The sequence below is a fragment of the Alexandromys fortis genome, unplaced genomic scaffold (genome assembly GCF_014885135.2).
Source record: "Alexandromys fortis isolate MF-2015 unplaced genomic scaffold, M_Fortis_MF-2015_v1.1 scaffold_0, whole genome shotgun sequence".
NCBI lineage: Eukaryota > Metazoa > Chordata > Mammalia > Rodentia > Cricetidae > Alexandromys > Alexandromys fortis.
Window position 1 is genome coordinate 75078 of NW_026067949.1, and position 259822 is coordinate 334899.

Here is a 259822-nt window from a genome sequence, read left to right on the forward strand (position 1 = left end):
CATTTATGCAAACTTCAGTGGAACCATTCCAATGAGATTATATAGAAACTTAAGTTTTGTACATGGTGATAGATAGGGTCTAATGATAGCAATAGATCTATAACACATTTTAGGCGATGCAGAATTGCACCAGAAAACAATTCTTTCAATAAGGAGTGATTAGATGCATAATTCCATGCTGCCCGGGGATGAAGGACTCTAGGCTGATTTACTTGCCCATTATGCATTTCTATGAATAGACAAAGGGCACCAGAAGCAGAGTGCTAAAGAAACAACAGGGTATCGGTTTGAGAGAGACGAGAACACCATGGTTCTAAGAATTATATGAAATGTTACCATAAATTCCCCAAGCAAAGTCCCAAATGGTGATTGTAGAACCAAGCAATGGACAATATTGTAGTTGGTGTAATTTGGGTGTGACTTGGCCATCCTGGAGCTATTGATATCCCTAGTTCCAAAGAGGTTACTTTCTCCCAACAAAGTGTTTATAGACAGCTGGTGTTTGGAGAGAGAAGAACGAGTCCCTGAGTAGAAAAGAATCAAAAAAACTGCTGTAAAGTGTAGGCCAAAGCCAGCTGGGTCAGCTTTCTCGGAGAAGACAGCTCATAAGCACTTGAATCTGACTCCTTGTAGAAAACTGTAGATGGCACCACCCAGAGGGCCAATTTGGTAGCTGCTTGCCTCCCACATCTCAACAGACACAAGTCAAAGCTGCTCAAGTTTCAGGATGGCCAGAGTAAGTGAAAAGGTGTCACGCTTATGCAGGGGACCAGACCTGACAGTGTGAGAAGCTGTTGCTCTTCCAAACAAAAGTCAACTTCCAGAACTCAGGAACATGAATGGATTTCTATTGATGTATTTTTGTGCCAAAATGAGCTGTGTGGGGACATTCCTGGGAGGTTCTAAGATGGTGATTTGAAAGGACAGTGGGATTGGGCAGCAGACATGGTGCTATCCTCTATAACTCTGTCCCCTACTGTGAAAGGACCCTTCTTCTACAGTAGGAGTCTTTCGTGTCCACAGTGTTAGAAGACTCCTATCCTTATTCATAAGGGATGGTCTTAATTTCTCCTTTAGTCAATCCTGGGTTCCACAAGCCTCCTGGTAACAAGAAGCTACTGACTTTGAAACGTTTAGGGCTGAGTGGCTCGAGAAAGAAGTGTCTGAAGCTGAGTTCTCTCTCAGTCACTGCAATCTCAATCAAGATGGCCTCAGCTACTACAGACAGAACAATGGGACGGGGTCTGAGCTACATTGTGTTCTCTGCTTAGTGAGACACAACGATCAATTGGGTAGGCAGGATGGTCATAGCATTTCCATACAGGAGCCTTTTGAAACCATCTGTTTAGAGTTTTCTCTAATTGAAGGCTGTTATTGGGAGGGTTTGATGGGTAAAGATCTCTTGAGATAGTTCCTCATGAAGACGCATTGTTCTGGTGCTACATCAGGGAGGTCGTTGGTGGGTACAGCATTAAATGCCAGCAGTGCAAAAGTGCATTCAATATGGCACAGCTCTGGAGGTTGAGAGCTTAAGGCGTGGAGCTGCTGGCAATTGTAGAGTAAGGTAAATGGAAGAAGCAAATGATGGAAACTCTTAGTTTTACTTAAAAAATATCCCTTCCCTACAGATATGAGAGCAAGGAAAGATCTCGATTGGGGAAAGCATTATGGATTTAGCAAGAAACCTGGCTCTAGAAATATACCCAAGAGCCACAGGGATGAACCCAGCTGAGAACCTAAGCAATAGAGGAGATGGTGTCTGAACTGACCTTACCCTGTAGTCAGACTGATTATCTTAAATATCAGCAAAGAACCTTTGTCCAATAGATTGGGAACAGAGAAAATGACTCACAATGAAGCATTGGACTGAGCTCCCAAGATCCAGTTGAAGAGTGGAAGGAGTGAGAGTATGAACAAGGAATTCAAGACAATGAGGGGTCATCCATTGAGACGATTTGCTTGAGCTAATGATAGCTCAGCAATTCCATGTGGACTGGGAGAGAATGAGCATGGGGACAACCAAACCCCCCTGAAGAGTTGACAGCTGGGGCAGACTGAGGGGCCACTGATAGTGACACTGGGATGTGACTCTACTTACATATACTGGATTCACGGGATCCTATTCTCTTTGGATGTAAACCTTGCTCAAACTAGACTTGGTAGGGAGGGCTTTGGACTTCCACAGGGCAGAGTACATGGCACTCCTTTAGAGTCGGATGGGTGAGGGGAGGGTCTGGGGAAGGGAGAGGGTGGGGACTGGAAGGAGGGGAGAGTAGGAATAGATATTTTTTCTTTTTAAGTAAAGAGAAAAAAATCCCTTCCCATAAGAGGTACACGACAGGTTGATTAAATAATTAAAATGAATGAGATAAATAACAAAACAGTTAAGTAGTGGGGTCCGCTGAGGCAGATAAGGCTGTCCCCTTACCCTGACAATAGGGAAACTAGGAGAGCTAGGCCCCTAGAATTCCCTCAGTACTGAGTATGTAGCTCTGGTGTCTGAGAGAAAGGAGATGCAGCTACATGCAGCAACATACCTTCAAACTGTAAGCTGGTTCCTCTTGCCTCTGGCTAGTAACTACCAGAGAATTTTTTTAACACACTGAAGTAATGTAATCCAACAATATTGAAAAGTGGGGTTTCTAACTTCTGTCACTCAAGAATAACTGAGTTTGGTAATTGGCTTGCAAAAGAGAATCTTTCAAATTTTAAGTCACAATCTACCATAACCTATGGGTAAATGCCAGAAAGGACTGGAGAACTTGGTACCTTAAGATGAAGATCTCATTGATTAGGGGCTTGTGAGCTTTGGACAAAGCAATATACATAATTAGGAGTTTTTTCTTGTACTGCAGCTTTGCTTCTAAAAAAAAGATGAACCTATGGGTCAGAGTGATCCGTTCCAAGAAGTTTCATGACCCTTTTATTTCTGCAATGGATATAACTCTGCTGTTTGTTCGAGTGAAGCGCTTTAGCTTTGAGGGTGGATCAGGCAGCTCTTAAGCATTTATCAGGAATTATGTGGTTTCCCATTGTCACCCATTCCTGGGGCTCCCCTGGTGGGAAGGCTATTTGCTTGTCAAGTTCACTGTATCTGGAATGAACTGCAATCAAGAAATGTTGGGCACATCTGTGACTTCCTCCTTGGTGGAAAGTGTGGATCCAGTTTTAGTCCAGACCTTTGAGATAGGAGGGTACACTTTTGCCTTCATATGTTTTACCTCTCCCCAGAAACACAGTACATTTATTATGTGCAATGGACAGAAAGTAGGCAGTCTCTGTGGGGAGCAGTCTCAAGCTGCAATAATCCCAGAGGACTTCATCCATCCTCCACTCTAGGATTCCATTCTCCTTACCATGGAGCAACCTTGCCTGATTTACTGCTAGCGAAGGCAGTCAGTGCTCCAGGTCACAGACCCAGGGCTGAAACCTATTAGGGTAGAAGATTATAACAAAAGAGGTTTGTCTTGGTCTTTGTTTTGGACCTGAGTATATCCAGGAGCTCAGAACAAAGTTGGTCCATGGTCCAATCTGTCTACAAGTATTTGGCCCCTGTCATAGACTCCAGAAGGGCAGGGTATAGCTCCCGGATGAGCTGCTCAGTTTGGCAGTGTGGTGAAGAAAGTTTCTTCAGGACAGACAGAGTTTATTGTAGAAATTGACCTTGAGGTGGGAACATTGACTCAGGGCAGGCATAACAGTACTAAATTCTTAATCGTTCACTCCAGTTCCAGAGTTTGCATGTGTCTTGATTCTTTTAAAACTAAGTGGTTTAATCCACTTACATAAAAGTGAGCAACCTCCTGTAGAGATGTTTGCACTCAGAAGGGTTCAAGGACTAGGTCAGGTAATCAAGTCTGTGAGGGGGCAGTAAGGAAGTGATAGACAGGGTCTGAACCCCAGCATTCCCCATCCTGGGGCAAGTCTTATGTGTAACATTTACTTCATTAAGCAGAACTTCAAGGCGGGCTAGTCTTCTCAGTGATCAACATAAAGACATGGAAAAGGTAACACAGGTACCATGGCCCACAGCACATGTGCATGTCTGTTTAGGAAGGCCATCTCAAACATTGGCAAGGAGAAGCATCCTGGGGCAAGTTCTTCAGAGCAGAAATGGCCAAGTCTCCTTCGATAGAGCAAGTACTCTACTGCAAACTGCTGGATGATTTGTTGGGGCTTGGTCACCCGTTGTGACTGTTTTTTCAGAATTAATGATCCTGATCTGGGCACTGGTGAGTGGCTATAAATCCAGGCAGGGGCATGCTGTGGTTCCAGGCTTGGAGACTTTGTCTTGGATCTGAAGGTTGGAAGACACAGGCCTTTGCTTCAGATACTAAAGCAGGAAGATATACACCTCTAACCAAAATCTTGAGACAGGAAGACATACCTTTAATATGGGTCACACTCTCTGTTGGAAGTCTGGATGTAAGCAAAAACAGGAGGAAATCTTTTACTTTGTTTGCTTGCCCTTGCAAGGCTAGCACATTCGTTTCCTCACATATGTTGGAGCCTACTTCTTTGGGTTTTTCTAAAGGCCAGCTGAGACATCCAGTCATATTGGACCGGGCAACTACTAGGATCTTAGAACTTTCTGTTCACAGCTAGCCATTGCAGGACTAGTAGAATTACCCAGATTTCAAAGAAAGGTCTTTGAGGCAAGGAAGTGCTCATCAGGGCTGAGTCCTTCAGGGATCTTCCTTACAAGACCCTGTGCAAAGTCCTGGCAAGTGAAGGTCATTGGAGAAACTAGGAATGTGGAATTCCTGACAAGGGAAGCTACGATGAGCAGAGCCGGCAAACAGAAGTCATAGTGTTGGCTCCTACTAAAAAGTCCACAAGAATGGGGCTTCCCAAACCTGTTGACGCTTACAACATGCTACCATGTGCTTTACCTGGTGGATATGAACTATAGAATTAGAATTATACCCTCATGGTTTTCAGTCTTGATTTAGTCTGATCTTTTTAGTCACTCTCCTTCCTCTCCTTTGGGAGCCATGTTTGTTCTATGCGATTGTACCTTAGAGGAATCAATGTATGAACCTCATTTTTTTTGATATTGACTCATAGCTATGTTTTTTCCTGAGTCCTAGAGAAGAATTTGATATTGGAACTTGTTCACAACCTTGTGAATTTGTTACTCAAACTCTAGTTTGTGGGAAGCTCAAATGCTTGTTTCTGCTATAACACACTTAAAAGGCTGTCGGTATCTTATCCTGTTTGCTCTTGGTGATGTAAGAGCACTAATTGCTTACCATAGTACAAAGATTTTTTTTTTGGGATGACATGGGGGCTGTGATTACTTGCTGGCCATTGCTTGTCTCAATTGTATAGCCAAAGGCTGTAGTTTAAGAACTCCAAGTATATAAAAGGGCATCCGTATCTCCTAGATCTTCCCATTGAGGCGTTCTAGGATCTCGGTAACCTCAAGGACAAGCACTCACTGCTGACCATTTTGTTCTCATCAAACAGTAGGAGCTGGTTTGTTTGAACTCAGAAAAAACATATCAGGAGAGATGTACAAAAGTTCAGTGCCCCAGCTATACCTAGATACCAAGCTATAGCTCTGAATTTAAGAGGATCTTTAGGTTTGACACTAATTTAGACTGGGTATTGTAGTTTGAGACATCTCCCCCCCCCCCCATAAGTCTTGGCATTCAAATATTTGATTCCCAGTTGGTGGCCCATTTGGGAAGGATTAGGAAGTGCCAATCCTGGGTCTCCAACTGTAAGGCCTGCATTACTTCGGCCCAGTACACGTACCACTGTGCCATTTGCGAGCAGGGGCAAGGGACTAAAGATTGAAAGAACACTCATGAGACCTTGGTCATTCGAAAGGAGATCATCTGAATGTCATTTCTTCAAACTTAGGAAAAACCTTAAATAGGTAGCTGCAGCAAGGTGGAATATCCTCAGGCAGGTGGGAAATTACCATGCCCAAGGTAGAGTAAACAATGGCCCTATAGCTAACCACTATTGGGGCAGAGGGAGCACAGGAACAAACAAGGTGTTCAGCTGGCTGACAAAAACTGTCCTGAAGATAAAACCCAGAGGCAGGGATAGACCCATGGGTCTTACAAGGAAGGTCTGGCATTACTGGGGAAAGTGTCACTGGGGATGGGCTTTGAGGTTGCAAAAGAAAAAAAAAAAAAAAAACGAAAAAAGTTGGCACCATCTTGAGTGTGCTCTATGCCTCCTGCTTGCTTTAAGATGTGAGTTCATAGCTATTTCTGCCACATGATATAGCTCAGCCAAGGTCACTCAACCTTCTGGAACCTTGAGCCCCACAAAAACCCTTCCTATAAGCTGCTATGGGTGTGGTGTTTTAAAACAGTGATAGAAAAGCAACCGCTGGAGATACTAACCTCTTTTCCTCACTTTAATTAAAATGTTAGACAAATTTTGTACAAATTTGGGTCTTATGAAGTGGCACTTTAGGTAACACGTAGCAGGGAGTTTATCACCAAAATGATGTTAAATTCACGCTTTTCTGTTAATTGAGGCCTACTATAATAAACTTCAACAGGCAACATGCCTTCAAACAGTAAGCCTGATTCTCTGGCCCCTGGCTAATATCTACCAGAGATTTCTTTCTTCAACACTGCAGTAATGCAATCCAACAATATTGAAAAGTCAGAGTTTCTCATTTCTGTCACTCAAGAGTAACTGAGTTTTGATAGCGTCTTGGAAAGAGACTCTTTGAAATTTAAGTCACAATCTATTATAACCTACAGGTAAATGCGGGAAAGATCTAAGAACTTGGTGCCTCAGGATGAATATCTCGTTGTTTAGGACTTGTGAGTGAGCTGTAAACAAAATTATATTCAAGATTATGAGCTTTTTCTATTTCTTTCTTGCTTTCTCTCTTCCTTTCTCGCTGGAGTAGATGGTCCTATGGGATCAGATTGGTCCATTCCAAGAAGTTCCATGCCCCTTTTATTCCTGAATGGATATAACTCTGCTGTTTGTTCATCTGAGCCACTTTATCTTTGAGGGTGGATCAGGCAGCTCTCGAGCATCCATCTGGAATTATGTGGTTTCCCATTGTCACCCATTCCTGGGGCTTCCCAGGTGGGAAGGCTATTTGCTTGTCAAGTTCACTGTATCTGGAATCCAGTTCTAGTCCAGAGCAAAGAGATAGGAAGGTACACATCTTTGCCTTGATTGCCCCGACAACACACCCAGAAACACTGCCTCCTTTCTGTTCATAGCACATAATAAATGTGCTGTCGTTATGGGGAGCTGTCTCAACCTGCAATAATTCCAGAGGTTTTCATCCATCCTCCACTCTAGGCTTCCATTCTCCTTATGTAATCCAACAATATTGAAAAAGTGGGGTTTCTAACTTCTGTCACTCAACAGTAACTGAGTTTGGTAATTGGCTTGCAAAAGAGAATCTTTCAAATTTCAGTCAGACAAATCTACCATAACCTATGGGTAAATTCCAGAAAAAACTAGAAACTTGGTGCCATAAAATGAATACCTCATTATTCAGGGGCTTGTGAGCTTTGGACAAAGCTATATTCATAATTAGGTTTTTCTTTTTTTAGAAGCAAAGCTGGAGTAGAAAATGAACTGATGCGTCAGATTAATCCATTCCAAGAAGTTTCATGTTCCTTTTATTTCTGCAGTGGATATAACTGTGCTGTTTGTTCGTGTGAAGCACTTTAGTTTTAAGGGTGGATCAAGCAGCTCTTAAGCATTTATCAGGAATTATGTGGTTTCCCATTGTCACCCATTCCTGGGGCTCCCCTGGTGGGAAGGCTATTGGCTTGTCAAGTTCACTGTATCTGGAATGAACTGCAATCAAATGTTGGGCACATCTGTGACTTCCTGCTGGTGGAAAGTGTGGATCCAGTTTTAGTCCAGACCTTTGAGATAGGAGGGTACACTTTTGCCTTCATAGTTTTTACCTCCCCCCAGAAACACAGTACATTTATTATGTGCAATGGACAGAAAGTAGGCAGTCTCTGTGGGGAGCAGTCTCAAGCTGCAATAATCCCAGAGGATTTCATCCATCCTCCACTCTAGGCTTCCATTCTCCTTACCATGGAGCAACCTTGCCTGGTTTAATGCCAGCAAAGGCAGCATCTGCTCTCCAGGTCACAGACCCAGGGCTGAAACCTATTAGGGTAGAAGATTATAACAAAAGAGGTTTGTCTTGGTCTTTGTTTTGGACCTGTGTATATCCAGAAACTCAGAACAAAGTTGGTCCAATCTGTCTACAAGTATTTGGCCCCTGTCATAGACTCCAGAAGGGCAGAGTATAGCTCCCGGATGAGCTGCTCAGTTTGGCAGTGTGGTGAAGAAAGTTTCTTCAGGACAGACAGAGTTTATTATTGTAGAAATTGACCTTGAGGTGGGAGCATTGACTCAGGGCAGGCATAAGAGTACTAAATTCTTAATCGTCCACTCCATTTCCAGAGTTTGCATGTCTTTGATTCTCTTAAAGAAAACTTTAAGTGGTTTATTAATACACTTACATAAAAGTGAGGAACCCAGGTCAGGTTGTTTGTCCTCAGAAGAGTTCAAGGACAGGGGCAGGTAATCAAGTCTGTGAGAGGGGGCAGTAAGGAAGTGATAGACAGGGTCTGAACCCCAGCATTCCCCATCATGGGGCAAGTCTTATGTGTAATAAGAACATCTACTTAAGCAGAACCTCAAGGTCTCCAGGTGGGCTAGTCTTTCTCAGTGATCAACATTAAAGACATGAAAAAGACCAAGCAGGTACCATGGCCCACAGCACATGTCTGTTCAGGAAGACCAATTCAAACATTGGCAGGGAGAAGCATCCTGGGGCAAGTTCTTCAGAGCAGAAATGACCAAGGCCTTCTTCAATAGAGCAAGCACTCTACTGCAAACTGCTGGAGGGTTGTTAGGGCTTGGTCACCCATTGTGACTGTTTTTTCAGAATTAATGATCCTGATCTGGGCATTGGTGAGTGGCTATAAATCCAGGCAGGGTCATGCTGTGGTTCCAGGCTTGGAGACTCTTTGTGTTGGATCTGAAGTTTGGAAGACACAAGGCTTTGATTCAGATACTGAGGCGGGAAGATAAACACCTCTAATCAAAATCTTGAGACAGGAAGACTTATATTTAATATGGGTCACACTGTCTGTGGAAGTTTGGATGTAAGCAGAAAGAAGAAATCTTTTACTTTGTTTGCTTGCCCTTGCATGGCTAGCACATCCATTCCCTCACATATTATGTTGGAGCCTACTTCTTTGGTTTGGTGTTGCACCTGTCTGGAAGGCTAACAGAGACATCCAGTCACATTGGACTGGGCAACTACTAGGTTCTAGAACTTTCTGTTCACATCTAGTCATTGCACAACTAGTTGAATTGCAGCCTGTCAGGCACCCTTTGGTCCCTCCCTCATCACCTGACTCATTCTTGCCCCATCATTTGCCTTTGTGCTTTCCCCATCTCTTTTCTGAGTTTTGTTAGCGTGTTTCAAAAGAGAATCTTTCAAATCTAAGACACAATCTACCATAATCTCAGAGTAAATGCCAGAAAGGCCTAAGAACTTGATGCCATAGGATGAATATCTCAGTGTTCAGGGCTTGTGGGCTATGGACAGAGCTATATCCATGATTATAAGCGCGCTCTCTCTCTCTCTCTCTCTCTCTCTCTCTCTCTCTCTCTCTCTCTCTCTCTCTCGGAAAGCTGGAGTAGATGATGAACCTATGGGGTCAGATTGGTCCTTTCCAAGAAGTGTCATATCCCTGTTATTCCTGCAATGGATATAACTTTGCTATTTTTTCTTCTGAACCACTTTTTTTTTTTTTTTAGGGTGGATCAGGATGCTCTCTAGGATCCATCAGGAATTATTTGGTTTCCCATTGTCACCCATTCCTGAAGTTCCCCTGGTGTGATGGCTATTTTTTCTTGTCAATTTCACTATATCTGGAATGAACTGCAATCAAGAAATGTTTGGCATGCCCACGTAGGCAGCACGTATACTAAAATTGGAATGATACAGAGAGATTAGCATGGCCCCTCTGGAAGAATGACACACAAGACATTTTCCACATAAGTTTTTAATTGTTTACTTGGATTGTGTGGTAAAAAGATCCACTCTAAAATATCTTCCCTCTGCATTAAAATTCCTATAGGAGAAATTCTGGAAGGCAATATGATTAGAATACAGCTAAGATTTGGATTCGCCCTATCCACATGTGCCTCCTGTAGTTTTTCCTCATTCATTGTCTGTTCCTTTTCTGCTTCAGCTGTTAATTCTCTAGAACTATTGAAATCTTTGTCACCATCTAAGGTTATGTTTAAATAAATTATTAGATCAGGTGTTATCCCAATAGCTGATCATAGAATGGAAATGTCTCCTAACAATCTTTGAAAATCATTAAGAGTCTGTAATTAGTCTCTCCTAATTTGTGCCTTCTGTGTTCTAATTTTCTGTAAACCTATTCTGTAACCTAGGTAGTTAACAGGAGCAATTTGTAATCCCCATTTAGGCAAAACTATCTTTACTTCCTCAAACATTCTTTCTTAAAGTATCTATGTTTGAATCAGATAGCAAAATGTCATCCATAGGCATATAGGCCTCGTGTGATTTCTTCCATAATGGCAGCAAAAATGGCGGCAAAAAGTCCCATTGGAAATGAAACCTGCCATTTTACCTGTTGACCAGCAGACGGCACTGTTTCCGAGTCACGACCAGGGTAGAGAACAGCAACTGGGCAGCTGCATAAGCCTCCATGTGAAAGAGTCATCCCGAGGGTTTGCAGTGTTCAGCAACCACTTGTGTTCTGACTCAAACTGCTTAAGTGCTGCACTGAAGGGGGGATTTAAAAACCCGCTTAGAGAAGATCAGACCAGGTGGGCTGAGACTGTCCAGGCCCATGGAGCCCAGGAGTTGTGGAGTTTAAATCCACATCAGAAGGCAAATGATGGGGTGCGTGAGGACTTGAAGCCAATCCAAGGTGTATAAAGAATTGCAGCAAGAAAAGCCAGTGTGGGAGATTCTATATTGAACTGCTGGCCCCATGCACAGGCTGCGGCTGAGGGAGGGCTCATGCCAAACCAAACTGGTGGCAGGCAGCCAAGCGGGGGGGGGGGGGGGAGGTTCTAAAATCAAACGTTGGGTTCCAGATGGAAGGCATAAGTCACAAAACAATCCCACACCAGTTTGGAATTATGATTAATAAAAGGGTTATTTGTCTAAAGGAAAAACTTACAAATCACCATCCTAGACAACAGCCCTCTGTGTGACCAGGAAGGAAGTCTACTAACCAGAAGCGGAGTCTGAAGCAAGAGAATACACGGCTACTGCTGCTTTTTAGAGCAAGAGACCATGCCCAAGTGGGCTGGTATCTTGAAGGCTATTGGCTGAAGGAGGAAAAGGAGCTCCCACAGCAGAATACAATTCTTTCAATAAGGAGTGCTTAGGTGAGTAATTCCAAGCTGCCCAGGGGAAGAATTCGGTTCAAGGGACTCTAGGCTGCCAATTATGCAGTTCTATGAATAGACAAAGGGCACCAGAAGCAGAGTGCTAAAGAAACAACAGGGTATCGGTTTGAGAGAGACGAGAATACCATGGTTCTAAGAATTATATGAAATGGTACCATAAATTCCCCAAGCAAAGTCCCAAATGGTGATTGAAGAACCAAGCAATGGACAATATTGTAGTTGGTGTAATTTGGGTGTGACTTGGCCATCCTGGAGCTATTGATACCCCTAGTTCCAAAGAGGTTACTTTCTCCCAACAAAGTGTTTATAGACAGCTGGTGTTTGGAGAGAGATGAACGAGTCCCTGAGTAGAAAAGAATCAAAGAAACTGCTGTAAAGTGTAGGCCAAAGCCAACTGGGTCAGCTTTCTAGGAGAAGACAGCTCATAAGCACTTGAATCTGACTCCTTGTAGAAAACTGTAGATGGCACCACCCAGAGGGCCAATTTGGTAGCTGCTTGCCTCCCACATCTTAACAGACACAAGTCAAAGCTGCTCAAGTTTCAGAATGACCAGAGTAAGTGGGAAGGTGTCACACTTATGCAGGGGACCAGTCCTCTGAAAGCGTGGGAAGCTGTTGCTCTTCCAAACAAAAGTCAACTTCCAGAACTCAGGAACATGAATGGCCTTTTATAGAGGAGAAATGAAACATGAGAGACAATGGACTGGAATGTTCAGCTGAGTCTTTGTCATCCAGGGAGTGTATTTTCTCTTTGTTTGAAGATTCTTGATAATGCTTTCTCATGTGCCCACCCATGTCATTATTCAGACAAACATTGCGCTGACAAGTTACCCATCAGTCCAGTTAAGGAAAGAACAGATTAGTGAGTCCTTGGCCCACACTTTGATGCTACGTTAAGAGCCTGTGGGTGTGCCTGGCTCTAAAGCATGGCTGAAAGGATCTTGGGGACCTGTGGTTATATAGTTTCTTTCCCAACAACAGTAAATTCCAGCAAGTGGTGCCTCAGCCATTCAAAGCCTGATTCTTTAGAATTTACAATGCTGGGTTTACAAAAACCGAAGTGTAACTTGGCAACAACTCAAGCTTGTCTAAAGGGTACTAGGGTGACCGTGGCACCTGCAGTGTCCGTGCTTACAGAATCTTGTGAGCTAGTTATCAGTCAGGCTGCATGGGGAGCAAGGGACCTGAGATTCTGAGAGGAACACAAACGAGTGACAAAACAATCCCATACCAGTTAAGAATTATGGATAATAAAAAAGGTTATTTGAGGGGAAAAAAACTTACAGATCACCGTCCTGAACAAGTCCTCTCATTGCAAACAGGAAACAGTCTAGCAGCCAGATATAGAGGCTGAATATTTTCTAAAAGGCATCCTAAAAGGGAAAGAGGGTATAGAATACACAATCCCTATGAACAAGAGAGTGGGGCGGAGAAAAGAGTGAGGCCCAGATGAAGGCACAACTGTTCTGTGGACCATTGCCACACTTAACAGGGACCAGGGAGCTTTTGTGGAGGCCAGAAGGTAAGGGTGAAATCCTAGCTCTAGGAAGGGGGTCTTATCCAGAGGGAAGGACCAGGAACAGGGTCACAAAGCCACATAGGCCTAGAGGAACAGGGGGATTATGGACAGCTCAGAAGAAGGTTAAGAGGGCAGGAAAAGGGGGCGTGATGCCCAGTTGGGCCTAAAACTGGAGGATTGCAGCTCTAAGGATGGGGAGATGAGGGCAGTCTGTTACAGCTCAGATGGGAAAGGCATTCTGATAGTCAGGGGAGCCAAGGAATAACAAGGTCACACTGTATAACAAACCTCACACAAGAGGTTTATAGGGAGTGAAGAACCCAGGAGGGCAGTGGCCTCTGCTCTGCTCGGAAACAGAAAACTGAGCAGAAGACAGGATTTTGTAAAGGGTTTCTTAAGAGGTGGAGTTTTGCAGGGTGGGCTGGCATTGGAAGGATTATGTGATCTGATCTTGGGCAAGCTCAAGAATTGGTGGGACTGTTTGTGGTCTGATCTTGGATTCTTTTCTCTGTAGAGTGGCACTTGACTGCATGTGTTTTGAGGGGCTAGAAATGGCCATTAAAGCCATTAGAGTAGTCTGGGGTGTGGCCTTGCCCCATTGCAGGGGCTGACAATGGCACAGGGGGATGAAGTGCTTTCTGTCCAGGCATATAATGGTTTGGATCCTCAGAACTCATATGAATGTGGGTTATTGTAATGTTGAGTCTGCAATATTCCTGCCCCTACATCCAGTCTCATCATAGAAGTTTTCTGGCCAACTCTAAGTTATAGCAAGTAACAGAGACCCTGTTTCAAACAAGGTGGAATGGGAGAGACCTGTTGGGGGCTGTACTGACTCTTACGAGCATGCCATGACACATGTCCATACCTGTTCACATGTGTGCATGCACAGATATACCAGACTTAAAAAGACTGCGCAAACTTGGAAATGTTTCTAAAGACCTAAACATCAAGGGTAAAAGCAGCTTAGTTCCCATGGGTTAGGTTACTCGGGCTTGGCTAAGGCAGGCAGATCTTCCGCTATGGCCACAAAGCCACAGGATGCTGCCGTCAGAATAGCATGTAACAGGAACCAATACCAATGTTTTTCCTTACTGAAATCGCAGGTCCACAGAGGGAGGGATGGCATCTTGGTGTCGAAAGAAGGATGGTCTGCCAGAATTTTATATCTAGCAAAAATAATCCTTCACAATGAGGAAAAAAAGACATCCTTATTTTTCTTCAGGTCATGCTCTAACCTGGCCCCACCTCTTGAAGATCATTGGCTGAAAAAGATTCCCCATCAAATGGGGGGTAATCCTGTCTCTAGGACTCCTCAGATAGAATGGGGGGAGATCTGTCTTTACAAATCCTCAGAATGAATGGGTGGTCGTTCTGTCTCTACCCACCTTATATTCCTGTCTCCACCTTGCTAGTCCTGGGATCAAAGGCATGAGGTCCTAAGTGCCGGAATCAAAGGTGAGAGCCACCGAGGCCTATCTGTTTCTCTTTTAGACTGGCTTAATATATATAATCCAAGGTGACCTTGAACCCCCGATCTCCCTGCTTCCTCCCAAGTGCTGGGGTTAAAGGTGTATGCCACCACTGTCTGGTTTCTATGGTTAACTAGTGGCTAGCTTCACCCTCTGATCTCCAGGTAAGGCCTTGAACTCAGATCCTCCTGCTTCTGTCCCCAGAGTGATGCTTGTGCCAGCATGCCCAGAAAGTTTCTGTGTGATACAGAATACCCATTAGTGCATGGTGAGCATATCAGGCTATAGTGTATCTACAAGACTTCAACATTTTGTGAAGTTGTATAAGGTCAGCTCTAGGGTGTGTGAACAGCTGGGCGTGGATCTGAACCAGAGTTAGCCAAAGTCCTGTGTGGACCACAGGACTTAACTCTCATGGCTCTTCCCCCTCACTGTGCTGCTTCTACTGGACTCCATACTTGCTCAAACTGTGTTCAGGACAGTTCTTCAGAGGTAGCAGAGCCACACAGCAGGTATCCCGGAGAGAGGGGAGAAGGGGGCCGATCAGCCAAGCTTTCTGTCTCAACCTGAAGACTGAAAGAGAACTTCAAGCTGGGTTGGCAGTGCCTGCCTTCAATACCATCACTTGGGATGCAGGAGCAGGTGGGTCTCTGAGTTCAGGGCCAGCTGGAATAAGTTTCAGGACAGCCAGGCCTACACAGGCCCATCTTCAAACAAACAAAATACGTATATTAAATAAGTAAAACTTAAAGAATCAAGAAATTCCCATCTGTTCACTACAGCTTTAGTTCACTTAAATGTTTTTTGACATTTAGCCAGTCAGGCCATTTATAGACTGACTTCTGGATACCTCTTGCTATGACTTTTCCTCACCACTACACCCCCCTTACTCTCAGGGGAACTATAGAATATTGGGGTACCCACCATCCAGATGTCCCCAGGATGGCTTTAGGTGTCCTGGCGCAGTTTGGAATTAGCTAGCTGCCTTTATTATCCTACACGCAGTTGAACACTGCCATCTGGTGGACATGGGCAGGTATAGCAGTGGTTGTAGAGAGGGCTGCCCTTTGAAACGTAAGATGGGTTTTTGTAGCCTTTATTTCTTGTTCTTTTAACTCCACCCTCCCAGTGAAAACAGGACAAAATGTCAAACCAGCCTTGCCCAGGCCACTGTGACTTGCTTGAAGAGATGAAACTAAAGTTTAAAATCTAGATGGAATTTGCGTAGGAGCAGGATTGGATGTGGGGAGTCCATGATGGGACTGTAGGCACCTGCACACTGTCATTGCCTTGCTTAGGGTGCCTCTCACTGCCTCACTCTGTGCCTTGCCTTGGATAGGCTGCCCGTGACACTAGGAGCAGAGAGATGCAGGAGCGGAAGTGTGAACCCCTCCCCCACAGCACTAAGGCTCCCAGATTCCTTCTCATGGGGTGAGGGTTGGAGAGGGGGGTAGGGTAGGGAGGGCTATTGTGGGAATAGATGATGACCCAACACACTCAGACTAGGTAGACCTGTGAGAGCCAGTTACATTTTAAATTTGAATTGCTGTGCCTTAGAGATTCATGAAACAAGAATGCTTCTGCTCTGCAAGCCCCTTGCCCAAGGACAGAGTTCCTGAAAAGCTGAAGGCTGTTGTTTACGGGAGATTACAAGCCACGCGTTTTCACGCCTCTAAACGAGTTTGCTTGCACCATCTGCGCCAGAAGTGCTTGATCGCATGTGGGTGGGAGGTCCGCAGGCAGGAGACACTTGAGGATGTACACTCGCCCCGATTAGATGGAGGTTGGAGGTACATCAGGATGTGTGCTTGCCTCTGATTGGGCCTGATGGGAAATGCAATGAGCTATGGGTTTTCCTTCTTAAACCACTGCAAACCAGGACTAGGGATAATTTCCCAGAAACCTGGGTATGGACCTAGCCAGAGCCCATCCACCTGGCCCCTATTTAATTAAAGTTTGCTTCAAATCTGGCTTTAACGGTGGTAGCGGTCTTATTCTCAACGGGTGGGATTAACAGTTCCCATTCCTGAGGGCTCTTGTTTAGCCACCTCCAGAGGCTGTGACCTGGTTCCATGTTTGTCCTGTCCTTATGTCCCACATAAGACGACCCCAGGTTTTACGTGGGAAAGCAGTTTAATAATGTCCAGCAAGTTTGTCTCATGGGTTTGATGTGTGGGAACATGAAGATAATGCAGCCTGTACCTCTCCGTCTGGAAACTGGTTCCAAGATGGGAGGTCCTCTTAGCTCTTCCTCTTGGATGTGGTGACAGGTGGCCGCTAGAGGGCAGTAGAGTTCCGGGTTCTAAGAAGGCCAGGTGTCCTATCACGGTATAGATTGACTTGCAGATTGCACAGACACCCGTGGCTGGGTTGTGAAAGCGTTTCTAAGGGCCTTACCAGCACCCTGCTGTGTAGCTAAGTGCACCCTGCTTAACCTAGGGAGAATTGTGGGTGTCGAGGGGAGTATAAATTCTTAGGCGGAGTGCTCAGAACTGGTTTTCATTTGGTTTCTTTATGGAGCAAAGATAGCATCTGCTGCCAAGAAAGTACGCTTTAAAGGAAAACCCTCTTCTCTTCGACGGCGGAAGCAAGCATTTGGGAATGCGCATGCGCACACAAGTCGGCCTGCTGGGCCTCAGCGGGGCCTTTCGGAGGCTGTGCCTGGGGAGTGGAGTTCATTGTCTAGAAGCCAAGGTTGCCTCTCTCCAACTCACCAGGTTTGTGTCTGATGAAGCAAGAATGCCTCGTAATGGCAGCATTTTGTCCATTTAAATCAGGAGGAGGAAGAGGAGGAGGAGGGATGACCCACGGTCTTCCTTAAAGGGGTCTAGTAAAAAAATAAAATGAGGCAGGGTTCATGTGGTCCTTGGCACAAGTCTATGTCTCTGCCTCTGCTTTTTAATAGCTTATGTTCCTTTTCCTGTCTTAAAGGTAATGTTCCCTAGGGTCTTTTGTGCTTAGCTTGGTTGTTATAGCTTCACTGTCCTAGAATTTTAAACACACACGTTGCTGATGGCTTATGCATATTTACCTCCAATCTGGACCTCCTGCCTCACATTCCATGATCCTGAAGTCGGCCTGAGGCTGGTGTCTTCCCACGGAGTAGATTTCTGTTGCTCTCTCCTTCACTCGACACATCTCTCCATCAGTTAAGGAATTAGTTCTTTTTTAGGATTTGCCTGACCCCACACTCCCCCCTCACCCGAGAGAAGGGTACAAAATCGGGATCTATGCTCAAAGGAATTCCTCCTCTTTGTTTAGCAAAGAAGCAGACAGCCGAACCCAGAGGGGGCTCGCTAATGTTTCCTACTAAGTGTTGCTGAAAGGCCAACTCTCCAGCCATAACAATTGGAAAACAGAACCGGGCATTGTTGACTTGTTACACTGTAAGGGTTTGAACGTGGGCTGAGGAAGTGAAAGGTCACTTGTGCCAACCGTTGAGTCCCAGAATCTAGCTGGGGCAGGTGCAACCACAAAGCATTTCACAATCAAGTGGAGGGAAGTAGCTTATATAATAAGGGACCCGTGGCATTAGTCTGAACCTATGTTTTAAACCGCCCACGGGATGCATGCTGATGCCTCCTGGACGATTCTCCTGTGTTCTCGCTTCAGCGTGCTAGCATCCTCGTGTTCCTTGGCGTGCTGTTTTTGGTTTATTTACTTTCCATTGTACGCAGTTTAGAGCTGTTGGACCTGTCTGTTTCTACCTTATTAGGCCCTGGCAGGTGAAATACTGGGAGAGGCAGAGCTTGTGAATGCAAATGAATAGAAGCTGGACCAAATTGCTTTTACCATTGTTCCCGCCGTCATTTGCTGGCTTTCACTTCCATCAGCACACTCATTGCTTCTGATCCCAGCAGACTAGCCCATGAGACGGAGTAATATACACTGTATCATGGCAATTGGCCAGGGACTTAGGAACACAAATTCTAGTGGCTGCGAAGAAAACACCCAAGGAACAGGAGGTTCAGGCCCTCAGATTTGAGAGCAGAGGCAGCTGTCTCCTCTATGACACACATAAAGAGAGGGACCATCAGATGATTTCTGAGTCTACCTCTCTTACATAGGAAAGAATGCCTGGTCTCCATGTCCTAGATTTTTTTTGCCTGTGCTCCAACTGGGTCATAGTTTAAAGATGTGATTTTAAGCACAAAATGTTGGGGGGGGGACGACGCTGCTTGATCACTCCCAGCCATTTAGACCCGAAATAATCACTCAAACTGTATATTATTTGTAATACTGTTTGGCCAATAGCTTAAGTGTATTTCTGGATTACTCTTATATCTTAAATTAATCCATTTTATTAATCTATGTATTGCCAGCAAGGTTCCATCTGGTGGCTTGTGCCTTTCCTTTGGCTGCTCCGTAGCTTCCTGCAACTCTGCCTTCTCCCAGCATTGAGTTTAGTTTTCTCTGCCTAGATCTTCTCTGCCCTATCACAGGCCAAGGCAACTTCTTTGTTCATTAACCAATAAAAGCAACACATACAGAAGGACCTCCCACACCAACAGTATTACAGGTGTACATCCGTTTCATTCCCCATTACCCTGGACAGGCAGACAGTTCAGATTCCCATATAGATTCTTAGAGATTCAAGACCTTGGAAAACCTATGTCTTGTTCTCCTCATCCCATCCTTCTGGCTATAAATGTCTTAGTTACTTTCTAATTCTGATATAAACACTGACCCAAACCTACTTGTGGGAGGAAGGGGTTTATTTAATTTTAAACGCCTTATAGTCTATCATGAAAGAAAATCAGGGCAAGAATCTGGAGGTGGGTATAGAAGCAGAAGCCATGGAGGAAGGCTGTGTGCTGGTTTGCTTCCAGACTCAGATTCAGCCACCTTTCTACACCTCCCAGGATGACTTTTTCAGGAGTGGACTGCATCCTCCCATCTGTCATTAAGACAATGTACCCCTTGTCTACAGGCAATCAGATGGTAGAAAGCAAGATTCCTCAACTGAGATTCCTCTTTTCCAGAAGACTCTTAACATTTTGTCAAGTTAACAAAAAAAAAATAACCAGTGCAGTCCTCTTTTCCCACCTCATGATGTCTGAACAGAAGGATTTTAGAAGCTATCATCCCTCTCACCTGAGCACATTTCCAACTTGAAATTTCTGCTCCCTGTGAAGGTAACTGAAGCAGCACAGGCCACAAAGCTTTGTGACATCCAGGTATGAGCACCACTGTGGTTAGCTCTTCAAATAGGACCTATATAGAAGACCTCTCCAGGGCCCTGAATCATGGGGCCAGGAGAATGGGCACTGGAAGCCTGGGCTTATTCTATCAAATTTGAGTATCTGGTCCCAGTGTTGGAGACTCCCATGTGTTCTGTAAACAATGGGTGTACACTGTATGTTTGTGATATTTAAGGTCCTACAGCCTACTTTGTCAAAGTACACTTTGTCCTCATGCTCACAGTGGACTACCTTAAAAGGTCAGACTACATAAACTATAACAGATCAATGGCAAGTTGACCTTGCTCCAGGAGTTGAAGTCTCTTGTTTTGAGCTAATTCTCCTCTAAACTACAGTCCTGTGTTCAAGGAAAACAAAGTGTTGTATCACATCTTTCTCTCCAAAGCACATGAGAATCTTCATCTGTCAGAACAGAGAACTCCATAGCCATGGCAACAAAATAAACAACATTAAATGATAGCTAGATCTATGCTAATGATAATAGCCCTATTTACAGTCCCCATGGGGAGGAGGTGAAGGATCATAGGACCCTAACCCTTCCCCCTCATTACAAGAGTGGCAAGTGTTTAAATGAAAGTGGGACCCTGTGATGCAGCTTCTATGTTATCATCCATGAAGAGGTGGGAACAGCTGGCTTGGAGGACCCATACTCCTATGTGTAACCTCTCACTTATGCTCCTGTAAAGAAGCCCGATACCTTATTGGTAGTAGCAGTAGCATTGACTTGTTGCTACTTATGGTCAGGGTGGTGGGTGAGGGGTAAAGGATTAATGAACATAAATCCAATCTATGTTAATGCGCCCTCCATAGGGTCTATAAACTTGGAACTTGTATGCAAGGGGGACTATTAAAGAAATTGCTGAAGTAGCTATTCCATTACTCGGGAAGTTTTGTGAATAAGAGAAAGTGGTGATGGTATTAATGGAGCTTGACAGGTAGAAGAACGCAAATAGATCCATAGCTATCACCACGCACAGAACCCTAGTCCAAGTGAATCAAAGATCTCAACATAAATCCAGTTACACTGAACCAGATTAAAGTGGGAAGTAGCCTTGAATGCACAGGCACAGAAGATCACTTCCTAAATATAACACCAGTAGCACAGAGACTGAGGGCAACAATCAATAAATGGGACCTCCTGAAATCGAAAAGCTCTGTAAGGCAAAGGACAAGTAAATAAGACAAAAATGGCAGCCTACAGATCTTCACCAACCCCACGTCTGATAGAGGGCTAATTTCAAAAATATATAAGAACTCAAACTGGACATAAAAATACCAAATAATCCAATTAAAAAATGGAGTACAGATCTAAACAGAACTTGCAACAGAGGAATCTCAAATAGCCAAAAGACATTTAAGGAATTGCTTAATATCCTTAGTCATCAGGGAAATGCAAATCAAAATGACTGAGATATCATCTTATACCTGTCAAAATGGCTAAGACCAAAAAACAGAGTACAACTTATATTGGAAAAGATGTGAGTAAGGGGAACACTCCTTCATTGATGGTGGGAGGGTAAACTTGTACAACCACTTTGGACAACAGTATGGCAATGTCTCAGAAAATTGGAAATCAACCTACTCAAGACCTAGCAACACCGACTCCTGGGCATATACCAAAGGATGCTCAATCATACCACAAGGACACCTGTTCAACTATTTTCATAGCAGCAGTATTTATAATAACCAGAACCTGGAAACAATGTAGATGCCCCTCAACCAAAGAATGGATTAAGAAAAAAGGTGCGTTTCCACAATTTACTCAACAGTAAAAAACAATGATATCTTAATTTGCAGGAAATGGATGAAACTTTAAAAAATCCCGAGTGAGGTTATGGCAGGGGGAACTGTTTGTGAGTAGGGGCAGGCATGTCATCTTCCTATCTTTTTGAAATTCCTACATGGTCTATTAGCAAAGGTAATTGTGGGGGATTGATTTTACGTAGATTTGACTATTAGAGCAAAGAGTAAATGTTATCACTCTAAAGCCCCATGGAAGGTCATTCTATTGTCTGTACAGGAGGAAATTATACTATTGAAGTATATTGGGTATGAATCCCATTTCGAAGGGGAGAATACCCATTTCGAAGGGGAGAAGAGTCATGGTTTCACAAGATTTCTGTAGAATTGATAGAGACTATCCAAAAATGTTCTTAAAGCTTTGCAAAGTGTAAAATAAGTTTTACACTTGTGGGTCTGTCTAGGAATGTGTCAGCTGTACATTTACTGTATAATAGTTGTGGCTCCAACAGAAGGTAACAGACCCAGAAAGACAAGCATGTACTCACTCATAAGTGGATATTAGATGTAAAACAAAAGAGAACCAGGTTACAATCCAGTCCCAGATAAGCTAGGGATTGATCTAGGAAGAGGAAATAAGATCTCCTGAGTAAACTCAGGGCCAGAAGTAAAGGGGAGGAGCTGGAAGATGAGAACATGAGGAAACTGGATGGTTGATTTGGGGAAAGGGATGGAGAGAGAAAGCAACGAAAGGAGATATTTGATAGTTATTATGGGATTAGTGGGAAACCTGGTTGCTGTGGGATCTCCTTCAGCTAATAGCCTTTAAGATACTGGCCCACTTGTGTGTATGGGCCCCTTGGCTGCTGGATTCGGTTCCAGTTCCCTGAGCACAGAGACTGTGGATCACTACTTTCTGTAAATTTACTCCTTGAAAAAGAAACCTTTGTTATACTCCATTCTGGGATGATAGTGTGGAACTCTTTTGTACCACAACAGTTTGGTGCCCAGTGTGGCCAGAGCCCATGCCATTACCAGGCCCTGGTCAGAAGGTCTACTACCTCCCTTCCCACACAGCTGAACTACCTCTCTGATGCACAGCTGTAAAATTGTTTGGCCTGCCATGTGGTGACTTAGGAATTAACCAATGGTAAGCCCACATGGTTTGGTTCCACCTAAGTGGCTTATTGCCAAAACTCTGACTTCTCTGGCTTTTTCCAGGCCTCCTCTAATTAGGTCTAGCTCTGTCTCCAGGGACAGGGGCTGCTCCAGCCTGTGTTCCCAGTTCAGATCCATGAATGTCTGGCCTGAGCTCTGGCCAGAAACCTCACAGCTCACGACTGCCTGCAAGCTCTGGGTTCCTTGATATTCTGACTAACTCAAACATTCTCCTTGTATGGATGGCTGCTCTTAGAATTACTAACAAATCTAGTTAATTAAGTCTCAGGTGATTCAGGTACTGATATAGGGCCTGCCTTTCTGCCACAACTGTGACACTTGCTGGCAAATAAAGATTATCACACCTACAAAAATTTTCTGAGAATTATAATGGAGGTAAGTTAATTTGATAAATGAATAAATTTCAAAATTGTAAACTAACACCAAAGTAAAGACATATAATATCACCATCCAGAAATTTAACAACTTTTTTTGTTTCTACTAATGATGGAATTCTGCAAGAACTATATGAGATACCTTGTACATATATTTTTGTGATCATGGTACTTAGCTTTGTCCTTCATATTATATTCTTAAATAAATGTATTGATAAGAGTCAATAACGAGAAAATTTTAGGAAGAATACAGTCTTTAGCTGAAAGGATTCATACTGTTGAAAACGATAACCTTAATGGGCAAAATTCAATCCATGTTAATGGGTTATAAAACTTTACAAAAGGGTACTGAAAGATTATCTGAAAGGATTTATATTGATGAAATCGACAATAAAAATCCATTAAAATGTTGTGATAACATCTCTCCAGGAAGGCCATCTTCATGCCATCCAAATAATATTCAAGGATGAGAAGATACCATTAATGAAAAAATTTAATACCTTGGAATCACATGTGCAGAATGAAAACCAGAAATTATTTGATTTGATGAAATCATTAGAAATTTTCACAAGTCAAGAGATTCTGGCTTTACAAAAGACAGTGATAAAAATTTGAATTGATTGAGTAACTTGTCACACTGATAAGCAAGGAGAAGGAGGTACAGGCAAAGGATTAGCTTCACTAGTGCCTCTCAGTCAGATGATTTACCAAGAATTTTAGCCACTTATCCTATTACCTCCAAAAAGTCAGCAAATATTCAATACCCAAATAGATACAAAGAATGTAAATGGAAAGAATGTAAATCGAAACCTATAGGTATGAAAGATCTAAAAAAAAAAAAATTAATAAACAAGCAGTAGCATCTTACAGCATGCATTCTCCATTTGTTAGGGAGATAATACAGACATGGGCTTCAAGCAATAAGGTTACTCCACATGATTGACTTCAGTTAGTCTCAGTGGTGCTTGAAGATGGGCTGCAGATACAGTGGAAGTGCTATTGGAAAGAGGAGGCTAAAGCCTTTGGAACAGCAAGGAAGAGTCAAAAGGGTTTGAGGGTTACCATGATCAAATTCTTGGCAAGGGCTGTTAGGCTGACCCACAAAGTCAAGCTATTTACAATGAACACATCTTGTTCCTATGCCATACAGCAGACTTAAATGCTTGAGACAGGATTCAAGAGCTAGGAAGAATTGAATCATATAGTAAGGTTAAACAAGGCCCCAGATAATGCCAACTTAGAATGCAAAAAAAATACTTGGCCATGAAAGGTCAGATCAGCACCAATGAATGAATGGATCCTGCACAGTCAATGCTGAGTAATTTGACTATAATAGTGAGACTTGGATAGGAGAAGCAATTTCCAAAGATATTAAGAGATATCTGAGAAGGGATTTGTAGACAAAGCATTCCTAGAAATGTTTCCTCTGGGAATGACAAATTCTCAATCTTCTGGATTATGTAGAAGATGTGGCAAAGGTTGACATTGGACCAATGAATGTAGATCAACAAGAGACTTGTATTTAGTAAAGACTGCCTGAAGATCTGAGAGTAACAATCCCACTGGTCAGCCTTACAGACTAGATTATGGTAACACACACTTTTAATCCCCAGTAGCTACACTAGTTGCCACAGAAACTGGGTGGTGCATGCCTTTAATCATGGTGGTACACACCTTTCATCCCAGTCCTAGAGAGGATTTTAAAACAAGAGGAAACGGCTCTAAACACAGTCTCATTCTGAGATTCTAGGAGGGCAGCATCATCATTTAAGACTGAGGGCCAAGGTAAGAGACAGTGGCTGGCTGTTTTACTTTTCAGATGTTCAGGTTGAACTCTAATTTCTGACTATGAGTTTTATTAACTGTATTAAACTTTTGTGACATGAAATTATGAAAAAGCCATTTGCCTGAGTCTTTAGCCACCAGCCCAATTTTAGGGCTGAGATTGGAATTCCAGCTCTAGGAATTGGAACCCAAACCTAGCTACCTGTGTTTGGGAGAAAAACTAATGCTCCAAACTCTTTCCATCCTAGTTTAGCTTCCATGTAAAGATGGAAACTACAGAGACTCTGGCTACTGTATGTTACTGAGTTGTCTTTGAATTGTTTGACTGCTGAGGAAGGAGCAATAGCTGCTAAAAGACATTTGATTATTGATGCTGCTGGATTAATTCAAATTATATATATTGAAGAAGTCTTGACTTCAAACTTTAAGTTAAAAGATATGTTACTTTGTGCTGGGTTCTCTGGCAGAAAGAGCAGGGGCGGAGCCAGAACTGCTGGATTCTCCCTGGGACTGAGCAGAATGGTGAGTGTTGAATGACCCAGCCCTCCCCCCTAGCTAGCTACCAGGAAAGAGATACACTGAGTGGGGAAGTCTGTCAAAGCAGAATCTCGTTTTATGATATCAGGCAGGAACTTATATAGGGTTGTGATGGGGGTGGAGAAGCTTGACATGGGATGAGGTCAAGTAAGGAACAAGGGCCAATAATATCCTGCCACACTAGCAGTGGCTGAGCAGAGGTGGGTCTAGATTGGGATGTGCTGAATCATTCACATGTGGAGGCTGTGGCCAAAAACAGGTCTCCAAACTCAAGCTAGGCTTAGGAAGTTACACTAGGCCTCATGCCAACTCAAGGTGGGCTCATGAAGTAACACTGGGCCTCATGACCAGGACTCATGAGGTCCAACAACTTTGGAAAAGAGGTTTTGCTTTACTTTCCACAGGAAGTAAGAGGCTGTGGATTCATCTTGGTTAAGAAAAATAAGGTTTGATCAAGGAAACTCTCCAATGAGAACAGATGACCCAGATGATCCAACATATCAGAACATTTGTTGCCATCTTCTGAGTTCTACATTCTGAAGAGCTTCAAGATTGATGACTGAGCTAATCAGGTCTCAGAGTACGCCAATCAGGACTTGACTATAATTCTAAATTTTCTTTGGGTCCCCATAAGATTGTTTGCATCCCCAAACAGCAGGAAGCACCTTAGAAAGCTATGCCCACATTCCCAAAAAATGAATTATGGATGTTTGTTTTTAATGTGTTGGTTACAAGTTGTTATGGATAATGGTCAGGGAAAAAAGCTAAACAAAGGAAATTAGATTCAAAAGTCTTATTTTGAAAAAAGAAAAGGCCAAGCAGTGGTTGGTATACCTTTAATCCTAGAATTTGGGAGGCAGAAACATGCAGATCTCTGAGTTAAAGGTCAGCTTGATCTACACAGTGAGTTCCAGGATGGGTCTCATAGCTACTGAGAACCCCTGTCTTGAAAATCCTAAATAATGAAAAGAAAGGAAAAGAGATATAAATATAATATGGAAAGGTACATTGAATCTACTCTGAAAAGAAAAAGGGAGGCTATAGATATGATTAGATAATTGTACCTTCTAACTCAGCATGTGGTTGACTTTAAGAAAGCTCAGTGCCATCCTGATGGGTGGTCAGGATATGCAAATGTACTTCTGCTCCTTTCTTTTGTAACTATGATATAACCTAGGGAAGGGCAGTCTTCAACATACATGGCCTAGAGTACTTGACTTGGGACACCTTGCTACCTAGAAAACAGTGCTAATGTTTGGATGTCTCAGAGTTGACTGTGAGTTAACCTTTTGTTAATAAAGTCTTTTGTTACCTTCTCCCACAGTTTACATTGGGTGTAAAATCTGTGAAAAAATAAACACAGGTGATTTCAGGGTCTGAGTAATCCCTGGAATAAGCTCCTGGTACTGTTTTATGGTTTCTGTCTTGTTATTCTATGCATCTTCATACTCCTTACTTATATTTCTTCAATTCCCATTCCCCTACCCTGGTAAGAGGTGATTTTTTGTCAAGGCCAGTCCTTGGAAACTGCCTGTTTTGCTTTTCAGATCTTCAGGTTGAACCCCAGTTTCTGACCCTGAGTTTATTATTGTGCTTCAATAGACAAGGCAACCCATTAACATCAGGAAACTCCTTGGGCTTCTCATAGTCCCCCAGGTCAAACGTGGTCCAATCATTGTCAGTCACTGAGGAGGACACATCTCCCCAGGAAATTAAATAGTCCAGTGCCTGTTGTAATAAACCATACTGCTCTGGATGATAGAAAAAAACATAGAGATAAATCAACAATTCAAATAGGAAACATATATTTTGGCAGACTTCTATAAATGATCAAAGACCAGAACTGAGAGTATTAATAAATAACATTGTAATTGAAGAATTACTGGACACTGGTGCAGATGTGACTATTGTTGCTCCAGAATCTTGGCATCTGACTTGGCCTCTTCAGGGGGCAGATGTTCAATTTCTAGGAATTAGAACCCTATCTCAAGTAAAATCATGAAATGGGTTGAATGTGAAGACTCCTAGGACAGAGAGGGCAGGAGGAAACAAGCTCCACCTGGAGTAGAAGCCAGGAGCAAATCCAGCCCTGGGAACCAACACAGTCCTAGGTTGCTGGCTTTGATCTGTTTCTTTAAATCCTGGCCTGGATCCCCTTCTGCAGAAGTCCCTGGCTTGGAGTTGGACCTGTTCTGTTGGAGATTGCTGACTCTGGATCTGGTGGCTGGCTCAATCCTGATCTGCCAGTATTCTAGGCCTGGGTTGGCTCCTAGGACTAGATTTACTCCTGGCTTCTGGTGGACCTTGTTTCCTCAGGCCCTCTCTGTCCTAGGTCAATAGCAAAGATTTAAAAACAGAATTTTCTATTGCATGACAACAAGCTAAGGAGATTATAAGGACATATTTTATTTGTTCTTTGTTGTGCCCGCTCCGACCAGCAAGGAAGACACAACACCAGAGCTCTTCTTGCAAGCAGTTTATTCAGGACCTTGTTCACAGCAATCTCAATCTCTCTCTCTCTCTCTCTCTGTCTCTCTCTCTCTCTGTCTCTCTCTCTCTCTGTCTCTCTCTNTCTCTCTCTCTCTCTCTCTCTCTCTCTCTCTCTCTCTCTCTCTCTCTCGGCAAACCTCTCCCATCCTTTAAAAAGGCCCGGGCCGCCAACCCCGGATTGCCATGTGGGCACTGTCCATAGGTCCACGCATATGCAAGCAGCTGACGATCATTGCGTGATAATAGCATGAGTCAGGCCTTAGCCATATTAGGAGTTGATTATCACAGAGCACTCGCTTTTGGGATCACGGAGGGTGGAAGCCAGCACCATCAGGTGTGGCTCCACGCAGCTTTCTACACATCACCATTAGGTGCGGCTCCACGCAGCTCTCTACAGTTCTTTATATAACCAAACACCACTACTGCAGTAAGTAGTCCAAAGGGTACTGAAAAGAATGAAATCTGGCAGATGGATGTGTTCCAGTTTGTAGAATTTGGAAAATTGAAATATATACACCACATCATTGACATTTATTCAGGTTTTCAATGGGCAACTGCCTTGAGTTTGGAAAAGACTAATTTGGAATGCATTTACTAGGAGTTATAGCCATCATGGGTACCTGCACAAATAAGGACAATGGCCCAGCATATGTCTCTCAGAAAATGAAACCATTTTTATTATAAAGTACATTATAGGTATACCAAACAATCCTACATATCAGGCAGTTATAGAAAGATCAAACTGAAGTATAAAGCATATGTTAAACAGAAAGGGAAAAAATATCCCCAGAAATAGATTTGTAGAGTGCTTTATTAGTTTTCTTAATGCTAATGATAAAGGAGCAATGGCAGCAGAGAGACATTAGGTAATAGAAAAAAAAACCTTCTGAATTAAATCAAAAGGTATATATCAAGGATGTGTTGACCTCAGAATGAAATCCAGGAGATTTGCTACATTGGGGAAGGGATTTTGCTCTTGTTTCCACAGGAGAAGAGCTATGGATACCACTAAAAATAAAAATTCTGTCTGAAAAAGAGAAACCTCTTGAGAAAGAGAAATGACAGCTTATTCGCAGAGGTGACAATCCTACAAATGTTAAGAACCTCATAAGGGTTGGAACAGGGGTCTGTTCTTGTCTTTGCAGAAAAATATCCATCTTCAAGAAGTCAAAAGACCTTGGGCATATCGATGCCAAAAGAAGAAAAGATAGCTATCCAGAAAGAATCACCAAGCAAAGAGAAATCTGACTTATGGTACCCATATCCTCTGCAGGGTAATTTTCACTACCTAAACATACACATGTCCTTACTTCTCAGTATAATATTAATCACAGCTCACTTAAAAATCAAAACTGGCTTTGGAGTTGGACACTGGCTATTTTTCTCTAAATCCAAGTATGTTATTAAGAGAAATACTCAGTTTCTCTCATATCAGGAGCCACCTGATATGGAACAGAAGGAAGAAAAATTTCCTCCCCGATACCTACTTTTGTCTCTCTAATCCATTTCATTGATTATATGTTTATATGAATAATGTTTAAGTTTTCCACAATAAATTTGAAGTATCCAGGGAAAAGGTGGAGCTCCACAACAATGATTCCCCTGGTAGATATGATATGCTAATAGCATGACTTTAAGATCAGTTTTGGGTTAAATACTGCTCAAGGTGATTCCAACTTGGCTAGCTGAGATGGTGCATCTTCTTACAATGTTCTAGCCTGAACTTCAAATAAGAAATTCAGAAAAACCCAACCAACTACTCAGGCTACCCACAGTTGTACCAGACAATAATCTTGAAACTTAACCATAATTTTAGTTTTTTTACAAGATCCCATAAAAATAACATCACACACCTGACAGCTGGAAGTAATTCTAGAAGATGACATCCCCTCTCCCAACAAAGTTTGTCCTCAGGGTTAGGGACACCTATTAGAGGTTGGTTATAAGTGGTATACGGTTGGGGTGGAAATTAAGTAGACTCAAATCTCTTTTGAGAAAAAAAAAAGAATTGGATGGGATAATAGATTAGTGTGAGCTTAATCATACTACTACTAATAGTAATATAATACTTATGAGCTATTTATAGATAAATTATACTGGTATAGATTCTTATATATTGATAAAAAATTCAATTATATTTGTTATATTGAATATGCTCCTATTTATATGTATATTTGTACACCTATGCAAAGTTATTTAGTCATTATATCCATGCATGTTCTTACCTCTGCTTAAGATATTTTGTATACTGATGCAATTTTAGGATACATGTATCATATAGCATACATTTCTACCTCTAATCAAGATACTTATACATTGTTTACATTTTGAGGTCATTGTCCTCATTCACTGCACATTTGTTTAAAGATTGTTTAATATTTTAATATAAAGTCTTAGTCTTTAAGCTATATTGGTATTAAAATTATAGGTCAATAGTCATCCATGTTTGTCATACTTATAGTTAGACTAATCAAGTTCTTTAGATGCATAGAGATTGTATTCTGCATAGATAGGTAATCTTTAACTACTTCAAAAAACTGTAGAACATGGCATTTACATAACTTAGGATTCTGTTGATGTGAGACACAGTGGTTCCTAGTAGTACCAATCTACTCCCAAGAGAATGTTGGGCACCAAAGACACTCCACGTGGAGCTTATTTTCTTCTTGGCAAAAATGGCCTTTGAGCAAAGAATTGTCCCTGCCTTGCCCACTGACAAAAGGCATGGTGTCCAGATTGTGCAAAAAGATTACCAAACCTTGTCAAGACAGGGTAAGACAGTTTTTTAAATTTTCCTGCCTCTGAAAATAGTCTGTCAGTTACTCTAGACCTTAGCCAGAGTTGGTTGTCCCAACATTACAAATAAGACTTTGGGTGATTGCTCAGGTCGATGTCTGTCTGTCATTTCTTGAACCTTTTGGAAGTTGCTTAATATTTTCCTTCTTAGGTTTTTGATGGAGTTAGACTAGATAGTAGTAGTTACTTTCCTCTCATGAGTTAGCCAAGCCATTTCTAATATAAGACTTAGACTCCTTAAGATAGGATAACTATTGAAACATTTAGCATATATTTCTTTTTGATATTGTTCATTCTGGTTGTAACTCTAATTTTTATACTTGATATTTGTTCTTATTGTATTATGCTTAGAAATCTTATTTAGACAAAAGGTGAAGATGCTGTGGGAATATTCCTTCAGCTAATAACATTTAAGACACTGGCCCACTTTGGATGACTCACTGGGACAGGCACTAAGCCTGGAACCCGGGCCACAGTGGGAGTTATCTCGTTAGCCCAACAGCTGTTCGAACAACACAAAGCTTGAGAAACAGTTCAGGGCAGAATCATTCAAGGTATAATTAGCCACAGACAGCCATATGAGAAGCCCTATTTTGGCTCTTGTTTTCCATCTTGTGCTATTAAACAAGGTTGAATCCTGCACAGGCAAGAGTCCAAAACTTGAACAGTCACAAAGTCCACAGAGATACCATCCTGTGAAGGTAGACAGTATACCGTATTGGGCTGGATTCTGGAAATGAAACTCCTGAGAATCCTTCCTAACATTCTTGTAAAGTGATCATGGTCCCCATCACCATAATAAATAAGGTGCTCTGGACATAAACCATAGTACCAGGCCAACATTTAACACAAGGAGAAGGAAAATTTAGCAGAAATAGAACACAAACTGTCAGTTTCCACATACCAGTAGCATTATTATGTCTCCAGTCAATGGAAATGGCTGGCTGTTCTGTAGCCCAATCAGTGGAAAGGAAGTACGGCCACACAGGACTATCCAGGCCCACTGGTAGATTCCTGACCAGGGCCCATCATACCTGTTGGCTGTGGTTGATGGTCAGAAGAAACATCCATAGGATGCACAAGGAATCCAAATGGGGCTTTCAGTATCCTGTGGAAACACCTGTACACTTCCACGCCCACAAATGAGGACTGGATCAGGCCCCTTCCATGCTCCAGTCAACACATCCTTCCACTGTACCATTGGATGAGTAGAACCACGGGGCTGCCAGTGCCAATGAGCAGCAAGAGTTTGAATATGTGATTCAATCGTTAGAAAATTTAATATATAGAGAATATTAGAAAGGATACCACAGGGAATACTATACTCCCCCTTTTTTGTTTTGTGAATATAGTCTTTGAGAGTTCAGTGAGCCCATTCCACTATGGCCTGTCTCTGTAGATTGTAAGGAATTCCTGTCTTATGAAGGATGTCATAACTGTCACAGAAATAATTAAAAGCCTTTACTGATATAAGCTGGTCCATTGTCTGTTTTAATCAATTTGGTGCCCCCATTTAGGCAAAAAACTTGAAGGTAATGGCTTTTTACATCCTTCATCTTTTCCATTGAGTGGGCAAAGGCAAAGAACATGTCTGAAATAAGTATCCACAAAAACATGTACAAATACCAATTTGCCAAATTATGCCACATAAGTAACATCCATCTGCCAGATATGATTGGCCAAAAGACCCCAAGGATTAACTCTTAAATGAGGAACAGGAGCAAGTTCTTCACATACAGGGTATGCTTTGACAATCTTTTTTTTTTCAAGAGAGGGTTTCTCTGTAGCTTTTGGAGCCTGTCCTGGAACTAGCTCTTGTAGACCAGGCTGACCTCAAACTCACAGAGATCCACCTGCCTCTGCTTCCCAGAGTGCTGGGATTAAAGACGTGTGCCACCATCGCCCAGCCTCTTTGACAATCTTAAGAGCTTGTTCCTTAGAAATTTTATATGTGAGCCTCAAAGAAGTGACATTAAGATGGAATTCATCATGAGCCTGCTGGGCAGGGGCCAAGGAATCCTGAGGCAGAGAGATTAAGAGAGCATGGGTCACTTGATCAACCTGTGCATTGCCTTCACTAAAAAGGCCAGGTAAGACAGACGGTGCCAGAAGGTGGTCAATATAAATCTTATGAGATCTTTTCCATAAAAATAATTGAATGTTAGTCAACAATTCATGAACTGCAGAGGTAGTGGCTATATTTCTTGCCATATCCAAGGGGGAAAGAACCTTAGCAACATATATGCTATCAGTAAAAAGATTAAGAGGTTCAGCTGGAAAAGTAACTAAAACTAAATGAATTGGCAGCCAATTCTACTATTTGTGCAGACTTGTAGGGTACTTTTACTTTGACAGTCTTCTGGGCCATGGGAGGATCTATCTGTAAATACATCAAGGGCATAATCTAGAAGAGCAAGTGAAATAATTTTAGGAATGCAAACCAGATGTTTCTCAAAATTTTACTGATTTATTAGGGGGTAATGGTTGTCAAATTTAGCAGACTGAGTGGTTAAAAAGATGATCCATTCTTGGCTAAATAACTGGAGTCAGTTAAGCTGCTCTTCAAAGTACAGAACAATCACTTTATTAGGGATTCTGCCAAATGACCTGAGGTTTTCCATGTAGGCAGTGTGCAACACCTCTAGGACAGCCAAATGATAGGGTTGCACAAACTTTTTGGCAGAGGCTCATCCGTGTACCCAGAGAATTGGTCCCTCCTGCCAAAAGACTGCAGTGGGCTGCAAACCTGTGCAAAAGACCGGCAGAAGCAAAGGCTGGTGATGATATAATTCAGATGGTGTTCAACTAATCTAAGACATTCATGGTCCTTGGGTGTCAGTAGCCTTGGTGACATGGGATTTGAGTCACCTCTTAAGATTTCAAATAAGGGTTTTCATGCTCCTGTTGTTAATCCCATTGATGGTCTAACCCAATTAATCTCCCAAAAGCTGTTGAAAGTCATTAAGAGTGTGGAGCCAATCTATTCTAAGAGGGATTTTTGTGGTCGAACTCCAGTCTGTAGGAGCCAATGGCCCAAATACTGAAAAGGAAACATAGTTTGCATTTTCTCGGGGGCAACAACTAAACCAGATCATTGCAGTCCCTCATGAAGTGTCTGCAATCCTGCATGCAAATCACATTCCTTTGAGGCTGCAGTAAGAATATCATCCATATAATGAATGACATATAGCTGGGGATGTTGCTTCCTTAGGGGCTTCAAGGTTCTGGAAACACACAACTGGCACAAAGTTGGACTATTGGCCATGCTCTGGGGCAACATAACCCACTGATACCTTTGGTGTGGCTATCTGAAATTAATAGAGGGAACACTAAAAGCAAATTTGGGTGAGTCCTCAAAATGCAAAGGAGTAGTTAAAAACCAGTCCTTGAGATCAATCACCACCATGTGGTAATCCTTAGGAATAGCCACAGGTCTTGGCAATCCTGGCTGTAATGATCCCATAATTTTCGTACATTTGTTAACCTGCCTGAGGTCCTGCAATAGTCGCCAACTGCCAGATTTATTTATGATAACAAATATGGGAGTATTCCAAGGGGAAGTGGATGGGACTATCTGCCCAGCAGCTAACTGTTCTTGCACAAGCTGCTGAGCAGCCAGTAGCTTTTCTTCTGATAGGGGCCACTTTCCCACCCATACTGGCCTAGTTTCTCTCCATTTGATGGGAATTGCAACTCGTGGCTCAACAGTGGCACTCAGAATAAATTTTCTAACCCTGTCCTGTCTTTTTATCTCAGTCTTCAGGCCTCTCCTCTTGTTTCCTGACATGGGAAGGGGATTTCTTTGAATGTCAGCTCTAGAGTGGCACTTATTAGCCCAATAGGCCCCCTTTTGACATTTTAGGCAAATACCTGAATTTTCCTGGGCTGACTACCTACCCCTTTACCTGCAGGGCAATTCTTTTTGAAATGTCCCAGTTACCTGCATTGAAAACAAGTCTTTGGTCTAACTCCACCTAAACCCCCACTAAGAGCAGAAACAATTACTTGTCCCATAACATGAGTGCTATCAATGTCCTTGCATAACTGAATATAATCATTTAAACTTCTATTTCTATGAGGAAGTATAGCCTCCTGACAGTATTAGCATTTCGTAAGCCAGTTGCTTTATAACAAGCATAGCTGTGTCTACAACCCCCAAAATAAAACACCCCCAGCTGTAACAGGAGTCAAAAAAAACCTCAGGATAAGGTTTCAAAGATCCTTGAAGAACCTTAGACAGCTGTTCTCCTGCTCCTTTATTAGGTAGAGCTTTCCACACCTTAATAGCTGCAACAGCTATCTGAGCATAAACAGTGGGGCCATAAGTAATCTGTGCTGCTAAGCCCACATACTGTCCTGCACCAGTTAACATGTCAAGGTTACACTGGGGGAAACCTACAGCAGTGTTATGCTATGTGGCATCTGTGCAATTTTCTTTTTTTCCCCATATGCCACAAGAGGGCGCAGGAGCTCAGGATGGATGGCTGCGAGCCACCATGCATTCAGCAGAAATTGAACTTGGGTCCTCTGGCAGGAAGGGCGATCGGGCCGTGAACAGTGCTCTTCTTTCTGGACAGTTTCTATGCAATTTTCTTGCATTTTGCATCTCCATAACAAATAATCTCCTCCTGAAAGACAGGCCCTGCAAAGCTGCATCCAATCACTGGGCATAAGGCTGAGTTCCACAAAAGATTCCATTAAAGCCACAGCGAGAGGGGCATGGGACCCATAGGCCATAACTGCTTTCTTTACTTGTTTAATGTCTCTAAAGGCCAAAGATTATGCTGCCCTATCCACTGTCCTTGTGGATCAAGAACCTCCACAACAGGATAAAATTGCCTCTCTCCACTTACATTATTTAGTCTATCTTGGATTTCTGCCTCTAAGTCATTAGGGGTGGAGACAGCATCCAAAAGGATTTGTAGCAGCAAGGAATGGATTCTGCCATGGAGGTCTTATAGAGATATCTCTGTTTGCTTGCCTCCTCCTTCCTCCTCAATATCTTTTAGTACTCTTAACTTCCCCCTCAAAGTTTTTTAAAAGACTTCAAATTCTTCATCCTGAATTTCCTCAAAGGTTTTGGCTAAATTTTCTAATTGTTCCTTCACTTTTGCATTGTTGCTGAGAAGAGCGTCTTTGACTAGAGGTCATAGTGAAAATATTGCCATGGAAAATTCTTCTGGCCCTCGCTCTTTTAAAGCTTTTTGAAGGTCAGCTTTTACCTGCTCCCAATCAGGAATATTTTAAAACCCCCTGCCTGTGAAAACCAGGGACTAAATTCTAAAACTGTCTTAATAAACTCTTGTGCTGTCTCAGTTTTAATAGCGACGCCCTGCTTCTCTAAAAGAACTATCAATTGACTAGTTAATACTTCAACAGAATTACTGGCACCCATCTTCAATCCACCCTCACTATCAATCTCTTACTCGATAAAGCAACTGCATGGTTTATACGACTTAGGTATATGCCAATAATAATCGGCGGCTTCGGCAATTGACTCGTACCACTCATAATTGCTTGCTTGCTGGCCAGCCTTCCAAGGGTGATCTCTCAGAAATCCCTAGTTCCTGATCTCACTGGGGCCTCCACCTGTAGTGCCTGCACTAGGGATGGCTTGTGAGCCAGGCAAGGGGCCAGAGACTGGAACACACACACACACACACAGAGAGAGAGAGAGAGAGAGAGAGAGAGAGAGAGAGAGAGAGAGAGAGAGAGATAGGTCATCTTTGAAACAAGAATGCCGACTTTATTGTGTTCCTGGGAAGCTTATAGGGATCCTTATACACCCCAGCTCTTGGGATTTTCACCTGTAAATCCACTAGAAACCACTCCCCTGCCATCAGGAACTCATGGGGATCTCATGCTCAGAGCAGCTGCAGGTACAGGAAAGCAAGTTGTTCACTCTGTTCACAGACAGGCAAAAAGGGTCACAAAGTCAAGGGTCTGAGGGTCTGCAGCCCAACAATGGACTCCTGTGTGGGTACAGAGTTGCCGCATAAATCTAGGTCTGGGTGATGAAGAAAAGTGAAAGGGGAACTTTTAATGTCTTCTAGAAATGAATAATGAGGCGTCAGAGGGATTAACACAAAGAATGACTCTAGTTACCATTCTCAATGCTCTGATAATAATAATTATAGGGTACCTAGGTGCTTCTGAGTCCATTCATCATTGAAGATTTAAACATGGGACAAGAATAAAGACTAAGAGAATAAATGGACCTCAAATATCACAGCAGAACCACATCTGAAAAACACAAGCCCAAGAAATTAGGAAATATAAATTAAAAGAGCAATTGGGCTGTGTCAAAGGCCTTGGGACAAGCTGACTCCTCTTGACCTCCAGTATTGCTGATGGGATATTAGAGAGTGGGATGGCAAATAATCTCAGAAGAAGTCACAGTGTTCTCATGAGGGCTGGAATGAACTCCAGCATGATAGGTAAACTAAAAAGAGGACATAATTGCCTCAAACAGTTCTCCCTGGGTACAAAAGCAGACTCAGTAACAAGCCTGGGTAATGATGGAACTCATGAGATTAGCACAGTGCAGTGTTTTGAAAGGAAGACCGCTTAGGAGTACTCTCGGCAGATTGGCCCTGGACTCATTGCGTTCTCCATAACATTGTTCTCATTACAGTGAATTTTGGAGCAAGGTGTAGCAGAGCTGGTGTCTGAATCAAGGCTGGCCCACATGGTGAAAGATTCCTTTGTTGTCCAAAGAGTAAACCCAGAAGCAAGTCCCTGGAATCTCCTCCTGGAACTAGAGCAGGAGGAACAATGGGACTGGGGACCCTTGGCAAGACAAAGCCCATCCTCCCCAGCTCAACTCTGCCGTCTGCTAGCATTCTCAGGTGACGAGCCACTAATGATTCTCAGACTTGGATACCTGCCTCTGAAGCCAGCAAAGGTGGATCTCCGAGCTTTCATGTGCTCAGAGAGTAGTGGGAAGGCAGGCTCTTTTCTAACCACATTGTCCATCCCTGTCTGGGTTTCCTGGCTCCTGGCTCAGTTGTCATTCTTCTGGAAGGTAGTTCGTCGCAATAGAAGATGTGCCTGTCTGGGTTTCCTGGTTCCTGGCTCAGTTGTCATTCTTCTGGAAGGTAGTCTCTCACAATAGAAGATGTGCCATATGGGCTGGACACTGAAGGGACACTGGAATGAATAAGTAAGGGATCATTTCTCTCTATAATTTTTTTCTGTATGCAGGAAGAATCAACAGGATATAAAAGAATAGACTTAAAAGTCTTTGTGTTTCCCAGTTAAGAGCATTTTAGACATATGTGTTACATTCGCTTATCTTTCTCAGATCTTTGCTCAAATGTCATCCTTCCCAAAGAGGCTCTGAACATCGTATATAAAAGAATTTGGCATCCCCTCTTGGACAACCTGCAAACACAATTCAGTTCTTATGTTACATGGAAATCTATGAAAAAAAAGACAAATGCTTTATTGTCTACTTCAACTATAGAAGAAGTTCCATGATGGGATGGACATATTTGTGTTCTTAACACTCACCTGCGCTTGAGCTATGGTAGGTGTCTTAGTTACTGCTCTATTGCTGGGAAAAAGACCTAACTAAGGCAACTTATAGAGAAAACATTTAATCCAGGGATCATGGTTCTGCTCCTTTCCTTTTGTAATTATGTGGATCGCCTGAGAAGAGAAGTGAGTGCCAAGCTAGTGACCGAGCTGCACACGTGACTGTAGTCCTGCTACCCCCGGAAAGAGAATGTTAATGAACGTCCACCTTAGTTTACCTTGGGGGGTAAAAGGTGTTTGGAAAATAAATGCGGGTGATCTTCAGGATTTGAATGAAGCCTGAGACTCCCTTCCGATATTGCCGTGTGAACTGTGTCTCAATTATTCCCGCGCCTCCACGCCGGTCCAGAGAGGGAAAAGTAATTTATGTTGGGGCATCAGACCCCAACAACGCTGTGTCTCACCCATGTCTAGGGACTGGTTGGTGTCTGGGGGCTCTCCTGTTAACTTCTGAAGTAACTTACCCAAGGCCTGTGACATCACACTATAGAACCAAAACTACATTATTATGTAGATGGGTCTCATAAAGCAGAGCTACCAGAAGTATGTTCGTGAAGAAGAAAGAAGGGATCTGAGATGTATAAAGTCAAAAGTTAGTCTGCAGGTTCACTCAGGGATGGAATGCTGTAAGCAATTCACTTGCTGTTGCTCCTACTGCTCCAGTCAAAACCAAAACAATCAAGGGTCCAACTTCACACTACTTCACAGAACTTCGATGTATCTAATCTCTTGGTTAAAGTGAGCAAGTGGTTCAAATCGGCAAATTGCTTCTCTGTTTCCTCTACTGAAAATCTGACAAAGCTCATCAAAAAAAATTGTATGATTATGAAGAAAAGGTCAAATGCACAGGAAAGGTGCTACTGATGAAGAACTTTTGAGTTTTGTGAGGTGTGTCTGTCTGTAAGCTGTGTGTGCACACGTGAACGTATGTGCAGTCTGGAGCCCAGCCGTTAATGATGTCAATTGCCGTTCTCAATTGCTTTCACCTTATGTTTTTTGAAGCAGGGTCTCTCACTGACCCTGGAGTTCACCAGTTTTGCAGGACTGGCTGACCCATGAGCTCTAGGGCCTCCCGGCACTAGGATTACAGGTATGCATCCCTCCATGGCAACCTTTTTTTTTATTAAATCTATTTATTTTTTTATTAAAGATTTCTCCTCCTCCCCATATGGCAACCTTTTATGGGGACTGGGGATTCCAGCCGCAGATCCTCATGCCTGCACAGCAAGTACGGTGTTGACTGGCCCCTGTACCCAACTCTACTTAGCAATTTTTCATTTTAAAAGTTAAAATTTCTCTTCTAGCTGGATTTTCATCTTTGTACCTAACTTAATTCTTGCAATTTTGTATTATGTGTTTTTTTTAAAGAAAAGTCCAAAATTTATGTGAGGTTTTCTACAAAACTACCTCTGCCCTTATTCATAATGTTAGGTAAACAACAACTAAAACCCAGACACATGGGAAGTTGTGTATTACACATTTACAGCTCAGCAGGAGAAGGTGCTTGCCACCAGGCCTGGCGAAGTGAGTTCAGTTCACAGCTCATGGTGGAAGAGGGGACTCCTGAGAGTTGACCTTTGACCTCCCGCCCATGCTAGAAATGACACGTGCCCCTGTCTTTGTGTACACAATGATACATAAAATAAAAATTTAAACCAAATATATAAGGAAACACAAATGGAATATGGCACCAAGGAAGTTGAAGAAATATATAAGCTCCCCTTTTTTTCTCAGGCCATTTTTATCTAAACCCAAGTGGAATCCAAGTGTCTGTACAAGGAGGACTGGCCTCTGGGCACAAGTCAGGGGGGCAAGAAGATCAATGGGACAAACCTAGCACAGTGGACATGTCATGTAAGTTTTCTTCTAGAATAACATAAGCCCCACCCTCACTCTTCCCTTGGATATGGATTGAGCTGAGCCTTGGGAAAGCTCAGGGGAAGGAACTCGGCAGAGTAGGATCGGTACTTTTGGGACTCTCTCGCTGAACCAGCCTACGTGGAGGGTGGTGTCTCTATTTTGACAGAACATTGCTTAGTTATCTGACTATGCTGGTAAATGGGTACAGTCAGGATCAACCCAGGAGGAAGCTTTTAGATGCACTAAAAGGAGGTTTCTACTCTACTTGAGCAGATAATGGTTGTACTAATAAATCCCATTATTGTAATAAGGTTTAATCCCTGTACCTTCCACATTAAAATTTGTTTTAAGATAATTGCCCTTATTTTGAGATGTTTATTTTTAAAAAGTTTTTAGAATTTTATTTGATTAGCATGTGTGGGCATAACATTCATGTGTGGAGGTCAGAGGTCAGCTTTATGGAGTCAGTTCTCTCCTTCCACCTTCATGTCATGGTGTGGTTTGAAGGAGAATGTCCCCCATAGGCTTATGCATTGGAATACCTGGTCCCCAGTCGGTAGCGCGGTTTGGGGAGGTTATGGAACACTTGGGATGTGAGGTCTTGGTGGAGGACATATGTCACGGGGGTGGGCACTGAGATGTGATCTCTCAGCTTCCTATTTCTGTTGTCAATGCCTTTCCTGCCGTTTTGAGTATCTAGCCCTCTGGAAACATATGCCAAACTCTTTGTTTTCAGTCTGGGGTCCTCAAGGCTGGTGGGAAGACAGCCATCAGTTCTGGGCCTTATTATGATAAGAAAATATATGGTGGCGAAATGGGAGAGAGAGAAGCGAATGGTTCATGTGCTGTGGAAAGATGAAGAAAGAAATGAAGAGGGTGAGGAGTGGGCAGATGTTGGAGGCCCGTTTGCCACCTGGGGCCATGGTGATGTCTGGGCCGGGCTGCCACCAAGGGCCATGTCTGGGTCTCTGGTCCTACAGTAACCAGGGCCTGTGTTGATGTCCATGGCTCGTGTCGCGGTCAAGTGCCATGATGACTCCCATAGTCTGGGCTGCCTCCTGGAGGCAGTGTTGGGGTCCATGAGCCATGCTGCTGCTGGGCAGCCTTTGCCTGGAGCCATGGTGACCACCAGCAGGCTGCTATCGAGGACCACATCTCTGGGTCCGTGGTCCTGCTGCAGCTGGGGTCTATGTCGATGCTCATGTCCCATGTTGCCACCAAAGGTCACATGAAGCCTTGGGTCTGGGCTGCAACCCGTGGCCTTGTTGGTGTCCAGGAACCACACGGCTGCCAGAATCATCCTGATCTGAGTGGCCAGGGCTACCACTTGGAGCTAGGATGTTGACCAGGCTGAACTGTTGCCTGGGCCATGTCTGGGTCCGTGGCCCCTCTGCATTTGGGGTCTGTGTTGAAGTCTGTGGCCCATACAGAGGCCCGGGATCTGGAGTCTGGGTGCCACACCACAGCAGGGGCCATACAGATATGGGTGGCCTGTGCTGCCACCAGAGCCATAATGTCATCTAGGCCCAGGTTGCTGCCAAGGGCCATGTCTGGGTCTGTGGCCCTATAGCTGCCAGGGTCTAGATTGACAAATACGGCCCCTGTTGCCACTGAGAGCCTTGAGTCCAGGTTGGTGTCTGAAGGCCAGGATGCATGCAGATCTGAGTGGCCTGCTACTCAATATCATGGCGACGTCTGGGTCAGAGCTGCAGTTGTCAGAGTTTGTGGTCCTGCTGCAGCCAGGGTCTGTGCTGATATCTGATGCTCCTGTTACTATCGAAGGCTGTGCAGGCACTGAGGTCGAGGGCCCTGTTGGTGTCTCAAGGCCATACTGCTGCTGGAGCAGTGGTGGCATCCAGACAAGTTGCTGCCAAGGACCATGTTGGGGTCCATAGTCCTACCATGGTTGGGGACTGTGCTAAAGTCTGGTCCTACATTGCCACCAAAGGTCACATAGAGGCCCAGGGCTGAGGCTGCAACCTGAAGCCTTGGTGTGGTTTCCAGCAGCCACATGGCCACCAGAACCATTCCCACCTGAGTGGCCATTCCTTCCCACTTACAGCGAGGATGTCATCCAGGTCCAAGCTGCTGGGTTTGTGGTCTGGGTTTGTGGTCCAGCTGCAGTGGAGGGTCTGTGTTATTGTCTGTGGCCTGTGTCACCTCAGAAGGCCTTAGGAACCATGCGAGATGAAATCAGAGGGCCATGACGAGTCAGCTCCGCCCTTCACTGGCCCTGCCTCTCACAGGACACTATAGCAAGAGAGCTGCCCCTGCCTCACCAAAGGTGAGGGTGAAGCTACCCTGAGGGCATGCATGCAGAGGGGCTGTCTCCGCCCCCTTGTCCCAGGTGGGTGGCCGCAGTGGCTTGGGCTGACCAGGTTGGCTACCACCCAGGCCCACAGCTGGGCCTTGGGTTGCCCCACCTCCCCCCTCTAGGACAGGCTGGAGTTTGTGAAGAGACTGATCCCGTGGAATAATACCCACAAGATCTCCATGACTCAGGGCGGCCACAGGATATTCCAGAGGAGTTCTGGTGAGGACACAGTGAGGATGATGTACCAGAAACTGGAGGCCTTGAACCAGGCCAGTGACTTATTGCAATGAACATTTGCCTGTAGAACTGATGGGACAAAGGGGTATGCTATATGGCACAGTGAAGCCTCCAATGCCACCAGGACTAAGGAAGAGGCGTTGGAGAAGAGGAAAGAAGGAAAAGCAAAGAGATTTTTCTGTTGTGGTTTTGTTCTGGCTTAGTTTTTGGTACTTTTTTCCCCTTCTGTTTCCTTGATTACTTAGTTTTGTTTTCTTTTGGGGGAGGCATGACAGGGATGAGAGGAGGATATGGGGGGACTGGGAGGTGAGCAGAATTGGGTTCATGATGTGAAACTCCCAGAGTCAATAAAGAAGTTAAATTTAAAAAAAAAAAAAGCTAATTTGGGTCATAATATTTTATCACAGCCACAGGAAAGTAAGTACTACATGTGGGTTCCAGGGACTGAACCCCTGAGCCTTCTTGCCAGCCCTAATTTGTTTATCATGTTAAACTTTTATGTATTTTTAACTTTCTTACAAATCTCATTTTTGGTTGTATCTAAGAGACACAATCAATTGGCAGTGACAAGTGCAGTGACAAGTGTTTTATTGACTCGAGAAATTTCTGAGTTCTAACGGGTAGTTTTTTACTTTCTTAGTGAAATTTCTACCATAATGAACAATGACTAGGAAGGAGCCATCTCCTTCTGAGTATAGGACTAGGATTTGTGTAAGGCTGAGGCTGGAAGAAAAGGAACAAGTCACTCAGCTCCATGACTCCTACGAGAAAGAATGAGGGATAAATAGTTCTCCAAAACTGCTTATTCTGACCAAATCTGATGGAGATGAATTAAAAATAACAGGCAAGGACTGTTGGGGCTGGGATGTGGATTGTGCCTCCCTTCTGCCTCCTGCTGAACCCAGAAGCACCTGCTCAGACTCCCTGGTGGGTGTTAAAAAACCAATTGTGGGACCAATTTCAAGACCTCTAGGGACCCACCTCACAATGGCTGCTTCTAAGAGTTTACAAACTATTATTTAAAACAAATTAAATTGATGCTAGAATAGATTTCTTATATATTATATAATTTATAATATTATAATTATATATATTTCATTAAAGTCCAAAGATAACTAGTCTATAAGGTCATTTTATAGCAAATTAAGAGACAAAGATTTTGCTTTCATAGTTGCTACAAATCTACAAATAATGGAGATAGTGCAAAATAACAAAATGCAACCTATATTTACATCCATAAGAATTTAGTATAGATGCAATATATATTTTACTCACGTACCACAGCTAATTACCAGAAGCCGCATGTTTACTTTTTTGGATCTTTGCAATCTGTTTCACATACTGCCAAAAGAAATGGAAATATTTAACCATGCAGAATAAATGACTGGACCAGAGCACATGTCGGAAGACTTTCTGCTCACTGTGAGTCTACCCTAAAGAGACGGACTCGGGTTGTGACGTGTGCCATCTCCTGACAGTGATAATTAGCAAACCAGCAGCACACTTTATTTCTCTGCATTTTAAAATCAAATGACTTGCAAGGCAGAGGGTATTCCATTTGCTTTTAAAGGTTTGGTAAATAAAGGCATCAGGGGTGTCAGATTATTGTTCCACATACCTTAATGGCCAAGTTTCAAATTACCTCGTTAGGTGTGTAAGGACCCAAACCCTCAGGGGTGACATTGGGTTGAGGGATTTAGCAGTGCCAAGTGTCAAGTCACCCAGAGAGCTGCAGATTGGAACTCAGGTGACCAGGATAGGGCCAGCGATCACACACCTTAGGAGACAGCCAACAATGTTGAGGCCACTCAGAAAGGGGCACACTTTCTGTAGCAGATTCTTGGCAGCTCTAGGGCATATTCCGTTCAGGGCTGTTGTGGCGATAACATGTGTTCACCACAGACAAGATGCTAATAGATTAGTAAATATTTACTACATTTAATACCATCTGATACAGCATGTTGAATGCTTGGATTCATCATAATTCTGTAAGATGTTAAATTAGTGTTCATTTTGGATGTAAAATTGGGACCAATCCACCATATCTACAGGCGCATGCCTAGCGAGGTGGAGTTGCTTGCTCAGAGTTCCACAGTTTGGCATTTGCCAAACCTCCACAGGCTCCCCGGCATTTCCCCAATTTTTTTTTTTGACAGGGTTTCTTTGTGTAGCCCTGGCTGTTCTGGAACTCAGTCTGTAGACGAGGCTTGCCTTGAACTCAGAGACTGACCAGCCTCTGCCGCCTGAGTGAAGAATTAAAAGCACATGGTACCACCACCAGTTGAAGCCATTGAACTCATTGCAGCCAATGGGCTACAAGGGACATGGCGAATGTGGTCTCCTGGATGAGGCATTTCCTCTAGGTTCTCTTCTCAAGCACTTACACCCTCCCAAACCCCCACCCAGCAAGAATACTGTTTTAAGTTGAAACCAACTCCACAGAAGGTGCAGCAATCTTGCTGTATTCAACCCACTACAGATTTTCATTTGGGTGTCAGGTTACCCTGAGTAGCCTGGGCTCAACGTTGGTTGACAGAAGGCATGTGCTTATGTACCTAGTTTTTTGAGGACCTGAGATCCCCTGAATGTATATATACCATTAGCTCAGTTGCGGCTAGTCATGTTTACATATACCAGTGGGCTGAGTCCTGATGAAGTACCGGGGCTGTGCAAAGCACATGGGCAGATCTTTGAAAGGCATCTGAAGACATGACAGCTTTTAAAGGGACAGCGGCAGCAGCAGTCTCTTACCAGTAGGTCAAGGTCCATTCCACTGCCACCTCTCCTCTGCATGCTCATCGTTCAGCTATGTTTAGACTGAGGAAATGACACTGTTGGAGGTTTTATGGGTTACATTCACACACTATAGACTATTAATGCAATCTCAAATAAGAGTGTGCATTTCAGCATCTATTGGTTCATGCAGTGGGAAACAGTTTCTGCACGTAATTACCGCTGCAGTCTGGATGTTGGTAGCCTCCCTCCATGTTTTAAAATCTAATCTTTACTGCCATAGAATTAAGCCCCTGGAGGGTGTTTCGATTACTGATGGGGAGTCCTATGGGCCACAGGAAGCCAGCTTGCTCTTCCCACCATGAGAAGGCACAGTAAGAGGGATCAGTCTCCAATCCAGGAAATGGGTTCTCAGTGACACTAAATCTGTTGGTCCTTCTGTGAGGTCCATTCTTTGGTGCCTGGAAAGCAGAGTTGTGGAAGACTGGAAGTTTGAAGAGAACTCAGAATCAAAGACAAGAAGGGCTTTATTCACTTCAGGTGAAGCCTGAAGGCCTCCACACAGACCATTAGGCAAGCACCCTGGCACACCCGCACCCTGGCACATGGGCCACTTGGAGGTGAAGGCCAAGGTTCTGATGAAGGCTCTTTACCTCCATGTCGTACTTAGACAGAATTACACAAAAGTGGCGCTCTGCCCAAAATAGCAACGTCATCTGTTACATAACTATTTTCTTGGGGTTCCCGAGATATCAGTTAAGTCATTTGTGATGACTTATACCCCACTTGCCCCAAGGCTATCAGCCATGTTTTAGGCGTCTCTCACCAGACCCATATTAGCATCCTGTTCTGTTGTCCAAATATAAACTGGCCCCTTTGACCCTCTGTTCCCAGAATGTGCATCCCATAAACTTAGGGGAAGAAGTATACTCTGTCCTGGCAGCCTTACCGACATCCTGCAAACTGCATGTGTATGTCCATAGGAGAACCTCAATGGCTGTTATTTTTCTAGGGATGTTGAACAGAATAGCAAAGCAAAATGACAAAAGCAAACAAACACAAAACCAAAAGGCAAACCTGAAAAAAATATATTGTTATCCTAGAAATTAAGTTCATATTGTGACTTCCCAACCCTACCCCTCCCTACCCTTGTTTTTGTATGTGTTTCTTCTCAGCTGAAGATGAAGTGTAAAATCAGTCTCTTTCCATATTCATTCTCTCTCTTACAACCTGACCACAGCAGTTCCCCCCTCCTGCCTCTCCTCCCATTCCCTCCCTCCACCTCTCCTCTGCCTCACCCCCTCAATCAGCTCCACTTCTGTTTCTGTTGAGAAAGGGGCAGGCCTCCCAAGGGTATCAACAAAGCATGGCATATCAAGTTGCAGTAAGACTCCTCTTGCATTCAGACTGAGCAAGGCAATGCAGTATGAGGAATAGGTTCCCAAGAGTCAGCCGAAGCATTAGGGACAGTCACTGTTCCCATTGTTAGGATCCCACAAGTAGACCAAGCTACACAACTGTCACATATGTAGAGGGCCTGGGTCAGTCTCCCAACAGGCATTTTGGTTGTTGGTTCAGAAACAAAAACCAAGGAACAAAGCACCCATCCAACAAAGACAAACACAGGAATCAACACCTAGACCTTTAATCATCCCCAATTCAATATTCTTTTAAATGCTCCTTTTGTTTTTGTTTTGTTTTGTTTTTTCGAGACAGGGTTTCTCTGTGTAGCTGTAGAGCCTGTCCTGGAACTAGCTCTTATAGACCAGGCTGACCTCGAACTCACAGAGATCTGCTTGCCTCTGCCTCCCTAGTGCTGGGATTAAAGGCATGCACCACCAACGCCCGGCTTCTTTTAAAAGCTCTTATCTGTATAGAACAGATAAGACAAAGATTTCTGGGTGAGGTGGTGGATTCAGAGCTGCCTCCGTGAAGCATGGAAGGGAATCCAAATAATGCAGACAGATTTTGATCTGATGAGTGAAGAGATCTAGAGAATCACACAGTGATAGGCCAGCTCAGGGGGGGCAGAGAAAGGAAGGCATGCGACTCCAGGTGGGAAGAGGGCAGTGACCACATCTAGGGAGTAGAATATGGATCCCAGTATTCCTCTCAGCTGGCTCATAACTGCTTGTAACTCCAGCTCCAAGGGATCTGACGCCCTCTTCTCACGTCCAAGGATACCTATATATACCCCATACACAGATAAATAACGAAATAAATCTTAGAGGAAAAAAACCTCATCCCAAAGGAAAAGCAGGCCACAAGGATAAGAACCGTCATGCTACAGGGCCAACCCAGTTCTCACAAGAGGAGGAGTGTGGAGGGTCAGCATGGGAAGGGCCATTTTATCAAAACCCTGGGCTACAGCCAGGGGCCATCTTGAGAGGAAACTTATTGAAAACTGACCTATGACAATCCAGAGAAACTGAAGTCACTCTGCCATAGCTTCAGGGAGAGTAGGAAGGTCTGACACCGCTAATTGCTAATTTCCACCCTCTTCCCACGCGGTGACAGAAGGCATGGCTGTGCAAGTGACTTGCACTAGTGAGGCAGCCTCACCCGCAGTGGGTAGGAGCTAAGAATATCTTTGGAGTTTGATAATCCCAAACCTGACATCAGAGTGTAGGTCAGCCTTGGGGGCTACTTCTCTGCTGATAAAATTATACTTTTAGTAGAACTTTGTCTTTATCTACCTGTAAAAGAATGGGTTTTATGGTTTTATTTTGCTTCTTAAGTTTATCTAATGTGTAAATTTGTAAGTGCAATTTGTCATTTGGGGGGAATTTCTCTCCCCTCTTTTTATCTCCTGCTCTTTCTCCCCCCAACCCACCTCCACCCTTCTCATCTGTTTTATTTAAACAGATGTTGCTCCTCTGTCTCCTATAGTCTGTTTACTGCACTGATTTACCGGTCTACACTTATGTTATTTCTACCAATTTCTGTTCCTTGGTCACTGGTGATGTAGTCATGGGCTCTAGTGTAATTTCAGGGTCATTTTCAATTTTACTGGTTTAGTCATTGCAGTATTTTTTCCTGAGTGGTGGTAGGGAGTGAGACCTCAAGAGCCAGGCTACTCCCAAAGAAAATCCTCAAATAAAACCAGAAGAGAGATGCAAGCCGACACATATGCAAATGTCAACACACAAACAAAAGAACCTCATCCCCTCAAAGCAAGGCATGGGGGCACCTGCAGAAGATAAACTCCTTAATTAGCTGAATTCAGAGACACTTTGGACACGATACCAACAGTTAGTTCTCTTGTAAAAATGACCAATGACTTCAAAAAGGATAAAAATCCTGAGTAGATGAAGTCAAGAAATGATGAACTAGAAAAGAAGGCTATCAAGTTTGATGAGAAGGTGAGCAAGATGGAGAAGCTCAGCAACATGAATGAGATAGCGAGGAAAAGGGTGAAGAAATGAAGAGCTGAAAAAGACAAACAGAGGCGCTGGAAAGGAACCAAACAGATAACAACCATAGCGGGAAGTGTCACAGAGGCTGAGGCTGAGGAGAGATCACGATCAGTCTTTAATTAAGAGGAAATATGTAAATGAGCATGGTCATAACTTCTAAGAACTCTTGAATACAATCAAGAGAACAAATCGAGGATCCACGGAATAGAAAGAGGAACTAACAAAAGCCAATGGCACAGATTTTATTCAATGAAGCTGTAAGATGGAATCTCCTAAATCTTGGTTTATAAAAAGGCCTATGAGTACTAGAGGCATTTTGAACTCTGACAGACGTGACCAGACTAGACAAGGAACTCTTCATCACTTACTACAGTTGAGAGGCTTGAAGTAATAATAAGGAGACTATAAAATGTCAGCACACAGGCAGGTATATCAGAATGACGTCAGATCTGAACAGAGACCCCCCAAAGCTGAAAGAGCAGGGATGCATGTGATATGTCAAACCCTGGAAGTAAATGACTGCTAAAGAAGATTGCTACATCCTGCAGAGCCCTCAGGGTGTCTTGTCACAGAGATAGAAGGCAAGCCTAACCGAGACAAAAGTCACAGCAGAGACTCATGGAATGGTCATGAAAACAATACGAAGAACCAGTTAAAGAGTTAGGGTTTTGTTTGTTTGAGACAGGATCTCACTATGTAGGTATGGCTATCTTGGAACTAACAATGTAGAATAGGCTGGTCTTGAACTCATAGACATCCACCTGCCTCTGCTTCCTGGGTGTTGGGATTAAAGGCATGTACCACCATGCCTGGTTTAAGGGTTGGTTCTTTGAAAAAAATTAACACAACTGACAAAGAGATAAAACCCAAGTTAATAAAGTTAGAGATGAAAAGGTGGCGTGATAGACACCAAGGAAATCCAGACGATCCCTAGAGAATATTTTGAAAGTACTCAGAAAAAAAAAAAAACAGAAAATCTAAACGTGGCTAAGTTCTTAGACACATATGATCTACCAAATTAAATCAGGTTATAAACAACTTGAGCAGATCCCAAATAAGATGGAAGCAGTAATCTCTTAACAAAGGGGAAACAGTCACTGGTGGGCTGTATCAAAACATGAAAGAGTTCACAGCAGTGGTCCTCCAAACAGTTCATAAAGTGGAAGAAACACAAGCACACTTATTCTATGAAGCCAACACCAACCTGACAGCAAAACTGGATAACACACACACACACACACACACACACACACACACACAGAGAGAGAGAGAGAGAGAGAGAGAGAGAGAGAGAGAGAGAGAGAGAGAGAGAGAAATAGTTCCCTGATGAACACAGACACAAAAATTCGCCATTAAAATATTTCTAAATGAACTGAGGAACACATTAAGAGGATCATGCACCATACCCATGGTGGGTGTGCATGTCATTCCAGGGAAACTATGATGACTCAACATCATGTTGAAGGTAGCAAAGCACACTTTAGGAGAGAAATCACATGATCATCTAATAGATGTTTAAAGCCTTTAACAAAGTCCAACATCCAGATGCCAGGAGTAGAAAGAACATAGCTCAGTAGAATAAAGGCTCTATATGACAAGTCTCTGTATGACTACAGTATCCTGACTGGAAAGACAGGCCAAGATTCCCTCTAGTCTGTGTTCACTCTTTCCATCGTATGCAGTGTATGCAATGTAATGTTTAATGTTGCAGTTAGTAGGACAAGAGACACACAAGGCATACAAATATGAAAAAAATCAAATTATACCCATTATCCAGACATGATTCCACCAGAAAACTCTTAGACATCATAAACACTTTCCCAAACTAGCAGGACACAAAAGCCAACTTTCCTAAAAGACAGTGATGAACTTTCCAGTGAGAAATTAGGAAAAAGAAGTCCCACTCACAAAGACTTTTAAAAACACTTAGGAATAGGGGCTGGAGAGATGGCCCAGAGGTTAAGAGCACTGACTGCTCTTCCAGAGGTCCTGAGTTCAATTCCCAGCAACCACATGGTGGCTCACAGCCATCTGTAATGAGATCTGGCACCCTCTTCTGGCCAGCAGACATACATGGAGGCAGAATGTTGTATACATAATAAATAAATCTAAAAAAAAAAAAAAACACTTAGGAATAAACCGAACAGAGGACGTGAAAGACTGCTTCACTATGAACTTGAAAGCCTTGAAGAAAGAGGTTTACGATACTAGAAGATGAAAAGATCTTCCATGCCAATGACCTGGCAGAATCTGTTATGAAAAGTGATCTGCACATTCAACCCAGTCATCATTAGAATCCCAACAGCATCTTTCATAAAACTATCAAAACAGCCCCAAAACTGATTAAAGAGCGAAAAAGGCCTCAAATAGCCAAAGAAATCCCAAGAAAGGCCAGAGCTAAGGGCCTTATGAGACCCAACCTCAAATTATATTAGAGCCATGTTAACAGAACATGGTATTGAAAGACAGTGGAATAGGCCAGAGGACTGGGTAGGAAGTCCACACAGCTGCTGCCTTTTGATAAAGCTTTTCACAAAGATGTTCAAGTATTTGAAGCCAGGTATGACAGTGCACACCTTTAATCCCAGCACCTTTGAGGCAGCAGCAGGGGGAGCTTGGGTGAGTTCGAGGCCAACCTGGTCTACAAAATGATGTTCCAGGACAGCCAGGGCTATTTCAGGGAGAAACCCTGTCTTCAAAAACAAAACAAAACAACAGAAACAAACAAACAAATCAAAACAATAAACGTGTATTTGAGAAAAGGCAGCCTCTTCATTAAACCAGGGAAACTAGGTATCGGTGTTTAGAAGATTGAAACTAAACCCATACTGTTCACCTTGCCCCAAAATCTATTCAAAGTAGATCAAAGACCATAATGTAAGACCTAAAACTTTGAAACCGCTGAAGGAAAACACTCCACTCTAAAGGCCAGGGCTTTCTGAAAAGAATCCTACCATCATAGGAAACCCCGCCCCCAAAACTGGCTGACTGGATCACCTGACATAAAACGCCAAAAAAGCTTCTGCCCAGCAGAGGGAAGATAAAATCTGCACCCCCTGGCAGGAGATCAAGATTAGTCTATGAAGAACTAAAAATAAATCCATCCAACCAATAAACAAACTGATGATTCAGACAGTTCCCAACAGAAGAAATGCAAACGGGCAGTAAACATTTTAAATCCCGCTCATCATTCTCCTCATCCATTAACTAATGCAAACTAAAACTACACTGAGATTCCACTTCCTGTCAGGATGGAGATCCCCAAGAAAAGAAAAGATGAAAATGCAGGTGGCAATGCTGTTGGGGAAAGAGCCCCGACAAACTGGTGCAGCTAAGGCGGAACTCAGCGAGGAGGCTCCTGCGATATTTAAACTACCATGAGATCCAGCTGCCCCTCTTGAGCATATGCCCTAGGGAATCTAGGTCAGCACACAACAGGCAACCCTGCTCACTTACTGCTGCATTCTTCCCAACAGCCAAGGCTTGGAACCAAGAGGATAAAGAAAATGTGGAAGGTTATGTACAGAGAAGTCTCACTCAGCCAGGAAGAATGACGTTATGCCATTCAGGAAAACATGAATGAAACCGGACTCAACTGTCACATTTTCTACTAGAGGAGGAATCTGTTAAGTATGGGTGTTTGTGCATGCATAGGACAGGAAGACACAAGGACTCACGTGGGAGAAACAGAACTAAAAAGAGGTGGGTTGGTGGAGGGTGGGCGGGTGTGAGCAAAGTACAATGCCACATGTATGTGAAAACGTCATAAAGCCACTACCTGTGTGTACTGTTTATATTTCCCCTAAAAGTACTTCAGTGATCTAAAGTGCTCACTTTCATTTCAGATTAAACTGATTGGACATCCATTGATAAGGGGTGACAGGGACATTCCTGTCAGTCTTTTCATTTGGATGCAGGGGGTGTAGCACGACTTTTAAAAATGTTAAATTTGAACCTTTTGTACATCCTTTGTTTGCAAGTGATATTTTTTTTCTTTTTTCAACTTTTATTGTGTAGTCTACCATTATTTTTGTTATAGTCCAAATAAAGGAAATCAATCATAAAATGTCATTGGCCTGGCACTATTTAATCCCAACTATATTTTCAAACAAATCACCAGAGTAAATGACATGTTCACATTAATGCCAATTTTCCTTGAATGTGTCCAATGTGGATGTCCTTCCAATCACAATTTCAGGGTGTTTTGACCAAGGGATTTGCATATGGTTAGGGAAGCTCAAGCAGCCTAGAAATACTGATTCTCATGCCAGCTTCACAGTGCTATGGAGGGGTTCTTATGGAGAGGCTCCCCACTTCTATGCTCCTGGGTCAGTGTGCGCTGACTTGTTCTTAACTCCAAAATGATCCATTACAGATCATTACAGATACGAACTGCAAAGATGGGATGACGGCTCATATTGAATCCTGGACTCTAGCACTGGCTGAAAATTCAATTGGAACGGCCTTTAGTGAGAATTTCCATCTGTTAGGATTCAAATACTTTTCATAGAGGAAACAATTTGGGCTGGGTCCCCTTGAGACTGAGAGGCTGTTCTACTTGTGCCCACCGTGGTATGGAAGTTTACTTTTAAAAATTTCACACTAAGGACTCGACTTCAAGGTAGGGAAGTACTTTTAAAATAAGATACAAAGTGAAACAACCTTCTGGAGAGGTCAGACATGCAGGCAGGTGAAGCACTCACGGGCATCTCCACCAAGGCCACTGGGCACCACAGGAGCTGCCCCTACCGTTCAGAGTGGTCCCTCTGGTGGACTGAAACCAAACAACAGCAGCGTGGACTCACATCAGGGTTTGAACGATTTAGGCAGAAAACTAAAGAGAATTTCTTTTTATTTACTGATTTCTTTTTATGGACTCTAGTTTATTTTAGAAGCCTGTTAACAGTTTATTAGTAAAATGGTCAAAATACCTGGTTATTTACAGAAAACCAAAAGTCTAACAAGCACTAGCACGATACATCATTTCATCAGTATCAAGGGAATGCAGACGAAGGCAACCCAGACTTTCAGCTTTGGTACTGCTAAGCATTATGTTGAGGTTCTCTCTTCCCCATGTCTTAACCAGCTTTTTAAAAAGTGTATAAGCATAAATGCCAACGCGAGTATGCCCATCTGTGTGCACGGGGCAGGAGGGTACCAGATCCTTGAAGCTTGCAGTTTTGAAATGTGGCCAGGGTGACCACTTAAGATGGAAGCAGTGCGAAACAACACTCTGCTAAGCACTTCAGTGTTCTGGTAAAATTGCTTCTGGCTATAGCTGAACATTTTAACATCAAAACTGAAATATGGAAACACAGGCCAGATTCCTAAATTATATATTTAAAAAAAAAAAGCACCGAATCTGAGTATACTGAAAATACTGAAATATTTTTAAAGGCGCTGGCAAAGCAATCCTAACTGACATCACGTTTTCTTGTTACTGACAGGTGGCTTGTTATATTTCCACTGGATAGTGCCACAGTGGACTAAATCTACTTCCCAGGCAGGCCATCTCATCGAAAGACGTCTGATGTAGGAACTGTCAAAACAGAAGAACCCTCCAGACAGCTCATTTCAGTCAGGTAGGGAACTGGTTAGTCAAATTGTTAAGTGGATGTAACCTATGTCCCCACCCCCCCTCATGTGGCCAATGTTTACCTCAAGCTCAGTTTTCCCTGAGATTAGGAATCCTTTTTAAAACATCATGGTCCTTCTTCCCAATTACGCGTGGAGTCTGGTACAGGGGCTGCTAATTTGGACCAAAGATGGCAGCAGTACAGCTTCTGCCTCAGTGAAAATGCCCGACCGCTAGAACATGCTCACCTAAATCTCTTTCTCTGAGAGGCCACTTGGGTCACTGGGCATGGTAGGAAACTCGAGATGCTCTTCAAATCACTGTTCTGTCGAGCAAAGCCAAAGAGAAGGGCTGTGTGGATTCACAGCAGGGTTTGCATGTCTGGGAAGGTGTCTTAACACCCTGGTAGAATCCAATGCCTGTGCTGTGTGTAGCACCACCCTTACGCACATCAGTAGTGCACACACGATTCTGTGTTTCACAGCCACCCTGTTTTAATGTCGGAAGTGAGAGAGCAGTGAAGATTTTAAAAGTTGCTTTATTTAAACAAAACTGATGCCAACTTTTCTATCTATATACAAACATGTTTCAGAACCAGAGCAGCAGACACACAGACTGTTCACACAGGAACTGTAATGCTCGACATGTTCAGACAAAGTTTTGTTTTCTGCTCATAAAGACATTCACAGACTCAAAAGTCATTCTGAAGGCTAAACGACACTATACCTTCATCTTCCGGGGTGGCTTATAATTCTAAATAAAGGGGGATGGAACTTTGGAGGGTCAATACACCATATTTAGTTTAGTTCAACAGTGTACAGCCCATGATGGGGGCTCACAAAATGTTTTGGGCTGGAGATAAAATTTGGAATAAAATATAATTTATTGAGAGGACACTTAAGAGTCAGAGGCTTAAACTTTTTTTCATTCTACTTGTCTATTTCATAAATATAAGAGGATCCTTTCATTTTTTTTGGTCCCCCAAAGTAAGAAAGACTAGCTTAAAAAATAAGTTTAAAATAATTTTATAAGTACTATCAACAAAATGTAGTGACTAGATCCTTCAAAGTCAAGGTAAGACTATGGAAGTACCACATTCCTGTCCTCCTCCCTCCACACACTCGCCTACACCAATACGCTAGTTCTAAAGATCTGTGTCTGGAAAGTTAGTCGCTTTTGCTTCTCCCATGCTACGGGCTTCCAGGAGCCCTCTGTTCAACAAGGATCACAGTTCCAAAAATTTCCCAAAGACGCGCTACATCTTCTGCTCACTAACTCCAGCTCCACATAGGTAATAGTTGCTTTAGGTAATACTTGAAAGCAGCAGCTGCTGCAGAGTGCGACCATTCTGTTGGCGCTGATCTGTGGGCAGCTCTTGGCCCCGCCATTCGGGGGATAAAACTGTGCAGCAGTGAGGTGGAAAAGGAGTGGATCCCACAGCCCCTCTGCCCCATCACATGAGACACTGGAGCCACAGGGTGCCGGGCTGCACCGCAGATCAGACCTCAGAATGCCTGCATTACAGAGCCACCGAGCACCAAGCATGACTGGATGCCACAATACAATGACCACAGCGGTTGTCTACTCCCGTCTGCTCATAGGAATCAGCTCCCACCACTTACTGTGCTTTCATTTTCTAAAAATGAGATGAAACCATTGTAAAAATGTTCTTTCAAAATAAATTATTTCTAGAATATAAAAGCTTTATATTTTCCCAGCTCATGTATCATTATAAAATAGGAAATCAGAAAATTAGCTGTTGCAATTTGCATATGGTAAAAAATATTTATATGTGTACACATATATACACATATATAAAAATGCAACTTTTAAATTAAAATTATCAATTAAAATGATCAGGTATTAAATCATACCTAAGAAAATCCATGTATTTATAATGAAAACAAACCTGAAGGAGTACAATCCCAACTGTGAGAGGATGAGTTTGCCGTGTGCTAAGGCAAAGGCAGGAAGTCTGCTTACCCAGTAGACTAGAAGTCACCGAACCATTTCCTATCTACCCAGCTCTCACCCCAGTCCCACTCAGCACCACTAAGTCCTTAAGGATGGACAGCCTCAAGCCTGTGATGCCCCCCCTCGCCTGAGCTGCCCTGGCCCAGGAAGCCCTACCCATGCAGGAAATAGGCTTTCTCCCAGTGTGCACGAGTGCCTCGTGGACTGGCTGGTCTTGACACCTCTTAGTGGAGTCGAGGTGAGCAAGAAGAGAGCATCTGTGGCTAGACTAGGAGTGCTCCGTTCCTCGCACTGAGAACGGGTAGTGCTTCTCTTCCCATGTGGTTGATTCCCGAAGTCGCTAGTGTTCATGTTCATGAGGAAAAATGTTCTGGGTCTCAGACAGAGGCTACGCTCGTCCCCAGGAGAACCTGCTCAGAAAGGGCCACGGGGAGAACTGCTCTGGCCTGGGGAACAGCCCTAGGATTTTATACTTAAGAGTGGTGGCCTTCCGTGGGGCTCTGCACGGACTCCTGGGTGAGAAGCCAGCCACAGCAGGCCCGTCACAGCCTGCTTTCAAGTATACTTGGAATGGCACTGCCGAGGTTGTGTTTTAATGGATCTGCTCCTTCACATTTTAAAGTGGCCCTTTATGTCTGTGGAGCAGACTCAACTTTATGTATCTTTCCTTCTTTACCTAACAACAACAACAAAAAAACAATTACACATCCCCTACCCAACTATTACCAATAAGCAGGTAAAACCTAAATACTGAAAAATCTGTCTTTTCTTCTGCTAACACCTGCTGCTGACACACGACCAGGGACAGCAAAGCTCGTGGCTTTGCAGAACACTGTTAGTCCTCGGAGTGGGAGGGGCAAGCACAGTGTATTTTCTAACCAAATTTAAAATGGCCCATCAAGTAGAAAATTTCTATCATGTACCAAATATTCTGAAAGAGCCAAAGCAAAATCAGAGTGGAGGTGTGCACCGAAACACAGGCTGATCTCTTCAGTAGCATTTATCCAAGAAGCCTGTCAATCATAAACCTGCCCCTCTAAATGGTTTATGAAAGAAGTGTCTATTCAGAAAAAAAAAAAAAAAAAAACACTAAGTAAGAAAGGCCTCAGATCCCACCGAAAACCTGTGGAGAGCGTTATTTCCTTTCAACAGAAAACAGTAGAATTTCAGGGGTCTCCCACCTCTCCTAGCCCAGCCACAGAGCTCAGGTAAGGGGCTCTCCACCTTTCTATGGTGACTCTGGGAAAAAAGCAAACCCCTTCTACTGCATCGAGAGTCTAGGGTGCGACTCTAAGCCACAAATACTAGAAGAAAACCAATTTGCTTCAAAGACCAATTCTGACTCATTTGCCCTTTGAAGAAAGAACATCCCAGTCTCTGGTGGCCTCTATCAGATGCCGCTGGCCATGACTCATCCACTCTTCCTGGTCTTCGTAGAGCCGCCCACAGAACCAGCACTTAAACACGCATTGGGCAGGGTCGTCAGGCAGGGAGCCCACCACCTGGTAGTTGTTCTTGTGAACCTTCTTCAGCTTCATTTTCAGCATCATCTGCCTCTTCATGTGGCTCGCCTCGTCTGCGGTCTGGTAGGTCAGGCGTGCGTGGTGCCGCCGGATGCCCAGCTGACACCGAGTCCTCTCGGAGAGCACAACCTTGAGGACATTGCCTCGGTACTTGTTTATGACCTTCATCACGTTGCTCACTTCGGGGGAGTCCACGTCAGGATGGTTTAGTACGATGACCGGCTGGTTCCGGCGGGGACATTTGATCAACTGATCTGGCCTGGCAGCTATGAGTCGCAGCTGCCTGGCGACCTGAAAAAAGGAAGGGTCTTTGAGGCCGCGGCTGGGATCCGCCTGCAGCTTGCTTTTTTTCTTGGCTGAGCTCACTTGCTTGGTTTTAGTCTTGCTTAGGGTTAGGTTCCTAGAAATGGGCCTCCCTTGCCTGCTGGAGTCACTGTTCCCTGTCTGTGTGCTGTACACAGGGATGATTTTCTTAGGGGTACTACCGCAGATAGAGTCCTCCTTTTTAGGTTTGGGCCGAAGAGATGTCTCCAGATTGGGGGACATGTCTGCCGACCCGCGTCTGCAGGCCAAAGGCTGGGAGCCTGAGCTGGCCTGTTTCGCAGGGCAGAACGGAAACGGTTCTAACTGGGCTTCGCTGCAGGGTATGCTGACAGGGGTGTCGCAGGTGGCCTCGATGATGTGGGCATCTTCAGAAGAGTTCAGGACCCTCAACACGGCCCCTCTGGGGATCAGCACTGGAGTCGCTACGGGAGTCTTTCTGGTCACTCTGCTCTCCATTTCTCCATCGTCAGCACTGGCAAACTTGGGGCAGATCTGCTGCTGAGCAAGCTGCCCGCTGCCAGCCACGCTGCCTTCATTCTGAGGGTTTTGGAGAGGACCTACGGAAGGGCCGGAACTAGGGCCAGGGCCAGTAAGAGACACACTCATTTCCTGACTGCCCTTGGGAGCTGCTTTTGAAGCCAGCTTGGGTGCCTGCCCTATGGACCGTCGCTGAGCACCATTGGCAGACAAAGAGGAGGGCTTGCCGCACGACTCAATTAACTGTGCGATCTTTCTGCGAAGCAGTTCGATGGACTTTATTTTGGTTGTTGAATTATTCCACTTAATGCCCTCTGGCACATTTTCAGATCCAGAGCTCAAAGAAAATACTGACGAGATGATGGGACCCTCAAATGTGTTACCTGTCTTTTCAGAATTCTTCGGCTGCTCAGGCTGATCCCCAGGCTGTTGGGACCTCAGTTTATCTTCCCCAGTAATGTTTATGTGTAAGTACTCTTTTGTCTGTGCAGAGGAAACCTGGCCTGTATTTCCCACTGCCTTGTTTTCTACCTGTTTGTCTTCCAGCTTCCTGTCAGAGGGAACCATTGTTTCAGGACAACTAGTCCGATTCCTGGCTTCCAAGTCACTTTCACCTCTAGGCAGAATGCCCTTCTCTCCAGAGAAGGGAACCTTTGCAGGCAACGAGGTGAGGGGAAGGAGCAGCCGGGAGTCACTGCGGGAAGCCCTGCCTTCTTCAGCCAAAGGAACTGCTGATTTACTCAAGAAAGGGTTCACTGTGGCTCCAGGACCGCAGGAAAGACTGCTTTGTACAGAGGCTGGAGAATGGCCTTTTAAGACAGCAGAGGGAAGGGCTCTAGGTGGACACAGACTGTGAGTTTTCTGCAAATCTTTAATTGTCTCGGAGCTGAGAAAAGAGTCTTGATGACTGGGCACACTAGAACTGGGCATGAAGAAATTGCAAGACTTGACCCACTTCACATTTTTTAGTTGTTTCTGAACTAAAGAGTGCAGCCGATCAAGGCCCACAAACTCTCCAGCGTTCCCTTCCATTGCTAGCGACCTTGCTGCTTCCATAGAGAGCATCTTTCTCTGTCCCCCGGAGCCCTTCTCCGTAATAGTACAGATGGAGGTCCCCCCATCTCCTCTGCCTGTGTCAAGGCGGGTGTTTTCTTCTAACGGAAACAGTTTAAGCACCAGCTGCTGTGTGCCATTGACAACCTTCACATCGATCAACTGGGCTAGACAGTTGGTGGGGACCACCAGCTCCGAGGGAGCCATGACTGTCAGCGGCACACCCGCCTGCACAGGCTCCTTCGAGGGGGACAGGACTTCCACCTCAACGTTATTCTTATTCCCCAACAAGCTCACCTCGCTTGGCTCTGACAGGGCCATTTTGTTGGGAATACACACTACATCTTTCTGGTACTTCTTTAGCTCAGGTAAGAGCATCACACTGTGTGTCTTGTCTTTGTTTGTGTGGAGAGAGAACCGAGATAGCTGCTCTGACAACTTGTTCTGGAAGGTAGTCCTGGGGCTGGGGGCCTTCGAGAGTTCTGTGCTTTGCTTGGCAATGTTGGTTCTCTTGGGCTCCAGCTTGGCAACGGTTTTGAATGGTCGTTTGGCACCGGCCCTCTCGTGGACCCTCCTCCTGTGCTTGACAATGTAGTCATTGCGGATAGCGCCGTAGTCGCAGTACTCACAGCGGTACGGGAAGACGCCCGTGTGCTTCACCAGGTGCCTCTGGAACTCGCCCTTCGTGTAGGAGATGTAGCTGCAGTGGGAGCAGATGAACTTGATCTCCTCATGCTGCAGTGTGTGCTTTCGGTACTGCAGCGGGTCCTTTGTGGAGAAGCGACATTTGTCACAGTAGAATTTCCCCGGCTTGAAGTTCCTAACCTTAAATTTGTTAGTTACAGGGCTCGAGATGGTTTCGGTCTCATTTCTGACAAGAACAGCAGCGGGGTTATTGTTCACAAAATGAAGCTGGGTAGGTATCGTGCGAAGGCTGCATTTGAAGCAGACGAAAGCGTCTTCCTTCTGGCTCTGCCCAGGGCCCTTCCTTAAGTCTTGAGGCGGGATCTTGTGAACGCTTTTGCACTGTACACAGGTAGCAATGGTCAGTGTGGTCGTCTCAGCCTCTGAGCCTTGGTACAGTAAGGTTTGTGCTTCCTGTCTGTCTGGCCGGGTTGCTCTAGTACAACTAGGCTGTTTGGGGGACATGGTCAAAGAACTTGGTCCACCATTCACTTGTGTGGTATACAGCTGTTCTCCGATGTCCTTCATCTTCTTTATCTGCATACCCACATAGCCAGCTGAAATCGAAGATGTCATTTGATAAAGTCCTCTGCAGACATCCTTCCCGCACACCCAGTGACTGGTGGAGCCGCAGACACTTCTTGGCAAATGCGTAACGATCAATCACGTTTTGTGTCCTTTCACAGGAAATACATGAAGCACAGTATGCTTTCAATTCTGTTTCCAGGCAACACTACAGGAAAAGACCATAAAGCATGATTAGTACAGAGGCTCATAGCTTGGCTAAGCTACCACTATTTCCACTGTGCCGGCATGACGCTGTGGGAACGTCACAGGGAATCCCCACAGAGACTAGAAGGACAAACACAAACACAAGCATGTTGGCAAGGCTAAACTAGGAACATTCTCTAGCCCACATCAACTGGGAGCCAGAGCTACCTGGAGGATTCTCACCAGTAGCTCAGGATCACCTCTGAATGTTTTGTTTATTGACAGTGACCACAGGTAGATTCAGATGATCCTTAGAAAACATCATAGAAGACACTGCCAGCTCAGCCTTGACGTGTGCGTCACCAAGTGGTAGAGACAGGTCTTATGGTCAGTTTTTCACACATGCACCTGCATTATAGCAACTCTTATTCACACACCCACTCGGTTTGCACAAGTGGAGAAGCCAGCAACACTGTCTCAAACATAGCGATTTCTTTACCATCTTCATGGCCTCCATCAGGTGTGAGGCTCTGTCCGTAAGCTGAAGGGCAGTGATCAAGAGACGGTTCAATGGGTAAATACACTGACGGCCTGGGTTCCACTCTCAGAACCCACATGGTAGGAGAAGACCCATTCCTGGAAGTTGCTCTCTGACTACCACGTATGTTCCGTGGCATGTGTTTACATGCGAAGAATTTAAAAATGTTTAAAAACTATGTACCACTGTCTTCCACTTATGAAGCCCACATTTGGGAGCATGGTTCATATATTTGGTAGTCAAATGACAGTTTAAGAAAAAAAAAACTGGTAAGGAAATATCAAAAAGCAAGGTGAAGAGGGTAGGGAGCTCATGCGAGGAGGCGGAGGGATTGGCGGAAGGAAGGAATGACTCAGGAAAGACTGAGGACAGGAAGCCACATCTGTATACAGACCTGTGGCAGCCAGGGACTGAGCTCTGTGGAAGTCCAGAAAAAAAAAAGGATGTGTCAAGCAGAGAGGGCCAGGATCTGTAGGAAGTGGGCCTGGAGCATTTGGAGAGTTAGCAAGGGACTGAGGTGGGGGCCTCAGGATGATCAGAATGGGACACAGCCTCACAGGATGGCAGTTCTTCCTGTATATGTGACAGAGCTGGGAGAGGGACTGGGTCAGGGGAACGACACTCAGATTTGTATTCAATGGCATGCAGTGATGCGGGAGGACTAGAGCCTACAAAGGACTGAACGGCCACTGTGGGCCACGATGCCTTGGATTAGAACAAGAGCAGAAACACGTATCTTCTAGAACAAGTAAGATACATCGTGCTCATGCACGTGTTACATGGTGACTGGGAATATTCAACGCATAGACACTTTACTTGGAAGATACAAACTAGAAGCCCAACAATACTTGCTTGGAATCTGCTGGAAGCTGGTCTTTTATGATCTTAAACAAACCACACCCGCATCATCTGAACAAATTTCCTCATTGTCATCTGGCAATGAGGACCACGGACACTTCATGCAGCCTCTCCACAGGGCAGTAAGCACACAGACAGACACTCAAAGTGTTAGGTGATGGGCAAGAAAATGAGGGAGAACCAGCAGCTCCTTCTGGCACAGGATGGTTAAGCCAAGAGCTATACAATGCCAGTCTGAAAGCCCAGCTCAGGGCAGCCACATTCATTTCCGGCATAAAACCCTTTAAATGTAGCTCTGAAAAACACTGGAGACCCTAGTTAATGGCGAGCTGTGATTTCTGCTGCGGTATTATTCTCTTTCCTGTCTAGCTCTGCTGAATGATGGTTACCTTCTTCAAAACTACCAGCACGCAGCCAAGCCCGATACTAGGCTCAGCATCAAGAAGACAGAGGCCTTGGGGGCTGCAAGTGCTGTCTGACGGCTCCACGTTCAGGCATATACATATGCCAGAGGACCATGACTTGCACAGGACACATGAACGTTGCCAACTAGCAGCAGAGACTAGCCTTTCTTCTCTGCTGTTCCCTGGTGTAGACGTAGAGAGGCCTTTGAGAAGCATCAGTAGGGGAAGCAGACACACGTGTTACTTTCTAGATCTGTAGACGGCACACATGAAAGGAGACAGGGTGAACCCTAGTACTTCTGCCATAGGCAAAGTCACCTCCACAGTGACCTATGTGCACCTGTTTGCTCATCTCTAGGGCACAAGCCTGGGCTAGCTTCCTAAGCCTGAGGCTGCTGGTCTCTGAAACCAGACTTTATAATTTAACAACACGAGCATCTTCAAGATGTTCTCGCCAGCAACTCTGTGCAGACACCACAACTGCAAGCAGAGCCTGGAAAACCACAGAGCCATAGAATGCAGAGGCTGAAGTCAGGGAATAGGGCTTGTGTCCGGTGGTCCTGAAGCTGGAGGAGCCTACGAGACATGAAGACACCGACATTCCTGAGATGTATTCCCTCTAAGGAGATACGGCTGTTAAAGCAGCATCAGCTAAGGCACTGGGTAACACTGACAAAAGCAGCGGCTGAAATCGCTAGCTCCCAGACCTGTCCAAGCCCTCCGAACACCTACACCTGGGACACAGAGGATCCTCTGAGTTCCCACATCCTTCCCTCTTCAGGTGGAATTCTGTTCTCATTGTCAAAAATGTACCCTGAGATAAAAATGAAGAAGCTTCCCTGTAGCTCATCTTCAACTGACTTGCAGGAAAACAAAGGACTTACTCTTGATGGGCCAGTTAGTAACCTGCACAGCCCGTCTCTTGCCAGGCAGTCCTTGGTCCTCAGTTCTGTTCCAAAGATCTGCACCTGGTCCCTACCCAATGCTCTTATCTACCAGCCTGATAAACTTCTGATGTAGGTGACAGTGGTGCTGGTGGGGGCGCTAATTGACACCCTGGCCCCCCATGGCTCGCTTGTTGATGCTTTCAATGCGGCACCTCGTTAGGCAAACATTAGCTGTAAGTGGTTCTCAGAGAAGCCCACCTGCAAAGCTTCCTGCAGGGGAAGAACCACACCAGCCAGGATTACACTGGTACACATTCAGGTTTTCACACCTTCACAGCCTCAAAGAGTCATGTAGGGAAGCGGTGATGTTCTCTCCTCAAGTCCTAACAAGACTTGAAGTGGATTTAGCCAGCAGGTCCGTGACCGTTAGTGAGAAGCAGAGAGCATCCTGAAGAAGTTTCTCCAAAACAATCAAGCCAGCACCAAGTGGCTGAGGAAGAGCAGGGTCCTGTGGTACCTACCATCTCTGCAAAACCATTTCAGCCATTCTATATGCCCCCCAATTTCCGAGGGGTTTATGACCCACCACAAATTGAAAATATGCTAAGTGAAGCATGAATTTAATACAGCAGGCCTACAGCACAGCACAGCACACAGTTATAATGAGTAGGTCATTTCACTTTTGGATACAGTTCACAGCTTACACTTACGACAGCATGGCTGACCACGAGCTCCAGATCCCTGCTGCCACCCGACATCACAACAGTGCTGTGCTGCACATGGCTAGCCTGCTAAAAGGTTAAAAAACAAACCGAGAAGTGTGATTCCTGCTGAGTGCACACTGCATCTACACCGTGTGAAGTCACAGCGTGCTAGGCTCAACTATCGTAAGTTGGGGGACAACTTGTATTTGGAATTAAGAATCCCTGAGAACAAGGGTTCTCAAATGGGACATACAGGACTGATGAGCACACATCCTTGTACAGAGAGGGCAGACGTCTGGGCTGTGAACCATTTCACAGTGTCTTCCACACTTTTTAACAGTCCTTAGAACAATACCACCATTTCTCCCCCTCACAGTAGGAAAGAGCGGGGTTTCTTTTAAAAGTTCTAGCTGAACCTTTGCAACTTGTATGTTGAAGTTCAGGAGAGAACTCAGTTCCAGTCTTAATGCCTCAAGGAAAGGGTAAGCAGAGGCAACGAATGGGAGACGGATGGTGGCTGCAATGGACATAACACTTCTCAGGTACAGCCAATACCTCCTTCCTTACACACAGGGTCCTTCGTTTGATTCACACCCAACTACCTGGAAAGCTGAATCCTTGGCAAGTTACTGTCAATGGACTGGATGACAGAAGACACTGCAGACAGAGGACTGCACATGGATGCACTTAGCGTTGAAGGCACCCCACATGTCAGCAGCAGAGTCCACGGACCTCCAAAGGCACAGCTCATAGGGCAAAACTCCATTTTTTTTTTCAGATAACTCAGAAGAGCTCAGTATTATTAACTTAATGGCGCAGTAGGAGATCCATTTAACACTGTCTGTTTCCCATAATAAATGACTTAGCAGGATATAGGAAGCCTTTAAATAACACAATTATCTATAGCAACCGTCATGTATAATTCTGTGTACCATAAACTTGGTCTCTGCACTGAGGCAGGGGTGGGAGTTTATTTGCATGCACTAAGGGTGGGGTTTTTTCCCCTGCATTTTTAACAGAATTCTTTTGAACTCACTTGTATTGATTTCTTACACACTTATTAGAGGAACACAAGGGTAAAACATTTACCTTGAAGCTCCAGTTCAGTGACACAAAAGATGGTCAAAGACAAAGTTTGCACCCATCCCTCAGAAGGAAGCGTATGGCATCCCAATGCTTACTAGTGTCCAACAGATCAGAGAGGGCCAGAGTGGAAGCCTAGGTCCCACATTATCCTTGGAGAAACAACGCAGGGTTTTAAAGGGCAGTGTGTGTGAACTGGGCACGCTGCTCCCAGCCGACACCACACAGTCGGCAGTAAGAGGAGCTACCACAATGCAGGTGCGATGTGTTGGGAAAGCCCTTGACTCACCTGGGCTCATTCAATGTTACTCTACATTTTTAATGAAGACCTTATGCCAAGCATTGGTTTCTCAGCTGCCTGACCATGGCTCTCTCCAGAACATAGCTGAGTCACTTTACCTTTTAATTCTATTTGGTTGCACAGCCTAAACTGATCCTGGTAGAAACAGTTTGTCAGCTTCAGTGGTGATAGGACAGTTTTCAGCATGAGACAAAAGACACTGCTGGATGCACACCACCCTTGGCAATGGTGTCAGTTACTCAACCAGGTGACCTTTCCCTACCCTCTTGACACAGGTGGGCAGCAAATGTCCCATCCAGATGTCAGTGAGGAAAGGACGTAGCTGGATACTGGATCACATCCATTGGCGCACAGGATGGATGACTGGCTATATCTGTTTTGACTGGGAAACAAACTCAAGTAGCTTTCTGTAGGCATTATGATCCAGAACTATTCCTTACTGTGGCTCCACCCACATCCATCACTAGGGCAGGGACTGTGCTCTGAACAGGAAGAACAAAGGATCTGCTGGATGTTTAACTTTTCAGCCCTTATTGGCTGGATCCTTTGAGAAGTGATTTCTTTCTCTCCACTGCCAGGCAAGGGACAGGGTGCCACTCACAAGCTGTACCTATGCATTCCTTCTGCTTATGACTCATCTCGCCTGTCCCTCTCAGTGACCCCTTTAGCACTATTTGACCCCATAATGCCCAGTGGCGTGTGGATGGGGAAGATGTCAGCATTAGACTTAGAAAAAGCGTGTCATCTCACCGCCTGGCTGAGTACTTCAATGACCACAAATCAGAACTGGGCAGGTGGGAAAGCGGCCTAAACAGGCAATGCAAACCACACAATGGACTCTTCGTGCTGAAGCGCTCTGCACTCAGGAATGATTAAGACTGCCTGCCACCTGGATGACAAAAAGCGTGTGCAAATGTCACTGACAACACATCGCCCCCGGGGATCCCACTGTCTTCTGAAAGTGGGTGTATTGCTGGGGCAACAGAACGGAGCCAGAAGGCTGTGACAGCCTGGCTGCTTTCTCAGTGCTGGACAGTTCTAAGAGTGCAGAGCACAGGATCTTGAGAAACCAAGGTCAAGGGTCAAAAGGCAGGTGGGTCTCTGGCTTGCTAGCTAACCAACTGTGTGAGTTTTTTTAGACTTTTAAGCTAACTTAACAGTCCCTGCGGTTGTAAAAGCGGGACAACTGACCACATGGCTAACGTCAGGATGAACGAACAAAAACCAAATGCAAGCGGCTAATACCAAAGAGCCTGTCTTGTCAGGAAATGCCAACATTCTGGCAAGACTCCTTTAAGTCGAAGAGTCCAGTAAAGCTCTGAGGAGCAGAAACTGTAAGAATGAACAAAAGAGGTGGCTGAGGGAAAGGTCCACACACAGAGGACTTGCTAGGCGGCGAGGAGCGCCCAGGTACTGCTCCCCAGGACTGAAGGAGGAACTGGCTCTGCAGAGAGCATCAGCAAACTCTACAGCAGAGAACAAAGGGGATTTTATGCGTTACTTCTCCTGATAGTTTAAGAGTAAGAATAGGGTTGGAATCCTTTGAGTTTGAAACTTGTAGCTTAAATGTGAAAAAGAAAACGCTAATGAGCAAATACGCTTATTAGCATCAGATCACACATACACATTCACACACACACACACACACACACACACACACACACACGACCAAGTGGTATTATAAGGAATAGGTACAAATTTCGGATTTCAAACATTTAAATATTCATTAAAGATATTTAGTATGAACAACATTTTTGTAGTTCCCTTGTTTTCTTTTATTTGCCTCAAAAACCCCTAAATTTGTAGACCAGAGAGTTTAATGAAAGAGAAGAAATCTTTCCTTCTACACAGGGGAATCACTGGCTTTGCCTCCATTAAGGCAAATATGGTCTGGATAAGGCCACAGTGTTTAAAGGAAGTTACTGAGGAAGCTTTGAGAATTGCTGCTGCCTGAGTCCCATTCCTCAGACGGGGTTGCAACTGAGATACTGGCAGGGGCAGGGCAGAATCCAGAAACAAGTCTACAAGGCTTTGAAAATGGTTCAAGCTGGGCAGTGGTGGCACACGCCTTTAATCCCCCCCATCACTCGGGCTGAGGCAGAGGCAGGCGGATCTCTGTGAGTTCAAGGCCAGCCTGGTTCCAGGACAGGCTCCAAGCTACAGTGAAACTCTGTCTCAAAAAACAAAACAAAACAAAAAAAAAGGTTCTAATACGCAACTTGGGTTGGAGACCACCCGTATTACAGGTGCAGGATAGTAGGGATGGCAAGGAAAACTCGTCACTCTGTAGACCTCACAGTAGAGGTGGGGCTAGGTCACAGCCTCAGGGTAGTGACAGGGCCTAAATATACAAGAGTCAAGGCTTTGCAACACAACCTTGGAAACACCAAGGTGCTCTTGAGGTGTGAAGATCTCAGTAATCTAAATGCTCCCACTCTCCCTCCACAGTTTTTGGGCATGGCCACGTACAAAAGGCATAGACAAGGATCATACTAGCCCCAACTCTGTACGGGCTGCTTTCCCCAAGGAGTCTGTCTGACTGGGCTCGGAAGTAAATGGGCAAATTCAATGTGGATCCTGTTATCAGGAAGCTGAGCAGGGCGCTCTCAGTGGCTGGCCATTGGCCCATGCCACAGCACTTTGGCCCTGGTCAGGAAGGGTGCCTGTAGGGGCAGGCTCTGTGACTGGACGTGCTCTGAAGCAAAACTTAATTACCTGCTTCTTTCAAAACGACAGGCCTGGAGGTGGTATGTGGCTTTTCTACGTCACAATGATGTGGGAAGTGATAGCAGCCAGCATTCAGTCCAAACTCTTGTCTTGTGAACTCAGGTCGCAGCCAGGATCCCTGATTTCTTGGGCACTGTTCTTCCAGTCCCAGAAGTCAAGAGTGTAGCAAGTCTCGGTGGCTCTTCCTTCTTTTTCAGGCCTTCTCAGATACAGAGGACCATAGGTCTCAGGACGTCAGGCCCTGGTATAGACATGTAGGCACAGAAGCCAGGGCTGCGCCAATAGGCCTGCAACAGAGTCAGACACTCGGGTATAAGTGTGGGATCTGCAAGCTGTGGTCTCCTGGATACATTTATTGTAGGAAAGACAAAACGAATAAACCTTCCAAGTGCTTCTCAATGGCAGCCAACCTAAGCTTAAAAAAGAAAGGGTTCCCAGGAACCCTGTGGCCTAAACGCAATGGATGGCACCCTTCCTGGGGTAGGGCACATGACAGGTTCAGAAACCTTCCCAGATTATGTCTCCCACTCCCACCCGTGAAGGAGTGGTCTGGATTAGATGGCTCTAGCCACTTCTCTGCAGGCAGCTGGATTTGCAGGGTAGCAACAGTATGCAGCGGAGATCAAAGGTGGTTTAGGAGCAATCAAGGCAGGGAAAATCATCACTGGCAAGGCCCCCCCCCCTTACCCCAGCAACAGCAGACTTGGACATGAAAAGCCCACCGTTGGACTGGCTCAGAGGATAAGGGAAGGAGCAAAGAAAATGGCAGCCTTCGCAGCGACAATTATTAACCTGCTCTTTGTTCTGCCTCTTGCACAAATACTGTCCCAGACCCTCTTATTTAAAGGCAGATGGATAAGAATATCTAGGTTTCTTTAAATGGGCCTGAAAATGAGCGATTCAGGAGGAAACTACCTTTACTCTTCGATAGCCACCACTATAACATGGCTGGGTCTGTCATATGTGTTAGCCTTATCAGGGCTCACTACCAGATCCAAGACAAAAAAAAATCTTTAATAAATGCTTGTACTGGATAGAGATAATGCCTACAATGCAAAAAGCTGGATATGACGCTTCAAACATACTTACACAAGAATCCTCAGCAAGGGCATGCTCTCCTGTACAGTCCTGGATTGGACTTAACTTTGTGCAATTTATTGGGACAGAGACACCTTTCCAAGCCAGCTGGCTTCTCTTCTGTAGCCAAGTGCTGCAAGTTATTGGCACCCAGGGAATTTTCTTTTAAGACGATTTCAATTTTAAACTTAAGGTAATGTTTTTAAGGCCTCAAACACAACATTGAGTTGGGTTGGTAGGCTACTTTTCAATAGGACAATGTGCTTGATGTTTCAAGTTTTTATGATAAATATCGTTGGTATTCTATTTTTTAAGAGCAGAAGTAGTTTAAAAGGATATGTCAAATCCCCAACAATCCTAAGGGGAGTTCGATATCTTCTTCTATCTTTTGGTTTTCCCTTTTCGGGTCATAAACTTTGCACTGGTTCTTTCCCCTCTTCTGCACCCTTTCCCTAGCCTTCATCTGCATCCACCCTCAACCCCAAGAAACAAGATCAAACTGAAAAGCTGTGATGGAGCTGTCCCACAAAAGGTGACACCAGCCGCATCCCACCCACGATTAGGTCCTCTGTGGGCAGGCCCACCCCGACACCCGCTCCAAAGACAATGCCAGCGTGGTCCTCAAGTTTATTGTTGGCGCGCTCGCAGGGATGCACGCTCTCCCGGGCGAGGCCAGGGCGCCGACGGCGCTGAGCGAGGCGCGGCTACGAGAGAGCCCGCACCGTCGCGTCCCCTGAGGGTCAGCCAGACGCAGATGGGGTGTCTTCCAAAAGCCGAAAGCTAAAGCCGCCTCAAGCCAGCCTCTGAGGCCGAGAGGCTTTAAAAATGGCCTCCTGACGACACTTCCTGCTCGGGTCTGAGGCATCATTTAAAAAGCCGGCTCAGCCACCCGGCGCGCAGAGTCGCCGGACTGAGCCGGCGCTGCACAAAGGCCGCGGGATGGGCCGTGGGTCTCCGACCCGACCCGCCTAGCCCGACGGGAGGCGCCTCGGGCCTGAGGCGAGCTTGTGGGACCGTGGAGCCACACCCGACCGCGCCCGCCCAGGTCCCGCACCGCCACTCACCCGGACGCCGCGGCACCGCACGGTCCCAGATCCCCGCGGAGGGACAGGAACCTACACCGCCGGCTACCGCCCGCAGACCGCTGCCGCCGCGCCCGCTGTAGGTCCCTACCCGGGGGGCGGAGCCGGGCCGGCGACGCGCGTGCGTAGTGCGGCGCGACTGCAGCGGAGAGGCGGGCTCCTGAGGTTGCCCCTTCCCTGCCCTGGGCTGTGGGCTCTGAGCTTGGGGCTTGAATCTAGTCGTTTGCACCCAAAGAGTGCTCAGCCCTGCACGCTCCGCAGCCTCCTCTGGAAAGAACTGAACCCTCTTCCCTTTGGGTCTAGTAGAACATCCATGGGCGTCTGTCCTGCGCTGGGTCCTGTCTGCTGAGGGTGGATTTGGTGCTTACCCTCAAGGAGCTTGAAGTTCTCCAGCAAGTAAGTGAAGTGATGACAAGCCTCAGTCATCATAGCTTCCTGGAGCGTCCTAGTGAAGGAGCTGGGCCCGCAGCCCTAGATTTGGATACAGCTTGCTGCTGGGCCTTAGATATGGAAGCGCAAACTCAAGCCATTTCTAAAGCTGAGAAGATTGTATTTGACGTATAAGGCCTCATCTAGTGCACGTTGTGACAGTCCGAGCAGGGACATGATTGATGGGGGAACAGTCAGCAGATGCTACGAGCTTTTAGTGCCGGAGTTTGCATTTACCTCCTGCGTTCCAATCAGGTAAATGACCCCCTTTCACAGAGGTGCGCACCTACAATCTACTGGATAAGAGACTACCCCAAATCTGAGGGAGGAAGGGAATCACATGGCCACCAACCCCCCCCCCCCCCCCCCCCCCCCCCCCCCCCCCCCCCCCCCCCCCCCCCCCCCCCCCCCCCCGCGCGCAATCAGCGACTCCGATGCCGCTCCCCACAAAATAAAACTGCCTCCACTCCAGCAAGAACAGATGGTGACAAGGGGCAGTGTCGCTGTAAAATACAGATCCTCCATGGACAAGAGGCAGATGTTCTCTTCAAAGCTCTAGAAAGAAAAGAAAGCCAAGACTGGTTTCCTGTTCCTTCCTCTGGGCGGTGGAGGTCAGCTCCAAGACATCGGTAGTAAGCTGGGAGAAGATGCAGGGCTTTGGCAAAATCTAATGGGTGAATGGAGTTTGGGAAGAGCAGGCAGTCACAATACCAACTGCTGGGCAGGCCCCCAGTCCCTGGAAGAGTAGACACTGGACATAGAAAATCTGGGCAGAGAGCAAGTCGGTGAGGCAATGCCTTTGACCACACCCTGATAAGGGAGCTTCTGCTGTTTTCTCTCTCCCTCTCCCTCCTGCTAAGCTAAAGGAAAAACAAATGGGTCCAGAGTTCAAAGTCTCCCTCAAGAGTAGGCTAATGATGAGGAGAACATTGAGAGCCTGTCCTGGTCATGCCTGAGAACCCCTAGTGACACAAGGAACCACACTCAGGAAAATCAGTTATGTATTGAAGAACCAGAAGTCCAAGGGTTAGATATTTTTCAGCTCAAAGCATTGCACCCCCTTGTCATTCCTACCCATACGTCACAGTCCCATCTTCTTCAGTCACATGGAACTGAGAGAAGGCTGCCTTTGGGTTGTCTGGAAGCTTCTCTGGAGTTCGTTCCTATAGGCCTGTTCCCTACCCTGCCAGAACCTTGGTTTCTCATGTAAAATCTAGTCACCGTTGGGACTGCTTCCACAGGCAGCTATCAGTGTTTAACTAGACAGAATCTTGCCCAGTGCTTCTCAAACCTGCGGCTCTGGCCCTCCCCTGCTTTGGAGTTGAACATCGGTTATCCTGAATATCAGATATCTACATCATGATCCGTAACAGTAACAAAATTGTGGTTGTGAAGAAACAACGAAACGATTTTATGGTTTCAGGGTCACCACAGCACGAGGAACTGCATTAAAAGGTCACAGCATTAGGAAGGTTGGGAAGCCCTGGTCTAGACTGTCGCAGCCCCTGGCAGATGAGAAGGGTCTGAAAAGTCTCGCAGTTCTCAGAGGTTCTGGTGTGGTGAAATAAAGCTGTTTTGCAGGGGGTTTGGAGATGCGGTATCTGCAGCCTGGGAAAAAGGCCAGCCAGGGTATAGACTGGGTTTCATGAGACCACAAGAGTTCAAGTGTTGCTCCTCCAGAGTCTCTGATGGGGAGCAGGGGGTGAGTTAATCAGAAATTCTCAGCTGCACATTCTGTTCCTGCCACTCACGCCTTCTTTCTCTCCGTCTTCCTCACCCTCTAGAATAATTTGCCCAAGATCCCTTCCAATGTGGATTGAATTGTGCTCTACAGAAAGGCGCTGAAGTCCATTGCCATGGTTCTTGTGAACGGGGCCTTATTGGGAAAAGGTCTTTATGCATGAAACCCTATTAAAATGAAGTCATTAGGGTGGGTCCTTGCCCAGTATGGCAAGTGTCCTTGGAAGAAGAGGACAAAAGAAACTGAGAGGCCAGGAAAGGCATAGATACACAGAAGACAACACGGAAACGGGGCAGAAACTGGGATTATGTGTGCATAGTCAATCAAAACCAGCAGGGGAGGCCAGATGCTGCAAGAGCTAAGAAAAGGATCCACTTCTCTTGAAAGCTTTGGAGGGCACGTGACCCTGCAGACAGCTTGACCCATCAGGCTTGTTTGTTTTGTTTGAGACAAAGTATCTAGCTAGCATGGAATCCAGTGTGTAGACCAGGCTGGCCTCCAACTCAGGCGAACCCCAGAACCCCACATGCTGGGATTAGAGGTGAATGCCACCACACCCTCCTACTTCTAACTTCCAGAAATGCTAAACAAATCTATGTCACACAGTCTTCAGAAACGACCTCCCTCCTTGTCGTAAATGCCAGCTGTAGGAGAGGTGTGAATGTACCAGTCTTTGGATGATGGGAGGAGAGAGCCTCAGCCAGAAGGGTTGGCTTTCCCTTGGGGGACAGTCACTTTGGACAGGGTTGTGGCTGCACAAACCTGTACAGTAATGCTTTATGACAAAGGGAAATGAAACTGGGCAGTCAGATTGGGACGAACGCAAAGAGGGAGGAGGGATGACGGTGGAACAGTGGAAGGCTCCCAGGAATGGTATTTCTGGTGGTGTGCAGATGAAAAGAGCCACCGGCAGCAGGGGGAGCACGCACAAAGACCTGAACAGGGTGGGGGCTGGGGGAGGGCAGGAGCTGGGGATGCCTGGGGAAGAAAGGAAGAGCAGCAGGGAGTTGGCGCTTGCGGGCACTTGAAAGCTGCGCCTTCAAACTCTGCCTAGAACTGGTGGACCAAAAGAGGGAATCCATGAGCCTTTGCGTCCTGTCAGCCTGACCATAACTCTGTTCTTTACTACACACCACCCCAGTCGGTTATATTTTCTCTAGTGGCAGCTAGCACTCCCGAATACTATATGACTAACCTCACGGTGAGTGCCCCTTGGAAAAGAGATGGTCTCTTGCACAGAGGCCGGAGTGTTCACACCAACGTTCCCATGCTCACTCAAATCTCGGGCGCTTTAAGACAGCATAAACTGAAAGACGTACAGGAACAGCCTGCCCCAGTTCTTTTCAAACCCAGTGCTCAATGATGCGGCTTTTCTGAAGACCACGTTGCAAGACGCGGGCAATAGAAGCTGTAGAATCTGTTCCCAGCTGTGTGACCCTGGGCAGATTACCTCGGGTCTCTGAGATGCTGTTCCTAGGAACAACCTTTCCTTAGGGATGTCCAGGCGCCGGGTCTGTGGACCACTTTCCTGCAGCCCTCTCTCGCTGGGCCGTGGCGATCCAGTCTCTTTTGGTGCGCCCAAAGGCGTAACTCCTGCAGTTGCTGGAACTGCTGGAGCGTGCAGTGACAGTCACACTGGGCATGCGCGACTGGTAGATCGGGCGCGGGAGCTGCAGTACTGCCGGTAGCCTGAGGCGTCGCTGCGGGGCCGGCGATCCCGGCTTCGAGGTATAGAGCTCCAGCCACTGCTCACTAAGCTGCCCGCTACCACCTGCCGCGCAGATCCTGTGGCCAAACCCGGGTTGAGTCGAGTGGCTTTAGTTTTTTGCTTTTGTTGTTGTGGTTGTTGTTTGTTTTGTTTTGTTTCTTTTTTAAAGCTTTGGGAGCTGAGCGTGCTTCACTTGGAGATAACCCAGGGCTCCCTTGGAGAGGCTCCCATGGTGCTCTCCACACCCAGGTTGGCAGTTCACTCAAATAGACCTGAGCTGCCGCCTCTGGGCTGTCAGCTCCGCGAAGTCTAGGACTGTTCTGTTCCCAGAAGTCACAGGATCTAGCACAGTGTCTGACACCCAGTTTGCCAGGCTTCCAGAGCGGGAATGCCAGAGCCATCAGTGTCACTTAGATCAAGGCTACGTGAAACGTGGTGGCTGACAAGGGCCGTCCTCGGATTGGTGCTAAAGTGTGTAGGTTCAGAAGGCAAGGAGACTTGGCACAGGGGTGGTGGTAGCCGTGGTGGTAGCCGTGGTGTTTGTAAAAACTCAGTGAAATCTGCTCCTCACCATGGGTTTTAGGATTGTCAGCACAGTCACTTGTGATTAGGGCTGTGGAGAAGCAGGAACTGGGGGAGGACTGGGCCTTGGCTGCAGGAAGGTCTAGGCTCATCCCAGACTTCCTCTCACCGGTCATCCGCCCTGCATTCAGAAATTGTCCTGCTACAAAGCTAATGGGCTTAGCCATTCTTCTGCCTACTGGTCTTTCAAGGACCCTGCAGTTTTGGGAATGGTTCCAGGCGCCAGTGAGCCTCCCAAGTCAGTTTTCCTGCTAGCTCCCCTCTGCACCACTGGGCACCAGACTTACAATTCTGTTATTGCCCCCCACTCAGCACGCCCCCCCCCACAGTAGGGCCTCTGACGTGCTTCACCTTTGACCTTCCTAAAGTGTCCACCATCACATCCTGTGTTCTAAGCTACTCATGGTTGTAATTGCTAACTTCGCTGTTTTTCGTTCTCCTGTACAAAATAAGTCAACACTGGTTTGGTTTCTTCTTAGAGGTCCAGTGCCTGAGTAGGAAGGGTTATCATAGGACAAGGATTCCCGCCAAATGGAGTCACCCTTTATAAACTGAAGGAAAAAGAAAAAAATGCAGCTTGAGGCACTAAAGCAGGGGCATGCTTGAAGTTCCTGGTCAGAGTCTGGACACCGAGAGAGCATTCTGTCCTCTCTAGAGTTTCTTGTCTGAGGGGAAAACGATAGGATTTTTCTCCATCAGGTTGCCATGAGGATGAGATGGGAGAACTTTTGTAGGACACTTGTGAGGGAGCTCACATTGAGAGCTGAACATGGCCTCCATATTGCCTGACTGCAGGAACCAACACTTCCCAGAGTTGTTTAAGAAGACAAAGGTGTATTTTTCTTCTTACACTCTCTGCCCACCACGGATTGGCTGAAGATGCTGTTTGTTAATCTTTTGTCCATCGACAGGGCTGACGAAGCAACCACTGGTTGATGTGTGGCAGCTGCCAGGGAAGAGGGACAAAGTTGCCTTTACCAAGTATTTCAAAATCTTCCACTAACTACAAATACTTTCTTGTATTCGATTGGCCACAGCCAGTCACATGACTGCACTAATCTCTGAAGGGTGGAAGATTTTCGCTCCCTGTGTTGAGCCCTCTTGCAGGGGCCTCTGTGAATACTGTGAGATGCACAAACAGGTGCAAAACTCAGGGAAGCTGAACTTGCATAGACCTAAGGTTTTCTCCCTGTTCTTGGGTGTGGCCCAATTCTTCTGCTCTATGACGTGAACAGGAGTTTTGGCATTTTCTTGTTCTCTTCAAACAGTATCTGCGTGGTACTGGATAGTACCGGATAGGAGGAGATTCGAGACAAAACATCACATTTATCTTACTCAGCTCTCATACACTAAATTCTCAGTACAGTGGCTGGTGTGTTGTTTACTGAATCCTTTTGTGCTGTCTTGAAAATATATTTTATGGCACAAATATAACATTCAGAGCTCCCAGAATTCATTTCTTCCATGTATTGGAAGCCCCCTGGACTGACAAGCTAGAGTCATCAGAGAGGGAGAAGCCTTAGCTGCTTTATGGTCATGGTGTTTTGTCAAAGCAAAAGAAACCCTAACTAAGACGTCCCCTAAAGGACAATGTCTTAGTTAGCCCATCCACAGGATACTCACTTTGAACTCATTTTTGTGTGTAACAATCTAGTATATTCCTATGTTGCCCTAAAATAAAATTAGCTAGATATACATAGTTCTATAAGCATAGGATAATTTCTGTTCTATCATCATGGGATAATTTGATACACTTCTGCAAGGTGTTCTCATCGTTTAGCATACTAATATAGCTCTAGGAATAGGAGTACAGCCCCCCAAAATCCTATTAAATAACCACATGATTCTATAACATGGGTATATTTCAGTTAATTTAACCAGTCTTTTACTGTTTTGGGGGGGGGGCGGCAAGGTCTCTTTACATAGCCCTGGCTGTCCTGAAACTCCTTATATAGACCAGAGTGGCCTTGAATTTATAGAGATCAAGCTGCCTCTAGTTCCTGAGCACTGAGACGAAAGCAACAGCACACTTGGTCCTTAATCTTTTTTTTAATAGATTTTATTTATATGTTTCCATAGACAGATAACACTTTAATGAACACCTGTGATGGCCAATCTTCATCATTAATCTGATTGGATTTAGAATTACCTGGGAGACTATAGTAGGGAGGGGGGCGCTTGTTTGTCCCAGCTGCCCAGCTAGCTTAGCCCCGAAATAACCACACAGAAACTGTATTAATGAAATCATTGCTTGACCCATTATCTCCAACTTCCCACCAGCTAACTCTTACATCCCAATTCAACCCATCTCCATTAATCTGTGTATTGCCATGTGGCTGTGATTTACCGCCAAGATTCTAACTGGCGTCCATCTCAGATGAAGGATCCATGGCTTCTCAGCCTCGCTTTCCCTGCCAGGTTCTGTTCTTCTTTGCCATAGGCTCAAAGCAGTTTTTTTATTAACCAATAAAAGCAACACATAGACAGAAGGACCTCCTACACCAGGAGACACATCTCTAGGTATTTCCATGTGGGTGTTTCCAGAGAGGTTTGACAGAGGAGGGAAGGCCTACCTAGATGTGTGGAGTATCATCTTATAGGCTGGAGGCCCAGAATAAATAAAGATGAGAAGAGAGGAAGTCAGAGGAGTACTTTAGGTCTCTTTGCTTCCTGATTGGACACCGTATGACCAGCCTTCCCATGTCCCCCAACCCCCTGACTTCTCTGCCACAGTGGACTTTACTCCTGGAACTGCAAGCCCAAACCTTTCTTCTGGAAGCTGCTTTCTGTCACATATGTGGTCTCCATGACAAGGAAAGTAACCAAAATATCACTCTTTGTAGTCTTCCTGCTTCAGGAACTACGGTTTCAATTTTATGCAATTTAATTTTATGGACTAAATTTTCAGAAGTAGAAATTGTAAGAGAATACATATATTTTAATTTTAGTAGATATGCCAGATTACTTTGCAGTGATTCCAATGTCCACTGTTAGGAAAAATTTATATAGCCTACCATCTCACCCAGCCCTGACCCTCCAACCCATCTCCTGAACTTGACATTTGCTGGGTGGAGACCGGTAGGGCCATTGCCATTATAAGAGGTGCATCCCCGATCACGCGGAACCTGGACTTGCTTCATCTGTCTGGTACAGCAGGCTTTCCTCTCCTGGTGATTCTTACCCTTTGACAAGCTTTTATCAGGGGGATGTGTATCACTGGGGTTCTTTACAGAAGCTACCTGTGAGTGGGGTACAGAAGTCACCCACCTCACATTGATGCTTCATGGATTGCCTACAGTCTGTTCTTTGTCTTCAGACTTTGCTTATTATCTCTTAAGGTGAATTTCAAATATTCGCTTAGTGAAGGGTTTCTTTGTTTGCCTTTGCCTTTCGAGTACCCTGTCTTGTTTGCACGTGTCAGGCCAAGGGGGCTGCAGGGCACCAGAGAATCCATTTGTCAATAAAACTACAAGGTGTGGCATGGCCAGCTACAATCCTTTCATCTCTCAGCAACCCTCTGATGGCAGAGTTCCTTGAAGACTCTGCCTTCTGGGAATAAATCCCATAGCCAGCCTTAGCAATGTTTTTGGTGTTGCCCTTAGTAGACCTCACTTTGGAAACACGTAGTCTCTTCTCCTCTTTGCTACTGAAGCTTAGGCTGAGAAAACATCACCTGTGAGCTTATTCAGCAGCCTAAGTGACTTCTCTGCAGTCTCGTCTTTGAAAAGCTGCTGCCTGATTGTGTCTGCATTTCCCATCCTACTAGCCGTCTCCCATTCTACTCAAATCAAGTTCTTCACAGTGGCTACAAACCTCCATGTGATCTGGTTCACGTCACTTGTCTGATCTGTTGCTCTCCTACACGCTATCCCATCGTTCAGTAGACGTCTATAGAGTGCCCACGGTGTGCCAAGGCCCCATTGGACACGTGGACTACTTTAGTCGATAAAAGAACAAATCACCATTATCCTTCTCAAACTTGCTTTCTGTATAGGAAAGCCAGGGAATATACAATAGACACATAGTTAATAGTTTTGGAAGTTGGGGACCCCCTGCATCTGGCTGCCTGGAATGCAGAGACCAGATTTCCAGTGCTGAAACTGGGACCATCTTAGACAAGCTGGGCTAAGTCAGCCATCCTATAAAAGGTGTAGATGTCACTGAGAAAGAAAAAGGAGGGAAGGGAAAGGGCTGTGCAGACTGTATGCAAAATTGGGTATGTGTTTGTGTGTGCATGTGTGTGTGGGGGGGAGATAGAGATACAGATGGAACATTTTAGACTGGTGAGGGAAGGCTCCTGTCCCGTTCTCCAGACTGGTGTGAAAGCTTGTTTGGCGTGTATCTGCCTCAGGCTAGTAAAACCCTCACCTTCGCTGCTGTCTCTGACTGAACTGCTCTTGCTCTTAGGATTCACATGTCTGATGTCTTCTCTATCTGCAGGTCCCTAGGAATGCCCCTGCTATAGCTGGGTGTGGTTTCAGTATGGCCTGCAGTGTCTGTGTGCTGGAATTCAGTACTCGCTGTGAGGTGTTAAGACATTAGACACTTATTTATGGTGTTTAAAAGTGGCAATGCTGGGGAGGTGAGGAGAAATCGATGGGGTAGTTAGGGTGCTGTGATGGCTAGTCTCGGTTGTTGGCTTGACTACATGTGGAGTTAGCTAAAAATATGTTCACCTATGAGGGAATTTTTTTTTCTTAATTAAATCACCATGTGCTGTGGGATAATCCTTCTGTGCACTGTGAATATATATTATTCTCATTGGTTGATAATAAAGCTGATTTGGCCTAAGAGAGGCAGAATAAGGCTAGGTGGGAAAGCCAAACAGAAAATACAGAGAGGAAGAAGGACCAGGTCAGGAGAGACAAATCAGCCACTGGGGAAGCAAGATGCTGGAGGACAGATAAAGTCATGAGCCATGTGACAAAATATAGATGAACAGAAATGGGATAATTTAAGTTGTAAGAGCTAATTAGTTATAAACCTGAGCTATAGGCCAAACACTTTATAGTTAATATAAGCTTTTGTGTGATTATGTGGGACACTTGAGGTAGGAAGACCCACCTTTAATCTGGGCCACACCTTCTGCTGGCAGCCTTTGTAAAGGATGTGGAAGAAGGAAACTTTGTCTGCTTGCTCTCACTCTCGTGAACAAGTCTATTTCTTCACTGGCATTAGAGCATACTTTTCCAGGATTCTGGTGTGTATTCGAGACATCATCCTGAAAAAACTAGATTCTCGGTGCTTCTGCTGGTAGACGGCCATTGCTGGACTAGCTGGATCACAGCCTATAAGCTATTCTAATAAATCTCCTTTATTGTTTGTGGGGACTCACAGTTATGAGCCTGTTCCACCTTGATAAAGGTCAGAGTTTGAGCTGCTTTTCTCTTTCAAAGTTGTTGACAACAGGTGTGGCTACAAACAAGAGGTCCTGACCTAGGGTGTGGTTAATTAGTATTTTGAGTAGAGAAGAGAGGTGCAACCATTCTAATCCATTTTGCTATTCCTGCTCCTTCAAAGGAGATGGCAGGAGGTTCCAGGGAGGAGCTGCCTGCAGGATATTTGATCTATTCCTTACATCATGTTAATGATGCCTGTTGTCTTCCCCGCTACCTCTTTGGACTGAAGTGTATAAGAATGTGGAAAATAAATGCTGGTGGTTCCGTAGCCCTCCCAGTACTATCCTATGTCTCTGCATTTCTTTCCTACCTCTGTTCTTTCTACCTAATTTTTCTAATCTCCTTGCCCCTACCCTGGAATGTATGAATCTGTTGAGGCTGGACCACGACAGAGTCACCCCAGCATGTGGCTTACAACATAAGTAGCTTAATTCTATCAGTTCTGCTCCTCTAGAGCAATGGCTCTCAATCTGTGGGCTGTGACTCTTTTTTTGCGGGTGTCAACACTTTCACGGGGTTACATACCAGATATCCTGCTTATCAGATATTTGCATTATGATTCTTAGCAGTAGCAAAATTAAGTTATGGAGTAGCAACAAAATAATTTTGTGGTTGAGGTCCCCACAGCATGAAGATCTGTATTAAAGGATCGAACCATTAGGAAGAAACATGACTCTAGAGAACCCTAACTAATACAGGTGTGTCGCCATGGCTGCATCCTGGTGGCTTTATAAGAGGGAGAGAAATCAAAATGTTGGCCCTCTCAACATGCCTGTTTCGGTCACATCACTTGCCATTGCTCTTCTGCTTTTAATTCAGAGCTCTTCCGTTGTCTTCATTTATGCAGCTAAAAGTTCATCGATTTTGTTAATAGAAACAGCTGTTAGTTTTGTTTATTTTCTGTTTCCAAGTTTCTATTTCTGGCCAAGTCTTCTGTTGTTTTTAGTTTACTTTGTCCTCTTTCTAAGTTCTTTTTTTTTCTTCCTAGGTTCTTAAGTTGTTCAGTTGTTGATTTTTTTCTGGAATGCTGGGGTTTCTTCTTCTATACTTCCCTCTTAATAACTCCTGCCTTTGACACAGCCTATCATTTTAGTACGTGCATCTTTGTTCTCGTCTGCTTTCAGATTAGTTTTCCAATTCACTTTTTTTTTTTTTTTTTTTTTTTTTTTTTTTTTTCGAGACAGGGTTTCTCTGTGGTTTTGGAGCCTGTCCTGGAACTAGCTCTTGTAGACCAGGCTGGTCTCGAACTCACAGAGATCCACCTGCCTCTGCCTCCCAAGTGCTGGGATTAAAGGCGTGCGCCACCACCGTCCGGCTCCAATTCACTTATGATTCACTTCTTTGACTCATAGTTAAGCAATTAAGCCAACCTAGGTGCCTGGTACAAGAATGGGTCAGGGAAATACGCTGTGTGTACACAGTGGGGTTCTTCCCAGTCACAGGGAGAATAAACTCATGCAATTCGCAGGAAAATGAATGCCACTGGGGACACCCATATTAAGCAAATTAAGCCAGTCTGAGAAAGACAAAAGCTATTAGGTTCCATTCCATTTGTAGATCCTAGATCTTAAACGGTAACATAAAATCATGTATTTGTATGTTAATGAAAGAGGAAAAGAGTGTCTAGAACAAGGGCACTAACTGGAGGGAGAAGGGTGAAAGAGGGAAGATGGAGGAACAGAGCTGGGATGTGCTCGTCACACAATACCTTTAAGGAAATAAAAGTCGGTAAACTGAAAATGACGTGAACTTGCCTTACAAAGCAAGTTGCTTAACTGTCACACCGCTGTAGATCCCTTGTTGTGCCTTTGGCATTGATTTCTAGACTCGTTCCCTTGCAGTCAGAGAGAAAATGCCATATGATTTTAACCTTAAATTCTAACTCGTTTTGTGGCCTCGTGTGTGACCTACCTTAGAGGACACTTCACACATGCTTGCGGGCGGGACACATGCTTTGCAGCTGTTGGTGACACGTCCTCATGGGCCTAGAGGAAGCTCTTAGGTTTGGCGTTGAAGGGGGACACGGAGGCAGGTTGTTTTTCTGGGTGAGAGATTATCAGAAGTTATTAATGCAGCAGATAGACGGATGGTAGCACTTGGGCTCTGAGCAGAGCTCAGGCCCAGGAGGCAGTGGGGCTTCCTTCGTAGAGGTCTCTGGGGAAGGTTGTTTGCCAGGTGGTTGATGGATGGATAGTCCAGGCTATCCCTGACTCCTGGAGACAGTGGGACTGGAGGGGCTCTGGTTTATTTGTTCACCAAGGTATGATGGCTATATATTAGTCTCGTAAAAGGAGTGCAGACCTGGTTCCCTTTTCTATTTGGTATTGTTATAAAGAAAATTGATAGGGTCTATCTAGGTTTAGACTTAACAGCTTTTGTGTACAAAGGTTCTATTTTTTTTTCCACTTTAAATGTCTACATTTCTTCTTCTATTTGTTCTGCCTGTGAGATTACAGTTTTCCACTTCATTAGTTTAACTGTGTTTCTGATACTACTTTCCTATATCACCAGCGTCTATGGAATCTGTTGGGTTGTTTCTTTTGTGTTCTGTTAGTAGTCTTTGTGTTTGGTTGCTTATTTATTTTGAAAGGATTACCAGCATTTAGGGTAATACAATTCTATCGGTCTCATTATTTTTAAATTTATTTAATTCTGTTCCTTATTATTTCTTTCCTTTGAGCTTAATTTATGCTTTCTTTATAGCTCGTGCTAGGAAGTATGGTGCTTAATGGTAGGGCGCTCTTCGCTAATGTGTGCCGTTAAAGCTATAAATTCTTTGCTTTGCTTTCTTTCTTCTTCCTCTTCTTTTGTTTATTTTTAAATATGGGATGCTTCACCAATTTGCATGTCATCCTTGTGTAGGGGCCATGCTAATCTTCATTCCAGTTCTGGCCTATGTGCTCTCAAGTGAGCACAGCTACAAATTCTTATATTACATCTTTAAGCAAAAAGGTTGACGTGTCCTATAAATTTTGAAGTACACCCTTTGCTATCACTGCGACATATTTTTAAAGTTCTTTGTTTGTTTTCCTTTGCCTTAAAGAAATACAGAAATGTATGGCTTTCTTAACAGTGGAAGAATTTTCTAGATACATTATTAGCTTCTAATTTAAGGTTGTATATTTTTAACTCCTGAGAGACTAATTTGTGGTTTTTTTGGAAGTATTTTAAAATTTCCTGAGATTGCTTTAGGTCTTAGGAGTTGATCCTTCTTGGTGACTGGAGTGTGGGAGAAGGAGAGTGTATGTACTCTGTATCTGTTTCACGAATGAGTTGGTAAATGGAATTAGACCTCACAGGTTGATAGTGACAGTAACAATCTCTATGTCCTTACTCCTTTTCATTTTCTCACCTAGTTAGTTGTCTTGCGTGTTAATGTTTCCAATGGTCGTTATCGCTTTGCCTATCTTGTTCCTTCCGGTGTAGTCAATGTTTCATTCAGAATGTGTGCTGACTTAGCTGCATCCTGACTTTCTGTGGATTGTCTTCCCTCTGGGAACATTCAGTTTAGTTTCCTGTGTCCTTTTTGCCACCACCCTGGATCTTCCCATTATGCTCTCTAATTTTTTTTTTTCTGGCTTGTGGTTTTTCTTTCATAGTGGAATCTTCCTCCAAGTGTGTGGCCATTCGCATTTGAAGAAAAGGCTTTGGAGGTAGACCAAGGGTGTCTGCCTGGGTGGGGTTTCCTGTCGCCCAGCAGGAGGCCCCTGTTAGCCAGCTGTGTCAGCTTTTGCATCAGTTTTCTGTTCTCTTCATTCCTGGTTGAAAGCCTTTTACTCTTCATAGAGCCTGCTGTTTACTCGGGCTTGGGGCCCCATTGTCCAATACAGCTCTCACCCCACAGTGGCCCTAAACCTTACAGGCCTAATTTGGGTTGTTTTCTCTCAGTGGCTACCACAGCTAGGCTGGCTGAGTAAACCTCTGATCCAGATCAAGGAAGTGTTGGCTCTCATGGGCTCTCAGGATTGTAGATAAAATCTCTACCCTCATGCTTTACCTGCACTTCATGGCAAGTCATTATGTCAAACTTCCCAGTCCGTCCAGATTTTTGTTTTGGAAATTAGCTTGTATTTTTCTTACATTTACTCCTTTTAGGCAAGTGTTTCTCAATCTGTGGGTCATGACCCCTTTGGGATCATGACTCTTTCACATGGGTCACCCAAGACCACCGAAAAGCATAGATATTTACATTCTGATTCATAACAGTAACAGAATTACAGTTATGAAGTAGCAATGAAAATAATCTAAATGGTCGGCAGGGAGGGGGGAGTCCTCACAACATGAGGAACTGTATTAAATGGTCACAGCATTAGGGAGCATGAGAACCTCTGTTCTAGGCTAACACTGATAACTCCATCTGCCCAGTTCAGATAACCCCACGCTCAGCAAGGCAACTAGTCTTAACTTTCAGGACTGGAGTGTTTTCCGAGTTGTTTATGCTCTTTGTACGTGCATGTCGTGGTGTTTAATTGCCTCTTGGCTTTGCCTGACTTTTGCAAACATTTGCAATTTTGATGTAATGAACCTATCAATCTTTCCCTTTATGATTTATGTTTTCATCTTGCTTAAGAGCACCTTCTGTATCCCAAAGTCATAAAAATTATTAGATGAGAACACAGGACTCAATTCTGACTTTGCTTGCAGCTATTTGATTTATATAGAACATATTTTGTTGTGACTCGAAGAAGAGAAATAATTACCTTTTTTTTTTTTTGTTTTCTAGCCAGAGAGCCAGTTTCCCTAGAAATCCTTAATGAATCACTTGTCCCTTCTGTGAGGATGTTATCTCTATTGTCTTCATCCAACCCTCCAACTCGTGGGCACTGCTTGACTCCCGGAAGTCTAGGATAGTGCTGTGAGGACACGAGGGCTCTATGTGGACTAAAGACATTCCAAATGCTGTCTTCCCTGGGTTACCCTCAAAGTCCCTAACCATCTCTGCAAAGTCTCCCCTGGCCAGACTGCCCGGTGAATCTGTTTCCCCCACCACCTTTGCGGCAACAAAGAAGAAACTTACAAATCTATTACTTTGTCTTGCATGCATTTATTAACTCATATACTTCATCTTAACAGACAGCATTGGAGAAATATAACTGATATGGGGAGGGGAGCAAACCAACATTGGTACATTTCATGTGTACATCTGGATACACTCAAAAGGTATGCACACAAACAGTAAAGAAAATAAACATATCAGTGCCTCCCCAACTTGCCCACCCCCTTCTTCTGTGGTAAGAATATTTAATATGAGACCCATTCTTAATCCAATTTTCGGTGTGCAATGTATTACTGTTGACCAGAGGCATGGTGTTGTAAAGCACATCCTGTAGTTACTCGACAGTACAACCAAAGCTTTACACACTTTAGTGTGTGTATCGCCTGGCCATTTCATCCCACGTTTTCACTTATGGCCACATTTCTTCATGATGGCTGTAGAGTGCTTTCTTGTGAAGGTTTTAGGACACTTCCTTGTGACAAGTGTTTTCTTTTCCCAGTGATGAATGTTTAGGGTGACCTTACTTTTTAAATCTTGGCTGTTGTTAACAGTTCCACAACAAACATAGAAATGTAGGCAGCTCTTTAAGTGTTCCCCTCAGTATTTCCTGATTGGCCCATGGGAGTTGACTTGCTGACTCTAATGGTATTTCTTCTTACTTTTTTTGAAGGAGTCATAAACAGCATTTATTACCTTAGTATATCATCCTGGTCTTGTTGCTGTTCCTTCATATTTATGTGGTTTTCCATTGCCCTCCCTCCCATAGTCTGGATACGCAATGCATTCTTGAACTGTTAGCCCACAGCAGCAATATATATGCTCAACACCATTCATTCAGAGTCAAGATTCTGGTCCACAATCCCTTCCCTCCAGGAAGTTCAATGGTGTTGAAAGAATTTGTCCTACGCAAGACCAACCAGGATGGCTAGCTCCAGTAAGATGATGATGGAAAGGAGAAGCTTGTTGGTTGTCAGTTTTCTGGACATTGAGCAGAGAACCTTTCTGAATTTGCTCAAGATTTCATTTGTGTTTACCAGTCTATTCTTGGTACGTTCCAACTGTTCTCATTGTTCCCCCAACTCTTTTATGATTTCTGTACCAATCTGGTCAGTTTCTGTGGCAATCTGGTGAGGACGCTCAATGCTTTGGGTGGCCCGGTTCAAGCTTTCTGTGCCTTGTAGAAGCAATGCTCTTTGAGACTGTAGCCGATTCAAACGCTCATTCTCTAAGGCATATGTACCATACTTCACATCTCCTCGGCCTCCAGATGTGGCTGTCAAAGGTGTGCTTCTCACCTCGTGATGGAGTTTAGCAAGGTCCTTCTGGTAGTTTTGAAGTTTAGACATCATGGGATTATGGAAAGTCAGGGGTGCATACTGTAGTTCTTCCTCTGTTTCTGCCAATGTTTCATTTGCTTCCTGTTGCTTTTCATCAAAATCTCTGACCAGCTTCTTCTTCTCTCTGGTCCCTGCAGTCCCCAGCAGCCGCTTGGAAACCCCTTGTAGGTCTTCCAAAAGGCTGCAGAAGATCTCCGAATGCTCAGAGCAGGCGGAGTAGGTGGCCATGGCGCAAGTTGCACACGTGAGCTTCGGCCTCTGAGATTCCAGGCACAGGGCCCACTCCCCTCCTCACATTCTTGTGTTTTTAATTTGTCAGCTTTGAGCTGCGAGTCACATGACTGTGTCTCCATCTATATCCCTAGAATCTAGCATCGTACTCATACGCCAATAATTATTCTAGGAATATTTCTTAACTTTGCCTTAAGTGTGATTTCCAAAGTGCTTTAGGGATAATAGCACAAGAAACAAAGAAGATTTAACTTATGCTTTGGATTCCTCTCTTCACCCTCAGTGACAAGAGTATTACAATATCGAGTTACATACTTGCTTTCATTTAAATTAACAATCCATAAAATAATCAAGTTTTAAAAGGCAGGTGTGCTTAGCTTGAATACATATTACTAAGACTAAACCAATAGATGTACAAGTGTAATGTGAATCATACATAGTTAAGGCTATCTTTAAAACAGGTGTTCACACACATAATAATAACTATATCTGATCGTCAAGCTTGACTTTTTATATTAATTAGAATTAATTAATTAAATTGCTTATAGATATAATATAGTTAATCAAACCAGGCAATGGTGGCACACACCTTTAATTCCAGCACTCAGGAGGCAGAGACAGGCAGATTTCTATGAGTTCAAGGCCAGCTTGGTCTATAGAGAGAGTTTCAGGACAGCTAGGGCTGTTACACAGAGAAACCCTGTCTTGAAAAACAAAGGAACAAACAAATCCAACATTTTCCTCCCCCTAAAGATCTCAGTGATGTATTCAAATAGAGATACAGAGTAACAGGAAACTAACTTGCATTGTCTGTTTATGTGAGCACTTTGTCTCTCTCGCTCACTCCACTGTTCTCAACATCTACAACAGCCCCTAGCAAGAGGGAAGTACAGCCAGGCCTATGAAAATGCTGTGTGATAACTGGAGGAGACACAGATGTCGTCCAAAAGAAATCTCTGGAATTCACAAGTACCATAATCAGATGAACTGAAATTCCACTGCCCTACTGAGGCTAGGTGTCAAGTGACATTTTTTAAAATGGAAAATGAGATACTAGTTAGAAAGACTGAAACATCCTAGCATGCTACCCATCACTGGCTTTTTCAGCTAGGGATCCAATAAAGCCAATAAGTGGAAAACAGAAAAACTGTACTTTCCAGCTTTAGTCACAAATATGTCGTCTTAAGATAAAGCCAAGGTGTTAGTATCTATTGTAAGAAAGAAATACGTTCAGTTTTTCATATGCTATTCCTTAGTCATCAATTGCAATGAAACACCTTTTATTATAACAGACACTGGAAATAGTAAACACAGGAATGTTGCCCAGCAATTCAGTGGACAAGTCCCTGGCAAGTAATTTCTGTGTCTGTTACAGAGTTCAAAGCTCAGATCTCCAGCCAGTGAGTTGGCATGACGAGGCACCAGGCCCAGGCCCTTTCTGCTCAGCATGACAGTCTAATCTATGAGCAAACTCTGGTCTGGATCTTACTACAGAGAGCATCTTTCCTGCCACGGTTTTACAAAAGAGACAATGCTAGAAATTGCTTGTTCTATTTTCATTTGATTCTCTTACCTTTTCACTCTCTCTCTTTTGGAGGTAGGGTCTTATGTAATCCTGGATGGCCTTGAATATGCTGTATAGTTAAGGATGACCTTGAGATTCTGATCCTTCTGCCTCTCTACCTCCCAGGTGCTGAGCTTATATGTCTGCACCACCACACTCACTGTTTTCTACAGTGCTGGGAATTTAACCTAGGGCTGGGTATGCTTTCTGCCAACTTAACTTCATCTCCTGTGCTCTAGCTGGTTTTATTTCATCATGAAAACCCAAATTGCATAACTGCTCCATGAATTTTACATGTGGTATTTGGTAATAATTGAAGCCATGGTGTCAATAAATATGGTATACCTATTTATTCAATGACACCTTATTTCGGTGAACTAACTATACTATAAGGATTTAAGGTGGATAAATATGTATTGTTAAAGTATAACTTTAATTATAAGAGTTCATAGCTCAATTATAAAAGCCCATAGAGTAGAGAATATATCTGGGATGATGCAGTGACGTGGAACAGGCAAACTGGGTTACAGTCCAGGCTCACTTCTTATCCTAAATGAGATCTTTGAATGCCCCTACCTCATCTGTGTTATAAAGTAGGAATACATTGCTTGAGAAGAGACAATACCATGATGTGCTATGCTATTGTAACTATCAGTACTCTTCTGAGGACAGTTCTTCTCTTCCTGTAGTGGAAATGTATCATTAAACTACTCAAAACATTTTCGCTGTAACTCAAATGAATGCTTGCTTTATGATTGGGGTGAGCTCTGTGTTCCTCTCTATGGATCTGCTAGTTCCATGGAAGTCACTGTTCAGAAAGTAGGCTGACATCTGGGGCCTCCGGTCCGCTTATTTCTTCTCTCTGTCTGCATGCTGGTATTCACAATGGCTTTTTTTTCTTCTCATACCACATCTCTTCCCTATATTTGAATTTCAAGGATTACAGATAAAGAGAACTAAATAACATCCACTGTCATCCTCAGCATCCAAAAATTAGCATCCTAGGGCAAGACATTCTGAACCGAGGTCAGCCTGAAGTCCTCCACTGAGTAGCAGTTTGGGGATCTCACACCTGCTGCAAACATCGGAACTGTCAGATCTTGTTGCATTAGCTATTCATCGCTAATGTATGATAACCATGCCTACAGTTTCCCATTTAGAAAATTCTTTTTAAAACCTAGGTTTGATTTTTTTTTTGCAGATTGCATATATTTCTTCTATGACTCAAGCTTTCAAGCCATAATTGAGATCTCAAGTTCTATTACAGAAGAATTTTTTTTTACAGAGTCAAGAAAGTCATCATTTGAAGGCACAGACAATATAATTTGAGATGAATGCAGATGGTAGAAGCGCTGAATCCTTTGAGCTGAGGATGAGACAAGGTCCAGGCTGCTGATGTGGAAATACCTGCCTAGGCTGCTTAGTCGTGAGGTGCCTGGCTGGAGTGCGGAGCCAGCGGGAGCCTGCCGAGAGGCAGGGGCTGGGTGAGGTAGCACTGTTCCCTGTGCACACCGGCCTTGTCTTTCCCATCAATTAGTTTAATGGGGAAATGCTTGTAGTATTCGATGATGTCTTCCACAGAACCAAACATCTGAAATACAGAAAGCAAAGTGACCACGTTTGAACGCAGCTGGTGCCCGTAGTGCAGCTCAGCTGTGGCATGCTACTCAGGGAAGGTGAAGGAGTTCCTACTTTTGACATTGTAGCGAGACGTGTTAGAAAGTGATATTGGTGGTGGTGTTCTGAGACAGGGTCTCACACTGAAGCTCAGCCTAGAGCTCTTTCTGGGGCCCAGATGGGCCTTGAACCTGCAGCAATCATCGTACCTCTGCCTCCTCAGGAGGCTAGCATTACATGGGTCAGCTACCTTGTCTGACTTACTCTATGTCTTTCTTTCTTTCTTTCTTTCTTTCTTTCTTTCTTTCTTTCTTTCTTTCTTTCTTTCTCTCTCTCTCTCTCTCCCTTCCTTTATCTTTCTTTCTCCCTCCCTTCCTTCCTTCCTTCCTTCCTTCCTTCCTTCCTTCCTTCTTTCCTTCCTTCCTTCCTTCCTTCTCTTCCTTTCTTCCTCCCTCCCTCCCTCCCTTCCTTTCTTTCTTGCTTCTTCCTTCCCTCCCTCCCTCTCCTTCCTTCCTTCCTTCCTTCCTTCCTTCCTTCCTTCCTTCCTTCCTTCCTTCCTTCTCTTCCTTTCTTCCTTCCTCCCTCCCTCCTCCTTTCTTTCTTTGAGGATGTAACAAACAAGCAATTGAAGGATGACTGACAAACACAAGGAGAGGACAAGGGTTTTGGGATCATTTGGAGTCCTGGCCCCCAGCTGCTCTTCCCTGCTAGAGATCTTTACTTTCCTTCTGATTTGAGTTACTGAAAGCTGTGTCAAAGTTGTTTACCAGCTCTGCTTCACGAGCACCTGTTGCCTTGGCCTTGAGGATCAGAGGATAAGGTTTTCACCTGTCAGCCCACCTGACTGTTGGGTATATAAGCCTCCATGGTGCTATTGAATAAAGGGCTTCTTACCAGTGACTAGAGGTCCGTGTCTCTGTCTCTCTGTCTGTGTGTTTCAATCTCCAGCCCCTTGCCCAAAACTCGGAAGCTCACAAACTGTATGATAGCACATAGAGCGCAGACGGGCGTTGTGCGCTGCACAAAGGGGAACGGATGTGCTTGTGGACCTAATGGTAGCTCTTAAGTTTCCGGTCTGCAGAATTTTCCCAGTCAGACTACCTACCGCAAAGATCCTCCCAGCTCCATCAGAGCCTTCCCACCCCATAACTTGAATGAATTATTTATGAGGTCATCACAAATGAAGGCTTGAGTTCAATGTCTGGGTGTCCTGCCAGCTATAAGCTGTGTGACCCGAGACAAACTTCTTATACTCAGTTTCTCTGTCCACAAAGAGTGGTGGTGACATTGGGACTTGCCTCTGTGTTCTTTGTGAGCATTAGTGGAACTTACGCATGGACAGCATTTGGAGGAAAGCCTTCCCTTTATTTCCACACATAGTGAGGGTCACTAAATGCGAGACCATGGGATGCATTCTAGACTCTCTTCACAAGCCTCAGGAAGAAAGGGAACTTTTGAATTTCACTTCTAATTTCAAACCAAGGATGGGCTTTTTCTTCCTTTACACTCAACAAAGTGGTCAATGCAGAGAACCTTTCTGTGCAGCGCTTGTCCAGTGATTGGGTTCACAGACAGCTAAGGGCAGATAATCACTCTGGTAAAAGTAGCCTCACCATTCTACTCCATGGGTAATTTCTATGAGACCACACTATTAGGGACAAGGCAGGTGCAATCAACCACGCTCCTGTCCCTTCTTAGTGGATCCAGTGCTGTACTCACAGCTGCAACGCTGCCTGCAAAGGCTGGGAGAAAAGACTATAATTAAGCTCCTATTTTTATCTTAGATTTCCCCCCCCCTCCAAGGACAACAGAGAATGTCAAATGTCCTAATATCAGATTCTTAAGCCTGTTTAAATCCTTTGTGTCTGTTCTATATGCAAACTTTTTCCTTTTTTCCCCCGTGTCAGAAAAGCAGAAAGAGAGGAGGGAGGGAGGGAAGGAGGGAGAGAGAGAATGTGTGTGGAGAGACAGAGACAGAAAGGTGAGAGAGAGGAGCTACAGGGGAGGATAAGGAAGAAGTCAGGGAGGTGAGAAAGACAGACATGGGCTATTGATAATCTGTCTTTTAGTCTTAAAATCTTAAATTGTCAAGCCAGGTGATGGAGGTACTTTAATTCCAGTACTTGGGAGGCAGAGGCAGGTGGATCTCTGCAAGTTCAAGGCCAGCTTGTTTACAAAGGAAGTTCCAGAAACCCTGTCTTGTAAACCAAAAAAAAAAATTGTCAAGTAAATATCTATCATCATTTTTAGAAATCCATGCTGCCCAGGTACCTGCATAGAGAGGTATGGAAGAGTCTTGTAACCCTGGGTAGCCATGAAATGGTTGCTGGTCCAGTCAGTGAATAACTAGGCATCGTGAGCTAAATATTGTACCTTCAGCGCATCCATATTTGTGACCTAGAATCTATGCTCATTACTCTATGCTTTGAAAGTGTTAATAGCATTTTATTTGGTAAATTATACTCTTGGATGGAGTTCACCCCAGGTTATCCTCAGGAGGACAACAGGTCTTAGATGTAGTCACATGTCAGTGAGATTCTAACTAGAGAAGTAGATGTTTCCCCTGAGGCAGGCACTGGAGAGCTGTGGCCAAGAGCCAAGGACATATTAAGGGTGGCGGAGTGTCTCCCTGGGGTGGGGTGGGGCTGGATGTCAGACTTCTGTTCTCCAGCATTGGTGAGTTTCTTCTGTCCTAAGCCTTTCAGTTTGTAGAAAGTTATGGAAATACAGTCGGAACATTAAAGCAATGGGCACTCCTGGATCTGAAACCAAACAGGGATCTCTGTCTTCCTGACCAGTTGAATAACTTCCCAGGTTTTTGTTTTGGGGACATGTGACTTTGCTTGCCTTCTGTGCTGACTAGGATGGCAGACTGGGAGAGCCTTCCCTGGGTCTGGCCTGGGTGCTTCTTATAGGCCTTGTGGTATGGCGTCCCCCTTTGCCTGAGGTACACGGACTCAAGGAAAGGACTTTCTGGGGTCAGCTCAGAAGAGCACCTGCCGTGGTATTTATATCGTGCTATCTTGCACTCAGATGGCTCCTGAGAGTCAGGAGCTACTGTCTTCCTGTGCCATTACGAGTCCACAAGACAGATGAAAATGAAATGAAGTGAATATTGTCCCTAGAATCCCTCTTCCTCATCATGTGTTTCCTGCTGAAGTGGCCGATGATGCTCTTTGAGCACAGATGGAAGAGCTGGGAGGTCTTGCATTTGAGCAGAGATTTCTGAACCTGATTTCTTCCAATTTTCTTTTTTCTTTACTTTTTTTTTTTTTTTTTTTTGCTTTTTCGAGATAGGGTTTCTCTGTGGTTTTGGAGCCTGTCCTGGAACTAGCTCTTGTAGACCAGGCTGGTCTCAAACTCACAGAGATCCACCTGCCTCTGCCTCCCAAGTGCTGGGATTAAAGGTGTGCGCCACCACCGCCCGGCTTCTTCCAATTTTTTTTTCTTTCTTTATTTATTTATTAAATATTTCAGTCTCTTCCCCACCTCCGCCTCCCCTTTCCCTCCCCCTCCCCCAATACGTCCCCCCTCCCTCTTCAGCCCAAAGAGCAATCAGGGCTCTCCGTCCCGTGGGAAGTCCGAGGAAAACCCTCCTCCATCCAGGTCTCGTAAGGTGAGCATCCAAACTGCCTAGGCTCCCACAAAGCCACTACATGCAGTAGGATCAAAGACCCATTGCCACTGTTCTTGATGTCTTAGTAGTCCTCATTGTCCGCTATGTTCAGTGAGACCGGTTTTAACCCAGGCTTTTTCAGACCCAGGTCAGCTGGCCTTGGTGAGTTCCCGATAGAGCATCTCCATTGTCTCAGTGTGTGGGTGCACCCCCAATTTTCTTATCGATGAGAAGTTCCTCAGTAAGATAGAGAGGGGTCAGGTTGCAGAAGGCCCATGGGACCCTCTCACTCTGATGACAGGGCTCAATGCTTCCCAACAACAGTGAGAAGAATCTCTGTAGGTTGCAGTTTCTCTCAAGATGCTCGGTACACGGTAACCTCCAAGTAGGCGTTGCTTATACATGTTCCATAGATGCATGAAAGGGAAGCCCATGTCCCAGGGGTGCAAAGAAGAGAGAATTATGGACTAATACAGAAAGGGGATTTTAAAAACTGGCGCCAGGATCCAGTAATTGGAACAGCTTGTCAGGTGCTTACGGTGGGGTTTCAGGTGGCCTCAGCTGACAGTTCCTCACTTCCAAGGCAGCCTGCTAAAGGCTTGTGATCTGATAAGATGCTGTTAGGATGTAAGTGCACTGATACACTGCGTCCTCTCTTTCATTAGCAGGCAAAGTGTGGTGTGCTGGGAACAAAGCTGAAACTTTAGTAAAGGCTCTGCTTCTCCCCAGTGAGTGGGACTCAACCACGTGGCTTTAAGGACCAAGTGAGAGAGCAAGTTACAAATCTCCTGGAGGAGAGAGGGCCCTGGAGTAGGACCGATACACACAGAACAGACCTGGAATATGTATTCAGCTAAAACATCTCCTTTTGATCAATTGATTTACATAGTTATTAATTGATGTTTAGTTGATTTTTTTTGGTAGGGTCTCACATGTGCTAGGTAAACACTTGACCACTAAGCCACACCCTTAGTATCTTTTTTATCTTTTATCTATTTGTATCTATTTGTATCTTTTAAGATAGGGTCACACCAAGTTGCCTAGGCTAGTCTTGCAGTCTTCCTGCCTCAGACTCTTAAGTATGTGGGACTATTGGTCTATGCTATTAGGCCCAGCAACCCGCAGATTTGCCAGTAGATGGCCTCCCATCAGCACACCTGCACTGAGAGTGGGACCTCGGCTTAGAACCAATTGCTACGGTTGAACACACACTCACTTTGAGGACCGAATCTTGTGGATAAGTGAATGACGCTTGACTTCAGAAATGCCTGCATCTTCTCCTGATTTGGACCTTGAGATTTCAGTCCGGTGCTCCAATGTGGGTCTCTGTCTCTGTCTCCTTTCATCGGTCTCTGTCTCTGTCTCCTTTCATCGCCTGGTGAAGGTTAATATTCAGGAGGATGCCTATATGTTTTTCTTTGGGTTCTCCTTCTTATTTAGCTTCTCTAAGATCACGAATTATAGGCTTAATGTCCTTTATTTATGTCTAGAAACCAAATATGAGTGAGTACATCCCATGTTCCTCTTTTTGCGTCTGGCTTACCTCACTCAGGATAGTGTTTTCTATTTCCATCCATTTGCCTGCAAACTTCAAAAAGTTCTTGTTTTTTACTGCTGTGAGTACTGAGAACTCAAGAACAATGGCAATGGGTTTTTGATCCTACTGCACGTATTGGCTTTGTTGGGAGCCTAGGCAGTTTGGATGCTCACCTTACTAGACCTGGATGGAGGTGGGTGGTCCTTGGACTTCCCACAGGGCAGGGAACCCTGATTCCTCTTGGGGCTGACGAGGGAGGGGGACTTGATTGGGGGAGGGGGAGGGAAATGGGAGGCGGCGGTGGGGAAGAAACAGAAATCTTTAATAAATAAATAAAAAAAAGAAATGCCTGCAGTGAACATGGGGAGGTGGGAGAAGAGAGTGGAGCAGGGGCTGAGAGAAGCACTCCACTAGGCAGAATGGAGTTGCCACTTTCTGAATAGGTTTCTCTGATAGGTTTGGGATGATGGGGGGGGCATTCAGTGGCCTTGAGGACTGCTGGCCTGGTGAGCTGAACTCAGCACAACAGGGTGTTCACAGGGTGTTCATGCAAAAGGGGCTGGAAGGGTATCATTGCAGCGTCTTTTCAATCCTGTCCTGTGTTCCTTGGGGTAGATAGACAAGGATTTAGCACCTCCCAAACTCAATATTTCTTTTTTTACTTCTGGCCAAGGTAAGGGAAGTGGTTGAGTTGCACCCACCTCATTTCCTCGGAGTCCTGTCCCCAGGGCGAACTGCTGACTGCTCTCCAGAAAGCGAATTTTTACATTGTAGACTTTGTTCCCATAAAACACCACCAAGACATAGGGCTCTGCCTTGGATTTTGTGGAACAATCTCGGACCAAGAAGGTACCATCCTGAAGCAAAAAAAAGTTACAGTTATCTTCTCAGGTGCCTAGGGCCCTGGCCTTAAGGTGATGTCAACAATGATGCTTTTGTGAGGTTCCTAACTGGATTTAGTTTGTGGCGACCCAACTGCACGTTCCATTTAACTCAGTGAGCTTTCCTTGAGTTCCTGTTGGGGTTTGAATACGAAGTGTCCTCGCAAAAGACTACTGTGTTAACTGGTGGTGTTACAGGGAGACAATTGGTTTATGAAGGTGCTAACATTCTGAGGCTAAGCCATTGGTGAGTTCAAAGCTGAATGGGCTATTTGGAGGTAGAGCCCTAGTCATAGGAAGTTGGCCATTGGGGGGAGGTATGGAGGGGGCTGTTGCCTCTGAAAGAGTTATCTTGGCCTCATCTTTGCTTCCTGGCTACTGTGAGGTGGGCCGCCCTTCATACATAGTACTTCTGCTTTGCCACAGACCTAAAAGCAGTGGGGTCAGCCTACTTAGGGGTTGAAACCAGGAGCCTCCCCCTTCCTTCTCAAAGTTTCCCAGGTCTTTTGCCACAGAAATAGCTGACAGAGTTGTCTGTATGGATGAGATTTCTTTTACTGCCTCCCGAGAGTGTACCGGATGCGCAGTGATGTGATTCTTTCTTTAAAATCTTCCTCTACTTTCTGCATAATTCTTACATCCTTAAGGCTTTCATATTAGATTCACCAGCCAGGCCCTTGTTTGATCTTCTGTCCCCAGCTCCTGGCTCCAGTTAGGCTACCGTTTTCTGAATGGACACTTTCTCTGGGTTTCTTGTCTGTGGCATACTGCCCTCTTTCTGCACAGGGAGGTCCTCCTTCGTCCCTCTGTGGTGTGTTTCTCTGCACCTGTCACTGCTCAACATGTCTCCTGTTCATCTTGGAGGTCAAATCTTATTCTGCAGAGAGGAGGAAGCCATCACAGACCATGCAAAGATCTTAGCCCAAGAAATGAGGGAGATTCCAGTGCAGGATCAGGGATCCCAAAAGAGGGATGGGGTTTTGCAGAGACTGAAGCCAAAGTGAGCAGAGAGAGGAAGCAGAAAATACAGCCTGAAGTGTGGTCAAGGCAAGGGCAGTACCAGGAAGAGGAGATTGGAAAGGTACAAGAAGCTTTAGTGTCTGAAGCCAAGGGGTGGCTAGCAAAGGTAAGCAAAAAATCAACTGGATTTGAAAAGACCAAGGGCTGAGAACAGGGCCTGGGACAGAAATAGCCAGACACACTGGACAGAATCACTCGAGGTGAAGGCGTGAGGCTGAAAGGTGGAATCCCCCTGAACACACTGAAGGGCTAGTCTTCAGGGTTAGGCTGTGTCATCCACATGCTGGAGGGCACTGAGTGTCCCAACTGTAAATGTGTGTAGAGGATGATAAATGCCATAAAATAGCATGGGTATAGACAGTATGAATGATGATTTATATTTCTAGTCCTTATATAGTCGTCTGTACAGAGTGCATAGAATATTGATAAGTAATCTATAATACAGCATACTCTATAATATGACATTACTATATAAAACACTATGTCATACAATATGTTTCTCTGACAAATGATGTGGGAGTGATTTCTTACTAATAAAGAAACTGCCTAGGCCCATTTGATAGGCCAACCCTTAGGTAGGCGGAGAAAACAGAACAGGATTCTGGGTGAAAGAAGCTTAGTGAGGAGTCGCCATGATTCTCCCACGCCAGACAGATGCAGGTTAAGATCCTCCCTGGTAAGCCACCTCATGGGCTACACAGAATATTAGAAATGGGTTAGATTAATATGTAAGAGCTAGCCAATAAGAAACTGGAACTAGCCGGGCCAGACAGTGTTTAATAGAATACAGTTTCCGTGTAATTATTTCGGGCATAAGCCTGCCATGTGGGAGCCAGGGCTGCCGGAACGCAGCCCTGCCGCTCTAATTTCAACAGACAAACACTAAATTTAAGAATAGCACTATTTGTGTTTATGTTATAATGAGGTGGGCCGTCGAAGTCTACTGAGAGCTGCCCTTAAGGTGAGCAGCATCTTGCATGCATTATTTCACTTGGTCTTTGCATACGTCTTGCGGAAAGACTTTTATCCCCATTTACAAACACTCGGGTTTGGCTTCTGAGCCTAAGAAAAATCTCCCAGGCTTAGCAGGTGTGTCCAACATCGAGACTGGACATGAGGTTGTCATCTACAAAGTTCATGCTTGGGAAATGAGCAGTCAAAATTTCAAAGGAAAAAAGAAAGGCTGAAAAGATGGCGCAGCCATTAAGAGCTCTTGCTGCTCTGTCATGAGAACCTAGTTCATTTCCCAGCACCCAGATCAGACAGCACACAAAATCATGCCTATCTCTGAGGGATCATGTCCTTCTAGTCTCTGTGAGCACCCCACACATATGTGCATACAAACACACACTTGAATAAGAATAATACAAATAAAGCTTTTTTAAATTTTTTTGAGACAGGGTTTCTCTGTGTATCTCTAGCTATCCTGGAACCCACTCTGTAGACCAGATTGTGCATGAACTCAGAGATCTGCCAGCCTCTGCCTCCCAGGTATTGGGTTAAAGGTGTATGCTACCACACCTTGAATTCACAGAGATCCGCCTGCCTCTGCCTCCCTGAATGCTGGGATTAAAGGTGTGCACCACCACTGCCCAGCTCAAATAAAGCTTTTTAAAAAGTTACAAAAAGTCTCAGAATGTTTTAGTAAATTAACAATTGTATGTTGGCCTACATTCATAGCTGTTCTTGGTCACATGTGGCCAGTGGTTGGGCAGTTAGCAAATGATAACCTGAAAGTCAAGCTCGAAGTCTAACAATTTAAGTGTGGTGACTTCTGCTCCACTGCGGGCGATGAGGAACCATCTGTGGCTCTCTCTGCATAAAGCATTCATTTGGAAGCAGAGGCTTACGGCTCCAGCACAGAACCCTGCCAGAGATCAGGAAGGCGGATGGGGGCCAAGAATTGGGGCCAAACTTGGGTTTGTCTTCTTAAACTCTGCAATGCACTTGTCAAAATAAACCTGGGAGATCTTTCATTTAAATTAAATTATCTCTCATAAGTGGGAAACACTTCCTGACAAGACTGATGCAAACAGAAAAGGGAAACACAGTCATTTAGTGTAGACCGTGCCATTCTGTGTCTTCGGAGGAGGCAGCATAGGCACACATGGAGGAAGGGAGCATTTGAGGAGCACCAAGCCTGGCCACAGCGATGCCAGATGGCCTGAACGTTGCTCTCCCGGCACAGTTCACATGTGGGCTTTCACATCTGGGTCTTCTAAGGTTGATTTCTGGTGAAAGTCCAACTGCGTGACTGCAGTACTGCAGTGGGTAATGGTTACCCAAGAAAGGAAGCCCTGGCTGGGGTCTACCATCACTATGCCCCATCCTATGATGGCAGAGGCCAGCCACATCCGAGGCTATGACAGAGGGAGGGGCTAGAGATCCTAGGACAGGGGACCTGTCAACTTCAAGCTCCATCCCAATGTAGAGAACTGTCATGGTAGCTGGAAGCAGCTGAGACTTGGTGAAATGGGTACTAATCTTTGTTGTGACTGAGACCCTGACCTCAGCCTCCCGCCTATGAAACGGGATAGTTCCACTTAATTCCTGATAGGGTTATGAAGGTTTGCAGGCAATCTTCTTTTCCTATAGTGCTAGTGTTAACACATTAACATGAGATTAGTGACTTAAAAGTAAAGCCATATTTTGTATAGTTTTGGAGGTTAGAAGTCCAATGTGGGTCTCTGAGCTAGAGCTAGTGTGGGGGTATGGAGACTGTGTCTGTGGCTCTCATTGTCTCTAGAGGTCACCAGAATTCTTTGCTCCTGGTGCCCCCTTCAGTCCGACCTCTACTTCCATAATATTTTCTATGACATTCCTGCCTCCCTCTTATCGGAGAACACAAGGGGCTACTCAGCTCAGGATAACCTTCTCATCTTAATCCTCAACTTAATCTTCTAGGTTCCCTTTTCTGTATAAAGTGATTCATTCACAGGTTCTAGGATTTAGGACGTGGTATGTGGGGTGGGGAAAGGCCACAATTTTGTTTATCTTAGCAACTGATGAGTAATTTACTTTTTTACATCAATTCTATGTTTTCTTAGATGGTTTGGAGACCCATGATTTATTCACTAATTAACAGATTCATTCATGTTGTATTTTCACATTCAGCAGTAAATCTGTTTGAGAATTTGTGTTCTTAAACAACAGAAGCTATCTGTTATTTCTGAGTAACCCAGTGTCCCTCGCATTATGATGAAGAATGGGTAGTCATTCAAATTTTTCTGTCCTTTGGGTTATGTGGTAGGCTGGCACCTCCCTATGAATTTGATCAAGGAAAAGGTAAAGTATATTACTCCTGGGGAGATGTGTGGAGAGCCAGGTGGAAAGGCAGAAGCACACTGTGCACACAATGTCTCACACAGACCAAATAAATTTATCTGGAATCTGGTGTGTGGTAAAGAAAGAGTATCATGTGGTAAATGACAGAGATCTTGGGGGTGGGGAATCTGTTACTGCAGCATGACCTGCCATATCCTGGATTGCAGTATTCATGACCCCTGCTCTTTTCCTGAAGGAGTGAGATAGAAAGACCCAACTCTGCCATAGGTGTGCATTTAGTGAGGGGATGAAATTTGAGGCAAGCAGGAGGCACTGCCCATTGTGACTCCTGCACCCCAGACACCATCCATGGTTTTCCAGTGGCTCCCTCATTACTGATATTTTTACAAACTGATTTTAATTTTACAAATAATCAACAGCTAACCTTGTTTATGAACTTGGGGAGGTCACATCTGATAAGTGACAAGACCAAGTCTTAGGTGTGAGGCCATTTTAAATATCTCTTTATTCTAGGAAAATTAAGCCACAATTTCGTCTGTATGTTTAGTGTTCTTTCATCAAAGTTTTCCCTGAAGTAACTAGAAATTGTACTCCCTTATCCTTTCTCACCCATTTCCTCTTTTAGAGAGCGCCCCATCACAAGCCCTCTTCCTACTTTTGTGTGTGTCTGCATGTAGAAATAAATGCGATGACCACAGGAACAATGTAGGAGCATTACCTTCTTCTCCTTCATTAGTGCCTCTTCTACTGCCTGGCGACTGTATTCTCCAATGTACCATTCATTCTTCTGGACATCCTATGGTACAAGTCCAATGAGGAATATTTTAGGATCAAAGGGAAGCTATTTATTATGGACTCATTAGTTCAGATTTTACTTTTGTTCCACCAGTGTCCAATCACAGACAAACTGAGATATTCAGCATAGAACATTTTGATCTGGAGCCTGGAAATGCCTACTTATGCTTGAAGAAGATGGACACAACAAAAGCAACCATAGCTGGGATGCTGACTGATAGGGATAAAAAGAGAGTGGTCATTGGGAGTGGTTAGAAATTGTCCATCAGTTAGGATGAGTCAAAATCTGCCATATGGTTTTCAAAATCAGACATGTAACATCAAGTCTTTGGTCTTCCATGAAGTGTCTGGTCTTTCCAGCACCAACATGAGCCATCCAGTGATGGGTACAATTATATGCCATCTGACCTGCATGCATTGCTCCTACCTAACTGCAGCTGCATTTCTTTTCATGTCCTCAGATCATGGGCCTGCCAACCATACGTGTCTACTATCCCAATATTACACACACACACACACACACACACACACACACACACGCTACCCTGGGCTTATATTATAGTCTTATAGTCCTCCTGTATCTGACATTCAGGCATGCTCCTTCATTAAGAGTACAATACAAAATTAGCGGGAAACAGAATACAGTCAACCACAGGAGCGAATCTCAAAAGCATTATGCTCAGGGAAACAAAGCTGGGAACAAAAAAAATGCCACTCTCTTGTTCTGTTTAGACAGGGTTTTAGGAAGGACAGGGCAGTTGGTGCGGGACAATCGAATATATTCTGTCAATTATATTTTAAATAAACGCTGATTGGCCAGTAGCTAGGCAGGAAGTATAGGTAGGACAACTAGGCAGGAAGTGTAGAGGTGGGTCAAGGAGAACAGGAGAATTCTGGGAAGAAGAAAGCCCATTCCTCCACAGTCCTGTTCAGACACTGAAGAATCAAGATGTGACCTGCCTTGCGGAAAAAGGTACTGAGCCATGTGGTTAACGCAGATAAGAATAATGGGCTAATGTAAGTTATAAGAGTTAATAAGAAGCCTGAGCTAATGGACCAATCAGTTTATCATTGATATAGACCTCTGTGTGACTTTCTTTTGGGACATAACAACTGCGGGAACTGGGCAGGACAAGAAACCTCAGTGAACGGAATAGTGCCCAACATGTGGATGACTGCATCTACATAAAACCTGACAGAGCTTGGGAACTAATTCTAAACATAAAATAATAGAATTAAGCATGGCTTATTGATAGTAGCACTCTCTCAGGTTGGCTCTGCTTGCTAAAGGCAAACACTCTCATTTAAGAGAGGCTTCCTGACTCAGCTTTAGCTGTAAAACCTTGCAGCTCCTTTAAGAGGTCCTGCTAAGAAAACTTAAATGGTGTTGATAAAAGCTGACCACATGCTTTTTGGTTTTCAGCGATAGCAAGAAAAAAAGCCACACCATTTAAAAATGCTGGCTTTCTGGGCTGTCCTGCCAGTGCAAACTCTGACTCTTTGTGAGGCAAGGAGGTCTGGCTACAGAGAGAGCATTTGAGTGTTGTTTGTGAATGTATTGTTGCAGCTTGCTTGCTGGAAAGGACCTTGAAGCCCCATAGAGTTGTGGCAATAAACATGGCTCTGAGCCTGGAATTTCAGAAAGTTAAGGAATGGGCTGGATTCAGCTGTCAAAACTACGGCTTTAATCCTCTCCATATTGCTTAGCAAATTAAAGACTCATGTGGTCATAAAAAAGAGAGATATACAGTAAAGAGAGAGTCAAAGATGAAGAAAATCTCTAAGTGGTTTACATTGTGTTAAAAATATATGCAGGTTAAAGATTAAAGTCCTGAAAATAAAAAAAAAAACAAAGAAAGAGTAGTTGGGTATGGTGGTACACACCTTTAATCTCAACATTTGGGAGACAGAGGCAGACAGACCTCTGTGAGTTTAAGGTGTGGTGGAACACACCTTTAATCTCAGTACATGGGAGGCAGGGGCAGGAAGATATCTGTGAGTTTAAGGACAGCCTGGTCTACATAGGGAGTTCCAGGACAGCCATAGATATTCAGAGAACCTGTCTCAAAAAGTAAGAGTAAAAATAAAAGAAATAGAGGTTAAAGTAAAGCCACATAAAGATGGAAAATACACAGAGAATCTGGATACTGTATGTTATTATGCTGTCTTTGAATTGTTTGAATGCTGAGGAAGGAGCAACAGCTGCTAAAAGATATTTACTTATAAATACTGCTGAATTAATCCAAGATAGGTATTTTGAAAATACCTTGACTTCAAAATTGAAGTCAAAAGGTATGCTACTTTGGAGAAGAGATTTTGCTTTTGTTTCCACAAGAAATGAGAGGCCGTGGATTCATTCTCAGTTAAGAAAAATCAGGTTTGATCAAGGAAGACCATCTGAGAAATCTCTGGTAGAAACAGATGGCCCAGATGTCTGAGTTCTACATCCAAAACAGATTCAAGACTGCTGCCTGAGATGATCAAGACTCACAAAATACTCCAGTCCAGACTTGATCATAATTCTAAATTTTCTTTAGGTCCCCATAAGATTACCAGTACCCCAAACCAGCAGAAAGTAGCCTGGAAAACTATGCCCACATTTCCATAAAAAAAAGGACTATGGGGGGGGGAGTGATGCAGGACAATTGTCTATATTCTGTCAATTATATGTTAAATAAATGCTGATTGGCCAGTAGCCAGGCAGGAAGTATAGACAGGACAACCAGACAGGAAGTAGAGGTGGGTCAAGGAGAACAGGAGAATTCTGGGAAGGAGAAAGCCCATTCCTCCACAGTCTTGTCCAGACACCAAAGAAGCAAGATCTGACCTGCCCTGAGGAAAAAGGTACTGAGACATATGGCTAACACAGATAAGAATAATAGGCTAATGTAAGTTATAGAAGTTAATAAGAAGCCTGAGCTAATGGGCCAATCAGTTTATGATTAATGTAGAGTCTCTGTGTGATTTCTTTGGGACTTACTGGCTGTGGGATCTGGTGGGAGGACAGAAACCAAGCAGGCCCACATTAGAGAGTTGCTGTCTGGAACCCGAGGAAGAGAGGGCTTCATAGGAACAGGTAGGATATTGGGATATAGTGGAAAAGTATTTCTTGAACCAGGACAGTGACTAGCCTGGTATTTTCATTTGTCAAAAGTCATGGGACTGTACATAATACTTTCAATTTCTGATATTTATTGCATATAAGCAATATCTTAAGTAGTTCTTTGGTTTTATAAACACAGATAAAATTGAAACTAAAACTCTTCTCTTGTTTGAAGATCCTTTTGTAGTAAGTTTCTCTACTTGAGGGATAATCAGTGCTAGGAGGGTCAAGCCACTGCTCTAGGCAAAGCTCAGGAAGGATCCCAGTAAGTAAGTGTCTGAGACCTTAGCTCCCTGCTAGAGTGTGAGCCTTCCCATCCCTGTGGTCACTGTGGTCACTGTGATCCTTGTGGTGGTGGCTCTGGGGCTCCTGTTTGGGCTCAGAGCTTGGGCAGGCTTCACCATGGTAAGTTTCATTTACTCTGATTAGTTCCTTTAAGCTAACAGATGCCTTAGAGCAGTGGTCCTCAGCCTTCCTAATGCTATGACCCTTTAATACAGTTGCTTGGTTGTGGTGACCGCTACAGAAAATTATTTTGTTGCTACTTCATAACTATAATTTTGCTACTGTTATGAATTGTAATGTAAATGTTGATATGCAGGCTATCTGATCCCCCAAAGAGGCTGCGACCCACAGGTTGAGAACTGTCTTAGACATTGCAGCTTGGGGCAACTTGGGACTATTTCAAGATGTGGTTATGAGGGCCATAGGGTGTAGACTGGTGCTTGTTAAAGTCCTTGGTGGCTTCTGAATGACAGTGAGGAGCAGCCAAGCTTATCTTCAGTCCTTTCTTGTTGTCTGAGTGACTGCAGAGTATTATGCTTGGTATTAGTGCAGTCGTACCAGTGCTGGTATGTCTAGTCACCCCTCAACAGAAGACACAAGACCCCTACTCTGGGAGCCTTTAGTAGGCTGCCTGCGGGATGCTGCTATACCTTTTTTAAAAGCACAATAAAATATAAACAGTGTAAGCAGTCACCATTTTAGCCACTTTGAGTGCTCAATCTATCACATTAAGTGCCTTTATATTGTTTTAAAACCATCGCCATTATACATTTTCAAGAATTTTTCTATCCTCCCAAGCTGAAACTATGTGCCCACTAAACAACAGCTCCCCATTACTGCCTTCTCCTTCCCAGTTCTGGGGAGCCACCTTGCTAATGGGTGTCTCTGTGCTCTAGGAACCACGAATAGCAGAAGGGATACGCTTCTCCTTTAGTGTCTGTCTTACTTCAACTAGGGTATGCTTTTGAAGTTTATTCATGTATAACATGCCAGACTTTTTTTTATGTTTGAGACAATGTGTGTGTGTGTGATGTTTTGTTTATCTCTCTGTCTGTGAATGGACACCTGTCTTCTCTTCCTGCTGTTTGACTATCATAAATAATGTTATAAATGTGAACACTCAAATCCTGTTGGGCTCTGCTTTCAGTTCTCTTGGAGATGTGCCCTGTAGTAGAATGCAGTAATAGACCTCCATTTTACTTTTTGTCTGTGCTCTGGAATACTGCTTGGAAAACCATTAACATAGCAATGGAAAGTGAAAACAGCCAATTTGCTGAATATTACACAGATATCTTTATTGAGAGGATTTAGATCTGTCACAAGTCGTAAGATTTGTCGAGCTGTTGAAAATAGGAACATCCTGATCTAGTTCAGGCTCCTCTCATGCCCTGGAACACTGGCTATGGGAGGAGTTTGGTCTTACATAGACAATGAGTTAGAGCCCAGGAATACTAAGGCTTACGAGAGTAGCAGAGTGACAAAGACTCAGGTCCATGCGAAGGGAAAATGAACGAGAATTCCAGAGTCCATAGAGAGATTGGGAAACCACTAGAGAATCAGGTAGGGATTAATTATAAGGCCAAGCAGAGAAACTTGAGATCCTATAGGGCTTACAAGAAATTGATCAGAGATCCCAGATGCTTTGCTTACGAGCCATGAGAAGCTCTGGGGGCACCCATGAGTCAGGGCTATTGAATGAGGGCAATGCCATCTTCTTTTGTGCTGTCTGTGGTAAGTAGTGGCATAGGTGATGAAGGGTAGAGCAGATAGGACACAAAGAGCTCCCTCTCCTTAGAGGGAACCATGAGTGCAAGGTGAACCGAGAAGCGACTGTGTGAACAGAGCTGGTTTTAGGGAGAGACCATGAAACAGATGAAGACAAATGAAGCCACTTATTAGTCATTACTGGCTCTCCTCTGTTTCCGGGATCCGGACTCCTCATGCTGCCGCACACAATCAGTGCTCAGGAAATGGCTGTCAGGCTCAACTGAAGTTGAAATGTGACCTGTAAATCTTTGGATGGGAAATGAATTCTAGTACTCAAATTCAAGTTAATCATCCATGAAACTTAACTAATACAAGTCTAAGTCTCTCTCAGCCCTGCCCTCCCAACCCCTACAATTAAAAAACAGAATGTTCTGAGAATCAGCAAAACATGCACGTTAAAAATCTAGTGAAAGAGTAATGACTTATGAGTCAACAAAACATTTTAGAAACATTAAAACCCACTGATTTGTCATTATATGGGAAAATAATTAATGGCAATCACCACGATTTGCTTTGGGCCTTCCCAGCAAGCTGTCACTGGATGCCAAGGACAGTTAGAAGGGCTTGCAGAGAAGCTCCCACCTTACCTTTGCATCAGGCTTGGTGGGGACAGGTTTTCCTGTGTTTGTGTTTTCATAGGGCAACACTTGATCATGAGGGCCGTGCCTGACTGCAGTTTGGCATCTCTGAGGCAGACAGCGTTGCATGGTGTCTGTATGGCCTGGGAAGAGATTGCATTTAAATGAAATCACATTGCTGTTGCAGCCTGTCTCCTTCCAACAGGAAGCTGGGCCCACCACTTCTGTCTTTGGTCATCTTTGTGGGCTAGACAACACCCTATCACCATGGACTGCAATGTCTTCTGAATTACTCCCTTTCTTCCACACTCACCTTGCTCACTCTCTTTATATTGGGAACTGGGAGTAATTTTCCAAAACTGTAACTGTGTGGTTGGGGAAATGACTAGGTGGGTGAGAAGTGTTTGCCTCACAAGCGTGGCGAGCTGAGTTCAAATCCTCAGAACCCATGAAAAGGCTAGATGTTAGTGAGCAGCTGTAAGCCCAGCATTCCTACAGGGGAATGGTAGACAGAGACTGGAGAATCTCTAGAAGTTTGCAGGTCAGCTAACCTGGCAGAGTACACTAGAAAAAAAAACCCAACCCTCAAAGACTCTGTCTCAAATAAGGTGGAAGGTATCCTTTGACCTCTGTGTGCCCCCCCCCCCACACACGGGTGAGAGAGTGAGAAAGAGAGAGGGAGAAATGTAACTGTGATTTAGTTACGCAGCCTGATTAAAAATCCCTCCATGATTACCCACCCCCAAATAAAATAGTCTCTCATCTGTTTTTTTTTTTTTGTTTAAATGATTTATTTATCTGGGTATAGAGGTGCATGCCTTTGATCTTAGCACTTGGGAGGCAGAGGCAGGCAGATCTCTGTGAGTTTGAGGCTAGCCTGGTCCACAGAGTGAGTTCCAGGACACCCAAGGCTACAGAGAAACACTGTCTGGAAAAACACTATCAATAATAATAATGATGATGATGATGACAATAATTTATTTTTACTTTAGGTGAATTGTTTGTGAGGGTGTTAGATTCCCTGGAAATGGAGTTGCGGATAGTTTTATGAGCTATCATGTGGGTGCTGGGAATTGAACTTGGGTCCTCTGGAAGAGTAGCCAATCCTCTTAACCATTGAGCCACCTCTCCAGGCCCTTCTCTTCTGTTTTTAAGGCTCCAAATTCCTTCTCTCCTTCTTTCTTCATCTTCGCCTCATCCTTCCCACATTACCCACTCCACCCAGGCCGTAATGAACTCCGTTCAGTTCCTTAAGCCTACCATGACCATTCCCAGCTTGGAACATACCATTAAGAAACTCCAAGTGTAATCTAAGAAAGCTACAATGTCTTTTCTTTTAACCTGGAACAGCAGCTGATAGAGAAACCATGGTAAATATGACTTGGATATTCGGCAGATACTTTATTTAAAATGAATAAAGCAAATTTATCATTTCATAGAACACAAGGGGATAGTATTTGTTGACAATCATACATTTAAACCATTAAGCCATATGTTGGAAGCTGGGAATTTGCACCTAACACAATAGTATCCTGATAGACTTTTCTCATGAGATTGGTGGTACTATTTGCAAATATAATATGAGTATATTATGTAATGACACATTGTGTGGATGGGATGATAACTGGATCCCCAAAGTTGAAGGTTTGAGCTACAGTATGGGATACTCTTGAGAGGTGGCAGATATTTTAGGAGATGAACCTTAGCTGGAGGATATTCAATCACTGGGTTGTGCTCTTGAACAGGATATTGGGGTCCCGGACTGGAAATGAGTAGACTTGTTCTATCACACACTCCCTCCCATGATGCTCTGCTGTGTCATAGGCTCAAAGCAACAGGGCCAGGCAACCATGGATAGAGACTAAACACACGAACACAAATGTATTGTCACAATGCGGCACGTCTGACTGACACAAACATGTTATGTTATCTATGTCAAGGGTGTATCTTGAAGGATTGATCCCCAAATGGTAGTACTGTCGAGAGGTGATTGGTTCATGAGGCTCTGACCTCTTCATGGGTTAATCTACTGATGAGTTATGATGTGGGTCCTACTTGAAGGAACTGGATGACAGGGAGCATGCCTTTGAAGGGTTTGCCTTATCCCTGGACTCCACTTCTCACTCTGTCTGCTTCCTGATACCCATGAGCAGCTTTGCTCCATCACATACTGTGTGATATTTGGCCTTGCCTCAGCCCCAAGAGTGGTGGAGTCCAGCAATCATGGACTTGAAGTTTCAAGTCAAAGGAAGTCTTAGCTTTGTAGTTTTTTTTTTTTTTTTTTTTTTTTTTTTTTTTTTTTTTTTATCAAGAATTTTCCCAGAGGGAAAATGGTGGCTCATACACATGTTAACACTGGAAGTCTGGATCATGTCTGTGAACCATTATTTCTAACTGACCAATATGTTGATGCTACAATTTGCCATGCCTGGATTAGAAGTGAACTGAAATGTAAATAAACTGGTACATTTTATAGAATATAGAAAGTTATTGTTTTGCCTGGCATGTCATCATTAAGAAACCACCATTTATCAAATTCTGATATGGTGTTTTCTCTACATACTTCAGCCAAAATGAAACATTTCCACCACATGTTACTCTTGTAAACAGAAACCAAGGCTGGAGTTTTTGACATTTAGGTCAGGAGGTGAGCCAAGCACAGCCAAGACATTTGTGAATATTTTAGAATTTAAGATAGGAATACCTAAAAAAAACCCATAAAATCATAAGAGTATATAAACACTATGTAAATAAAACACCAGGCAAAAGCAACAAATAAACCAGGTGTGGTGGTACACACCTTTAATCCCAGAACTGCTGAGTGAGCCCGATTTCTCTTTGAGTTTGAGGTCAGCCTGGTCTACATAAAAGAGCTCCAGGCCACCCTGGGCTACATAGTTAGATTCTAGAAAGAGAGGGGGAGAGAGGGAGAGAGAGAAAGAGAGAGAGAGAGAGAGAGAGAGAGAGAGAGAGAGAGAGATAACACATATAAACTGGAAGTCAGGTCAGCATTATAAGCAATTATAAGCATATAGCCTGCCTCAGTATCAGACATATGACTGGGTTGTCATCCTGGCAAGCAGCTGAGCAAGAACTTCAGGAGTATGAGCTACTTTTGACCCAAAACTTTGTTTAGATAAATGAAGTTTTGGCAGATATTTACTAAGAACAAAAAATAGTGCTGATATTTTGAAAGTTTTATTTTAATTGTGCCAGTGATGATGTTTTTATTGAGCCTAAGAATGTGTGTGTGTGTGTGTGTTTTAAATGGGATTTGTACCCAGGGCTTTGTGCATGCTAAGCAAATGATTAACTTCTGGGAAATGTCCCTAGAATACTCTAGAACATTCTTTAGTCCCCCCCCCCTTTTCCTGAAATGGGCCTTATTAAGTTGCATAGGTTGGCTATGAACTCACTCTGTATTCCACAAAATCCTTGCATTTGCGGTTCTCCTACTGAGAAGCTGGGACTACCAAGGCCTAAGAAGACTGATCACCTAGAATCTAGATGCATTTATAATACTAAGTTAATTTTACCTACCAATTTATGATCTTAAGAACAATAGCCAGGTGGTAATGGTGCACAGCTTTAATCCCAGCACTCAGAGGCAGAGGCAGATGGGTTTCTGTGAGTTCGAGGCCAGCCTGGACTACAAGAGCTAGTTCCAGGACAGGCTCCAAAGCTACAGAGAAACCCTGTCTTGAAAACAAAACAAAACAAAACAAAAACAACAAAAAGAAAAAGAACAAGAAGCAACCTAAAATTTTCTCCTAAAATTTCAGTTGATAAATAATAAAACTTAACCTTTAAATGGTATAGAATAAATACCGCTAAACTATTTTTACTTTTTGGTACTGTTTGGAAAGAGAATGTAACTTTCAGCTATTTTAAACTTCTCTTTATTTAAAATGTTGAGTAACCAAGAGTAGAATAATTTTGAAAAATATACCTCCCAGACAATGAGGAAACATGGGAAGTAAAGGCGAGTTGGATCTAGCACATGCAGGAAGAAAACCAAAATGTGAGTGAAAAGTTGAGCAGCCAAGAGTCACAAAATAACCTAAATTTCAACCATCATGGCAAACATCAAACATGGAAGGAGACAAGCATGGAAACAGAGCACTTGAAAGTCAGCCCTAAGCTGACTTAAAAACCTAGCGGTGTGCTGATGACATAGCCAGTCTTAAGGGCACCGAGGAATCACATGTGAAAGATGGGGACCACGTGCCCTGCAGTCTTCAGAGCAAACCTACAGACCTGTATTTGTGAGAAGGACATTGGCTTAAAAACTTTCTTATAAGTTATCCTAGAGCAGAATGCAGGGGGCATATTATTTAAATGGGAGCGACTATCTTTACTTCGTGGCTCGAAGCAGTAAGAACAAACTTGAGAGGGAAAATCAGCATTATCAGCGTTTCTTATTACTCAGTTTGTGCTTTGTGTCCTATAGAATTCAGAGACTATGAAATTTTTATGATATTATGGCAACTGATTCATTATCGTTCAACCCCCTATGCCTTGCTTAAATATTTAAGAGGTCCTATTTTTAAAAAGAGCATTTGGAAATAATTATGCATTTGTAGTCTGTTCACAGATCTAGGGAAATGAAACAGCAAAATTGCCACACTATTTTCTTCCAAATGCCGCTGGCTTGGCTCTGTGTGGGATGATGAATGAATAAATGAGCAGTTCTGAGCATGCTGTCTGTATCCCACCACATCATGGTTTTCCTCCCTCCGAATGAAAGCAGCTAAGCTTCCAGGCTTCACATTTGAGGCTGATCACTCGTATGGAGCCTGAAAGCGGGAAGGTGACAGCAATGAAGGGATTGGCGAAAGGTCAGTAGAAAAGATTTTGGGGTGGGTAGTTGACCCCCCAAGAGGCAAAACAGCCTGATAAAAATGGTTTGGGGTAAAACTGCACTGCTGTGAACACTTTCTAATGTTTTAAAGTTCTTATGGAGCTATGTGTGTCGGCCCAAACTCTAACCCTTGCGATCAGCCCAGGGATGCTAACTTATGAGTGTGGTTAGTATTATCAGAGAGACAACCTTACATTCCTCTGTTGCCACTTACAGTACAGCATTTAAAATCAAGCATTATGTCAGTATTTATCAGAAGATTTTAATTTATATTTGTACATAATTAAAAATTAACTTTATAGGGAAAAAACCATATGTATGTTTTCCAAAGGAAAACAGAACAAAACAAGCCTAAATACAAACACACACCCACAAAAAGAAAAATCCACACTTCCAACTCTAAAGAGAAATATTATTACTATCTTGGCATATAAGAAGACATTTCTGAACCCTCTTCTAGTTTATGTGTTATAACACACACGTATGATCTGTTTACTGAGATTCTTTATAGTTTATCTTGAATTAATTTATCACTACATTGGGCCCATTGTGTTTATCTGTAAGTGAACCACCCAGAAACAACCTTAACCTATCCAAGATTCTTTTTCCATTTGTTAGGTAACAATAATGACATCAGCATCTTCAGAGATGTGGAGTTTACTATCATTTATGACTGCCTGCCCTGAAGGCATCTGTATGGATCCCAGTGTGGGGCCGAGCCACCAGTAAACTGTCAGTCTATGAGTGCGGATGGCCCATCATCTTCTCACATGACGCATGGCTACATCTGATGAATCAGAAGTAAACTTCTATTCAGTAGAATGAGTATTCACTGAGTAAACTGATGGGGAAGCATTGGTCAGTGGAAGGAGAGGGCTGTCTCTACTCTCTATCTTTAAACATGGCAACATTTCAAGTCCTGACCATACATTATGATGTGTGCTTGTTGATGGAAGGAGAAAGTAATGGAGGCCAAATATGTATTCTGTCACCGCTAGTGATGTGGGATTTCCCTCTGTGTGCTGTGATTACCATTAATGAATAAAGAAACTGCTTTGGACCTATAGCAGGACAGAACTTAGGTAGGTGGGGAAAACTAAATTGAATGCTGGGAGAAAGGAAGCAGAGTCAGAGAGAAGCCATGTAGCTCCCATGAGAGACAGATGCCAGAACTTTAGCTAGTAAGCCACAACCACATGGTGATACACAGATTAATATAAATGGGTTAAATTCAGATGTAAGGAGCTAGAGCTAATAGGCCAAGCAGTGATTTAATTAATACAGTATCTGTGCGGTTATTTGGGGGCTAAGCGGCTGGGAACTAACTAGTGGCCTTCTTACTACAAATTGACACCCAATGTCTTGCAGAGGCTGTAAATGGACTTCCACCAACACTTTAGGCTTTCTTAAGAAGTCTAGCTTCCTCTATGATGGGTTCAGGACACAAAAGATGGACTGGACTCCTGGTGGTGGTGGCCATTCTTTTAACACTTTGGTTCCAGATTGTATTTGCTTTGCTTTGTATCCACATGTGCTTCTATCTTTAAGGGAGAGACTCGCCAGTCTCCCTGTGCTGGGAGCCGATTTGAGTGGCTGCCATTACAAGATGACATTTGGCCCCGGCCTAGCTTGATACCATAATAAAGGTTGCAGTTCTTCCACCAGAAAACAGGGTGAGTTGTTGTGATCTAACTGCCCACACTCCCCCTGACAGGCAGGGGAACTTCCTTGTGGTCTGTAATTGACAAGGATGTTCCCCTGCTTTCTTTCCGGCCGGTGGGTCTCCAGAAAAGCAGTTAAAGTATCAAAGTATCTAAGTATCAAAGGTTGCTAGACAGACTCCCTATATAAGCAGCTACAGCTCAGAGCTCAGGGCCCCTTGCTTCCTGCTCTCCCTTCAACCAAGAGGCCCCAATAAGGCGTGATTTGGGAAGAATCCTCGTCTGGTGGCTGTTCCTTCCTGCTGGTCAGGGAGCTCGCCGCATCCCTGAGTTATGATTCTCTCTAACCTCGAAGCACAATTTCAGAACCCACAAGTCAAGCCTCTTCTGGCCCCGTTCATCCCTGGTACTCTCCAGATGGATACTCCAAGCCATCTTATCTTTACCTGCCTAAATCTGACCTTCAGTACTCCTGTGGATAGCATTTGAGTCCTCGAAATGGAAGGAGATCATGTGTTAATCACAGCTCTCTTGGACTATGCAAGCCAGCCATGTTGCTTAACTGTACTCCCAATATGGGATCCAGGCAGGAATATAGCCCGCTGCTCTCCATAAACAACTGAGTGTGCCTGTGTGAATATTGTACTGATATTCATATATGAGTTTTTATTCACATTTTGTCAGTGGAAGGGTGAAGTTCAAAGGATTTAACTGGATCTAAGTGGCCCTGCTGAAGAGTCAGAGGCAGAGCTGTGTCCAAGAGGTGAAGCTCTCACCTCCTCCATTGTACCCTATAGAGTCTGCTCTTCTCAGCCCCAGATACCCTTGTATGGCTCAGCTGAGAGACATGAATGCAGTACTTCCCTGGCACACAGTAATCGTGAGGGAAAATGCACATGGCAGAAGTAGCTGAGACAAGTGGCAATGGGCAATGCTGAGCCCCCTGCAGGCACAGGGCTGTGTTCCTCCTCTGCTTCATGCGGAGATATGCTAGCTTTCTGAGCTTTATGTCATGATCAGTAAGAGGGGTCATTTAAGTTATTAGTACCATTTTCTTTCATTTTATAGATCTGTATTTCTTAAGATAATTCTCCATTACACCCAGTGTGTTGGGGGAAATTTGTCTACAACTATTAGAGACGATGGAGAGCACAGTGTGCTCATGAACCATTGGTGACTGATGGATGAATCCATCCCCCGTCTGGTGAAGACCGCTGTAGTGTGCTCTTATCAGTTTAATAACTAACTGCTATGACTCCCTTGCAAAGATACATCTGAGGTAGCTAAAGAGATACACAGATTGAGAGCCGGATATTTCTCTCCCAGAAAGAGTTGAGCCTATAGCACTTCTGGAACGATGTCAATACCAAGGCTTCCAACCATAATGCTTATAAGATTATTTCATTATGAATTCAAATAAAAATTAGTTATTGTATAACTTTAACACAAATGGAACACTAATCATCAGTGAGAATGAGACCATCACAACTGTGCACATCAGCCCAGGGGCTCTAGTTCCCAAACATGGAGTCACCGTGCAGGACTCTCGTAGAGTGCTGGCTTACCTGTTTATACCACAGTTCTTACTGACAGTGCCCTTACCTCTGACATGTACACTGTGCTTCGCCGGCATGTAAGAAGAGCTAAAGAAAATGTCAGAATCGGTGTGTTAGCATTCCTGTGACAGACAAAATCCCACATATGGGCAAAGTTAATGGTACGTCTCAAGGTGACATTTATAAAGTATGCATATTTTACGGAACCCGCTTAAAGAACTGTCAGTTTTCTAAAACAGCAGGGGTTGACTTTTCCTCTCCTCTCTCCAGTCAGGCAAGTGTTAGACGTGGAACTAAGGGACTGGTGGACATACTGTCATCTTTGTGAGACCATGTCATCACTCTTGGCTTTGTTAAGCTGAGTTCAGCCTTGTCTTGTAGCTACTAACATCCGTGTGTTTGGGGCTCATATTCTTTCTTTTTTTAAATTTATGTTTTTATTAATTATTATTTTTAATTTATTTTACATCTCGACCACAGTTTCCTGTCCCTCCTTTCCTTCCATTTCCTCCTCCCTACCTCCCTCTGCCCCCTCCCATCCACTCCTCTGTTTCTGTTCAGAAAGAGGCAGGCCTCCCATGGGTGTCAACAAAGCATGGCATATCAAGTTGCTGCGACTAAGCCCCTCCCTTTGTGGGGCTCTAATTATATAGAACGGTCCACCAGTTGAGAGGCAGCTATAACTAGGAAGAGAGGCATAGAAATTCCCACCTTTTGAAAATGTGAGCTGGATGAGAAAAAAAATGCTGGGGATTCTAAGGAATTCCACACAAGAGGGGATTAAGAAAATATAACTCAAATCAATCAAAACAGCAATATGCACTTCTAATCACAAAAGTGGTGTGACCAGGACTGCTCACTCACATCTGCACTTTGCACTCTTTCTATTTCACTTTGTGTTCCCGTCAACATCAACGTAAGCTCCAGGTGCTAATAGAATGCCATCTAATTACACGAGCCGTGCTGTATCTCGAGGACTGTGCTATTGGCAGAAGCCTCTAGTCTAATTAAAAGCAACCTGACCTTTTCCTAGCACCAGTGAAATCAACTGAGGGCGTGTCTTCTTTTTGTTGCCCCCACAAAAGCCCAAGAACCTTACAGATGGCTTTATAATTGAAAATGCTTGCAGGTTATCTAAGAACCAGACAGTGCCCCCATCACTGATTACGCTTCTGACATCCAAGCTCTTGACTGTTAAAACCGGTGTCCCCCCACAAGGAGCCAATGCAATGTTTCTGTTAAATGACTGGGGGAAAAAGGAGTCACAGAGCTTCTCTCTGACTTTAAAGAATTTGTGGGGAATGCTAAACGAGATGGGGTGCCCTTCCAGAACCTTTTAGGTATCAAGCACATCGTTTGTAAGGATAGACACAGCATTTTAAAACAACTAAAACCAACAAGTAGGGCGAGCACTTTCTAATGAACGTGTGTTTGGGGGACTATGAGATGAAGGAGAGACCTGGTTTCTACTTTAGTGGGGAGCAGTTTTGCAGGGAAGACATGGCTGTGGAGAGTCCTAATGGACCCAACAGATGTCCCAGGAAAAGTAGACAGTGTCAGCTGCTGTGGTGTGAGAGATCACACATGAGGAGCTGCTCAAAGAGTGTAAAGGATGGGGAAGCATGTTCCAGGGAGGTGGGAAGGCTCAAAGAGGAGAAGTCATAGGTTATTCTGCGAGAGCCCAGAAGTAATCCCATAGGGATGGGATGGGGTGGGATGGATGCTCTTGGTGTCAATAGAAGGCTGTTGCAGTAGTCTAGGCAAGAGTTGGTGGGGGTTGGTCTATGCATAGAGCTGGGAGGAGAAATGGGTATATTCAAGACATGTTTTGGAGATAGAATTTTGGGTTAGAAAAGGGTTCCCCTCAGCAGGAGTGGGAAAGTTTAGGGGTAGTATTAGAAGTGAGAGCAGATTTCAGCACAATTGTTTTGTGGTGTCTGGAACCTCTCTAAGGGAAGGGCCTATTGTACAATTGGATGCACAGGTCTGGAGCCAAGCAGAGGGGCCTGGTCAGGAGAAAGGGACTTGGGAATCATTGACATGGGGAGGGCACTTGACCCTGAGACGAATGAGATTCATGTCTTCAGTGGCAGGAAGGGGCCGGTGAGATGAACTCAGTTACCACCCTCATTTAAAACTATTCTGGGAGATAAGTCCAAGAAGGAGACTTAGGAGAGGTAGCTAATTAAGAGAACAATTAAAATTAGACTTTGTGTAACAAATCAAACAAACAAATAAGCGGAAACTGCATCAAATAACTACCACGGGTACAGGCCAGAAGGAATAGCTCATTTTCTTCTCTCAAGTGTGATTTACCCTCCATTAGGAAATCGGTGTAAGAAGGGCTGTTTGGTCAGATAGGGACTTATGTAGCAAACAGCCTCCTAAGAGCTACAAAGCAATGGTCCTAATCTCTGCAGTCCAAAGGATGAGAGCTTACTGAAGGTACAAAACAGGACACATTAAGAAAATGAGGCAGGAGAAGGGAATTGGGGCTTATGATGCTCCGAGGTTCACAGCCTGGCAATCATATAGAGAAGTCATTTACTAGGCTCTTGCTATGTTCCTGGCTCCGTTTTAAGCTTAGACACCAACACCGTCCAAATTCGTTGCTCAGCAGTGGTGATATCTGTCAGTCTGAATCCAGTCGCTCCTACTTCACAGCCTTTCTCTTCAATCACTAATGTGGACATTTCCAGTAAATATTATTCATCAAGGCAGCATCTCAATTATGGGCATGCGCAAGGAGAGCCATGACTATTGGGCAGCGTTGTTAGAATCAAGTTGCTATGGCATCAGGGGCTCGGGCTCTGGAGTTGCCCTTAACTTCAGAGGTCAAGGAAACCTGTCTCTTGGACTTCATTTTTACCATCTGAGGAATGAATGAAACGATGTCCTGGATTCAGTGTGGCTCTAACCTTGGGTGCAACTGATGGAGGTGTTTTCACATAGGAGAGAAGTAACTGTGGGGAAAGTAGTCGGAAGAATAGACGTGCATATGTTTTTCTGAGAGGGATAGTGTGGGGGCTGGAGAGTATCTGCTGAGGATGTAGTGTGTAAGGTCAGGAACTGAGGTCACAGCCATTAGCCAGAGTCTCACAGAGGCAACTCAGAGTCCAAACTTTGCAAAAGTTAGCACTCATTTTGAGAAAGCCACTACTAATTTTTATCAAGCGACCTTGGTCAAGGAATCTCCCTTGATTCTTCAACTCCTCAGTGAAGGTGATGATGTCACAATCAATTGATCATGATTACATCATCAGAAGTAACATTCTCAACACCTGCTTACCTACACAGTACTCATCAAATGTGTCTGTGGACTTTGATGCGGTCGTGAACTGAGATCAGCTGGAGATAACCCACTTTTCCTGCAACACTGATCAGCATCCATCCCATCCAGTTACTATTTGTTTTTAGGCCCCTTAGTTTCCTGTAACACCCAATCATTTATAAATAGCAGGCAGGCATTATTAGATTCTGTGGCAGATGGAGATGTCCCTGTTTTCCTTGAGACCTGTCTGTCACTGGGCTGAAGAGCAGAAGGGCTAACATTTCCTGATCTTAGAAGTCTTGTGAGTCACTGTGTAAGATCTAAGAGGACGCATATCTGTTGACATGAGAATAACAGGTATTCCTGCCTCCTTACCTGGCGATGGCAGGTGGACTCTTCCCTGTGGTTTGGTTTTGTGATGGATGAGAAGGTCCTGGCTTTTCCTGGTGATAAGATCCTGGAAAGTATGACATATTGGGTCAGACTGCACAGTGAATATAATTGAGGGCTTCCAGGAGAATACTGGGATGGCTATATCTTAAGTCCTAATGACTCACATTGTCATTAGGGGCTTTTAGAAACCATAAACTCATATAGTCTACAGTCCCGCTCTCCCCTCCCCCCCAGGAGCACTACCTTCTGGAGGCTGTAAAATTGCATGGATTGTTTATAGCCTAGAGCACGTATGACTGGATTTTCCAAGTAATACAAACTATTTCATCAGAAGGCATTTTAAGGGGTATTACAGATAAATTAGTTAAAAAAAAACTTTGGCTTTATCATACACCCATGCACTCATTCATTTGTTGGTTTATTCACACAGTTCAGTGAGACTGTGTAACATTTATGGAGTAGGTTCTCTGCTAGAAAATGGAGTTACTGTCAGGGAGAGAGATGTAATTTTTAAATTAAAGGAGATGGCAAACAAGTAGAGCAGGAAGAACGTTTTGGACAGAGTGGTTGACATAAAGAAAATAAAGTATGCTTCAGGATACAGGGTTGACCTTGTGTGGCTAATGAGGGGCCTCTGAGAGTTGACTGGTGAATGGCATCCTGATGTGGAGAGAGTTAAGCTGAAGGACTGCTGTGGGGGCAGCGATGTTTAGGGACGCCTACTATCTGCACAAGCCATTGCCTTCTCATTCCCTCTTGTGCTAGAGGAGGTAATCTTCCAAGGTTCTGATGTAGGCCAGCAGCTATCAGCTAGTAACCAACGGGGATCTATTTTCTCAATGCTTCCTCCTTGATAATTGTCTTAGATAAATTTAACTGTCAATTTTACACATCCTTCAGTAACCTGAAGGAAGAACCTCAATCGAGGAATTGCCTAGATCAGATTAAACTATAGTCATGCCATTGGGGGATTATCTTGATTATTAATGTAGGTGAGTGCAATCCACAGTGGGCAGTGCCACCACCAGGCAGGTGTCCCTGGGCTGTCTGAAAAAGCTAGCTAAGCATAAGCCTAGGGGACCATCAAGAAGCATTCTTCCTGGTTCTCAACTCCAGGTTCCTGCCCTGATTTCCCTCAATGAGTGACTGTGCCCTTAAAGTAAAAACTAAATCCCCCATCCCCCTAAGCTGGTTTTAGCAAGAATGTTTGGCAACAGAAATATCTAGAAAAAAAAAAAAACAAAAAACAAGTTCAGTCATGCCTCCTTAGCATGCCATTACTGTTCCCGTTTTTCATCATGGATGGATTTTTAACCAGCCATTGATACTTATAAGGGACCTTGGTTATACTCTGATGTGAGACTCATAAGGCATTGTTCCAGTTATGGTGAGTTATGGTGAGCCATACAGTCATGGAAGCATGCACACCCTGGCCATCTTGCCTTAATTTGGCTTGTTGCTCTGTGTTCTGCCCAAGCTTGACCACTTGACCACAGACTGGATACTCCTAATTGAATGGACTGTGATTACTTGCAATAGCATTTGAGTCAGCGATAGGCCCATTGATCACACATCCATAAAAATCACTAGCCAGTTGGAACATCTGCCCCTCTGGAGCGTTACATCACTACATCAAAGCCGGTTGCAAGGTTATCTGGATGTCTTAGTACATTAAGATTCACTGTAGATTTCATTCGGTTTCACAGTTATTTCAGTTGCTAACAAGTCCCTGGTTCTCTCTCAGGGACCTGGAATTCCCAGACCTGGGTAGGCCCCTCTTCCAAGTGTTTTATCTTCTTCTGCATAGGGCAAAAACAACTTGAGATTCACAGAGGAAATACAACTCAGACTCACATAGTTTGATTTCAACTTGACACAAGCTACAGGGAATCTCAGTTGAGAAAGTGCCCCCACCCATAATATTGACCCTTGGGGCATTTACTTGATTAATGATTGATGTAGGAAGGCCCAGCCCACTGTGGGAACTGCCATCCATGGACTTGTGGTCCTGGATGCTATAAGAAAGCAGACTGAGCAAACCAAAAGGAGAAAACTAGTAGTCAGCATTCCTCCATGGCCTTGCATCAGCTCCTGCCTCCAGGTTCCTGCCTTGTTTGAGTTCCTGCCCTGACTTCCTTTAGGTATAGAGCGTGACCCAAGAGTTGTGAGCTAAAATAAGCTTTCCCCCCATGTTTATGGTCATGGTGTTTTATTGCAACCATAGAAAACCTAACTAAGACACATGGTAAGTTGAAAACAGTTTTCATAGTTCCAATCCACTGCTCCTTCCTTGGCCCATGTGTGTCTTGCTAATTCTCTGGACCATGACACTGACCTTTCGAATAATAATTTATCATTTTAAACCAATGGGGAAGAGTATCTTAAAGATAGGCATAAAGGTACATTACTGCTCAGTGTCTAGCTGTTTAACAAGCTTTGGGTTGCATTTGTTCTACATGAATAAGGCCACTAGTATGCACATGTAGATATGAGGACATGTACATGTACATGGGTGACACTGACCTCAAGGAGACATCAAGATGTCCTTAACAATGGGACAACAATGCATTTCCCAAGTGGCAGAGGTGTGACCTTTTTTGGTTAATGCATATAGATAAAGAAAGACACTATCCTACTGCTATTTTAAATTATTCTCCTTTTGCCAAAGGATGTTGGAATAGCCTTTGAAGTCTTACATTCATCTTGGATGACTTCATCACACATGCCCCCTGTAGATCCCAGGATTCAAACCTCACTTTCCACACAGTGCTAACCCTAGAGACCTAGACTTAGGACCTAGTGTGGTAGTCTAGGATAAGTAAGCCAATGTAAACAGTTACCTTCTTCTGTTCCAGGGACCTGCATTGAATTTAAAAAAGATAATGGTGAATAACTTCAGGCAACAGAAAATTTAACCCAAAATTTAACAGAAAAGTAACTGTGTGTATTAGAAATTTTGTTAGTAGAGTTTGGGGGAAAATTCTTGTTAGTACAGACTTTTTAAAAAGATCTGCAAATAAAAAGATTACATAAAAACCAAGGTTAACTTCTGTATATGACATAACAATTGTGTAGTTGGCCAATGGTGCTAAAAGTTCATTTAACTACTGGAGAACTATACATTCATAGTTATCAAAGTCTTTAAAATATTCTATCCCAACAACTGGATTGGTGAGACTCATTTTCTAAGAAACCATATACAAGGATGTTCATGACATTGTTCCTTACAGTACCAGAGCATTGAAAATAGTCTACAGGTCCAGATGAGTAAGAAGTGCTCATTTAGGGGCCAGGGGGAGCCACCTTGGGGATAAGAATGCTTTCTGTCCAAGTGTGAAGACCTGAGTTTCAGTCCCTGTCACTCATGTAAAAGTGGAGCATGGCCACATGTGCCTGTAACTGCAGCAATTCAGGAGGGGGCATCTGAGATAGGGGAATTCTGGGAGCCTTAGCAAGTCAATGTATCTTCAATGTAGCTTCGGGGTTTGAGAGGGATCTTAAAGGACTAACACAGAGAGCAACAGAGGTCTTCCTCTGGCCTTCACATGCACACATATGATCCTGAACACCCATACACGTACCTGCAGGCATACACACATACACCACACACACACATGTATGTACACGCACATGTACACACACATATATAAACACACACACTGGAATTGTTTATTTTGGTGTTATACTTGGTTAATGAAATATTATGCAGACATAACAGATATCTATGTAAAAATGGAATAAGAATACACAATACACAGGTTGCATGGGGCTTATTTTCAATATATACATATGTGCACATGCACACACACAAAACAGGTTTGAAAAGACTATGAAATAAGATAGATCATGTTCAAGTATGGGGCTGTAATTGCTTTGTATTTTTGACATTTGCATTTTAAAAATGAACAGAAAATATGTTATTGTTTCTAGATGCAGCTATTCCTCTTTCCAAACATTTTTTTTTCTTCTTTCTCTGATTAAAAGTGGTTGACTTCCTGAATGTGCTGTGGGATAATGCTCTTATACCCTGTAAAGATTTGTCACTTGTATTGGTTAGATAAAACACTGACTAGCCAGTAGCCAGGCAGGAAGTATAGGCAGGGTGACCAGAGTAGGAAAATTCTGGTAAGAGGAAAGGCTCAGTTTGCAGTCATCAGCCAGATGCAGAGGAAGCAAGATGCCTTACTGAAAAAAAGGTACCAAGCCACATGGCTAAACATAGATAATAATTATAGGTTAATTTAAGATGTAAGAGCTAGTTAATAATAATAAGCCTGAGCTAATAGGCCAAACAGTTTATTTATAATTGTTATAAGCCTCTGTGTGTTTCTTCAGGACTGAATGACTGCAGGACTAGGCAGGACAGAAAATTTCATCTACAAATGGTGCCAATGTGGGGCAACTGCATCCACATAAAACCTGAAAGAGATTGAGAAGGGATTCTAGACATAGAACAGAGTTAAACATGACTTCTTGGTAGAAGCATTTTCTCAGGTGGGCTCTGTTTGCTAGAGGCAAGCAGAGGCACAGATCCTTTAAGAAAGGCCTCCTGTCCCAGTGTTAGCAGCAAAAACCTCACAGCTCTTTAAGAGGCTCTGCCACCAAACACATGAGCAGCCAGTATCAGGCCTCTTGGTGGTGGCATGGACCTAAAAATCCCCACAGAATTGTGGTAAAAGCATGGCTCCCACCAGTACCTTTGCCACAAAGCTAGACTCTCAGAAAGCTAAGGAGTGGGGTAGATCCAGTCACCAAAGCTGTGACTTTAATCCTTGTCATGTCCCTAGCAAACTAAAGACTCATATGATCATAAAAAGATAGAAATATACAGCAAAGACAGATTCAGAAAAAAGAAAAATATCTAAATGATTAATAGTGTGTTTAAAAATATACATAGGCTTAGGAGAAAAAAAAAGAATAGAGAAAGTCCTTAAAAAGAGAAATATAGTCAAGTGTGCTGGCACATGCCTTTAATCCCAGCACTTGGGAGGCAGAGACAGGTGAATCTCTGTGAGTTTCAGGCCAGCATGGTCTATAGAGTGAGATCCAGGATAGCCAAAGAAAATAGCGAAATCTTGTCTCAAAAGAAAAAAAAATTAAAAATAAAAATAAAAGAAATAGAATTTTTAAAAAGCCACATAAAGATGGAAAATACACACAGAATCTGGAAACTGTATGTTATCATTTTGTCTTTGAATTGTTTAACTGCTGGTGAAGGATCAACAGCTGCTAAAAGACATTTGATTATAAATGCTACAGGATTAATCCAACCTATATATTTGGAAAATGACTTGACTTCAAAATATAAGTCAAAAGATATGTTGCTTTGGAGAAGAGGTTTTGATTTTGTTTCCACAGAAAATGAGAGGCTGTGGATTCATTCTTGGTTAGGAAAAGTAAGGTTTCAATGTGATTGATTGGCCTAGATGATGTAATGTTTCAGAGCACCTCTGTTAAAGTTTCCTCTGAGTTCTACATCCAGAACAGCTTCATGACTGCTGATCGAGCTAATCAAGTCTCACACAATACTCCAGTCAGGACTTGTCTACAATCCTAAATTTTCTTTGCATCGCCATAATATTATCACTGCTCCCAGTCAGTAGCCTAGTAGCCTAGAAAACTATGCCCATGTTTCAAAAAAATGGATTATGGATGTTTGTCTTTGTTTAGAATGTTGGTTACAAGTTGTTATTAATAATGGTCAGAAAAAAGAAAAACAAAGGAGATTAGATTTAGAGTTCTTATTGTGAAGAGAAAAAAGGAAAAGTGCTGTGGGATAATGCTCTTATACCCTGTAAAGATTTGTCACTTGTATTAGTTTAATAAAGTGCTGATTGGCTAGTAGCCAGGCAGGAAGCATAGGCAGGGTAACCAGAGTAGGAGAATTCTGGGAAGAGGAAAGACTCAGTCTGTAGTCATCAGCCAGATGCAGAGGAAGCATGATGCCTCACAAAGAAAAGGTACCAAGTCACGTAGCTAAACATAGATAATTATGGGTTAATTTAATATGTAAGAGCTTGTTAATAATAAGCCTGAGCTAATAGATCCAACAGTTTATAATTGTTATAAGCCTCTTTGTGTTTCTTTGGGACTGAATGGCTGTGGGACTGGGTGGGACAGAAACTTCCATCAACATGAATGTTATGAAGAATCTACATGTTTATTGGGTGCGCTTGCATTCTGAACACACACACACACACAAATTTTGAGATGGGATTCTAGTATGTATTTTGTGTCTCAGCTTAAAATCCTCCTGCCTTGGCCCCCTATGTGATGGGATGATTGCGGGTATATACCACCATGCCTGGTTCTACCCTCAAACCCTGAAGAAGCAGAGAATTTTATAGTGGGCTTAGCACTTCACTTCAAATAACTTCCGTCTATTCCAGACATTGCCTCTTCTGAGAAGCCACGAGGAATCAGCTAGAGAAGACAGGCATTAACCTGGGGGATGGGAAAGTCATGATATGGCTTAGGAATCTTATGAAGTAAAAATGATCTGATTATAAATAAAATCATATTTTCTTTTGTGGGCATAAGGAAACTTTATTATACCTTTCATGAAAAATTCAAAGAATTGTGAAATCTAGGAATATTAGGAATCACTGTTTTAGATAAGTTACAAGGTGGCGCCTGTAACCAGGTTCCCAGAGTTACTCTGAGAGTAACTGACCTTGAGCTCAGCTCTCTTGGTTCGTCTTGATTTTGCAGACAAAAAGCCCTTAGCAGCAATCTGCTTAGAGAGGCATCCTGCATCTCGTTTGAAGCTAACTGAAGGCTTCTTTGTTTTAAAGACCTTAGCATCTCTGGGGTTCTGGGATGAGGGTATGTGTATTGTGGATAGCAAATCAAAGCTAATCCATAGGCCAGGTATAAAGGGTAATGAGTCCATTTTAGACGAGCTGTTTGAAAGTTTCCCCACTGAGTATTCTGCAGTTCAAAGTGCTGGGTTGGCTTGTCAAAGGCAAGGGGAAGGAGGCCCGTGCACACCATGAGAAGCCTGCTGCTGGGAGGGCTGTTGCTTTATCTTGCTGGAGCCCAGCTGACTGTTGTGCTTGAGGGCTCCAATTCCAATCAAACACAATTAGAAAAGCACAGTGGAATCTCTCTAGCTTGTTCTACTTGTTGATTTTCTCTGTTAACTAACGTAGTGGAGTGATCTACAAATGTTTTGTTTGTCTTGTCCCTCTCCTCTCCTTCTTTTCCTTTTTTACCTTTAAAAACTTATTTTCACTGTCTCTATTTTTTTTTTCCGGGCAGAGCCACAGATGTAGGAAGCAGATCAGAATGCTGGGATCCATGTCCCGTCTTCTGCCAAGTGGGGAAGCTCTGGCAGCCAGCTCCTATCCAGGCTTTCTCTGATTAGGCAGTGATTCTCAGTGTGTGTGTCTCGACCCCCTGTGGTCCCAATATCAAATATTTACATTAAGATTTATAACAGTAGCAAAATTATAGTTAGGAAGTAGCAACAAAAATAATTTTATGGTGGGGGGTTCACAATGACATGAGGGATGTATTAAAGGGTTGCAACATTAGGAAGGTTTGAAAACTACTGGTTCAGGGCTTTGTGAAGATCACATGGGACCCAATAAGCACTAACTTGGAGAGCAAGAAGGTCCATGTAAGCTTGAGTCAGAGCAGGTAACTTACTGGACTAGATCCTTCTCTGCACCACCCAACCAGGTGGGGGCTTAGTGTGCCCACAGCATGGCTTTGACCCTCCCCGGTGGGCTTTCGTACTGGAGAAATGGCTTTCTGTTGCAGCTCAGACAAAAACAGGAAAAGATCTTGGCAAGATGTAAGAATGTGTGTTTTAGCTAAGCCTGGTTGTTAGGGTGATGTCAAGTTCTAGTGGAAGGCAAAATAAATAATAGTAAGAAAGGAGAGCGCAAGTAGGCAGCCCCTGTGCTCCCTGCTGCCTGAGGTGAGCAGAATCTTGCTTCTTACAGAGATAACACACAAAATTCCCCCTTGGTTAGACAAAACAGCTACTTACCTCACAGACGTCTTTAGAGCTGATCTGCCTGCAAGGATAAAAAAGAGGAAGTAAGTAAGAAAGAAATGCGGTGTTAAATAAAAGGTAATTTATCATGAGCAAGATAAAATCATTCTGAACCTTACAAACCTCCGATTACATTTTCATGGCCAAATTAACAGCCCATAGTCCAGTGTGAATTCATCACTGCCCTATAAAATGAAACCAGGCTATTTTTCTTGTAGTTTTCTAAGGGAAAGGAGAAGCACTAAGCCAGTGTGGAAGCTGGTGAGAAGAGGCGCACGAATATACTACTCGTTTCTCACTTTAGGAGGGCTCGAGTCACCCCCTCTTCTTCCTGACACCTGAGCTCCCATGCCAGGTTGCATTAGCTCACTCAGCCCTCTGCTTAACAAGCTCTCAGCTTTTCACTCTGAGAAAGGGAGCTTTAATACAAAGCTGTCAGGGGCACCAAGATCCCAGGAAGGCCAAAGAAAGAATGCAGGGGACAAAGGGAGAATGAGACAGAAAAAAAGCCATCAAAATTAATGGGAAGGAGGCAATCCAATATGGCGTCTGACTACGGGGCTATTGGACGAGCAAACATCAAATATTTCATATGTGGACAAGCCCTCCAGTGCTCATTTGTGTATGGGTATGAGCATGTACATGTACATGTGCGTGCGTGTGCGTGCGTGTGTGTGTACGTGTGTGCTTGCACATGTGGTGGCCAGGGTGTGGCACTGGTGTCTTCCTCCATTACTCTCTTACTTTATCTTTTGAAACCGGTCTCTCACTGTTTCTGCTACGTTGACCGGCTTGTGGGATACTGGGAATCTGCGTGTCTGTGGACACAGCAGGCTTTGTAGGTGGGGGCTGGGATCTGAACTCAGATCCTCATGCTGGGCTGCAAGCACTTTACCTCCTGAGCACGAGGGAAGTTCTTTCTGGGATTTGAACCTGCATGGCTAGCACGAGCAGTACTCGGAAATCAAGTATGTTTGCTTTACAAAAGCATTTCAAATATTTAAGTGGATTTCTTTGAGTCTGTAAGCAAATCTCGCTCTCTAAGACTCTATATGCTCTCTCGCTTGATTCCATCTATATTTATAGGACAGGTGGAGTGGCTCTCCTGCTAGATAAACCCTCCAAGGATAAATCACTGATGTACCTCACAAATTGAACGGGGCTCCAAACCTCTGACTTTCATTTGTTCTCACAGAATGGCAAGGGCATTTATCTTGGGAGATTATTAGGTGAACACCTAGAGATGAAAATAAGAATCGGTGGCAGCCAGTGGGTAAGAATGGCACATTGTGGCCAGACTGGTGAGCCAGCCAGGGGAGGATGTGGGGTGAGGTGTATTGCCCACCTGCTTGGGTGTATGAGCATGATGCGAGGTTAAGATGGCATTGCCAATCTCAGAGAGAAGCTGTGCATGTAGACCTTTGGAGTTGGCCCCATCAAGGCAGCCCGACTGGCCTCAGCTGCTGGCCTCAGGTCTAAGGCACTCCTTGGCTTTGGAATATGGTGTGCTTGGGTTATGTCCGAAAGAATTAAAGCCATGCACAAACACTTGCACATAGGAGTTCAGAGCTACATTATCCTCAAGAGTCAGTAAATGAAAGCAGGAACCAATGAGGCTGCTTAGAGGGTGGGTTGAGTGATCGCCTCTAGCGTTAGCTCCCCAGTGCCACATGGACCAGTATGGTGGTTCAGGCCTGCAGTCCATGTACTGAGGTGGCAAAGGCGTGAAGCACAGGAGTTTAAGGCCAACCTGGGCTATACGAGGCAGAGCCTACAAAAGCTGCCTCAGGTGTAATGTTTTACCAGGTCCCCATGGTTTGGGCTCATGATAAAAAGAGATATGAACGGGGATAATGAAACAGAACCGATACCATACTCTTAATTATATTGTGGTTATACTGAGCTAACCTCAATGTTTTCAATGCTGGAGATTATGATATGTCAAAGATGCTGTGGGACTGGCTTAAATTAAGATGTGATGTGTACAAATTGCATTATATACTTACATGCAAATGGACTTATATAGCTCTTTTTTAATGCAGAAGCTGAGGCTGGAGAGGAGGCACAGTGATTAAAAGTGTTTCCTGCTCTCAAGTCCGGTTCCCAGCACCCACAATCTTGGGGGGCTCACAGCTGCCTGTAACTCCAGTTCCGGGAGTTCTCCTCCGATGCTCTCTTCTGGTTTCTGCAGGAATCTGAATGCGTTGTGTGTATGTGCGTGCATGTGTGCGCGTGCACACACAGACCCAGAAACTCCATCTTAAATCATAGAGGTGATCCTAGAATTGTAGATTTACGTTACAGTGCTCATGGCATTCAGCTCTGGGAAGAGTGTGAACTGTGTGAGAGGGCCTGCATTTTTTTTATATTTACATACTGACTTTATCAGATGTACAGAAAGGGTGAAGGGAAGTTAGGATTTGAACCTGCACTGTCAGCATGAGCAGTATTCGAAAATCAAATATGCTCAATTTACAAAAGCCTTTCAAATATTTAAGAGGATTTCACTGACTGTGTAAGCAAAGCTTGCTCTCTAAGATTCCAGATGCTTCCTTGCTTGACTTCAGTTATATTTGTAGGACAGGTGGAGCAGCTATCCTCCGGTTAGATAAAGACCTCTATGTATAAATCCCTGATGCATCCCACAAGTTGAATGGGGCTCCAGGACAGGGGTGAGCTTTGGGATCTTCCATGTTAGTAAAGTGAATTTTCAGGCAGAACACCAGAACTCTCTAAGTCCTTTCTGCGCAGAGCCGGTGGGGTACGCTGGTATCTGGATACGTACTTCCCCATGCTCTAGCTGCCAGAGCTGGTCCATTAGAAAGTGGCCCCAAACTACACAAAACAGTTCTTACATTTGTCCCCCTGATATAACAGGTGCTTAGTACAACTTTAAAGACACTGCTGTTTTCTACAAAGGTGGACTTTCTTGACATGAGGTTTTTGGCTTGGTTTTGAATGGATTTTATTAGGACCCTTCTTCTGTCATCTATGGGCTCTGCCATCCTTCTTGATACAGTAAATTTTCTTTCTGAACCCCAGATTTATACAGTAGGGAAGAGGGTTGTTGAAAGTTCTACTTAAGCATGAATCTGTTTAGAATAAGACAATACTTCACGTCTGTGGGCACTCTGATGGTCACACTTGGTTGTCAATCTGTCCTGAGATTGATAAAGGATGACCAGTATGGTCTGACTTGATTCAGAGAGATGCTGAATTTTTCCACCCAGTTTCTCCTAATAGCGGTATAACATTGTAACAATACATATTATAGTGATATTTATTAATAATATGTATATATAATGAAACACACAATAATGATGGTGATAATAACAATAATTTATGCGTTCATATCCTTAGTTTCCAGTCATAAATGGAGTTGGTATATCTCTGAAAATCACACTTTCATTCCTTTAAAAAGCCATGCTTTTTTGATATTTATAGAGCTTTCATTCACTTCCCAAATTATCATAGTATACTTTTTGGTGAACTGTATTCCTTGAACAGATGTGATCCCAGTAGAAAAGGGAAAGTCCCAGCCAGTTGCCCAGGTGTTTCATGTCCTAAATATGAACTGCTTCATTTAAATCATGTTTTGGCTCCACCCCCAAACCCCAACCCATGGAGTCCACTAAGTTTGAATGACACATCGTGGTACAACAAGCTCCGTATTTCTGTGCCCTCAGTGTTATGGGGTGCAATAATAGCACCTTCCTCGTGCTGTGGTCTGAATATGTACACACAGATGCTTCCCTGAGGGGATGGAGACACACAGTTGCTTTCTTGGCATGTGCAAAGGCTGGGTTCAATTTCCAGAGCACACATAAAAAGACTCCGCAAGGGGCCTGGGTGCAGTTAGAACACAGAAAACGTTGATTAATACTCAGGACAATGCTATCTGGTCTGTGGACAGGTGAGTGAAAATATCAGTGGGTCCACAGCCGCAAAGTTGTTTCCCTCTGAGTTTTCTTTAAGGTTATGGCAAGGGAAGGGTCTGCTTATGTGGATTAGAAATGATAGCCTTTGCTGGAGAGGTTGTGGAGAAAGGGGTACACTCATCCATTGCTGGTGGGAATGCAAACTTATGCAACCACTCTGGAAAGCAGTGTGGAGGTTTCTCAGGAAATTCGGGATCAACCTACCCATGGACCCAGCAATACCACTCTTGGGAATATACCCAAGAGAGGCCTTATCACACAACAAAAGTATATGCTCTACTATGTTTATAGCAGCATTGTTTGTAATAGCCAGAACCTGGAAACAACCTAGATGCCCTTCAATTGAAGAATGGATGAAGAAAGTATGGAATATATACATATTAGAGTACTACTCAGCAGTAAAAAACAAGGACTTCTTGAAGTTTGCAGGCAAATGGATGGAAATAGAAAACACCATCCTGAGTGAGGTAAGCCAGACCCAAAAAGAGGAACATGGGATGTTCTCACTCATATTTGGTTTCTAGCCATAAATAAAGGACATTGAACCTATAATTCGGGTTCTTAGAGAAGCTAAATAAGAAGGAGAACCCAAAGAAAATCATATAGGCATCCTCCTGAATATTAAACTTCATCAGGCGATGAAAGGAGACAGAGACAGAGACCCACATTGGAGCACCGGACTGAAATCTCAAGGTCCAAATCAGGAGCAGAAGGAGAGAGAGCACAAGCAAGGAACTCAGGACCGCGAGGGGTGCACCCATACACTGAGACAATGGGGATGTTCTATCAGGAACTCACCAAGGCCAGCTGGCCTGGGTCTGAAAAAGCCTGGGTCAAAACTGGTCTCGCTGAACATAGCGGACAAGGAGGACTACTGAGACCTCAAGAACAATGGCAACGGGTTTTTGATTCTACTGGACCTATTGGTTTCGTGGGAGCCTAGGCAGTTTCGTGGATGCTCACCTTACTAGACCTGGATGGAGGTGGGTGGTCCTTGGACTTCCCACAGGGCAGAGAACCCTGATTGCTTTTTGGGCTGACGAGGGAGGGGGACTTGATTGGGGGAGGGGGAGGGAAAGGGGAGGCGGCGGTGGGGAAGAGACAGAAATCTTTAATAAATAAACAAATAAATAAAAATAAAAAAAATAAAAATAAAAAAAAGAAAGTCCCAGATGCCTCTCCAACATGTGTTATTTTCCTTTGTAACAGAGATTTCTCCGGATCCAAAGTTTTGGTTTGAAATAGCTTGTGTTGCAGTTGTTTATAGTTGGAATGTAAGTATCTCTTCTGAGGAAAAAAAAATATTTTAATTGGAAAAAAATAAGTTGAGCAAAATAAAAAAAAGTGTGTGGATATTGTCAGTTTTATAACATCCGTTGAAAATATCCAGCCAGTGTCCTCACAATGTCAAGTTCCCCTCTAGTGTTCGGTTGTTGACAGGTGACCTAACTGGCAGCATCCTTCTCAGGAGTGCTTCTACCCAGCATTGTTTCCTGAAGTCAAGGCTTAGCTGCAAAAGAGAGAGTGGCAGAGCTGATAGAGACAAAAGGGGCTGAAAGACAATAGCTGGAACCACACCTCCCATCCAGGGGGCGCAAAGGCAACGGTGCAGATCACACACTTCATTGCCTGCAATTGGTACCCGGGGCGCCAGGAGTCACAGCTCCGCCTTTGGGCACCTCTTTCCCAAGTACCTACAGAGACGCTGTTAGAAGAGAGGCACCGCATCCTGTGTATTCCCGGCTGATGCTCAGAGCTCCAGGGCACCGTTTACACAGCGGTGGCCGCACGGTTTATATGTGACCTGAATTATCAGTAACATCTGGCTACTCAGGAGGGTCCGAACGGAAGTGAATTTGAGAGCACTGCTTTCTCCTGTAATAAAACCCTCTTGTTCATGACCATGTCCCCAGTCTCCTCTGGGACTTTGCCTGTGTGCACCTCATCAAGACGCCCACATAGTTTGCTTTCTGAACTGCTCACACTAGCCTGTGGGGTGTGTGGGAGGCAACACAGAACCCTTCTTTTCTCATCCTCAGCTTTAGCAAAGGTCTACACAGTATGTTGCTGGACATCCTAAGGCACGATCCACTGTCCTTTGTGATGGGCTCTGCTGCCCATTGTAAGATGCCCTGCAGCCTCCCTGCCTCTCCTCCAAGTGGTCCCACCTCCATGTTTCTCTAAATATCGTGGACTGTCCCTATCCAGAGCAAGGATAAACTCACCTACAGTTGAGAACAGCTGCCGTAAACCTGTATCCTCAATGCCTGCCTGCCAGCACCCCACTTCCTCCAGTCAAACTCTAACCCCTAAGTTTATACAAAAAACAGTGCCAGGTCTTAAGAAGCAGAATCTCTACCATGGATTTTGGAGTTACAGTTGAGATCTGTGTTCTTTTCTAGGTACTAGACTAAGGGATATAAGGACAAACTGTCTAGATAAGAGAGAGTGTGTTGGTTTGAAAGAAAATGCCCCCCAGAGAAAGTGGCACAATTAGGAGGTGTGGTTTTGTTGGAGGAAGTGTGTGTGTCCCTGTAGGGATGGTATTTGAGGTCTCTTTTCTCAAGGTTCAGTCAGTGTGACAGTCAGCCTCCTATTGCCTGAAAGATGTAGGACTCTCTGCTCCAGCACTACATCTGCCTGCACACTGCCATGATGAAAATGGACTGAGCTTCTGACCTGTAAGTGAGCCACTCCACTTTATAAAAGTTTCCATGGTTATAGTGTCTCTTCACAGCAAACAAACAAAAACACAACAATAACAAAGGAAAAGAAAAAAAAAGCCTAACTAAGACAGGCTACTTCACTGAGGAGTTTTATGGGTCTATAAAGGGAAAAAAAAAGATGAGAGGACAATTTAGGATAAGGAGGAGAATCAGAATTATAGTCAATCTAATATCCCTATCAGAATCAGACAGAAGATTTTTTCATGGTTGCTCAAGATGGCTTGAATTTCAGTATTCCCCAAGGCACCGATTCTACCTAGTGTTGTCCCTGCATTAGCGTCCTGCTGACTCCAGCCTTCTACGAGAAATCCTCATTCATCCTGAGCCAGAGGAAGGAGAAGCACACTCCTTCCTCCCTTCCAAAATAAGGGACTTTTGGAAATCTACCATCTTGAAAGAACATTCCCAATACATTTGTGGTTAGTGTCAGCTGGTACACTCCCCTTGCTGGTGGAGGACTGGCAAATATGTTTGTCAGCAAGGCTGACATATGTTTTTGGCAGAAGTGTGTTTAAGCTTGCTTATGTCCTCCAGGTTGGTGTTTGGAAGCTGGCAAAGGGGTGGTGTGGGAGCTCCTTCTGTCTATGTGTCACTTTTACTGAATAAATAAATTGCTCTGACCTCTAGCAAGGCAGAACTTAGCTAGGTGGGGAAAACTAAACTGAATGCTGGGAGAAAGAAGGTGGAGTCAGTGAGAAGCCATGTAGCCCCACCAGAGACAGACACTGGAACTTTACAAGGTAAGCCACAGCCTTGTGGCGATACACAGATTAATGGAGATGGGTCAGTTTAAGATATGAGTTAGCCAGAAATATGCTTAAACTATTGGCCAAACAGTATTGCAAATAATATGGTTTCTGTGTGATTATTTCGGGGCTGAGCAGTCAGGAACAAACAAATGGCTTTCCTAGAACAAGGGGGATGTCCTAGATTGTTTCTGGAGTTTTCTAGACCCATTATTTTTTTTTTTTGAGTCCTGATTTCCTCCTGGCATTTTCTGTTCTCTGTGATGAGGTTCCTAAGTCCATTTTCCCTCTAGGCATCTCCCCCTCACTGCTCCCCCACCCCCCAGTGGTGTGCAATTCAGAGAGGGGATCTGTTTGGTTTCTCTTATCTCTCACTCCCCACTATCTACCACTTCTACTGGTCATTTCACCACAACAGTAACAAGGGTCTCACCTGAGCCCCCTCTGAACATCTTGAAAGCCATGTCTCAGAGAGAAGTGTGCACTGATCTCTGGTGGTGCTGGAGGCAAGGGCTGATACTTCTTGGGGAGGGTGATGGTGGGCCTGTGGGAAGAGTCACATAGGTAAGGATTGAGCAGGTCAGCAGCCATGCCTTTCTCAGGCAGTGAGTTCACTCTAGCCCCCTCTCCTCCCTTCCCCTGCTGTGAGTTTGAAGCCCAAGTGTGAAGGATGCTTTCTGTAGCCTGGACCATTTTGGATGTCTTCAAGTCTTAGCATCCTCATGCTTCCAGAGTACCGCGCTCTGATTCTCAGCATTCTGTAGCGTGTGCGACAATGCCCTACAGGTGTCACAGGCTTTTCAATATGCCACCCATTTAGACTACAGGAGGCCTGGGGAAAAGAGAACAATGACCTCCTGCTTATTCCACACTGGATGACCTGAGTTTCAAAATTTGCCCCCCAAATCATGAAAACGTTTGCAAGTCAATAAAAGCCTGTTTCACCCATTTTCTCTAGCCATTTGTGTGCTGATCCACAAAGTGCATCATGTGTTTTGGTGGATGCAAAAGGAAATAAGATAGACATAGTCCTTGGCCCAAGAAGCCCCCACTCCATGTAAGGGCAGAATGAGGAGTGAAGTGACTGACATGCTTAGCTGAGGGACACATTGGTCTAAGTAGAGCAAAGGCATGCACCAACCCACTCAGGGCCCCGATGGCCCAGTCTGCAGCTCTTACCTCTGTGTGTCTACAAACATAGCAATAATAAGCATTAATATATGTGATATATGAGCATATAGACTTAGATGCACACATATTCATACATTGTAAGTCCTTAAATTATAAATCAATTTATTTATGAAAACTCAAAGTTCTGGTTGATTATTGACCTACTGATTTCTATGTTGGGTCTTTCCTGATCTCATGAGTCTAGATATACCTACAACAGGCTCTGTCCAATGTTTTCACTAAAGAAAGGAACATGCCATGTTGCTATTTGGGGAGCAAGATTCTGGGAAGAAAGAACAGCACGTGTAGAGACGCTGCTGCTAGAAATGGATTTGGGGGATGGATAACATTATGGTAATCAGAAGGGCTTTTGTTAGGCTGTTTAACACTGTCTGCCTGCTACATGTGTCCTTGATCAGCTTGGTCTCGAGCTGGGGAGATGGCTCAGCAGGTAAAGGTCCTTGATATTAAAGCTGCGGACCCATTTTTGATCCCCAGAACCCACAAAGTGGAAATAGAGAATTAATTCCCATATGTTTTTCTCTGCCCTCCCTATGTGTACTGTGGCACGTCACACTACCCACCACAAATAAGTAAGTGTCAAAAATGGGAAGTGACCTGTTTTGAACACCAATACTAAGAAAGAAAGATAGATGGAGGAGGGAGGTGTGCCAACAGTAGAAGAACTGTCTGATGGTGTGGAAGAATGGAGGCTTGCTGCCTGTTGTCCACAGACTAGCTTCTCCAAGGCCAAATGTTTGTGCTTCTCTTTTGCAGGAGCTGGCACAAATCATTTAAGCTTATGTAAAAAAATTTACATTTAAAAAATTTTATTTTATGCGTATGGGTGTTTTGACCATGTGTTGTCTGTGCGTCACGTGTCCCCTGGAATAAAGTTACAGGCTGTTGTGAGCATGCTGGTTTCTCTATAAAAGTAGTCAGTGCTCTTGACCTCTGAACCATCACCCCGCTACCACAAATATGATTTTAAATGTCTTACCGTGGAGGCGGCACAGGAGTCTGCAAAAGGAAAGAGGACCAGGAGTTAAATTCATTGTTTTGGGGCAGGCAGTGGTTAAGAATGTTTTGGTTTACAAATGGAAGTGAAAATGGTAACCGAAACCCTAGGGCAAACTTTTCAAGTGACATATCAGCCACATTTATTTCCCGGTGCCCACATGCCTGAGCTTTTCAAGAGTAACAGGTGCATTTTAACAGCTTTCACTCACCTTGTTCTCCTCTGTGCATTTCAACCCTAAAATACAAGATGGAAAAAAACAGTGAACCTCGTGGAAATTATCATCAAATACTCTTACATATGCTTCTATGGAAACCGTTCCTATGTTGATTGACACTGATGATACTTATTGGGATCTCAGCAGTTGCCCAGCATGGTGCTGAACACTGTAGTTTGGGGATCTTACTGCACGCTCAAGAGTCTGAGATGTGGGGGAAATTCAGCATCTCACAGGCTAGGAAGCAGACTGAGTAGAGCGACTCTCAAGGATCCCCGAATGTCACTCTCTCATCGTCCGTCTTGTTGCTCCTGGAAACCACCTTGCACTTCCTCCTACCTTGTGTTTTGTTATTTCAGGGTCATGTACGTGACAGCATGTAGAGCTTCATTTGAGTGTGTCTCATTTCACCTAGTGTAATGTCCCCAGGTCCATCCATGTGCTCACAAATGGTAGGCTTTCCTTCTTGTGGGGCTGAATAAAGCCCCATTGTATATATGTGTACCATCTCTTTACCCAGGCTGCGGGGCACAGACAGATTGCTTCCATGTTTGCTTTGTGGATTATGCTGCAGAGACTCAGAGTGGAGACAGCTCTTCAAAAGCCTAGTTTCAATGCCCTTGATGAATACTACAGGTGGGATTCCTGAATCGCAGGCTGGTTCTAATTTTAGATTCTAGAGGAAATACTATACTGTTTCTGCAGATGGCTGTGCTGACTTGGGTTCTCACTGACAGTGGGCACCGCCCCACACCTTGTGATGCCAATTTAGATAGGATGTTCATGCTTGCAGCTTCATTCCTCACTCCAGGAAGCTATGAGGGCCTTTTGTGGCAAACGTGGCAGATCTTTCTGACACTCTGTGTGTGTATCCTCGGTCTCTATTAAAATGTTGGTCTTTCTCTAGCATGGTTTAGATTCTCTCCCCTCCCTTAAGATTGTAGTAGCAATTCTATCAACAATAGCAACAAATCACAGGTATCGAACTTGTGGCCTTGGGCCACCTGTGTCTGGGATGGCTTGTGCTGCAGCGCTATGCAGTGTAGATGTAAGAATGCACACACAGCCATCAGCTGCAGGTGGAACATGGCTTTCCTGTGACGCTCTAGACAAGGGAATTTCCTTTGCCCTAGGTAGCATAGAAAAACCAAAGGCCTGGACTCCCCTCCACTCTGTCAGCTGCAGCAGGCAGGCATGCATGCTGACAAACCACCCATGCCAGGGGCCTCCCCACGCTGCTGGTTTAGCTATCAACATTTCACGAGGTAAGTGGTCTGGGTGACCTATGGGCAAGCAAAGGCAGGTGAAGTAACTCACCACATAGCTGTCAGCTTTTGTGGCAACTGGGCTAAAATCCAGCAAGGTTCTTTGTTTTCCATCAGGGGACCTTGTTTAATAAAGACCTAACAGGTCAGGTATTTGCAATAATAATAATAATAATAAAAAGGTAAGATTCGGAGTGGATTTTTTTTTTCGGACTGACCTTTCAATTTGTTTTTCTTAGTAGTGCACACATCAAACTTGGGACCTTAGGTTGTGCTAAGCCAGCATTCTACTTACCCAACCACACCTCCAGCCTGGCCTTGGCTCCCAGGGTTCACCATAGGCTCAGCCAGCAGGAATGAAACAAACTGCTGGGCTGAGGAATGGGTGATTTCTGATACTCCCTCAGAATTTGTGTGTGGGAGACATGAATTAGAGCACATCAAGGCATACTTCCTATCTTTAAAAATGATTATTTATTAAAAAAAACTTTGAGGCACAGCTTCTAATACACACACACTTTGTTTCTGCTGTGCAGTGGGAGGCTGGAGAGGGGATTTTTGGCTATTCTGACATAGCCCACAGGTGTTCTCCAAAGCTGGGAAGAGTTTCCTGTCAGTCAGACCAGAGGACCCTTCAGGCCTATCTTAAGGACTTTTCCCCTCCAAGTGTGAGGAGGCTTTTCACTGGGAGGTGACATGTCTGCCCTCTGGTGGCCAGTGCTGTACTCAGCATTCTCTGCAAAGAGACTGGTCCTCCCCTTTCCATTAGGGCTCCCACTTCTAGCCAGGGTGCTTGTTTCTGGAGAAGTAGGTGATTGGGGGAAGGGAGCAGAGCACAGCTGTGGAAGCTAACAGACCTGGGCTTGACTATTTTGGGGTCAAACCCTGAAGAATGTAAGGACACAGTGTTATGTAAAGTTGAAGCTGTGCTTCTTGGAGAAGGGGAAGTTTTAGAGGTCTCTTTGAGATGCGCAGGAGAGGCTTGTACCACACTGTAAGACCTGATTGTTAAATGGCAAGGATTTTCTAAGCTGGTTGTTAAATATAGACATTATCAAAAATAAAGCATAGAATTGGACAGTTAAGTCACGTCAAAACAAAGATAAGGAACACAAATGCATGCATTGCTTCCTGTGTGTTATTGTATGTATCACTGAGGTGATCTTCCCACGCTATGAAATGACATCTCTTCCAATTCCATGGTCATGAGCACTCTGGTACGTGAAGACTGGCATGCTGGGAGTATTTCCACGAAGGGGAATGTTACACAATGCTTTGCCACTTGTCCAAACTTAAGAAAGTTTTAGAGAAAGTGTTACGCGAGCACACCCTACTTCTACTTGTATAATGCGCATAGGCATTGCGTTCTAAAGAGTGTGCCTAAGGAAACAGACGTCTAGAAAACTAGTTTTCAGCTTAGTTAGGAAATGGTCCATGCCTTCCTACCCTGGAAGCTGTGATTTGGCTGTGGATGCAAGAGCTTGGACAAAAGTCAATCAGAGTTAAGTGTGGTAGCTCAAGTCTGTAATCCCAGCACTCAGGAGGTGGAGGCAAGAGGACCTTAAGTTCGAGGCCAGCCAGGGTTGCAGAATGAGTCCAGGGGCAGCTGGGCTCCACAGCAGGAGCCTGAAAACAGTGAAACGGAAAACAACTGGCTCTATACATTTGGAATAAGGGATATTTTATCTCTCGCTCTTACTTTACAAGTGTATGTTATGCTTCTCTCTATCAGTAGCACAGAGACCGCATTGGCATTCGTGTTTGAGTTCTCTTCTCTAGATACCTGACTGTTTGGCATTTCCCCAGGCTTATGAGTTGAGAATCGAGTCTCGCTGTTATTATCAACAAACTGCATAACTTGACACAAATTGTTTGGTCTCCCTGGGCTACTTCTCTCCTTATCTGTGATTTTTTAGAAAATGAGAAAATGAGACTCATATCACAGGAGCCAAGATTTTTGTCTCTTAATAGAAGACACAAAGCAGGGTGGCCACAAATGGGACCTGTGACGTCACTTAAGTTGAGCATAAGCCTTGGTGACTTAAAAGTTAAAATACAGATTATGAAATCTAATTCTTTGGGGTCTTAGGCGTGAAATATTTAGTTTTCACCTAAGGCAGTGGTTTTCAACCTGTGGGTCTCAAACCTTTGGGGTCTGAGCAACCCTTTCACAGGAGTCACATATCAGATATCCTGCTTATCAGATACTTATATTACAATTCATAGCAGTAGCCCAGTGGTGTGGGAGAATTGTTTGTATTCTGTCAATCATGTTTTAAATAAACACTGACTGGCCAGGCAGAAAGTATAGGTGGGTCAACCAGACAGGAAGTAGAGGCAGGACAATGAGAACAGGAGAATGCTAGGAAGGAGGAAGCCCATTCCTCCCATTCCAGCCCAGACCACCAAGAAGCAAGATGTAACCTGCCCAGCTGAAAGGTATTGAGCCATGTGGCTAACATAGATAAGAATAATGGGTTAATATAAGCTACAAGAGCTAATAAGAAGACTGAGCTTATGGGCCAATCAGTTTATAATTAATGCAGACTCTCTGTGTGATTTTCTTTGGGGCTTGCTGGCTGTGGGGTACCAGGCGGGACAAGCCTGCCCTCCATGTTACAGCGCAGTTATAGTTATGAAGTAGCAATGCAATCATTTTGTGGTTAGGGTTGATCACAACACGAGTAACTGTATTAAAGAGTTGTAGCATTAGGAAGGTTGAGGACCACTGACCTAAGCTTCCATCCAATTTGTGTTGAACACAGGTGGTATTCACATGCAAACACTCCCAGAAACAGAGCATCCATGTAATGTCCTATAATTACAGAAATGGACTTGGAGGAAAATTAGATAAAACTTGGCCTCAATCACAAAATTTATTGTGTCTAAGACTTTTATGAGCATTAGCATTTTGTGTCTTGATGATTAATTATGGAGGAGTCCAAAGAAGCGACTTAAATAATCCCAGTGGCTAGTAATGTCCACTTGGCAGAGCCTGCCGGAGAAGCATCTTCAAGTCCATCATAGCCTTCAGAAATTAATTGCAGCAATAAATTACTGAAGCCATCCTCGGGGAAGCAGTGGGAAGGGATCATGTTAGGTGAAGCCAAGATTGTTGTAGGAACCTAATGGCTCTCACATCCCCTCGGATAAAATCAGAAGGCACTGCATTTAGGAACAAGCCTTTCAACAGCTTTCATGCTGGGGCCAGTGGGGAAAGTGAGATGGAGCAATTCTTCCAGTCCAAGCCAGGAGGGAGGTGTTTTCGGCTGCCTTGCATGTGTTTGGATGAAGGAGAGTGGGAAGGCAGGGTAAAGTGATGGACAAACACTAGGCAGGGGTGGTATGGATTCACAAAACGCTAGCGAACACAGACTTCTGCTTCCACAGCTGAGGTGTGAGGGTCCAGTCAAGGAACAAGATGCAGCTGAATTTGGAAGCACAGGCAGGAATGGGCCCCAAATTACCAGAGCCTCTTGAGTTGTCCCTGTGCTGGTCCCCCACCCAGTGAGATTGACGTACTGTGTGGTCCTGTGGCATTAGTCAGGGTGATGATGTTTATCTCTACACTGTTAACACAGGCTAAGTCCTAAGAGGGATCTCATAAACATTTCCCACGTGCCCAGCATGGTGCCGCACGTTTGCCGCATGGAGACGATGTCATGAGCTGTGTTCTCTGTGACTGAAGCCTCTGGTTCACTTTTTAACCAATTCGGCACAACAGGTTAACTTGCATGCTAAAACCCAAACTAGGTAGACAGGAAATGGTTTCAGCCTGCAGTAGGAGTCAGGGGACTGTAATAAGGGGGCAGGGATCTAGGATGACCAGTGTGGAACCACACTGGAGGGGCCACCATCATAACAGTGCTGTGGGTTTCCTCTGATGCCGTCCTCAGACACCTTGTCGTGTAGTATTGTTGATGTGAGAACCCCAGCTTAGGTTCCTGAGTTACTTTCAGGTCTTCTGGCTGGGAGCAGTACAGTCAGGATTTGGATCCAGGGTCAACTCCCCCAAAATCCAGTGTATAGCCAGCCACACTGTCGCTTTTTTAAGCATCAAAAAGGCTGTTTTTCTTCCCCAAGTCCATTGTCCCACATCTCAGTTCCATGTCCCTTGCTCCTGAGACTTTTCTGGGAGACACACAGCTCCTCCCAGTGGGAAGTAGTATGGTTTTCTTGGTTATCTCAACTCCTAGTACAGAACTCAACACACTGGCCTGTGTGGTCTGGTATAGCTCCCTGGCATGCAGAACCTTGGCAAGCAGTAAGTTTGGAAGTAGAGCCCTCCTGGCACAGCTGGTGTCATCAGTGTGAATGTCCCCTCTCTTTTAGAAACCCATCCTCTGGCTGGAGAGAGCCATGTGGAGACTTGGGCCTCACTCAGCAGCCCGAGAGCTGATCACATTACAGGTGCTGAATACTAGTGGCTAAGTGGTTGTGAGATCAGCTTACTTCAAGCTAACTTCTTTCCAGCTTTAATCCCCCATCACCATTCCTGGGGAATCCTGAGGGTAATGGCTTGATGCCAGACCCCCATGGATACTGATTTTTTTTGGATGCTCAAGCTTTTTGTATAAAATAGCATAAAGCCTCTGTATGCCTATGTCCAACTTCTGTTATAATTAATTTCCAGATTATTTGTAAATCCCAAACCCTATCAGTAGTGGCTTACCGTATTGTTGAGGGAACAGCCTACGAAGAAAAGTTTGTATGCGTTCAGTACAGACTTAATTGTTCAAGCATGCTCTCAGCCGATGGCTAAACCCACTGGCGTGGAGCTCACAGAGGACTGATGCACTGTGAACTTTAGTATACTGGCTGTGTATGCCTTTCCTCCGAATTGTGATAAAGGATATGAATTAGAAAAACTAAGTGAAAGGAGAGAGTGCACGGCTGCCATTCTTCACCCTCCTCCAGTTCCCCAGAGGCTTGAGGGAGGAGAGAGAAGAGAGGAGAGAGGCAGGGGGTGGGGAGGAGGAGGATAGAAGGGGTTTATATTCAAAAACCTTCTTTTAAAGATTGAAGAACATTTGCCCTAAACAATGCCTGTATCCATTGTGGCAGCATCCTTCCTCAACAGCCAAATTATGGAATCAGATTAAGTGACATTGTGGTATATATACACAGTGGAATATTACTCAGCTGCAAAGACCAGGATTCTGTCACTTGCGTGAATGGATAGAAATGGAAGACACCATGTTAAGCTAAACAAGGCAGGCTGAACCTAGATTTAAGTGTGTATATGAGTGCATGTGTGAGTGTGTGTTTGTGGGTGCATATGTGTGCAGATGTGTATGTGAGTGTGCATGTGTGCATGAGCCTGTACTTGATGGAAATAAGAAGGAGACCATGAGATAGAAGGAAGAGATCTTTAGGGAGAGAAAGAGCAATTACTAGCATGGGACCTGAACACTGAAGGGGGCCATTGCAGGGAAGGAGGCCAGAATCGGGAGTAAAGGGCCTTGAGGGATGGAGAATAATTAGAACCACTACAATGACACATATTCATGAAAGTACCATAATTAAAACCATTTCTTTGTATGCTAGCTTAAGAAATTGATTTTTAAAGGTCTCATTAATGTGTGATGTTTAGTTTAAAGCATTAGTTTTGAATCCAGCATGGTACTGATATTTGTGTTGATTTTGGACCATGGGTTGTAATTGAAATAAATTTAAATCCAACACAAACACAAGTCAGCCTTTCATTTCTCTCTTATCAATCTGTGAGCTAAGGTTTAGTATTTTTAAGTATGCAGTTTACGGAATACCTAGTTCCATTGTGTTTTGTGTTGCCACCTGCAGCCACTGGGGCACAGTACCACCCACCTGTTCTCCCCTGGAACTGAACAGTTTGGAGGAGCGGGCCATCGGTACAGGAGCTGCAGGTGACTGAATGGCAACACTGGCCAGTGGCCCAGGGAACATCTGCAGCTGGTGAATACTGCGCTGGTGATCTAGGCTCCACTCCTGGCTGGCTAACCCCCAGCTGCACCTCAGCACGGGCCACCTGAGCCTTGAGCCAGACTGACTCCAAAGTGACCTCTGAATGTTTCAGCATCCCAGTCCCTTTAGATGCAAATTTGCGCGATCCCTCTGGAGGGCGCTGTGTGGAATCTGGTTTGCTGCTTTCAACAAGCCAGGCTTGTATTTCTGGATTTGCTCATTCAGCTGCCGAGCATAATTCTTTTTCTTGGATGGTTTATTGTATTTCTTTATGAAGTGATTCCTGAATAGAGTATGCGTGTCACTTCAAAGAATATTGGTTTAGCGTTTGAATTTAGTTTACATCCCAGGCAGGGAGATGTACACTGGGGCTGCGTGTGTTCTCGGCTTCACGGCTCCCAGGAAGCTATGTCCTGACTATTGGAAAGTAACAGCTGTCCTTGAAAAAAAGGTGTCCTCTGGATCTGTGGTTATTGCTGATGGGTCATCACACACAGCTTATATGGTAACAACTTTACCTCCAATTAAAACTTTTGCTCATTTCCAGGAGAAAAAAAAAAAAAAACCCTTCCTCCACCTTCAGGGAATGCAAAATCTCGAAATCTGATGCTTTCTGGGTAATGATTGGAGGAAAAATGACAGGAGACATACATTTACATAAAACTGTAGCTGCTTAACTTGATGAAAAATAGCATCATAAAATCCCTCTGTTCCTGAATCGATGGGTGTGGTTCCTTTTTCCTGTGACATTTTGTGAGAATAAATTGGCATCAAAAATACAGAGTTCTGTAATGAACACAAATCATCCTGGCATTTACCCTCCAGGTGCCTGATCCTAAAAGCAGGGGGAAGTGGGTCAGTATTTATTTTCTCCCCTCTGTCGGTAGTACCTGAGTGTCCAGGGTGACGGTGGAGATCATCAGTTCTAGAAGTGTGGGGAAGGACTATAGTCACGGAAGAAGCTTCGAGAATCCTGCCCTGCCGTCAATGAGCCTTGCTTTACTTGAGTTACTGTCTCCAGTGATGGCCTGAGATGATACTGGGGGATCACTTTGAAAAAGCAGTTAGATCTTTGTAGCCATCCACCTTAGCCGCTTTTCTATTGCTGTGATAAAACACCATGATATTGAAGGAAGGGATCATTTGGGCTTATGTTCCTGAGGGAGAAGAGTTCATCATGGCGGGGAAGGGGGTGAGCATGGGGGGGCTGGAGTAGCAAGTTGACATCTTGAGCCACAAGCACAAAGGAGAGAGGGAGAGAGAGAGAGAGAGAGAGAGAGAGAGAGAGAGAGAGAGAGAGAGAGAGAGAGAGAAAGCTAGAAATGCTCTTAGTCTTTCAACTGTCAAAGCCTGCCATACATTCTCCAACAAGGCCACATCTCCTGAGCCTACTCAAACAGAGCCTTCCCCTGGGGACCTAGTACTCACATGTCCAAGACCATGGGGGACATGTCATTCAAACCACCACACCATGGCATCAGCCAGCATCCTCTATAAAACAGACAGTACCAGCACATCCATGAGAAGCAAACCCACGCCTTCTCCCTGAGGACTCGGTCTGCTATTTTGATATGTGAAATTAATATTCCATGGAGAACTACTAAGAACCTCAGAGGCAAACTAGGATGATCTCTATTTTCCTTCAGGTTTTGCTTTTCCTTTCTCTATTTTACTGCTTGAGATTTTCTTTTCTTTTCCAGATCTTATGAACTGATGAAATATTAAGGAAGTGACATGTCCAGACAGATGGACAGCAGCCACTGAGACTGCTCTGCTGTTTCTTGTCCCAGGACTCATTTTTCATCACAGGAGTAGAGTGTGCTACTATTACTGAAGGCTTGTGCATATTGAATGATCAGGGCTTGGCTTGTGAGTGGTTGGACTTCTGTTCCCTGTCGCTGTCAGGAGAAGTGAAAAGAGTTTTGCACAATGCTCCTTAGTGTTTAAAGAGTAGAAGCAAATCAGTTGATAGAATGAGTTGTATTTGAGTAGACAGAGAAGCTGTCCGTAAAGGACCTAAGAAGCCTTGAGAAGACGGCTTCTCCGTGTCAAACCAGAGTTCAGGAGGGCGACAGAGTCATACTGGAACCTGTGAGGCTAAGCTGGCTGGGGATGAGCTGCAGACTGGAGGTATTAGAACCTTCCCTGCTTATGTGTGATGGGTCTCCCAAGTGGCTATACTGAAACAAGTGGGCATCAGCCTGCCTGCTGTTGATCTTGAAGAGGTCTGCTCTCTTCAGGAATGATAGGCACCTTGCTGAAGGCCTCACGGCAGCCAGAGACTGGGCCCAGGCTGCTGCCCTTGCTCTGCACACCCTGCTCCTTGCTGCGAGCATCCTTCTCTTCCTTCATTCTGCCATCAGCATTGTGTCCCCAAGTAGTCTGTGCTGGGGAGCCAGACAGGGATTGAGGGGGGCTGAGCATTTACCTCCCTGGTTCCTATCATGGTTTATATCCTTTTTATATTAAATGTCCATCAAAGACTCATGGGTCATGGGTCTTTTGTCAGCCTGCGATACTTATTGTGGAGTTCTGGGGACCCTAGGAAGGAGAAAGGAGTTAGGAGAGGAAGTTAGGGGTCATTGGGGACCTGCTTTTGCTGGGAATATTGGTACTCAGCCCCTTCCTCTCTCTCTCTGCTTCCAAGACATTTTCAGATCATGAGATTTTCCTCTAACATTCTCTGTCCTCTTGATGCTCTGCCTCACCACAGCCCCAAAGCACCAGTCACCCAGCTGTGGTCCAAGATCTCTGAAACTGTGAGCAAAAGCAACTTCTGCTCCTTTTAAGTTGGCTTTCTTAGAGATTTTTGTTGTAGCAATGGGAAATTAACCCAACTCCCTCCCTGGGCGGTCTCCCCACTATGCCACTGTGGCTTTCAGTAGCTCCTCCCCATCTCTCTGGGCCTAGGGTGGGGATCTCCCACCCCCTGGTCACATCAGCCCTGGATCTACACTACGATTCTGTACCCAGCGTACTTCTGTAAATAGTTCCTTGGTAAGTAAACTTTCTTAAACTACCCAGCTTTGTGGTCATCGTCGTTTCCTATAGAGACGTGTAGTGCTGCCCTTCCTTATTAAAGGACACGTTGGGATTCACCATTAAGCACGTGGGTTTCAGTTATTGGGGACTGTAAATCATAGACATCTTTTTTCACGGGACATCGTAAGGGACAATGGGGCCAGGGGGAAATGATGAGACAGGAAAATGATGAGAGCCATAATAGATAGGATCCAACTGAATTTCTCCAGCTGCCCTTGGTTTGTGCTTCCAGCATCAATGGAATTGATTACTTCCTTTCAGGCTCGTACCTGTGCTGCTGTCGCCAAATTGAGTAGTTTTGCCTCAAGCTCTAAAGCCCATTTTCATATTCATTAATCAACATTTTAAAATTAGATTCCTATCTTGTGATTTTTTTTTCGGGGCATGTGCTTATAGAAATGACTTATTTGAATGCAATACATATGTTTTTTTTTTTTGAAACAATGCCTTTCTCAGATGATGTAGGACAGAATATAAGTTTTCCTAATCAATTTCTTTGCCAATAAGGTAAGGCTGTAAAAGTTGAGAAGCATGCATGGTGGCAGAATAGGACAGTCATTTCTCTGAGCATCATCAGAGCTCCTGGTGTATGGGGGCCTGTGACCACAAGCAGAGCACAGGACCGTGGGAGCAGGGGAGATACTCCATGGGATTTTAAATTCTTCGGACCTTACCTTTAAAGCGCTGGCTTCTGACATCCTTAGAGATGGGCTTGTCCCTGAAAAAGACCTGTAAAAGACAATGCAGCACCATCAGCTCACACAGCTCATGCCACAGCCACGTGTCCGGCTACTCTATGGCTAGAGTCCTCAGCATACATGCGTATGTCCCTGGGCCCACTGTTGGTAGAGACTGCTGTGTGCCGCCAGTAGACATTGGCTGACTATAAATACGTGGATTGCTAACAGAGGAGACTGTGGTGTCCTGGGTGCTATTTGGCGTAAAATCTCATGAGAGACTGGGAAGGACATCTGGGATCTTAATGGTGTCAGCTCTGCATCTTTATGATAGAGAAAGGAGCCAGGGAGTGCCACTCTGTCATAATGGAGACCAGTGCCCACGGCCAGGGCTGTGGAAGCCACTGGGCAGGCACCGTGGAGTGTGACCTTTAGTGACAGTTCAGGTGATTCCACCTCATCTCTGTTACATGCCAGTTGTGAGGGTATAGTGAGTCACGCAGCTTGGAGGTTTCCTCTCTGTGAAATGGAGGGAAAAAATACTGCTTCATTTGAGGATGGTGTGTGTGTGTGTGTGTGTGTGTGTGTGTGTGTGTGAGTTTGTGTGTATGAGTACGTGTGTATATGACAATGTGAGACACAGTGGCAATGCTCCCAGAATGTGAGACATCACTGTGACACATAGTAACAATAGTGTCATCACTGGAGGTATAGTGAACTATTAATGGCAACGGGATGATGAAGTGGCCATTGAGGTGCCAAGGCCTTGGAAAGCCTTTCTTCCCCGCTAGCACTGGACTTCAGTGTTTATCTTATCTAGTGCTGACTGTGCTGGGCAAGGTTCCCGAGGGGTCTGCTTCTCTTCCATGAACTCTGAGCCCGAGGCCTGGAGAAAGCCACGGCTGCGATTTGGAATAGAGTGCTAGTTGGGTTTTCCTGAGAGCCTGCGTTTCTTTATGGAGCCATTCATTTCCGATTGCGCCTTGAGGACCAGCTCCTGGAGGGCTTTTGGATGCTCTCTGCAGCCCCGGTATTCAGTCTCCCTAGAGCCAGCCACTCACCACGCTTGCCCACACCCCATTGCCAGTTTGGTTAGGGCAGCAGGCAAGGCTCTCTCCACTTTACGTGGATTCCGCGTGCTTAGGGTTTCAGAGTGGGACTTCCTCAGTGTCCCTGCTTTTTCACCTAGGCCGTCACATTCTGCTTTGAATTCATACAGAATGCTTTGTACTTTTATTTAATTTCTATAAATCTATTTCCATAAAACCATCTGCTGTTCCTCTAAATACCCTTTTAGGCCAACACGTAGCATGTTCCTATCTGATTTGTACAAGGATCACAGAGGTTCAGAAAGCCATGAGACTTCTCACTGCCCAGTTTGATAGTTGGCAATGCTGGGCTGAGAATCTTGGTAAAATGATGTGTTATTATCAAAAAGATTTGTGTTCTAATTGAGGATCTGAAGAATGCAATGATAATTGGGTAAGGCGTAAATCCTTTAGCCGGATGCCTGGCTCACAGTCTTCAGCAAGTGTAGCTTTTCTTTCCTTCCAGGCTCCTCCAAACACCCATGATCCCGTAACTCACACTGTTTAGCTGCCCCAAGTGTGCCCTACCCTGCTCACCATCTGCCATGGGTCCTTGGGGAAGGAGATCTGAGTAGCACCCTCCTCATGCCAGGTCCTCAGGGTCCCCCTTTACTCACCTCTTCCTGTCGCCTCATCCCTGCATTCCAGGATGGCTTCCCAGAGGGGGCAGGAGCCTTGGGAGGTAACAAAAGGGGGGCCTCCATCATATCCTTGAAATAGCGTGTATCTGTGGGAAAATGAAACTCGTAAGCTTGCGCCTTACAAGCTGGCTGGATTTGGCACTTTGTCGCTTGTGGCGTCACACTTTGTCACACTCATGGGGCCAGCACAGTGCAGGTACTGGGCAAGCAATTCTTTATGGGGGGTGGGGCTCAGGGAGGGGGTGGAAGACAGGCAAAATTTATTACAGTATATTACATGCTACGGCGGTGGTGACATACACCTTTAATTCCAGCACTTGGGAGGCAGAGGCAGGCGGATCTCTGTGAGCTTGAGGCCAGCCTGGTCTAAAAGAGCTAGTTCCAGGACAGCCAGAGAAACTGTGTCTCAAAAAACAAACAAACAAACAAAAGAGTAAGAGTGAACAATGACCCAAGGGACTATTGTGGAAGAAAATATTCTCTAGTGTGTCCAGTGGCCAGAGGGATTAGTGTGAAGGAAAAACAAAAACCAAAACACAACAACAACAGCAACATAAACAGACAAGGCACTTTCAAAGAGGCTAGTGATGCTGCCTGTACTTGCCCAAGGAGGATGTGAAGGCAGACCTGCACCTTTCGGTTCACAGACATCCTCCAAGGATGGCCTTGACTAGCCTCCATTTTAAAAAAATAATATTTATTTATTTATTTATTTATTTATTTATTTATTTATTTATTTATTTATTATGTATACAATATCCTGTCTGCATGTATGCCTGCAGGCCACAAGAGGGCACCAGACCCCATTACAGGTGGTTGTGAGCCACCATGTGGTTGCTGGGAATGGAACTCAGGACCTTTGGAAGAGCAGGCAATGCTCTTAACCTCTGAGCCATCTCTCCAGCCCCAAGCCTCCATTTTTTTATATCCTCCTGAGAAATGCCACTACTTCTTGAAGATTTATGCTATGCCACTTCCTTTATTTTTTCCTTTCTGTTTGTTTGTTTACTTATTGGTTTTGTTTCAGACAGGGTCTCATATCATGGCTCAGGCTGGCCTGAAACTCACTGGATAGCTCAGATTGGTCTTCAGCTGTGGCCATTCTCTTGCTTTAGCCTCCTAGGTGCAACTGCAGACATGAGCTACTGTATCTGCCCCTGGAGCCCACCACCCGGTGCCACCCCCCTTTTCCTTTGGTATGTCCGTATAGCATTTCCTGCATATTTATCTCCTGATCGGTTCTGGAATGGCTACAGCACAGGGCGGATAGCCAGCGAATGCTTTCGGGTACGGAATACACGGAGGCCATTGCTATTGTTGTTGTTGTTGTTGTTTTGAGTCAAGGTCTCATATGCTGCTCAAGTAGCCCTCGAACTTGGAATCGGCCCCCCTCAGCCTCTGAAGTGGAAGGGTGTGTGTCTCCTTACCTGTCCACGGCTTCTGGGACAATTCTCCCTAAAGAGATCTCTACAGACTCATGTCTGTGAGCCAGGCCCTCAGAAATCAGGAGTGCTTCCTCCTTCCCTTTATAGTGACAAGAGAACCCACTGACACGGCCCTATGTGGGAAAAGACCGGGGTGGGTACAAAGCCAGCCTCCCTCCATTCTGGTGCCTGGGATGTTACTACTGGGTCCATTCCTAGGCTGGCAACCTGCAGAGCGAACCGACCTTGTCTTTCTCCCCTCCCGGACCATGCAGAGGAACCTCATGTCTCACATGCCCATCTTCCTGCCTGGCCACTTCTCCCACGCTGCCACCACAGGGACAGGCCTAACACTCAAGCAGACCCTGCCTGACAACGACAGCAAGCAAAAACAGAATTTGACTCCATAGGTCACTCATAATAACCTCAGAGGCGCTCTCGGGTTAGTTCTCCTAGGAAGCCTCGATTCAGACAAAACCCTGAGTCCTGGAGTGTGCGCCTGTGATGTTGCACACAGAAGCGCCTCTTCAGACCCCCAGGGTACCTGCATATTCTGACTCCTGTATAGGTCTGGCTGGTAAAATCTTCATCGACGGCCACGCCTTTGGCAGCTGGACCTCAGGGTCTTCATAGTCATTGTCGTCGTCGTCGTCACTGTGGCGTTTCCCTTCATCCAGGACGGCAGCCAAGTTCCTTCTCTAAGTGGGTGGAACACTAGAATAAGTCCAAGGGAGGGGCCATGTGGATAAAGGGGGCGTGTCCTGCTGGCTTAGAGAGATGTGAAGATTCTGGGATTAGAATCTTACATAGAAATGTGATATTGTGATAGAGAGAATCCTAAAGGTGTCTTCCAAATTACCCTCAGCTCTTTGGTCATTCAATCAAAGACTCATCTTGCTCTGCTGGGAGGGGACAGGGCAGGTAGAAGATGCTAATGAACTGACTTGAAAACACAGAGGGTTCTGGGTCATCTGGGCGGGCCCCATGATTTCGTGAGTCCCAGGAAGTGAAAAGGGAGAGTGTCAGCTGTTACATGGGGAGGTCAAGAATCCCTACAAATGAGTACCGCTTAGAGCTAATGAAAAGTTCAGCAGGGTTTCAGGATCCACGGTTGGTCCCATTCAAAGTTCAGTTTGTTTGTATGCAATGGTAATAACAATTAGTTTTTCTATAAGTTACCGATAGCGATTTGAAAATACAAAAGGAAAGAATGACAGCAAGATATCGAGAATTAAACCCATGAGTACACCAGGCCACAGAAGTGGAGCTTACGCTTAGCTGAAGGCATGCTACTGAAGATCATGTAAAAAGACCTTCATGAATGCGAAGAGGCTCAGTCTTCGTGGATTGAGGACTTAACGGTGTTAAAATCGAATTCTTTTAAAGTTGCGGTACAGATATAATAGGATTCTTATAAAAATCTAAGCTGCATCCCTTAGTAAACTGACTGAAATTTTTATAAAAAATTGACAAGCAGATCCTCACAGTGCTATGAAACCTCCTTCCCCATCATATCTGTGTCCCAGGGGAAAGACACAAGAGAGGTCTCCAGACACCTGCAGAGGGGGACAGTTCTTAGCAACTCTTTGGCACCTTGATTTGGTTTTCAGGGCTGAGGTAAAATATTAGCAATGATTTGGATCCAAGCCACCTAGGCCATGGCCCTTTGCTAGGGTAGCCCAAGCAGGCTTACATGTGTCCTCATCTTAGGTCTTGGGTTGAAGCCTGGAAATGGCAGGCAGGAAGGGGAGCCAGTTCACAGCAGATAAATTCTGACTGAGTGGCCACAACCTTTCCCAAGTGCCTTTGGGTTGGGTCTGCAGCCAGATGCTGCTCTGTGTAAGCAGGGACCTAGCAGCCGTCATGGGGCTCTACCAAGAGTCACTTTTATTCCCTAGATCCCAGGATGCTCTGCTCTACCTACAACTGATGGTAGTCTTCCTTTGCCACTAAGGAAGAGATCTGGGTGGATGGATGGAATTACATCTGTGAATGGCGGTGATCTGAAAGGTCTAAGGACAGCCACACGATGCCAGCAACTCAAGAGGACACAGTGTTTTCATGCACATTCCCCAAGCAGTGTCTCAAGGAAATCATATCTCTATATTACAAATCTAGACTGACGTTGGTAACTCCCCAGAGCCACACAGGTTGTAGGTAGGCTGACTCCTTCCAACACCTCCACCTGACCCAGCACCTGAATTACAAATGATTTTATATCTCAAGATGAAGGGCAGAGAGTACAGGGCATTCTATAGGTGGATGACTGGGGACTCAGCACAGTGGTTATAGACAGTGTTAGTCTGGGCATGGATCCTTATTCTGCAGAGGGAATTCTGCTTCTCAGATGGGGCAGCGCTAGAAGTCCTTTGGACTCTTGATGTTTTATACTCAAGGGTTTTAAAAAAAAAGTACAAAGTTGAAGTTGTTGCTTTATGGCCTTGCTGTATTTGTGGTTTCTATAGTAGATTACTAATGTATGATTGGTAAATAGAGTCATAGATTTTAATAAGACCGAGGATATAATTATTCCCAAGGGTGCGATTTAAAATATTTATGTTGTAATTTGTCTAGTTGTTAGGGTTCAGTTTAATTTTCTTTTGGGTTAGCTGGCCAGACGCATATTCCTATGGGTGAGTAGAGCCATTAATTACAGCTATACATGTTTATCAGATGGGGTTGCAGAAGGAAGATCACTCCTGCACAAAAGCCCTGCCAGCCAAGGGTCCTACTGGTGCTCTGACTGGCCATGTCAGAGAATCCTGGGGAGGGGGAGGAGCAAGCTGGGCCAGCAGAGACTTTCTTCTCTCTGGAAAGGTAGAGAGGAGTCTCAGGGGAGCCCAGGGAGGCAACAGGACAGGAGAGACTTGCCAAGCCCATCTGGGGACGTCACTGGGCTCCCATCTGACTCAGAGCAAGGGCGCAGATCATGGTTTAGTAAACTGTGTTCTCCACAGAAAAGCTGAAGACAGGATGAGTCAACGGTTTGACCTGTCAGTGTGCTAGTTCACAACCCCAACAAGTTCTTTGTAAAGAAAGCCCAACAGGCTGTGTGTGAACTTAGGACTCAGGCCAGTTATCAAGCTGGGCTTTAACAGATCCCGTGATGCTGAAACCAGACCAGGGTGGAAGACCAGCGCCTGCTCACCCACAGGAGAGGGGACTGAACCACCAGGTAAAGAACCGCGTGGTACCATTGGAGCTGTCCCTCGGGGTCTAGGCTATCAGCACCATGAAACTGGCCTTCTTGTTGGGTCTTCAGAGAAAAACTGGGCGAAGATGGGACATTTTGGTTGGGAGAGAATTGGTGACAGTCTTGCCAGTATGTCCTAGACCTAAGCTGCAGAGGCCATATTCTGACCACAGGGAGAGCGCTTCATTTTCCTGATGGCAGGTGGAGGTGATTGGCCCGGCTCATTTGGTGGGAGACTTGAGTAAACACATAAGGATTTTTGGCATCTGTCCCATGACAGGGGCCCAGGACATTAGATAACCTCTCTCCGGTTTATGCCTTGAGTGTAGCTGAGCCAAGGGCTCTGAGCTTAGTGAAACCAGGCATGAACGTCTGAGCAGGAAGGGTGGGCAGTGTGTAGAAGGACACTGATAAGAGGCACCCATCCTGTCAGCGACTTCTAGCATTCTCCAGGGAGACCCTGCTACCCACTCAAAGGACCTAACCCATGAACTGACGTCACTTTGTCATTTTGTACTTTGGTTAGTGTGCATGGGAATAAGGGGTGGCAGGAGGGAGGATGATGGCTGCTGTCACTTGGGGTAAAGCGCATGCGCTCCAACATCTACCTCACAGACCATAGGGGTGACTACAAACAGCTTGGTTTTCTATTTACTGGGGGGGGGGGCTCGGGTTGAAATATAACCAGTCACACCTGTTTCTTACTGTCCATACATGTCTCTCTCAGGAGCCCCTCACTTCAGGTCTCATATTCTTTACGTATGAGCTACTTATGTAAAAACAAATGTGTGTGTGTGTGTGTGTGCACGTGCATGTGTGCTTGTGGGTAAAGGTCCATAGCTTTAAATAAAAATTTAAAGACATACATCAAATAACAGCAAGCCAGTTTTTCAGATATCATCTATAGCTATATAAGTAAATTATGTGAATACATAATTGAACATAAATTTTATAATATTTGATATTTGGATTATGTTATAAATTTTAACCTCTCCCTTCAGTTGTTAAGATTCTGGCCAGTGATCCCAGCAGCTTCACCTAATGCTCAAGCATCTAACAGTTGTCAAATTATCGAATGTTTAGTGTGGCTTCCACATGCTGTTATTTAAACTATGTTACAAAATATCAGCGATTGAATGCTGTTTCTTTCTTTGAAACTCTAGGAAGGACACACATAAAAAGACACAAAACAAACAAACAAACAAAAAAACTCACCAGGATATTTTTACATTATTAAGAGAACATTGTCATGAAATTATCTCCCAAAAAAGTTTGTTTCAACTTAAGATTTCACCTGGAATATTGAAAAGCATCAGTCTTGGGACACACCCACCAACAGCCTTACTATTTTCACCTCTGCTTTAGCAATGACCTTGAGGATTGGACCTCGGCTGCAATGTGATTTTCCTCACCAGGAGAGAACACCCGTGGGGAAGAATTGTTTCCTTCTTCTAAATCCATCAGGTGACAGAAAAAGGAAGCCCGAACAACAGCACTTACTTTGGAAAGACCAGAGACTGAGAACTAAGGAATAGGGCAGACTCACGTGATCTGGAAGAGGTTCGAGAACCGCCCGACACCGTCCTGCCAAAAAACACAGATCACATGTCACTGCAAACCCAGTGCCAGGTCACAGCCTCGAAAGCCTGCTTCCTTGAGCAAATCTTGTGTTCATTGCAAGTCAGTTTTGTGACACCCCCTCCCCCACAGTGTGCTTCTCATACCTCCCATTCCAGCTATTGGTTAGGCAGAACGGACGGAGCATGGGGAATGGGGTACAGAAATCAAATCCCAACTCAGGGTGGCTACGGAGGCGAGAAACTCTCTTCCCACGGCAGGTCAGCATTTTCTCTGAGAGAGACTGAAATACCTGATGTGGATGCCCACCCCTGAAATCTTAGCCCTCTGGAGGAGAAGCAGGATGATCACAAACTAAAGGCTAATCTAGGTGACAAGAAACTGTGATGTGGGAAAGGGCTGGGGATATTGAGCGCATGCCCAGAACCGGCAAGGCCCTGGGTCAGTCTATACTATTACAGTAACAACAGAAAACCGGGCTGAGGAGATGGCTTAGTTGCAGACCTGAAGACCTGATTTAGAGCCCCAGAATCAGCATAACAAGGAGATGTGTATGGTGATGACCGCTTGTAACTCCGATGTGGGGGCAGGGGGGTAGGGGGTGGGGGTGGGGCTGGAGAGGAGCGATCTCTGGGGCTTGCAGGCCAGTCAGTTAGCCTAGGTTGCTTGGTGAGTTTCAGGCCAGTGAGAGACCCTTCCTCAACAGGATGCATTCTGAGGTGTCCTCTGACTCCACGCACATGACACGAACACATGCAAACACAAGCCAAGTGTACTTCCTGCAATCCCCACGGCACGCATGAGCACACACGAGCACGCACGCAAACACAAGAATGCTCCCCAGCCTCAAACTAGAAAACAAGCATCAACAAACAAATGGACAGAAGGGAGAAGTGACGGGCGAGGACTCCACAGCCCCTGCCCTGCAGTCGGGCAGCACTGGGTGGCTAAGGAGGAGGCTCCCCGGCACCATAGCCCAGCACAGCATGCCTACAGCGCTCTGGGCACCCGCCTCCTCCAGTGCCTGCAACCTCTCTGTGGGCAGAGCTCATGTCTCTACCCGGGATCCGTCCCCAGCTCCAGGCACACCTCCCAACATCTAGAAATCAAGCCACCGAGTTTTTGTTAGACCAGTATGGTTCAGCTGAGGCTTCTCTCAGCTCCCCGATTTGGACTCGTGTATGAAAACGGCTTAGATCAGGCAGCCCACTCAGTATTCTGTTCTAAAATTTACTCCCAGATTATGCGAAACCACCCAAGAACTCCTCACAGGAGTGACGAATCGTTGGCTCCCAGTAGACTGAGAGTTCCTTAGTTATGTGCTGTTTTTGTGTCTGTGATGAAGAATGGAAGGCAGAAAAATAATTTTCTCACATCTGTCTGCATCAGTGCACGTATGAGATGTTTCCTTTAGGCTTCAGGACCAGAGACTGCCAGCTTCTTAGCGACGTGTTCACTTTGATTTCTTGGCAAGCATTGCTTCTAAGAGGGCATGTGGTTCCCTTTGCTCTTGGCTGCTAGGTTAGAACTCCTTGGGTGTGGCTATCACATCACTGTCCCCAGAGAGCACCTGGCCCCAGTGTTCCTGAGTCTCCCCAATGTGCTTCATATTCCCCTCTGTGTCTGCCTGGGTCTGACCCAGCTGGGACCCTCACACACCCTTAGCTTCTTGTATTCAGTATCCATTGACATCTGATGCCCCTGTTTCATGGAGCTTCCATCTTGGACCGTCCAAGGCCACATATATCTCATGACATCATTCGGTACTCATTTCCTGTCTCCTTCCTGACACACAAAGAGCCGCAGCAGCCACTGGCTTCTTGGTTGTGAGTCTACCTGTCTTACCTGGGGAAGATGGCCTTGTGTCCATGTCCCAGATTCTCTCCCTGTGCTCCCTTCGAGGGAGAGTTTGAACACAGAATTGTTTTTTGAACACACAATTTTAAGTATAGTTTTATGCATTCATTCATGTCCCCGTCACCCCGAACCGACAGCTCGGATTCCATGAGTAGACCCCTTGAGCCCCACCCCTTGCTTTCCTCCTTATACCATCCAGTTCCTTCTGGGTAAATACATTAGTTACTCTGTTGCTGTGATAAACACTGACCCAAGCCTACTTGGGGCAGGAAAAGTTTTAGTTCATTGTAAAATGGAGATGTAAAGCTTCTCTTCCCTGGTAAAGGGAACTCAAGGTCAGAACCAGAAGGCTGGATTTGGAGCAGAGGCCAGGGAGGAATGCTGACTTGCTGGCTTGCTGCCAGCCTCGTGCCGAGCTACCTTTCTTACACCTCCAGGCAGGACTAGCTGCCGAGGGGGCGGCACTGCCCACAGTGGGCTGGCTTCTCACCAATCATTAACCAAGATAATGCACTACAGACTTGCCTACAGGCCAATCTGATGGAGGCATTTCCTCATCGTGGTTCCTTTTTCCCTGATGATTCTAGTTTATGTCAAGCTGACAAGAAACAAACCAGAACACTAAAATTCTCTCCCGACTGAAAGCCCAGGTTAGCTCCTCACAACTCTGCCTCAGTTTAACCCTGCATTCTTGGCTTCCCTGCTTGTCTCTTCATGGTCTAATTTGAGCAAGAACCCTACCAAGTCTGTTTAGCCAGCGACCCCCTTCCTGTCTCATCACCAATCGTATCTAGCTGGGATCCACATCTTGTACCATCCCCCAGGTAGCATCTCTTTCCCCTGGTTTGCCTTCAGTAAGAATCCCGTTAGGCCGCTTTTATCCCCAATGTTTCTTCTTAGTAAATTTCCACCTGTGGCCCCACCCTGAGCCTGGGCTGAGGATTCCCACTTCTCTTTGGTGGACTCAGACTGGAGCCACACTCTCTCTACTGCACATCCCCTTTTCTGTAGCCTGTCTCCTGCCCTAATGTTGGAAACAGTCAGCGATGGCTTCTTTAAGGCTATCTTGAAAGCTTCTTCTGCCCTCTTCCCTCCAGACTCCACACATCAGACTGTTTTTGAGACCCTATAGCACACCATGCTCTTCTGCCTCAAGGACACAGTGCATCCTGTCTAGAGTATCTCCCCCCCCAGCTTTGCCTGTGCCTGTATCCTTTCTGGTCCTCAGACCCCACTTAGAATATTATCTCCCTTGGTGACACCTCCGGCCACCAGCCTCAACTGTTAAGTCGAGGAGCATAGTTCCACTCTGGCTCCCTCCCCCCCCCCCGAACCTTGTCTGGCATTGGGGTGACTCTGAATACTCATCACGCCCACTTCCCTTTCCAGTGCTCGACTGGGGTGCACTTCCCAGCTGTCTAGGCTCGGGTTGTACCCCTGGGGTTTGGAGAGTGAGATAGATGTCACCAAGGCTGGCTATGGTCTGATGGGCCCTGCACACAGCAGTTTTGTCTCAGCTAGTGGTAGAGACCGGGACAGAAGGCCCCAGGGTCCTGAGGTGTCTAGGAAGATGTTATGTAAAGGTGCGTTCACATCAGGTTGGGGAATCAGCAAGAGAGCTGCCCTGTTTTTTATCTCACACCTGGCATTTGTAGTCCATTCATTATAGATGTGAGCACTGCCTAATTAACACACGGTTTTATGTTTCCCCATAGCATCCACGCTAGTGGAGACATTTACAGCCACAGATCATGGAGCCTGCCCCTCGATAACACTATAGCTCAGCATGTTACAGAGACTGGTGGTATATGGTACGTGCACACCACAAGAAGAATCATTTCATCTGTGCCATGTGGCTCAGTGGAAATACTCCCAGAATGGGACCGATGACAGGCTTCCTGGATCTCAAGTCAACAGATCATGGCCTCCTACATCTCTAAATGAGCTTGGACTTGACCCTTTCCTTAGCCGGGCCCAACATTTCCACTGTGATGGTTCATTCTCTGTGGAACTCAAACATTGACTGATGCTTTGGTGTAGACCCTGAGTGCCTGCGGTTCTAGTGAAGGGTGATGCAATCTTCCTGAGACATCATCCCTGCCATGTCCTTCTCACCCTTCATCCCTGCCATGATGGTCCTTCCCATCCATCATCCCTGCCATGATGGTCCTTCCCACCCATCATCCCTGCCACGACGGTCCTTCCCACCCATCATCCCCGCCATGATGGTCCTTCCCACCCATCATCCCTGCCATGATGGTCCTTCCCACCCATCATCCCTGCCATGATGGTCCTTCTCATCCATCATCCCTGCCATGATGGTCCTTCTCACCCATCATCCCTGCCATGATGGTCCTTCCCACCCATCATCCCTGCCATGATGGTCCTTTTCACCACAGGTCTAGAGCAACAGAGACAACTGACCATGAATTGAAATCTCTGAAACCATGACCCTAAACAAATCTTTCTCTTCTTATGCTAATTGTCTCAGGAATTTTTTTCACAGTGGTGAAAAACTAACACAGCTGTTTCTTCCCTCAGGAAGCAGGGCCAGTTACCAGGTCTTGGGAAGATTCTTGGTACAAAACCACCTTCCAGTGAGCCTATAATTCGTGATCTTAGAGAAGCTAAATAAGAAGGTGAACCCAAAGAAAAACATATAGGCATCCTCCTGAATATTATCCTTCATCAGGCGATGAAGGAGACAGAGACAGAGACCCACATTGGAGCACCGGACTGAAATCTCAAGGTCCAAATCAGGAGCAGAAGGAGAGAGAGCACGAGCAAGGAACTCAGGACCGCGAGGGGGGCACTCACACACTGAGACAATGGGGATGTTCTATCGGGAACTCATCAAGGCCAGCTGGCCTGGGTCTGAAAAAGCCTGCGATAAAACCGGTCTTGCTGAACATAGCGGACAATGAGGACTACTGAGAACCCAAGAACAATGACAATGGGTTTTTGATCCTACTGCACGTATTGGCTTTGTGGGAGCCTAGGCAGTTTGCATGCTCACCTTATGAGACCTGGATGGAGGTGGGTGGTCCTTGGACTTCCCACAGGGCAAGGAACCCTGATTGCTCTTTGGGCTGACGAGGGAGGGGGACTTGATTGGGGGAGGGGGAGGGAAATGGGAGGCGGCGGTGGGGAAGAGACAGAAATCTTTAATGAATAAATATATTAAAAAAACCACCTTCCATTTTCATTTCTGTTACAGAATACTCAGGGGGAATGGAGCGGAGAGTGAGGTGTACTGCTTCGACTTGACTCCAGAGCTACAAACTACTAGTTTAGACGTCACCAAATACATACTGAAGACTGAAGGCTCAGAGGTTGCCTTCTGTCGCTCTCTGGATGTGCCACAGCAAAGACACCTGGGCATCTCCCTGGATCCACGTGCCACTCGAGGTCTGCTGGGTGCCTGGCCAAGCGGTGCTGTCTGTGACCACAAGTCCAAGTTCTGGTCTGTGTAATCTAGGCAGAGAATCAACTCACAGCTGCCAGGATCCTTTCTTTAGTCGTGACTCACTTGCCTGTCTTCCTCCTGCTGTGTGGCTCACAGGCGTCATTACCGTGGGCTATGAGATTGGGGCCAACACAATCGAGGGAGCAATAAGACGGGGAAAATGTTTGGGTATTCGAGGATCTCTCAGAAGCCAAGAAGCTTCAGGCCTTAGGCAGGTTATTTCTAGATTTGCCTCATGTAAGAAAAAAAATTATATAGCAAGTATTTCTCCTGGTTGAGCCTCCGTGAAGTCTTTACATGCCTTGCAGCCTTTAATGTTTCTGCTCCTTGGAGATGTGAGCTTTGGAGCTTGCCAGGCACATAGCAAAGTCACTAACCAAAGCTGGGAGAGAGGCAAACACATTTCTTAGAGACTAACGTGATGTTCTAGGCTCAAATCCTGGCCTGTCACTTTCTGACCACATGGGGGCTCAGGCAAATGCCCTCAGTTAGAGCCTAGGTTAACGGATGTTACTCTTTGGAGGGGTTCGGCAGGATGTATCCTAAATGGCCGCTGAGAAATTTTCGTCTGTGTTCTCAAGGTAGAAAATCACAGCTTCCAGAGGGTGTGTGATTTCTTGGCTCAGTGCCCGCGAACAATGTGCAGTGTGTTTGTCTTTTCAAATTCAGCTGCACAGCCCAGCCTTTCTGGCTCAGTCCAAGTCTACAGCCCCGCTTTCAGCTCCAGCGTGGGAGCTCGCTCCCTCCGGTGCTTACTTGAAAGTTAGGTGTGGCTTTTCTAGCGTTCAATTCCACTGGCGTCCAAATGCTGATCTTCCATAAAAATTCTTCAAGCCATGATGTGGGAGTGTCATATATCAATCTGTTGATTTCATTGGTTAAGTTATAATAAACCAACTGCTTGGCCTCAGCTTAGAACATAGATGGGAGGAGGAAACAGAATAGAATTCTGGGCGGAAGAGGAAGTGAGGTCAGACTCTGCTCTGCTCCCGGAGACTCAACAGCTCTGCTCTCTGGAGCAGAGACACCATGATGGACGGAGGCTAGAATCTTCCCGGTAAGCGCACCTTGGGGTGCTTACACACATCATTAGAAATGGGCTAGTCCAGGTGCGAGAATTAGCCTGTAAGGGTTAGAGTTCATGGGCCAAGCAGTTCTTAAATGAATACAGTTTGTGTGTTGTTATTTCGGGCATGAGCTAGCCAAGCGGCCGGGGTGTTGGGGACGCAGCCCCGCCGCTTCCATATTTCAACAAAGCCAGGTCCTCCTCAGCTGGGGATGCTCAGGGACCCGGCAGCCGCTAATATCTGGTGATCCCTTTTTGAACGGATGAAGGACCAAGACCAAAGTTGTCTGCTGCTTGGCATATTGCGGTGGATTTGAGCTCCACTCTACTGCCTTCTTGCCAGTGTATCTAGTTTCTCTTGGGCCCAGTTAATCTTATTTATATCTGAGAATAATAAAACCAGCCCGACAGGTAAGCCAGACAAGGTTATAGGATGCCTGGCACACACTAGGGAAAGGCAAAGAGAGAGGCCTGTGACTTTCTGGGTCTCTCAGTTTTCATCGCTGGTGCACAGCCCCTCGCCTGGACGCCATGAGCTGTCAGTGCCATCTCAGCCAGCGAGAGGCACTGCTCACGAGGAGCTAGAGCACAGGCCCTCACCCAGTGGCCCCAGAAAAGTCACCCCCCTTTTCTAGGTTTTCACCTCTTCCTCTGTGATGCACGTGTCCAGTTGGGTCTGTCAGACCTCAGTGTTTCATTGCTCTGTTATTACGGCTGCCACATTAGGAACCGGGGGTAAAAGGGCTGGCTGGATGGCAGATGAGGGACTAGGTGGTGAAGGAGAGGCGGTCCCCTCCTCCACTCCTCAGAGCTCAGCGGAAACCCCAGACGAACATAGTGTCTGTCTAGACCACCAACGGAAGCCTCCAGGTGGGAACGGTCTGGATACTTGGAGCTTTCTTTATTTGTCTCAGAAAAAGACTCTCTAACGAACATTCTAGAACTACCTGCATTGGAATTATCTTCTTAAAAGGAATGCTTCCTTGGCCTCAACAGAGGTCAGCCAAAGTGTAAGCCCTGGGGTGGGCTGTAAATTTTGTGTGCTTCTGCTGCACGTCTAAAGTACACTGCAGTTTGTAGGCAACTCTTAGTCCTTGGGTTTGCCAGTAACTGTGACATACTTCCATTAGTGTGGCGAGAGCCTCACTCTAGTTCAGCTGTCCTTTTCGCTCCGTTCCTGTCCACTAGTGCTGTGAACCCTTGAGGAGCATCCGACTGATAGCGCCTCTTATTCATTTAGCTCAGTTACTGCAATGCCCAGAATTAGCCAGCAGGGGTCGCTAGAGGCCCACATATTTTGTACTAGCTGGTTTGCCTCCTAATCTTCAAAATCTTTATTACTTTTTCTTTTTAAAGTGTGTGTGTGTGTGTGTGTGTGTGTGTAATCAACTTTTAATACCCGTTATCTTAGAAAACTAGAAGGAAAAAATCCAAATGTTTCTGGAAAAATGAAATTTCTTGTCTCTTTAATAGATCAGCGTATTATGACACCCCCCCCCCCTCAGCCTATGAGGACACACTTTCTAAATAAGACAGTCACTTGTCTGAAATTCTATTCATTAGGCATCAGAAGTAGGTAACTGACAGGTTCATATTGTTGGATAATATAGCACCATGCATGCCTCTGGAGGAGGCAGCTACATTGGCCCATTGCTTACATCCCAGAAAGTGTCTGCCTTTTCTGGAGGATTTGTTAAACAGTCCGTTTTTGATAGATTGTTTCCACTACATAAAAGCGTATGTTTCTTCGGAAGAAATTATAAGATACAGATATGCAAAAGAGGAGCAATGTTGATTCACTGACACAACTAATATAAATATTTGATTGCAGACAACCCTGCACTGAGATGCGCAGATACAATTAGAGAGATTCCTACAGACACCCACATGGACAAGCACAGATAGGCACACTCACATAGACTTACACACACACACACACACACACACACACGCACACACACACACGCACATGGCAGGAAGAGAGGAGACAGATACAAATAAACATACAGAGACACAGAGATACAGAGAGACACACAGATACAACACAGATGTATGTTAATTTATCTTCTCATATTATGCACATAGTGTGAGACACACACACACCACAACTTGTGCATCAATACACCTGTGCGTATTGTGCACCACGTTTTCTTGCCTGCTCTTTCACAAACAAGCAGTCAACAGTTTCACGGGGGTGAGCATTCCTCTGCTAAAATGGCCTCAAGGCACTCTCTCTCTCTCTCTCTCTCTCTCTCTCTCTCTCTCTCTCTCTCTCTCTCTCTCTCTCTCTCTCATCACTCCACCACATTTGCAAAGAATCCGTTGGTGAAAAATCGCCTACACCAGGAAGAACCTAGGAATGTGTGACTATCCCGAGATGGCCCTTCTCTGACGTTAGCCTTCACGCGTGTCCTCAGCGACATCATGTCTGTTAGGGTTCTGTCGGCCTCGGAGTGGTCTGCCACAGGCATGTTGTGATTTCGTGCAGTTTTGGCAGGGTGTTGATGCACCTGTGTCTGGGCAGGCCTGGACATTTTTAATCAGAGTTGGCTTTTTAGAACTCTTTCTTTCCCTTGTTTTCTAGAATGTTGTTAATGGAATGGACTATATACCTTCCATTCTTCTCTGCTTCTAACCCGAGATGGAGAAGGCAATATGACCGTCTACACTGACATGCTGTTTAACTCTCATGGTTCCCGAGTAACCAACTGATTAATGTATTCCTCCCCCCACCCCCCCCAAAAAACCCAAGTTTTATTGTCCTGGACAACGTCTGTTAGAGTGTTCCAATCTCCTCCAGTATTCCAGTGGGGGCTGGGAGAAGATGGGAGGATGGGGAGTAGATAGTATATTTGAGACCAAAGAGTTCAGCACAGCTTGGAGGCATCCACCTTAGAGAACTCAGGCCTGGATGGGCGCTCACCGGGGGCAGATTGAGGGGAGGACGGTGAGGGCTGAGCATCCTCCACTGTTTAGTGTCACACTGCACTTTGGGGCTGTGCTGTGACTTTTATGCTATTCTATGGCAGCCTGTGTTAAGGTGAGTGCAGGGTGCACACTACAAGCTACAAGAACCTGTCCGTGCTGGGCACAGAACCCTCCAAGATTCCTGCATTTCTTTGCACACTGCTCCTAGCCTAGTGCTCATTTTCTCTCTCACTTGGATCCTCACAATCAAGTCCTATTTTCTAGTGGGGTTCTATGGGACCGTCCATTTTTTCTGCTGCACGCATGCACACACACACACACATACACACACACATGCACAGGAAACCTACAATAGAAAGTTTAGTGAACTGAGCACTAGTGAATCATTTGGGTCTCTACCTATTTCACAGAAGGAGGAACTTGGGCTCACAATGTGGCACTCTGCCCAAGGCTGCACAACTAACCAGTGGGGCCCCAGGATCCCCACATATCTGCAGAGTTGCGGGCCTGCCAGGCTAATCAGCTGTGCTTTGGGGCCGCTGGAGGGAAGGGCTGCAAGAAGCTAATGCATGTTACTGAGTGATGGAAACACAGCATTCCTGGATGGCTGCATCTTCTGAAATCAAGGCTAATGACTTACTTGTAATCCAGAGCTACATCGGGAATGATGCTCTGGATGTCTGAGGCTAGACCACAAGAAGGCTCTTGTCCTGGTTCCCCGAGTTGCTCTTTTGGGGGCTTTCCTTCCTGGAATGCATTCTCTCTTAAAACCCTGCCATCCATTTTTTTGACAAGCCCAGCCCATGTGAAGGGGTCTAGACTTTCTTCTAGATGTCCAGGTGCAAGCATCAGTCACATTGAAGGACCCCTGCTGTCCAAGTGTTCTCCCTGACATCAGGGCTGTGCAGAGAGAGGCAGTCATGGCTCCTTCACAAGTACAGAAAAAAAAAAGCCAGAAAAGAATAGAGAGGGAAGTCCAATAGGCCAGGCTAGCGTGTCACTTAGAGGACACAGAACCCATGACTCACCTTTGGTACCGCTGAGGCGCAGCCATGACCTAGGGCAGAAAAGAGAACAATCATGAGGGTCAGCTACTGAATTCGTCACTGTCTCCACAGTAGAGGGCACTCCCAAGACGCATTTCACCATTCATTCTGTGAACACTGCGCATGCATGTTCATACCTGTGCAGGTGCACAGGTGTGAGTGTCCATGCATATATAGCTTCACATGTGTATGGATGTGTGCACACGTGTAAGCATGCGTATGGAGGTCAGAGGACATCTCAGTTTGCTCCTCAGGTGTGGTCCACCTTGACATTTCAAGACAGGGTCTGTCATTGGGCTAGAGCACACCATGGATGTTGGGCTGGTTAGTGAGCCCCGGGGGTCGTCTTAGTTCCACCTCCACAGTGCTGGATTATAAACTTATAAACATGTTCTAATTTTCTGTCACATCTATCTGTCTCTCTGTCTCTCTCTCTCTCTGTCTCTCTCTCTCTCTCATCTATCTATCTATCTATCTATCTATCTATCTATCTATCTATCTACCTCTATCTATCTATCTATCTATCTATCTATCTATCTATCTATCTATCTATCTATCTATCTATCCCTATCCTTGCAAAGTAAGTTCTTTACCCTCTGAGCAATCACCCACCCAGCCCCAGCCTGTGGAATACAAACAGGAAGCAAACCCTTTGTGCTTCTATGATTGTAGGCTTGAAGTAATGTTTTGTTAGAGGCACTATAGGAGATAGAACATAAATAAGACAGAGTCATCACTGTGTTTGTATGTGTATGTGTGTGCAATGAGGACGCATGCATGCATTTAAAATCAAAACAATGTATCATCGTGTATGTGTGAATGATGCGTGCATGTGTGTGCATGCACTCGCATATGTGTGTGCATATGTGTGCGTGTGTGTGTGTGTGGGTTGTCCCCGTGTCATGGCACATGTATGGAGGTCAGAAGACAGCTTTTTGGGCTTGGTTTTCTGCTCCCACCATGCTGAGGCAAGGCCTCTCATTTCTGCACTTCATATTCCATGACAGCCCATCCTGTGAGCTGCCAGGCAATGCCCCTGTCTCGACCTCTCATCTCACTCCCCTTAGGAGGGCTGTGATTACAGATGCCTGTCCCTGCACTAGGCTTTTTGGGTGGGTTACAGACACAGACCTCAAGTCATCGGGATTGCCTCCGTGCTCTCACCCACTGAACGGTCTTGCAGGCCCGCGGGCACACATTGAGATACATAGGTGTTTAAACGTCACATCTTTGTATCAGAGTGTGTAGGATGTCACTGTGACACTTCATTATGCAGTGTCTTTGAAAAACACATTTGTGGGCTATGTGACACTTTTGGAGCAGATTTAGGTTCTTGTTAATTTTGATGACTGTAAACAAGATGGCAAAACCCATCCATTCTAGCAACTCAGGGCCATCTCTGAGTATCTTCACGGGCAGACAATAATCTAGTCAAAGGGAAGCGTCCAGTAGTGCGGGTGTCCACAGGCCCTTGTGGCACCTTTCTCCGATGCTGTCTGGATGCTTTGTATTGATTCCTATTAACTTACATTCTTATCCACTGAACGGGAAGCGGCCACCCACTGTGCCTCCCCACCGGGATCCTGGGTCCAACTCCGCTTTACCTACTTGACACTCGATCCTCATGGCACCTGTTTCACTCCTGAGACAGCTAAGGAGTTTGAATTAGTACCTGCATTTCCTCCTTGATAAATCACATGCGCGTGTCACTGCTCATGTTCTGACGACTAGCTCTTGGCATAGTCACAAATGTCACCCTTGGACAGTGTCCCCTTGGGAGCAACTTTTCCCTAGATTTGGGCTCTGGTCTGAAAAACCCCAGGGCAATGGAAAGCTCCAAAGGCCGCTGCTTCCGCGAGCTGAGTTGTTTGTGCATTTAATAACCCCTGCCTCTCTACGCACACCTTTCCTCCGAGACGCTCGAAGTGCGTCACAGCTGCAATTAACTGAGCATCGCAACACACACCGCGTGTAAATATTTATGAGGCCTGTCTGGGGGCTGGGACACTGGGCACACAATAGTTAAGCCATGAAGCACCAGTAACCAGGAGACCAGAGCTCCAGAGTCCAGATTCCTGCCTGTTCTGATGCCATCCCTTCCCTAACTTCATCCTCCAAATAACCTTGGGGAACTGTTGTCTTCCCAGACAAGGAACAGGGCGCAGGGCTGTGCAAACAGCCCGATCCAGCCAGTCACTGAGAGGCAGGGAAATTACCTCAAGCTCTGCTTTCTCTCCAGCCTGCTCTCCCTACCCAGGCCCACGGGGTGTGGCGTGTCTCACTTGGGAGCCACAGTGCACCTGCATCCTGGAGCCCTGTGGTTAGCAGCTGGTACCCTTTCAAGTTACCTGAGCCCCAGCAGAAACTAATGGTACATTACGTAGTGAGATGCAAATCCTACTGGGGGAGGGGAGGCTGTGAGCGCTCTTCTGTCGCCCTGGACACATGGTCTCCTTGACATCCTGGCCCTTCATTAGGCCTCACAAGGCCCCCAGATGTGCATCTTATGACGTGTGCAATAGGACAGGATCCTGCGACTGTGTACCGTAAGCGCATTAGGAATGAGCAAGTATCCCAGGGACTCCACGTTGGGATTCTAAAGTGGGCCAGATGTAGGTGTGCACCTTGGACTTCTGAGCCCCAGGAGAAGTCTTCTGTGGGTCCTAGGGAGGACTCTGACTTTTGATTTCACTGTTTTCTGACTTGGCCTCCCCAGTCCTTTAGAATGCAACACTGGAGATCACATAGTCTGATTTGCTAGTTGGACAGGAAAGCTGAGGCCAGAACTGGGGTAGTGATTTCCCTCTCCTCAGACTCTTGGCTGAGGCCCTTTGGCACACAGTAAGTTGAACAAAAGATGATGAAAGAAAAAAAAAAACCATTGAGCACGGGTCCAGGCACTGACCTGGCTCCACTCTTTCCAGCAGAGTTTGACCGATTTACATTTACCTACTCAATTTCTGTGCCCTGCAAATGCAATGTTTTATTTTACATTTATGGATTGATTAATTAACAGATTTTTTTTTGAGACGAGGTCTCTCCATGGCCCAGGCTGGCCTTGCTTTGCACTCTCTACAGTCCTCCTGTTTTCGCTTCCCGGGTACTGGCATTAGAGCTATGTAACAGCCCAGCTCCTATTTTTATTTCTGACTTACAGAAAGCCATAGATGTCACTGTATAGATGCTGCGAAGAGACAAATACTATCCAGCATCGCTGTTACGGTGACACAGAGTGGAAGGGAGGCTGCCAGGGGCAGGAGAAGGATGGGCGGCCATTCAAGGGCACAGTGTTTTGGTTTTTTACAAGAAAACGGGTCTTAGAGATGATCTAGCGGCTGCCGCGCGCCCATAGTTAACGGCACTGTGTGCACAGCTGGATGTTGGGGAGCTGATCACATGTTATGTGTTTTTTATGCTATCCGCAAGTAATAGTAATACACAAGGGCAGAGGAGCTGTTTGGAGGCACCAGACACGGGTTTCTGGCATCCGTTTCAGCCAATTGGATCTCTGTCTTCCACTCTGCAGCTGTAACTAAAACTTAACCGGCCTAGAGTGGCACAATAAGCGATTGCCAGAGTCAGGTTTCCCCTCTGAGTTCCTTGTTATTCACAAGCCTAGAGCAGCAGCACAGCTTGCAGAGGGCTGTGCATCTGGAAGCCTCCTCCCTATTGCCAAGGCTGTCTGAAGGTGGCTTCTTTGCTTCTCTCTGGGCGGGGCCCCCGAAATGATGGTTGGATGTTCATATGTCATGTCCTCGGGGATTCTGCACCCGCTGGGCTTTCTGTGCGTCAATGCAGGCCTGCGAATTAGCCAAGGAAGCCTCAGCAAGGCAGGAAGGAGGGCTGTTATCCCAGCCGAGCCTGCTGCTATGTTCCAGAGAGCTGGAGAATTGGCTTGGGGGTGGGGAGGCTGGCACTGTTGCTCGCGATGGAGGAAGAGGGAGGCTGGACACTGTGGGTTTGTCTAGATGGAGTGTGGACATCATCCTGACACAAGCAGCTGCCGAGCTCTGGGGAAAGGCTCCCGTGTTAATGCTCTTTGCAGCCTGACAGCCCATGGTGACGAATGAAAGACGCCGCTAGCTGACTTCACGGGGATTTGATGCGCTCTGCCTGTGCTCCAGAGAGGCCGGCCTGTTAGCAAGCTGCCCCTTGCCAGGGAATCACAAGATGCATTCTGGCTTCCTTTTGTCAACAGCATCAATAACATAGTCATGTGCAAATGGGGCCACAGCTGGATAGAGCGCAAGATTGGCAGCATCCTCTGCCTGTGGACTCCAGGCTCCCTTCCACATCTGGGCCTGAAGGAAGCAGGGTTTCCTTCCTTGGCATTTCCGGTGTGTGTGGCAGGTGTCATCACTGTGACAGGCAGATCCACGAACTACAGAATGGTCAAGGTTGGCCCTCCCCTGTCTGTGGTTTTCCGATATGTAATCTTATCGTAGACAGATTTTATATTTGGAATTATTTTTTAATTTTTAATTCTTTTAAATTTAATGCATTTAATGAGCTTTAATTTTTTAAAGGATACTGAAACCAACTCTCCCCTCCCCCACTTCTCCTGCTGCCTAGCACACTGGATGTGATGATGCAGACAGTGTGTTCTGTGTCCTTCCTATCCGCGGGAACACAGTGTAGCTGGTGTGTTATCTGGGTCCCATCTTTATAGGACCCAGCCCTGCCTCCAGGGTCGGCTCTTGAATAGAGACTAATAACTCATCGTCCCCCGGAATTTGGCAGCAAACCCAGGGACATGATCCACATGATCTTACGTCACCAGTCTGCTTCGTCTCCCAAGCTTCCGAGTGTGACCCAGTGGAACTTTACAACTTATTTAAACACTATTCACGAAACTGGAAGGTTACTCCAGAATAAAATTCTTCAGCTTTTGAAAGACAATTGATATATTTAGGAGTTACTCAACTCATTTTAAATACAGAGAGACGTGAAGGAGAACACGGGTTTCTAAGTTTGGCACCTCCCCCTCTTCACTTGAATAACCGCAGTGGGAACTGAGCATGTTACAAAAAGGATCTCACACAAACCTTGCACCCGGGAACACTATCTTTGTCCCCACACTCAGGCTCTTATAGAATGCTTGTGTCAGATGGGGTGGTAAAGATATTCGCGATTCCTTTTATTTCGCGGGTGGACGACTGTGGGTAGTTTCTCCGGGAGTCAAAGGTGCGTTGCTTCACACACCCAGGCTGGTGACTCTCCGTTCAGAGGAGGAAGTTCCCACTAGAGAACTGTGGGGGCTAAGGTTTGGACACACGCAGCGTGCTCTGTGGGTAGAGAACCTGCAGGACTCGGTTAGCATAGCAGGCTGGCGTGACCGTGGCATGGCAGAGCCTTGGGCATGGCGAAGACATGCAGAACTGTATCTCAGGAAGGTAACACAGGAAAACACAGGATTGGTTAAAAAAGGGGCCAAGTGGGCTTTCCCGTAGTGTGTGTGGGGGAGCATAGTGGATGGATGTGAGTGTCTTCCTTATTTGCCAAGTGACCACCAAATCTCCTTTATTGCCTGGACGTATACCTTGCTCTTATTTGATTGAATTCAACCACACATCTGGAATAGATCCCATCTTGAATTCTCAGACTAACTACAGTGGCTCCTAAAAAGGAGATGGGCACTTCATGTGGTGCCTAGAGCTTGGCCCATATGCACAAGCATGTTGGTGAGCAAGCAGGAGGAAGGAGATGGGTGAGAGAATGCATGTAGCATGCGCATGCTAAGGGAAGCATGGTTCATGAACATCCCATGAGGATGTAGGCCTAGGGATGCCTTGCAGACCATATCTTATCCTAACAAGGCCAATAGAATATCCAAACAGAGTAGGACTCTTCCTTTTAAAAAGTGTCTGAATTCCCTTGGAAGGGGAGGTCTATATTTTCACTAGAGACTGGGGAAGGCTTTCCATCTCCTAATACTTGGAAGCTGATAAATTTGTTCATGGTGAAATCATCTCAGTTTCTTATTTAATAAAGTCTTAAAGACTTCCCTGGTGAATTCTCAGAACCTTCCTCTTTTATACATAACAACTGTATGTCTCTGTGGTTATTTTGATACATTCACACACTCAACACTATTTGATTCCAGAATCTTTCGTCTGGTCCATCGGTGAACATTGTTTGGGGCAAATGCCTTGAGAAGTCCCCATGTTCGGGACCACCCATACTTCCATGAGCTTTCCTTCCCCTAGGAAGCATCCAGACAACCCCTCCTCCAGCTTCTGGGCAACTTCTTCCTCTAGCCATGCATCTCTGAGGGGCTGGAAAGCTACATGGGGTTAGTCACATGCTGCCTCTACTGATGAACTTCTGAGGACAGAGCATGTCCTCAGGAGCAACAGTCCTCTTCAGGTAAGCAGAGAACGTCTGTGGCAAAGGCTGAAAACTGAAGGTGAAGTTGATCACCTGGATGGGTACCACAGCAGGCGAGTCAGACCTCAGGATGGCTTGTCACACCTACTATAGCTGGGACATTGTTTCAGTGAACCGAAGAGCTAGAAATCCTTGTCACCTCTCTTTGGCCCTCCCTGCCTGGCCCCTGCCTTCCATTCCCACTCTCCTCCATGCCATTCCTGTTCCCAGGTCAGAGTTCCTTTTGCCACCCATTTAAGCATTCAATAGATACTTGACACTATAGAAAACTCTGGGCACAGCGATGTCTCCAACAACCCGGGTTGTCAGCACTATTAAGCTGCCATGGGTCTTGACTTTATCTACATTTCTTTTGTCCCTTTCCTTAGATGTTTATCTGGCAATGACAACTAAAAGCCTGTGGTGGTTTGGAGAAAAGCTAGCCGACCCCCAGTAGGTGCTTGCATACTCTGAGCGTGTATTGGATGCACAGTGAAGATTTTGCTAGTGAATCTCTTGCCCAATCGTCTGTACAGTGGAGTGGAGGCAGTGGGTGAGCCCTGGGATCTCTCAGTGCTATGACATCCTTGAGCAGCTGCATAGCACAAGAGAAAACCAGAGTCTGGGCGAGCAGACCCACAAAGGTGCTAGCCGGCTCCTGTTCTTCCATGGTCTCAGGGGCCCAGCAGAGGGCATCCTAGTGCATAGAATAAAAGGGGTTCCTGTTTCCTAAGGCATTGGAAGTCAGCCATCTGTACCTTGTCCCCTGGAGAGCTGTTGCTACAAATTTAGGGTAGGAAAGAGGGATGGAATTCCTTTGTGGAAAATGAAGACAGGGGTTGGAGTGTTGGGCCTGCTTCTTGTTGGAGACTGGATGTGGCTAGACCTTTGGTTGACCAACAGATCCTAGGTCCCTGGGCCCCCATAGGGTCTGCTTCTCTTCTGCCATATAATAAAGATATCTATTTCAGATCAAACTTGTGAAAGTTGTATTTGCACACTCCCCTTGGGGTATCTGGTGCATGCTAGTGCCAGATACTGGTTGAGTGTGGCACTCACCAGGGTTTCTGCGTCTCTGTTCACAGGAAATGACACACAAGAGAAATGGTTGTTGTCAATGTAGCCAGGTAAATACTTTGAAAGGTTGCAGGGCTCTCTTAACCTTAGTACTGTAGGCAGACAATGGATGTGGGACTGGTCTGCGTAGCCTGGGTCATATTGTCCATGTGTGCCCTAGTGTTAAGCTTAGCAATCAATGTACTTTATGAAGAACTTGAAGGAGGGTGGAGAGTTAATGCCCAAGCTTAACAATGTAAAAGCAGCAAGAGCTGAGTACCAGGGCTGTTTTCTATCTTCTTAATAACGATGGCTCTGCCGTTTATCATGTTACAACTAGCTGGGTAGCCTTGGGCGGTTTTTTCAGTCTTCTCACCCTTGAATGGCAGACTGAGAAGATGATTGGCGGGGTTCAGAGCTACTTAATAAGTGCTTCAGGTGCAACCTAGTGTCTATTGAATACCCCCTGACTATTACTTATTGAGAATCTGCTACGATCCAGGAATAGTACAGCGACCATGGACTCACTCTCCAAATACCACAGTCTTGAGTGAAAGGGATTCAGCCATAAAGGAGAATCAACTTTTCCCAGGTAACATTTCTAAAGTCCACAGCTGGAGATAGCTGCTGGAAGCCACACCATCAGTTAGCAAGTTGGCTGAGATTTCAGCTCAGGCCTGGACGATGCTATATGCACGGTGACCCATCGGCAGCTTTCCCTCTCCTCCCTTGATCAATGCCAGTGAGTGCCGTTTTATGGGGAATGAACACGTTGGTTTAACTGATACTAAAGTAGGAGAGTGGACCAAAATATGTCATTTTCAGACACTTTAATTTGATTTATATATCTCAAAAACTAATTTATATTCATATAATGCTTTCATTATAAAATATGCAGTGATACAGAGATTTGTGTGAATATGGGAATTAAAAAAAAATTGGTTTATAAATGGCCTGGAACAGGTTGCGGAAGCATCATCAGTTGCTCTTTTTAATATATCTTGAGCGTGCTATGACACATCCTGAAATAATTTGCTTCTGAAAAAAAAAAAGAGAAAAAAAAACAACACTCCTCTCCTCTCTCTGTCTTTTCCCCCCAAAATGTAACTGTAAATATTACTTTGATGTATGTAATTGCTTCAGCGCTCTCTCTTGGAAGGAAGGTTTCTAACCCTTCCATTTCTCAGCTCTTGCTTTTGTCAAGAAATAAGAAAAACAGACTTCAAATGCATTATTCAAATGTGTGTAATATAAACATTAAAGAAGTCTGAATGCAGCTACAAATTTCCCTTTTCTTAAAATGTTTGTGAAAAACAACTTGTCTATTCTGTCTTGAGGACATTTGTTCACTGTGCAGAGGGAGTTCACTTGCTCCAGGGAGCCTTAGGGTCTCAGAGCGGCAGCAGGTGGCACGTGGTAGGACCTGGAGAGCACACGAAAGGATTGACTTGAACTAGATGAGGGGTGCCAGCACTTGATAGATAAGAGACCTTGCATGCTGCTGGGCAGAGAGGCCACCTCGGGAGGACTTGAGCGCTGCTGGGCAGAGAGACTACCTCTGCTCTGGCAGACTTGGGTGAATTATGTGTTCCAAGCACCAGGTTTCAGTGTTAGGGTCCACAACCCATTATTCCAGTCGCTCAAGGGCAGAGAGACAGCATGACCCCTTGTTCCAGTCACTCAGGCGCAGAGGGACAGATGATCCCTAAAGTGTCTCTCTTGGGCTGTCTAGAGGCTTGGGTGGACTGTAGAAGAACCCTGACAAGCAAAGCTGTGGAGACCAGGGCCCCATCAGCTAAGGTGTGTGTCACACACTAGCTGTCTGGTCAGCCTACCTCAAGTTCTTTGAGAAGCAAACCAACGAGAAGAACATTGTTATGTGTATGTGCATGAGTCTGGGTGTATGTGTGTGTGAGTCTGTGTGTATTTGAGTCTCTCTCTCTCTCTCTCTCTCTCTCTCTCTCTCTCTCTCTGTGTATGTGGGTGTATGAGTCAGTGTGTATGTGTGTGAGTCTGTGTATCTGTGTGTGTGTGCATTAGTCTGTGTGTATTTGAGTCTCTGTGTGTGTATGAATCAGTGTGCATGTGTGTGTGTGAGTCCGTATATTTGAGTCTCTCTGTGAGTATGTGTGTATGAGCCCGTGTGTATGTGTGTCTGAGTCTGCGTGTATGTGTGTGTGAAAGTCTGTGTGTACTTGAGTCTCTCTCTGTGAGTATGTCTGTGTATTTATAAATCTGTGTGTATTTGAGTCGCTCTCTGTGTATGTGTGTGAGTCTGTGTGTATTTGAGTCGCTTTCTGTGTATGTGTGTGTGAGTCTGTGTGTATGTGTGTGAGTCTGTATGTGTGTGAGTCTGTGTGTATGTGTATGTGTGTATTTGAGTCTCTCTCTGTGAGTATGTGTGTATAAGTCTTTCTGTGTGAGTATCTATGTGTGTGTTTTTCTTTGTGTGGCACTGTGTGTGAATGTGTGTCTGTGTGTTATTTCATGTGTGTGTGTGTCTCTGTGTATGTTTGATGGTCAGTTCATCTGTCACAGAATTAAAACTTTCGGTTCTCTGATAATAAATAAGTAAATATTCTGACCTATTTTTTAGCAGAGAGAGGTTCTGGAAACTCAAATCACTGAATCCTTCTTTTGTTGTCCTTTTATTGCCCCTGAGGTGAGAAAAAATAGATTATAGCTGGGGAAACAGCAAGGAGCTGGAGGAAAAAATTAATGAAGTGCGTTCATTCATAGAAACAGCCCCCCCAGCCCCAGTCGGATTTGAGTAATTAATGCCTCACGTTTCTTCCTGACATTTCCTTTGCAATTCCACGGGGGCTATAAACACATTTAAAGAAACTTAATTACTTCAAACTGTTTGAGAGGACAGGATGTGGGACGGCGGAAGTGCCAGGTCAAGGCGAAGATGAGGCTGTCTCCCACATCAGTTGTCTTCCTTAAGCTCCACGAGTCCCTCTGCTCATCCCTAAAGAGAAGAGCATGGACCTCTGCTGGGAGCTTGACAGAAGGCTGCTAAGCTACTGTGGGGGCAGTGACTTGAGCCAGGCACAAGTCTAGCTGCTCTACTGTGTCAGATGAATTTGAGACAAGTCTAACAAGCATCGTTCCGCGTAGAAAGGCAGACTGTTTGGCAAGCACAGCTCTGATCCAAGTAATGTTTAGGCACTCTGCTAAGACACTTTCCACAAAGAGATGAAATGATTTTAAATTGAGTTAATTTGTTAAAATTCATTAAATACATTTGCTATCATAAGCCATCATTGTTATGCATCCTTAGCTCATCTAATTAGTTGGGTTCATCATATTCTCTTTTCTTTGCAGACATTTCCTGGGCTTTATCAAATGCTTCCTGGGATTTTTTTTCCCTTGCACAACTGCTCCATGACGACGAGATAGTTAGCCAGCCTAACTTCACAACCATCCTCTTCTCTCTGCCTGGGTTAACTTGTCTCTGAACCCTGTCTACTCCCTGCCATGAGGCCTGTTCGGAGATGAGCCTTGTCTTCCCTCATCAGCTTCTGCTTCCACTGTCAAGCACCATGTCCCCACCCTGACCTTGCAGGCTTCCTCCTTCGTGGTTTCGGGCTGAGTCTTTATTTCACGTTTCTATTTACATATTTGTTTACTGTGTAGGTCTGTGTCTCTCTGTGTGTGTGTGTGTGTGTGAGAGAGAGAGAGAGAGAGAGAGAGAGAGAGAGAGAGAGAGAGAGANGCCAGGTGTTCCTGAATGCAGAAGATATCTCTTCACACTGTGAAACTCCAACTATGTAGTCATCACTCAGCTTGTAATAATTTGTGCCCAGCAATTTAATGACCAAATCAAGAAATTCTGCCATGGTTTGTGCAATACCAAGTATCCATTTTGGGAAGTCTCCTCCCCTGGGAGTTGCCTTGGGCCAGACTCTGCCTCTGGGAAATCCTGTCAAGTGTCAAGTCATTCATATGACAACCGGCACCCCAAACAAACTGTCAGTGAACTGAGCATACAAAGTCTGCATTAGTTACTTTTCTTTTGCTACAATTAAATATTGTGACCACAGAGATAGCTAAACATTGAATGCTAGGCTAACAGCAGGACCCAATTGACTTAAGGCATCAAGAGTTTATTTTTACATACAAGTCAATATTGTTCTAGTCCATTATGGCTGGAAGGTATGGGAGTAGACTGTAGAAGCAGGAAGTTGACTGACCTCATTACCATATACACAGGAGAAGCAGAGAGAGAGAGAGAAAGAGAGAGAGAGAGAGGAGAGAGAGAGAGAGGAGAGAGAGAGAAAGAGAGAGGAGAGAGAGAGAAAGAGAGAGAGAGAGAGAGAGAGAAAGAGAGAGAGAAAGAGAGAGGAGAGAGAGAGAAAGAGAGAGGAGAGAGAGAGAGAGAGAGAGAGAGAGAGAGAGGAGAGAGAGAGCGTGCTTATCCATATATGCATATGCAGAGGCCAGAGGTGGACGTCCGTGTCTTATTTACTGTGTTCATGTGCTCATCACGCACATAGCCTATGCACTGAGGTCAGGGGACAGCTCAAGGGAGTTGATATTCTCCTTCCACCACGTGGCTTCTGTGGATTTCGGATTTGGCATCAAGCACGTACACCTGCTCAGCTATCTTGCTAGTCCCACTCGGCTCTTTTTGGGGGGCAGGGCAGGATCTCTCACTGTGTGTAGGGCTCATTATTTCAGCTGTATTGGTGGGTCAATGAGTTCCAGCTCTCCACCTTTTTCTGCCCTCCCCTCCCCCCACTGATGAAGTTATGAATATGTGCAGCTATTCCCGGCTTTTATATGGCTTCTGGGGACTCAGGTCCTCAATCTTTCCTGGCAAACAGTTTATCCATTGAGCCATCTCCCCAGCCCCCTACCTTTGTTTTAAGGTATAGAAGCTTGTTTGACGAAACCATTGAGCTTCCATCTCCACCGCTGCAGAGACATGAAGATTTGTCTTCCTGGGCCTGGGTTTGTACCTGACCTACCCTGGACCTATGTGGGTATGTGAGAATGCACATAGGACTTTGGGCCTCTAGGAAAAACCTCAGGATTGCCTGAGGTTCCCTCGCCAATGGGTATTTTGTGTGCAGACCACAGGGATACCACAGGGTAAGTATGCTGTGCAGGGAAAGGATTGTCACTATGGAGCTTGATCCTACAGTTCATCATCTGAATTACCCATTCCAATTCTTCTCTATTATTTAAAAATGATTGTATGATTGCATTACCCCTTGTATCTTTTTATTTCATTATTATTTTTCCTCCTGAGTTAAAACTGATTCATAAATCTTACCCACACATAGGTGTTTCTTCTAAGTTCTGAACATGAATGACCAACTGTTTTCTAGATCTTTCTATGAGTGTCCTTTGACAGACCCAGGCCTTCATTTTTGGGAGGTGCCACTCTGCAGGACTTAACTTTTAAATGAGTTATCCTGGGCACTGAGCATGGGTGTCCCCTCCACTCACCGCCACCTTGCAGACCTGTTACCAGATCCTAACACGTAGGTTCTCAAAGGCCTTTTAACTCTGAACCCCATGATCCAGTCTCAGTGTTAATTCTGTTTTTCGTATCTCTGGCTCAGCCTCTAGCATCTCCCCATCTCAACTCCTCTCTCTCCGATCTCTGCTCTCATCCCCGCTCCCATCTCCATTCTCTTCTCCCCTTGAATCTTCTTTCATGGTCTCCTGGGTTCCACCCGTCTTCAGAACCTCGGCAAGAACACTGTCACATACCCAGCTCATATACATTAGAATCCTCCCCAGATCACTGTTTCTGCAGGATAAAATCCAAATCCTCATCCAAAACTGTTGGAGGGAGGAGAGAGCCACTTGTTCTTCCTGGCCACCCGGCTAGCTTAGCCCCGAAATAATCACACACAAACTGTACTAATTAGATCACTGCTTGGCCCATTAGCTCTGTTTTCTTATTGGCTAATCTCTTATATATTAATTTAACCCATTTCTAGTAATCTGTGACAGTGGCTTACCAGCTAAGGCTTCGGCATGTCTGATTCTCACAGTGGTTCCATGGCATCCCTCTGACTCGACCCTTCTTCCCAGCATTCAACCTAGCTTTCCCTGCCTTCCTAAGTTCTGCCTTGCTATAGGTCCAAAGCAGTTTCTTTATTCATTAATGGTAATCACAGCACACAGAGGGGACTCCCACGTCATACAACAGTTTGATTCCTGCCCCAGAATCCTCAAATGCCACTGATATCACCATGTTCTCCAGCTGTCCCTCTGCTAGGTTCCATTCTGCGGCCCGTGAGCTGTTCCTTCTCACACTTCCACATTCTCAAATAGATCACACAGGGTTTCCTCAGTATCTGGAAATACCTGCCACTCTTCTAGGCCAAGTTCAAATACACCTTCCTTGTGAGTTCCTCCAGTTATTGCTTCCTCTCTGAGTTCCTTCGGCACTTATCCTTTGCCATTCATTTGTTTGTAAATTCATTCATTCATTCATTCCCTCAGCAAATAGCTTTGGATTTTATCCATCCAAGGCAGTAACTGAAGAAGAGAGCAGCGGCAGGCGCATGAAACTTTGACTGTAGTTGGAGAGCAGGCCTTCGCTGACCAAACAACCCTATTAGAGCAACCTGCATGTTCCCGTGGCTGCTCACTTTCTCACTGTGTAGGTCCTGGACTGAGGGTGTGGTATATCCTGGGTATCTCTCCTACAGCACAGGCTGAGTTACCCCCATCTGTTCCTGGAAATGCTTGATTGATAACCAATATATCCACAGATAATATATCACCATCTGCCAGTATTCATACACGGTCCTGAAGGATTTTGCTGCCCAGTGTCCTCTCCTAGTCAGACTAGGAGACTGACTGGCCCCTGCACTGAACTGGGTGCCCTGTCTCACCCTCCTCTGGGACATGCGCATCGGTTCGGAGCTCTGACAATCCATACAACACTCTTTGTGTTGGTTTTCATCAGTCCATTCAGGAAGATGAGGATTCTGGGAACTGCCTCAGCTTCTCTCTAGGTTCCTCAGGAACTCAGCTGGCTAGATGCACCCTCTGACCTCTGTAGAAGATCAGCTTTGATCTTAACGTTAAGAAGGGAGCTGAGCAGTAGTATGGATGGATTTCATGTTTATCACAACCCGGCACTGTGTGGGCAGATTTCCGTCTTAGCTTGTTTTAAAGGCAAGGAAACGGCAGGCTGAGAGTGGAGAGTTGGATCTAAAAGAGCAAGCAGATTGGTGGCAGAGCAGGTGCTACACGTTCAGTGAGTGGCCCATCTCTTGCCCTGGTATCAGAGTGTGCTGCAGAGGGGCCGGGACCAGCAGGCTAGCAGAGGCCCAAAGCCAAGAGGTACAGGAGAGGGGTTGGGGAGGGAGAGTGGAGAATGGGGAGGAGGAACCTTTCTGAAGAGAGTTAGTGAAGGCAGAGAGTAACAAACCTGGAAAACAAATTTAAAGTCTGTTTCGCTCTCAGAGAGCAGGGGTCATTAATAGACTTCCTCCCCACCATGCCTCTCTCTGCCTTAAATCACTCCCCGGGAACTCAGATTTTTAGACACGTACACCAAACAACGCCATTACCAACAAAAACAAAACAGCTATAAAAAGAACATCTCAGCTATCGCAGAAAATGTCGTCACAGGATTCCAAAATTGTTTTGTATTCAGTGGAAATGTGACCTTGGACAGGCGTGGACACTGGACCCGGGGACGCTGGTGCTGTTTACAACAGTCGTAAGAATAGACATGCACCCTGTTAAAGCCCCAGTCATTTGGCTCCGGCTGAACCCCACAGGAGTCATCTGGTGCACCCCACCTAAGTCATAAAATAAATCACTCCTGCATTCTTAAGCTCTGGTCCATTGACTTGTCATTGTCTCTTTAAGCATCCCCAGGGAAGGAACCCAGACTTAGTTGTTACACACAGGACTCTGTGTGCTCCAGAAAAACTGGAGGTGCCGCGGACTTGCCAGGAAACAGGCACAGTGAGAGGATCAACAGATGCACTTTGTGGCGATCACCTCCCCTCTGTGGAAACTTGCGGGACTCCTACCCTCACCAGCTCAGCTTCCCTTCAGGTTATCCATCCCCCGCCCCCACTCCAGACCCAGCCCTGTCTGGCTTGGCTAAGCTACCTTTAATTTCCTCTTTCCCCTTGAGCCTTCCTCCTGTGTCATTGTGCAATGGGACCCATCTCATATTCCTTTATCACCCGTGGTGATCTCACTAAGAATGGCTCCCATGGACGCACGCATGTGAATGCTTAGTCACCAGGGAATGGAACTCTTCCAAAGGATTAGAAGGTGTGGCCTTTAGGAGGAAGTGTGTCACTGGGATGGGTGAGTTTTAAGGTTTCAAAGGTTGAGTCTCTCTCTCTGCCCCTTTTTGCCTGCCTGTTTTTTCTCTCACTGGCAAGATCATTCCTTCACTGACTTTAGAGCCTACTTCTTCAGGATTATGGTGTGTACTGAAGACTGGGTTGAACAACTACTGGATTCTTGGACCTTTTGTTGGTAGACAGCCATTTTGGAATAGCTGGCCCACAGCCTCTAAACCATTTTTAATAACCCCCCCCCTCTCTCTCTCTCTCTCTCTCTCTCTCTCTCTCTCTCTCTCTGCATATATACATATGTGTATATATATACATATGTATATGCATATATATATCCATTCTATCAGTTCTGTTCCTTTAGAGAATGCTGATAAATAAATATACCACCTTTCTTTATGTTCCATTCTTTCCTCATACTCCCTCCTTGTGTAGGTCCTCATTACTGTTAGATGGCTCTAGGTGAAGCCAGTTCTGTAGAGTGGACTCAGTAGGTGCCAATTGTCATGTGGGTAGGCACTGCAATGCCCATGTTCTTGAGGTCTGGGTGTGTGAGTGAAAAAAGGGCTATGTGAAGGCGTAATTAAACTAACAGCTTTACCGTAGTCTAAATGTGAAATTTCCCCCTTCAGCTCTCGTGTCTGAATGCTTGGAGCTCAACTGACAGGAATGAGGGCATCTGGGACTCAGTGGGAAAAAGTGGGTGGCGGCAGACAGGTCTTGAGGTGACTTAGGCTCTTCCCGTTCATTATCTCTTCTCTGTTTCTTAATGTCATCAGCTCCCCCACTCTCTGACTACCTTGCCTTCTCTGTCAGGTAGGCTTTTTCTTTAAACTCCATAGTGTTGGTTTGCCCCTTTGAGGTAAAAGTTACCCTTTTGCATTAGCTTAATAGACTGTTCAACCAGGCATGAAGTGTGCTCATCAGTTACACAGATATGAGGCTACATTCCAGATCTCATACATAGTTTATTTAGCTATATCTCTGTTTCTATTTATATTTCTTGCCTTTTTTAGCTTCATGTCCTTATTATTTTATAAAGAAAAGAATATATAATAAAGTGTCTTTTATCTTGAGACCAAGAAACATTGAAGAGAGACAAGACCTTTGGCCAATGTGGGCTTTTCCTGGTGTGAAACTGAGCTGTAGAATTGTTTTCATCTTCCAGTCTTTTCTCTCCTTGGGGCTGTGCCCTGCGAGGTCTTCCCATGGGAATTTAGCTTTCCCCAAACTCAGGGGCTGCATCCTTGTTAGCCAGTTAATTGCTCAATATTTTCTGCAGGTGAACTGAATTCTCTATTCCACTGCATCCTTTACAGCAGCAACCGTGGCCTTACCAGCTAGCGTTAGACCCGTGCAAAAGCTTATGCCCTCATCTTAGCTTTGGACTTTTTCCCAGCAAAACTTTGTGCCAGCAAAACTCTGCACAGCTTCAGCAGACCAGGACACATCTTTCTATGTCATGATATGACCAGTAATTCTCTGTCCCCACTCTTCAAGGTATTAAATACTTATCCCTCACGATAACCTACAAAATGCTGGCACTAGGATGTTGGTGATTAACTGTGAGCATATGTGTGAGCAACAGCCTTGGTACACACTGGGCTTGGCAGAAATCAAAATCTTTCTTTCCGTGCTTACACACACCTACTGTTGAGGTCAAGCTTTGGATACAAAACTCTTCATTAATGACCCATGTATTCAATGACCCATGTCGTTACAGTGTACTGAGTAGCGCTGTACAGTTTCTTACTCTGGTCTTCACCACCTAACAAAATACCCCACCTCACAGGAGGCTTTTTACTCCCTTGGGCAGTCCAGGAGATTTTCTTTCTTGGAATTCCGTAAGGGGTTTCCCCTTCCTTAGGCAATGTGTCAAGTCTTTTGTTGAAATGGGCTTTAGATTGCACACGCTCAGACAAAAAGTCTCTGAATTTAAAAGTGTTTGATGCTATCTTTTCAGGAAAGCTTCTAGAATCTTCTCGAAGACAACTGTTATCCAGCTTTTCAAGATGATATGCACAAAAGTCAGCTCATGGAGCCAATGACCTTTTATTTTATTTTATTTTATTTTATTTACTTTTTCTTTTGATACGAGGTCTTTCTGTGTAGCCCTGGCTGTCCTGGAGTTTGCTATGTAGATCAGGCTGGCCTTGGACTCAGAGAGTTCCATTCACTCTTGCGTGAGACACTCTTGACAACATAAAGTCACACTTCCCAGCTCAGAGCATAGCTCTGTTTTAAGAAAGCATGGTGACAATCTGGGTCCTCGTAACAGATCCCTAGCAGCTTCTCCCTTTTCATCAAGCAGTGTCTCCTCTCTTCCTTCCATGAACTCAGCCGCCAAACCACTGGGGATGCTGAGTGGAGCTTTTTGACTTCTGGCCTCTTTCGATCACTGACTGCATGATTAACCTTTCGCTTTCTGCAGAACCCTGGTGAACGGCCCTGGCTTCTGTTCTTGTCAGGCAAGGAACCCTTCCTGGGTATCACTGTTGTCAAGATTTTTTTTTCCACTGCTGTTTGTGAGCGTTAGTAAGCTCCATTTCATTTTGTTTCCCTCTTAGAAATTGCATCCTGTACAAGTCACTGATGGCTACCAAAAGGCATGGCAGCAAGGGGAGAGTGTACGGAATGCAGTCAGCAGCTCAGGGTTTCCCCTTTGAGGCTATGGCCAAGGTATGAGCGGGACCTGGGTTCTCTCTCATCTGAAAGCTCATCTGGGAAGGGGTTGCTTCTCTGCACATTTGATGCTTAAGATGTAATTTCTTTCAACCTGATAGACTAAGGATCTCATTTCCTTACCAGATGTTAGATGGAGGTTGCCTAATGGGTGGCACAGCTTCCCTTCACAAAACAGGAATTGCTGTGCATGAGACTGTTCTATATCCTACCTTACATGTTCCTTCATCTGACTCCACATTTGTAGCCTTGAAAATATCCATTGTAAAAAGTGGGCATGTGAGTCAGGTGGTGGTGGTGTATCCCTTTAATCCCAGCACTTGAGAGGCAGAGTCAGGTGAATATCTGTGAGTTCAAGGCCAACCTGATCTACAGAGCAAGTCCCAGGACAGAATCCAAAGCTACAGAGAAATCCTGTCTTGAAGATAAACAAAATACCTAAAAAAAATGTGTACATGCTGATGTGGGAGTCCCCTCTGTATGCTGTGAACACTATTGGTTAATAAAAAAACTGTCTCAAGCCTATAGCAGACCAGGGCAGAACTTAGGTGGGGAAAACTAAGCTAACAGCTGGGAGGGAAGAAGGGCGGAGTCAAAGAGAAGCCAGAGACAGCTGAAACTTTGCTGGTCTGCCACGACCTTGTGGTGATACACAGATTAATGGAGATGGGCTAAATTAAAATATAAGAATTATCCAATAAGAAGCTAGAGCTAATGTGCCAAACAGTGATTTCAATAATATAGTTTCTGTGTGATTATTTCGGGAGTCTGGGCAGCCAGGAAACAAACAAGTGGCTCCTGCAACAACATGTATGTAAGGTGCATCCCTGAATTCTGCGAGCTGTTTTAGCAGGTTTAATTGAACCCAGAGAAGGTATCATGGGAACCCTAGTTTCTAGTTGGTCACAACCTGAAGCTTGGCGCTATCGTGTGAAGTGAGGCAGTCTTCTGGGGGCAAGCACTCAATCGACAAGGCTAGATGCTTCCTCCAGATGGCCAGCTCAGAATGAAGCCTGGAGCACGGCTTCAGGCAAAGCTGGAGTTGCTGATTACACGTACTGTGTGGAAACAGCACCCCACACCTGAAGGAGTCCCATGTATTGTGCTGAGCACAGTGTGTGAAGGAGCGAGAGTTGTCATCTGCCTCACTCACACCTGAAGGGAGGGATTGCGCACAGAGAGTGAAGTTCCAGGTGGTGGAGACCCATGGGGGAATTTCAGTCCATCTGTTCCACATGGTGTTTATACTGCAGGGACACAGGAGTGGAAATGATACTTGAGCAACACCGGGGTCTTACAAGCCCACAATAGCCAGGCTCTTTTGGCAGCCCATGTCAACCGCCTACATCCTCTCTACCTGTGAGTTCAAGTCTCTTGAGATTTCCAGCAGGGCCCAGGTAACATCAGAAGAGACTCTTTCTCTAACCTCCGGCTCTTGCATCTGAGATGCCTGTGTGGTTACTGTGGTAGCCTGTGCCTGTTCTTCTGGCTCTCTAGAAATAGTTACAACAGTAGTGGCTAGAAACTCCTCCAAGTGCCAGATGCTTTTCTGCTCTTTCCTTTGGGTCCCTAGGCAGTAACAGAGGTATGTGTGAACTTCCTTCAAGTATGAACTCCTGCACACAGCTCCATCTAAGAATAGAAAGGGATTGGTGCTCTCTTGAGCATCCAGGCTAATATCGGGCTTCGGAATGCATTCATCCCATGTGCCTCATCAACCCACATGCTCGCACTGTCCAGCTCAAAAAATGAAGAGCCACATAGCCTTCTTCCCACCTGTTTTTCTTGTGTGCTTGTGTGAAGTTAACTGCACTTATTTATTTTTAAAAATATTTATTTTATTTTAAATTATGGATGTAGGTAGGTGAACATGAGGGCAAGTACGTACAGAGGTTAGAGGTGTTGAATCTATTGGAGCTGGCATTACAAATGTGAGCTGCCTGCCTGGATGTGAGGAACTGAGCTGGAGTCATCTGCAATGCCAGCGCACACTTGAAACTACCAAGCTCTCTCTCTAATCCCCTCACATATACTTACACATTGCATTTTCTCAGGTTCACGAAGCCCTACTTCCTACTATCTCATGTTTTTCTACTAGTGGACTGGACCCTAAAAATGTGTTTGGCAACCTTCACAGAGAAGCATAAGAGAAAAATCTACTTGATAATCTACTGACCACAGGGAGAGGCTGTGGTTTTTACCCCTCTCCTATTTACCACTTCCTGGTCCTGTGATGTGATGGTTAATTTTATGTGTCAGTTTAACTTGCCCTTGTCTAGATGCAAATGTGAAGGTGTTTCTTTCTCATAATTTATCTTTCCAAACCCTCAGTGGACTCTGAGTCCAGCAGATAATTTATATCATGTGCCCCATCCTCTAAACCCTGCTGACCCTAAGAGCAAAGACAGTTTTCCTGAGTACTGTGTTTGGGTCTGGAATGGCCCAAGTTAAAGGCTTTTCCACTATCCTATGATCCTACAGGAAGATAAGGGAATCCTTAGGAAGTTGGACCTCACGGGAGAAAGCTAGGCCATTGGAAGTGTGCCTTTCAAGGAGATTATTATGACCCCAACTCCTTCTGGGTTCTCTCTGCTTCTCAAGAGATGAACAGACCTCCTTCTGTTGGGTGCTTCTGCCATAGTCTACTGTCCAATCACAGGTACAAGCAGTGAGGGCAGGTGACTAGTGACTGGTTCTTCAGAAACCATCAGCCCCCATAAGCCATTCCTCCTGTTAAGTTGCTCTCAGTTACTTGGTTGCAATGACAGAAAGATGATTGAAATGCTAAAGAAGGAATCTTTCATCAAAACTGACAGGAAAAAAAAAAACTGTCAGTCACCAACCTGATGCCTTGAGGAATTTCAATTCAAGATGACAATATCAACTGCTACCTAAATCTCCAAAAGCAAGACAGAGTGATACTCTTTGACTTGCCAGCTTCCACAAACCTGCGAGCCAATCCCTAACCATCTTTGTCTCTGTCTTTCTGTTTCTCTTGTGTATATGCTTTCACCACCACCTCTATCCTCACCACCACCTTTCCCTAATTATGTAAATCTATCTCTGTATACATCTCTATCTGTCTACATCTTGAAGATTAATCCATTTGGAACTGCATTCAGGCAGAGAAAAGGCATGGGAAATATATCATTAGGCAAAGAATGCCTCTCCTCTTACAAAGCTGCTCTTTGTGAGCTTCGCATCCTCACAAGCCCTCAGAGAAGACACTCATCTTGTCCCCATTTTGCAGAAGTAGGAACCAAGACTCAGGGCTCTAATCACTGAAGTCTTATAGTTAGATACAGCTCCCCTTCAAATACGTGGCTCTCTTGCATAGAGACCAAACCCTAGGCATCTGAGGCCTGGGAAGAACAGAAAGGCCAAGGAAAGCATAGCATGTGAACTGGTCCCACCATCAGGTAGACACCCCCCCCACACACACACATTGTGGTCTGCTCTATTCCCTTCTGGCATTGAGGCAGCATTGGCGCTGCCAATAAAGATAGCGCCGGTGCTGGTATCTACTACACATTCAATCTCCTGATATGGTTGTAGCAATGAGACCATGTCCCCATATCTTGAAGGAAGCTACATTTGCTCCGAGGTGGATGCCAATAAGTTCTGATATCAAACCCTTTCAGAGACTTCAATACAATTTTTCTGTGCCCTGGCACACCAGGAAATCACAGTCAAGCAATGATGGGAGCAGTCCGTGCTCTGCCTAGGAACAGAGTTAGATCAGAAAGTGAGTAAATAACTCTACTCTAAGCTAAATTCCTATTCTGAGACAGCTTTAAGTCTGGGAGGGGCTGACTCAGTGGTCCAGCTCCTCCCATCTGTGCTAACTACTTCCACAGTCTGGACTATGATCCCAAGAACAGCCAGCTACAAGGGAGTGAGAGATTAATTGTGTGACCCAGCCCAGAACCCTAACTCTTCTACTGACCTGCGTCATCTTCGTTTATTTGTTCAAGAACTCTGGACCCTGTTAATTTACTTATAAAGCCAGGGGACGAGCCAGGTATGGGAGCGCATGCCTTTAATCCAAACACACAGGAGGCAGAGGCAGATGGATTTCTGTGAGTTTAAGGCCAACCTAGTCTACATATCAGACTCCAGGACAACCAGGGACACATAGAGAGACTATCTCAAACAAACAAACAAACAAAAACAAGCAAGAAAAACATAAAACAAAACCAGGGAATTCATTAATTGTGTCCTTTATGGATTACTATCAATCAGGTTCATTCATACTCCTGGCTCTGCTCGAAACAGAGAAGAGTAAGAATTCAGATTCACGAGCAGTTGAATGGAATAGAGAAGTCCCAATGCCCTGTGCTAAGAGGGGTATATATGTGTAATCTGCTGAGAACTCAGCAGCCTTAGTTAGTTCAGCTGCCCCTAGCTCATAAACGCTTCCTTGATCATTCATCCAGACTAAAAGACTCTTTTGTTGACCTTGACAGCAATCCCTTTCTACCCAAAGATCCTCTACAAATTTCTCAACCATTAGTTCACCTCTTTAGATTTGTTTTACAGCCCACATGCCAGAGGAGTGGCCCCAGACATAGTGAGCTGAAGCATCCTCATTCTCTAGTATCTTCTCTGGCTGCAAATCCCTTTCCTTTCTCCCCTTGCCTACCTCTAATTCTTCAGGGTCTTCTCAGTGATCTCGCCTTTCTAATAACCTTCCCTATAGGTGAAGGTACAATGCTCAGTCTGTCGACTGGATTGGTTCTTGCTCTTTGTATAAATGACTGTTATGATCCCCCAAGAGCCTACCCTAGCATGGATCGGACCTCTCTCCTTTGTCTCAGAGTCAAGGGGGGACCAGCACCTTTAAGTTTGAAGTTTTTCCTTAGCTGAATTTAGTGGAAAGCAAACCCCAGTGCCCTCTTCCAGCTAAATATTCCCTTACTAGTGACTAAGATGAGTTTTGGATTATCTCTTGTCTGAGCCCATCCTTGCTGCTCTAACAGGCTATCAGCCTAGGGCCTTCCAACATTTAACACTTATTGTGATAACAATGAAATGAATTCGATGCCATCTTTTCACTGAGAGAAGAGGGCTAGGCTTTCTGAGCTCTTTCCACACTTGTTGCTGAGGATATAAAATAAAATGGGTTGGAAACAAGGAAGCTTGCATTAAAGTTGATCTGTAGTCAGAAGGTAACTCTCTATCTCCCTCTCTGAACTGGCTTCCCTCCCCACAAATATGCTTCCTCTAGCTTCCCTGACTCAGAGAGATCCCTGTGTTCTCTGTTGAAATGAGTCAGGCCCCAGTTCTTTGTGTTTTCACTTTCAAAAGTCATCCTTTGTAAATGTATCTTCCACCCTAAACCCTGGGACTCCAACATTAGGGCCTCTTGTTACCCCCTCATACAGAATAGCCGTAGAGGAAATACTTGAACAGTAGAAAATCAACCCTTAGGGACAGGAACCACTCCTAATTCTTGTTCACTAAGGCAAAGGGTAGGTCTAGAATGTTCTAGGCTGGACTAGCTCTACTTCTGGGATGCAGGGATAAAACGGAAGGAGGGGTCTAAACTTAACTCTTCCCCTCCTAGAATCAGGCCCTAAAAGAGCGAGTCTCAGAGCCTGGGACTGGGGAAAGGTGTGCGTGTTGCCTTCCTGGGTCTGACCTTACAAATGAGAAGGGAAATGAGATGTTGACTAATCTGGGAACAGAGAAGGCTGCCCCATATCTTCCTCAGTCCCTTCATTTCAATTTCCTTACAGTTCTAACCAAGCCTCCTTGGTGTTTCTTAAGTGACTGTCCCTCATTGTAGCTCCCGAGAAAGTAAAAGAAGCACAAGGCAGAAAAGCTAACTTAGAAAATAAGGAAGGACTGCTGAATCCTTCCTTCATGGCAGGTTTCAAGAAACCTGTGAACCCTTTTCCCACTTCCTTTTCCCCTTCTTGTTCAAGTTTTGATTCAGCAAAAGGAGAAATGCAGCAAGACAAAGAGCAGTCTATGGTTCCTGCCCAGGAACACTTCCTCCTCTCTCTCTTCTCTCTAGACTATCTGGAGAGAGTGGCAAATAAACCCCCAATGTAGGCGGGCGTGCACACACTCACAGCTGCAGGCTGCCCTTTTCACAGGCCCGCAGGTATGTTCAGAGTAGAAGTTACTTTGTACATGGTCAAAGCTTCCAAGATCCCATGTGTATAATAGAAAACATGGGTAAACCAGTACGTGCCTTCAAAACATCCCCTGAAAACCTCCTTGATTTGTGCCTGGTGAGTCTATCCTAGTCACGTTCCCCTGCCATAAAAGGATACAACTGACCTGTGGTGTATATGAGTGCTGGGGATTGCCGAGAGAATAAGAGGAACTTCCAGAGAAAGCCACCTAGAGAATGGTTTTCACTCTGTCCCCTAACACAACACTTTCTGACTTCAGCTGGTCCAAGGAAAAGAAGGAAGCCAAGGTGGGGGAGGGAAATGAGATGTTCCAGCAACAGCTGCTTGCCTCAGTTTGCCTTCTTCCCTTGGAGGCCTCTGGCACTCACTGTGGGATCCTCTTCCCTCACACCACAACTCATCTCAGTTGACCCCATACGTCCAACATGAGGTCATCAGGATCCTTGCTTTAAAACTCAGTGTTTCCACCACCCGAGCATCTGCACGTGGAGTGCAGGCCTTCCACAGTCTGCACCTCGACACTCCTTAGCCTGAACTTCACACCTTCAAGGCAGCCTCTGTGAACAACTGGCTTATCTGAGATGCATCTGGCTTTCCCAGTGACTTTCTAGAAGCAGAGAAAGCAGTCTGAGTCAGTCTGAGTATTCCCACAGTTTCTACGAGGTCCATGAAGTAACATCTAACATAGGCTTTCTTGTTCCAGGCACATCTTGTCTGAGCCTCTCAGCAACTGAGTGTTGAGGGAGCTGAAGCAACTTGCTCTCACCTTTCAGTAAAAAGATATTTATTGTATGCCCATGTTCCCAGCTCTGAGGATGGGGACTTACCCGCAAAAAGTGTTTAAGGTGACTAGCCTGAGCTTTAATACAATTCTGTCCAACATCAGTTCATAGGAAGTAGTGTCGCTTTAAAGTGGGTCCCTAATCCTGTGGAAGGGGGAGAGGTGTGGATTATGGGAGCCAGGGGGACCAAAGACACTATGGGAGAACACAGAGTCAACTGACCTGCTCATTGGGATCACAGAGACTGAACCACCAATCAGAGAGCTTGCATGGGACTGACCTGGGCCCTCTTCACATGTGCTGCAGTTGTGGGCTTGGTCTTCTTGGGGGGCTCCTGACAGAGGAGCAGGGGCTGTCTCTGACTCTGTTGCCTGCTCTTAGGACCCTTCCCTCCTGCTGGGTTCCCTCAACCATCCTTAATAGGAGAGGAGGTGCCTAGTCTTGCTGCAACTTAATATCCTATAGCTGGCTGATATACATGGAAGGCCTGCACTTTTCTGAAGGAGGGAGGACTGAGAAGTGAGGATTGAGGAAGGGAAAACTGTGATCTCACTGTGAAAAAATTAATTAATTGATTAATAAATAAAAAATAAAATGAATCCCTACAATAAAACGTAAGGTGTACACTGACCCTTGAGAGCTAGTTTACAATTCTTATGTACAGCATTATGTGCTAAGCTACACTCCTACTTTACAGATGGAGAAAAAGAAGCGTAGAGAGGCAACGCAGAATGCGCATGGCTGCACAGCTATACGTGCCATCACAGGATTCAAACTCAGACCCATCTGTCTCAAAGACCATTTCTCTCAATTGTATCATCCTGGACACCATGGAAATGCAGTGGCCAGGATCCCAGAGTCACCTCACAGTTTGTATATCTTTTTGTGAATCAGTTCCTTTCCTGTGCTGGTTCTGATGAGCTTAGCAAGCAGAGCGATCTTATCACGTGTCTGGTGACACTAGTTTTCAAAGCATTATCAAAAGGTAATCAAACCTGGAAAGGCAGAGTTGAAGCTGATCGTTAAAATGTGTCCCCCATTTGTGCCTCTCTGGGGCCTTTTAATAGCATCATCTTGTACTGGGAGTGTCCAGCCTTTGCTATATTTTGTGAACACTGTTGACATTGAGTGAGATAATGCATGCAAAATGCTTAGAATAGCATTTGGAATAGAGTAAGTTTTCAATAAAAGTTAGACTTGCAATCTTTATCAATGTTCATTCAAAAACCTTCTCCCTCTCTAGTTTGACCTGTGAGGCAGGAAGTATTAGTGCCTAGATATAGTAGTGAGCAGAACAAAGACAAGAACATCTCCCCTGAAGTGAAGCAGAGGGGACCATTGTCTACAGAATAGAGAAGACTGTCTATAACTGTAAGTAGAATGACCAAGGATGTGAGGACACGTTGGGAGGTTAAGAGACACTCTCGGGGAGCCACATATCAGGTGTAAAGATAACAGTACCAGGTCCCCTGATGGAGTTGGAAGGAAGGTGGGAATATTCCACGATGTGGCCATGGTGGGCCTCAATGAGAGGAAGAGGATGGGGAAAGGCTCTATGTCTTAGCCATGTTTGTGCAGGAAGAGCATCTGAGCCCAGCAGCAAAATCCCCAAGGCAGCTGTATGGTTAAGTAGTGGAGTCAGGCAGAAAGGACTGACTTGGAGTGAGTTCAGTAAAGCACTAGGAAAGACTGTGTGAGAGCTTCTAAAACTCAGAGCATGTGACAGGCTCTGTAGTCACCGAGAGACTGCAGAGTGAGGCTCGAAATAAATGAGCGGTCCATGCAGTGTCCACACCACGGTACAGAACATCAACCATGTGTTCATAGGGCCCCGGTGACTGCTTTCTGAAGAGCAGGTCACTGGGGGATGCTATTGTGTGAGTATGCACCCCAGTGTTCTTGTATTGGGATGTTAACCCCTAGACTTACATGATAATGGCACTGAAGATGCTGCCTTTGGTATATAATTAGTATTAGCCCAGGCAATGGCTCTGAGACTACATGATGGCATTAGTGGCCTTATAAGGAGAAAGAGACACCCAGTACATTTGCTCTATTTTGGTATGTAATGGGCTGGGAGACTTACAGAAATCAGCACAGGCTCCAAATCAGGGTTTGATTTTCTTCACACTGCCCACCAAGAATATAGTGGAGGAATCATTAATGAAGTTGTCTTAATTTTCAAATGTGTCATGTTTATAGCTGTAGTGACGATCACAAACGTTGAAAAGGCAATCTTAGAGTGTTCAAAAACTATTATCGAATTCAGTGAAGATTTGCTTATTCTGCAATGAACAAGGGAACGTCTGACATATGTCCATTGTCTCATTATTGTATCACTTACTAACATAAAGGAAAAATTCCTTTCCTTTGTATTGGAAAGGAAATATTGATGCCAGAGCTATCTATACTCATTTGTCAGTTGGAACCATAGATTGGTGAAAAATATGAGTTTAGTATGGATCAATGAAGTCACTCTGGGGGAATCAATTAGCTGTATAGTGCTGACAATAACGAACACTGCATATTTCCTTATTATTTGTATGTTACATCCTGTAAATCTTTCATAATAGTGAAATGTATGGAAACTTGCAGGCTTGTATTGTTTGTCAGGTTTTTGCCAACACCATTGGCTCTCCCACTTTGCACAGTACTGTGGTGGGAGGAGCTCAGGGCAGCACCAGTTATTGCTGGTGTGTGGCATATTTTGGATTAGACCCTGAACTTCATTGCTCTGGGCCGCATATTTCACAACTCGAAGGTGGAAATCATGTTCGTGTTTTCATGCTTGCTTTGTGGGGTTGGTGCCCAGTGGAAGTTAATTCCTTTCTCTTTCAAGTATAGGGACCCAAGGGGAACACAACCTCACAGAACTCCCTCCTCAGTCCCAATATGACAATGTCTTCAGTAGTTTTTTCTCCAAGTTCAATGTGCCAGGATCTATCTATTGTTCATATCTCGAGGAGCAGTAATACAGGGCAGACCCAAGTTCAAGTTTCCTTTTCTATTTCTGCTGTCAGAATTTTAGTCAGCAGGATGGATATTGAGCAAAAAGATAGAAAAGACCTAACTTCTTTTTTCTGAACCACAGCATACAACATAGCTGTAAGGTATTGGCTTGTCATCAATGGGATTAGTTACTCACTTGAACTTGCGCAATACAACTTTCTGTGCGCAGCACTTAGTAGGTATCCAAGCTCTGTCATTAATTGAATTGTGGCTAAATAATTGCTAATCTTCTTCAGAGCACTGAAAAGAATGTGCAAACAAATTTTACAAAACGTAGTCACCGATTCCTAACCCAAGACAGCTGTTGGAAACGACAGCATGACCTATTCTTTCTATAACTCAATAGTATTTTGTTTTCTCTAAGCCATACAACCTAGAAAGAGAAAGAAGGAAAAAAATAGGCTTCATTTCTTTCCTGGAAGTGTTCCTGGTGGCTCAAAGCCTTCACCTCTGTTGCAGGATGGGTGCAGTGGGTGGGGGTGGGGGCGAGAGGAGCACCTCGTGTTTGTGTTTCCCACCGAGGGCTGTAGGGGAGGTGTGAACCGTATGCCTCTCGTGTCAAAGCTGCAGGCATTTTTGTTGAGGAGCAAAGAGGAAATGAACACCGGTGGAAGCATCCAGAGCTGGAGACAGGTTTTTAAAAAGTGAAACACAAACCAACTAAACCACCCCATACATCCTACCCTTAGGTCCACCTGAAAGAAACACAAATGTCTACATAAAGACCCGTGAACCAGCGTTCATAGCTATACGAGTTACAAGAGCCAATTGGGAAACTACTTAAATGTCTATCAATTGGTGTTAGAACACGCTGGGGTGCACTCGTGAAATGGGATGCTATTTTGCAATGAAACAAAAGAACTCTTACACATGTTGTCACATCTACAACCTCAAAACATTAGACTGAGTGAAAGAAAGCAGCCAGGCACAGAGGCCCTGCAAACACTGCTATGCAGTGTCAAGGGAAGGTTAAAGCAGATAAGCAGTTGCCTGGGAGGGTGTGGAGAATGTAGCTAAATGGTTGCTGGGGAAGGTATGTGAAAGCGGGGGCGGGTGGAGGTGTTGTGGTACTGGAGGTGACCCAAAAGGAACATGAAGCATCTTTTGGGGGTGATGGGAATGTTCTAAAAGCTGATGTGTGGTGTTGGTGGTCACACAATCTGGTAAATTTGCTGAAAGGCCACCAAATTGTATATTTTGAACCTGGTGGATTTTAGGGCATGTGAAATATCCTGAATCAGTTTATATTGCAAGGAAGCTTACCCTTTAGCTTTGAGCAGCCTATGAATACCCTAACAGGAAGTCCCTGGTGTCTGTGATCTGGACACCGCCTACCATCCCACTGGAACCTGACAGCATCCAGTCCTTGCATAGCTGTGCCTCAAGGAGGCGAGCCCTGCGGACCATGCTAACAACGCACAGCTCTCGCCGAAGCCATCCGAGTCCTTTCACGCCAAATTAGAGTTAAGCATAGTTATCAGCCGTTAGGAAAATAAACTCGTTCTGGTTTCGGGAGTTTTGTGTTTTCAAATCAGTCAGGCTCCTTGAAGAGCTGCCAGTAAATCAGCAGTGGACATCAGTGGGAGACAGATGGAATCTGCGGGCCCGGGTTTGGCAATAATGAGATGGTCAATACCTGGTTGGAAATAAAATTAAGCAGTATGAGCTACCGTCCCTCTCAGAGCACTTTGGCTGCTCTCTGTGTGACAATGACCTTACTAATTGCTTATTAGTGTGAGTTTTATTTCTGTAGGAAGCACTGGCAAGGGTGGTAGGAAGGGGTTAGGAGTTGGGCAGACATGGACAGAAGACAGAGAGGGAAGGGAAAGGTGACCTTCAGGGACACAAGGAGGTTATAATAGACTTCTGTTATGTTCACAATACAAAACAGCAACTAAGAAAGCTGTCTGTGTGGTGTTCTGTGTAGCCTATGGAATCTTAGTCATCTCTCTCTCTTATAGAGCTGGCCTTCTAATTTGTATTTTTAAATGAGGAAACTGAGGCAAATGAAGCAGGATACTTGGTCCCAGACCCACAGTGATCTCAACAGCTGCAAGCTAGTTGTATTTCTAGGTGTTTCCAAGCTGAGAACTCTTCCTACAGAGTTGGACAGAAAAAGGAGGCTCCGACAATGGCCCAGCTAGGTCTTGCTAAGAATGTGAGCCCCGTGACACTGGATACCTCTTCTTGCTCCTGGTCTTCATGCCAAGTGAGGGGTCCTTTGCACAAATGACAGAGAAGATGACCAAGCTCCTGTCACATCTTCTCATACCCACATGACAACCAGGACCGTAATAATGAAAAACAGGAGTACCAGGCTTGGGGCACTCACCCAGGCCACTGGGTCAGACAGTAACCAAAGCTCCCTCTGTTCCGTTCTGGAACCGCATCATTTTTCCCAAGGGTTCCCGTCAATCAGGACAATCACTCTATCTTTTTCTGCTGGGGTTGGCTCCTGGAGTATCTATGTCCACACAGTGCCAGAGGTATACCTATCATGAAGTCACCTCACATAGACACTGACGAAAATCTCAAAGCATCATTGGTGATTTTATCAGCAATGTGCATGGACTTCCTCTAGCTTCATTTTCCTGACCCTCACATTTTCCCCTAAGAGACCATTCACTTTATCCCTGGTGTGTAGCATCTCTTATGAACAAAGCTTCTGCCTGGGTCATGAGCTTTCCCACACTGCCTCACTTAGCTGATTCTATTTGGCGGTGCTCTTGCCCATCCCTGTCCCATGGCCATGATCTTACAGGCTGCCCTGGACTCACTTCTTTTATAATGCTTGCTGCATCACACTGTGTCTGCTGGATTGCTTGCCTCGGTGTCCCTAAACAAAACACTGTAAATATAAGCCCCCAGAAGCATGTTCCCTGGAGAGGGTGAACTACCAGCAAACCACTGCAAGAACCTTCAGCTTCCAATTTCTAGCTCCAAGCACAGTTGCTGGGAGACAGTCAGTACTGGTAGATGTTTTCTGCAAATAGATGGCTGCAGGGTCTGCAACTCAGTCTGAGAAATCTAGCAATAGGGCCTTTCCACCCCAGGGTCCAATGGTGTTCCCTCTAAGTCAAGAGCACAATCTCCTTGGTGAAATTTCTTTGTACTTGGTGATAAATTTCTCCATGGTGGCTCCTTGTTCTGTGATTAGATGCTGGTGAACCGCAGGTGAGAGGGGAATGATTCTAAGAGTGACCAAACTTAAATTTTCAGATTGGATCAGTAGTGTGTCACACAGCCTGAGTCTTTCTGTGACTGCGATGCTGAGAAATAGATGGGGGCAAACGGTTCTCAAGTCACTCCATTAGAGCAGAACAGGGCTTGGTAGGTGTAGTCAAGGTGACAATGGTAAGAACAATAGTTGCTTAGGGACAGGGGCTTGGGGCTTTGGGATGGGGAAGAAATGTTCCCATGGGAAGTTTGAGTCCTTCAGATGTAGGTATGGAAGATTCGAAGTTCTTGAATGTCTTTGAGCTACCTAGCCTTTCACTGGATGAATGTCACACAGTCAGATTATAAGAAACATCATTCTCCTTAGAACGTCTGCTCCCTTCAGAATCAAGGCTTTCCAGCATGTAGTTCCCTTAGACAGAACAGACCCTAATTTATTTGTTTATTTAAGTTTTGCTTGGTTTAAGTTGCCCTTTAGATTACAACTCAAGGTCATATACTAAGATGAAATCAATGCTACCTCTCATGAGTTTTCCCTGAACTTACTGGAGTTTCAAATGGTTATTTGTGAAATTATTTGGTTTTCTCTGAATGAATGCAAAGTTTGTAAAAATGCAATGTCATTTTTTTCCTTTTGTTTTCCAAAATGGAGCAACCACTAGAATGCTTCTCCTAACATTGAGAGCAGGCAGTGTAGGCTTGGGTGGCCCATGGACTTCGGAGAGATAAAGATGCGTTCAAGTGTTAGCTTCTACTTTGCTCAGTCATGAATGCATAAGCATCTTACTGGAGCTGACCTGGCCAGGAGGAGGAAGGGGAAAGTTCACCTCTGTACATACATATTGACAACATGAGGATCTAGGGAAGAGAGTGCTCACGTAAGGTACAGCTGATTCCACCAATTCCCAGGAGCTGAGAGTGAGCATAGAATCCCTGGGGAGGGTGGGGAGACACACAGGCATCTACCAGACTGGGAGAAAAATCTTAGCACAAAGGTCAGCCCTCAGCAATCCTCTGGGGAGTTTGCCTCTGCACCTACCCAGTGAAGGGGCTAGTATTTCATCAGCCCACCCAGGTAGGTTTGCAAGCACTAGTGTCTGGCTTACAGAGTATGGACAAAGCGTCAGGATGTAGTCTGGCTGGTGATCACGGTACTGCTCCAGGGAAAGGCTTTCACAGGCAGAGCCACAGTCTCTCCCAGAACTTAAGCTCCCACAGGGAGTTTCCACAATATACTCATTTTTTTCAAAGCCTCAGAATAGAAATCAACCCCCTTCTTTAGTCCCCAGCAGGGCTTCTCATGCTGACAGAGAACCACAGTTCCTCCATGGCAGGAGAAAGTGCACGGTTGACTCCCTGAGAGCTCGGGGAGGAAGACTTAGAAAGACTTCGGAATACAGTAATTAAGGGTGGGGCAGAGAATAGAGGGATAGGGAAGAGAATAGCCCTCCCCTCTGCTGCACCAGGAAACTTTATCCCTTTTTATGGAAACTCCTCAGCCTGGGGATACTGAGTAAACCTTGTTTTTGGATTGGGCTTGCCTTTTGTCTGGCTCCTCTGCCTGACGACATTGTTCCAACAACTCTGCCTTTGCATTGCACTTGCTGGTTGATAGGCTTCTAGGACTCTCCTTGGTCCTCATCGGGACTTGGATCACTCAATGAGACAAGTGAGAGAGTGTTTTCCCCTTCCTCACACTGCAGAGCAAGTGCAGACTGCTGGTCTCCTGGGACTAGCCCTGCTGTACAGCTATCGAGTGACAGAACTGGGATCCAGCCTACATCTGTTTAGCCAGAAGCCCAGGGTTATTTCTAGCTTTCTTCTCACTGTATGCCAAGCCCTGATCCCCATTCTGTGGACTTGGGAATTATGGAGTCACTATCTCCGCAAAAGGACTAGGAACTCTGGGAAGGGAGAAACCAAAGCATTGATTACAGTGGAAGAGGGGAGGATTAAGGTCTCTGGCTTAAGGCTATCCTTTTCTCATTCTCCACTCAAATAATTTGAACATTTGTCACTTTCATTCATATTAATTCATTCATTGACTAATTTTCTCAGTCATTCTCTTACACGTGAAAGCATTCATTCATTCGTCCATGTATTTACTAATCTCTTCTTTCATTCATAAATTCCCATTCTTTTTTAGTAATTATACCAATAAGCCACTTTTTATAGGGTATCAGTCACAGGCCAAACACTATGCTAGGCACTACCGTCCTACATAAGTCATAGTAGACAGCCCATGATAATAGGTAAACAATACCGAGGATGATATTTCTCTTTTACGTCCAGGCCATTTATCTTCATGCACATTGCTCAATGAATGAATAAATGGGTGAGCAAATGAATAAGGACAGCAATAAGGACAGTGTTGAGAGAAAGCGTGAAGGAGGAGCAGAAAACGAGGCTTCCTAACTCGCACTGCCTTCTGCTTACACAATAGCAACGGTGCCAGATGCCACGGACACTTCAGGAAATCAGTGCCTCCTGGTCCACTCGCGCAAGTTAATGCAAGCCTCTCGCTTTCCCTTCCACTCCCTCCCTGCTCCTCCTGATGTCGGGCAGTCTTTGGGTCAACACGATGAGGTCAGCCTCTGAAGAACTCTCCAGGATATAAGCAGAGTCTGAGTGACCCCTGCCCAGACTGTATTGATTGAAAAGCATTTCCAGCTGCCTAAGGTCCGAATCCTCTCTCACGAAGGCCAAGCACTCCAGATGCCCGCTATAGGAAGTCATTTAATTGTGTTCTCTGCTGGGCTGGGTAGCCCTCAATAAGCAGAAGGCTGGAAACCAGAGACAAGTGGCAAAGGAGGTATTGCTTCTGCCCCAGATGCTCAGATGAAGAGAAAGGAAATGTAATGACTGGGGAGGAGAGATCACAATTATAGATTTTTTTCTTCCAGATCACTATGTGATCTGAAAATATGATTTTTTTTTGTAGATAGATAAATGAACAGGGAGTAGGAAAAGACTTAGGTGAATTGAAATAGATACATTTGATAGAAGGTGCTGCCACAGTTTTTGCTCTCTTGCCACAAGGAAACACTACAATCAAGGCAACTATTATAAAATAAAACATCTACTTGGGGCCATGATTACAGTTTCCGAGGCTTAGTTCATTATCATCATGGTGGGGAGCATGGAGCATGGAGGCATGCAGACAGGCACTAGAGCAGGAGAGAGAGATGAGAGATAGACAGATAGACAGAGAGGATGAGAGAGAGAGAGAGAGGAGAGAGAGAGAGAGAGAGAGAGAGAGAATAAATAAATGAATCTGGGTCTAAGGTGGACTTCTGAAACACCAGAGTTCACCCCCAGAGACACATTTCCTCCAGGAAGGTCACACCTCTCAGATATTCCATCAACTAGGGATTAGACATTCAACTACATTAGCCTTTGGAAGCCATTCCTATTCAGACCAGCACAGGTGCCAAGTATAAAACAAAAAAAAATGTTATAACTCTGTTATAATTTTATTGATAATTGGTTTCATTTTTTAAACTAATGACTGATTCAATACCATTACCAAATGAGAGGACAGAAAAGGAGAGGAAAGAGATGGATGGAAAGATGGAACCATAGTGTTGTTTCCCTCAAAGCCCCTCTGTGAAGTAGGAATGACATTCAGTGTGCTCTAATGGGAAAGAATGTTTTAGAAATTGTCCACCAGATGCCATGAAGCTAGTGGACAGTGAAGCAAGGACCCAAATGGTCACCATCTGAGGTTTTTATCTGAACTCCCAGCCTCTGTTCTCCTAGCCTTCTGAATAGAAGGATCTATCTGTCTATCTGTCTGTCTGTCTGTCAACCAGCCTACCTACCTATGAATGACCTGAGTCAGGAGGTGAGTTACAATATTAACAGTGATTGAAGTCTTGGGAAGATTTGCACAGAATGGTCACTTGCTGTCTCTAACTGGATGTCTGATGAGCACATGAAAATTAAAATACCTCAAATGAGACTCATACTTTGAATCTCCATCTTCCAAGGATCCTCCAGTATCATAAGAGATACCTTCTTTTATCCATTTTGCAGCATAAAAACCCAGGAGTCTAATTCTTCATAAGTTTAGACATTTTTTTCCTCCTATCTTAGTCTACTTTGTTTGTATATAAGAGTATTTGAGGCTAAGCAATTTATGAAGAAAAAGATTTATTAATGACTGCAATGTCTGGGAAAAATATAAGCAGTATTCCACTGTCTGTCATAGCATGGTGGATGGTGCCATCACATGAGACATGGATTGAGGCAGGGAGGGAGGAAGGGAGAGAGAGAGAGAGAGAGAGAGAGAGAGAGAGAGAGAGAGAGAGAGAGATCATACACACAATAGAGAATGAAAGGAAAGGGTCTATGGTTGCGTGAGACTTGATCCACTCTGAGAGATCAACACTAATCTCTCCAAAGGTGGTGATCCATGCTTGAATCACCTTTCACTAGGTCTTCTTGTTAAAGACCCTTTACCTCCAAATATCTGTACACTGGAAATCAAACTTCCAGCAGAGGATCTCTGAAGGCCAAACTAATCCAAATAGCAGGTCCTCCCAACTATCTTCTGACCTGTCAACTCAGCTGACACCTGTTCACCACCATCTTTTTTGCCTCTCATCCGGGCCATGAGCAGAGGAACTCCCATTAACAGTTATGACAACCAATGAAGTCAAAATCAGACCTGTCATTTTACAGAGGACAGTGAGACTCAGAGTTGTCTAAGGTCGTCCAAGCAGGGTCCAGACTGATGGACTCATCCTGAGCCCTGCCATTAAACCTCTCATGCCACTTCTCTTGTTGGCTATTGTTAGTTTCTCAAGGTGCCACAGCTCAGAGAAGAAGAGCAGAGGCCACCAGGATTGTTAGTAAAAGGCTCCTGGGAAGAGAGGGGACACTGAAAAGTTAACAGAAGATAACTGAATTTTTACCCCCCCAACAGTGGTCCACGGGAAGCTTCAGATATAAAAAGAAAGTCTTGGTGGTCACTTTGGGAGATGTCCCACATGTTAGCGCTGGGTCACTGGGCAGGCCAGGAGACCCCACTGCTTCCTGGCCAGCCTGCTGTGTTCACTCAGCGCGTTGTCATCCAGGGGGACGAAGCTGACGTTAATTAGCTCTATTTACTGCATTGTCCTGTCAGTTCCCCGGCATCTCAAGCTTCATGCTCTCTACCTCTCCTCTCTCAATCTCAGGAGAAAATAACCCTGCAGCCCAGAGTCAACACTTGGCTGGTGCAGCTTTCTGAAGGTTGTGATGCTAATTACTCTAGTTCCTTCTACTTGCCTACTTGCAAAAGGCACTTCTGTATGTCCCGGTCCCCAAGTCAAGCTCTGCTTCTGAGGAATACCTGTCACTGTACTGCCTCTGGGGCATTTGTGCTTTCTTCCTGTGCAGACCACTGGGTGAACAACTGGACTCTTCCCTTCAGGTTCAGACCAGTGAGAGTCATCAGAGATGGAGAAGGATCCAAGCATTTCCTCTTCAAAAAAACTGACTGGGTGTTCACAGGGGATGTTGCAGTCTGGAGAGAAGAAAGCCTTACCCATAGCTCCTCCTCTACAGGAGGGAGTGTGTGCTAGTCAGTTTGAACGGTTGATTCAACACAGTCTAGAATCATCTGGGAGGACAGCCCCAGGAATTATCAGAGCAAGTTGCTGATGAGGGATTGATATGACGTTAACAGAGGTGAGGACCCACCCTGAATGTGGGTAGTGCCGTGTCATGGGCTGTGCTCTGAACTCTAAGATAGTATATTTTTTTTTCTTTTGACTATGACTACGGGTCTCAGAGTGAGAAGGAGATGTGTGCAAACTCCTGTCTTCAACAGTGAGACAGATGCTGCCATCATGGAGTATGGTGCCTGACTCATGAGAATCCAGAGGTGGGCTGGAGTATTTTGCTCTGGAAAACTCTGTTGTCATTGGTTGAATTGTGTCCTTGGGAAGGATACACTGAACCCCTCTGACCTGTGAATGCAACCTCATTTGGAAATAGGATCTTTGCCGTCATAACAGAAACACCAGTTGGGTTCACACTGGCCTTTAATCCAACATGACTAGTGTCTTTCTAAGAAGCGACTATGAGCCAGACACACAAGGAGAGGAGAATACCGTGTGCAAATGTGTGAGAATAGGCTTAGATGTTTGTCAACTTGTTCTCCAATTGGTAGAACTGTTTGGGAAGGGCCTTGGAAGAGCTGTGCCACTGGGGGCAGAGTCTGAGGCTTCCAAAGCCCCTGCCATTCCCAGTTTTCTCTTCCTTGGGGTTGTGTCCCAAGATGTGAGCTCTCGGCCCCAGGCTCTGGTTTCCTGCCTGCCTTCTGTCATGCTCCCTGCCACAATGGTGGTGGGCTGTCACCCGCTGAAACTGTAGACTCCAAACAATCTGACTTCTGTAAGTTGCCTGTTTATGGTGTCTTATTACAGCAATAGAAAAGTAATTAAGAAGACAGTGGCAGAATTGGGTGACACAGTTGTAGAGGACTCTGGCTTTGGACTTTTGATTCCCCAAACCACAAGAGATCAATTTTATGTTGTTTTAAGCCACTCAGTTTGTGGTTATTTGCTATGGTACTCCTAGGAAAATGACACAGGCGGAAAATTCCCGAATGTCAACCCTTTCCCTGTGGGGCACTTGTGGCACTGGGCACCAGGGTATGGGAAGACAGCCATGACAGAAGGACTAGGGTGTGTGAATCATGGAGGTAGTTCCCTCACCGTGTCCTTGGAGTATGTCTGGCCCCTGGGTGTGTGGGCAGGCTACTTCAGCCTTGCATGGAAACACTGGAGCAAGACTGGATTCTGTGACAAGGGCATCATCAGAAAGAGGCACTGCATGGTACACTTAGCCTCTTTGTCCCTCCACATCAAGGCTTCAGCCCAGGAGGCCATCGGCAACTCAACTGTTTTTCAGAATGGCACCTCATCAAACAAATAGAACTCCCTAGTGTTAACACTTGCAGCCTCTTATGGTTTAGATGGCATCCGACCTTGGGCAAAGCAGTAGAGACAAAGTGGCTCCGTCCAGGCAGGTGTTGCCATATAGATCAAGATCTCTCAGGGCCCACCAGAGGCAGTCAGAGGGGCTGCTCAAGAGGCAATGGAGATGGCACACGAGTACCTTCGAAGCATTCTTTGGATGCTCTCTTTCTCATCCGCAAGCAAATGTTCTTTCTAATAGCCATCTATCACAACACACACTTTTAGAAGAGACATCCATTGCTGGTAAGATCCACATGCTTGCCCACATTTTTTTTTTTAGCCTCTCTGAAGTTGGGCAGGGCTACGAAAATAGTTCCACACAGTGGATGGGAATGGAAGGGAATATATCCTACCCCACTGCCTTTCTTTCCCAGGCTTGGACACCCATTCTGGTTAGTGGCGCTGAAGACACAGGGTTGAATCATTGGAAATGATCTACCCCTAGAGGACTGCTGGACTCACAACATGCTGTGTGCAAATGAGACACTAAACCTGTATGTGCAGGTGGTATGGGGTATTATATGTGGTAAGGAACTGATGTTTACAGAGTCTGTTTATGACCATAATAAATTATGTACATAGTTTGGATGTTTTGGGGTAACATACTGGAGTACACATATTTCCTCTCTCTAAGACTTCAAGCTCTTGGGGCATGCCGATCATTGCTCTTTACTGGCCGCTCTCTTATGCAATCCTTTAAATATATCGAGCACTTATTGAATTAGCAAGAGAACTAAGGCTGGCAGGATCTCAGGATTACCTAGCTTACTTTCCTCGTTTACCTTAAGCTCTAGCTCTAAGCCAGTGGCAGGGCCTAGGTAAGGCAGTGGTCTATTGAACTGAGCCCTCACTATGCCTTGTTCCCTACAAGGCAACTTGTCGCTGAGGCTGTGTTTGCACCCTCCAGCCTGCCTGTGAGAACGCGACTGTACAGGGATATTTCCTTACCGTATTCACAGCTGTCGTGCCCTACCGTAAATCTGAAAACACCTGCAGAGAAGCTTTACTACTAAATGTGGTTTATAGGGAGGGAGACCGGGTCATAGTTTGGATACATCCAAATGCTTTTAGGGAATGAAAGTGGGGACATTATTTAGAAATTCCTGTGGGGGAAACGGTGTGAACTTGAACTCCATTGGGAAAACTGGGACAGAGGTCAGCGCAGGTGAAAGCAGGTGAGATGTCATGCAGTTTGTGCAGCGTGAAGAAGGCTATGGTGTTTGTGGCCTGGCATTATTAATGACTGTTTTTGTCTACTCCATCAGCCCATTTTGCTTGCTGAGTTTTCAGTTGCCCATCTTTGAGAGAGAACAATGATCGAGCCGCACAATGATAACCTGAGAAGGTACGTGTAAGGGCTGCATAGGTTGTAAACAGTGGGGCCAGTTGCATTTATTGTTATTACAGTTACCGCTGACCTTGGCACTGTGATGGCTGTTGCAGCTGTTCCTCTGTAAAGTGGAGCGGAGGGTCTTTGTGCGTGCCTCGTGTTAGAATTACATGGGCAGATTTGTCAAATAAATGCTGTTTTCATTTGTTTGGGATGCCACACAGAGAACCTTTAACAGCAGGAACTGACTGTCTCTTTAATTTTGGAGGTCAGGTTCAAGGTGAGTTTAGAGCTGGCTGACCTCCCTCTGAGTTTTCCCCTGGCCTCCCACAGTATAGTCCTGCCTGAGTCACCTCTCTTAATGTAGACACCTGGGTTAAGGACTACTCAAAACACTAATTTCAAATTACCACTCTCTGGAAGGTCCTGTCTCTACCTGTCTCTGAACATGGACAGATTCTTGGTGCTATAAGTTTGGGCTTCACCATTGTGAGTTTAGGGGACACAGTGTGGTCTGTAGCAGGTGCCCTTCCTCGATCACAGAAAGTATGGCTACCCTTACCTGCTTTAAAATGATGTTTTTTTTTCATGGTGGAAAAAGGGTGTCATATAGCTTAGGCTGGCCTCACACTCACCATGTAGTGAGGATGAACTTGAACTTCTGATCCTTTTGCTTCCACATCTTAAATGCTGGCATTAGAGGTTTAAGCGGGGCCTGGGATCAAACCTAGGGTTTCCTGCAAGTTAGGTAAGCACACTAAGGGCTACACCCGTCGTCCTTGCCTGATGCTGTAGCTTGGAAGGTCCTGGACTACTGTGTTGAAAGAACAGTTCGTCTCTCAACCCTCATCAGAGAGGCTTCTGATTGCAATTGAGTAGATACCCACAGCTGGTCAACCTATGAGACTAAAGAGTATTCAGCTCTAGATGGGACAACAGCATCCCACCCCATCCTCCTACAAGACTGCAGAGTACTTATCTCTAGACAGGACAAGAGTATCCCACTCCCATCTTCCCATGGTTCAAGGATCATCAGGGAAGAGGGGGCTGAAGGATTATTAGAGCCAGAGACAGCAAAGCTGGCAGATGCAATAGAGACAGTCACACAGATGAACTGACAGACTGTGATTGCATGCACCAGACCCCAAAAAGATCAAATAAAACAAAAATCCTAGCATGAATGGGGAGGTGATCAGGAAATCATGCCTCTAGCTGAGGAGCCATTGGCAACTGACACCTACTGACAAAGTCAGTTTTCTTCAAGGATGTAGCCCCTGAGAAGCTACCCACGGTCCAGTAGATGTCCCTGCCCTTATGCTCATATAGGCAGCACTTAGTGGACTTTATGATTAAACAAAACAAAACAACAAAAATATTTGAAATCAGGAGGGAAAAGTGGTTTGAGGGACAGGGGATGAATTAGAGGAAGGAAATTGGGGATAGACTTGATCAAAACACATTTTGTGAGTGTATGAAATTACCAATAAATAAAAATGTACAAAATATTCCTGATCTGGTGAATGAGTCATTTATGGCCAACACAAATGAGACCCTAACATATCAGATTTCTATTCTCTTCATATCTTGCCTAGTGAGCTGCCTAGAGCTGCCTTCATCCTGTGAATGAGCCGAGCCAGCTCCTTCCTGCTAGTGATGGGAAATGGTTTGCACAGTGTGCTTTCCCACTGACACCACAAGCAATTCATCCTTGGTGACTTTGGCTCATTGTGTGAACAGTCTCAGCTGGAGGTGGCCCACCAACTTTAGGGTTTGAGTCAGACCTATTAAATGGGCTGGGAAAGAGCTTGCCCTGACTCCCCAGCTTAGGATCCAGCCAAAGGCAAGGAGTACATTCTAGGGAAATCTCTTTGGAGCCTGTGTTTCCTCATCAATAGAATAAGAAAACAAGAAAAATGCTTCTTAATGATACTCTGCTACACTCAAATGTTAGTGCCTTGTCATCAGAAAGGCTTCTTCTGGCAGCAGATGGGAGTGGGTACAAAGACCAATGGCAAGAGTCAAAAGTGGAGGTCCCTTGGATCCCTCCGCTTAGAGATCAGGGAACCCCAAGAAGAGGAGGAGGAAAGATTATAGGAGTCAGAGGGGATAGAGAACACTAGGAGAACATGGCCCACTGAATCAACTAAGCAAGGCTCACGTGGGCTCACAGAGACAAATGGCAAGTATGGGGCCTACATGGGTCTTCATCAGGTTCTCTGTGTATATGTTATGACTGTTAGCTTAATGTTTTTGTGGGACTCCTCACAGTGGAAGTGGGTGTGTCTCTGACTATTTTGCCTCCTCTTGGAACTCTTTTCCTCCTGTTGGGTTGACTTGTCCAACTTGATATGAAGGCTTTTGCTTTGTCTTATTGAGTCTTGTTTTGTTGTGTTTGGCTGTTCTCTTTTGGAGGCCTGTTCTTTTCTGAAGTGTTATGTGGTAGTGGGGGACAGGGAGACAGTGAATTTGGGGGAGATAGGAAGTGGGAGGAGGCTGAGAGGAGTAGAGAGAGGGAAAACTGTGGTTGGGATATATTGCATGAGAGAAGAATTTATTTTTCATAACAAATAGATTTTAAAAGAAGACCTTGATTATTACGTAGCTCACAAAACCATATGGAGGATAAAGAACATGATTGGACAGTGCCTCAGATGTCACTAACCAAAACAGTCACAGGCCCTGGTGGCTACTCACAGACAATCATTTTAAAGATTTTAATTCCGTGTCCCATATCAATTTTACTTGAAGTTTTCATGGTCATGTGCCCTATAGAGACAGTTTGAACTTGGTGAACGTTTTCTTCATCACAGAAAGGTTCTATAGGGGAGAAACGATCACTATGCAGGACAGGAGGCACTGAAGTCTCAGCTGAGCTCTTTCTCCTCTGCCTCACATGATGTAGCTGCTTGGACTTAGCTCCAGGCCTGTTCAGAGATAAAGTCTGGACTCTTTAGCTAAGTGCCTTGCCCGGCTTATTGATGGACTATTTTTCTTTAGTTACAGGGAACACCACTGCAGTGTAACTTCTTTTATTTAAATTTTCCCTTGAAAATAGAGCTTTGTTTCATACGGTATGTTCTGATTCTGGTTTCCTCTCACCAGCTCCTCCCAGCTCCTCTCCACTTCCCCACCCACCCAAATCCATACCCTTTCTTTCTCTCTATCACTAGAATACGAGTAGGTATTATAAATAATAATAAATAACAAAAAACAACAAAATGATGATGATTGTGATAGTGTTGGTGATGGAATAAATAAGACAGAATAAAGACAAACAAACCAGACTAGGACAAAACAAACAGAAAAAAAAAGCTCAAGGAAAAGTAGCACATAAGACAATGAGATATGCACACAGTAAAAACCCATAAGAATAAAGCCGGCAACCATAAGATAGAAGCAAAAGGTTTGTGAGGAAAAAGATGCCCCGACAAAGGACTATGAGGCCTGTAACTTCCAAGGCAATGAGCATTCTTCTGAAGCCTGGAAATCCAAGGAGATGACACAGGCTTGCTGCACTGGGCAGGGGGCTCAGCCGAGATATCTGACGAGGATTTAAAGGCTTTACTCTTGCTCACTCGATTTCACACACATGTCTTCACATATGCTCATGTTTATACATGCACCTACAAGTTTCTCGTGTGATAATTCTTCCTCTGTTGCCAGCTGCTGTTAAGGCAGAGAGGCACAGGTTGCATCCACTTCCCCTCCCTCCCCAAAGCATGGAGCCACACCCATCAGTTATCAATTCGTGTCCCCAGACCCAACACTACACAGAGCTGTTTCTTTCATTCCGTGCTCGCCCACCTTCACACCCCTGCCTTCTCTTAAACACCGAAGGCTTTTTTTCCCTGCCCAAGATCTGCCGTGGCAGCAAGAACTAGAAACAGCAGCCAGAAGCCTAGGTGGAGGCAGATGAAAGGCAGCTGCTGGGAGCCAGCATGGGTCTCCGTCTGGGAGTTTGCACTCAAGTTGCAGCAGGAAGGGAAGGCACAGGGAGGGGCAGGGGCAGCTGCTTTGGAGGTTGCCTATGCTCCCCTCTGAGTGTGGCAGGGCTCTTTTTCATAGGAAAAAAATCATCAAAGTTTAGAAGCACTGGTACGATTTTTGCCTTGGGTATCTCGAAGCTACAGATGTTTCCAAACTTCATGATGGTTTGGCTTACAACTTTTTGGCTTGATGATGGTATGAAAGAGATATCTCTCCAATAGATGCCGTACTTCAATTCTTAAATTAGGATTTTTTTTTCTGGGTTGGTGGTATGTTCTGCAATCCCATTTCCTGTTGAGTGGTGACAGTGAAAAGCATCTCTTCGACATGTTCATGAGGGAAAACAACTGAAACTCTAGCAGTTATACCAGCCTACTACCCAGGGCCAGCACATGCCCCAGGACAGCTCTGCATACAGCCCAGTGCAAAAACCATAAACTTCCTTAAAATATCATGAGAGTTTATTGCGATTTATTTTGTAACCCAGTCACATACTCTACAGTATGAAATCTGTATGTGATAATGTGGCATGCCAATGCCAACAGGTGGGGCATACTGGTGGGTGTGTTGCCCTCAGATACTGTGATGTTGGGTAGGTTAGTGATTTAATGCTTTTTGACTTAAGGTATTTTCACTTATTAGGGTTCTATCTGTCTATATCAAATAGGAGTTGGAAAAGCATTTGTATAAGATGGGATCGTGTTTTTGAGGGTGATTCAGACCTCCCCCCTCCACCAAGAAGGAAGCATTCCCAACCATAGAGGCATTTGGATGCATGCTACTAGTCTGTCTGGACAGGGACATCGTGACAATAGAAAGGCTATGATGCTTGGGTGAAAACTGTGGAAATTGAGGCGGATTCAGGGTTCTTGTGCCTGACAGAGAGTTTGGAAGTTTTCTGCCACATGCAGAGATTGTCAAAGCATCGCACTTGCCCTCAGCAAGATCTCCATTGAGTGGCAGAGAGTCAGCAGATGCAGAGAGGAGGGTCTAGGAATGCCAAAGATAAGAGATGCAGTTTTCTTTTTCTTTCCTTCTTTCTTTCTTTCTCTCTCTCTCTCTCTCTCTCTCTCTCTCTCTCTGGACCAGCTTTTAATTTGTATCTTAAAGGCAAACAACTTGAAGCGGAGAGGTCATTACAAATAGGACCCTAAGAGTACTGGTAAGAAGCAAAAATATGAGGAGCTGGAAGAAACACTAGACAGGCATTAGAGGGAAAACCAGGTTGCCCTGCTATGCTCCTGTGAGTCCTGAGTGTACTACCCATGAGGCCTGTGTATGCTTGTAGGGCACAAGATCTCAGGCATTGTTATTCCCCAACTCTATGACAGAAAGCTGAATAAATGAAACAAGACAGAACCATAAAAACAAAACAGCATCCCATCCACCTCATGGGACTGCACTGTCGTTTAAGACATGGGTAGATCAGAAAGTCGCTCAACATCTTCACCTCTCAGTTATCTTACATCTAAAGTGGGAATGGCTATGTTGTTCCCTGAGGAAGATACGGCAAATGGCAGACAAGAAAGGCATTTAAAGTGTTCCATATGAGTGGGAGGAGGGAACAAGGGAGGTTAAGATCATGATGGAGAAATCTACAGAGACAGCTTAAGCAAGCTCGTGAAAACTCAGGAACTCTAGATTGACAGATGTGGAGCCTCCATGGGACCCAACGAGGTCCTCTATATGTGGGAGACAGTAGTGAAACTTGGACTATTTGAAGAGCCCCTGACAGTAGGACCAGGTTCTATCTCTGGTACATGAGCTTTCTTGCATGAGACTGGTATGGGAGAATTGCCTCTATTTTGTCAATCATGTTTTAAATAAACGCTGATTGGCCGATAGTCAGGCAGGAAGTATGGGCAAGACAACCAGATAGGAAGTAAAGGTAGGGTAATGAGAACAGGAGAATGCTGGGAAGGAGGAAGCCCTTTCCTCTCCAGTCCTGTCCCAACCACCTAAGAAGCAAGATGTGACCTGCCCTGCTGAAAAAGATAAGAATAATGGGCTATATATAAGTTATAAGAGCTAATACGAAGCCTAAGCTAATGGGCCAATCAGTTTACAATCTTATGGAGACCTCTGTGTGATTTTCTCTGGGACTAAAATGGCTGGGGGACTGGGGAGGAGAGAAACCCCAACTAGCCGGCCTTCATGTTACATGAGACCATTCCCTATGGTGAAATGCCATGTCCAACCTTAATGCAGAGGGAAGGGGCTTGGTCTTGCCCCAATTTAATGCGCCAGGCTTTGTTGACTTTCCACGGGAGCCCTTACCCGTTGGGAAGAGTGGATGAGAGGTGGGCTGAAGGGGAGGTGAGGGGAGCAGGAGAAAAGGTGGGAGAACCTTAGTTGGAATGTAAAATAAAATAAAAACAAACAAAAATTAAAAAAAATGTTCTGTGCTACAGAACGGTATGCTGCCATTGTTAGCAGGTGTCTGGTAAATTCTTATTGATGGAGGACAAATATATATTTAGTATGAAACAAGCCACACACTCATACACACACACACACACTGAGACACTCACAACCAGGTATGCAGAAACACACAGGTACACATACACACAAAGATATACACACATTATGCTTACACTTGCATAATCTAGATTTTGAATGTACATATTTTGGATTGTAGTTGTTATGTGATTTTTGATTTTGTCTTTTTTTGTGACTGTTTCAACTCTTGTCACAAGGAGAATACACTTTTCTGAAAGGTGCAAGTGCCTCTTCTTCTGTTTATACCGGTGGGATGACTACAGACAGAGGAGCTCATGTGACTCTACAGTCATGAGAGCCTACCTGCAGGTTCCTCTTATTCTTCAATCAATTACACTAGCAGTTTATTCGTCAACATATGTCATCATGCCTCAGGGCCTGTGCTGTATATATGGGATATAGTAGAGACCAAGACAAACATAGCCCTTGTCCTAATGGTGCCTACAGTGAAGAACAAAAAACTAGCCAATCATGACTAGCCAGTGGTGGTAAAATTCCTCCTCTGCTGTTGCCAATATCTCATAATTGCCTGAATCCCCTACAGTTAACTCAGGAGGGAGACATCAGAACACACTAGGAAGAGAGCTCATTGCCTTGAACACATGAGAGCAGGCAGACCTGGCCTCAGTTCCTCTTACTTATATGCCCCCAATAAATATTCAAATCAGTTAATCACATCCTAAAGTAACAACACAGGTATAAAATCCATGTCCCCAAGGAATGTTCAAATGTTCCAGAAAAAAGTTAGCATGAAGTTCCCAGGCATCATCTTATGAGATCTCACACCTGGACTCGTTTTTGTTTTTACATGGTTTATAACTGTGGCCCCCTAAGTCCTGTTACATGGAAGTCCCATTTCTCTCTTGTGAGCCTTGGTGGATTGGTTATGCAGCAGGAAGGAAGCCTGGCTAGGGCAGTGCCACATATCCCACATAGGATGGAAACTGACTGGGGAAAAAGGCAAAGAGGATGTGTAGCTGAGCGAAGAGGGGTGGTCACTATGGTCCAAGGAGAAACAGCGACATCGGGTAGCACAGAGCATGGTCACAGGGAATGACTGTGTCCATTATGTGACTGTAGTTGTTGCTAGGGTATAGCATGAAGCTTCCATCCCATGTTCCTGGTGAATCTCCAAGTGGAATTTGGGCTTGTGGTAGTCATTGCTATGGTGCTGGAGGTAGGAACCAAAGAACCACTCTGAGCCTCAGAAGGTAATTCCTTGCTTACTCATGCGCTATTATAACAACATGTATCTTCATTTCCTGAGTGCGTGACTGCCATTCTCCAATAGCCCACATGTTAACTCACCCGGAACTCATGACTAACCAGTTTGGTGCCTTTCTTTTATCTATTTTACAGAGGAAACTCCAACAGCATGAGACATGGTCATTTGGGGGAACTCTACCAGCTGGAAGCAAGGGCAGCCTGAATGTAGAGGAGACCCAGGGAAGAGCCCAAGAGAGGACAAAGGTGGTGTGTTTACCTTTGCAGCAGCAGTTAAGGGCCACTCTTCTCTTCTTTATCTGTTGCTATAATAAGATGCCCTGACCAAAGCGACTCGCGGAAGCAAAGGTTTAATTTTAGCTCACAGATCAACTTTTACCGTCCTACCTAGCAGGGAATCTAAGGCTCCAAGAGTCTACAGCAGCTGGTCACAACACATCCATAACCAGGAAGCAGAGAAGAATGAGTATAGGCTGAAGCTCGGTTCCCTTTCTCTGCTGATACAGTAGAGGATCCTGGCTGGGGAATGAGCCTGCCCATAGTGGTTGGATTTTCTTCCCATCTTAATGAACCCAAGCAAGATAACTTCCCCATGTGCGCATTTCTCAAGTGACTCTAGATTCTGACAGGGTGACAGTCACAAACTCCTAAAACTATGAGTACTCAAGATGATTACAGCTTTGGTGCAGTATTTTATTGGGATCAAGGAAGGTTGGATAGGGGAGCACGGAAGCACAATTCTTAGTTAAGGGAGCCACCTTAGGGTTGGCAAGAGACTTGAACCTAGAGTGGCTCCCAGGAGCCCAAGGCGATGTCCCCAGTTAGTTCCTTGGACAGATGAGGATAGGGAACCTGAAATGACCCTATCCTATAGCAATACTAATGAATATCTTGCATATCACCATAGAACCTTCATCTGGTGATGGATGGAGATAGAGACAGAGACCCACACTGGAGCACTGGACTGAGCTCCCAAGGTCCCAATGAGGATCAGAAGGAGGGAGAACATGAGCAAGGAAGTCAGGACCACAAGGGGTGCACCCTCCCACTGAGACAGTGGGGCTGATCTATTGGGAGCTCACCAAGGCCAGCTGGATTGTGACTGAAAAAGCATGGGATAAAACCGGACTCTCTGAACATGGCGAACAATGAGGGCTGATGAGAAGCCAAGGACAATGGCACGGGGTTTTGATCCTGCTTCATGTTCTGACTTTGTGGAAGCCTAGCCAGTTTGGATATTCACCTTCCTAGACATGGACAGAGGGGGGAGGACCTTGGACTTTCCACAGGGCAGGGAATCCTGTCTGCTATTTGGACTGGAGAGGGAGGGGGAGAGGAGTGGGGGGAGGGGGAGAAGGGTGGGAGGAGGGGGAGGGAAATGGGAGGCTGGGAGGAGGCGGAAACTTTTTTTCCTTTTCTCAATAAAAAAAAATAATATAAAACAGTCTAATATCTCATTTCCTTTTTCTTTCTGGCTCCAATATTGCTTGCCAAAATATTGAGAAGAGTCTTTCTCCAATTCTTTTTTCTCTCCCTTCTCCTGCTCTCGCTTCTTCATTTCTAGATCCTAGCAATGGAATACAGGACCGCACACATGCTAAATATGGACTCTATGACAGAGCTACATGCCAAGCTCCATTATGTCATCTCTCAATTCTTATTCCAAGAGAACTGGCTACGAGAAGATTCACCGAGTAGTCCTACCGCTCTTAGAGTCATCCACAGCTTCTTATAAAGCATACTATGTAAGTAGCCAATGCCAATCACAGCCATATTCCAAGGGTCAGAGGATCCTTATGAACATCCAGTTCACTATCATTCTTCCCCAGTGAATTTTCACACACTCTTTGTTCCTCTCGTGAGACCTGAATGGAATCTGTAAGAACATCTATGGGCTGACAGAAGCCATAGAGGACTGTGGGTACATGGCAGAAATGCTTTCTCTAAAATCTCTCTCTGCTTGCCACCTCTCTGGGCTTCTGCTCCAGCCTAGGGTGGGTGCACGACTCATGTAGAATGTCCCTTACTGCCCTCTGTCACAGTGCGTTTTGCTACTGCAGCTGGTGAGGTGGACTGGGGACAAATGAGTGGGTGATTGACAGAGTGAGGCATCACATATCAGTGTCCATGTCTAGCCTGTAATAGAGTTCACTTAATCCCTGAAAGAGAGTAAATGTGCTTCCATGGAGACTTGTAACCCCATTGTTCTACGATTCTCTACGTCTCTTGAAATATCAATTCCTCTCCTTTCTCAGGGCAAGAACTGTATAAATTTTCATAGCTAAGTAAAAATGGCACAAATGCTTAACTCAGATAGACTTGAGTTTACATCCTTGCCTGTCTAATCTTCTGCTTTGGAGATAATACCACATGTAGCCCTCAGTCAGTCCTCAGGATAAACTTTGACTCAGTATAGATGCTGGGTGTGTAGTGAGCATTTTAAAGATGTCATGTCCATTTGTATACTTATACATTTGTATATTTGTGAGTATACATTGTATACTCACACAGTATACATTATAGCTGTTTCTATATAGAGCAGCTTTGATAGTTTCAATTTTTAAATTCCATCCCTGGCAATTTGAATGATTCTTTTAAACAAAACACAACCCGAACAGTCTTAAGCCTTTGCACCTTGCTAAGTTAAGGTTTATTTTTAAATCCAGAGAGCTTTGATATTTGAAAGGACACTCCGTGGCACTTACTTGTCAGCTCAGGAAATAGGCCTAAGACTTGAAGTGCAAAGTGAAGCGACCCGACGGCTGACGGGAGCTTTTCTAGGACACTGTATCAGCTTAGAGCAGATATGCCCAAGCAAATCCATTATGCCAAGAAGAAACATTTATGGCTGCAAAATTGGCCCAAGAAAGACAGAAGTGGAGAAGATGAGAGTGGGTCACTGAGCTGTGCCCTTCTCTTCCTAGAGCATCATTTCCCAGCTGTGGTACAGTTGGGAACAAGCAGGCTATCGCCTGTGAGCCACACAATGTGATGGGTGTCACCTGTACTTCTCATTTGATTGTCTGAAACTTTGAACTTGCTCATGGATAAATGAAGCTGAGCACCAGGAGATCAAGCACTGGCTCCCAGCTCTTCTACAGTTCTATCTGCTCGGGTTGACTTTAAGCAGATAGCCATGGGGTTGACCTAGAATTATTTTGAAGACTTTGGTTTGGGTAACATGAAACAACCTTGTGAACTCTTGCTTAGACCACACTGAGGAGTTATGACCTGAAGACTGCCTATCTTTGGGTAAGTTTGTCCCATTCTCTTCTTGTTCTCTTGAACATGGTACATGTCACCATGAGAGCTCCTTAGGTGGCAATATTGGGTGGGTGCCTTGCAGAGACTGTGAGATTCTCAGAGGCAAAGATTGCCTTCTTTCATCAGCTTGTGGATCCAGGTGGGGGTGATACACAGGGAGGCCCAGCTCATTCCAAGCTGGCCTGTAAGTTACCTCCAAAGTGTATTGTCCATCTGGAGAGCTGGTCTTCTTTTCCTTCTCTTGTGTTTCTGATGAAAAGTGGGCACTTCACAACTGCAGTCTCAGACTCTGCAGTCTGTTGGGGGATCTTAAGCGTCTCCCATTCTCTTCTCTGATCAGCTTACCTTTCCTGGGCCTTCCAAGTTGGTGGATTATGAATCTGAAATCTTTCAGGGCTGAGGAACAGCTGGACATCTGTCCCCTTTGGAGTCTGAGCTGTTGGCAGTGGTTGTTTATTTTCTTTTGTTTTCCATCATTAGACACAGTGAAGAAAAGAACATTTGGGACTTGGCCTTTTGGAACTGGAGTGGCAATTATTTATGGACATATGGTTAGGCTTGCTGATAGAGCTGACAGGCCAGCATGGGTGGGGAACACCTCACAAGGCCTTTCCCCTTTGAATAGCTGTAGGCAAAAGATGGCTACTCTGGGAGCAAGAATCAGTTCTCTCTAGGGACAAGACCCCAGATAGATTATCTCATCCTAAGTGGTCAGCCCTGAACACATACACATATGTGCAACACTAAATGGACTCAATAGGTTATATTTATAAGTGTGTGTGTGTGTGTGTGTGTGTGTGCGCGCGCGTGTGTGTAGCAGTAATAATTAAAGGAGAAGAATAAAGCTGAGAGGAAGTTGGGGTGCATGGGAAGAGTTAGAGTCAGGAGAGCATGAGATGGGGATGTATGGAAATTGTGTGTATGTGTTTGTGTGTATGTAACAATAATAAGGAAAGGAGAAGAGGTTATGAAATTGCGAGGGAGTTGGGGGCATGGGAGGAGTTGTAATCAAGAGAGTGTAAGATGGAAATGATGTAAATACTGTACTCATGTATAAAGTTCTTTAAAAAATTAAATGTAAAAAAACAAACTTTAAAAAATTAAACCAACTGTAAATTAAAGAAATAATGAAATCAAAAGTACAAAGAAAAAATTTCTCTGGTGGAACATATAGAAAAAGCCATAGAAGGTCGATGCAAGAAGATGTATACTGTGTATTAGCAGTTCAGAGAGAGAAGTAGTCTAGACTGAGTGTCTTCTTGTGTCCTAACTGAGGACATGGGACATTCCCCACCTCTCCTGGTAATACCAAGATGGAGTCATTACAATCCCTTCATAGTGGGCAGGATAACTAAAAACCCACTTCATGTCTCCCTCCAGCTGACCTAGGTGACAGGATTCTAGGTGACCAAAGTCTAAGAATGATGAAGACATGCGTATCAGAAGTGTTCTTCTTATTCTCAAAAGGCAGAAACGATTAGCTCCTCAGCCAAAATCCAGGTTCCCACATTCTACATCGCAGTCATCCCACCATACCTGGGTGTTCCAGGCTCATCCTCCACACGCTGACCTCTCTCTGGACAGCATCAGGTGCTGGAGGACTCACCTTCTGCCTGGACCTGGGGAGGAATGGCCTCTCAGTGCTCACTTCACTTGCACTTGGGTTTAATGGGGAAGGTGCACGGACAGTTTATTGATGCTCCTGTCTACATATCTTAGTGTACAAAAGATCACTTGATGAGATGCTAGCTCTTTCTGGCCCTTTCTTATGACTTTTCTGAACTGCCACCAGTGGATCCCAGTCTTGTGAGACATATATTTTTATTTTTACTCTATATACCAAGAAAACGGCCAGTTTATCTGAGCCTCAAATGCCAACGGATGGTAGAGATACTTTAAGAAAAAAATTTCATCTAAGAGGTACAGGATGCTGGTTACAAGTTCCTCTGATATAGCAGATGGTAGGGGAAGATTGGTGCCACGGGGCCAGTTGGCTCAAAAGTTTAATCTCTTTTCTCATCATCTGTTTCCATAGTGGCCACAGTCATCTCTTTTTCTGGTCAAGTCTTCTAGCTTCTTCTGCTTAAAAGAGCTCATTCCTAAGAAGGTTGCTGAAACCACGAAAAGTCATTATGTATAGTTTTTAGATGAGAGAGACAAGACAAAATCTTATCTGAGTGTCTAGAGCCAGTATGGGCTCTGTTTCCTGACTCTGGGTCAGTGACTTCCTCATTATCCACTTTCATTTCCCCTCAAAATTGGAACTGATAAATTCTTCTCATGATGTCTAAGAGACCTTCTGGCTCTTCTTTACTTTAGGAACTTCAACAACCTAAAGCCGAGAGATGTGCTTTTCTGAGAATGAAGGAATTTACTGTGTTGTGTTTAGGTGCCTTGCTAAAGCACTTCATCTTCCTCCTTTATGTGGGAAGGTTAAGTCTACCAGGATAATTATTCCTATAGGATCAGCAGGAGTCTGGCACACACTACAGATTCCTAAACCTTGATATATCCCACTGAGTGATGCATTTATGTATTACTTTTCATTATGCAAAATTAAGACCACCAGTAATGAACCTGAACATGGGATCATCTTTTCTTCTACTTAAACTTAAATTTTATTACAAGAATTTTTTAAAAGTTGAATTTCAATCGTCTTCACTCCATTTCTTGCTCATATTAAAATAGACACCATGACTGAAACTATGATAGAAAATAGGTTATTTTTTAATAAAACCTAATTTTCAATTAATAACTTGCCGTGGAATAATGCTCTTCTTCACTGTAAATATTTGTCACTCATATTGGTTTAATATAATTGGCCAGTAGACAGGCAAGGAGTATAGGTGGGTTGATCAGACTAGGAGAATTCTGGGAAGAAGAAAGGCAAGAAATCAATCACCAGTCGTATGCAGAGAAAGAAAGATGAGAATGCCTTATGGAGAAAAGGTACCAAGTCATGTGGTTAAACCTAGAGAAGAATTTTGGGTGAATTGAAGTTGCAAGGGCTAGTTAGAAATAAGCCTGAGCTATATATAGACCAAACAGTTTATGATTAATATAAGCCTCTGTGTGTTTATTTGGCACTGAATAGCTATGGGACTAGGTGGGACAATACAATAACTAAGTAACTAGTTCTTCAATTAACAACTAGTCAAAGTGAGATCAAAATGCCAATGCAAGTGAGACCACTATGCCAATGCAAGTGGTCTACTTTTCAATTAATAGTTACTTTTAAATAATAACTGCTTCAATTAAGAGCTAGTCAAAGTGAGATCACTATGCCAATGCAAGTGAGATCAAAGAGTGAGCCCAGAAAGTAAAGCATAGCAACATCTTTCTTCTTAGCTTTTATTATTAGAGGGTGGGTGGCCCTTCACTTCAAGCCATGAAACAATATGGAGAACTTGAAACAAAGCTCAGATCATCAATCTGATGGGGTAGTGTAGGGGTGTTGAAAGAAGGTATAGAAAATATCATCTATTAGGGGCTTCACCTTCATGAAAAATGGGAGTGTCTGGTAGATCGACAACTGACTGCACAGTCTTGTAAGGCTAGAGTTGAAAGTGCTACTCTCATTCAAGTGTGGCTATATACAAGCCTGCCTTCTACACTCTCAAACACGAGTGCTAAAGAGAAATTTCTCCACCAGAAATGTATAATCACACAGATCCCTTGCCTGGATTATCTGAAAACCACAAACTTGAGCTGTGTAAGGAAGTCTTGTTATAGTTTCTTTAGCATTTGAGCAAAGCAAATAAAATCGTCTTCTGGGAACCCCTCCCCATTGTGTCCCCCTATCAACCCAGTAGGACTGCAGGCCTATATGATGAAGCATCTCTAAGAAACAGCTGAGGCTGACTTATTGTAAGAGCCAAAGTTAATCAGTAAGACCCACTTGTCCTAGGTCAAGACAACTTCCTGGAATGCTGGGAGTTGTCGTTCTTGGGAAATAACAAACCACATGTTTTCATTCCCCTAAACAAGTTTGCCTGACCCATCTGTACCAGATGTGCTTAATTATGTGTGAGAGGTAGGTACACTGAAAAGAAATATGCTAGGATGTATACATGCCCCTGATTGGGCCTAATGGGGAATACTGTGGATTATTATTTTTTTTTTTTTGCCATTTTAAAACACTTCAAAATGTTACTCATGGCTATTCTCTGGAAACCCAGGGATAGACCTGACCGGAGTCCTTTTACCTGGCCAGTATTTAATTAAAGCTTGCCTCAAATTTGACTAGGAATTATGGTACTGATTTTTCTCTTGCGAATCTCAGAATTAAGATATGAAAGTTAATTATTAAAGGTTACTGAATATATAACTAGAGGTCTGGAAGGAGATGAGAGAGAAGCAAGATGAATAGAGGGAATAAGATAAAGTCTTCAGAGTAGGAAGTCAAGATGTCCTGTGCATAAAAGTCTAGGTAAATAACAAACAGTGCACATCTCTGCTCATTGTGGTGAAAGAGCTAAAAAACAAAACAAATTAATTCACAGGGAAGTTCTCATCAGCAATGAGTTGGAAAAGAATCACCTTACTTAAAAACATGTCGTGGACTACTAGCTTAATATGTGTTACATTCATTTATTCTGTGGGGTATTTAATGATGCAAAGATGTGTTGCATTCTTTTATGTTGCATTTGTTTAGCTTTGTAAAGCTGTGTTATTTTGCCTGCCTAAAACATCTGATTAGTCTAATAAAGAGCTGGATGGCCAATAGCAAGGCAGGAGGAAGGGCAGGTGGGTTGACATGCAGAGAGAATAAAGAGGAGGAAAGAAGAGGGGTGAGGAGTGAGAAAAAGAGAAAGAGAGGACACGGGGGCCACCCCACCCAGCCATACCACCAGCTACAGAGTAAAGAGAGGTATATAGAATAGAAAAAGATAAAAGCCCAGAGGCAAAAGGTAAACAGGATAATTTAAGTTATTAAAAGCTGGCTAGAAACAAGCCAAGCTAAGGCCGGGCATTCATAAGTAAGAATGAGTCTCCGTGTACTAATTGGTGGTCCCTCAAAGAGTAAAGAGTAAAAAAAATAACCAACTACAACAATGAATTTTTCATCAATAGCCAGAATACATGGAATAATAATAATAGTACTGAGAGAAACAGTGTCATCCTGAGGCCATGTGTCTTTTTAAAAGTTGTTTAAAGGTTCCTGGCCCATACCTCTGGAGGAAGCCTTCCACTTCCCAGAGGCCAGGTCAGCATCCTGAACCCCAGGTAATTCTGTCCCCCACCCTGCCTGCTCTCTCATACAGCATAACTCCAACTGCCCCTCCTTTTCTCATGATAATATCCCAGTCAATACTTATGACAGAAGCCTTTCATCCCATCAGAGACCAAGGCAGAATCATGATCCACAGAGATCAGACCAGAATCCTGAACCTCAGAGACCAGATCAACTCCCTGAAAACCAGGCAGAAGCCTCCTATCCCACCCAGAAGCCAGGCTAGCATCTGAACCCCAGAGAACCCTTGACTAGATCAGAGGCCATGCATATACCTAGCCAAAACTTCAGCCCCAAACTTAGGCAGAAAGTTTCTGCTGGACCAGAGACAAGGGACATGCCTACAAAGTTACAAGAAACTTATAGAACACCAGCATATCAGAAAAGAAATCTCCTCATGACATAATAATAAACAAAGAAAGAATATTAGAAGTGACAAGGAAAAAGACAAACTAACATATAAAGGTGGGCCTATTAGACTCACACCTGACTTCTCAACAGAGGCCCTACAATCCAGAAGGGTCTGGACAAACCTCTTGCAGAATCTAAGAGACCATCGATGCCAGCCCAGATTTCTATATCCTGCAAAACTGTCAAACACCATAGATGGAGAAAAAAAGATTTTTTGTGACAAAATCAAAATTAAACAATATTTAGCCACAAATTCAGTCATACAGAAGGTACTAGAAAGAAAACTCTAATCCCAGGAAGTTAAAGGCACCCCCCAAAACACAGGCAATTGATAATCTCACACCAACAAAACCCAAAGAAAGGACACACACACACTGCCATCACCATTACCAAAATAACAGGAATTAGCAATCTTTAGTCATTAATATCTCTCAATAATTTGCCGATAAAAAGACACAAGCTAAAAGAATGGATGCAAAAACAGGATCTACCCTTTTGTTGAATAGAAAAAACACAGCTCAACGTCAAAGATAGACATTAGCATAGACTAAAGGGTTAGAAAAAGATTTTCCAACCAAACAGATATAACAAGCAAATGGGTATATCTCTCTTAATATCCAACAAAATAGACTTCAAACTAAAATTATCAAAAGAGATAGAGAGGGATATTTCATATTCATCAAAAGAAAAATCTACCAAGGTGATGTCTAAATTCTGAATATTTATTTCCTATATGCAAGGGCATCCACATCTGTAAAAGAAACATTACTGAAGCTTACATTGAGCACCACACATTAATAGTAGGAGACACCACTCTCACCAATGGACAGGTTGTCAAGACAGAAGTTGAACAGAGAAATAATGGAACTAACAGATGATATAACTCAAATGGACCTAACAGAAGTTTACATAACATTTCACCCAAAACCAAAAGAATATACCTTCTTCTTAGCTCCTCATGGAATCTTCTCTAAAATATTCCATATACTAGATCACAAAGCAAGGATTCTAGGAGCCAGAGGGGGTCAAAGACATCACAAGAAACTCACAGAATCAACTAGCCTGGGCTCATAGGAGCTCACAGAGACTGAACAGACAACCAGGGAGCCTGCGCGGAACTGATGTAGGCCCTCTGTATATATGTGACAGTTGTGTAGCTTGGTCTTCTTGTGGGACTCCTAACAGTGGGAACAGGGATTGTCTCTCTTTCTTTCCTGGCTTTTGGGAACCTACTCCTTATGTTGGGTTGCCTTGCCCACCCTTAGTATATAAACTAAAAGGTAAACAGAAACAGTAAACAAGGCAAGTGCTTTATCTTACTGCAACTTGCTATGCCATGGGAGACCTGCCTTCTTCTAAATAGAAAAGTGGATCAGGGTTGGGAGGCAGAGAGGAGGTGGGAGGAAGGGTCTGGGAGGAGGGAGGAAGCTGCAGTCAGTATGTAAAACAAACAAACAAATAAAAAGTCTTATTCTGAGTTTTATTTTTTTTACAATAGACATCAATAAGGACAATTGCAGATTGCGATTTTAATGTTGAAAGGAAATGATGTTTGCAGTTAGTTTGAGATATAAAAAAGGATTACCAAAGAGTACGTTGATATTTAGGTGTATGTTTGGTCAAAAGCATCACTCCAGCTCCCTAACATCCCTTTATACAAAGAGTCTGGAATCTTATATTCAGGGGCCTCATCCCAGCACCCTGGCATCCATCTTTGGAATGTTGGGTGGAAGGTTCCATTTCAAGTCCCCTCTCCTGGGAGTTGTCTTAGTCCAAACTCTACCTTCAAGAGAGCCCACCAAATGGTGACCCCTCCCCAGGGAGGGTCAAGAAAGCCTGCCAAACAGTAACCCCTCCCCAGGGAGAGTAAAGACCACCTCCACAGGCCACTTAAACTGCCCCCCAGAGAATGAGCACATGGTCTCTGGGTTTCACGTGGTCTCCCCTTCTGTCTCTTCCCCTAGCCATGCTCTCCCGGTGCCACCCAGGAGCATTGCATTAAACATGGGCATCTTTTATCTGGTCTGATTTGGTCTGATTGGAATTATTTGCATTAGCGGAGAGGCTCGTCTAAGAAATATTCCTAACAGTACATACTTAACATCCTTGACTGTTTAGAACAGTAGTATAAGAACTTTAGTAAGTAGTATGTAAGAAAGAATTAGATACAAGGCAGTGGAGACATATAAAGTGTGTGATTAGAATGAAAGGGTTAAAATGTCTATGTATTGTTTTGTTCTAGTTTGCTTCTTTGTTGCTGTAATTAAACACTGACCAACACTAACTCAGGAAAGGAAAGATTTGTTTTACAACTGCCAGGTCCCAATTCATCCTTGAGGGAAGTCAGGGCAAGAACTCAAGTAAGAATGGAGGCAGAAAGCATGGCTTGCTTGTTCCAGTTCTGGTTCAGCTAGCTGGAGGGGGTGGTGGATTTGGGGTGGTAGGGTGGTAGGGTAGGGGATAAGGGTGACGTGGGGTGGTGAGGTGGGGACATGGGGATGGGAATATATTGAGTGGGTGTGGGTGTTGGTCCTGCTTTTGGTGGCCTGGGCCTTTGCATATTAATCAGCAAACAAAATGGCCACAGGCCAGTATGATCTGGGTGTCTCTCTGTTGAGGTTCCCTCTTCCAGGTGACTCGAGATTGTGATAAGTTGTCAATAAAAACTAAACAGAATATATTTATTCTGGAGTATGGAAATATCTAAGGAAGTCTCTCCCTCTCTGTCTCTGTGTCTGTCTCTCGACTCTATGTCTCTCTCTGTCACACACATGCACTCGCACACATATGCACACTATACAGGAAGAGAAAGCAAAATTAATAAACAAGTACAGGAAAAAAACAGAAAAGTGTGTGTGTGTGTGTGTGTGTGGAAACACACACACACACACACACACACACACACACGCACACATGCTCATGTACACTACACCCTTATCAAACCCCAAGAATGAAAATTAGCTCCCGTAACAAGGAAATAGAACAGGAGGCATGGAGACATCCAAAACAAGGGCAATGTTTTAAAACCAAGAGCAGGCATACATCTTAGAATTGTCCCAATATTTTTTAGAGTGTGCATATTTGATAATGTGAGCGAGAATTCCTGGAGAGAAGTTGCTGTGAGGCTGATTGGCTGATAAAGAATTCCAGGACTGTGCAGAGTCTGGAATGCTGCTGTTCTCATAGGCTAATTACAGTCTCTTTGGGCTTGATTCCACCCTGCAAGGGGCCATTCTTTGCCTACCTCTGCAGCAGACCTAACATTCTGATAAACAGATAAAAACCTTTGGAGTGATTAACATCACAAAGCCCTATTTTCTACTAATGAATAGGCCAAACAGTGCTATGAGATAGCATCCTAGGCCTGCCACTGAGGTCCTGGTAAGTGTAACTGCTTGCCTAATGTTTCCACCAAGATATTTTAAAATTGCCTTGATTTATAACTTTCTTTGTTCTGTTACTATAAAAACTCCAGGAAACCGCTTCCATGTTGGAATATTGCATTTGAGGAGAACTAAGTCTATGTTCCTAGGCCACAGTCACTCACATTTAGCTTCAGAACAAACTATCTCTTATTCCTCTTGAGGTGGGAGCGATGTTTTTTTTTCCATCAACAATGAGTAGACTTTTATAGCTGATTAATACTTAAAATTTTTGAAAACAAAATAAGAAAGGAAGAAAATGAGACCTTGTGAAAGAGGACAGAGAATCGCTTCATGTTTCTTCTTCATGCATTTTTGCATCTTGGTGGGTAAAACCCTTTGAAATTGTATACAAGTTGAGCTGGAAATAGAAATTTCAACATGCAAAGAATTTTTGTTCAAGCAAACAATAACATCGACAATGGTAGCACAAATGCCTATAATTGCAGCAGGTCACAAAGAAAGTGTTGCAGGCCATCAAAAGCCAGTTCTTCAATGGAGCCTTTTAAAAACCATTGTCCCAATTCAGGCCTTTATTCTCACTTTGCTCTGTAGCCTTCTCCCCCACTTCTCCCTGCTCCCATCAATAGAGAGAGACACAGGAAAGTAAATTCCACCATCCACTAGAAATAGTCAAGCAATTATCTCCCCAACTACTCAGAATCAGTTTTTTAAGCAACAGAATTCAAAATATCCGTCAATTTAATGTTCCTCTTTCCATTCAACCTTGACAGAACTTTCCCAGCTGCTCTCATTGCTAATGAACACATCCCTACTTTCTTCTCCCTTTGTGCTGGCTAATGGGCTCCACTCAGATGGCACCTCCTCTAAGGATGACCCGTCTAGTGTAGACAATGACTTCAAGTTTTGTTCCTGTTGCAGGGAAGCCATTTCTTCCAGGTGTAACACAGCTACCAGCCACCATGAAACACAGTACCTTGACCTGCTATCATGACAATGAAATAGTAGACTATATGGTAATAGCTAAGTCTATGGGAACAGAGCTTGTAGGGATAAGCCCTCCCCTTGGGGGCGGGCTGCCCTCAGGCGTATGTTTACTGATATATATTGTGCTGCGCGCCCCTTCCGCGCTCCCCTGTTTCCGCTGGCTACTCCGCTGGAACCTTGGTTTCGTGAGTCTGGTTTTGTTATTAAATTTGTTTAAATATCAATTACTGGTGATTTATTAATCCGACCGCTGCAGTTGGCGCCCAACGTGGGGCACCGACCCACGACCCTGAGATTAAGAGTCTCATGCTCTACCGAGAGAGTCTGGATTATGTACATTGTGTTTTCTTTAAAGTTTTTGACTGTGAAGGAGCTAAGTACAGAGAGACATTTCATTATATGGGCTGCCAAGCTAAACCAAAATGGATTTCATGAGGGTATTATGATTTCAGAATTTGGGTCTAAGGATATGATGCTTTGGAGAGGGTCTTCTTTTGTTTTTGCAGAGGATGAGACCCTGTGGATTGCATCTATCCCGGTATGGTATGATAGACCACGCCCTCCTGAATGGTTGCTGTGAACTCCTTCAGAAAATTACTTCACTCAACTGCCAACTGAGATGAACCTGGCACACAGGTTACACCCTAAATGATCTGATTAACAGCGCCCCTATTCAGCAGGAAGCAGTTTGGAGAGAAAAACTACGCCCATGTTCCCAAATATTGTTTATAAATCTTCTTTTACACTTAAAGGGGGATATGATATAGATATGAATAATTTGCATTGGTATGGATTTTAAGGTCAATTTTGTTATATGTATATGTATTTCTGATCTTGATTAAGGTATTGTGATTGTGTAGTTCATTTAAAAATGTAATGTATAATTAGGAAATATAGGTTGTTAATGGATAATCATCGCTAATACTTAAGCTTGTAGTCATGTTAGTTAGATTTTCTAGATATATAGAGAGATATTTTAGTTAGATAGGCATTCTTCATATCTTTCAAAGGCTGCAGAATATGGCATTTAAGATATTTTAATAACTTAGGGTTTTTCATGACAATGAGACACATTTGCTCCTGGCAGCACCAATCTATTTCAAGAGGAAGATGGGCATCGAAGAGAATCCTTATGGAGTTTGATAGCCATTTGGGCAAGAAACTGCTCTTGCCTGGACTGTTGCATAAACTGGACACAGAGAACCCGCAGAGAGAGGACTGCTGAACTTGCCTAAAGGTGAGATGACCTTTTGGGGTTCCTGCTTCATGAAAGAGTCTGTGAGACATTCTGCAGGACACAGCAAAAAGTGACTAAACTGTCTTTGGAATTTCTTGCTTGATGAGAATGTCTGCTGGATACTATGGGCCTGTAGGCCGAAGATGGATGCCCCAACGGTACAGAGGAACTTTGGGTGACTGTCCAGGCAGCGAGATGTCTCTGTCATTTCTAGAGTTTTCTTATTTCTTGTTTGATAGGTAATATTATATCCTTCTGGAGTCTTTGATGGAGTTGAAGAATGGTTAGTTATAGTTTTCCTTAGTTATGATAAGAGATAAAATAGATATAAATATTGTAACTGTAATTCTTACTTGATAACTGTTTTGTTATATGTAATTTTACTGTTAAAGTTAAAGCCTTTCTTTTTTGTTTAAACAGAAAAAGGGGAAATGATGTGGGAATAGTTTCTTATTAATAAAGAAACTGCCTTGGCCCATTTTATTGGATAGAAAATTAGGTAGGCGGAGTATACAGAAGAGAATTCTGGGAAAAAGAAGGTTAGAGGAAGAGTCGCCATGGTTCTCCCGTTCCAGACAGACGCAGGTTAAGATCCTCCCTGGTAAGCCAGCTCGTGGGCTACACAGAATATTAGAAATGGGTTAGAACAATATGTAAGAGCTAGCCATAAGGAACTGGAACTATCCGGGCCAGGCAGTGTTTGAAAGAATACAGTTTCCGTGTAATTATTTCTGGGTATAAGCTAGCCATGCGGGCGGCCGGGTGCCGGGGACGCAGCCCTGTCGCTCCTATTTCAACAAGAGCTGGCAGAGATCCCTTAGTACCTCAAACTACACTCAATCCATCATTCAATCATGAGTTTTGGCTAGACATAGTCCTATGTGGTGATAGACCATGAACCAAGTAATGGAGTCATTGTTTTAAGGACCAATCCTTTGAGTCATTGTTCATGCTTGGGTGAGATTTCTGGGTAATACAGCTATCTCTGAGTTCTACAAGCAAGCTCAAGAAGACCATTTGTTCACCAAGATGGACTTGGATTGAATCATTTCTTTGACCTGTTGGTGCCTTATTGCTGGGGCATAGTTAGATATTTGTGGGTCAATTATCAAAGGTCATAGGGTATGATTTCCTCCCCTACAATCAGCGAATAAGAGAAGGAATTAAAATGCCATGACTAGTTAGAAGACAGGAGATTTCTTGTCCTAGGGGACCTGCCATTCTGAACTACCTGATCATAAGGTCATTATGTAGTTGAAAGCTTTCTGGTAAAGAGTAAAGGCATACTTTTGTCACCACACTTGAGAATTAGCACAAATGGGTCTGTTAATCAGCTGGACAGGACAAAGCTTCTCAGGATGAGATTCTAGAGATTTCAGAGATACTATAAAAGCCTACTTAAAATGTTGGTGAGCTTAAAATGTTCTCTGGTCACTCTCTACTCTCACTCTTTGAGGGTATGTTCTACTCCACAGTCTCTCTGACCATTGTCCATTTCTTTTCCTTGAGGGTGAGCTCTGCTCGGCAATAATCCCTTTGGCCATTGCCCATGCTCACTCCTTGAGAGCATTTTCTTTGCTCTGAAGTGAACTTGTTTCTCTTTCATCCTAGTCTTCATCTTGTCTGAATTTCTTTAGTGGTGATCACAAGGACCAGGAAGCTGAGGTGAGTTCCGAGTGACATCCTGGTGTCACTATCTGGGACAAATAGATATTTTATTTATATCTCCCCTGGAGAGCTCTTGCAAGAGTCAGTCAACTGGATAACCATGTGATCCTCTGTTCTCCTGGCACTCTGAACATATCTAGTGGACTTCTTTGTATACGGTTTTGTTCATTATTATTAGTTTATTTATTGCCATTCTCATCTAGAATAAATGCTCCTCCATCAAGTTATATAAACTCAAAACTGATTTTTAATATCTAACAGCATAGGCTTTGTACGAGTGGTAATTGTAATGGCTAAGATAAAGACATTATCTGTTCCAGGCATCGAGTTCTGTCTAACATACTACACTGATGTAGTAGCTCAAAGTGATTTATTTTCCTCTCTTTTGGTTACAACTGGTTGGATTCCTCTTGGGATTTTTGGTGCTCGTCTATTGAGACGACTATCTCAAGGCTAGACCAGTCCGAATGCTGGCTTGTTGACCCTCATGCCTGATGTCTTGGGCTCATGCTTCGCAATCTCTCCAGGGTTTCTCTGAGTGGCTTGAGATCTCATGGCATGGTGGTTGCTGACTCTCTAGATAGAAAGCAGAACTGTATGGATATTTAAACGAAATCCCTAAGCCTGGTGCTGGGTTTCTTCCATCACATTCCATTATTAAAGTATCACATAATCATACCAGTTATAGGAAAAAAGCAAGTGGGCAGAAATAGTTGTGATTTTGGAAGGCATCATTGGTTTCATCTACGGGCTATAACTGTGCTGGTCACAGTGCTAAACACACTGTACGTGCTAAGCCATTTGATATTTTTGATAATGCTTTGAGATAGTCACCATTACTTTTACTTAACAGTAAAAACAGCACCAAGGAGCCAAAATAAGTGTCTACAATGTCACAGTTAGTGAGCTTAACACCACCATCAAATTGTTCTAGAGTTTGAACTCTTAATCACAGAAGTATTTAGTTGCTCCACAACTAAGCAAATGTTTAACTTTAATATCTCCCTTCATGGATTAGCTCAGCAGAATTCCTTGCATGCTTGTAAATTTTGAGGAAAAAAAAATTCATCCTTTAAAAACGAATGGAGAAGGATGAAAAGCAAGAATGCAGAACCAAGTAGGAGATGCTCCACCTCAGTGGATTTAGTCTGTCATCATGTCTCCTTTGCTCTTCATGAGGGTCTCTCTTAACCAGGAAATTCTAGGCAGGCAGACTTCAGAGTTCAGACTTCCGGGATACATCCCTTTTACTTTCCAACCAGTGCACTTTCTGGGATATCCTGTTGACACTGGTTTCTCTCCTACTCATACAAAGCTTAACTCTTTTACCACATCTCACTTGAACACAACTTTCCCCTGGAGTTATTAGCTTTCCTAGATTTTATTGCAGGGGAGAGCTGGGCATAGATAAGATGTAGATATTCAAATGACTGACTGCTAGCCTTTATAAAAGACCTAGCCATAAATCCAAGTTTACAACACATCTCTTTGTTAAATACTATGCGCTTACTATACCCCTGTGTGATCTAGTTCCCTAAACACTGGCCTACCTCATAAGCTTCCCAAAGGCAATTGTCCTGCCCCCCCTTATTTCAAGTAATTACATATAGTATCTTAATATTTTGGCCTGGTTCAATTAAGTTTGTCAAATTTGATCATGAGTTTTCTTACTTTCTGGTAAAGGAAGCATATTAAATATGGTGCCCTAATTTCTTCTTTTGTGGTTGTAATGAATACCTGACAAAAGCAACTTAAGGGAGAAACGGCTTGTTTCAGCTCACAGCTCAAGGGTACAGTCCATCACGGTGGGGCACCAAAGTAGCAGGAACCTGAGCAGGTGCTCACATGGCATCCACAGTCAGGGAACAAGTGTGACAAATACCTCTGCTCAGCAAAGGTATGTTTTAAACAAAGTCCAGGATCTAATCCCAAGTCTCAGGAATGGTGCTGCCCACTTTTAAGTGGGTCTTCTCACCTCAATCATCCTAAGCAGTGTAATCTAGCACAGGCATGCCCCGGTGATAAATACTCCCTCACAGGTGTGTCTGGAGGCATGCCTCCTGGATGACTCCAGAGCTTGTCAAGTTGATAATTAACACTGACTGTCACAGATGGGCTGTCTAAACCACAGAAGACTGTTTGGTTTAAAATGTGACTCCAGCCACATTGAAAAATAGTTGGAATAGAAAGGCTGGGGAGGGGCTCAGAAGTGAAGAGCCCTTGCTAATCTTCTAGAGCAGTGGTTCTCAACAAGTGGGTCATGACCTCTTGGTCTCTCCAAAAATCTTTACATCACAAGTCACAACAGTAGAGAAGTTACTGTTGTAAAGCAGCAAAAATAGAACTTTATGGTCGGGGTCACCACAACATGAGGAGCTGTATTAAAGGTGGCAGCATCAGGAAGGTTGAGAACACTGTGCTAGAGGATCTGCATTTGGTTCCCAACACCCACATCAGGCAGCTCACAAAGCAAAAAAGAAACTCTGAAAAAAATTACCCAGTGATATTCACCACTTAGTTAGCAGTGGTTTTTGTGTTCATGTACACATTTTTATATTTCAAAATATACATGGTAATAACTGATTGCTAATTTTTATCCTGTTTCACTGAGAAATTCCTGGATGATTATTAAAGAACAACTTGAAGAGAGGACCCACTCTGGACATGAACAGCACCATCCCATGGAACTGGATCTTGTTGATAATTCAAATAGAAAAACGAAGAAGCCTGCTAACAACCATTCTCTCTCTGTGAGACTGCACAGCCCCTGCTACACTCTGCTAATGCCTCAGTAGTCTGTTTTGGCTCAGGATTAAAGCAGTCATCCACGCCATCCTGAACGAATCTTCTGAAACCGTCTTCTGAAACCAGTAAAACCAAATCCTTCATTTCATTTGTTAAGTCATTCTTTTCCACGCATGTCAATTTAATGAAAAGTCAGCTTGATGTTCTGTGGGACTCCCAACAAGGAGTGTGGGACTGTCTCTGATTCTTTTGCTTGTACTTGGAATCCTTTTCCTCCTACAGATTTGCCTCATCCAGGCTTGACATGAGGGTTTATGCCTAGTCTTACTGTAGCTTGTTATGCTGTGTTTGGCGGATATCCATATCTGAGGTCTGTTTCTTCTTCTTCTTCTTCTTCTTCTTCTTCTTCTTCTTCTTCTTCTTCTTCTTCTTCTTCTTCTTCTTCTTCTTCTTCTTCTTCTTCTTCTTCTTCTTCTTCTTCTTCTTCTTCTTCTTCTTCTTCCTCTTCTCCTTTTAGAGAAATGGAGGAGGAGTGAGATTGGGGGAGAGTGGAGGAAACAGGAGGGACTGGGAGAAGTGGAGTCAGATCTAACAGCAGTCAGATCAGAATGTAATAAATAAGGGAAAAAAACAGTACCAAATAAAAATAAAAACTAAAGAAAAGTCTGACCTGAGAGTTGTGTCCTAATTACTTCTAGTGAGCTGGAGGTGGGAGGAGGTAGCCATTCTGACTGCTCAGCTGGGTATAGGATTTTCATCTCTGACCAGCACAGTAAACTTAAATATTAAAACATACCGTAGCCTTCTTTTATTCTATATGACACTTTAAGAAGCTATAACCTAGAAAAGTCAAAACTTCCAGGCAATCCCTCGAGACAGCTGCGAGTTCCCCAGTAGAAGCAAGCGAGATAGGTCTGCCTATTCCTCCCCTACATGGTGCATTTGCTGTTAGAGGAGAGAAAGGCTTCCTTGAAAGCTTCATTTTCCCATCACGGACCATCTTCATTTTCTCGTGACTGATCAGGCCTGCTGCTCCTGCAGTGGCATCTCTGGGCCTGTCTGCAACCTCTGGAAAACTTTCTCTGTGGATCGCAGCTGTGCTCCGTGCACAGCTTGGGGCTTTTTAATTACCAGTGAACCACACCACTGACTCCTAGAGAGGCAGCGTCCTCGGCATCAGGATGGGTCTAGTTGGCCTCAGAGTTGGTTCCTAATTACTTCTGGGGAACTAGGAGGGCAGCCATCCTGACTGCTCAGCTGGGTACTGGACTCTGATCTCAGGGTGCCAAAATCCCTCCTCCTCATTTCCCCTCGATTCAGTAGGGTTTACACTTATTAATTCCTGCAAATCAAAATGAAGCTGCTCTCCGAGGCTGAACACAGTGGTCGTTCACACATGTGATGAAGGAAAATAATGATCTGGAGTTTACATGGAGTTTCGTTTTTATCATTCCCACAGAAGAGGGAAATAGCTACCGAGCATTCCCTGGGTGCCAGACACTGTGATGGGCTTCTGTGAGAGGAGTTTATAAGCATCTCCATTTGGGGTTGGGTGAATTCTATCACACAAGGTTTTTCAGAGAACGTATTTCTCTAACAAGCAAAGCTGTCGTTCAGTTTGGTGATCTAACTCTGACGAGGAATACATGAAGAGTTTGTTCTTAATCATTGCAGGCAATCATTGGAAACAGTTTAATAGGGTACATGATTATGGAGACTTAGTTACTTTTAAATTGCCTTGTCAAAACACCATGACCCAGGAAACTTGTAGAAGAAAGAGTTTAATTGAAGGCTCACAGTTCCATTGGGTAGAGTCTATGACTACCACGGTGGGGAGCATGACGGCAGGTAGGCTAACACGGCGCTGGAGCAGTGGCTGAGAGCTCACATCTCACTCACGAGCATGAGGCAGAGATCACAAATGGAAAATAGCATGTGCTTTTGAAACTTAAAGTCCTCCCCCTAGTGACTGACACATGTCCTCAAACAGGGCTAAACAGTTCCACCAATTAGGGCCAACTCTTCACATATATAAGCCCTTGGGAACCATTCTCATTCAAACTACCACATATGGAGTTTAGAGTCTGATATATGGGGCCTTTACAGTAGACTCTGATGGGAAACATCACTACCCTAACAGGCATCTTGGGTGGTAACACGGGAAGGGTGTTTGAATGCTGAGCATCCAGAGTGCGTGACCTAGATCCTGGAAAGAATGATGACGAGAATTCCTGGCTTGCAGGGGTGACCAGTGATCTTTGTCTTCTCTTTGGCCTTCCACTCTCATGGTTAGATACCTAACTAAGTGAAAAAACTATCCAGGGGGTGTCATTTCACTTAGCAAAATTCCTAGGCATCTATGACTAATTACACACACATGGGATTGCCTAAGTCAGTATCAACGGGTAGGGATTTTCATGACGCTTCCGACCTAGTCATCTTAGAAGGTAGTGAGCTCCTTACCCTGAGAATATTTGAACTGAATTTTGACTGTGTCTCTCAGAGATGTGGCCGAGCGCCACGTGCGACACTCCTATTCTATGCCTCAGGCTCCTTTCTTCTTTCTCTTTAGAATTTCTATTTTATTGCTTTGTTAATTTGCCATAAAAACTTTCTAAAACAAGCAAACATTAAAGATATGTTCCCTCATGGAAAGAAAGAAGCACGAAGCTACCAAATGACTCATGCCTGTGTCCCCATGGAACCGCAGACTGCAGAGAGGAATAGAGCTACATATGGCAGACACAGGAAACTGACAGCCGGGCACAATCCACCAGCTCATCCTGATATTCCCAGAGCTGAACTTAATCCTGGTGGGTTGTACCGTAAAGCTCTGTAGGTAGCACCTTACCTACACAACACCAAGGGCTAGATAAAATAACCCGCTGAAAAGATGGGCCCACCATTCGTTACCAAGGCCCTTGGGGCTTGGGACTCAGAATGTTGTGAGTGAAAAACCATATGGCCCATGTGCTGTGTTCTCTAAATGTGCTCATTGATACCTGGAGTACTACCTGGTTATTCTGTAGTAAGAAACATAGAGTCACAAGGTGGGGTTTGCAGGATGGACTTGGCTGAAAAATTCGCTACGAAATGTCTGTCAGTATTTCGAAGCCCCCCCGACTTGGAAAACGTGAAGGAGGAACCCACAGCCTGATTTGAGTAGCAGTGTGCACCAGCATGATCTGGAAGAAAGTTTAATCATATGGCACAATGCTTGGAATAAAAATAGAATGTTTTGGGCAGGTTGCTGGAAATAATGCAGGGTTTTAAAAGTATACCAACATTTAAAAACCGTCCACACAGATTTATAAAATTGACTTCAGAAATCAGCCGCAGAGTAGTGGTGGAGTCTGGGTGGAAGGATAATTGGCCATTTTCCATTTCTTATTTTGGATATTTTTTTTAAAATTTTCCTTCAACACTAGGAAGAATTTTAGTAACAAACAAATCCAATTTATTTCTGTATCTTTTAGTGTCTTTCACTGTGTGCCCCGGGGATGCTTGTACTTCGAGCATGCCCAAGTCTGGGACACATGATCATGTCCTCTGCTTGAGTCTTCAGAGGGGCCCAGCCAGGCTGTGGCTCATTGGAAAGGGCCTAAAAGGAAGCACTCAAATGACTTTGTCTCCTCCAAGACACGGGGAGTCGCAGCATCAGAGTTCTGAGGCCTGTCTGCAGGATGAAGAGACACTAGAAACCAAACCACAAGTCTCCTTTTCCCAGTTCTGCTGTATTTATTACAGGGCAGGAAGCAGGCCTATGTATTTCCCTCGGAAAGCACTGCTGTGCTGCAGGGAACGAGGCTTCATGTAATAGGATGGATTTCCAGGGAAAGCCATCAGGGTGGTGCACAGAAAGTCAACACAAACCACCTCGCTAACTGCAGAAGCCCCTTAAAATCATGGAGTCTGTACTTTCTGAGTTCTTGCAGAATTTTTTTCCCATCATTCTCTCGATAATACCACAATGTTTTATTTAACACTAGGAGAATGCTCTTGGAAGATGAGCGTTAACCTTCTTGATCTTCGTAAGTGATGTGCCTACCCCAGTGCCTGACACAAAGCATGGTGAGGGAATGCTTCTAATAGACTCATGGAATTATATAGAACGATGTGGCAGATACCTGTGTGGCATCTATCTACACCCATGTGAAACCGTGTGAGTGTGTATACCTGTGAAGTACGCAGGAAGGTAAACATAGTTACCTGTGTGTGTGAATAGTGTCTAACTTCTCTTTCACCCATCCGTTTATATTCATTCATTCACTATAAAAGTGTCTAATGAGAAATCCTATAGTGACTTAACTGTTGTGTTTCTACAATCCGTAGGTTAAAAACCTAACCGTTAAGGTGATGATGATAAAGGATGGGACTTTAGGGAAGTGATCAAGTCACAGTGGCAGAGCTCCCAAGTAGCATTTGTGCCTCCACAAGAGAGACCCCAGAACACTCTTCCTGTCCTTCCTTCCGTGTAAGAACACCACAAAGAGATGCCGCTATGAGACAGGAAGCAGCTCCTTACTGGAGATCAACCTTGCCTGCACCTTGGCCGGGCTTCCCAGGACGCAGAACGATGACCAGCATCGTTTCTGCTGTTTTGCTGTTTATGACTCTCCCAGCTGAGGCATTGCCTTGTAGCAACCCAACACAGCGTCAGGGATCAGGTCCCGGCCACGAAGGTCATGGTAAAGAATTTCAGTTAAAGACTGGTAAAGAATTTCAGGTTGAGGAATCATGAATCCAAACACACATGGGTCACCTGGTTTCTTTGGCTGGAAGAAAGGACGTTGAGATTATTTTCTGGGGTTTGCCTCATGATTCTAATGTCCCTCAGTTTAGAATCCGCCACCTGGAGTCAACTAGGTTAATGATTAAGGAAGGGGCTTCCCCAGGGTGGGGGCTGGGGACTCACAGACCAGCACAGCACAGTCCTCAGTGTGGGACACAGGGCAGTGTGTGGCTGCTTCCTCTGGTTATACCTTGGTGACAGTTCCACTCACTTCTCCAGGGTGCCAGAAGGAAATGGGGCTGGGAACTGTGGACTAGCACAGCCTTTCTGGAGTCTGTAAAAGCTCAGATTCTCATTCAGGATGCTTGGCCTGGGGCAGGGATTCCATATTTCTTCTAGGCTCCAGGGTGATGACAGTGCTGACACAGTCTGTGGTTGGAATGACAGAGCACTGCCCATCAGGAAACCCTAGTTAGGAAACCCTGAACAGTTGGTCCGGAAACCCTGGGTGGCGAGAACAGCACAGACGCAGACAGATGAGATTTCATTCTGTGTATACATTTTGTGTGTGTGTGTGTGTGTGTGTGTGTGTGTGTGTGTGTGTGTGTGTGTGTGCTGTTGTTCTTTTAGTGTTCTCTTTCCGTCTCAGAACTGGCCTACCGCAATTCTGTATGGATTAGCTGATCTGAGTATCCTGAAGACGACAGGCAGAAGATAAGTTTGCGTTGGTGAAGACACATATCCTTGAGTTCTGGGAACTTGGCAAAGCAGGTTCCTACTGCTGAGGTGTAGGACAGGCAAGTGGGTAAGTGAGTGGTTTCTGATTCACTCATCTCCAGAGGAGAAAACCAGTGCATGTAATGTGGTGACCATATCCTCCCAAAGAGCGATAGTCAGCTTCATATCCAGGGTTCTTAAAACAAAAATCATTAAGATACACTTTAGAAAGTATTTCAAAAATCCATTGCCCCCAGCACTTGGGAGGCAGAGGCAGGTGGGTCTTTGTGAGTTCTAGTCCTGCCTGGTCTACAGAGAGAGTTTTAGGACAGCCAAAGCAACATAGAGAAACATTGTCTCAAAAGAAGAAAAAAAGAAAAGAAAAAGAAAAAAAAAGTCCTTGCCAAGATTATAGGCATCCAACCAAAACCAGACTGCCCAAATCCTACTTGAGAGGGATGAACTTTCCTCTCTGTTATGAAATATTTAACTATGTAAAGATGTGTTACATTTGTTTAGTCTGCATTCGTTTAACCATGTAAGAATGTGTATTTACCTATGTAAAAATATGTTGCTGTTTTAACTTGCCTGCCTAAGGCATCTGATTGGTCAAATAAAAAGATGAACAGCCAGTAACTTGGCAGGACAGGGATAGGAAGTGCGGCAGGCAGAGAGAATAAGTAGGAGGAGAAATTGAAGGGGAGGGGAGAGAAAGAGAACAAGGGAGAAAGATTGGGATATGACCAGGGCCAGAAGCCAGACAGTCACCAGTCAGTCAGCGAGACAGCAGGAAAGTAAGATATAGAGAAAGAAAGAAAGAAAGTGAGAAAGAAAGAGAGAAAGGAAAAAGCCCTGAGGCAAAACAGATGGGGAGAAACAGAGTCCTTGCTCATTCCTCTGCTGTGAGAATAAGAGTCCAGGATTGAGAGACAGTTTTCCCATCCTGTGGGCCAGAGATTAGGCTGCCCACTGCTGATCCCCATGGAAGTTTGTGGGTGCTCAAGTTGCAAGAGCTTTTCCCTTGGTTTATAGCTGTTCCCACTCTAACCCAGGCCCCATTTGCCAAATAGAACCGTTTTCTGTTTCTGTGTGCCACCCAAGGGCTTCTCTAGGCACTCAGAGTCACTAAAACCCAAAATGTCCTTCCCCTTCTAAGTCATATCCTGCTTGCAGAGGCTCTGTAGTTTTGTGGCCATCACCAACCCGCTTCTCAGTTTGCACCAGAGCAATGGGTAACCAAGTCAAAGAGTAGATACGGTCAATAAATAAACCCAAGTAAACAGATTTCAGAGTTAGCACCTATATTCCTCCCTCTCCACATCGCTGTGGCAACGAATTTGATGGAAACCATTAAAGAGAGGAAGACTTGACTCTCCTCATGACTTCACTTATGCCAGACCATGAGGGTGAGGCACATCAGACTCCACACCATGGCAGTTTGGAAACAGAGGGAGGAAATGTAGGAAAATATCAGTGCAGACATAGCTCCCAGAGACACTCCTGCAGGGACCCGCTTCCTCTGACTAGCCCCCACCTCCTAATTTATGGATCCATCTAGGGATTGATGGATTCACTAGGCCAGAGCCCTCAGGATCTAGCTGTCTTTAGAGACTGCATCACAGACACGGCCCAAAGCAGGTTTCAGTAATGCCTTCACTTCTCTCTTCACATTACCCAACTGACGGCCCACATCAAATATCAGAGCACATCAAATTTTTCTCATTGAAAGTGTGATTTTTGCGTTATAAACATTCCTTAACGACTCCTGTTGTTGTTGTTGTTGTTTTTTTTCCTATATTCACAGGCACGATCCATGATTGAGTTTTTCTATACACATTTGGTTATCCTAAGGCAATCACATCACTTATTCTGACTTTGTGCACAGAGAAAGCTGGGCTCAAGGTTTTATCCTGTGGGAGGCACTGGGCTTTTCTTTGTACCACCACGCAGTGGCTGCAGGTGACTCTTGGTATTTCTGCATGAGTGTCCAGTGTCTCAGTCCTGAACTCCTCAGTCCTGTTCTAGCTGCACACCCATGCTGGGCCAGAACAAGTGACCTGTGCACAAAAATTCTGCTGCTGGACACCCAAGCACACACAGCAACCCCTGTCTCTCAGGAAATCCCCTTCCCTCCGGGGCGTGGCGGCACTATTGAGGCGTCATCCATCTTGTGGTTCCTGTTTCCTCCAGAACAGCAGTTTTCAGTCTGCGGTTTCAGACCCTTTTGTGGTTGCATATCAGATATCCTGCTTATCAGATATTCACATGATGATTCATAACAGTAGCAAAATTACAGTTAGGAATTAGGAATGAAATAATTTTATGGTGTGTGTGTGGGGGTCACCACAACATGAGGAACTGTATTTAAGGGTCGCAACATGAGGAAGACTGAGAACCACGGCTCTAGAAACAGGAGCTGGAATTCAAAGTGCTGTCTGGTACTTACTGGTTATTCATTGTCCTTGGCATCTGGCAAATGAGAGGGGTCTTCAACTCAGCCTGCGGAGACAAAAAACATGCTCGTTACTGGACCTTATGCATCGTGTTTAGTTCTGTTGAGCTTGCTACCCCTGATTCTTAGTAGGATTAGCTGCAGGTGCTGGTCTAGAGGAAGCAATAGGAAGCAAATCAATGTAGGTCAAACACTGGTTTATTTCTGGCACAGGGTGGGGGAGGGGACGCCCCCTCCCCCGACATGCTGGCCTCCTTCTGTCAGCATTCATCCCATCTGCCCTGGGGAGCTGAGCAAACACGCACGCACGGAGTCTGGTTTTCCCTGGCGTGCAATTGTCCGCTTCCCCTGGGCACCTAGGAAGCGTCCGCGCAGGCTCCATTGGCTCTGCTCCGAGGAGTCCACCGGCTTGCCGAAGCAGGCTGGAGAAAAGATGCTTTTCATTTCCCTGTGACTTTTCCATAAAATATTTACTGGAAGTTTCATTTGTATACCACTTTTAATCAGCCGCCACATTTTATTGGAGCCCAGTGTTCACCCTCAGAGGAGGGGTCATTAGTTCCATTTACCATATACATTAGCAGCAGGGAGCATGCGCGTACAGTAAGCGCTTTACATCAGGGACCATGTTTAATTTGTTAAAAGATTCTGAGAATTATAGCGGACATTTTACCGTACTTCCTGGAGGTCCATCCAGAAACAGATTTCTCAGATAATTTGAGAATAGTGAATCGTTATCCTTTGGAAGTTGTGGGCAGGTAGGGCGCACAATATCATGGGGTGCCTGGGAGTGCTAGAAAGGGGGTGCTGTCATTGTACCTGGAACACTGAAGGGAGGGGGTGGTGACTGGGTTCAGAGACTGAGTGGGAGATTGATCGACATTTTCAACTGAGGCAGCTTCCCAAGGGAGCCGCGTGGAAGGTGGGATGGAAATGGCCATCCTGAGATCCTCCTACCATGGACCATCTGCTGTTGTCACCCACTGGCTAGTGTGAGGAAGAACCCAGGGAGATTCACTGCCAGCACACCACCAGGGCTCCAGATAAGCGGGGCAGGGCAGAAGCTGGATTTCACAGCCTGGAAATGAAGCTCACAGAGGTTGAATTATGTGCTCACGCAGACCTATCGACAGGAGGGGCCCACTTCGGAAATTCCGGTTCCAAATGTGTCATCATATTGCTCACAAGTCTCATATAGATCAGTTGACTCTTCTATCTGTCTACCCATCTGCTAACACTCCTCGTGTCCAACCACCATGGACTGAAGGCTTTGTATAAATACTGTATCCAGTGTCTAACCTGTGCCTGAAAGAGGCTTCTAAAGCTGGGGAAGTTTCTTCACCCTTGTATGTAGATGGCAGTTAAAAGTACATTGTGAACATAGACACACCCGAGACAGAACACAACAGGTGTCAACTGTATCATAAGGAAGGAGACGGCTCTTCACATGGTAGCCGAAGCTAGAACTAGAGCCAGTCTTGCCAAAGAAGTCTAGTTCTTCCAGGCTCAGAGATAAAAATGTATTCTCCAGGCCAAGGTACACAGGCCTTAGACTTCATGACATGCCATAGGGGCTTTATCTAGACGGGTGGGTCACCACAGAGCTCCTTTGGGCACTGCATGGAGAGCTTGAGGAGATCACTCATTACGAACGGCGAGGACAGCTCCTCTCCAAAGGTGGGATTCATATTTGGTCTATGAGATCATGGAGTAACTGCTGAAGAAAAGTTACGGAGGAGCTTGAACTGAACTCAGGTCCTCTGACACCCTGTGTATTGCTTCATGCCACACCTGTCCTCTGAGGCCTCGGGTTTGCCTCAGTTGAAAATGAGCTGTTGTTGGGCTTCTACTCTCCTAGGCTCTTTGAACAAGGCGGTATGTCTCGTTCACGGTCCCCTCTAGAAGTCATCTCCTCCAGGGTGGTGGAGAAGAAGATTAAGACCCTATCAGTGCGACACGAACAATTTATAAGTCCCAGGCAGAGGAAATAGTAAGAGCTGTGACCATCTAGATGCCCTTGGTTGGAGAACTTAGTCTCTTGCCGCTTGGAAATGGGGGCTTCAATATTGTTGTTTTACACTATGGAGTTAGAAGTTAAACTAATGTACGTGATGTTGTCTTATAAACTGTAAGATACAATCAAGTATGGATGTACCAGTATTGATGGAATAGGGCTAGCAAATTACATCAACATCCATCATGTCATGTTTACTATGTAGGCTTATTCATATCAATTTTAAGATAATAACACCTAATGAATGTAAATAATATGATTACAGTAAGATAGGAAAAATGGTCTACCCTGGAGCATAAGGACTTTCTTATACAGTCGCTTTGTTCCTTTGTATACATCGGTGGTGCTGAAGTGGAATCAAGCTCTCTGCAGAGGCCTCCCTGCATGCCTGGCTCTTAGCCAGGTCTTGGGTTCACAGCTCTGAGGCATAGGCCAGCTCTTTCCAAGGCCTCCTCCCATCAGTACGGTGGGAAGTTGACTCGTCCTGCTTCTGCCCTCTGCGGTGTCGCTCTGCACAAAAGCGCTAGAGCTTGCTTGGTCTCATTTGCTTCATCTGGAGGAGGCAATTGGGCCAAACAAGTTTCTTTTTAGCTCAAAGATGCCACAAAGCAGTTCCCTTAAAAACTATAATCCATCCAAACTTGATGACAACAACGGCTTTAAAATGTTAGAGATATGTTATTATATTTCTTACATTTTATTGTCTTCTCCGGTGGAGCTTCTTGCAGAACTAAATTGCAGCGGTCTCTGTGAAATAGCTATCACAGGGGACAGCAGGGAGGCTGATGGGAATCTTTGTTGCTTACATGTAAACCTCTGTAATTTGTTTGATCTGTCTTATTTTTAAATATTAGGGAAACTTCACGTCATTCTATTAGTGATTTTTGAGAGATGTGAGCTGTATATTGTACCAAAGAGTGTTTTAAAGTGTTTATTTTTTAATGGGCCAAACTCCTTTGGCACTGTAAAAACGTAAAATTTCGGGTCTGAGAAAGTCGGCCGAGCACAAGTCAGCCAAGCCGCAAGGCCTTAGTAGGGAGGACGGACTACTCACTACAAGGCCACAGCTTTCAGCTCCACCCAGATTGTCCTGAGATCTTCTGAGAACACAATACTCTTATCTGATTTCCTTTTTGTAAAGGATGTGGTAATTCAGTTAGAATTGCACATCTGCCCGTTTTACGAAGATAAAACAGAGTAGAAAAGACACGTCGTTTTGCCAAGACAAGAACAAACTGATGCTATTCACACCCTATGTCACAGTGACCACGGAGTTTGTATAATCATCTTTAGTCGATACAAAGACAAACTGACATTCACATGTGTTAACTGGTTTTGCAGGGCATGCGCATACCTGGTATTTGAAACTCATTTGGTTCTGACACTTGGGCTACACTTTTGGGAAGCTCTTGGCTTGTGTAGAGCCTTTACTTTTCTGTATCATGGGGCAGTACACCAGTGACTGCTTAGGGTGTTTGTGACGATGATGGGAGACATCTGTGATAGAAGTGAAGCGCACAAATGTTTTCTCTTGCAGTTCACACTGGGTCTAGCATCCAAACATCAGCGTTGCTACTGTAGTTGGCTTTACGCTGAGCACGGATTCAAGTGAATACAACAGCAAAACAAACAATAAAAACCAAGAGGACTCACATAAAATAAACAAACAAGAACAGGGTGGAATGGGGGGGGGGCACAGCTAAAAACTAACAGATGTGCTAAACACCAAGAACTTGAACCTGAAGACGAATCAAATGCCTTTTATTGCTTCCATGTTTGAGTGTCCAGGAATGTGGAGTGTATACCCATGCTCATAGACACTGGCTCCATAATCACAGGTTCTCTGTCAGCCCTTTGGATCTACCTGGGCTGTAAAATGTAAGGTGCCCTGAAAAGTACACTTGAGTTGTTCTGAGCAGTAGTCTATGAATGACGATAGTCTAAATGTCCCAGGTACTTTAGTTGAGCGCTGGATGCTCAGATGATGTGACTGTAGACTACCCCAGATATTCTAATAAGTAGGTTGACCACACTTGAGTGAATGGCCACACACCCAGGAGTATGTGAGCAACACAAATTAGAGTCGTGGGTTTTTTAAAAAAATGAGGACACCAAGTTAACTGGGTAGTGAAGGGGCATGGATTTAGAAGAAATATGGAGAGGGAATATGATCAAAATACATTGTATGAAACTTTCAAAGAACTAGCAAAAAGAAAGGAACAGAAAACAAAGTCACACATATTCAAAATGTTTTAAGTTGTGATTTTGCTTGGGACACATTCCTAGCCGCACATGGCCCTGGGGACTGGTAGGTGGGACGTGTCTGACAGTCTAAAACCTGTACAGAGGAGCCAGAATCAGATCACCCTTTGCTTTGGATTGGAAATCCATGGTTTCATTTTCACATTTCCAGGAGTAGAGTCCCTTTAGCTTCATTTCCTCCAGTACATGTTTCTGACATCTACAGCGAGGAGTTAGAACAAAGTGTCCCCTCTTTCCACTCTTACTCACACAGAACTTGAAATTTTAGCACAGCGATAAGATAGGGAAACAAAAATCAAAATAGGAAAGGAAGAAGTGGAATTATGACGGTTACATCCTCCTGTTCTTTTTTTATTATTTTAATTTTTATTTATTTTATTTATTTTTTCATTTCTTTTACTTTTTATTTTTTTTTTAAATTTACCTCCTGTTCTTATGACACCCTGAAGACTCCACCAGAAAACTCTGAGAACTGATAAACAGGTTACAAGCCAACATAAAATCTAGTAGATTTCCTATATAACAGTACAAACATGTTTGAGGAAGGAACCACAAAACAGTGCCATTTATAATACCTTAAAAATTACTTAGAAATAACCCTAACCAAAGAAGTGAAAGGCCTTTTGATAAAGATTTCAAAATACTAGAGAAGGAAACTGAAGACACTAAAAGCACCCGCGCTCATAGGTCAGAAGAATGAATATTGTGAAAATGACCATATTTCCAAATATGATCCACAGATTCCCTGCAGTCTCTACCATTGTTCCAATTATATTCAGAGAAATTGTAAAACAATTCTGAAATTTATACAAAAGCACAGAAGACTCCAAATAGCCCATTCACTTCTGAGCAAAAGCAACAGCGTTGAACAAAGTAATATATTGCCCTACTTTGCCTTTCTTTGCTGTGAAAAAGTCTGGCTCAAAACAAACTAGGGGAGAAAAAGGGTTATTGGTTTACAGGTTATGGTTTATCACTGAGAGAAGTCAAGGCAAGAATTCAAGGCAGGGACCCGGAGGTAGGAACTGAATGAAGCAGAGGCCCGGGAGGAGACTTGATCTACATGGCTTGCTCAGCTTGCTTTTTATATACCACGCAGGACCACCTGTCTAGAGGTTCAGGCCCTCTCACATCAATTATCAGTCAAGAAGATGTCCTAAAGACATGCCTAGAGGCCAATTTGATGGAGACGTTGTCTCAGCTGAGGTTCCCACTTTCCAGGTGACTCTAGTCACCTGGAAAAGCTAACCAGTGCATTGTATATACGTATATATGTATATAATATATCATACATATGCACGCATGAAAATGGAAGCAAGATTATGTGAGAAAAAGGGATTCAAAGAAAGAGATCAGTCACTTCATTGTCCTCAAGGCAGGATAAAGGTCATGGCAAAGAGATTCTCAGAGGACTCACTTCTGAGAGCGAAGGGAAGCCTGACTCTATGACCAGTTAGGCCAGCTAATCTTACATTTGGGATATGATGGTCCCTGTGATTATATCTCATTATCTCATTACACAGTCTGTTTATGGGATGAAACCCATTTTAGAAATAGAAGGAATTTGATGGATATAAACCTGGTTCTATATATATATGAGTATGATTTCCAGGGTATGCTATAGAGCTGGATATTAACATGGAAATGTCTGTTTCTGAACTTGAAGCCTTCCTGGTGTCTCAGAGAATGGGTTAGGAAGCAAAGATTTTGTGTATAAATAGATGGGGTTTTGATGTGGGTCTTAATCCAGAAATAATTAATACCTTTATGGTATCATGAGCAGTTTAAACAACTGAAAACGTGTAGCCCAACAAAATTGCATTTCCTTGCCATCCTTGAGAAGTCTTGCTGTCCTCTGGGAATGTGCCAGTGCTGCCAAGCAGCTAGAGAGATGCATTTTATCACAGACAGTTCTCCTATACTTTCCCTGGTAAAAATTAATATTTCATGAAGGGAAAACATGCTTTACAGTACATAATTTTTTTGCTTTCAAATATTTCTCATTTATTCCCAGAAGATAAAGCTTATAAAAATACGAACCTCTGCTTCTTTGAAAGTTTAAGAAACATCATTTTAATGACAATGTACCTGATCAGATACAGGAAATAGCCAACAGCAAACCTCAAGTTGCTGAGACAATGTGAGCATCAGCTGGGAAGCTGTGTATCCCAAACTGGGTCAAGGCTGAAGCATAAGGTCTGTGTAAAATACCTATGAGTCTGGCACCTCTCCACAGTTATACCCAGCACAAAAAAAAAATGAAGTTGAGGGAGAAACAATACATGTATAATTGAAGTAAGAGAGGAGTGACTGAGTGAGTAGGGAGAGAGAAAAGAAGTAGGGAGAGGGAGAGACCCATACATGCAATTTCAAGTAAATATATCGAAACAGGGATTTCTCAGACGCAGACACTTATTAATTTGCCCACAATTCAAAATTCTGTGTAATTTTCTTCTATTTTCATATCAAAAATTAAGAAGTCACAATTTAGAGATGCTCATATTTAGAGGAGAATGATTGCTGATTGGGTTTCTAATTCTAACCCTGGCCAGGGCAATCAGCTAAAATTAATTAAATATAATGTTTCATTTGATTGGATTTCCAATGAGTGGCGGTATTAAAAGTCAAATGGATTATTGTTATGGATTGTTTTGAGAAATCTAGGAGAATTCTCTTTTATTCTTGTTTTTCAGCTATTAAACTCGAGAATATTTTTTAAAATGATTTTCAACTGTCTTGATAACAAGTCACTTCCCTCAAGCATCTCAAGGAAGCGTGGAAGGGCATCTATTTGTTCTTTTAGAAAGATTTTGAGAAGGCCTTTAACACACCGACACGATCTACAGTTGGTTTGGAATTTATCACTCTTGGGGCATCTTGATTTCCAAAGCCATTTCCATTTTCTTTTCTGTGGTCTGATTCAGTAGAATGATCCCGAGGGCAGTGGTCACTTCTGCTTTACTGTACAGTGGGCACACCCCTTTGCTTTCTCCTCATTCTCCTAATCTGCACTATGATTCTTTTTTCTGCCATTCCTTCTTTTCAATTTTTCTTTCAACCTTATTCTCATAAAACTTCTGTTTGATTATGTTATTTAAGTTATTTTACTGTTCAGGAGAGCCAAGCTGTAGTAAGCATACAATACATCTGTCTACCACCATCTCTCTCATCTACCTGTCTGTCTATCTATCTATCTATCTATCTATCTATCTATCTATCTATCTATCTATCATATATTTACCTATTATCTTTTTTTTACATAAGAACTACCCTCTGTTACTTGTTTAGTATATGTTCTGTGGTGTGTGTGTGTGCGTGTGCGTGTATATGTATTGTGTGTGTTTTGTGTGTGAGTGTTGTGTGTATAGGTGTATGAATGTGTGTGTTGTGTGTGTTTTCTGTATGGGTGTATGAATGTGTGTGTAGCAAGTTTACTGCTAAAGACTAATGTTTTTTTATTGAGCTATACATTTATCATTAGTTATCTAGTTATCATCTACTTGTCTATCTGCTTATCTATGTATCTATCATCTATTTTTATATATTGTTTGTCTATATACCTATGAATCATCTATCAATCAATCTCTTTGTCATCTATCTGTGTATCTATCACCTATCAATAACTTTCTATCATCTGTCTGTCTTATCATATATTTGCTATCTATCATCTGAGTATTTGTCCCCCATCTATCTCTATCAACCAATCAACTAACAGTCATATACCTATCATTTTAATTTTCCTCATAGATTATTGCATAGTATACTTGAAACAGTCTACCTACATTTTGATGAAACGGTTACCTATTTTTGTTTGAAGATTCATCCCATCTCACCCCATTTTCATTTGGCTTCTATAAACAATGCTAGAATCCTACCAACTGGAGGTGAAACTGCTAGGTCTCCATTAACTGGGAATGTCTCCATCTGTGACTTATTCTTCTACTAATTAATCAATTAATCAGTTCATTTGGTGATTCTAAAGGCATAGTTTTTGGAAAAGAAGAGAAACTAAGATGCAAGGATTACTGTTCATACTCCGTAATTTTCAGGCAGGGCTTGGGAAGAAGCTGTCTCGCTCAGTGATAGCTAACCATCAAAGGTGAGCAGCCTGCCATTTTTCAAGTCATTTATTAAGCACCTGCTGTCTGCTAGCTGTTCTTCTGCATCATTGCTTCACAAGAAATAGCTGAACGACGTTTGCATAAAGCTTAAAATCTAAAGCAGCACAGAAGTGCGGGTACTCTAATCAGTAATGGACTAGGAATAATGCAGCTTATGATAATAATAGATGACAATAACGGTGCCATTTGCTGCATACCAGAAATGCATGTAAGACATTCGATTTAAGTAAGATTCCATTGTAGGCAGCAATCCAAATGACCCAGATTTTGCAATACTGAGCAATTCTGTCATTTTCCTTTTCAGTGAGAGCCCTCTGGAACCATATCTGCCGTATATACAAACTGCACAGTGTGGGTACGGATGAACTCAGCCCTTCATCTGTGACTTGAAGCACATTTGAAACCCAGCTTTGGAATTCAACTTCCTGGAGCATGGTTAACTTATTTTTCTACCCCTTCTTTAACTCAGGTTCACCCACCTAACAAGATGTAGGGAAATCTCTGAGCCCAGAGATGCCGAATTGTACAACATAGGTCTCAGGTCTCAGTTTCCCTAACTTTTTTTTTTGCCACCAAGCAAGAGCCAGGAAGTTAGAGTAATCTCTGTCTTGCTCTCTCTGGAATATGTGCTTGTATGTATGCAAATGCCCGAGGAAGAGACTGAGTATCTTGCTCTATCTCCCTCCCTTTCATTCCCTGGAGACAGAGTCTTCAATGAACCCAGATGCTGTCAGCCTGCAAGCCTCAGTGATTCTTCTATCTCTCACTCCACAGTGCGAGGGTCAGACCCACGGTCAGCTGTTTACTTTTTTTAACACAGGGATACAAATTTAGGCTCTTATGCCTTCACAGCAAGTATTCTTGCCTACTGAGCCAACTCCCCAGCCCCCCCTCCCGTGAGTAGTCTTTAGATTGTTGTGGAAGGATAGTGAATGATAATTATTGACTCACTTCTTTGAATCAGTGAAGCAAGGATTTTGATGTTCCTTGAAGTAGGCAAGGAAAACATTCTAAACATTCTAAAGGAAATCACATGCTGTACACCCAGTCTAAAAATTTTCAAGAGGGTCAGTACATCTGAGGAATTTTCAGACACCACCGCGTCTTTGACAGATGAATGATAAAAATAAATATGAATGTGATGAGATTAGCTTTTTATAGAAATCACCTTAAAATAGTGCCCCACAGAGGCTTGGGCTCCACTGAAATCTATAGAACTTCTTTAGGTCAAAATTCTGAACAAGAGAAACAAAGGATTATCTAGAACAGTGGTTCTCAACCTTCCTAATGCTGTGACCCCTTAATACAGTTCCTCATCTTGTGGTTGCCCCCAATCATAAAATTATTTTCATTGCTACAGCATAACTGCAATTTTACTACTGTTTTGAATTGTAATGTAAATATCTGTGTTTTCCAATTGTTTTAGGTAAGCCCTGTAAAAGGGTCTTTCGATCCCCAAAGGGGTCTTGACCCAAAGGTTGAGAAGCACTGATAAAGATATAAAATAAATCAGCTAATAGTAATACCCATTATTATTCTCTCTGCGTTAATAATTACTAAACATCAGAAATGGATTTTTAAATATTACATTTTGTTTCTCACTACAAAACCAAAAGGTAGACACAACAAATCCGTTATATAAAGGATAAATTTAGGTCTTGAGAGGTTAAATAACAAGCCTAAAATCTTACTCCTAAGAAGTCAGAGTCTGGATTCCAGGCATTACTTTTCCCAAAGATGGGTGGGTAGTGGAGTGGGAATTGGAGACAGAAATAGAGGATGGTCTGGAGGAGGGAATGGGAAGATGTTCTGTGGGGAGTGCTCAGAAATGGGTTCATCAGGAGATCCAGGCCCTGTTTATGAGGGAGGAGGACCTTTACCACCCGTGGTCTCCAAGCATCTGCTAATGGTTGAGGGACAGATGGCTCCCAGTGCCTGTCAAGGCATTATTCCATCAGTGGCTCAGAACCCCTCTCTTACAATGGCAGTTTGGATGCTGTGCCCGCCTAGTGACTTCTGAGCAGTAACCCGGCTTCCTATAAGGATGACTTCTGGGAATAAACACTCTACCAATCGGAAACAACAACTTGGCATATGTGAGCAACACAGGTGGCCCTTTAAGTCAAAGTGCCAGAGTGGTGAATGCTCCATCAGTACCGAGTGTCCTAGTACTGGGGGAAGTGAGCCTCTGGCTCTCAGGGCTGATGAAAAGATGCCCACCAGTAAGGTGTCCATGGTAGTTCACACTCTCAGAGATGGACATGGACCAGGAGTTAGCCATAACTCCATCTGAAAGTAAATTCATCAAAGAACATAGACAAAGAGCAAGCAAATGGCATTGAAATTTCACCTTTATGCTGAACTCAGCTCACAGGGCATCCAAACACAGTGGAAAACCATTTCTTGTGTTCAGGCATTTGGCAAGCAAAATTCTGATGATCACTACCAGTAAGATTTAAAATAAATACTTTGCAAATATTAGTGACCTACATCTAAGGGTTCTTTATAATTAAAAAGATATTAGGTATATGTGTTAGTATATGTATATATGCCTGCCCCTATTGACAGTTAGTTCTATGCTTTCACCTTGAGTGATGATCCCAGGTCTTCAGGTTTGATGGTAAACATATTTGCCTGCTGAACATCCTCTTGGGCCCTATAACTGGGAATCCCCAAAACCATTGTTTGGTTTGACCAAAAGTGATAATAAGGGCCCACCATCTCAACAGAGGGGGAGAGAAAGATTTTTCCTTGGAGATGTATACATAGCACCATGAGTATGGTACATAATGTCCTGTGTGTTCCACAGTCACCAACAACTGCTCTTGCCACAAAAGCAAGGACTAGGGATGGTTTTAATTATTCAACATTGTTTTATAGTGAATTCTCTCTCTCTGAGTATGTGTATGCGGGTGCCACAGGCTAAATTTTTATGTCTTCCGCAATTACTCTTCACTTTCTTTCTTTTTTTCTTTTGAGATAAGGTCTCTCCCCAACTCAGAAGCTCATAGATTCAGGTAGGTAGTAGCCAACAAGCTCCAGGATACTCCTGTCTCTGCTTTTCCAGCACTTCCTGTGTGCTCTGCCACATCTGGCTTGTCACTATGGGTGCTGGAGAATGGTTTTTCACACTTGTGTGGCAAACACAAACTAAGCAACCTCCCCAACATGTCCACATTGTATTCATGAACCACAGTGTTGCCTTTTACTACATAAGTATACACACACATACATATATACATATATATATGTGTGTGTATACATATATATGTATATGTATATTTTGTTGTTAGTTTCTAATTAAAAAGGTAAAACAAATGTTCAAGTTATGGCTGACTATGTCCTTGGATGCAGCCAGCAGGGCCCCAGTACTAGGTACAAGACAGGGACCTAGAACCTGGGTATACCTGGGTTATCATCTCTGACTCATATATAAAACTGACAGTACATGGAACATGTCAGACCCTTGATGTTTTCTTTAATGAAGCAAGATACACACACGTACACCCCCCCAAAAAAAACCCACGAGGACTAGGGAGTGGTCATTGTCTGAGGTATAGCATGCCCTCACATGGATATCTAAATTGCTGATATTTGGAAGGCATGATTAGATTTAACCTGAACAGGGCTGGGGATTTGTCCAGTTGGAAGAGTACTTGCTTAGCATGCAGAAGTCTCTGGATTTGATCCCTAGCACCAAATAAAACTGGGTGTGTGATTCTTGCCTGTGATCTCAGCACTTGGGAGACAGAGATTAGAGGGTCAGAGGTTCAAGATCATTCTTGGTTGTCTTGTAAGTTTGAAGCCAGCTTATACCACATCATCTCTCTGTTTGGGAATTTAATCCCGTGGATACATATTCTGTCTCCTGCTGGAATGGTGGGCATGGCTGAGTGCATGCTGGCAAAACTCTGCCCTTCATAAAACTTGGTCGTTAATGTGGTGAAGAATGTAGCTACTTTATGTATATAGCAAGAGTCTGAACAGAATGCTTCCAGTTCACACTCTGTTACCCTCTCTTTGAATTGGGCATGATACAGTGTGGGCACTAATGCACTTGTTGGGCATCTGTTCTCTTCTTTGTCAGACACCATGGCTGTCAGCTCTCAACCTCATAGCAATCTCCCAGTGTCAAAATGACAAACCATCAAAAGCATGTAGTAAATACCAGAGGCATATAAGCACATCTTAGAGTCATGCCTAGTTTGGGGGGAGGACTCTCAAAGTCCTTTCTCTTTCCATTTTTACCTTGCTGTTCACCAAAATAAACTTTTTGGAATTTCAGTTCCAATTTTTTTTTGCTGTTGTAATATTCACCATTCTTACTTCATAAATGTGTTAAGAAAACTAAATGAGAACACATGTACTCAAAGACTCCATACCAGGCTATGAAATTTTGAAATATTATTATTCTCTAATTAGATATTAAAATGAAATATTTATACATTGATACACATTAATACATTCTGTGGTAGTTGTGGAATGTTTATAAATGGACTTGGGTTTGATTTGAGATTAGGAAATGAAGTGAAAGAGAAAAAAGGAAATGGTTGCTGAATATGTACTAAAAATTATGACTATGTATGAAGTGTCAAGAATGTACAATACTTAATACAAATATTGTCAAGACTAAATAATTTTCAATCTGGGTCTTTGTTGATGTCTCCCCATTATAAAAATGAAAAATTAGGCTGGGGAGATGGCTCAGTGGCTACAAGTGACTGCCATGGAAACATATGGGCCTTTGTTCAAATCCCCAGAACTCACATTAAGCTTGGAGCAGTGACTGTAAGGTGATGATATCAGAGACTAGAGGATCTCCTAAAACTTCAGGGGCAGTTAGCAATGCACAGCGGCAACAAACAACCAAGACACTGCCTCAACCGATGTTGGAAGATGAAGACCAATATATGCAAGTTTGTCTTCTAACTTCCACATATCATCCTATGACCTGCTCACACACACATGCACATGTATTCACATGAGAGAGAGAGAAGGGGGGGGGAATCTTATTTGAGGATCAGTGATAAAAGAACATACCCAGTCTAAGTGGCAGAGTGGCAGAGTGGCAGAGTTAGGCCCTGACTCAGTCAGCATCAAATTCTACAGTGTGTCCTAGGTAACACTGGACTCAATGAAAGCAGACCAGAAATGGGTTTATGGCCATTGTTTTTAGGCCAGAGCTGACCAAGTGGGACTGAAAACGATAGCCCTTGGCTTTACAGTGGCCTTGTTCATTCAGTCATCTGAGAGGTCACCCTGTGTGGTGGGGGTTGGGTGGGCACAGATGTGAAGACATCTGAGCTCAGAGAAGACTCCAGCAATAAATTCAAGGGCACAGTCAATAAAGCTACAAACACACACTGCTCACTTTCCACAAAAGCTGCTTGGGTGAAAATCAGCTTAGGCTTGAATTCTGTTTACTGAATTCCTTGCTGTGTGAACAGCCTTGACCATGCTCCTTGGAGCACACAAGCTTCCATCTGTGAGCAGAAGGAACAAGATCCCTAAGGCTCAAGACTGGGTGGGGGAGTTAAATGAGTGAGCGCAGGAAGCAGGGCTCGCTGGAGCCTGTGTTAAATCAATGCCTTTCCCCTCTTGCCTCTCTAGGGTGCGTTTTATGTGAGGCCTCTGGGAGGATTTCTAAAACTTTCTGTGCTGTGCCTCCATTTAGTCAGAGCCACCCTTGTCTTGCTGGCTCTAGAAATGACTGCTCCCTGTAGTTTGCCTGAGCCCTGGAAATCAAAGGGTGCTGTTTGTTACAGAGGGAATGGGGGCTGGAGCTAAAATTTAGATAACAAGGACTAAGTGACACTTATAAAAACCATAAAGTAAGTATCAATAAGTTCTACTCATATTTATCTCCTTAAACCTGTGTTTGCCCTTTGACAACAATTGTTACCCCCCCCCCACTGTAGTTTGCTGTCACTACCTTCTGAGTAAAACCTGGAGGAGATGCCTCCAGGCGCCATTGGAGAGTAAGCATTTCATCCCTGCTTTGTCTAACACAGGCTCCTCTGTCTTGGGAAAGAAGGGTGTCTGCCTTATCCTAAAGCCTACATCTTCCACAACAAAGCTAAAAGAAAACTGTATTAACTCAGAAAATACAAATATATATATATCTATATATATCTATCTATATATCTATCTATATATATATATCCTCAGGGCTGAAGGAGTTGACTTCTCCTTTGAATGACTCCCTATGCTGAGGCTGTCTTTCTATGGGTTGCTCTACTGGAGGCTATAAAAGCTACAACAGACCCTGTCTCCCGACATTAGCAACATAGGCTGCTGGTGGTGGGGGTAACAAGCACCAGAATAGACTGAAAAACCCTTTGTTTTCCATTTGTTAATGGAAAGACATCTGAAATCCTTTCCTAGTAGAATGAAGGAGCGGAGCTGAAGAAGCTGGCTCCATTTGGCTCATTTGATGGGATATGGAAGGTCCACACTCATGTCAGGAAAACCTTTTCTCTAACTGTGCAACACTCTTTCTAGTGACCACTGTGACAGTGAGTACCACAAGACACATGCTAAGACAAGGTTATCCTGTTGAGTTTACCTGCTCGGTCTGCATTCAGTCAAGAGCTCAGCGTTGAGATGGCTGGATCCTGGAAGGGGAGTCCACGGCTGCATCCTGGAGAACTCAGGGACCAGGTAACATGCAAGCCAGGGGTTGAAAATTTTCCGTCTGCTCAGAGGAGTCCTTCAGCAGAGACTTCTCTATATGTACCTGTTAGTTTTGGTTTCCTGAGAAATATAGCCACAGAGCTGGGCAGTCTGGCCTTGCAGCAGGCCAGACTTCCTCTTTATGAGTTGTGGTGCTAGCCTTGAAGGTGTGGAGGTTGAGGTTCCACCACTCAAAGTTGACCGTAAGTCATGCAGATTCTTTGTGCAGCCCTTCATAAGAATCGGAACATATGACAGCAGATCGTTGAGCAACTTGGAGCATAAAAGCGAGCTTTGCCTAGTGGACGTGAACTGTCTTGTGACTGAGTGTTGCAATGACTCCCTAAGTCCCCCAATACTCATGGGCCCCCTCAGGGATTCTTCAGAAACTACCAAGACTTAGAAGAGAAGTGGTTGGCTCCTATTTTTGCTGTGTTTGTGATTGGCCACAGGACCTCCATTTCCTTGCCATTTATTCCATAGGTAATTCTCATAACTATGGTTTCAGAAACATTATAAAGATGAACAATAGAATGCAAAGTCATGCTGCACATTTGGAGCACATATGAGATACTCAATATATTTTCATTTCCTTCTGTCTTAACCTTAGTCCATTAAAGCTGACCTTGTTGAGTGGCCATCATGGTGGTCCTTGATGATTTACTGTTATTCAAATTGATTTTATTGATGTTAAATTTTATATTAAATTCCTAAATTATTTAAAATGAATCCAACGAAGTTTATTTTTATTTATTTTTGGAAGGGATAGCTCTGGTTTTGACTTAATGAAGGAAACCCTGAAATAAGCACCCATGGAATGTTAATTATGAGCCAAGCATTGCTCTAAGAAGTCTTAGGTATCAGTCTCCTCAGTAACCACATGAGGAGAATATTATTTATTTCACTTTTTTTTTGCAGTTGTGAAAACTCAAGCCTAAAGGGATACAAACAATTCATACACTTTATCAATGAGCCTTTATTACATCCGGGGCTTAAAACAAGGTCTGTTTCATGGGTTCACTGTTATTTGGGCCGGGTCAGTCGGTTAGTTTGGTCTGGTTTGCCCAAACCATAGTCCCCCACATAGAGTAGTGCTTTAAACAGTGGTAGAGATGTATTGTCTCCAAGTTCCAGAAGTTGGAAGCTCAAGATCAAGGTGCCAGCATCCTTGGTTTCTTCCTGGGCCTGTGGAGGAGGAAATGTGTATCTGGCATCTTCTAAGCTTGTGGATGGCTCTTTCTTTTCACACAGCATCCTCTCCACATCTGTTCAAATTTCTCCTTCTTAAAGGAACAAGTCAATCTGGTTCAGGGCTTACACTATGACCTCATTTTAAATCTATGTCTGTGAAAACTTTCTCTCTATATAGGTCACATTCTGATATGCTGGGGGTTAAACTACAACATATGAAATTTGAAAGGACATTTCAACCATAACAGGGACTTCTTGTGTGGCCTGTACTGACGGTTGTTGAGTACCTGGATGACTAAAGATGGTCACATTCATGCATTTGTTAAAACGAAAGAAATCAGCCCAGCACACCCCAGTTCTCTACACTGCCACTTATCACTCTGCAGGCCCTTTAAGGCTTATTTTCCTGAGGTTTGAGGCTCTTTGGGTAAAGAGAGAGGAAGCCACACACACATGACTTTCTTAAGTCTGTGTTCTCATTCTGTTTGTTCAGGTCTCATTGGTCTGTTTCATCCGGAATGAGTATAGAGACATGTTCTCAAGACGCAGATGTTAAAAAGTAAGTTATAATAGAAAAGCTCATGTTCATATTTAGTTCTTAGGATGTTGAGAAGCCAAGTCCAATATAAAAGCTCCATGTTCTACTAAGGAAGAATTAAAGATCATTTGAAAGAGTGAGAAAGTGGCTATATGTAATGTTCACTGCTTTTTTATTTAAATGAAAAATAATTCATCCATTATCTATTGAATATTTATTATCAGGGCTGTATGCGCAGTACTTTAGGGCTTGGATAGGAAGCAGTATCAGAAGTTCAAGATCATTTCCACAATGTGAGTTTGAGCTACACTTGATTACATGAAACCCTCAAAAAAGAGAAAACTATTATTCTCAACCAAGCACACTTGTAGATGCTGAAACACAACTGAGTTAAAGACATACCTGCTCTTCATCACCATAGATAACTTTCATGAACAAACTTTACAAACATAGAGCTACTTATTTCAGTTAACACAATGAGTTGGGCGGGCTTGGGAGAGACCCAGAGGCAAAAAAGGAAAATGATTGCTGCTTCATGGGGACAGTAGGCCAGAGAGGCATTGATCCTCCTGCAACCTCGCTGGAACTTGAAACACAGCTTGCTTCAGTACTGAGGGGATTTAAGAGGTGAGGGAACAGCCACGTGGTGGGACATCTCACTGTCTAGGACCTCCACAGTGGGACAAAACCCTGGGACCCTCCCCCAGTTCTCTTGGCTTTTCTAGTCAGCCATCAGGAGACCTTCCTGCAGGTAGGCTCCCCCAAAACCCAAACCCATCCACCTGACCCTCCAAGTTACTAGCCCCACCCCGCCCCCAAACTTGCCTATCATCCTGCAACCTCGGTGGAACTCTGAAACACAGCTTGCTCCAATACTGAGGCGACTTAAGAGCTTGCTACAGTACTGAGGGGACTGAGTTTGCTACAATACTGAGGGGATCAAGAGAGAAGACCAAGGGAGTAAACCAGGAGAGAAGATCCAGAGAACAGGCTTAAAGAGACCATAGAGGCTTCCTGAAATGTAGACATTGACAGTACAGAGTTGACCAAGATAAATTCCCAAACACTCAGACAGCCACTGCAAAGATTGAATCAAGGCACAAAGACATTGCTGGCCTCATTTGAAGGAAGAGATGGGTAGGTAGCAATGCAAAAATCAATCCAACAACCTAAAAAGCAACATGGTAACACCACAACCCAGTGGTCATACAGCAGGGAGACTTGATCATCCTAATCCAGAAGAGGTTATGACTTTAAAGAAAATGACATTAAACATAACTTTATGAAAATGATGAAGACCTTTAAAGAGGAAATGGAAAATGTCCTTAAAGAAATGTAGGAAAAGACAAACAAAAATGGAAAAAAAATTAATAAATCCCTCAAAGAAACCCAAGAAAACCAAGAAAAAAAAGCAATCAAACAAGTGAAGAAAACAGCTCAAGAGTTGAAGACTGAAATAGAGGTAATGAAGAAAACACAAACAGAGGGAATTCTGGATAAGGAAAATAGTTGTAAATGAACAGAAACCACAGAGACAAGTATAACCAACAGAATACAAATAGAAAAAAGAATCTCAGGGGTTGAAGATACTATAGAGGAAATAAACTCATTGGTCAAAGAAAACATTAAATCCAACAAATTCTTAACACAAAACATCCAGAAAATTTGGGACACCATGAAAAGACCAAATCCAGAATAATAGGGGTGGAAGAACTCTAGCTTAAAGGCACAAAAATATATATTCAACAAAATCATAGAAGAAAACTTTCCCAACCTAAAGAAGGATAACCCAATGAAGGTACAAAAAGCAAACAGAATAACAAATAGACTGGATCAAAAAAAAATGTTCCCTTGCCATATAATAATCAAAATGCAAAACATACAGAATAAAGAAAGAATATTAAGAGCTGTAAAGGTAAAAGGTCAAGTAACATATAAAGGCAGACCTATCAGAATTACACCCGACTACCAATTGAAAACCATGAAAGCCAGAAGGTCCTGGGCAAATATGTTACAGATTCTAAGAGACCACAGATGCAAGCCCAGACTGTTATACACAGCAAAGCTTTCAATCACTATTTATGGAGAAAACAAGATATTCCATGACAAAACCAGATTTAAACAATATGTGTCCATAAACCCTGCCCTTGGAACTTCCCCAGAGCAATGTGCTTTACTGTCTAGGAGGATTGGATAGGGGTGGAGTAGGAGGGTATGTGGAGGGAATGGGAACTTGGATTGGTATGTATCCCACACTTCAGGTTCATTACTTCCTTTGGGGAGGTGATGAGGAATGCTGAGGTCTCCATGAAGAGGGAGAATTTGCTAGACTAGATGAGGGGAACAAGGGAAATGAAGGATAAAAGGAAGGAGAGGAAGAAGGGAGAGAAGAAAAAGAAAGGCAGAGATAGAAGGATGGCATGAGGAAAAAAACTTAGATGCCAAAGGGGTGGATACTTGAATGCCAGTAGGATATCCAAGCTCACCTGAGGAGCCTGCAGACCAGCAAACTGCTGGAATACAGAAGGAACAGGGAGATGGTGGATGGAAACAGCTAGAACCAGGTAACACTCACTTGGCTGAGGGCCACAGCTCACGTTTTCTCTTTGCTGCTGTACATCTTTTTTTAAAATTTTTTTTGTAATATAATTTTTTATTAAAAAAAAATTTCTGCCTCCTCCCCGCCTCCCATTTCCCTCCCCATCTCCCTTTTCCCTCCCCCTCCTCCCACTCCTCTCCCCCTCACCCCACTCCTCTCCCCTTCCCTCTCCAGTCTGAAGGGCAGTCAGGGTTCCCTGCCCTGTGGAAAGTCCAAAGTCCTCCCCCCTGCATCCTGGTCTAG

General features: G+C 44.4%; 2 protein-coding genes and 3 pseudogenes across 3 annotated transcripts; 1 reads left to right on the forward strand and 4 right to left on the reverse strand.

Annotated features, from left to right (window-relative positions):
- Nucleotides 1–9935: 9935 nt before the first annotated feature.
- LOC126506628 (uncharacterized) lies at nucleotides 9936–10035 on the forward strand (annotated as a pseudogene).
- A 44675-nt stretch (nucleotides 10036–54710) lies between these two features.
- On the reverse strand, nucleotides 54711–70697 carry Znf518b (zinc finger protein 518B). Of its 2 annotated transcripts, XM_050150262.1 has the most exons (3): nucleotides 70578–70697; nucleotides 68425–68723; nucleotides 54711–60956 (listed from the first exon to the last, which is right to left on the reverse strand). In XM_050150262.1, exon 3 carries the CDS (start codon nucleotides 60797–60799, stop codon nucleotides 57506–57508), a length of 3294 nt encoding a protein of 1097 aa, XP_050006219.1. In that variant the 5' UTR covers nucleotides 60800–60956; nucleotides 68425–68723; nucleotides 70578–70697; the 3' UTR covers nucleotides 54711–57505. The 2 variants fall into 2 exon arrangements, with proteins under 2 accessions (XP_050006219.1, XP_050006220.1); XM_050150263.1 differs by lacking the exon at nucleotides 68425–68723 and having other exon boundaries at nucleotides 70578–70688.
- A 12574-nt stretch (nucleotides 70698–83271) lies between these two features.
- Nucleotides 83272–83369, reverse strand: LOC126506625 (uncharacterized; annotated as a pseudogene).
- A 2009-nt stretch (nucleotides 83370–85378) lies between these two features.
- Nucleotides 85379–87403, reverse strand: LOC126506512 (vesicle transport through interaction with t-SNAREs homolog 1B-like; annotated as a pseudogene).
- Nucleotides 87404–89900: 2497 nt separating this feature from the next.
- On the reverse strand, nucleotides 89901–195575 carry Clnk (cytokine dependent hematopoietic cell linker). Its single transcript, XM_050149611.1, has 18 exons — nucleotides 195460–195575; nucleotides 175847–175918; nucleotides 165822–165850; nucleotides 155445–155482; nucleotides 151250–151403; nucleotides 149258–149367; nucleotides 147550–147604; nucleotides 136620–136645; nucleotides 136391–136410; nucleotides 134654–134764; nucleotides 126805–126832; nucleotides 121649–121667; nucleotides 118791–118872; nucleotides 115191–115231; nucleotides 107076–107209; nucleotides 101257–101334; nucleotides 96054–96209; nucleotides 89901–90173 (listed from the first exon to the last, which is right to left on the reverse strand). Exons 1-18 carry the CDS (start codon nucleotides 195573–195575, stop codon nucleotides 90003–90005), a joined length of 1440 nt encoding a protein of 479 aa, XP_050005568.1. The 3' UTR covers nucleotides 89901–90002.
- Between the last annotated feature and the right edge of the window lie 64247 nt (nucleotides 195576–259822).

Excerpts from the sequence above, each read along its gene's own strand:
- Znf518b (XM_050150262.1), bottom strand. The coding sequence starts at position 60,799 with ATGACATCTTCGATTTCAGCTGGCTATGTGGGTATGCAGATAAAGAAG.
- Clnk (XM_050149611.1), bottom strand. The coding sequence starts at position 195,575 with ATGGTCCGCAGGGCTCGCCTCCTTGAGGCACAGCTATGCAAGGACTGG. Across the intron at positions 165,851-175,846 it reads CTCTCTCTGCTAAAAAATAG|GTCATGGCTGCGCCTCAGCG; the intron begins GTCAGAATATTT and ends TTTCTGCCCTAG. Across the intron at positions 101,335-107,075 it reads CCACCAAGCCTGATGCAAAG|GATGTCCAGAAGAATGAATG; the intron begins GTAAGGTGGGAG and ends CTTGTACCATAG.